The 265900-nt window shown below is 55.1% G+C and overlaps 2 protein-coding genes and 1 long non-coding RNA gene across 14 annotated transcripts; 2 read left to right on the top strand and 1 right to left on the bottom strand.

Moving 5' to 3' along the window:
• Nucleotides 1-43352: 43352 nt before the first annotated feature.
• On the top strand, nt 43353-145866 carry ZNF236 (zinc finger protein 236). Of its 4 annotated transcripts, none has more exons than XM_032310281.1 (31): nt 43353-43496; nt 56296-56438; nt 57673-57837; nt 66530-66708; nt 69297-69421; nt 69700-69872; nt 71725-71868; nt 73214-73417; nt 74308-74536; nt 86616-86888; nt 88078-88281; nt 99678-99819; nt 100392-100652; nt 103274-103521; nt 104510-104611; nt 105072-105223; nt 106539-106642; nt 109755-109906; nt 111451-111663; nt 113943-114225; nt 117514-117617; nt 119298-119663; nt 120399-120544; nt 120638-120878; nt 121211-121390; nt 129467-129654; nt 136786-136917; nt 138862-139059; nt 140094-140223; nt 142397-142573; nt 143389-145866. In XM_032310281.1, the coding sequence occupies exons 1-31, from the start codon at nt 43442-43444 to the stop codon at nt 143511-143513; spliced, it is 5538 nt and encodes a 1845-aa protein (XP_032166172.1). In that variant the 5' UTR covers nt 43353-43441; the 3' UTR covers nt 143514-145866. The 4 variants fall into 4 exon arrangements, with proteins under 4 accessions (XP_032166172.1, XP_032166173.1, XP_032166171.1 ...); XM_032310282.1 differs by lacking the exon at nt 43353-43496 and adding an exon at nt 44247-45071; XM_032310280.1 differs by lacking the exon at nt 43353-43496 and adding an exon at nt 48523-52350.
• Nucleotides 145867-154189: 8323 nt separating this feature from the next.
• MBP (myelin basic protein) lies at nt 154190-257387 on the bottom strand. 9 transcript variants are annotated; one of them, XM_032310288.1, is made up of 10 exons: nt 257277-257387; nt 238766-238841; nt 220041-220128; nt 186744-187180; nt 180322-180399; nt 165905-166012; nt 163481-163516; nt 163128-163160; nt 159929-160039; nt 154190-155750 (listed from the first exon to the last, which is right to left on the bottom strand). In XM_032310288.1, the coding sequence occupies exons 2-10, from the start codon at nt 238814-238816 to the stop codon at nt 155706-155708; spliced, it is 987 nt and encodes a 328-aa protein (XP_032166179.1). In that variant the 5' UTR covers nt 238817-238841; nt 257277-257387; the 3' UTR covers nt 154190-155705. The 9 variants fall into 9 exon arrangements, with proteins under 9 accessions (XP_032166179.1, XP_032166180.1, XP_032166181.1 ...); XM_032310289.1 differs by lacking the exon at nt 257277-257387 and adding an exon at nt 255291-255392; XM_032310290.1 differs by lacking the exon at nt 257277-257387 and adding an exon at nt 248200-248280.
• On the top strand, nt 220965-223295 carry LOC116571856. Its single transcript, XR_004278018.1, has 3 exons — nt 220965-221436; nt 222305-222714; nt 223022-223295. It is a non-coding gene; the product is annotated as an uncharacterized LOC116571856 (long non-coding RNA).
• Nucleotides 257388-265900: the final 8513 nt, after the last annotated feature.

Below are 265900 nucleotides of genomic sequence, written 5' to 3'. Positions count from 1 at the left end.
GCTGGACCCTTGTCCCCTGATGGTGATTTAACACTGAAGAAATGGCCCTATTGGCTCTGGGAATGTGCAGGATCTCGTGTCTTAGTACAGACTGTAGACCTGTTGAGGATTCCTGCTGGATGGGGACAAGCTACATGGAGGAAAACCTCAAAAGAAAAGTTCTAATATGGCAGGGGCCCATAATTTTTTTTTTTTCCTGAAAAGGACCAGGTAGTAGAAATTTTTACTTTGTGTACAGTGTATTTCAACTACTCAGCTTCTCTGTGCCACAGAAGCTGCCATACACTTCGCCTGAATGAGTGAGCCTCGCTGTGTTTCAGTAAAACTTTTATTTGCACGAAGAGATGGTCACCCGGATTTGGTCCTCAGACGTATCTTGCTGACCCCTGGGATAGGAGAAGCAGAAATGTCCATAAGACCTAAAACCCTAGGGGCTTCTGGGTGGCACTTGCCTTCGGCTCAGGTCATGATCCCAGAGGCCTGGGTGCAGTCTCACAGCATTGGGCTCCCCGTTCAGTGGGGGTCTGCTTATCCCTCTGCCTGCTGCTCCCCTTCCTCGAGCTCAGTCTCTTTCCCTCTAACAAATGAATAGATACAATCTTAAAAACAAAAACAAAACGAACAAAAAACCCAAAGCCTAATCCGGTTTTGCTATGCAGCAGATAAGTTGTCTCTGAGCCTGTTTCCTCATTAGTAAAAAGGAGTTCACAATATCACCTTTTAGGTTTCTGGTATTGTGTGCCGAGTTCTCAGCATGCTACAAGGCACACAGGCATGCAGTAACATTGGGCTTTCCATAGAAATACCTACAGTTCTTGGGGTGGATTGGCTGTAGGTGCCTTAATGCTCTGTCTCCTTCATAGGCATCTTTTGCCTCATTTGTTGGACCTGACTCAGAGTAAATGAAGTCTCTTTCACCCCATTTGTATTCTAAAAGTAGGTCTTTCCAAACTCACTGACATGTTATTTCAAACTATCTGGCAGCATTCACAGCTTTGTGGAGTCCCCTGGCAATTTCACTGCACCAGAACATTGCCTACCCTGAAATTTTTAAATTATAATGGAATGTGAAACAGATGTACCAAATCTAGGGAGGACTAGAGCAACATTAATTTGTTCCTTGGGAATGCCCTTCATAAGCACGTTTTTGGGCAAGCATTTGTGATAAGAGCCAGGCAATAAAAGATCCCAGCATGTTCTAAACACTGCAATTTTGGCAATTTGTGTCAAAGAAAATTTGGAAGGCATCGATAACTGAAACAGAACTGATTGAATTTATGACTTAACCTTTCACTAAAATATCTGTGTTTGGAAGATGTCGCTGATCAGAGAAAAGAGAATTTGGATAGGAAAAAATGAGATAAGATTCAGTGGGAACTCTGCACTCTGATGTTGGTCAATACTTAGTTATTTAGAATAAGAACTGGGGCCAAGCTGCTGCTTGGGTCTCTTCAAGGTGGCTGGCTTCATGGTGCATTACAAACACCAACTTTTGAAAATAAAGTGCTGGGTGCCTGGGTGGCTTAATTGGTTAAGCATCTGCCTTCAGCTCAGGTCCTGGTCCTGGGATTTAGTTTGGCATCAGGCTCCCTCCTCAGTAGGGAGTCTGCTTTTCCATCTACCTGCCCCCCAACTTGTGCACTTGTGTGTTTTTTTCTCTCTCTCTCTCAAATAAATATTTTGAAAAAGAAAAAATAAAATGTTAAACTTAAAGGTAGTATTTTCAGAAAAGCTGAGCTTGATATAGAAGGTTATGACTTTAAGCACATTGAACTGCAAATAAGAAAAAAAAAAAACAGGTGCCTAGGTGGCTCATCATTGGGCATCTGCCTTTGGCTCAAGGTCGTGATCCCAGGGTCCTGGTATTGAGCCCCATGTCCGGTTCCCTGCTCAGCAGGAAGCCTGCTTCTCCCTCTCCCCCTGCTTGTGTTCCCTTTCTTGCTGTCTCTCTGTCAAAGAAATAAGATCTTAAAAACAAAAAAACCCATAATATGGATAAACAAATAGTGCATTAGAACAATACTTAGTGTGAACACCTTTAAAATACTGGCCAGAGAATTAGGCTGAACCTATGCTGTCGGCTATAATACGTTATATTCTTATGATCATATGATTCAGAAAAGAACTGTTTGTGACACATTAAAAAAAAATCACTTCTTTGGACAAATCTGAAATTTTATATCCCTCAAGATGTACTGGTTATACTTTTCCCTGTAAGAAACAAATCTGATAGAAATCTTTCTTGACCCTATACAGTTATAACCTTCTGGTTAAAACTGACCTACTTTTTATCTGATTCTACACTACTGCTTCTATAGAAAATGAACTGTACTGGACAAGAAATACATTTCCGTGTTAGTCCAACTGCGCATCAAGACATGCTTTAAAATAAGGATAGGGGCGCCTGGGTGGCTCAGTGGGTTAAGCCGCTGCCTTCGCTTGGGTCATGATCTCAGGGTCCTGGGATCAAGTCCCGCATCGGGCTCTCTGCTCGGCAGGGAGCCTGCTTCCTTCTCTCTCTCTCTCTGCCTGCCTCTCAGTGTACTTGTAATTTCTCTCTGTCAAATAAATAAATAAAATCTTTAAAAAAAAAAAAAAATAAAAATAAAATAAAATGAGGATAAATGTTTGGTTTACAAAAAAAGAGAAATAGTTCACCAAACTAGAATGTAAAGATTGTCTGTAGCTTTGCTACTAATAACTGAGATTTTCTTGCTAGTTTATTATTGTATAAACCAGAGAAGGAGACAGATTCCAGTTATACTGAATAGCATTATCATGAAAGTTGTAATACCATGAGGTTGATGCCACAGTAGAAGGCTATACCATTAACTTTTTTTGGTAAAAAATAATAATTGTGCATTTTTAATTATATTTTATTCTGTCCAAATGCAATTGTTTGTGTGGTTGAGCTCATGCCATGTGTGAAATTCTATAGTGTTTTCAAGATTTTTATTTTTTTAAAGATTGAATTTATATACTTATTTATTTATTTGACAAAGACAGAGAGAGAGAGCACAAGCAGGAGGAGAGGCAGATGGAGAGGGAGAGGCAGGCTCCCTGCCAAGTAGGGAGCCCCGTTTGGGGCTCAATCCCAGGACCCTGGGCTCATGACCTGAGCCAAAGGCAGATGCTTAACCAAGCACCTGAGCCACCCAGATACCCCAAGATTTTTTTTTTTAAATAATCTCCAATGAACAGGAAGTTGTACCTGTGTACCTTTACCCAGTTTTCCCCAGTAGTTCTACCATATGTAACTATGATACAGTAGCAAAACGAGGAAGCTGATATTTGTAAGGTGTGACTGTAGAGCTCTAACCCATTTTATCTCAGTGTACATTCTTTTAACCACTATAGAAATCAAGATACAGAAGTGGTCATTGGGCAGAGGCCTCTCTCTTGCTGTTCCTTTAGAATTGTCTCGCTTGTGTCCCCACTCCCCACCCTTCCTTACCCTGGCAACCAGTGATTTGTTTTCTGCCTCTGTATGTTCATCATTTCAAGAGTAAATGGAATCGTATGTGAATTTTTGACACTTTTTCAAATATCTGTATAATGTCTTTGTATATCGTTGGTTCATTTATTTAATCCACTCTACTGATCTCTGTCTTTTAACTTATATATTCAGACCACTTATGTTTAGTGGAACCATATGATATAGCCTTAAAAAGGGCTCAGCAATCAGACTATGGGTTGCCGTTACCAAAATTGTTACCAAAAGTCCCTGAAGAGGCTGAGGGAGAAACAGTTTCCAAGGATCACCCAGTTGGAAACAGTTTCCAACTTTCCAAGTTACAAAGTAGAAACAGGCTTAGTTAAGAGAGTGAATGTGGCTTACCTTGGGAGAGGGTCGATAGAGAACAGGATGGCTGGTTGGGAGGGCAAAGGTGAGGTGGGTTCAAAGGGAAGTGAGGACAGAACATGAGCATGTGACCAGAGGTGCTTGACTGAACCGCAGCACGGCAGGTCATGACACATTCTCCAGAAGGGTGGGTGAGCCTGTGAATGTGCGCTGCAGTTCCCAGGCTTGTGGGGAATCTGTTGTCTGTTAGCTTGTTATGATTTTAAATCTGAGCGTTTATGACTTAAGTGAGGTTGTTTTGATCTAAGGGTAGGTTTGTTGACAGTGAAGAAGCCGTGTCAGGCTGTTGTCATCAACATCTGTTGTCATTGGTAAGCGTGCGGGAACTCAGCCATCAATGGGACTTATAAGAACACAGGGAAGAGCAGCTATAATATAATGGACGTTACAACTTTAAATACTTAAATTTGTGAGGGCTCGTTGAATGTGTTTGCTCTGGGCAAGGCTACCTTTTGCCAATCTAACTGGCTCTCCCAGGATCCTGGGGCATTAGCTCCTGCTGTGGCAAGGTGGCCCTTTGCAGTGACCCACCAGCAGCTGCACATTTCTCCCCCCAGCATTGTGCTCTAGCAGTGGGGGACTCTGCTTTGCATTGGCCGCTGAACAGTCAGCTTAGATGCCAAAGCTAACCCTTCCGAGATCCAGCTCGTAGAAAGATACACTTTACCTAAATATGGACTTGTACCTCCCACTTTTTCTTTGCCTGGAACAACAGTGTAATTAATCTGTCATTGGTTTGCAGAATGCTGCTTCTTTATTGGCTTATGATTATTAAGAGACATTTATCCTATATGGTGTTGTCTTGTGAAATATTATCTAAATCGTTGTTCCCACCGTGAACCTGTGTCAAATTATTGGCAAACATAATCTCAGTCTCTGAGCATTATTTGTGTGAATAAAACATCTTCTATTAATCTGGACAGAAGCCCCAAGAGCTAAATGACTAAATTTTCCCAACTTACAGAAAAGGTCACTAAAGAGAGATGAAAATATTCAGTATTGAAAAGAGGAAAATCTGAGTATTCACACTGAGGTTTTTGCTGCCCATTTTCTCAGGTACGCTATCTTAAAACTCAAAGCGGAGGCTAAACCACAGAAACACTCGTTCGTAGTTCATGGAAAGATGTCAGACGGCCTCTAGTCCTCTGGTGGTTTTCCAGGAGGTCTAGGGAGGAGATGATTAGAAATGCCCTCCAAGAAGAGAAGGTCAAGCAGTTCAAAAAGAAAAGACGCAGCAGCAGCAGCAGCATGTTGAACACGTGGACACCGGTCTCGTGGTGAGGGTGGAGGAGACGGAAGCTCTGGGATTTGTCTCAGCGAACGGAAAATGGTGGCGATATGTGAAGAAGCCAGGCAAAGGCGCACATGAAAGCAGGTATCAGAGACGGAAATTACCAGGAGCGAGTCCAGAATGACAGCGTCGAAGTAATTCCTTTTTGAGGGGAGTAAAGAACATTGGGAAGGGATGGGGTGCCTTGTTCACGGCTCCTTCGCCGGGATGTGCCGCGTCCGACCAGTGAGGCTCACGCTGGGATTGACCCAACAAAACCTTCCGTCCCTATCAGTCAGTTCTGCAAAATCATCTCGAGGCAGCAGCAAACAACCGCAGAGAACAAAAAGGTCTTTTATTCCCCTTCTGTCTGGAGATAGAAAGCAAGTGTAGTTTGTGGGAAGTACATCCTGGTAGCACCATCGACTAGAACGCAGTCAACACCAAGCGCTTCCATTGCTCTGGGGTGTGGAGAGGGTGACGGTGTCCTTCAGGATGGACGGCGTTGTCCGCAGCACCCGGAGTGGCACCATCTTTGCAGGGAAGAGGCTGGTGGGGTCAGTAGGAGGGAGGACAGAAAAGGGCACGTGACTCCCTGCTCCCTGTACCTCCCAATTCTCTTGAGCCTCAGTTTTCTCACTGCAGATGGGAACACCGTGACCCCTGGCAGGGTCGGAGCCTGCAGTGGCGCTGCGGAGTGGTCGTGAACTGAAGAGTCACGTCTCGGTGCCGTCGCTGCACTCCCCGAAGCTGTCCAGCTGAAACCGCACCGAACAGTAATTTGCTTCCCTGAATCTGTGCGCACGCGATCTCAGTTGTGTTGACGCCTGCCTCATCCCAGGACGCCCAGCCCTGTTCCAAGGCAGACCTGGTTTAAAACTTCCAGGAGGCAAATGTAGGTATGAGGTCAGATCGGAGGGTTCGCTCTAAAATATGACATTTATTACACCTGGATTTGAGAATCACCTTTGTGCCACTGCTGTGCACTCTCGGCCCAGAGCAGACTTTTCCCGGAGGCCTCCAGCGTGTAGTCAGCTTGTCAGACTTCTCTTTCTGTGGTGACTTTGTGAGTCCTCCTGCACGAAAGTGAAAAGGAAATACTTCGGAAGTTTTGAAATACCTACCAGGCTCTGCTGGTCATCCTCCACAAACCTGAGGCTGTGTCCCGTTTGTCTGAGAATAAATCATCCCATTTCCACTGGGAATGAGGCACCTTCCTCGAAGGGCACCAGGGCCTGGCCGCTGATGGTCATGTGGGCCACGCGTCTGCTGTAGGCTTCCATAGATGCTGTGCTTGGGCCTGGGTGCCTGGCCTCACTTGCGATAGGTTACGGCACCTTAGTATTTTAACCTCCTGAGCCCAGTTGCCCTGCATAGTTGAGAAGATCTCGTGGTTTATTTCCTTCCCCTGCAAACCCTCAGGTGGGGCGGAATCCAGAAGCCATACCAGTCTTCAAAAAGGAAGCAAACCGCCTCTCCGGAAGTCCTTTGTGTGGCTGAATGAGCACCCCTCGGGCCTGTTTTACTAGCCGTTTTCGGGGGGCTGTGAGGCCACCGCACGCGCCGGGCCAGCGATGACTGCATGTGTGGGTGGCTGGGCAGCTCCACAATGAAGGGCATGAGCCGCCAGCCTTTTGTATAAAAACCCAGTCGCACCGAGTCTTCCAGAGCAAGGTTGCAAGGGCACACGTTCTTTACGGCTCTTGGGACAAATGACACACGCCGGATGGTGTAAGATGGCTCTGGAGGCCTGAAGCCCCAAAAGAAAATGTCAGCAGGGCCATGCTGTCCACAAGGCTCTGGGGGTGCTTTCTGGCCTCTTCCAGCTTCCGGTGATGCCGGCAGTTCTTGGCGTCCCTTGGCATGTGGCTGCATCAGTGCCATCTCTGCCTCCGTCTCCACACGGACTTTGGGCATGCGCGTGTTTGCTCGGCATTTCCCTGTGTCTGTGTCCTGCGTTGGTGGTATAGTGGTGAGCATAGCTGCCTTGCTGTGTCTGTGTCCAGATCCCCCTCTTGTAAGGTCACCTGTCATGGGGTCTAGAGCCCCCCCTACTCCACTCAGAGTTCAACTTAACTTGAAGGTGTCTGCAGAGACCCCGTTTCCAAATAAGGCCCCATTCTGAGATTCTGGGTGCCAGAGATTTTGGGGGGACACCACTCAGTCCAGCACACACTCTTCCAAGCACAAGGGACCAGCAGGCTCGGTCCCTCCTGCCATAGGTCACTCATGAAGCAGCGGGGGGGGGTGGTCTCGGGCTTGGCCTTCTTGCCCTCGGATGCGGCACAAAGTAATATTTGGTGCTAACTAGTGTACAGATTGATTATGGAAACATTATCAAGGGTTTACTATGTGCCTGTCACTTTGCTAGGCAGCGTGGAGGGTATGGCAGTGCATGAAACACAGCCCTTGGCCTCTGTGGGCTTTCAGTGTTTTCCTTAAGGAGCGTCACTTGGCGTTAATAGTAAAACTTCACAGCCGTGAGAAGCAGCATCTGAGACAGTTCTTCCAATTACCAGCATTTGCGTTTGTTTCCCTGTAGCCACACCAAAAAATTGTTCTAAGTTAGTGGTTTTTTCAAAAGTGTCCATTCACATCATCAGAAATACAGAACGTTTCTTTGGAGCTAGTGGGCCCGTGGAAATAGCAGCTCTGAGCATGAAAGGCTGAGGCGCCATGAATTTCTGATTGGTCCTTTTGTCTCAAAATACCTGGGGGGAGACGGTGGGGAGGCAGTATTTCTAAACACAGTACAATGTTTTGAGAAATCCCACCCCTGCATTCTGTTCAAATACAAAGGAAAGGGAAGGTTACAAACCTGAAGTTATGTTTGGGGAAAACTAGCCTCTGGAAAATAGCAAGAAAATCCCAGGGTAATGGCCCACTGTTTTGGTAGTCCCCTGAATTCCTGCAGAGAGGCAGCAAGGAAATACACATCGGCAGGACGTCTTTCGATGGTTAAGCTTCTTATGAAATTGAACGACCAGAAAACAAGTTAGTGCTAATTGCATCTCTTGATTAGACGCGACGTCTTGGCCATTGCTCACAGCCTGACGGTTCAGTCCCAGCCAGAGCCATGCGTGGGCACAAGTCCCCGCCCCGTCCGCTCCCCGCCCGCCCCTCCCGTCGTCCTTCCTTCCTCCTCTTCTCGCGGTTGGGTTTTCCTTTACTTTGCCTTTTTTCCCAGAATTGCCCTTAGACAAGCCAGTCTTTTGCAGTCAACATTTCTTAGTCCCACAGGTAACTTGGCTGGGGGCTGGGGGGAAAGAGTCACCTAGCCCAGAGCTTCTGAAAGGTCGCACGCCCACAAATGACCTGTGTGTCTTGAGGAAACGCAGATCTTGTCTCAGTAGCTCGGGTGAGCCTGGGAATCTGCATCCTTGACAAGCTCCCGGCGTGTGGACCACAGAGAGAGCAAAGACAAAGATTCCAGACCCCCTTCCCCAGCACCCTTGTGAGCCTTGTGATGTTCAGGTGCTGTTCCACCCAGGAGGTGGTGGGCAAGGGGCAGGTGGAAGCTCCGGGGTGGAGGGGATGTGAGGGCGGGGAGGAGGTAGCCTCTGGAGGGCGCACCTGTGTAACCCTGCATGAAGACGAGGAGGGAGCATCTGCTGGGCTTGCTTCTCTCCAGCAGGCGACTGGCCAAGGGGATGAAATGAACAGCTAGGAGATCGGCCTTTGCAGAACTCTGGATGGGGCCCCTGGGTATTCTCTGAACTCACCGGCACCCGCAGATTGGTGGGCTCTATCTGTGCACTTCCCACTGCTCTAACTGTGACCATTCCCACACTCTTCCTGGGACCAACAAACGTCCAACTGAACTGCCTGCCAAGGTATGAAAAGTGTCTTTGAGACGTTAACGAGGCATCTCATTCATTAGGATCAAGAGTTTCTCGGTTGAATGCAGACCACCTACCGTGATTCATGCCAGGGTCACGGAGGGAACAGGAAGAGACTGAAAAATCCAGTCGACCATCGCTGATGAGGGGGTGTGTCTGTGAACTGCACAGTGTGACCCCCCAACTGCAGCGTGAGTCCCCACGCACTCTCCCTCGGTTTGCTTCTTGCTGCTTAGACTGTGCTCTCAAAGGCCAGCCCTCCGCGGTGGCGCACTCAAGCGGCTGGCAGCCATTGCGGCCCGTGACGGGTCACGTCCACGTGACAGAGCAGTAGGCGAGCATCGGAAATCTAAAATGATCTGTTTGTGGGGCAGATCCCTTTCCTTTTAGTTTATTTTTATGAAGATTTTTATTTATATATCTGAGAGAGAGTGAGAGCAAGAGAGATCACGGAGGCAGAGGGAGAAGCAGACTCCACGCTGAGCAGGGAGCCTGATGCGGGACTTGATCCCAGGACCCTGAGATCAGGACCTGAGCCGAAGGCAGAGGCTTAACCCAGTGAGCCACCCAGGCACCCCAATAGATCCCTTTTGCTTCAATACAGTGAGAGTCTTTTCTATTTCTTTAGGAATTTTTCTTCATACTAACAATCTAGTGGGTACCGTGTTATGGTTGATGCAGTTTGCAAATAGCTAGAAAATAAGCGCACACGGTAGTTATTATTTTGCTTTTCCTCACACTGTTCTGATGGTAAGTCTGGGCCGTTCTGGACCGCTGCGGTAGGAACAAGGCAAGATGAGGAGGAAGTCGTCAAATGCTGCCGTTTTGGGCTGCTTAGAGTTGGGGGCTCGTGAGGCCGCGATCCTGAGCTGAAATTTCTTCTGGGTGCTGGGACAGTTAGAATTCCAGCTCCGCGGTCTTTCCGATCCTTGTTTTGTTCTTTTCATCCATTCATCCAAGTTCGCTAGGTCGCGAGCTCTCTTTATAATAGGCCATCTTCTGTGAGGGCGTGGGCCCCGGCAAAGAGAGACGTCGGGACTTCAGTCAGGAAGCCTGGTGAGAGTCGGAGACGGGTCAGAGCCATCCTGGCCGTACAACTCCAGGAAGTCGCGGTGGCGCCTCTGCTCGTATCCGAGAGAAACTGGCATTAACAAGTGGGTGAGTGGGATATTTAAATGGTACAAAGTGAAGTAAAAACCTTACTTTCGAAGTCTGGGTGCTGGATTTTTTTGTGTTCCTTTAAATATTTTTGAACTTTATTCAGGGGCACAATTAAATTACTTGGAAACGTTTGAGCCTTTTGGGTCTTGCGTCGTTAGGCAGGACCCACACCGAGCCTGGCTCAGGGCCAGCGTGGCCGCACTCCTGAGAGAGCAGCGTCTGAGTCCACTCAGTGCCCTGTGCATCGTGAGCACGAGCTATTCCGCACCGTCTGTGAGCACCGAGAGTTTTTCCGCCTGATCCTTCCAGGTGGTTCTTTCCTGGCCTCACGATCATGTGCTGATCAGCGAGCAGCTGAGGCCGTGAGGTGGAGCGTGTGCAGGGCTCTGTGTGTCCGTTCTCTCTGGCTCCTTGCCCTGGGAGTTCTGTGCCTCAGCCCCCCCGACTTCTCAGTGGCACGTGGTCATCAGGGAGACCATCGGGCGCCGCCCCGGCTCTCCTTCTGGGTGCTGCAGCCCGCCCAGGCTCTCTCCAGGCCGTGAGCTGGGGGCAGTCCTGGGCCCACTCTGTTTGTTCCTCTTCACACGGGGTTCACTGCTCTGAGATGCTCGTCATCCGGTGTCTGAGAACCCTTGTTCTGTGTGTCCTGTCCAGGCTGGATGGGGACGGTGTGCCTGGTGGCCCCTGCTCTGTCTCGGGAGAAGCTGCGACAGCGTTTCCATCCTGGTGCACTTGGGGTCGTCCACACCACCGCGGTTCTTCTTCCTCCGTCCGGCTGCCTTGCTGTGGTTCTGCTCCGTGCTGCTTTGCACAAACCGCTTCTGAGCCCCGCCACGAGGACACGCGTGAGCCAGGCGTGGGGCTTCAGACAGAGCGAGGTGAGCAGAGACCGGCTCTGCCTTTGAAGGGCTCCGAGTTTAGCCTTGGCGGGGGGCAAAGAAACAAAAGTAAGGATTCAGGCAAATAACCAACCACGCTAACAGCCTCTGTCTTGTAGAAGGCGCAAGTGCAAAGTGAGAGAGCACGGGAAAAAGAGAAGGAGTGAAAAGTTCTGGGGGAGCAGGCGTGTCTGGGGAGCAGGCGTGTCTGGGGAGCAGGCGTGTCTGGGGGAGCAGGCATGCCAGGCTTCTAGAGGGAACTTCGGGTTCAGCAGCCGTCCAGACAAATACCTAGGACGGCTGGTCTGTGACCGTACCCATCACCCGTGGTGCTAGTGCTGACGTAACAAGCACAGACTGGCCCACGAACACGTCCTCTCAGCGTCTGGAGGCTGGAAGTCAAGGTCAGGGTGCCGGCAGGGTTGGCTTTTATAGGGACGTGTGAAAGCCGTCCGTTTTATGCCTCTGTCCTAGCTTCGGAGAGTCCTTGGCAGTCCTTGGCTTAGGAGCATTTCTCCCTGACCTCTGCCTTCTTCACAGCATCTTCACTGCGTGCATGTCTGTGTCTGGGTCCAAATGTCCCCTTTTTGTGAAGATACCAGTTATAGAGGATTGGGGCCCACCTCGTGGTCTCATTTAAAACTGGTCACCTCTATAAAGACCCTGTGTCCAGATAAGGTTGTGAGGTCCTAGGAGTTATCTTTTTGGGGTGGTGTGGAGATCAGTTCGACCCATAATGGCAATATGAGAAACGTTTGGGAAGTAAAAGAAGGTGCGGGCATGTGGCTTTAGGTACAAGGCTGAGAAATGCTGGGCTTGCAGTGAAGGCTCCAGAAGCCTCTGAGAGCTGAGAGCCTTTCAGCAGAAGAGTGACGCAACCGCATCTGTGGTTTAGAGCACAGCCCTGTCCTGAGCTGACGGAACTGGAGCTGGGATGGCCGATCAGAAGCTACTTCTCTGCATAGACCCAGCACTCGGGGCCCAGACATGGGCAGCAGCTGTAGGAATAGAAAGCTGGACACTATCTTGAGAGACTTTAAAAGCGTGGTAGCCCATCGGATGAGTTCACTGTGGTATTAAAGTGTGTATCTTGGAGGCCAGAACCACAGTCAAGGCTTCCAGGGGTTCCCAGGGAGGGGTTGGGGGGCCTTAAAGTACATCTCTCCACTGGGGGCATGTGGGGCACATCTCTCTACTGGCGGGATACTTGAGGGCACACTAGGGAGACCGTTGAGGCTGTATCTCTCCATCACGGGCATCTGTGGGCAAAACTGTTGGAAGCTATGGCTGGGGGTTCAGATGCAAGGTGACATCTAAGTTACTTCCTCCCAAGAGCACGCATGGAATCATGGTCTGTGATAAGTTTACTCAGAATTTAGGGTTTCACACATATTATTTCTTCTGCACTTGAAAATATTATGGACAATATAAACACTAGAAATACTTGTTAACCTAGTTGACTTTAAGATACCATTTTGTAAATTTTTCAGATTATTTAAATAGGCATTCATCTTCAGTATTTGGAAAAAGGTTTAGCTTCTATGAAAACTAGTCCCTAAACAAAGGGAAAATGCCAGGCACCGAGGTGCGCGGCTGAATTAGCTGGAACTCCAGGGAAGGCCCCCGCCAGCAGACGGTGCCCCTGTTCCAGAACTGCCCTCAAGACCTCCAGTGGCCTTCTGGGAGACGCCCGCCGAGCAGGTGGTCTGCCCTGTCAGCCAGCCACGTGCCCGTGGCCTCTCTTGCAGTGGGGCAGTGACGGCTCCCCCAACAGCCTTCAGGAGTCGGGCGCGCTTTCTTCGGAACGTTGGCACGTGGCGGAGCTCAGCTGTGGTTTGCTTCCAGCTCTGCCGATCGCGGAGCTCCCGTCCTGCGTGTTGACAGCGACTAATGATGTCAGTAACGCAGCACCCACTGAGGACTGCAGTAGCTTCGATAGCTTACCAGAATGTACAGCCGTCTCGTGATGAGCCTGGATGTTTGTAGGTGGGACGTTGGGCACAAGTCATTAGGAGAGGGGGAAGGTGCCAACAGCATCCCAAGCGGTTATAACTTTTGACTAAATCAGGTGTTTTTCTCTAGGTTGTTATGAGCATTAAGTGGCAACCTCAGACATAATAAAATAATCTCATTTCCCTTTTCCATTTTGAAATGAGAGTAGAAAATCCTTCTAAAACACAAGACGTATAGTGAGAGGTCTTCACGCAGCTAGTCTCCCTCCGAGGGGCTGCCACGCAGAACCACGCCCAGGAAATACCCCTGCCCCCCGGGAGGCCTACGCCGACCACCGGTCCTTGTTCTGGGGAATGCCCTGACCCCCTTTCCAGAATGCAGGTGTCTGGAAAGGGCTGAGTGCCGAACTGTCATCACCATGGCTGCTACCTCGGCATGACGTGGCAGATTGGTTTTCAGTGTTCTCTGGGAACGGTGTGGGCGCAGACAGGTACGTTTTGTTGGGTGTGAGACTCCGGGAATCCTGGTCCGGTGGGAAGGGGAGACGGAGCGGAGCCTCCCAGAAGCCGGGAGGGAACTCGGGACGTGGGTGAAGGTGCGGCTGCTCCGTGCCACCAAGGAAGGCTGTTCCGAATCACAGCGAGCCGGGGAGAAGGGACCAGCCGTCATGCCACCGTCCTGTGACTTTATACACAGGACGTGGGAAGAGAGAGTGACAACGCAGGCTAGTGATAGCTCCTTGACCACGTCCAATTGCCTGGTTCACATGCGTATTCACTGATTCTTTTTCTGATTAAAAATTAGACAGTTCTCGGGCACCTGGGTGGCTCAGTGGGTTAAGCCGCTGCCTTCGGCTCAGGTCATGATCTCAGGGTCCTGGGATCGAGTCCCGCATCGGGCTCTCTGCTCAGCAGGGAGCCTGCTTCCTCCTCTCTCTCTCTGCCTGCCTCTCTGCCTACTTGTAATCTCTCTCTCTGTCAAATAAATAAATAAAATCTTTAAAAAAAAAAAATTAGACAGTTCTCGTTACCGAACATTTAGAGAACACAGAGGAACACCGCGAATAAATCGGAGGGCCTGGGTGGCTCAGTCAGTTCAGCATCTGGCTCTGGATTTTGGCTCCAACCATGATCTTAGGATCCTGAGATCGAGCTCCATGTCGGGCTCTGCGCTGGGCGTGGAGCCTGCTTAAGATTCTGTCTCTCTGTCTGCCCCTCCACACAATCAATCCGTCTATATAGATCATACATGTGACACATTATAGGTACACATCTTAATATCCAGAAAGATGGCTACTCAGCAGAGACCAGCAGCATGGACGTGGTCTTTCAGAACAGCAGGCTGGGCAGCTGGAGGGTCCAGGTAGCCCTTCTGTCCTCCGACACCGTCCACGGGCCTTGCTTCCCGACCTCTTTCTCTCCACTCCTGGCTGGTTATCCGGCTGGGTACGGGAGGCGTGGCTGCTGCCCCTTCTCCACATCCAAGGACAGAAGGCGAGCGGCTCTCCTGTGCTCCGTCCTGCGAGTGCTGTCCTCAGGCAGGACCATCCCGCGCACCAGCTATGGGGAGCCCGGATGCGCGCTACTCAGTGTCATTGCTACAGTGGCCGTTTAAAAAAATCCCAAGAAAAACTTCCTTGATTTCAAAAAAGTCCTATAAATTCTTAGTTTTCAGGTATTTTTGTGGGAGCAAGGCACAGCAGAAATGACAAAAATGTTCTAATTCTACTTCTCAAGGTATTTAATCAAAATAACTTGATCATCCTGACCGCCCTGTAGTTCCTGTGGAATACCAAACAGCACATTTCCACGAGCACCCCGCTTTAATCGTGGCCTGCTGGAGATGTCTAATCAGTTTATCTGGAGGACGTCCCTGGAGGAGGCCAGGGCCGCTTGTCTGTCCCCAGCGACTCTCCCGCCAGAAGCATCGTTCGTGCGCCGCAGGTGCTGTGCGCTGCGGACCGGGGCCCTCTGGTGTGGAGGCCCGTGAAGCAGATCTCTTGCTTTCCTGTCCGGCCTGGTTTCCTGCTGCCTGTTTCCCAGAACGAAGCTGCCCTTCTCGACGCGACGCCAGCCCTAGCCGCAGTCCCAGAGCTCTGTGCTCTAGCACTTCCGGAGTTCTAGTAGGATCTCCTCTTTCAGTTTTCTCCTTTTGCACCTGCGATAGACGTTGGCCTTCCCCTGGAAAGGACGTGTGCGGTCTCCAGCATCACGCGTCCGTGCTGCCCCAGCGAGCGCCTCGCCGGAGAGGGGCTGCGGGCTTCAGCACACCGGGTGTGAGACGCACCCCGATCCTCCCAGGTGCACGGTCTCCTGCGGCGGCAGAGGGGCAGCAAGGATCTTTCATTTCGTTATTGGATCCCTCAGATCTGCGTCCATCAGATGCGATTAGGGAACGAGGGTCAAAGGTGTGGACTTGAGACTTTTGCTGGTGTCCCCAGCTAGTCCTTCGTTGGCCCTTTGCCCTCTCCAGGGCGGCAGGGTGTGGGGGCTGCTCCTCCTCAAGGTCCCCCTCCTCCCATGGCTGAAAGTCTTCCCGTGCAGGAGGGACCGCGAGGCGCTATCTGCAGCCACCCAGGGGTTGGGGGTCAGTGTAGGGCTCCCAGCGGGTAAGTGACCGGCAACACCGGCCCGGAGCCCTGGGCAACCTTGCTGTCCATTGTCTGGACAAGCCAGCAAGGCTCTGGGGGCCTGTGGCTGGTGCTAGCGGGGCCTGGGGGGAGCTGCAGGCTGGCCAGACATTGGGCTGAGAGCAATGAGACCCCTTCCAGAAACGGCTCTAGAAACCGTACCCGTGAGGGAAGGCGCTCGTCACTCTGCCTTGCCCACGGCCCCTGGATCATGACCTGGCCTGTGAGGTGAGTCAGGCTGGGCGTGGCAGAAGCCGACCCGAGCACTGATGCCTCAGGGACCAGACTGTGTGGCAGCTGCATCCGGTTTCTGGAAGCCGCAGGGTGTGAGCTGTGGGGCTTCTGCTCTCGGAGGTATCTTCACATGTTCCCTTGCCTGGGCGTGAGTCCCAGCGTCTCAGGAAACCGGCCGCGTCTCGCTTCTCACACCCCAGTGGAGCACGGCGTACCCCCCCCCCCCACGGGAACTGTAGGCGGTCACCTCGGCCTCTGGTGGCTGAGGGTCCACTCCCGCTCTCACTAGTGGCCTCGCTTATGATGACGGCGACGATAAGATGACGCGCACACACGCACTGCCACGGCAACCCCGAGAAGCGTGTGGTTCAGGGCGTTCCGTTGGCGTGACTGCAGCCGTCTCTGGCATCCGTCTCCAGAACTTTTCCATTATCCCAGACTGACATTCTCGCTATCTTGTCTTATGAGTGATTTCTTGTCTTCGACCGCATCCTGCGAAGCAGTCGGCAGATCTCCGGAGAGCAGGACGGAGAGGTCACAGGCCCCCGCATGTGTGTCATTTGCAGCGGGAGCTCCGGTGAATGCTGTGTGACTGCGGTGCGCGTCTTTGTACACGTCGCTTAGCCCTCGGCTCTCAGAGTCCCTGCGTGTCACACTCGGCCGCCGCTCCCAGGACACAGCTGACTGGGTCGGCACTGGGCCCCTGACCAACAAGGACTAGTTACAGTCACTCTTCGAGGCCTTGATGTGGGACAGTCTGACTTGTTTCCGTGTGTGACGGGAGATGTGATGTTGCCGGAGAAGCTGTGGGGTCCCTAGACCTGCAGGGACAGGAGATCCGAGAAGAGGCGGAAGAGAAAGCGTGTTCGTGTGAGAGACTGTGTCACGTGTGTGAGAATGTAAGAGTCTGTTAGCAAGTGTGTGTGAAATAAAGTGTGTGAGAGTGTGTAAAATAGCGTGCGTATGTGTAAGAGTGTGAGGGTGCGGGCGTGTGTGAGGCCTGTCTGTAAAATGGAACTTGAGTGTGAGCGGAAGAAAGCACGAGTGTGAGATAGTGTGTACCTGAGAGTACGTGTGGGCGGAAGGAAGAAGGTATTAGAAATGCATGGATGAGAGGGTGAGTGTGTGAGCTAGTGTGGACTGCGCGTGTGACAGTGGTTGTGAGAATGTGTGGACAGTGTCTGGGAAACAGCATCATGTGTTCACGGTGAGAGAATGAGAGTGTGGACGTGGGAACGTTGTGAGAAGACGACAGGTACCACCGTGTGCGTGTGTGAGAGCGCGTGTGGAAGTGCTGCGGGGCTGTGTGCAGTACGTGTGTGTGTGTGCAGGGATCCATGAGAGCTCAGGCGAGGACTCGGAGCGACAGGGTGTGTGTGAGGGTGGGTGTGAAACTGGTTGTGAGAGTGTGTGTGAATTGTGACTGTATGTTTGAAATATTTGGGAGGATGTGCGCATGGGACGGAGTGTGGATGTGTGAGAATGTGTGCATGCGTGTGTGTGTGATCATGGAAGACAATGTGAAAGTGAAATCTGGGAGAGCGTATTTGAGAGGGTGTTAGAGAGCAAGTGAAGAAAGTACAAGAATGTGTGTGAGAGCCTGAGAGTGCGGGAGCACGTGTGTGTGGGAGTTGTGAGAGCGGACATGATAGTGTGTCAATACACGCGTGTGCAAGAGGATGCCTGTGGAAGTTGTGTGAGGGTGTGTTGAGAGTGTGTGAGTGGTTGTGAGTGTGTTTGAATGTGAGATTGTGCGGGAGCACGTGTGTGAGTGAACATGTGTAGAATGTGTGTGAGTGTATGTGGGAGTGAGTTCGTATGTGAACAAAGTGTGGCAATCGGCCATTTTTCTGCTACTTACCCCATTATTTCTTAATATCACCCCTTTTCACAGTTACGTTTTGTTTTCCCCACGGTTTTGCCGCCACAGCGCACGTTCGGGAGACTCGCGGACACCAGGACGCGGGCGAGTCCGGACGTCTTGGCTCTGTCTCGCCCAACCGCCGTTGGCCTGGGACTCTAACTCCAGATGGGAGGGTTTCCCCTCAGAACTGGGACTTGGGTCCATTTTTGGCTTTGCGAAGTCCAGTGATTTCTGACCCTCGTAAGAGGGGCCTGGGCTCGTCCCTCTCTCTCCGCCGGGCAAGTCCCGGCCCGTCCTGAAGTCGCGTGGTCAGGACCTGACGCACACGCACGCGCTGGGTGGGGTCTGCCGGGTCCCGTGTGGGACTTCATGTCCTGCATTTCGGGGCAGTTTCCTGGGGTTACCTTTTTTTAAATATTTTGCTCATTTTGAGAGAGAGAAGCAATGAGAGAGCGGGAGGAGAGGGACACGCAGACCCCTCGCTGAGCAGGGGCCAGCACTGGGCTCTGACCCCGGACCCTGGGATCGGGACCTGAGCTGAAGGCAGATGCTTAACCGACTGAGCCACCCAGGCACCACTCCTGGGGGGGGGGGTCTGTCCTTTCTTTCCTTCCTTCCTTCTTTATTTCTTTCTTAAGATTTTATTTATTTGACAGACAGAGATCACAAGGAGGCAGAGAAGCAGGCAGAGAGAGAGGGAAGCAGGATCCCCGCTGAGCAGGGAGCCCGATGCGGGGCTTGATCCCAGGACCCTGAGATTATGACCTGAGCCAAAGGCAGAGGCTTAACAATTGAGACCCCAGGCGCCTCCTAGGGTTATTTCTTTTGTTATTTCCTCCTCCATGGTGCTGTGGGGTTTGTTTGTTCTTTAACTTCTACTTATCAGCAGTGGGACACCTTGAATTTATCTTCTTCTATTTTTTTTATGTCTGTTTTCTCATTCTACTTCCTGGGAGATTTCTTCAGTTCTATCCTTAATATTTCTATTGAGTTACGTTGTTTCTATTTCCTGTTTTCATTTCGAAGAGCTCTTACTCTCCCAAGTCCTATTACACGGCATCAAGCCCACGGGCGTGGGTGAAGTACCTTCTCCTACCTTTGCAAGGACGTGAGCATAGAAATATTTTTCAGGGTTTCTTTTGCTCCCTGCTCTGTGCCCTCCTCCCTTTCCTCTGGGTTCTTGCTCTGTTTGGTCTCTGTCTCCTGTGCCAGACCGTCTCCCCAGACGGGCCGCAGCGGCTAGTGCGGTTGTCCACGCGGACATGCGTCCGTCCCGAGTGGAGAGCGAGTTAAAGCCGCTGGAGACTCCGTGGGTGACTGGGTGCTGCTCGCCCAGAGTAGCAGTCGGCAGCCCTCTTCTGCAGAGGCGAAGGCCTCGGGGGCCACAGAGCCTCTGCCGCACTGATTCCGGCCGCGCTCTGCTGTGGCGCGGGGTGGCGGGAGAAGCCGCAGACAGCGCGAGAGCGGGAGGCGTCTGGTCGTGCTCCAGCGAAGCTTCCCCTACAGACGCGAGCCGAGCGGTGGCCGGGCTTCTGGCTCCCGGCAGGGTGCCTCCCCCTTGTCCTCAGCTGTCCCTAGAGTCCTGGAGAGCAGAGACTCCCCGAGCCGGTTTCTCCAGTCCTCAGCGCCGGCGTGGGTGTGTTCGGCTGAGTCGTTGCTGGGACACAAGCCGAGGGAGCAGCCTGTTTGCAGGTTCCCCATCAGCCCCGCTCCCAGAGCCCACGGTGCCTCCAGACCCGTCGGCCCACGTCTGGGCCACCCCCGGGAAGCCAAGGTAGCGAAAGCCTCCTCCAGGCGCTGAGTCAGGCGCCCCCGGCATCTGCTTCCACCTGCCTAGACGCGTCGCTGATGCATCCGGCCTGTTCACTTTCCTCTTGCGCGTGTGCCACTGTTTCTCCCCTTCTGGTGATTTTCGTCGACCTCGGAGGAGGCCAGAATGTCATGCGTGTCCACTGCCGTGTGTAAGGAACATCCTCCTGGGCAGTCTTGACATGTTGGCAAAGGTCATGGGGAGAATGAAGTCAGGGGAAGAAAAATCTAAAAAAAAAAAAAAATGGGTAAGAAGAGCGGATGAAGTCAAACCCCTGGCGCTGGGGTTCATTTCCACTCACCACGGAGCAGTGAGACGCGGAGGCCTCTCTTACTCAGTCTTCATTCTCTCAACGTTAAGAAGAAGAAGAAGAATAGCCCAGAAGAAATAAAATAATAAACGTTGGGGAGAGGTCCGCTTTGCCTTAGAGACTGGATCCGAAACGCAGAGAGGGTTCTCCAACCCCCTTCTCCATGCTTGCGTTCAGAGGAAGCCGGAGAAATCGCAGTAAATACGAACCGTGACTTCCACAGACCATCACTCGCGACGCCAGTGTTCTTTCTGACGATCCCGCAGGCTTTTCTCCTTCCGCAGGACATTTCAGGGCAGGAGCCACACTGGGATCACGCGTAAAGGGATCATCGCTTCGGGACGACGTAGGTGTTGTGCAGTCAGTGCGGCCGTGCCCAGGGGTGCGGGGCTGCTGTCTGAGAGGCTCCCGAATCGGGAGGTGATGTCACTGGGACTAAATTTATGCGGCTAATGTCCTGGGGCTGTCTCAGAATTAAATAGTCGAGCCCTGACGTGCTATCCTTTAGAGAAACAAGAGAAAAACAGTAATGTTCCCCACAAAGGCAGCACAGCACACCCCCATCTCCTTTCATTCATCACACGCACATGCAGGTGCACACACACGCGCACGCACACGCAGCTATGCACACGCACACGCACACGCAGACATAACCCCGCCTCGCTCATGGCTGCACAGTTTCCGCTGGTTTTCACAACGCCAGACCCTCTCCTCATGCACGTGTCAGCTTTGCCGTCTCCCTCCACTCAGTCCCGGTGCTTCCCCCGCGAGGCGCGTCTTGCTGACTTGCTGGTCGCTGCTGCTCCGCGTCCGTCCACAGCACGTGAGCTGCTCGCTGGTGGGGTCGTGGCTGCTGGCTCGCGAATTTCTCCCGGCACCTGGAGTCACGCTGGCACCGGCAGGTACTCGGCGTGCGGCCGTGGGACAGCTCGCCGGGGAGCAGAGCCAAAAGGGTGCCTCTTCTGACGGGGCCGCCCTGCTCCTGGCGCACAGATGCCGCCGCCGGCCCTGGCCTCCTACCGAGCCCTGAGCTTAGTACACGTGGATTCACCTTCAAGCATGAAGTATCAGAAAACAGTGGAATTATTTTCATAGTTACGAATTCACGAAGGATACCACTTGTTTATTATGTTTATATTCTTTACATTTTGTTCTAAATGGTGTTTTATCTGTCAGCCAGTTGATGCTATACTAACAGCCAAATAAAGTGAAAGGTGTGTTTGTCCTTCATCTCACGTGTAAGTCCTGTAGGATGGTGAGCATCTCTGTACCAGAGCATCTCTGTCCTCTATCCAAGGGTGACACGGCACCAGCAGAGCCCCCTGCCCAGCAGGACCCCCCTCCCCACACACAGGTTTTCCACCATCCTGGCGACCGCGTATCAAACAGCAGCCAGTGGCACTGCTTTCGCCCTCAGACTCCTCAGCAGCACAGTAACCGAGTCACAGAGGAGGAACATCACACCAGCTGTAGGCAACAGTCGCACAGGCCACCGGAGGGGCTGGGAGCGGGGACTGAGTGCACCCGAGGTGGCCGAGACGGAAGGTTCCGGTGGGCGTGAACCTGGGCCCGAATCTGCTAACACAAGGCAGAATAGCCCAACAGCCCACATGTCGGCACATGGTCGGGGCCAGATGCCCGGAGACCCACAGAAACCAAAGCAGTGGCTGTTTATGCTGACCCCCAGAAGAAAAGTTGCATCCAGAAGCCAGGGAGGGATCTTATACATAAAGGCAGAAATGGGCAAGTGCCCATGATCCCACTGGGGAAGACGCAGCAGATCAGTGCACGTGAGGTCGGGAACGGCTGATGTCTGGTCCTCTCTGCTGCTATTTAAACTCGCTTGGGAGAGAGGACGGAGTATTGAAATACATCTGGAGCCGGACAGATGCTGAAGACCCCGTGCCGGCCGATCTGAGTTCTGGAGGGCGGCCGGCCGCCAAACACCTCCGAGACGCCTATAGGGAGTCAGAAAGGTCAGCGTGAGCCCTAATGAACCCGTTCCAGGGGAGGGCATGACACACGCAGTCTTGGGTCAAGTCAGAGCCTCTTCCTTTCAGCATGTTCCGGGGAGAGCCCACGGTCCGTGCGCCCTGGCCTGACTGTTCTCGTCTGTCGCACTTCCGGCGGGGTCGACTGGGAAGGCTCTGGAGAAGGGCTGCCCTTCGTTGTCTGCCGCGTACACCCCTGCCCTCGTCCTGCGTCCCGCACCGCAGAGCCCCTCCAGCGCCGCCAGCACCGGGTGTCGGCCGTGGAGACAGACTCTCACTCAGGGCTGGACCCGCATCACTGCAGAAAACCGCTTTCCTTGCTCTTCTGTGCAGTGACGTGGTGGAGGTGACATGAGAGAGTGACCGGGGAGTGACCAGGGAGTGCACCGGACGTGGGGGGGCGGGAGGGCCAGGCCCGGGGACGGCGGTGCGGCAGGCCCACACCTGGGCTTCCCGCAGAGCTTCAGTCTGGAATCTCTCCCCCAGGAAACACTCCTCGTTTCTACTTGAAAATCAACACGTTTTAGCCAAATATCTCTTTAATAGGACATTAGAAAGTGATTAGGAAAGAAATGAAACTTTCTGCCTCTCTCTTTTAAAAGGGATCGTATGCTGGCCTCCAAAGAGGGCGAGATGTTTCTCACCGGCGGTTCCAAGCTTCCTTTCTCTCGTGTTCTCGTCCGTGCGTAATCGGCCCGCCCCTTCCCACGGTGGCCGGCGCCTGTTGCTGACTGTTAACGGAGACTGCGGGTCAGCCGCATGGGGAAAGCCACCTCTGAGGTATCTTTCTATCTGCACAAAGTCTGACTTCAGAGAGATGACTGACTCATCGGTGTGGTTACTGTGCACAAACTGGTTTTCTCTGGACGTGACACTGGCACATTGTGCACGGAGTCCAAGAGGAAATTGCTTGTGATATGGAGATGAAAATGCAGGACAGGCTTCCAAGCAGGCCGTCGCGAAAGCGCGTGATGAATCTGAAACCACTCACAATAGAGCTCATTCACACTAGACGGCAACTGAAATGTCAAATAACCCGTAAGCACAGTGTGTAGCTTGTTAATCCCTGCAGAAGTCCTCATGCTCTTTGTGCGGCGAAGACAGACTCGGCGCAGGGTGGGGTGAGAAGGGAGGCCCCAGCCTCCCGCGTGCGCCCCGGGCACCCCGAGCGAGCACTGGCCGCGCACTTCTGGAGCAGTGCTGAATGAGGGAAGGGGCCCAGCATCCCCACGGGTTACAGATGCTTCAGCGAGTTCCCTGCCAGGACAGCGGAGTTCGAATGGATTAATTAATCGCTCAGCCACGTTCCTGGTGGTCAGTACGTAAAATACTCTCACATACCAATAAGAAAAAGGCAGCTCAGTAACTCCACTCCAAAACAGAAACGTCACAGATCTGAACAAGTGTTCCCGAAAGCAGGAGCTGACAAGGCCAACGAACAAATGGGAAATGCCCAGTCGCAGGCGCCAAGGAAACGCAAAAACCAAAACACGGTAATACAGGCCCGTTTGGGCTCCGAAGGTAGGGGGCTTTTCCCGCTGGGTGATAACACCCAAGGACCTCGAAGGTCTGGGAGGCTGTGGGGTGCGGGCGGGAGCGGGTGCAGGCCGCTGTCTGGAGTGGGTTCCTGCTCGGGACGCCGGTGCCCCGGGCTCCCACAGTATCGTGTGCGTGCTCGTGCGGCTGCAGCCCCATCACCGCACTTTCCGCAAGATGAGGACCGAGGGAGAACCCAAGTGTTGGGGCATCTGCCTTCTGCCCGGGTCATGATCAGGGGTCCTGGGATCAGATCCCGCGGGCTCCGCTCAGTGAGGAGGGTTTCTCCTCTAACCGCCACCCCTGCCTGCTCGTGCCCACTCTCTCTCTGAAAAATAAATAAAATCTTAAAAAAAAAAAGGTAGAACCCAATTATCCGATGACAGGCAGGCACCGACGTGGCCGGCCGTCCTCACTCCCACTTCCTCCCAGGGTGATAGGACTTGGACATGATTATTTTTGCTTATTGGATTCATGTGCACCAAACCGACGACATTGGGATCCCGGGTTCATGAAACATTGTCATGGTCAGCCCCCGCGTGGGCGTTTTGATGGATTTGTGTGTCTGTAACCTCACGATCCGTGCCTGTGAAAGCTAGACGCTTGATGGTAACGCCTCTGCTTAGTGCCTGTATAACCCCTCCAGAGGGGCCTGGCTTGCCCTCTCCAGTGCCTCTCTTGGCGTCACATGGTACCGGAGTACATACGTGTGTGTAGACCCCGGCAAGCAGGTTTCTAACCGGACGTCCACCTTGTGGGGACAGGTAGCGTGCTGCACGTCATCTCTGACACCTGTTTTGCATATCGGTGTCCCTGCTCCATTTGACCACCTCTGCTCTGCGACTTTCATATGCTAACTCATGTTCCCATCTGTGATTGTGTGCAGTTTCCAGGTGTTCCCTCCTGAGAACAGAGCTGCCGTTCAAGAACGTGTGCGACGGTCCCATAGACGCCCAGTGGTGTACGTTTGCGGTCTTCTCTGTGCTGTTGGTTTTCTGGGGCTGTCACAGTGGGGTGTTGTCGAAACAGCAGGACCCGTTCTCTCAGCGTGCGGAGGGCAGAAGCCCGAAGTCAAGGCCGGGCTCTGCTCTCGGGGAGGGATCTTCCCTTGCCTCTCTCGCTTCTGGTGGTTCCTGGCGATCCGTGATCCCATTTATAGTACAAGTCTGAAAAAATTTTAAATTAAAAAAATTTTAGAGATGGAAAACAGATTGTCAGGGTTAAAGCTGGAGGTCGGGAAGGTGGGTGGGCTCTAAAGGGGTTGTCGGTGTCCACAGCAGCTACGCCCACAGATAGCCAAACTGTGGAGAGAGCCCAGGTGTCCATCAGCAGACGAATGGATAAAGCAGATGTGGTGCACACAATGGACTATTACGCAGCATCAAAAAGAGCGAAATCTTGCCATTTGCACCGACGTGGCTGGAACTGGAGGGTACAATGCTAAGTGACACAGGTCAGCCAAAGAAAGACAAATATATTATTTCACTCATAAGTGGAATTTAAAAAACAGACGAACACGGGGGAGGGGGCGACAATCAGAGAGGCAGACCAACGGTGGGAGACTCTTCAACTCTAGAGAACAAACTGGGGGTCGCTGCAGGGAGGCGGGGCTCGGGCATTAGGAGGGCACTGTGGTGAGCACCGCGTGTCACAGGTACGCGGTAAGTCACTAAAGTCTGCGCCTGATGCCAAATCGACCATATCTGTTAACTAACTAGAACTTAAATAAAAAATTGAAATTATAAAAGGTTGTCACGGAAGTCTTCAGGGTCCTGACTGTGGCTACACAAGCCATCAGGCCATGAAAGGGCAGAGAACCTCGCTCCCCGCCCCCCCCAATGTAAGTGACCCGGCGCCCTGCATATTCCGGTTGTGGTAGGACCTCATTCTGCAAAGTGTTGGCATCTAGGATGAAAAAGTGAGTTTATTTACCCCGATGCTTGCGAGCATCTCTGTGGAAGAATTGTCTGCCCGAACCACGAAGCGAGCAGGGAAGGATGCCTTGCCGCTGCCATGGGGCCGTGGCGCCCAGACGTGCTCGTGAGCAAGCAGCCGGAACAAATCTCGGTTCTCAGCCCGTGGAGCGTCTGCGGCCGTGACTCGTAACTGTGGGCTCGTTGTCACTGCGCCTGGCTTGTGCCCTCTGCCCACAGCCCTTCAGCATGTGGCACTGCTCTCCAGATGACGGGTGGAGAGTCTCTCAAATTTAGCTGCCCAGGACAACTGCTCACGGAGATGATGACCTCCAGGGACCCCAAGTTCAACACGAGCCAAACACACCGGCCAGACTTGGCGACAACCCGTCCAAACACTGTTTTCCAAAGCAGCATAAACAGACCTCAGCTTCACCTCATTCACACAAATATTTGTGACGCGCCTCCACGTTACGTCGGCCTAGTGCTGCGGGGAGGCGCGAGGGAGGCTTCAGGCGTGCCTGGTCCCCGCCCACTGGTGGCCCAGGGACACGTGGGCTTCGAGCATGGTCTCGGACCGGGACTGTGCCGGGCAGATGCTGCTCCATGAGACGGAGCACACGGTCTGCGTCCTATAGGGCAGGCACTGCCAGTGCTTCCGTAGATGGTCCGAGGCGCTCTCTTGACCGCACGGGTCAGCTATTAGCCCTTGGTCTCCAGCTGACGAAATAAAGAAAGTCTGCGAGTGGCTGTGCAGCTTGCCCACAGTCGTGCGCAGCTAGTAAGCAGCTGAGCCCATGCACGCGTACAAACCAGGTGTCCCGAACTCTGGGTTGGCGTTGGCAGCCTCTCCCCGGCTGCTTCCTGGAGCTTGGAGCAGCCTCAGCCCCGGATGCATTGTGCTCCCCCCGGCAGGGTCCCCAGGGCTGCCCTTCCCCGCAGGCCTGTCCCCTCTCTCTGCAGTCGGGCTGCCTGTCCAGCTCCTTGTCTTGGGTGAGGCTGCTGGGTGCGGGGAAGTAGTGTCGCCTGGGGAGGGAGAAGCCTGGACGCTAGGCCGATGGCTGCCAGATGCCCGGGGCCCCGTTCTGTTGTTATGGGGGGACTTTATTTTTTTTTAAAGATTTTATTTATTTATTCCACAGAAAGAGATCACAAGTAGGCAGAGAGACAGGCAGAGAGAGAGGGGGAAGTAGGCTCCCCGCTGAGCAGAGCCTGATGCGGGGCTCGATCCCAGGACTCTGGGACCATGACCTGAGCTGAAGGCAGAGGCTTAACCCACTGAGCCACCCAGGCGCCCTGGGGGACTTTATTTTTATTTCTGGGTTTGAAATCACGTTTCAGACGCCCATTGTCAACAGAGGGAGAACATGCTGGGTCTATGACAAGTACAGTTCTTGCCAAGCTTTACTTGGTTAAAAACCACCCGGAAATATTAGGGTAGAAATGGCCCTTTGGACTTTCTTTCCATCAGGTGGGCAGGTGGTTCTGGGATGCATTTCATTATGCCCATCAGAAGGTCCCCGGCCGGGGGCACGGTGGCCCCAACTGGGGAATGCGTGGCCCTGGGCTTCCGTCCCGACCCGCGTCCCGTACAGTGCCACAGCAGACCCGGCACCCGCACAGAAGCCCGTGCGGCGGACTCTGCTCTTGGCTGAACCAGGCTAAGACACCTGCCTCCCAAATGCTCGTTATACAGACGACGAGGGCGTGAGAGGAGGACCCCTCCTGTGCTCCGTGGGCGGAGGGAAACCAGTTCCGGCATTTTCTTCTCCAGGTCTTGTTGGGAGTTTCTACAACTGTGAAATAGCACGTCGCGCCAGACTTTTTGGCTTTCTCCTCTTGCCTCCAGAGACACGGTCAGCGGCTGACGGGGCAGGTCGCGCGGAGAGCGGAGCAGGCGGCAGCCGGGAGCCCAGGGCTCCGGGACTCGGCGCGGCAGGCGGCTTGGCGCGGAGCCTGGCGTTTGCCGGAGGGTCTGGAGGGCGTGACAGTGGCCGCCTCACCTGGAGGCTGTCACGTGGCCATAAATCCTGTGTCCGCCGTGGACAGCTCACAGCAGCCTCCGGGAGGACTCTGCTTGTTCCCCAGACAAGAGACGGGGCAAGGGGGAGTCTTCAGCCCTTGGGCTCCCCAGCGCCTGGAGCGGGTGGGTCCGGCTCCCCACGCTGGGGTTTTGGACGAAGCTTGGACTTGCGACGCTGACTGTCCCAGCATGATGGCAGCTGTCGCGTTTGAGACGAAATTTCTGCGGGAGGTTTTGTGCTGGGTTTTGTGTGTCTTGTTTCCGCTGCTGAGCGTGGAGCTCAGCGCCACATGGTGCTCCGCAGGGAGTCGTCCAGTGAGGTCGGTCGCGTCGGGAGCTCCAGCCCCAACCGCGCTGCTCCTTTCGGGGCTCGGCCAAGGTGAAGCTGTGGCTTCCTTCCTGCTGTGGCCGCCCCTCAGACCCGGCCTGCTCTGCCCGCAGCCTCCCCCACGCCGCATTTCCTGTGTCTTCCAGGTAAGCGTCCAGAAGCTACGGAATCATGAAAGTGTCCGACTCGGGGCGCCTGGCTGGCTCAGTCCTTAAGCCTCTGCCTTCAGCTCAGGTCGTGATCGCTGGTTCCTGGTATCGAGTCCCATGTCGGGCTCCTTGCTCAGTGGGGAGCCTGCTTCTCCCTCTCCCTCTGCCTGCCCCTCTGCCTGCTTGTGCTCTCTCTCTCTGTCAAATAAATACATAAAATCTTAAGAAAAAAAAAAAAAAGTGTCAGCGCTAAAGAGAACCTGAGCTGTTGCTTCCTTTAGATGTATCAGCTGAGCCTCAGGGAAGTTAAGAAACTCAACACGCAAGTAAATGATGAACGGCCGTGAGAGCTCTGGCCTCCTGCCGGAAGGATGCTTCTGTCTCCATGCTGTCCCCGTTCCAAGTCTCCTGGAAAGGTCTGGTACACACAGGAAGTTCCACGGTGTTTGCTACTGATCAACTGAAGTTAAAGCTTACCTGTGCATAGGCAGCGCGGCTGACATGGCAGGACCTACCGCTAAGAGCAGTGATCACGGGTAGCTGCTGTGAGGGAGGGGTTGTTAGTGCTCTTCCCCTGCCCCCAGTTTACCTGTTGACCACCCCCCACCCCCGGCCCCGTCCAGGGTGATGGTAATAGGAGCTGGGCCTTTGGGAGTGATAAGGTCTTGAAGGTGGAGCCCTCAGGAGTGCTCTGAAAAGAGGCCCCTTTCACCGGTGAGGACACGTGGTGAGAAGACAGCCGTCCGCAGCTCAGAGAAGTGCCCACCCCAGAACCTGACCACGCGGTCCCCTTGATCTTGGACGAACAGCCTCCAGACGGTGAGAGACCAGGTTCTGTTGTGTGTCAGGCACCCAGACTGGGGTACCTTGTTACAGCAGCCTGAATAGGCTGAAACAGCTATCCAGAAATTTTTGAAATAAATAGAATGTAAATGCGCATGTGAGTGAGTTCCCAAGGCATATGGTGTTGGACAGATGTTGGTATGTGTTAAGCCTCAAGCATGGGGGGTCCCAGTAGTCCACCAGTTCTAAAATAGCGATGTCTAATCAAGTCTGTGAGAAGTGAGTTTCCAGGACGCTCTTACAGTTACTTGCTTTAATTATATGAGCATGGAAATGCGTCGCTATTGTTGGAACTGGCTCTTTCCCCTCAATCCGAAGATTTAAGTAGTATTTCCCAAAATGTTGGATGCATACCACAGACAGTGTAGGAGGTGATTTTAAGTGACAGCCCAACAAATATGTTTCATTTACACATCTGTGCATTTATTTCATTTGTATTAAAATATATAGCAAAACACATAAAGCACTGGTACCCAAAATACACAAAGTTGAAACTCAACAACAAGCAAACGACTCAATTACAAAAATGGGCAAAGACCTGAACAAGCATCTCCCCATAGACACACAGATGGGAAATAAGCTGATGGGAAGATGCTCTCCACCATCTGTCAGCGGGGAGACGCGAATTAGAAACTGTGCTGAGACACCACTACAGACCCACCAGAAGGGCCAGACCTCTGCGGTTGTCCACATGCTGAGGACACCACGCTCGGTGCCAGAGGAGGGGGGCGGGCCGCGGGACCTCGCACTCCCTGCCCCAAGAGCGCTCTCTGGGATTTTTACAAAAGCTAAACACTCACCACACCATCCAGCAGTCCTACTCTTGCTATTTACCCACAGGGTCTGAAGACGATGTCCACAAAAACACCCGCACACAGACGTTTATAGCAGGTTTCCACATTATCGCTTAAGCCTGGAAGTGACCGAGCCGTCCTTCGCAGGTGATGGGTAAATAAACTGGGGTCCTTCCAGACCAGGGGATATTATTCAGTCCTAATAAGAAATGAGCCACCAAGCGAAGTGAAGTGAAGTGAAAGCAGCCGGCCAGAAACGGCGGGAACCATGTGAGTCCCGCTCTCTGATGTCCTGGGAGAAGCAGAGCCATGGAGGCCTTGATCAGTCACTGCCCGGGCAGGGTTCAAGAGTGGAGGAGGGAGGAGGGGGGACAGGCGAGGCACAGAGAAATTTGGGGGCTCTGCAGCTCTTCCCTGTACCGTAGCGGTGGATGCGTGTCTGGCACGTGTCGAGACCCACAGAACCAGAGGTCAACCTCCTGCATGCACACGAGGCGCGCGATTTACTTACCACTAATGTGTCCGTATCGGTTCGTCCTCGAGATAAATGACCAACAGAAGCAAGATGCCATTACCAGGAGAGACCGTACTGCATGAACTCTGCACCAGCTGCTCCACTTTCCTGGAAAGCTAAAGCTGCAGGAGGAATCTGTCCATTGAGAGCCTGCTCTGCGCTGTGGTTCGGGAAGCAGAGGTTACCTGCTGTTCCAAGAGCCAGGGAGCCCCGGCAATGACCGGCTCCTGTGGCCTCGCCCCGCGGAGGACGTGCTGCTGGCAGGACCTGCCACCAGATGGCGCTGCCGCCCCCCCTTCCTCTCCTCTCCCTGCCTGTGCGTGTGAACCGTGGTCCCTGCATCTAGGGACATGATGTGGAGCCCAGCCCTGTTCTTTTGGATCCGCAGTGACCCCCGCCCGGGGGGGGGGCAGGGTGCGCAGGAGGGGGCACTGACTGACATTAGCCCAGAGCGGCCCTTCCGCACCTCGTGGGGTCCGGGCACAGGGGGAGCCACGGTGACTGCACCGCGTGCTGGGTGACCTTGTGAAGCCGCTCTGGCAGCAGCCTCCGGCCTGGGACCTGCCCACACACAGTGAAGCCAGCAGAGTCCCACCTGCGAGCTCTTAACCCCCCTGGGCCCCCTTCCCCACCTGCAGCCCCGGACCTCACCCCGCGTCCAGGTGGGTTTTCCCGGTGGCTCCCCGGGATGGAGTCCCGTCCACAGCCTGGCCCCTGGCTGTGGGATGAACCACGCTCCTCCAGAGACCTGGTTTTGCTCTTGGCTTCCCAGCCCCGACGGGGGGGCTTTCGCACCCAGACCACTCTGCCCTCCCCGTGTGGAACCTGAGTCTGAAGGGCCCTGGTGCTTCCTACAGATCCCCCTGTCTGAACAAAGGGATTAAACTCCCAAAATCTGGTTGGGAAAAGCAGCCCCTCAGATAACCAAAGCGATGGTGGGGAGGAGTTTGGCTGCAGGACGGAGGTCGCCTCATCCGGCCCGGGTCGGGGGGAACGCTGGGTCTGACGGAAGCACGAGTGGCCGTGAGCGTCACGACTGTGGGGGACACAGACGGCAGAGGGACGCGCAGCCTTCGGAAGCCAGGAAAGGCTCTTGAGGTGAGTAAGAAAGGATCCGGAATGTCAAGATGGAAACATGTGAAATCTCCCTGGGTTGGGGAAAAGGCTGGTACATGAAATCACAATCAAATTAAAACTTGGATTTTGTGATAAAATATTAGTATCTGTCTCATAAAATACCTGTATTTATCAATAAAATAATATTCAGAATATACAAAGTTACAGTAAATCAGTGAAAATAAAGAAAACTGAATTTTTAAAATAGGCAAAAACAAAAACGGGCAAATCACTGAAGCGGAGAAGCAAACAAGAGGTTCAGCCTCATGAGAAACGAAGAAAACTCAAAACCTCACAGGTCAGCAAAAATTGAGAGTCCTAGTAGTACTCCAAGGGCCGCGGACAGAGAGCACCAGGGATTTTCAGACACTGCTGGTGAGAATGTACATGCTTGTGCTCATGTTAGAAAATCACGTTAAACCGCAGCAACTCCGCTCCTACAACCCAGGACATTTATATCCACAGGGAGACACGCAGAGGGACGTTTGGAGCAATAACACTTGTAGTAGCAAAGAAAAAATCAAAAGTAGCCTAAATTTCATCAGCATAAGAGATTAAGAAAATCGCAGTATGGTCATACAGTGGAACGGTTGCGGCCGTGAAGGTGAGGACAGCGCGTGTACTGTCACCGTAGGGGACGGGGACGCAGGTGCCCACGTGGATGGGGTCGCCAGCACTTGCGCGAAGTGGGAGGAACAGCCCTGCTCACAGCTTCCAGACGCGGACAGAGCAAGCACCTGAAGGTGAGCTCCGGGTCTGGGGGCGACTGCCTGGAGGCGGTGCCTGGGGCACAGGGAGCCCATGCAGGGCTGCTCCCACAGCTGGGAGGGCGCATGGCTCCACCCCTGGGCGTGTCCCCTGCAGTTGTGCCACACAGAGGCCCTGAGGACACGGGCCTCCGGCCTGGGATGCCTGGGCCAGTGCGGCGACGAGTGTGCGGTGTCGGGAGCAGTACTTACACACTTCCGTGCGGTTTAGCATCGCATAATACACTCACAAATCCAGGGTGCAGGGATTGACAGCGCCTCAGAACGGTTTAGCTTAGGAGTGAAAAGGTCAGGTTTGGATTTCGGGATGCTCACTCGGCAGGCAGGTTGGCATGTTTGAAACGCAGGCCAACTGGGGGCCTAGCCGGAGCTTGGGACGACGCGGGGAAGATGACGCAGGGGGAGCTCTGGCAGCCGGGCTGGGGAAGGGGGTGGGGCGGACATTAGTGGAACGCGCTGCCCAGCTACAAAGCAAGCCCCGGACACCTCTGCTGAGACAGCGGGGACCAGCACGGGAAAGCCAGCAAGCTGCGTCCAGGCGCCCAGATTCTTAACCGACACGCGAGCTTGGCGGGAGGAAGGCCGGTCCGGGTTGGGTGAGATGGCTTCGGAGCGACGCCGGCACGTGGCTATGGGAAGACCTGGCAGGTGCCGGAGGGGCTCCGCTCACCGGGAGGGGCCGGAGGCACAGCCCGAGCAGCTCGAGAAGCGGAGAGTGTTGCAAGACGGATGTCCCCTGAGACACCAGCCGGACTGTGGGGAGCAGCCCAGGGCCAGGTGCAGCTGCGGGAGATGGGGGTGAGCTGAGCGGGTCACTGGCCGCCCAGCCACCAGGAGTCAGGGAGAGCAGGGCAGCGGATGGAGACAGCAGAGTCGTGGGGGCCTGACCTGGGTGCCCTAAGGAGTTCTGGAGGACCGAAGGGAAGACCGGGTGAAAGTGGTGTGAGAAGGCCCCTCGCAAGTTCTGCAGGGAAGGGAGCAGTAACGGGGAGCCGTGCTCCGCAAGTGTGAGCGGTGAGTGGGCGCGGAGGTCCTCGTGGAGAGCAGGAGAGGGACAGGAAGGGTCAGCGGTGGCGGGGCTTTGGAACGTGCCCCTTTCCTCTATCACTCGGCCCTGGGGGCACCTTCCCGGGCAGTGGGCTGGCGGTGTTTAGGATTCTACAGGAATGGGGTGGGGTGTGGTCCCCTCTTTTGGCCTGGCTGCCTCTGTGCACTTGACCTCCCCAGAGAAGGGTGCAGGCCTCACTGAGCTGTGGAAATGAAGCCAGGGCTGCCGGTGACTTGTTGGCCCATGTCTGTTTTTATTACAGCAAGCGTGACCCACAGGCAGGCGGGGAGCCCTGGTGATGTACAAGTTCGGACCCCCATCCACTGTCCCAACAGGCTCTTCCTACAAAGAAATAGTGTCCGAAGTTTCCAGGTTGAAGCGCAGAGCATGAAGGGGCATTAAAACCACGAGAGCTTCGGGCTCAGCTTTTGCCACTTGAGACCTAGAAGGGTGACGTGGTCTTCCCGGGGTGGCAGAGCCTGGCCTCTGGAGCGAAAAGCTTACTGTCGGCCGCCGCGAGGGTTCTGCGGGATACAACGTGCAGCATGTGCAGAGGCTTCGCACAGCGCCCGCCACACTGCATGGACCGTAGGCCGCTCCCACGAGCTGAGTGTGTGCGAAGAGCCGGAGATGGCACGCATCTGCTCCACCCGCTGGGCAGGTGAGGCCGGGCTTGTGTGAGGGTCGGTGGCTGGGAGGGAGGTTCTCGAGCCCAAGCGTCCGCTGTGGAACCACCTTCCTCCGGGGATCCACGGGCCGGCGGTCACTTGTGCGGCACAGGTATTTCTGCCGGTGAGTGAAGGACAGACAATGACAGAAGGTGCCGAGGGCCACAGGGACGGGGCTGCGGTGGCCCAGATCGCAGGGACCATGCTCGGCTGCTCTGCTGTTTCTCGCCATCAGCCCCGGGCCCCAGCTTCCTCGGGGGCCTCAAGCTGGATTACATGTATCAGGTGATAACACGGTCAAGCGGTTCACAGAAAGGGAGAAAAGAAGTACCTCCGGGAAGACTGCGCCATCAGAATGCCCCCAAACTGAATTTAAATGACCCATTCTCCCTATTATTAGGGCTATACGCAGATTTTCTTCAGAATTTTGATGTTTTGCCTACTCTTTCTGTAGCATTTCAGGACTGAATCTATGCATACAGCTTTGGAGAGCAGACACGGTACCTCTGTAACAAGTCGTCTTTGGCATAAAGAAGCTAAAATCCGCATTCTCTTTCCAATGCCACTTTAACTTTCTGGTACACGAACCCCTCGCGTCCCCGTGTTTTTCCGCTCACTACTTTGGTAGATACAGGAGTGCAAGAGCTTGTCCTTCACGTGTCCTTGAGGAGGGAGCCACGCGCCTGGCTGTAGTGGCAAACGGCAAGTGTTTGAGAAGGCAGACGACACACGCAAGGTGGACACGCAAACCGAAGCCGTCTCTTGCGTGTCCCGCGCGGAACTTGTCGTCACTCGGTCGTTCTGCCCTCTGGTGGTTTTTAGAGCCTGTCCCTGATGGCGACTTCCCTCCATCACCGCTCGTGGGCATGTCCCGTGTCCTCATGAAGCCTCATTCTTTCCCTATTTATTCAAGACATTCGCACATCATTTGCTGTCTAATTTGAATGAACATCACTCCTTTTTTCCTATCAGCTGATTGTGCTTTCTAAAATCCTGCTGAGGAGATCGTGCCCCCCGAGCCCCCCGTCAGTTCTGCCAGTCCTCACACCCCCTTCCGTGCGGACTGTGCCCATCTTCTTGGGCTCCTGCCTGCTTCTGAGAGAGTCACGAGTCAGAACCGACTGGCATCACTATGAGTTCTGGCTTGGACTCAGCAAATTCATTGCTTCCTCGTGTCTTCATATGAGAGTGCTGTGGCTTCACTTATCATGTTATTTCCATGTTCTCTGGTGTCAAACTAAGTCAGTTTATTTCTGGAACTACCCCAGGCGGCTTCAGCGGCAGGTGGACTACAGAGTCTAGTTCAGTACACAACCTGTGCATTAAACGACTGTGGAGGGGAGTTAACTTCGTATTCCCAGACCTTAGTTTCTCAGACTACGAGATGGACACTTCGATTTGCTCATCTGCTGTAGGAAAGGGGATACAGTTTCTGGAGACTTGGAGACGTGCTTTCCAATCTGAACTCCAGGACTGCCCATAACTAGGCAAGTTATTTAACCTCTTTTGATAAACTTGTAAAATGGGAGTATAATGCACTCTTCTAGTCCTGGGGTATCTAACAGAGATTAAACGTGTGAATGTGCCTGGCCGCAAATGATTAATGCCCAGCATTTTTGTTTTCTTCTTCATTACCCTTAACTTGAACCCTATTTTGGAACCTGAGAAACAGAACAAAAACAGATTGGGGCACCTGGGTGGCTCTGTCGGTTAAGCGTTGCTCTTTGGCTGAGGTCATGATCCCAGGGTCCTGGGACTGAGTCCTGCATTGGGTTCCCTGCTCAGCAGGGAGCCTGCTTCTCCCTCTGTCCTCCTCCTGTTTGAGCGTTCTCTCTCTCTCTCACACACACAATAAATAATAAAATCTTAAAAAAAACACAACAAATTAAAAAGGCCAAACATTGTTAAGACTTGGAAGGGACAGTGTGCTAACGCTAAACTCTTCCATCAGATTCAAGAGAAAGGGTTGCCTCACAGTTCAATTTGAGACTAGCATTGACCCAATACAAAAACCGGAAAAACACAGGACTAAGAGAACAACAGAAGAACTACAAACTGATATTCCTCATGAACACAGATGCAAACATTCCTAAGAAGATGTCAGCAAGTGCAATATTCATTCATGACTCTCACTCTAGGAAAAGGAGGAAATGGCCTCAATATGGTAAAGGGCAACCCCAGAAAACCTGTAGCTAATTTCCCAGGTTAGAGGGACAGTCGGATTCCCTTCCCCCTAATATCAGGGAGGGAAAGACAGTTGCTGTTACTATGTCTGTGCGTTAGTATTACAACTAGTGTTAGAAATTATGGCCAATGCAATAAAGCCAGAAAAAGGGAAAAAGCCAGTTCCTTATTAGAAAAGAACTGAAACCATTTATTCTCAGAAATCAAAATCATTTATTTAAAAAAAGTTTTGGAATCTACAAAAAAAGCTACTATAACTTTTAAGTTTTTAGGATAAACAACCAATTTTTAAAAAGTAGAGCTATCAATTTGACACTAGATAAGCAATATATTTAATGTGACATAAAAAATATTAGCCACCTTGGAGGGATATATTTGACAAAAGATGGGCGAGACCTGAGCACTGAAAACGACAAAACACAGAATGAGACACAGAAGAAGAGACTTGAGGGACTGGGAGACACACTGTGGCCACCGACCAGGTGACTCCACATGCTGAAGGCGTGGATTTCTCCCAGATCCATTTATGGATTCAAAGCAATTCTTTTTTTTTTTTTTTTTTTTTGAAGCAATTCTATTAAAAAATCTCAGCTGCCTTAAAAAAAAATTTTTTTTTTGGAGATTGACAAGCTGATTTCAAAATTCAAGAAATGTGTGTGGCACTGGAGGTAAGAGAAACACTAAAGTAGAACTGAATAGTTTCCAAAATAGGCCTGTACATACATAATTAATTTTAAACAATGTTGACCAGGCATTTCAACGGAGAAGTAATCACCTTTTTATCAAGTTGTGCTAGAGCTACTGGATATCGTGTTGAGAAAAGGAAACTCAACCCTTACCTCAGACCAAATTTAAAATTAACCATAACGGAAAAAGACCAAACTCTAAGAGCGAAGACTTCCAAAAATAAACACAGAAAATCTTAAGGACTTTAGACTTGGAAAATTTCCTTGAAATGACAGAAAAAGCATGAAATAATTGATCATGTGAACTTTGATAAACCCAAAAACTCGTGCCATTCAAAGGACAATGTTAAAGCAATGAAAAGGGAAGCCACCTACTAGGAGGAAGTACTACAGAACCTGTACCTGGCAAGGAACCGCATTTGAGGTATCAGATACCTCTGCATCTCACCGAGATGCCAAATGATCCAGTTACAAATGGGCAAAAGATGTGAACAGAGACTACCTCAAGGACAATCCACAGATTGCAAATAAGCAGATGAAAAGATGCTTAGTTGCATGAGTTATTAGAGAAAGGCAAATGCACAGTGAGGGATCATGACACATCCATGGGAAAGACTGAAACCCAAAAGGCTAACCATACCGAGTGCTGGAGTGAGCGGAGGGACCAGCATGCTCTGCGTGGCTCGTACAAAGGTCAGGCAGTCACTACTATTTTGGAAAGCAGTTTAGCAGCTTCTAAAAAAGTGAAAGGAGCAGCTACCCTTTGACCCTGCCACTCCATGCCTAGGTAGTTACCCAGGAAAAACGAAGGCGCGCGTCGTGTCTGTGTCCAGACTTGATGCACATGTTCCTAGCAGTGTCGTTTGTGATCAGGGCCCGCGCGAGGTGAGGCACGGGGAACAGGTGTGTGAACCTGAGAATGAACACGAGCTGCCTTGTTCTTTCGCCCTAGTCTGGGTCCTGTTTGAAAGAGTTGAAGACCGGAAACAACCCAAGGGTCCATCAGCAGGTGGGTGGGTAGACAGACGGTGGTCTGTCCATAAAATGAAAGAGCACTCGGTGCTTGCTTCGGCAGCACGTCTGATAAAATCAGAAGGATACAGAGAGAAGTAGCACGTGCCCGTGCAAGCATGATGAAGCATTCTGTGTTTTTATAAAATAACTAAGTCCGGAAAGGGGAACATGACCATAGTTAATAACACTGTACCATGTATTTGAAAGCTGCAGAGAGAAGATCTTATAAGCTTTCACAAGGATAAAACCTTGTTTTATCTGTGTGATGATGGAGGTTAACTAGACTCATCAGGGTTATCTCGCAATATATACAGTTAGAAGTAATTGTGCTGCACACCTGAAATGAATGTCATATGTACACTGTATCCCAGTAAAAAAAAATACTCCGCAGTAAAATGGAATAAACTATTGATTACTACAACAATGTGAGTAAATCTCATAATTATTCACAGTGAAGGAAGTTAGGTAAAAAGGGCACATATCACACGGTTGCATTTATATAACGCTCTGGAAAATGCACTCTAATCTATAGTGACAAAAAGATCAGCAGCTGCCGGGGAGCTGGGGACCAGGGAGAGGGGATGGGAGCACGGGGAAACAAGGACCTGCTTGGGTGACAGGGACTGTTCACACCGTGATTGTATCGCTGGCTTCACATTTTATACATGTGTCACAATTTATCATACTTTACCCTTTCATATGTGCTTTGCTGCACATTAGTTGTATTTCAGCAAAGCTGTTAAAAATAAAACGAGGCAGAATAAGAATTGAAGACGAGTCTTGGGGCGGTGGTCAGTCAGCAAGGCATCTGCCTTCAGCTTAGGTCATGACCCCCGAATGGGTCTTCCTGCCCTGGGGGAGCCTGCTTCTCCCTCTCCCTTTGCTGCTCCCCCTGCTTGTGCTCTCTCCCTCTCTCTCTCTCTGTCAAATAAATAAATAAAGTGTTGGGGAAAAAAAAAAAGAGTCCTTTTTGGATCTTGATTGGTGAAATAAACATGAGACAATTGGGGGTATTTTAATATAGAGTAGATATTAAATATATTAGATTACTGATATTTTTCTTAGCTACAGTAATGATATCATGGATATGTAAGGAAAGGCATGTATTCTTAGGAGAGCTATGCTGAAGTAGTTATGTTTTATGTACACTGCATCAGTGTAGTTAGGAGTAATACGTTGTGATGTCTACAGCTTATTTCAAATAGCTTGGCAAAAACAGAATTACAAGAAATGAAAACTGCACACACAGAAAAACAAAAGACAACAGAAAAACATATAGATGGGGCGCCTGGGTGGCTCAGTGGGTTAAGCCTCTGCCTTCGGCTCAGGTCATGATCTCAGGTTCCTGGGATCGAGTCCTGCGTCGGGCTCTCTGCTCAGCGGGGAGCCTGCTTCCCTCTCTCTCTCTGCCTGCCTCTCTGTCTACTTGTGATCTCTCTCTCTCTGTGTCAAATAAATAAAATCTTTTTAAAAAAGAAAAATAGATAAAGCAAATATGGCAAAATTATTAAGACTGTTGAATCTAGTGTTCAGTACATACGAGTTCATTATACTATTTTTTCAACTATTTTCATGCTTGATAATTTTGTCATTAAAAAGTTGGAAAAGTTTACCATAGATTTGAAAAAAGAATGAAATTATAAAAGATAAATAAAACATAAGTGAATTATCAAACTCAATGGTAGGTTTAACTTAAGTCATGGCAGAAGATAAAATCGGTGAATTGCAAAATAAATCTTTAAAAAATTATCCAAGATAAAGTACAGAGAAAATAGAAAAGAAAAGTTAAGAAAAATGGAGTGTAAAATAAGCAGGTCTCTCATAAATCTGTCTGGAATTCCAAGAGAAAGAGAAAGAATAAGGCTAAGGCTGCCTTTGTACCTACAACCCCTGAGAATTCCTACTGAATCCCTGAGCGTGTAAATGGAAGAATCTACCCCGGCACTCCATGACCGGTCTGCAAGTCAGCAACGGCCAAGAGAAGGTCACAGAAGCTTCCAGTGAGGAAAAATGACCTGCAAAGGAAAAGACTGAGAACAGACGCGTCATCACTTGCAACAGAAACTCATCTGTACGTGGAATAGTTTCAGTGGATTCAAAGAAAACAAGTGTTAACCTAGAATTGTTTTAGCAGAAAAAGCATCTTTTAAGAATGAGGGCAGAATAAGGACATCTTCAGGTACAAAAAATGACAGAACGTTGCTGCTAGTCCTGTCTCTCGGTGAAACGGTGAGAGTGTACGTGAGGCAGAGAGAGAAGGTGAAGTCTGGGGACATGACGAGGGCAGAGGACAAGAAAAATCAGAATATAAGTACACGGGGATATGTGAGTGTATTCACACAGATTAGACTAAAGAAAACAAGAGTATCTTTTGCAGTTTACAGTAGAATTAAAACACCAAACAATAGGTCATAAATTAGGAGAAAGGAAAAGATGTTAACCTTCGGCTTTCCTAAGTACCGTCCTGAAGTCTGTGCCCGGCCCTCACGGAAGGAGCACGTACGTCACTTTCAAACTAGCGAAGGGACCGAGGAGCACGGGCCGGCGGGGAAGGTCCGTCCACACAGAGGAAGAAACTGGAGAAAAGCAAACTTAGCTGACATGGGACAAACGGAAAGCGAAAAATAAGAAATATTTTTCATCCTGTGTTTAAAAAAAAAAAAAGACCAATACCAGAGGCAAGTGCAACAAGCAGCATCTTATTAAAAACAAACAAAAAAAACCCCCCAAAACCACCGGCCATAACCTGGCAGTCTGTCGACCATGGAGCGGGCGCGCGACGTCTCGCAAGGAAACGCTCCACAACAGCACACGCGGACGGCCACAGGCATCGGCTTCGTATCACAAATGCGCGTGACGCAAAGATGCAAGCCCCAGACGAACTCGGAAAACTCGGACAAAGCTGAAAACTGACCAAGACTTCATTTATCCAAAGACATCTAAAAAGCCCGCGCAGCCATAAAGGCAAAGGGCTGTCATGTTGTCGGGAGAGCAGACGCCTCTAGGGAGAGGACGCCCCAAGGGAGATGCTCAACTGCGTCTTCGGGGGAGGTGGCCTGTCCTCTAGCTGTGCCTTGTGTGCTGGTTCGGGGGGGGCTATGTTTTTCCCCCTTTTTATGTCTGCTTTAGGAATCAATTTAAAAATGAGCCGGAGGGAACCTCGGAGACACCCAGGAGCCGGAGCCCAGAAACGGACGCGCGCCAGCGGCCGAGACGGAGTCCTGAAGACAGAGAAACTGGACTGACCAGTGAGGAAGGAGACGAAGACGGTAATAAAAACCCCCACCAAAGAGACGACCAGTAGCAGACGGTTTCACCAGTGAGTTCGACTGAACATTAAAGAATAACATGAATCCTTCTCAAACTCTTCCAAAAACCTGAAGAGGGAAATACTCTCCAACTCATTTTATGAGGCCAGGAGTATCCTGATACCAAAGCCAGGTAAGGATACAAGAAAAACAAAACTATATGCAATATTCCTGGTGAATGAATATACGCAAAATTTTCAATAAAACACTAGCAAACCGAGGGCAACAGCCCATTAAAAGAACGTACACCACGATCAAGTATAATTTATCCTTGGAAAGCAAGGTAAATTAATGTGATACACCACCTCATTAATAGAACAAAAGATACATGTTCAATACATACAGAAAAAAAAATTTGATAAAATTCAACATCCTTTCATGACAAAAGCTCCCAACAAATTGGGTACATAAGGACGGCATCTTAACATAAGAAAGGCCCTCTCTGATCAGCCCACAGCGAACGTCATACTCAGCGGTGAGCTGTTCAGAGCTTTCTACGCTCGGGAAAAAGACAAGGGTGTCCACTCGGACTACTCCTACTCAGTATCCTACTACAAGTCCTAACCAGAGCAATTAGGCAGGAAATAGAAACAAAAGGCATCCAAGTCACAAGGGAAGAAGTAAAACCGTCTCTGTGTACAGATGGTATGTGTATGGACAGTAAAAAAAAGAAACAAAGTTATGAAACTACATAGGAATACAGCTGTTCTCTGTGGACAGGTGAGAATCTTGTAACTAATCACATCTACTTCTACCTGGAATTGAATTTCCTATTCACTTTTTTTTTTTTTTTTAAACTACATAGGACTTCCTAGTTTAGGTACTTATTCCCTTGGGTTTTCTAATTTCTTCCTGTATCCTGATTTCCTCATCTATGTTTTACTGATATAAATTGCTTCAAATCATTTTCAGAACAGAATTTTACATACATACATACATATTATCATCCAAATTGACTTACAAATGCCCCAAGATTCTTATAATCTGAGTCCAATCTTTTTCTCAGCCTTATACCTGTCCTAGGCCTGATATGCATATGTAATGGTCATATTTTGTCTAAACGTATGTGTATTTGTTTTGATCCGAGCGTGTACACGGGTGAACAAGTAAGCACATATGGTTTGCACCCTGGACTCTCCCTGGGCTGTGCACCCTCCATCGAATTTAGCCCCTCTGAATGTCAGCACTATGCTCTGTAGAATGGCACCTTGCACGATTATGTACAACGCTCAAATGTGAGCAGTAAAAACGATGTTAATATTTGCTCTTCTTTCGCTGATGTCGGAGGTTCAGTAACCTCTCTGAGCTCATTTCTCTTTAAATAGGATTCTCCGCCTGTTTTTTTCTTTCAGGATTTGAGTATCAGGATTTGGATGAATACGTGCAAACAAAAGTGAACAGATAGAAAGCACCTGAGAAAATACACCCCCTCCCCTTTTTACCCTGTTCCCTCTCCCTGGGAAGCCCTATTCTTACCATCTCTGGGCAGAATGCAGGCATTCACCAAGTTTTACTTAAGAGTGTCTTTCCTATTTCTGTTTCCAACCATAATTTATGTCGTCCTCAACTTTCTCCATCACGTTTTAAAATCTGTATCATTATTGGCCACTTTTGTCTTTCTTGTCCCATGGCTGCAAGTTTTTGAGGGGAAGACATGGTTTTCCCCTTGTGGCCCCCGGAACGCCTGGCCTGCAGGGGTCATCGCGGCGCGCGGCCTCACTCTCCCGCGGACCGGGACCGCCCCCGGCTGGCGGGGGCAGCGGATGGCTTCCCGCGCGGCCCCGCACTCCCGGTTCCGCGGAGGTCGGCGCGGGCACAGCGGGATCCACAGACGCACCCACGTGCAAGCGGACACTGCGGCTCGCCCTCCGCCCACGGCCCTGCCCCAGAAGCGCGCGTGCGGCTGGGCCCGGGGCGGCAGCGCCGCGGCCCGCAGGTACCTGGACGCCGGGCAGGTACCTGGACGCCGGGCACTCCGAGGCCCCGGCACACCAGGGACCCCGGCTCCGACCCAACCCGCCCACCAGCTCCTGCTCACCACCTGGCCGGGTCGGCCGCACCTTTGCTGCTGTCCTGACGGCTGTCCCAGCGGTGACGTCGGCTGGACACGCGCTGGGACGGCTGCCCGGCTCAGCCCAGGGCCGGGGGGGACCGAAGGGGACCACAGCACCCCGCTCCCCACGCGTGCTGTCCGTCGGGACTAAGGGGTGACCACGGCCCGCCCGCCCCACCCAGGCCGGCCGTCGGGACGGGAGGGGGGGACCCAGAGTGACCTCGGGCCCCCCGCCCTCTCCCACAGGGACCGGGGGGGAGGACTCAGGGCGAGCGCGGCCCGCCCGCCCCCCGCACGCCGGCCGTCGGGACAGCGGCCGCCAGGTGACCGCGGCCCGCGGCGCTCCGTCCTCACCAGGCCCGAACGCGGAGCGCGCATGCGCACGGCGCCGCTCCCCGCCCCCACCCCGCGCCCGCGCCCAACGCCCCCAACGCGGCCCGCCGGGCCATGGAACCCGCCGAAGTTGGCGCGGTTCTAGCTCCCCCGTTGGCGCGGTCCGGCGCCGTCCCCCCGTGACGCCCGCGGGCGCTCGGACCCGGCTCCGCGGCCGCCCGCCCGGGCCGCTCCGCCCGCCTCCGCCGCTCGGCCGGGCGCGCGCCGCGCCCCCGCGGCCGGTCCCCGCGCGTGCGCGCTCCGCCGAGCGTATGTGTGTGAGTGTGTGTGCGGCCGAGGGGTGGTCCGCCGCCGCCGCCGACGATGCCGCGGGGCCGCCCCCCGAAGCCCAAGGAGAGCGAGGCGCGCGGCGACACCGGTAAGCGGCTCCGGCCCGGCCGCCGCGCTGTGCCGCTCCGCGCGAATATAGTCCCCGGATGCGGCGCGGAGGGCGCCGGGAGCGGGCCGGGCCGGGGGCGGCGGGCCGGGGGCGGCCCGCGGGGCCCGGGCCGGGGTCGGGGCGGGGGCCGCCGCGCCGCGCCCCACGCCGTCCCCGCCGCCGCCGCCGCCGCCCCCGTCCCGGCGTCCGCGAGCGGGCGGACTGATACCGGCGCGGCGCGGCGGCCCCTCCGCCGGGCTGGGCCTACTTTCCTGGGCCGGGCGGGCGGCGGCGGGGCCGGGGGCGAGGTGCGCGCCGCCCTCCGCCCTCCGCCCTCCGCCCTCCGCCCTCCGTCCCCTCCCTCGCCCTCCGCCGCCCGCCGCCCGCCGCCCGCCGCCCCCTCCCTCGCCCTCCGGCGGCCGCCCCCCTGCGCCCTGCGCCCGCCCGCCCGCCCGGCCCGGCGCTCCCCGGCGCGGGAGGCCTTCCTGAGGGACGCGCCCTCCCCGGGGCGGGTCTCGGGGCGGCCGGGCCGGGCCGGCGTCTCCGGGGCCCCGCGGGGCACGGGCGGGCGGCTTCCCCACAGGCGGGCCGCGGAGAGGCGCCCGGCTCGGCCTGGTCGCCCCGCACTGCCGAGGGCGCGCTCGCGGCGCGGCCCCGCGGGGAGGCCCGGGCAGGGTCCGGGGAGGGTCCGGGGCGGGCCCGGGGCGCGCGGGCGCCGGGGGGCGGGGGCGGGGTCCCGGGGGCCGAGACCCGGGCGCCGCGGCGCTGGCAGAGGCGGCTGCGTGGGGGCCGGGCCGGGCCGGGGCGCGGGGACTCCGGGTCCTCGTCCCCTCGCCGGCCGCTGACGCAGCGCGGGGACCCCGGGCCCCTTCCCGGGAGCGGTCGGTGGGCTCGGGGCGCCGGGCTGCGGCCCCTGCGCTGCTCTTCGCGCCGGAGAAGGTCCCTTGCGGGAGCGGCGGAGCGGAGCGGGCCTCGCCGCGTGGAGCAGGAGGGCGGCGCGGGCGAGCGAGTGGCCCGGACCCTCGGGGTCGGCCGCGGGGCGGACACGCGGCCACGACGCGTCGGCATCTCACGGGATTGCGGAGGACGCGGCGCCCTCGCCGGCTGTGCGGGACCCGGGGGACGGCCGGACGGGAGCCCCGCGTCGGATGCGGGCCGCAGCGGGTCCTGAGGGCCGCGCTCCGCTCCCGCTGGCCTCGTCCCGTTCGGTCCTTTATGGCCCGAGAGAGCAGGTGCGGGGCGTCGCGGCGGCCCGCGGGGAAGGCGCCTCCACCCAAGGCCGGGGCACAGCCCCCGTCCCTGCCAGCTTCCCAAGTGGCCTCAGGGTCCACCTGGGTTTGTCCCGCCCTCAACGTACGAGTAGCCCCGGTCCCAGTCCTGCAGGCCGCTCACAGCGACTCTTGCAGCTTCTGCCTCGAAGCCGCATTGCCCTTGGCCTCCCCTTTCGGGGTCTGCGGGTGGACTTTCGGGAGGCTCGCCCTGCCCTAGGCCATCAGCCTGGGGGGGCTCGTGAAAGTGTAGATGAAGTGGCCACACCTTGATTAAGCCTCTTCAAAGGCTTGCTCATTCCTTAAGGTAAAGTCCACATTCCTGCGGGATCCTAATTGATCTGGTCCTGTTCTCGGGGCTCCCGTGGAGGCCTGTGCCCTGACCTTCCTGAGAGGCCTCCTGCCCTTACTCTGTGTTAGGCCTGGTGCCCCAGCTCCCAGCAGAGGCCTCCCCCAGACCTGTCCGAGAGGAAGGTCGCGCACCGGCCGCCCTCGGCCACTGTGGTTCTCTCGGGTGGTTCCTGGAGACACTCGCAGGGCTGTGCCCGCCACGTATTCTCACAGCGACCCTGTCCGGTGATTTCACTCGCTCTCCGTGTGCGCTGGCCGTGGGGGTCGCTTCGGTTGCCCACGCCTCTGCTCGAGGCCACAGGCGGGTGGCCCCGGACTGTGGGAAGCTGTGGTGTTCTCATGCATTTCACTCGGAAATAACATGCTGAACATATCCCAAGTAAGATAGTTTGCAGGAAAATAAAACACGACATAGTGCAACAGAGGGAATACGTGAGGACTCCGGACATTGAAAGGATTTGTAATCTTTTTAATGAAGAAGAGAAAACTCTAATGAAGAAAACTTCTTAATCGCCTTTTTGAAGAATATATATTTCATAAAAGTGTGTATGTAATGGGGTTGTTTTTAAGTGAATAAATATTTTAAAACGTGCTCAGTTATAATTTTAATTTCTAATAGGGCAAATGATGATACAATGTGTATAAATTTAGAGTCTTTGGGGTCCTCAGTAATATTTAAAAATGTACAAATACCCTGAGATCAAAATGTTTGAGGACTGTTGCTCTGTCAGTTGACTGTCTTAATAATATTTCTCATTATCTGAAATACTTTTGTTTTCTGTTCCCATTATGGATTTTATTCTTAAGAGAAACCTGGAAGGTTGGTGGGGCTTTTTACAGATGGGGAACAGAGCTCAGAGAGGCTGAGTGGAGTGGAAGGTCCACTCTGCTGGTGTCAGAGATGGGACTTGACTCTGAAGTATGTGTTCCGTTATTTTTTCTTGTTGAATACAAGCCCCACACCGAGTCGCTAAATTTCTTCAACAAATGTGCGAAAGCACTTCCCGTGATGGGCAGGCCCTGCTCGGGGCTGGGTAGCAGAGCTCAGCTCCCCAGAGCAGGGTCCCTGCCTCTGCTCTTGAGGGCCGTGTGTGTCCTGTGATGGTGGGAGCACTGTTGGTGGTGGCAGGGAGCAGACACTCAAGGTCTGGAGTTCCAGAGGAACGGATGGCAGAATGGAAACCTCAAGAAGACATTGGGAGTAGGCCCACTAAACATTTCTTGGAGTAGTAATCAGCTTAGGGCATACATACAGCAGTCCCCCCATACCTGTGGTTTCTGCTCCCTGCGGTTGGAAGCAGGTGGCCCTCTTCTGACATGTTACCAGAAGGTCGTGGTAGCCTAACGCTGTGTCACGGTGCCTCGCTTGATGTCCCAAGAAGAAGAGTGAGTGCCACCTGGTAAGAGATGTAGAGGGAGAGAGACCACATTCACGGCTTTTACAGCAAACCGTTAGAGTTGCCTGTTTTATTACTGTTAATCTCTTACTGCACCTGATTTCCGAGTTAGACTCAGTGAGAGGTACGTCTGTGTGGGAGAAAACCGTACAGCTAGGGTTCAGCACCCTGTGGCTTCAGGCATGGGCTGGGGGTCCGGCAGTATACGTCACCTGTGCTGGAGGTCGGGGGGGGCGATCCTGGAGCGAGGGAAGCCTCCTGTGGGAGTCAGTGAGGGTCGTGTTTATTGAATGAGCATTTGCTTGGTCCCCAACACTGTCCTGGGGACATAAAGATGAGTGAGGTGGGGCTTTTCTCTTCATGGTACTTACTTTAGTTTACGCTAAGTCATGATGTGACCCTGATGGTCCTGTATGGCTTCCATTTGTTCTTTCTAGTGCAGTGGTACAAAGCTTTCTCCCAAGCTTGCCCTTAGGTGGCCCCTGCTCAGTTGTTTTCTGTTGGAGGAATATTTGTAATCCTTCATTTCTAGAGCGCTGAGACACACAGACCTTGAGTCAAATGAATAAGCAAGACTTCTCATGCTCAGATGATCAGTTTGGGCCATTTTGGCTGTGGATGACTTCAGGAACTCTACTTCTCTTGCCAAGGGGACTAGACTGCTAGGATGAGCTAAGAGCAGTGGGATTCAGCATACGCGGCGGCAGCAGACCCTGTTGGGTTTAAAGGTGATTCGGGCTTCAGCAGGCAGAACTGGCAGGACCAGGGTGAGGACAGGATCTGCTTAAAATACTAAGTTCCTAACGGTATTGGGAATCCAGGATGGACAGACGTCTTCATACAGGAGCACCCTTCATTCTCCATCGTTGAACTTTTTAGGTAGGCAGAGACTAGACTTCGTAGTATTTTGAGGAAAGTGTGTTAGGTAATACATCCAATTTAAAGATTTTATGATCCTGGAATCAAGTACTGAGTTAACAGGAGTTCAAAATCTTGGTCTTTCCCACAATAAAGCAAAAACATTTCATTATAAGCATTTATTAAAAAAAAAATACTGGTCTTTGACACAATTACAGCCTGGGAAAACCATACAAAATCGTAAATCTTTGTGAGATGAAGTCAGTTCAGCAGTTTTTAAAATGATGCTTACCCTATATCAGGGTCTTTGTATTTTCTCTGTGTACAGACCATGTCTCTGTGCTCAAGCAATTAGTGTTTTTCAAATTACATTTTAGTCTTAGAACTCATTACGTGAAATAACACGCAGGGTCTCAAGTGGTGGTTTTCACTCTTGGCAAAACATGGAGTTACCTGGGGGAGCTTTTAGAGACCCCAACGAGCAGGCCTTGAGTCCAGTCATGCCTGAGCCCATGAGGCGGGACCCAGGCATCGCTGATCTGCAGACTTCCCCGGGGTGGGGGGCACTGTGTGCTCAGGGCCTGACACCCCTGGTCTCGGGTCTAGACCAGCAAAGCAGGTCTGGTGGAAGGGCAGGAGACGGAGGGGTTCAGAGACGGACGGCCCCCGCCCAGGTGCCTTCCCCCGAAATCTCAGCGGAGTGGGAAGCTCGGCTTCAGTGGATTGACATGAACGCTTGATGCCAGAAGCAGTGCGAGCGGACGGTGTGCTCTGACCACAGGAGAAAACCGAACGGTTTGTGGGTCAGACAGCGCCCGCGAACTAGCGCAGTAGTAGGAGGCAGGAGGGGCAGGTGGTGGCCAGGTCTGGGGACCCGGGAGGACTGCGGAGCTCTGCTTGGTCCACGGGGGCACCTGCCGGCTCGGCTCCCTCTAACCGTGGCCGCGGCTTCCTGTTTTTCAGGAGAAGCCGCATGTGTGCATTGTTTGGAAGCCTTTATTATTGTATTTTAGTCATTATGTTAATTGACCAAAACATCGGCAGGGAAAGCGCCCAGACTTTAATGTGCTTTGTGAGCGGCCGCAGGCAGCCAGTGCCCAGGGCACCGCAGGCCCCGCACCTTCCCGCCGGGCACCGCAGGCCCCGCACCTTCCCGCCGGGCTGCCGCCTTCCCTGTCCGGCGCCGCTGTCCGCCTCTGACGCCGCGGCGGTTGGGCTGTTCTCGAGCTGCTCGGAGTTCGCGGTGTGACCCTTGTTTCTGGCTTCCTTCGTTTGGTGTGTGGTTGCGGATTGCCGCCGTCGTCACTTGGCAGGAACCAGTCCGGTTACGGGTCACCTGTTGTTCCATTACATAACACGCTGTCACTTTGTCCCTTCTCTGCGGCCCCGTGACTTGTTTCCAGTCGGGGCTGTCGCACACACGTGCTGCTGTGAGCGCTGCGTGTCCGGGTCCCGACAGACGCGGCCGGTCGGTTCCCCAGTGAGCCAGCAGCTTCTCCTCCCGCCGGGAGCGCCGCCTTCGCTCTGCCCGAGGACTGTTGTAGCCTTTCTGGTGTGCGCAGTGGTACTTTGAGTTTTAACCTGCAGTTCTGTGCTAATAGAGACCTTACGTTTCTTATCCGTTCGTTCTCTTCTGTGAGGCTGTCATTTAAGTCTTTCCGACTTTCCTACTGGGTTGAGTATCTTATTTTGAGTTCATAGACTTTCCTGTTGGTAGCAGTGTTAAGCCTGCGCAGAATCGAGCAGATAGTGCCTAGTTCCTGCATGTCCTGCACGTGCCTTATTCTCCCCCTCGAGCTGTCGCCTGCTATTAGCATCTGGTGTCAGTGTGATACACGTGTAACAACTCGTGAACCAGTTCTGACACATCCCTAGCTACTAAAGTCAGTACTTTACACGAGGGTTCATGGTCGCCACAGTTCTGCTTGCTCAAATGTCACACGGTTGGATCATACGGTGTGCGGCCTTTGCAGAACTGCCTTCTCTCGCTAAGCAGTGTGCTCTTAAGGATTCCTCACATCTCTTCATGGCTTGCTATGGTTCTTTTACTGCCGAATAATGCTCCATTGTCTGGATGCTCCAGTGGTTGTTTGTTTACGTTTTGAAGGCTGTCTTGGTTGCTTCCAGTTTTGGGCAGTTATAACCTGTTGTACACATTTGTGTGCAGGTTTTTGGCTCCTTTGGGTCAATGTAGAGGACCACTGTGCTGGATGGTCCAGTGAGACTGTGTTTGGCTTTGCAGGAAGTCACCAGACTCCTCCAAAGTGGTGGGGCCACTTTGTATTCTGCATTTTGCATTCATTTTGCGTTTTGCGAATGCATTGCATTTGCACCAGTAACGAATGAGAGTTGCTGTTGCTCCGCATCCGCTTCGGCTTTTGGTATTATTTTTATTGTTTTTTAATTTTAGTCTTTCTAACAGGGTTGCAGTGGTATCTCATTGTGTAAATTGCAGTTCCCTTATGAGACAGAATGCAGAGCCTCTGTTCGCATGCTGCCTTGCCATCTGTATATCTTTGGTGAAGAGCTCCGTCCCAGGAGTTCTTTAGATATACTGTGTATGAGTTCTTTGTACTTTCCTGTTCACTCTTTTAAGGGTATCCTTTCATGAAAGAAGTTCCTAATCTTATTATTGTCTAATTTATCAGTCCTTTCATGTTGCACTTTTGGGACCTGTGTAAGGAATGTTTGACAATTGTAAGATTATGAAGACCTTTTCCTGTATTTTCACCTAGAAGCTTTATTGTTTTACTTCTCACCTTGAGAGTGGTAATTCATCCTCTGCTGTCGAAGGGCATTTGCAAGGCTGTTGTAAATGACGCTTCTGTGAGCATTTTTAAACATGTGCTTTTGGTCCCTCTGTGTGCACATTTCAGTGGGATGCACCTAGGAGCGGAATTGCTGGGTTGGCAGGGTCTGTGTGTGGTCAGCTTTGGTCAGTGCTGCCAAATGGTTTTTGAGCGCCTGTCATGATGTTCACTCTCTCTAGTGGGATGTGAGGTTTCCGGTTGCTCCACATCCTCCTCTGTCCTTTTTTTTTTCCTGTCTTTTTAATTTTAGCCCTCCTAGTAGATGCGCAGTTTACTTTTCTAAAAGAGTATTTTTTGTTTCCTCTTTATCATACCTTGGATTTCTCACAACAGCCTCGTAGGTAAGCAGGATGGAGATCAGCCTCCCCTTTGGCTGAAGAACCAAGCTGAGCAGCAGATACCTGCTTCGCAGAGACCTTACTGAGCACTTAGCAGGACTGACATTCCAAACCTCATGACTCCCAGCCCTGCTTCCATCACCGTCTCCCTAATCTGTGACTGGTCACCCATGTTTTAATCTACAGATACCCATTTTTTAAGATATGTACATTAAAAATAGTATGTACCATGCGTGCATACTTCATTGGAAATTGGGACAGAATCTGGACTGGGCTCTCCACAATTTTCTGTGGTATCCTTTAGCTCTACTTGATTGTTGCAGTGCTAACATATGTAGTATGTTTGAGGAGCTGAGAAACATCATAGTGGCAGCAAATACATCCACAAGAAATTACTCTATTTATACAGAAAATCAGTTTTTTGCATTGTCTAAGGGAAGCATTATTCTCAGCAGTACACTCCCAGGCCCTGTTACTTTTAGACCTTGGTCCTTGAATTGTTTTAGCCAGATGGGGAGGCTATAGGCACTGGAGGTATTATTTTGTTGTAATCTGAACGCACCATTGTTTTGTTAAGTTGGGATAATGCGTGTGGTGTTTAAGTGTACACCCACCAGAGTCTAAAGTCTTTAGAAATAAAAATGTACACGTACTAAAAGCAAATATTTGAAAGAGGATTGATACTCCTTTTAAAATAGAGACAGTTTCATAATAGGAGGCTTGAAAAGGAAAGTCCGCACAGATACAAGAGCTGACAAAGCGGGCATATTGAAGGCACATCTGGGTAAAGGGGAACTTTGCTGTGGGAATGTGAGCGACCTGAGCCTGGCAGGGACTGTTTAGTGAGTCTCTGACCCGGTATTTCTCTTTAACTCTGTGTCAGGTAATATTTCATATCATTTATCATGAAGCCAGTATCAGGGTTTCAGACTCTAATTGTCTCACTGACACCACTTATGGTTTAGACAAGCAGGGTACTTTGACCTGACTCCCAGTTGTGACTGTATTTTATGCTGAAAGACTAAACAGAGTTAGTCTTACAATTGACATAAAATACTGTTGGTAAAACCCACGTTCACTTGCTGTTTTTACAGTAGGCACAAGGTTGAGATTGGGGTCTCATCTCAGGAATCATGACCTTGAGAGGCATGGGAGCCTGATTAATTAGGAGAGAGTCTTAAACTGTGAGTTCAAGATTACTTCTAGTTCTGCCCCGGCTAATTGTGTGATTTTGACCAAGTGACTAAGTTTTTTTGGGGTCTTAGTTTCCTTAGCTCTTCAACAGGGGACGGAGTGTAGAACTCAGCTTTTCCCCCGTAGTAAGTTTTCTTCCTTCTCAACCTAACCTCTTTGGAATAGGTAATACATTATAATGCTTTGAATTTAAAAAACATGGAACATGTGCCAGGCTTTGTGCCAGGCTTTGGAGATACAGTGACGGAGTAGAAAGATGTCAGGGGTGCAAGCACTGCAGAGTTTGATCTGAAAAAGTCCAGCTGTGCTCAGACCTGAAAGACCAGTATGGGACGAACAGGAGAAAACAGGAGAAGAAACTAGAAAAGAGTAGAAATAACACACGCGTGCACACACACACACACACACACACACACGAAAGTAAGGAGGAGAAGGTGTGGTAGCTGAAGTGGGGTCCTACTGGAAGTAGGGGTGACAGTTGTCAGACTTCTTGAAGGCCTGTTTGGTGACCTCAGAAAGCATCCTGATGTCAGAATGAAAAGCTGAGAAAATGCCTCCATGGTTAGCTGGGCTCTTGGGGACAAGATCTTGGAAGACGCCTGGATGGCTCAGTGGGTTAAGGTCTGCCTTCCGCTCAGGTCGTGATCCCCGGGTCCTGGGCTCCAGTTCCTTATCAGGCTCCCTGCTCAGCGGGGAGTCTGCTTCTCCCTTTGCCCTTCCCCCTCCCCCTGCTCGTGCTTATGGGATCTCTTTCTCTCATATCAATCAATCAATCAATCAATCAATAAACTCTGTCGACGGGCCTGTTGAGAGAAGTAGAGATTTCAACTACTTTTTGGAAGATTTTTATTCAAAACAAAACAAACAAAAAAAACAGATGCAAAGTTAGGGAGTTAGTTTAGAAACTGAAATGGGTGTATCCCATTTTAATATCAAAAATGCCTCCACAGGATTTACGGATGGCCGAGATCCTCAGTGCCTAGTGCTTAAGGGTTTAAGTTTAGGGAGAGGCAAATTGGGGTTGAATCAGTGGAATGCTGCAAGTGCAGTTTGCTCAACCGTCACGTATCACAGAGAGGCATGTAGTGTAAGAGATCCAGCAGGGCGCCTGGCTGGCTCAGTCCGTGGAGCAGGGGGCTCTTGATCTTGGGGTTGTAAGTTCGAGCCCCACATCGGGCGTAGCGATCACTTAAAATCTTAAAAAAAAAAAAAAAAAAAAAGATCAACTTAGCTCTTTAGATTGGAGATAAGGACAGACCTTTTAGTTGACTGGGCTGATTGCTGTGTCGGTCTTGGGAGAAGAGCAGTTTGTGGACTTGTCCAGGCCCCATCACGGGCCAGCCTGCATGATGCTGTGGCGGAGCGTGGCTGTGGAGGGCCGGCCAGGCCAGCGGAGGCGAGGGAGAGTGTGTGGAGGCAGCCGTGCTGCTGAGCCGCTGCTAGGCTCTTGTCGCAGAAGCGTCCGGAAGCATTCTCTTATTTAATCTGCAAACTCGGAGGTTGGCTTTATTATCCGGGGGCTGGCTGATAAGTAGTTATTCTTACATACTACTGAGAACGTCTACGTAAAGAGCTAAATTGATGTTGGATGAGTTCACATTTTTTCAAGGAAACAGCTGCTCAGACAGTTTCTGGTTTTTGCCATCGGTTTGTGTTTACATTTGGTAGTGAATTTGAGTTCTTGGTTCGGGAAGGGTGAGGGGTGAAGAGAACGGGGTCGTGTGTGTGTGCGTGTGTGTGTGAGTGAGGCGGCGGTCTCGGTAAACCAGCTGGAATCCGCCGCGGGGTCCCCCTGCCTGCCTGAAATCTCACCGGGATCCCCGCGGGGTGCGGGGCCAGAATCCTGTCCCCGGTGAGCGTTTAGATTTGAGCGCTGCGGAATGCAGGTGGCTCCGTGCTTCTGTCGTGTGTGGGGGCCGCAGACACTACCTGTGCTGACTGGGGGGACACAAGGAGTACGTGGGGCCGGAGTCCCACGGGAAGCCCCTTGCGGGCGGCCTCCAGGGGGCTGACCGCTAAGAGGCTGCCCTTCGTGCGGCCGGGCTTTCCTGCCATCCCTGGCCCCGCGGGACGTCTGGTGGCCTCTGCGGCTGCAGAGTTTTCACGCGGCCCCGGCCGCCCCCGCGGCGGGTGAACGCGTGGACCGGGAGCGTTTGCAGGAGGTGTTCACAGGGCTCGTGGGCCTCCCGACGCGGGTCCTCAGGACCCGTCAATTTCCTGGACCTCTTTCTGGAAGACATACTCTGCGGACCAGAAATCTGAACGAGCTTGAAGAGGTGATAGGCAGAGGGTTAAGGCCTGGGGCAGGACCCAGAGAGGCAGTGAAGTGGGGATGAGGGAGCCCGGCTCCCCCGGGAGAGAGGGACGCGCTTCCCCAGTGCCGGGCCGGCCCGGGACAGAGCGGGCTCCACTGTGCCGGTCCGGAGATGCTGTGGATTTTTAAATTACGTTCAGTGTGGACACTAAAGCATGCTTTCCCCTCCAGTTATGCCTTAACTGGAGTTAGCATTGTTTTAAGTTTGTCTTTGAACCAAATTAATATTGTATTATCGCTGGGGGAGGAGACTTCGTGAAAATGGGATTGATTCTGTTTTGAGCTTTGTTAGAGAGGGAAATCTTGCTGCTTAAAATAAATATCTTCTCTGGAAAAATCTTAATTCATAAAGCAAAACAATGTTGTTTTTGATTTTAAATGTGTAGTTTCTTTTCTCTTAGGGTTTTATCTGTCAGTTGTAGTTAATTACATCCTTTCTCCTCTAGGGTAACTTGAAGCAGTTTCAACATGAGAAACTGTGAACATTGTTTCATTCTACTTCCTGAAATAGCCTTTTAATTTTGCTTTTTTTTTTTTTTTTGGTAAAGATTTTCTTTATTTATTAGAGATCTCAAGTAGGCAGAGATGGGGCAGAGAGAGAGGGAAGCAGGCTCCCTGCTGAGCAGAGAGCCCGATGCGGGACTCGATCCCAGGACCCTGAGATCATGACCTGAGCCGAAGGCAGCGGCTTAACCCACTGAGCCACCCAGGAGCCCCTTAATTTTGTTTTCTGGTGAGGAGCTCCCTCATGACTTCATTCAGCCATTAGGTGGAAACACTCACTAGAGTTTTAAAACACAATTTTCAACACATATTTTACTTGTACACTCCCAATGTCTAAACTACTTCTTTCCATAGTATAAACTTTCCCAAAGGGAATAATATATCACTTGACATGGTCCCAACCATCATTTTATTTGGGCCCAGAGAGTGTAAACCATTTTGTTACTAATTGAGCTATAGTAGAAATTTTGAATACATGGTCTTTGAACATAATGTGGATATAGTGACGAGTAAATACAACAGGAGTTCTGTGGTGGCCCATTCTGTTTCTGGATGAGGTTGAATTATATTAGTGTTTCTCGAAACTGTAATCTGCTAATCTGTAATCTGCTTCACTCAAGGGTCTGCCGGAGGAATTTGGGAAGGGGTCGCCCGCCTTCTCCATGGCTCTGTCTGCTCCCGTCTCCTCTGTGGCCGCCGCCGCCTGCCACTGGAGGCTTCCTCAGTTCTTGCTGGCGCAGATGCCAGTGTAGGGGTGGGGACTTCTGGCCCAAGCTGGGCTGCAGGTTGTTTTCTCAAAGGAGGGACTTAAAAGGTCTGTTGAAAATCGGGAATGCCGGTGTTTACCGCACGGACTTTTGAGAAACAGGAGACTTTGGAGCTTACTTGAGTCTTAAAATCAACCCTACTTTACTTCCAGATTTCCAGATTTCAATACTTTTGAGTCAAATTTGATACAAAGAATTGTATATAATGTAGTTCAAGTTTTTGTGTCATTATTATGTGTTATATATATTTGTGCCTAAATTGTAAGACTTGGAGTATATTATTTTAAAGAACTGTAGAGGTTTAGGACATCTTTATTTTCTGAGATTCCTGACAAATTATTGTGAGTAGTACATATTTTTACTTGAAAATACTTTTGTGTTTATAGCCGTTGACCTACGTGGGTCCGTAGAAGCACGTCATGAAGCCTAGGGATTGTCCAAAGCGCTGTGGACAAAGGTGTTCCTAAACCCTGGCCATGTGGCAGAACGGAAGTTTTTCCTCTCTGACTTAATCTTGCTCTGCAGCAGTTTTCAGAGGTAGATTGAATTAGTGAATTAGCTTTTATGCTTCTACTCAAGTTTTGTTTGCTGAGCGGCTTGAGATGATCCGTGTGGGCTACCGATGGACTTAGAGACGAAATGCCTCTGGGATTTCCAGTGACTTTGAAGCCGTATGAAGCATGAAGGCAAGGCTAAGAGATGTCGTGGCTTTTGCGTGTCTTTGGGTGGATGTCAACTCGGCAGTTTAGTTTCAGGTTCTAACGACTCTACCAGCAGAGGCTTACAGTCCTGCTGTCCTGTGCCTCAGTCTTCCCAGCATTCCTTGTGTCTGCCCTAAAATCACGTCCTTTCGAAAAACTGAAGACACCATTAATTTCTTCAAAATTCTCCCGTTAATTTCTGGCGTAGTTTCTAAACAATAACCACGTAATTTAGTTTTATTTATGTGATGAGAATAACAACTGGTCTTTATTGTCTATACTTATGCAATTTTATAGATGGAGTTTTAACACTGAACACGGAGAACACTAATTATGCCTATCAAGTTCCAAACTTCCGTAAGTGTGAGATCTGTCTGCTATCTTTTCCAAAAGAGTCCCAGTTTCAACGCCACATGAGGGATCACGAGCGAAATGACAAGGTATGTATTCTCAAGAGGGTTGTCAGAAATGTGAGCGTTGAAACTGGAGGTATTGTAACAATTGGCAAGCCAAACACAAATTTTTCTTGTAACTTAGATCCCTGAATTGTGGGGCACTTTATCTTCACGAACACCTACCTTGACGTTCCGTGCTTAGCTGTAGTCGTATTCCTAAGCCTTTCCTGGTTGGTGAGGTGACGTGAGAGTTGGTCTAGCGAATCTGTGTGTCAGAGTTCTGAGTCCGTGGACAGAGAAGCCATCTCAAAGCAGGACTTGGAGTGGGGTCGGTTCCTGAGTGACTGTGCAGAACCGGAGTATCTTGATGTGTTTATCTCCAGCAGGGAGTGTTATCTCCAAGTAGGCTTGCCTTTGCAGTGGTTTTCCTGGGGTTTTCCATTGCATCTCCGCAGGGAGTAACACTTAAGAGACTGGAATCCTTTTTTGCAGGGGCCCTTGCGGACTCGGTTAAGAGTATTAGTGTCTTAATGGAATGGTGTCCCTGCCAGATATAAAATGGCAGTTAAAATGACCATTAAAAAATGACCGTTGATTTCCCCTAGGTTTGGAGCACATAGGTCAGGACAATGCCAGGGACCTCTTCTCGAGGGAACAGAACATGACTAACTGGCTTTGTTTTCAGCGCGACTGTGAACTAGAATATATGATAACACATACTGTTGCTAGTACCGGTATCAGCTGTATTACGCTCCTAAGTTGAAAATCTGAAAATACGGACTCTCTTGTGCCTTGATATTCAGAGAGAAATACCAGTGATTATCTTTCTGCAAGGAAGTGGCAGAATGCCTTTCATTTGGGGAAAATTTTAGACTGCGATAAGCAACTGTCTTAACATCTAGTGAAGGATTTTATGATTACTGATTCTACTTGAAGTGACTCGTTAGAGCAGTGGAGTTGGTCAGAAAAGAGGGAAAAATCCACCCGCGGGAGCCGAGTCCCTCACACTCCTGTTGGTGGAGACTTCCGGGTACACGTCCATGCAGCGCGTTTTACTCAAGGTGTGTTCTGTTCTGCATGCGTGAGTGGTCGCCTTATAATCCTTTGAGAAACTCTGTAAGGAGCTTTGCTGTGTCCATTTTGGATTTACCGACTTAGGTGTGGGACAGACCAGAAGTTCTTAGATCACCTGTAGATTATGGTACTTGTTGATATTTGAATGGCATTTATTGTGGAAAGATTGTATTTCAGTGGCTTCTTGACTTTTCTCTCCAAATAGCCACATCGATGTGACCAGTGCCCCCAAACATTTAATGTTGAATTCAACCTGACACTTCACAAATGCACCCACAATGGGGAAGAGCCTACCTGTCCTGTGTGTAACAAGAAATTCTCCAGAGTGGCTAGTCTCAAAGCGCATATTATGCTCCATGAAAAGGAAGAGGTAATTATTTTGGCCTATACTTTGTTCATGGATTTTTAAATGCATCTAATCCTTAGGGGGACTGTAGGTATCAACTAGTTTAACAAGCCTTTCCTACGGATTTCAAGGAGTTTGTTATCATTCAGTGTGCCTTGCCTGACTCTCTACGCCACTGACAGAACCGTTTGTTTTCTGGCCTGTCAGTACCTTAGGGCAGACACCTCAGTGTGTCCTGTATCTGGAGGACCCAGACAGGCCCACGTAGGATTCCGCAGTGGTCCAGAGAAAACGTTCTGGCTCTGGAGTCGGAAGCATCTCCTTGCTTGGCTTCTGGATCCACTGACATGTGGGAATTTGGGAAAAGAGGAGATATTCACGGTGACCCAGAGCCGTTTACACAGCACAGTGAGCCCTTCCGAAAGGCCCACAGCTGTCGCTGTGGGATGACAGGGCTGCGCGGCTGCCGTGTGAGCGGGGGCTTCCTGTTGCTGGGGTGGGCGGGCCCGACTTGGAGTACAGATGGCTGTTGCTTTCTGAATATTAAGCCCCCATGTCCCTGATTACTATTGTGTGAAATTAGGAAAATGCAAACGGTAAAAAGAAAGTAAGTTACCTTTATTCTGCTGTCCCGGGTGGGTTGTAGAAAACTGGGGTACTTTCCTCCTGAGACAGAAAAACAAATACGGTATTTAAATTGCATATATAAAAATTAAGTTCATACTTTCTATACATGCTCATCTCCTTTTATACATCTTTACTTTTTAATATAAACTGTTTTTATCTTCGTAAAAGTTATTGTATAAATGTGTGTTTATTTTGGAACAAAATTAGAAACTAAAGATTAGCAAGAGCAATATTGTTAGAAGAACCAAGAATCATAGAATCTGGAGAGAATGCATGTGCAGTGTTTTAGACTTTTTTTTTTTTTTTTTTTTTTTTTTATATATGCTTTCCATAACTATTTAAGAATAGCTTTCTTTCTTTCTTTTTTTTTTTTTTTAAGATTTTATTTATTTATTTGACAGAAACACAGAGAGAGAGAGGGAACACAAGCAGGGGGAGTGGGAGAGGGGGAAGCAGGCCTCCCTCTAAGCAGGGAGCCCGATGCGGGGCTGCATCCCAGGACCCCAGGATCACGACCTGAGCTGAAGGCCGATGCTGAACGACTGAGCCCCCCAGGCGTCCCTGAAGAATAGTTTTTTAACTCAAAAATGTTTATGCTGCTGCTTTTTAACCTGCCCTTTTCCCCTGATCTATTTGCAGACGTGTCGCCCCCATTTTCACTGGCTGTAGGATGAATGTTCCCCCATGTCAGTATTTTAAGCTACTTTCTTAGTCTCTTGCATCCAGATACAGCGCAATGATATGCAATCATTTCTTCTGTTATTCCGCGTTTATTTATACTTTTTAAATACTCCCCATAGTGCATCTTCTTATGTATCTTTAATTATTTCATTAGGATAGATTCCTGTAGGTGGATCTGCTAGATTAATACTACTTTTTCACCTTCTTTGTAGAATGCCACATGACGTTCTAGAAAGCCTCTGCTGCTCCGCACCTTCCCCTGCCGAGGGCAGCTAGGCCTCGTCTCACTCATTGCTTTCTTGGTTTTTTTGAAAAGCAGAGAGCGCCTACGTTAAATGGTGTGTTAAAGTCCTCTGACCTGAGTTCTGCGTGCGCGTAGTTGGAGCCGTGAGTAGCCGAGGGAGCCAAGCGTGATTTCCTGTTCTTCTGGAAGTCGCTTCTGTGTCCTTCCCCAGGCATCCGGGTGCACGCAGATCTGCTCTGCAGCCCCGTCAACACGGGCCATCCATTCTGTGCCTTTTGTCTTGCGCGGACTGTGCCTCTGCTCTTGGGACACTTCCGTGCACGGGGCGGGGGGCGGGTGTCTCGGTCTTTTCATCGGCACGTGGCATTCCGGTGGACACACATACCGTGACCAGCAGGTTGCCCCGGTAGACTCATATGTGGTTTTCAGCCTTGTGTCTATACAAACAGGCTACAGCGAACAGACTGTCCATTTTCAGAATCTGGTTCTTGCACTTGCTTAGACGTACTTCCCAAATCTGAAATGATTTCCTAAAACCCCACCACATCTCACAGCGCAGGCGCACGTGGGGCACAGCACACACGTGCATTGTACAAGCGGGGTTCACACCGACCCTTCACCTCCAGTGTCCCCTTCCAGGACTCCCACAGGCCTCCCGCTGTCCTCCGCCACGGGGACCCGGGCTCCAGCACCGGCACACTCGTTCACACCTTTGCTCCGTCCTGTCGTTGCCTCTGACACAGTTTCGCAGTGGCCTGGCGCAGCCCGTCAGTCCACCCACTGAACGCCGTGTGGGATCCGAAGGACGTCGGGGCTCGGGGGTTCAGTCTGCGTCTTGTTTGCGGCCCGTCCCTTCCCAGGTGCACTAACTGCCCGTGACGTGGGTCCGGTTGGTGTGACCACAAAGACAGTCCCAGGCAGAGCAGGCGTTGAGGGTGGTGGGGGGGTCACTTTCAGTGTCTGGAGAGGAGCTCACTCTTACAAGTCAGAGTGGCAGGAACAAGGAGCGTCAGAAGAGCCGCGGCCTCCTGTGCCCTCCGCCCGGTCCTGCCAGGGCTCCCGGGCACCACCACCACCTCGTGTTTCCGCGGTGTCTTTGCTCTGTCTCTCTGTCATGATAAGCAAATGTTCGTGTGCTTCCTGTTTTCCTTTTCTGGTTTATTATTAATATGAACATTAGAATTTTGCCTCTTTTAAAAATCAGTTGGTATTTTCACTTTGAATTAAATTCTTAGATTGTTATGGGGAAGATGCATATGTTTACGGTACTGAGTCTTCATGGTCCAAACACTTCGTAGCTGTGCCCCCTTTCCCACGTGATAGGTAGACGGCGAACACCTGACTGGATGACGGGCGCAGGGAAGTTAATCAGATCGAACCCCAGACTTAGAAGCTCCCGTGGCGATGCTCTCAGGTCCCTCCCTCCTTGGGAGCTTGTATCACTTTACTGGCGGTCAATAAACCTTGCTTTGCTGCCACCAAAAACCCCCCCCAAAAACAAAAAAAAATCTTGGTACTGTTTTATTCATGTGGATTCTGTATGGTATTTAAGTTCTGAACGGTTCTAGGATTTTTACTAATGCCATCGCAGGGGCCTTTCTGTTGGGGGTTGGTCATCAGTCCACAGGGGAGAGGAGTGTTTTCCTGTTCGATTTGTCGCCTGCCGTCCTGCCAGATTCTCTCTGGGCTTTCGGCTGTGCGGCCCTGTCTACAAGTAGTGATAAGAATTTTTGTTTTCACTAGCGCGTGGGGGGGTGTTCTGAAATAACACAGCTGCTGATCATTGTAAGTCATCGCCGTATGTGGTGATGGTGTACCCCCTTCTTGTTTTGAGAAATTCCGCACTTGAAAATCCGGTGCAGTGAATACTTGGGAACAGTGAATCCCTTACCTGGATTGAGTTACAAAATTCGCCAGACACCAGCCCTGCCGTCCCTGCTGCGCGCCTTCCCGGGCTCCGTGACCGTCACACACTCCTGATGACAGAGCCCTCACAGACCCCAGAACGGCCCTCGCTGCGGCGGGTGGTGCTCAGAGACCCGAGGGGCTCCCGCTGGGCGGTGGCGGGGCCGCTGGGGGTCTGGAGCTTTCCTGCTCCCGCCCAGCCTGAGGGTGGTTTTTGTTCGTGTTCAGAGCTCCGAGCCCGGCAGCCCAGCAGGTCCTTGTCTGCCTCACTTAGCAGCCCCCGGAGAAGCGGCCCCACGCGGCTCGGGCCTGCACAGCCTTTACGCCCGGGACACCCCAGTCCACGCGGAGGGTCGCTGCACCCCGCCTTCCCCACGGTGACCCCCAGACCCACCTTCGCAGAGGCTCTCAGGCTCACATCTCCCCTGTGGGGGCCGGCGCCCCGGCTCCGCCGTGCGTCTGTCCTGCTGCGGCCTCGGCGGTCGCTGGGCGGTGGAGATGCTGGGTGAAGACTCGCGCGTCCACCTGCGGGGGGGGGCGGCGGGAGCAGAACCTGACCGGAGCGGGGGACACGGGCCGCCAGCCTGCGCGTGTGCAGCCCGTGCGATGGCGTGGGGAAGGCGTCAGGACGGTGGGGATGTGGGGTCTGTGCTGGGAATACAACGAGGTGAACCCGGGCTGCGGGTGTGGGGCTGCTCTCGCAGGGCCTGCCGGGGGGGCTGTGGTGGCCGTCCCCTCGCGGCACCCCGCGACTCACTGCGCTGCTGCTTTGGAGCTGCCTTCTAAATCCGCCGTGACTGTCCACCTGGCGGGGCAGGGGAAGAGCAGGGATTCATCATCTCTAGCAGTTCTTAGTTTCTTGGACGTTCGTTTTAGAATCTGGCCTCCATTGTGTTCTCTCGTCCACACGCTTCGTCCGTCTTCTTTCCCATGTTCCTCCAGCCGGAGCTCACCGTCCTCTCTGATGACGGTCCTCTGCGGGTGTCCAGTGCCTGCGGTTGGAAGCTGTGCGATGACGTCATCACGCGATGACGCCGTCACCTGACCCTCACCTGACCTCAGCGTCATCGCTGACCCCCGCTGTCTTTGCCTTTCACTGTCACGGGTGTGAGGACATCAGCGTTCCATCCGGACTCTTCTTTTCCCTAGAAAGATCTTTGAGGAGCAGTATTTCTGGAGAGGTAGACTCACGTTTCTATCACTACTGCCAGCCTGTCTTCTCTTTCTTCTCTTTGAGTCTGAAAGACTCCGATTCTCGGACCCTGAGTGATCATGGGAGAGCAAGTGGCGACCAGAGGGCTCCGGGGGGCCGGGGTCCGCAGCAGGTGGTGGGAGGACTGTGGCTGCCCTGTCTTGGCCGCGGCATCTGCTGCCAGCAGTTTCTGGAGGCTGGGGAGAGATACTCGGTCCTCTGATATCATCACCCCACGCCGGCAGGAGTTCCTGACGGGGTTGTCCAGGGGCAGAAGCAAAAAGGCTTTGCTGTTTCAGATGTGGAAATACACCGGCCTGGTGTGAGGACTAGAGCCCTCTTTTCTGAAAGGTCGTGTTAGGGCCCAGGTTCGGAGTCTGCCTCTGTCTCCTGTGTGGCCTTGTGTAGCTCTTTGCTGGGCCGCTGTGCCCTCCGAGGCTGCCCGGGACCCCACCTGGCCTCCTGTCTCTCTGAATCAGCCCTTCGTCCCGTGGCTCAATGAAAAGGAGGAGGAAGAGGGCGGCTTCTCCTGCGAGGCCTGGTCCACGCGCGGGAGCGCACGGTCCTCACACGGGGTGCTGGGGCTCGTGTTTTGAGTCGGAGAGCTGTGTGCTCTGCGAGGAAATGTGTTCCCGGCTGAGAAAGAAGTAGGTACCGGAACACGGTCATCAGTCTTGCCCACGTATGTTAGAACAGTACAGTTTTGGCTACATTTCTCTGTTTGGCATGTATTTATTCCTCAGCGACTTGGTCTGGATATGGTATTAGTAATACAGGAAGAGGTCCTGACCTCCGGTCACATGCAGAACTGACCTGTGAGAGTCCAGCCCACATGGAGGCCGCCCGCACCCCCCCACTCCACCACCAGTGAGAGCACAACTCGCTGATGGAGGCCTGGGGAGGCGGGAGGAAGGCCAGCCCAGCAGCGGTACGGCCGTCAGTTGGTTGGGTTTTTCTTTCCCTCCTGCACACCCGTAGCTGGAGAAGCCTGTGGCCTTCTGCCGACAGGCACAGACGTAAAAATGCTTCAGGGAAAGCTGCTTCCCCTTAGTCAAAACTGGCCAAAGAGCGGTTTGCAACAGAAAATCTTTTTGACGATGCCCGCCCTCCTCCAGCCACATACCGGCTGGAAAGCTGCTCAGCAGGGCTGCGAGGGACCCTCCATCCCCTCCTGCCCCCGTCCTCAGACACGGGTGGCCCTCTGACCCCGTGCCCGGGGGTAAGTGAGGAGCTCGTCTTGTGTCCATCTCTGCGCAGAAGGAGGCGGCACCGGGCTCCCCCGCCGGATGGCCTCCGCAGAGCGAGGCGGGGAGCCGACCTCTCACGCTGTGCCCGGAAGCAGGCAGCGCTGGGACCCTGCCAGCCCCGGTGGGGAGCTGAGCCTCATGGCACCTGACGGCAGGGTGAGTTAACCGGACGGCGCAGGACGGACAGGTCCGCCCCGTGCTTTCCGCGCTGGGGCCCTGGGACCTGCAGTGAGCCTCCCCCGCGACGAGGTCCCCGGCCGCATCCGGGCGGAGGGACAGCCGTCTGGTCCGGAGGCTCCCAGCGTAGCTCTCCAAGCGCTCAGGGTCTGGCTGAAGATACTCGGCAGACCGAGAACCACGGTAGTTCCAAGGGCATCGAGAAAAGATGGCAGATTCCCACAGTGAAGGGACCCCGATGTTGGAATTAGTTGGCAGAGATTTTAAAGCAGTCATCATAAAATTGCTTTGTGAATTGTTTTGAAACAAACAAAAGAATGAAACCGAAGCGAGAAGAACCAAATGGAAATTATGGTGAAAAAATGTACTCAACTAAACTCAGTTGAGGGCCTGGCCGTGGAATGGGGAACCCAGAGGCTCCTGTGGAAGCCCAGGGCCTGCAGGGGACATTCACTGCTGCGTGTGGACGGTGTACCTGAGGGTCTCAGAGATGGGCCACCGGGAAGGTCACGCGGTGGCCCCTGGCAGGGAGCCAGAAGGACAGGTGTTACGGGGGGGGCAGGCACAGCTGTTAGTATCTATTGTGTTTTAAACTCTGACCTGTAGAAATGAGACCTTCAGCAGGATGGGGGCTGACCAGAATGCCGTGTATTCCCTTGACGAGTTCTGCTTGTCACTCGTCCGTGATGGAAATCGTCCCACGGGTCTGTTCTAGGAGAGAAAGCAGTCACTACTAGCCTCGAGGAGAGACGTCCGCTCCGAGTATGGAGAACGCAGGACAGGGGCATGTCCCTTAGCTCTTGGTGAGGAAGCAAGGTGTGAGGCTCCTCGCTCGGCTCCCTTGAGTGTGGCCGGCTGCCGGAGCGGAGGGCAGGCACGTCCTGGCTCCTGGGGCTCTCTGGGCGTGAAGCAGAGACAGAGACGACACTCTCCACCACGAGCTGTTTCCTTGTGTCCCCGGGGACCTTGCCCTTGCTTTTGCCAAGTGAGTGAGCTGTGCTCTGAGAAGGGACAAGTGTGGATAGCTCCTGCAATACTCTGATCTGGTCATTGGGTAAAAAGGTAAGTAAAAAGGATGCACCAGGGCCAGAGCAACAAAATAGTAAGGGGAGGACAGGACAGGTGGGGGAACCAAGTTTTATTTTACAGTTATAAGAAGGGACGCCCAGGGCGGTCCTGAGCAAGACGAGTATTGTGTCGTACAAATTTAGGAGTTCTTCTTCTTCTTCTTCTTCTTTTTTTTTAAAAAGAGGCAGCAAATTTTGTTAGGTATTTTTTTCTTTTTGAAAGTTTCCTAAAAAGAATTTTCTTTGTTATCAACAAGATGCTGACAATTTAGTAGCTCATTATTTCCTTAAATTATTCTATAATAATACTAACAAAGTTATTTGCGTTGAAATCATTGGGTTGCTCTGAATATTCCCTTTAGCTCGTCTTTTTTGCCAAGGATGCCTCTCGCTATTGATGAATTACTCATTTTAATGGGGTTTACTAACATTTTACAGGGCTGTAATGTGCAGGGAAGAAAGTCTGATGGAATTAAAGCTCAATAACTTCAAATATGTGAATAATATTTTGGATATATTTTCCAAATAAAATAGATTAACATAGAATTTATTTCATCTGTTTTGTTGTTATTTGGAAATGACAGTGTCTGCTCACTGACAGGTTACACTCATTTTCCCTCCGTGTTTGGACAGTCTTTGGGGATGGTTTAAAAGCCCGGATGGCAGAATCTGAGTCCGTCCCTGCAGCGCCGTCCTCCGCAGCGGCTCCTCCCGCTGGGCCCCCGTCCGGCCCTGCTCTCTGTTGAGTGTCTTCCGTGCGCTGCTCTGTGACTTTCTGGTGCCCTGTGGGGGCGGGTGCCGTGACTTCCCCATGGTGAGCACCCGGAGGCCGCAGCTCGTCCTGCAGCCGCCCAACTCCAGGACACACGGACAGCTGTTACCTAACGGACAGAGGAGTCGTTGAAAATCTATAGTAGCCATATTAAAAAAGTTTTTTAAAAAAAGATGAAATGAATTTTAATATATTTATTTTGAAACTGTATCTAAAATACTATTCACATATTAAAATTGAGCTGTTTTACGTTCTTTGCTTTTCGCAGTAAGTCCTTGCGGTCCCGTGTGTGTTCTGTGCTTTTTCCATGGCGCATTCAGGCCACACCGGTGACCAGCGCGGGGCAGACCGTGTCCGGGCGGGGGCCTGGGCCTCCCTGGGAGGCGCCCGTAAAACCGGCGGCGGCCGTGGTAGTGTTTCCATTCAGAGGTTTATTGGCTGGGGTTTTATGTCACGGTGGTCTGCAGACTCTGGTTCTCCTCGGAGCTCTGTCCCGACCCCTCTGTGGCGACATCCCTCTGCTTCTTGCACGTTCCGTCGGCACAGGTGCGCACCACGCCGGTGCGTGCCCCACAGCGGCCCCGCTCTGGCCGCCGCTTGCTTCCCTGGGCCACGCTCTCTTCTGGTCAGGACGCTTTTCCCAGAAGCGTATTTGGACACGGTGGCGCGTTCTTGGAGAGTGAGAACAGCGCGTGTTCCAGAGGAGAGCGTGATCCGGGTACCAGCCGCTTGCGCACCCGTTCTTCGAGGACGCCGCCGTTTCGGGGTGTTCCCTCCGCTCAGGGCCGGGCTTGTCTTTTGCAGAATCTCATCTGCTCCGAGTGCGGGGATGAGTTCGCCCTGCAGAGCCAGCTGGCCACACACATGGAGGAGCACCGGCAGGAGCTGGCCGGCGGCCGGCCGCACGCCTGCAAGGCCTGCGGGAAGGACTTCGAGACGCCCTCCCAGCTGAAGGAGCACGCGAAGACGCACTACAAGATCAGGTGCGAGCCTCTGCTGGGGCTTGGGAAGAGAAGTCTGTGCCCTGTGTTAACGGCGGGTGCGCTTGCCTGGGTGACTTTAGTATGCCATCTGCTCCAGAAATAGCAGCTCAGGGGTGCCTGGGTGGCTCAGTGGGTTGAGCCTCTGCCTTCGGCTCAGGTCATGGTCCCAGGGCTTTGAGATCGAGTCCCACATCGGACTCGACTCTCTGCTCAGCGGGGAGCCTGCTTCCTCCTCTCTCTCTCTCTCTTCCTGCCTCTCTGCCTACTTGTGATCTCTCTCTCTGTCAAATAAATAAACAAATAATCTTTATAAAAGAGAAATAAAAGATAAGATAGAGTTGCCATATGCCACACATTTAAAAAAAAAAAAAAAAGAATGCAGTAGCAGCACAGTGGGGGCCAGTCGGGCGTGGTGTCAGGGCGGCTGTTCAGACACACAGGCCTGGGGCACGGAGAAAGCTCAGGCTTCTAAAGCATCAGGCTGCCGGAGCAGAATTCTCTAGCAGTAGCACAGTGTTGAAGGCTGTAGGACAACGTGCTGGCTGAACGTTTCCCCAGGTAAGTCATGAGGACGAGAAGCAGGTCCACAGGGGCCGGGGCAGCCTGTTTAACAAACTGGTGTGTCTCCACTCCCTGTTCAGAAGCTCTGCGTTCCCGACGCTGCTTTTAGTGTGTCTGTGAACGTGTGTGAGGAAAACGTGGTCCTTGCAGGCAGCGCTGTCAGACCAGGAGACTTTGTGGGTGAGAAGCGCTAGGTACAGGATCGAGTCACTTGCCCGCGGTTTTACAGCTCGGAGGTTTCAAGCTTCAGGATTTAGACCCTAATTTCCTTGTTTTCGAGCTCATGATTTGAACAAGTGTGACCGTATTTAAATACATACGTGCACTTATTTCTAGTAGAACTTAACATGTCTTCCTGAGTTGCATATTTGGTTTATTCCTGATTATATATTTTTTTCAAAACTTCATTTTCTTAACAAAACAAAAGGCAAAGTGCTTTCTGGCCTGGATGCGCCCGTGAGCGGGCGGCCATGGCTTGCTGTCGCTCGTGGAGCCTGCGCGTCGTGCGCTTCCCAACAGCAGCTGCAAGCACGGCAGCGGCTTCCACGCCAGCTACTGAAGTGCACAGACCTGGGAAGACTCTAGGATTCCTTTACCCTGTTAGGCGCTTGTTAGCGGCGTGGAGCACGCCCCCGTGGGGCCAGCCTGCCTCCCCCTGCCCCACTTGCCCGCCCTTGGCTAGCGGGGCCCAGACCGCGCTGCGAGTGCTCCCGCACACGGGGTTCCTGCCTGGGTGGAGTTTGAGCACAGCAGGTTGGGTGTGTGTCTGAGGGTTTTGGAGAGATGATGAATGGCGTCCAGGTGGTCAGCATGCAGCCGGCCCCGCTGGCTTCTGGCCCTTCTGAGCTGGAGGGATGGGCTGGACCCACAGCCTCGTCCTCCCGTTGTGCTGGTTTCTCAGAGGGAAAAGTCAGTGGAAAGGTTTCAGGGAGTGCTCGTGCGGAGAGGGACGCAGAACTGGATTGCCCCAGGGCAGCGCCAGGAGGGCGGGCAGGCTGGTGAGCCGGGGTGTCCGGGGTGTCCAAAGGGAGGAGGGCCCTCGGGAGGAAGGGGACTGTGGCAGCGGCCCAGCCATTGGCACAGCCCCTCTGCGGTGGGTTTTCTCTGCATTTGAAAGCAGAGGCTGGCGCCGGGGATCCCGCTGCAGAGGGGAGCTTGCTGGCACCGGGTGTGAAGAAGGCAGGACCCCAAGGCTGAGGGCTTCAGGAGGCCGTCCTGGGAATGAGGGCTGATCACAAGGGTAGTGGGAAGCCTGTCCCAGCTTCCCCTGCGCTGTGGCTGCTGGGGGTGGCGGTGGGGCAGGGAGACGGGTGAATCGTCACAGCAGGCAGTGGTGGTCTGACGATTGGAGAGCGGGAGGGGCCTGAGCATCTCTGGCGGTGTTTTGAGTGGAATCAGTAGCTCTTGAAGATGGACTTGAAGCCAGGGGTGAGAGAGAGAGAGAATCTGGGCGACTCCTGAGGTTTAAGCTTGCCCAACTGGGAGCTGCGGTTTTCTGCTCTGGGAGAACAGCAGGTCAGGGAGGAACAGAGCCCTGTTTGGTTCCCACGAGTCACAACCCCAGGGAGCCGAGTGCAGAGCCGCCAGGGGGAGCGGGGGAGTGCGCAGGGCTGGTGTCAGGGTTGCTGGAGGGAGGACTTTGAGACCCTAGGCCTGTGGGTGGTGTTGAGAGCCGGGGCCTGAGGGGGGCGCGAGACACGGCAGGTGGGGACGCACACACACACGTCTTTACATCTGAGGGCCGCAGGTAGAGCTGTGTCCGGAAAGGATGGTCTCACCTCTCCCCTGCGAGAAAACCAAGCTTCTCTCCCCTTCGTTGGGGAACCATGAATTTTATGGTACCAAACACAGAGAAGGACTGCACGTCTGAGTTTCTGTGTCTGCGGAGACGCACACTCCTGTGGGGCGGGTGTCTCGTAGCCTGAGTTCTCACCGCCAGTCAGCCACACGTGCTGACTGCGTTTAATTTTGAGCTTGTGACACAGAGGAGACGACTTCATGAATGTTTCCCTCCCGTGTCGTACCAGGGTATCGAGTACAAGGTCTTACAATCGGAACATCGACAGGAGTGGATTCACATATTCATGCCCGCACTGTGGAAAGACGTTTCAAAAGCCCAGTCAGTTAACTCGGCATATCAGGATACACACAGGTATGAAACACGTTCACTTTGGGGCCATTCACGATGTGGCTTAGAGGAGAGAACGTGTGCCTCCGAGCCGGCTGGACCTGTGAGGTCACGCCGCTGCTTCTGTCCCGTGCTTGGTGACCTTGCCGGGGGCAGTCGCACGCGGGAGTCCGCAGCATGGGCGAGCTCTGTCCGCACAGGTGGGTTTGGGTCTTGGGTTCGGGAGCTGTGTATTTCCCCTTTAATCCGTCGGGTGTTCACACATGTGGAATTATATTTTGATGGTGTTTCTCCCTCTCCAGGTGAAAGGCCGTTTAAATGTAGTGAATGTGGGAAGGCTTTTAACCAGAAGGGGGCCCTGCAGACGCACATGATCAAGCATACAGGGGAAAAACCCCACGCCTGTGCCTTCTGTCCTGCTGCCTTTTCTCAAAAAGGGAATCTCCAGTCCCACGTGCAGAGAGTCCACTCCGAGGTAAACGTCGCTCTCGGGTCTGTGGTGCTCCCGGGTGCGGTAGACGGCTTCGCGGTGCATGCGGGAGCCCGAGGTTTTGAAATGCAGATTTACGGTTTGTGCAGAGCAGACTTTGTGTCAAACAAGAAGCAGACACGTATCTCTCTCTAGACACCTTTTCGGCTTCCCCGGGGGGAGACCTATAATGTTATCTTCTCGTGGTCTTACGGATGCTGTTACGGCTTTGACAAGTAAAGGTTCAGAAATGATCACGCTGCCCTTGTCAGTAATCAGCCACCGGTCCGGTAACACCTCATCCCGTTAGCAGACTTGGAACACAGGCACTATCAGGTCTGAGAAACTGAGACCAGAAATAAATTGAGGGAAGAAAAGTATTTTTGCTCTTCCTGTTACTATTGCTCACAGTAACAGTACGGCCTCACGTACGTCTCTTGTCAGCCAGAGCGCTGCTCTGCGTGCTTCCCTCGGCGCCGGCTCCCGCGGTGAGACCGACGTTTGCCGTTCCTTGTTGTCTGCAGAACGTACTGATTTGTAGAACGTCTGCAGTATTTCTCTTAGGCAGGTTAACTTTTGTTCTTCCTGATTTGGTGTTTTATTTATAGTCTAATTGTAGGGTATACATTAACGTGGAAGCGACACAAACACTTTGATCACAGATTGTTTCGTTTTATGTAACTGTTTTGCAGAATGAAGACTCATATTCCTAAAAATAAATATGTATCTTTTAATTTTTCCCTTCATGCCCTCAGTATCACTGAAATAAAAGAAACCCCGCACCCTTCACACAGTTTGTAAACATATTCAGCTTCCGTACGCAGCGGGTTACTTTTTGTTTTCTATTCTAAGAGCCAGACCCATGGGGAGGCAGTGAGAACGTGGACCGTGGTTTCCTTTTGAGCTCAGGAGAGTAGATGCGGCCTCTGCCCGTTACTCTGGGGGAGCTGCCTCTGTGCGCAGATGATGGCTTCGGGATGGCTGTTTACTTGGGCGGCACCCAGAGAGACCTCCCTGGGCCCCCCAAGCTGCCCTGTGAGATGCCCACCCGTGCTCCTGAGGCCAGGACACCCCTCCAGGAGTGTGGGCACTCACCTGGCTCCCGGCCGTAGAGCCCCTGGGACCTGTGGTGGGCAGGTGGCCGTGTTCTAGCAATGACCTCTAAGGACTGGTTTGTAAATGTTGTCCAGTCCTGTGATGAACCTGAAGCCTTAAATTGGGTTCTTGACAAGGTGCTGGAAAAGGAACAGAACATCCAAGTTTGGAGAAGTCCAGTCCGTTGTCGAGCCGGCCTGCATCGTTATAAGAACAACTAGTGCTGGCTGGAATCACGGCAGAGTTGTTCAGACGTTTTCTGGGTGCCCGGAGGCGCCGCTTCATTTCCGTCCTCTCTAGGGTCCTGCGTTGGCTTCACCGTAGTTGGACAACGTAGTTGCCGGTGCGGAGCACTGGAACTGCGAGGAGCACTCCCACGGTGTGCGGCCCAGCGCGGCTCGTAGCGCAGAGACTTAGACGGCTGCTCACACCCGGTCGCGCGGGGCGCACCGCTGAGAAACTGGGAACCTGAGTCAGGCATCTTATCGTCACCAAATTACAACAACTGGAACCTGTGTCTTCTTCCGAACCTGTTCTAATTTATAGAAAAGACTGAAATTTCCATTGACTTCACACTGGCAAGGCGGGTGAGGACTTGGGTCCTGATTTTGGAGGCGTCTGGTTTGAAAGAAGTAATGTTACATGGTTACATTGTTTCTGCTGCTTATCATGGACCGTAACTAACTGAGGATTGGCTCTAATTTAAGTATTTTTATCTAAAGGTTAATTGTAAAACGTGTTTTTTTCTCTTTTGTCCTTTAAGGTCAAGAATGGCCCCACGTATAACTGTACCGAGTGCAGTTGTGTGTTTAAAAGCCTCGGGAGCTTGAACACCCACATCAGCAAGATGCACGTGGGCGGGACGCAGAACCCCGCGGGCCCCGCAGAGACGGCTCACGTGCTAACGGTGCGTCTGGCCAGCGCCGCGCGGGGCCCCTGCCGCCGGGTCGGTCATCTTGGTCGTGACCTCTCAGGAGGATTGTTCCTTAGACTATGCAGCACCACAGAGGTGCTGTGGACAGTTTCTTCAGGGTGAAAGGAGGGAGTGAGGGACTTTCTAGTTTCTAACGAGCGACGGAGAATGGATCTTCTTAAACTCCCGAGTCGTATCAGCTGGTCCTGATGCATGCACTGTCATCGAGCCAGTGACAGTCACCCAAAATGCAATGATTAATTTAGGAGTCTGTGCTGCCTGCGGTGCTGTTGATGATTCCCGTGGGATCACCGTTATTCCTGTGGGATGACTTAAGAACCAGTTATCCTTTCAAAATAACATTTCTTAAAAAAATAATATTTTCCACGTCTGAGGGGACAGTAGGAATGTTTTCCTGAGGCTGTGCCCTTTTGGGAAACTACACTGTATAAAATTGTGCGACACATACCGCCACGCTTGCGTTCAGGCTCTGGTGGGAGTCTCGGGCGCAGCCTTGCCTGTTCGCTCTCGGCCCCTCGCAGCTGGCGGGGAGGCCCGCGTCCCGGCGCGGAGAGCGGATACCGCGTTAGCCCGCGCCCGTGAGCTGGCTGGCGGGTGGCTGCTGTCCTCGGCACCTGCCTCCCGCCAGCGCGGAAGCTCGTGTTTAGTCTCCAGCACTGTGTTCGCATTTACGACTTGTGTTCTTCCTCACGACAGCGGCATCTCCACGCCGCTCCTCACCTTACTCCGGAGCAGGAGGCCCCGTGCCGTAGATCCGCCCCGGGGGGTGGGTACTGTGTCCACCCGCATGCGCCGCACAGTGCTGGCTCTGACTCGCACCGTCTCTCCGAGTGGCGCTGCAGACCCGGGGTGTCCGGGCGGTCCGAGCGCTTCTCTCCTTGAAGCTCTTGGCTGTGGCTTTCCTGAGCATTGAGGCTACCAGGGCCTCTGTTTTCCAAGTTTCCTGAATTATGTTGGCCACAGTGGTTTCTCTCTTATTTTGTGACCCTTTTGTTTCTGTGTTTTACTGGACAGGTGGGAAGGTGAGGCCTGTGAGCTCGCACCCCCACGTTGAGCTGATTGTCTCTCCTGTCACTCAGGAAACCTCGGAGACATGTAGGGGACAGTTCATTCAATACGTTCCTTTAAGATCCCATATTGTGCTTTGTGTAAAAATCAGTGAGGCATTTTATTTAAAATCTGTGTTTGGGATATTGTTAGATTTTAATGGTCATAAGGAAGACGAGCCTATTCCTTTCTTTCTGTTTTTGTTCTTTTAAATTGAAGTATAAATTAATGTACTTCTTACATTTTCAATGACCATGTCGCTGTGTTTCAGGCCACGCTGTTTCAGACGTTACCTCTCCAGCAGACGGAAGTCCACGTGACGTCTGCATCGAGCCAGCAGAACTCCCAGGCCGTGACCGACGTCATCCAGCAGCTGCTGGAGCTCTCAGAGCCGGGGCCGGCAGAGTCCAGCCAGCCCCCGCAGCCCGGCCAGCAGCTCAGCATCACCGTGGGCATCAACCAGGACATCCTGCAGGTGAGGCGCACCTTCCCGCTCTCGGTCCGTGCCCGAGCCTGGGTATCATTCCTGGAAAACGAATAGGCAGGGCTTGTCCAAGGAAGAGAATCATCCTTAAATACACGTCCCAATTGAAAACGTTCTTTTCGGACAAAATACGCTCATGGACTGTGCAGGATTCTGAACCGTTAATGTATACGTTTAAAAAACAGTTTAAAACTTAATTTTCTCTCCAAGTGATTTAGTTGAAAAGAACAGGCTTTTCAGAACTTCTTGTATCTCCTGTCAGTATCGGAGCGAGCCGGTCCGCCTCTCTTAGCAGCGTGCGAACGGTCTCGTCCACGTGGGAGAGCAGGAGAAGGAGACGGGGCAGAGCAGGCTTTTCTGAGTTTGCTCTGCTGGTCCAGCTTTAGCCTCAGCTCTTTCATTTGCAGACAGAGCCGGCCTGCCGTCTCCTCCCTGTTTAGTGACCAGTTGTAAAAACTAACTGTCGCCTCCCTGTGCCTTTGGGGTAACAAGTTGGTGTAAGGAGTCTCGGGATGCATGATAGCCGAGGTCTTAAGGGTGGTTGAAGCCACTGGAATTTAATGCAGTGATTCCAGATCAGTTTAGAGATAACCAAAGAGGTCTAAGGTCAGATTTCTAAATGTCAAATTAATTAATTCCAGTCCCTTTTAGTTACCATACTGTATTTTGGGTGGAAGTGAGCTGTCAGGTTCCAGAAGGGACATTTCAGCTTCAGAGAGTCGCAAGTGTAGCTTGGCATTGGCGGTCGGGGGGGCAGAGTTGTGCAGCTGGTAGGGCGGAGTTAGAACCCCGGGCAGAGCCTTGTTGCGTCTTTGTAATTGATTTTGGCCGGCCGCACCGGGCCTCCCACCTGCTAACCTGTTAGTTCTGTTCTGTCTCAGCAAGCCTTAGAAAACAGTGGGCTGTCTTCAATTCCAGCTGCCGCGCACGCGCACGACAGCAGCCACGCCAGGACGCCGTCCACGCAGGCGCCAAGTCTGGACGCTTCTCACCCTTCGAGTGAGCAGACCCACCCCACAGATGCAGAGCAGGAAAAAGAGCAAGAAAGCCCAGAGAAGTTGGATAAAAAAGAAAAAAAAATCATAAAGAAGAAATCACCGTTCCTACCTGGTAATGTGAATGTGCTTTAAGGGTTAGACGTTGCGGGGGGGTTGCTTATTTCTTCTTTCGAAGGTGATACGTCGTTGACTGTTCTGATAGTATCGGCGTATTTGTTTGATATTGAAAACCTCAGCAGTTGCAGACTTTGGGCTGCCTTTCCCCTGTGAGCCGCGTCTCTTCCTGACGGTTCCCCAGGCTTACTCCTGGGTCATCTTGGCCGCTCCTTCCCGCAGCTGCGTTCTGGCCACTTTTGTCCCCTGCTTCGCCACTACACTGCCATCTCCTGACTTGTAAGCATGGCTCCTGGGCCAGACCCTCGGCCGTTTCCCCTCAACGCTCCCCTCTGGCTCCGTGGTGTCTGTGAGCTCTCGGTAACCTGGCCCGTGTGCACGGCCAGGCCTGCCCTGGACTTCGGGGTGCAAGCTGACGTCACCGTGTGGCCAGGCTCCCGCGCTGTCCGGGCAGGCACGCGCCTCCGGGGCCATCCTTCCCACAGGCTTGCTGTGCCGGGAGTGTCTTCTTTTTCCCCTTCCTCCCGCTGTCTCGGAGAGCTCTGGTGGCCTCTGAGGGCAGCACTTAGAGGACACTCGGGCCTGCCCTTTCTGCTCTTGGCGCTCGCAGACTCGCAGTGTTTCTGCCCCGCAGTCCCCCGCCTGGCCGCTGTCTGCCTGGATACAGTCTCTTCGTCGCTGGCTCCCCCGTGGGCTGACGCGTGCGGCTCTCACACGGGGAACGCGATCGGTTTCTGTCTTCTGGGCAACAGAGTCCTCTGGAAGTGTCTTCCCAGCGACTCTGACCGTTCCGCTTCCCCCCGGTCTTGGGGAGCGAGTGCCGTCTTGCTGCGAGGCACGGAACGACCAACGCGGTCATCGCCGCGACACTCCTGAACGCGTCTCCTTGCAGCGCTGACGTGGCTGTGAGGCCCTTGTCTCCACCACAGACCGTGGCAGCTCTGCCCCCCGTGTCCCCTCCATCTGCCCCTCGTCCCAGGGGAAGCACGGGGTGATGGGATTGAGGCGGTTCATCCTCTGGTTGTTCCTGGTGTCCAGAGAGGGAGGAGGGGAAGGGCACCCTCGCAAGTGTGTCTGTTCACTCTGAAGCCTTCGGGCCGAGAGCTTCCCTCGCGGTGGTTTTGAACACCTGCTTCACGCGCGCCCAGTAAGTGCGTGGGAATTTCCAGCCTGGGGAGCGCGTGGCTGCAGCCCTAGTCCCTGGGCTCGAACCCTCCAAGGCGCTCTGACCCCACTGTCGGCGGCTCAGGCTTCTCCAGGCGGGAGGCGGGACCTGACTTTGCGGGATCCCGAGCAGCAGGGGCCCCCGGATGGAGGACGGCGCGCTCCGTCCTGAGCGTTAGGTGTGGGGTTCGGAGTGGGGTTACCGTCCACGCACGCGGGGTTTGCCTGGGGCGCGCTCTGCCTGCAGAGTGTGCAGAGGTCAGGCCGTTCGCCCCGGAGCCGCCTGAGTCCGTGAAGCGCCCACGCTGCTGCGCTCGTTTGTGCCGCTCTGCGGCTGCCAGAGCCGGTGCGGCCTCAGGACGAGATCAGGGCAGCATGTTCTCTCCGTGATCCCTCACGAGAGGGGTCCTGGGGCCGCGTTTCTGTAGAGGTTTCTTCTGATGAAAACTTCTCAGGGAGCTGGACACATTTATGTAGGGACTGTTTCTGGAACTCGCGGTGCAAGGGGGGCTGAGGGCTGTCGGGGACCCCGAGGAGACGGTGAGCACAGCCTCTTCGGAGTGGCGTCTGGCTTCTGATTCCCCTTGATTGCGTGTCCCCGCTTGTGCGGCCCTTGCCGCTGGCGCCGTCCCTACTCGGCTGACGTAGTTCAGTGAAAGGGGGGGTTTTTAGTAGACTTCGGTTTCTTATTTCAAGAGGTATTTTCCGCATGCATTCAAAATTTGACAAATGCTTTTATATTTTCCATATAACTTAGGACATATAGATCATCTTTAAAGCTAAACAAAGTTCGAAATTTATTGTGGTGAAATACTGGCTCCTTGAAATCACAAAGAAAGGTGTTTCGGAAAGCTGGTGACTTCCTCCTTTAAGGATGACGATGGTATAGCTGTTTTCTGTGGAAATCTTTATTCAGACCACAGAGATTTTACCTTCTTAGACCAGACTGTGATGGGGAAAACGTAGCCCGAACGTAGCTCCGGTCCTGCCGTGAGAGGCCGGCATCCTTGTGGCCCACTGCGGCGCGTGGGCCTTCCGGTCAGTGGCCTTGGAAGCGGTGCTCACTGCCCCTCGAGTGTGGGCTCCAGGTCTCTGTACCTGCCCTGCTCCTGCTTTCTGACTCTGCTGCGGGTGACCTGGACATTTCTGGGGCTCTGGTCAGTCATGACCTTAATCACTGCCAAAGAATTAAGTATAAAGTCATTCTTGGTAAGAACCTTAGCCAACATTGTACTTTTTCTAAAACTAACCTGCATGAACACTCTGGGATTTTTAGGTCTACTTTGAATAATTCAAGAGACTAGTACTTTCTTTTCAGTCCTGCTTGCTTTCTCTTTGGAGGATGTGCCTTACGAATAAAGAGTTTCTGTATTCATAGTTCAGCTAAATTACTTGTTATTTCGTATTATGCTTTTGTATAATACAGCATAGAAAACTTTAGAAAGACTCATTCGTGTGAGCGTAGTTGGGTTAGGTTTGAAAATTCCAGGATTTATCTCATTTGTGTATAATTCTTTGATAGTACAATATTCAGAGCTTATGAGATTTTCTTTAGGTTTTGTTTTGAATTATTTGTCATTTATAATTAAATATACATATTATTTTTACTTAAGACCTTTAATTTTTTTTAATGGTGATGTGGCTTGAAGCTGAGTCCCCATTCGTAGTAAATATAACGCAGCGCGGGTTTGAAGTGCTGGGAAGACGGCCAGCTCTGAGGTGCCAGTGGTCCGCACGCGGGCGAGGCGCAGCAGAGACGGCAGTGAGTGGCCACAGAGGCCTGTTGTTAGTTGAAGGTGTGCCCTGAGTTTCGAGGTAGGAGAGATCCGCGGGCCACAGTGAGAGAGTGAGAGCTCTGCTGAGCTGGGAGGGGCGAGTCCAGTACTCCTGCCAGTGGAGGAAGCACAGGGTGTTCAGTGAGAGACGCGCGGCGGAGAGCGTTCCGCTCCAAGGGCCGTTCTGAGGGTTTCATTTTGTGTGTGTTTCTGTATTAACAATTGTTTTACGCACTCCTAGCATTAAGTACGGTTGATATATCACGAACATCTTCTGCGCATGGAATGATAAGGGTGTGTTTGGTTGTAGTCACACACACACAGAACTCCGCCGCGCAGGGCCTGAGAGCACAACCGGGGGCTCCTGTCTCCTGTCTGAGCCTTTGGGAGGGTCCTGGAGGGTCATGTACTGTCTCCACAGAGATCCTGTCTTTTCTTGACTGATGTGTTGAGCTTCTGTATACGGTCTGGATCTTCTTTGTTAAGTTGTGGGTTTCAAATACCTTTTCCAGAAGTAGCTTCTCTTTCACTCTCGTTTAGATGTCATTTGATGAATAGACGAGTAGAGATTTTTACTTCAGTGCAGCTGTCCTGATGGCATAAGTGTTTTGTGTGAAAATCTTTCTAAAGGTCAGGAGGACTTTGTCTTCTTAGACTGGAGCACAGTCTTCGTAACTTAGCCTTTTCTTGATGATTCAGAGCATAATTCCATGACGGTGCCGTGCCCTGGTTGCCGTCTGTTCTCTTCCTTCCGACTTTCTCTTTATAGTTTGTGTGTTCTGTGTTTCGTGTAAGATGTTGTTCCTTTACCCACATTGAATTCCCCCTATTTGGTTTTTTGTTTTTTTTTTTAAGTAAGTGACGGACTTGAACTCACGACCCTGAGATCAAGACCTGAGCTGAGATCAAGAGTCAGACGCTTACACGACGGAGATCCCCAGGCTCCCCTGAATTCTCCCATATGTTCTAACAGAAGTATTAGAACTTTGGCTTTACATTCAGTTCACTAGTTTATTTGGACTTCATTTTTATGCATAAGAGGTGGGATTGGAATCTTATTTATCCCTGGGTGGTAACTAGTCATCTGGCAGCACGTTGTGGGAAGTCTGTGTCTCTGATACGTGATCCCAGGTTTGTGGAGATCTGGTTTCTGTCTCTGTGTGTGGCTAAGCTCTGGGTTTGTAATTGTGCCCGCTCGCCTGTCTGTGCGGATACCCAAGCACTGTCTCCGTTATTTAAAATACCTCTTGAAATCAGCAGGGTGGGTCTTTAGTTTTCATTCTCTTTCAGATTATCTTGGTCTCGGTTGGACGAATTTGGTTTCTGTAAAATAGAGTGTTTCTATGTCCATGACCACATTTCTCTTCCTGCTGGTGTCTCTTGTTACGTAAAGCTCTTGCAAGTCTTCTCAGACTGACTCTTTTATCTTATCTTTTTGTCTCTGTGAATTCCTTGTATGTTGCAGGTTTTGTTTGCTGTAGGTGTATAGGAAGACGGATGGCTTCGTAGACTGGTCATGAATCCAGGAACCCATGAATTTCTGTTGTTAATTGTAGCCGTTTGGAGATCACGTTGGCTTTTCCACGTAGATACTAGATTGTGTATGAATAGTGACATTTTTCCTCTTCTTGGCACATTGGTGTGGACCTCTGCCTGTGCCGTGGAGACTGGTCCGCTGCCGTCCTGACTCGGGACGGTTCTAAAGTTTCACGGTGGAAACACGTTACTCTTGGCTTTTCACAGACGCTCTTGGATTTGGGAGGCTGCCTTCCCTCGCTGGTTTATTTAGGCTTTTGTTTTCTTCCTCATGTTGAGTATTATCAAATGCCTCTTCTTTCTCTTTTGCTATGATCATATGTTTTTCTCTTTTAACCTCTGAGGGGGTAAATCACGGTGATTGACGGATTGGTGGTGAGCACGCCGTGTCTTCCGCCCGGGCCTCCATGTTGCTCTGGCTTTTCTCTCTTCCCCTTCCCTCTCCCTGTCTTTTTCCCTTTATTTTTTCTTTAAGACACATTTTTAAATTTCCTTGGCCAATATTCTTTTTTTCAATTTTACTTAATAAAATACACTTTTTCATTGAAAAATGAATAATTTCAGTACTTACTTTTAAATCAGTTAAATTATAAAACCGTCCTCTTTTATAGAATGTACACAGGTGTTAAAACGTGAAGTACTATCTAGAAAACATTACCTGTGGTTACTGTACTCCCCTCACACTTGCACAGCATTGTTCTGTGTAACGGTTTGAGTTGGCGTGTAAGCGACTTCTCTTGCTGTCACTTGTTGTATTTAGGGAGAAACACACCTGTTTTACAGAAAAGTCATCATGCGTATCCTGCAGGAAGCTCAAAGCAGTGTTGAAAGCTGGGTGTGAATGGCACAGAAAAATTGCTTGTTCATCCGTCATTAACTGAGCTCCCTGGCGGGCACGGGGAGAGCAGCTGGGACGGCCTAGCTCTCTGGAGGGACACCTTTTTTTTTTTTTTTAAAGATTTTATTTATTTATTTGACAGACAGAGATCACAAGTAGGCAGAGAGGCAGGCAGAGAGAGAGGAGGAAGCAGGCTCCCTGTGAGCAGAGAGCCCGATGTGGGGCTCGATCCCAGGACCCTGGGATCATGACCTGAGCCGAAGGCAGAGGCTTTAACCCACTGAGCCACCCAGGTGCCCCTGGAGGGACACCTTTTAGTCGTTTTTAAGAACTTCAGCGTCAGGCTTCTGGAGGGCTTCCAAAACTTCTAAGTAGCTTCTGCAGCTCCCTGGGAGGGTAGGTGTCTTCTTGTTGAAGACCCAGCGCATTGGGCTCCCTTCCAGGCTGGCGGCAGCCGCGGGTGGAGCCCTCACGAGTGCGTCTGTCCGCTCAGAGGCGCGCTCTGCAGGTGCTGGGAGCCACGCGGAACAAAATCAGCGGGCCCCGCGGGTCCGTCTTCGCCTCGCGGGGGCTGTACCAGCTTCCAGAGGGTGAGAGAAGGTGTCCTCTGCACGGTGCGGTCTGGATATCGGACCGTTCCTTGGTAACGTGCACCTTGCTGCGACGGGGTGCATCCCACCGCCGCGGGAAGGCGGAGTGACTCCTCCCCGAAGCCGCAGACGGGCCGCTTCTTCCCAGAGCCGCGCTTCCAGAATCGCTTGAAGCAGAGGCGTGACCCGTGGTATAAACAAGGAGTCCCGTGTCTGTCTTTGCGTGATCTGTGCGTGGATGGAAGCATGAACTCCTGGAAGTCTTCCGCGTCGGTCGTGGAGCGAGTGCTTGGAGGTGTTTGGGGCCAGAGAGCGTCTTCCTCTGGCCAAGTGATTACAGGACGCAGGAAGGCGGGAGCCCCCCTTCCGAGTGTCCCTTCGGAAGGGACAGCGAGAACCGACACGAGTGTCCACGAGCAGGCCGGGTAACCTTCGGAGCCGGCGCGTTGTTCTCATCCTGCTGTGGGAAGCTCTGCGGGCCCCACCCGCCCGTCCAGGAGCCTGGCCTCCGCTGCTGGCGACGCGCGCCCCTCCTCCTCTCGGCCAGCTCGGGTCTTCTGAGGAATCTGACGCTTCTCCGTGAGCCACAGCCAGGCAATGGCGCCCCGAAGGCCTGGCTCTCTGCTGCGTGAGCCCCGGCGGCAGCGGCATTCCAGCTCTCTCCCGCGCTCGGGAGCGGTCGTAGCTGCTTCGTGGGGACCCGTCCCCATTCTCCGGCGCTCAGCACTCCGATGAATCCCGTATTCTGTTCAGAATATCCTCAGGGAGAAGGTTCCTCTGCTTGTCGGGAGGTTCGACGAGTTTGGGAAGCAGGTAGGCGGTTCTGCTTGTACTTTTGCACCGGATGCCCCAGACGCCGGTGACCCAGCCCGGCCGTCGGCCCATACGGGTGTGCCGGGTTCCGCAGCGGAAGCCTCCGCATCCAGCCACGGTTTCGAAGAGCCCCGTCTCGGCCGAGCTCTAACCCGCCCCTACCGATTGCCCGTCCTGCGCACAGAGCGTGGGCCAGGGAAGCACCATGGGAGAGGGAGTGCAGCGATGCCGGGACAGCTCTGGCCGCCGGAGGAGCCCCGGAGGACAGGTTTATGCCGCCCGACTTCCACTCCCGGCCCCACTTTCGGCTCAGCCGCAGACCACGTGCGCGCTGGGGAGGCCGGCCATGCCCGGCACTGGCTCTGGCTGTCGCCTCCAGACGTGGCTTCATCTCCACCCTCGTTTCCAGGCTCCGAGTTCTGCGTCGCATTTGGTGCCGCGGCCTCTGTCAGCGTCTGCTGCCCCGCGCGCTGTGGGCAGCTTCTGGATGTGAAGGGACCCGAGGAAACCTGGCTGGGTTGGAGAAGACGCCGTCGCCGTCATGAGTCGGAGCCTCGGCCCGGCACCAGCCCCATCTCCCCGCGCCTCATGGAGTCCAGCCCGTCCCGGCCACCGCCCCCTCCCGGTTCCAGCCAAGAGTCTAGCCGGGGGGTCAGTGGCAGCCCCTGATCGGTGCCGAAAGGCCAGGTGACTGTCCGATCGGTGCTGAGAGGCCGGGAGACTGGGGGCGACTGTTCACGAGGCTCATTTTGTCCACAGTCTCCTCGTTCGTGAGCCGTGCCAAGGGCGTGGCCGCACGGCTCTTCCTGGGCCAGTCTGCTGGCCGGTGGCCCACGCAGTCTGTTGCTGGCCGCGCGAGGGACCTTTGCCCACCCACTCGAGGGCGCTGACATGTCACTGCTGAGCGCACCCTGACGCGTTTGTAAGACACGGCAGCTCGATGCCACCAGTGCATGGGGTTCTGTGGCGAGCCGGTTCCAGCATCCCGCAGCCTCCCCTGCATGTGCTGCGTCGGGCCCCAGCCGCCAAGGACTCGGCCACCTCATGGAGTACTTGGTGACGAGAGTGAGGGAGACGTGGCCGCTTTACTGCGCTCGTAGGGCGGGCTCTGGAGCTCTGTCGTCTGCACCCGACCTCCAGGATGTGCGCGTCTCCCCAGTGGCTGCTGCTGAACAACAGTTCGGTCTGAGGATGGGCATTTAACTTGGTGTTTTGCTGCTTGAAAGCAGAGTGACCTTCTGGGCCTGTCTTCCGTCCCAGGGCGGGAGCCTCCGTATGCACCTGCGGCTCCTGGGGAGATCTGTAGTTGCTGGAGAGCGACCAGGCCCCTGTCTGGGGTCCGATCCAGCATGTGGATGTGGCCCCAGGAGAGCCTGTCCGTCCATCCCCACTGCTGAACTCGGGCTTCTCTGAGTACAGGGGGTGCCCTCTGGTCCCACTGACCACTCAGCAGGCGTCTTCCTGTCACTCGGTCCTGCCTCCCGCCTGCAAGGTCCCTGTCCCCTTGTCATCCTTGTTTTCCACCACGGCCACAGTGGGCGCCGGAGAGGGAACTGGCTGCGTCCCCAGGAGCTGCCCTTGCGTGGAGTTGACTGAGGAGTGAGGAGGACACGCCCACGGGTCCTCCTTGAATTTCATTACTTCTGTCACTCATGTGCTTGATAACAGAGGAAAAAAAATCTGTGCCTATTTGAAGACTCGTGGTCAGTGTCCCTGTTCTCCTCCGGTGGCACAGCTGTCGTGGCACGAAGGTTCTCCGGCATCTTACCCCGTCCGTCCCCAGCTCCAAGTCGTGCTGACCCCACATGCCGTCTCGTGCTCTGGCCACCGTGAACTTGAAGCTCCCGGAACGTCATACTTGGCTTTTGCTTCTTTGCCTGGTAAAAGTACTTCCGTCTAGGTCCTGCTTCTTTCCAGTGCAGACTTTTTTTGGGTTAAGATTTATTTATTTATTTATTCTTATGTAATCTCTTCACCTGATGTGGCGCTCAGACCCAGCCCTGAGAGGAGGTGTGCACCCTTCCCGCCCAGCCAGGCCCCCTCGAAGGCAGGCGTTCTCCCGTGTTCCCGCCCCTGGGACGAATCTGCACGGTCTTTGCCCCGTCCACGAGCGCAGGTCCCGGCCCCGCACAGGTGGAGCTCTGTGTCCTGGGTCCCCGCAGGGGCAGGAGCAGGAGCAGTCCCGCAGTGACACAGGGCGTGCGGTGGACGCTCTCCTTGGAGCGGGACCGGAGGACAGGGTTTCTGAGAAAACGATTCTCAGACCCTGGAACTGGAGATTTCCGTATGTGCCTGGACTTTTCCACTGACTGGCACCTGACCTGGGGCAAGTCAGCTGACCTTGACAGTGTCAGCGTTGGGGCCTCTTGGTGGGCTCAGGCAGTAAAACCTGCGACTCTTGACCTTGCGAGGATGAGTTCGAGCCCCACTTTGGGTATAGAGAGGACTTAAAAAAAATACTTTAACAAAATAAAATGTCGGCTTTGTCATCTTTGAAACGGGGCAATGCCCGGATGAGTGGGAGAGAGCCGAGCAGCAGGAGCCGCGCAGGACAGCCCCTGACTCGTGGTCACCGACTGCCGGAAGGACGGCGACACCTTAAAATCACGGTTTCCAGTGGATGAGACCGGCTCACGGCACATGATTCAGATCTAAAACAGTGTACAGTGAGCGGCCCCTGTTGGTCCTTGTCCTCCACGGGCCCTCTCCAGGGCCTGGGTGGCCGCGGGGCTGTGTTTGTTAAACCAGTGAGGGCGATTATACTGTGCATTACACTGGGTTGTAGCAGGGTGCGGGCAGACTCCGTATGTATATCTTTTTTGCAGTTTACCTTTTTTTCCACGTGACACCTTATTTTACTAAATGTCTAGGGATTGTTCCCTTTCATGGGTAAGTAATTATTTAGGTTGTTTGCAGGCTTTGCTAATACAAACGATAATAAACTGATACAAATCCTTTGACTCTACGAACGTCAGTGTGCCACACTGTCCAGGGCTCACAGGACAGTCCCCAACAGGACGGCGATAAAACCGAGCCACCCATGGGACTTACTCGGACGTCATTGTCTGTGTCACTCACATGCCTGATAACAAAGGAAAAGAAATCTGTGCGTATTTGAAAAATTGTGGTCGATATTGCTGATTTTCCTTCCGTGCAACTGTGTCTGTTTGTTCTCCGGACGACAGTAGGGCAGGGGGAGGGTACCTGTTTGCTTGTAGCCTTTCGAACGGGTTGTTATCCAAATCTGGAGGTCCTTTCTCCGCATCGGTGGGTTCAGAATGGTTTGTTACTGTGGTTTTAATTTCATTTCTCCTGTGAGGAGTCAGAGGTTGAGCAGCTTTTCACGTTAATAGTCCCCTGCGTTTTCTGTTAGCCGGCCGACTCCAGACTTCGATTTGCTGTAACGGATTAGGGACGACAGGGTTTTGAGAGCATACATTCTCTTCTTATTTGTCTTTTTGAGTTAAAAGGGAGAGATGTTTTGTTTTTCCATAGCCAAATTTGTCATGGATTTTGGACTTGTGTAATAGAGTTCGATGCTGACGTCACGGGACATAGCCTCTTATCTGGCACTTTCTGACCTTCGTCTTTTAAACTAAATCTTTGACTCGGTTGTATTTTTTGTTCCCAGGCAGACACCTGCTGTCCACACGCCGTGACACCATGCCGTTCTTTACACCCGCAGCCCCTGTGCGCGTCTTGTCTGCGCTGTGTTCCGGGCACGGACCTGTCTGTATGCACGTGTTCTTACCTCTGCAGTGTGCCTCGTAGCTAGCACGCCTGGTCCTCCCCGGTTACGCCGTTTTCAAAGTGTAGTTTTGACGATTTTCACATGCTTACTTTTTCACGTGTACTTTACAGTTGTCTTCCAAAGTTCCAGAACTCTAGTTATTAAGAAATTCCTATTGGCGTTTGTATATGTATATGTGATTTAACCAGTGAAAATTGATGTCCATAACTTTTCATCTTTGTACCAAAGAATGGAGTGTGTTTTTCCATTTATTCAGATCTTTTCTTTGCATTTTTTTCATATTTTAGTAGTAATTTAAAATTTTCTTTTGGATTTTGTTGACTGGGAATGATGTTGATTTCCAGGTATTAAAATGTGGGCCTATTTCTTAGGTTCAGGTTTTTTAAGGCATATAATTGGATCATTTATAAATAATAATTTTACCTTCTTCTTATAGTTTATACTGCATATTTCCATATCTTACCTAATTTCATTGGTGTGTATCACTAGAACACAGTAAATTCATGGCAGGGAAAGTGGACTTTTTCTTGGCTATAATAGGATTCACTTTCCTGTTTTCCTATTAAGTCAGATGTCGTACTGAGATATGTTTATTTAGCTTCTTCTGTTTTTAGACAGTTTTTTAAAAGTTAAGTCTAGGTGTTAAATTTTAGGGGCGCCTAAGTGGCTCAGTGGGTTAAAGCCTCTGCCTTTGGCTCAGGTCCTGATCCCAGGGTCTTGGGATCGAGCCCCGCATCAGATTCTGTGCTCAGCGGGGAGCCTGCTTCCTCCTCTCTCTCTGCCTGCCTCTCTGCCTACTTGTGATCTGTCTGTCAAATAAATAAAAAATAAAATCTTTAAAAATATAATACTTAAAGTTACAAAAATCTTTTATATTTGATCACAAACTCCTATGTGTCGTTCATACTGTTTCTTTGTCATACCCAGTCACAGGTCCCTTTGTGCAGCATGAAAAATCCCCGTCTCCTCTTTCTTTCTTTCTTTCTCTGACAGACAGAGGTGACGTGTCGGCAGGGAGGGAGAGGGTCGGGGAGAAGCAGGCTCCCCGCTGAGCAGAGAGCCTGATGCGGGGCTCGATCCCAGGACTCTGAGATCATGACCGGAGCCGAAGGCAGAGGCTTTAACCCACTGAGCCGCCCAGGCGCCCCCACCATCTCCGAATTCTTCGCACGTGTGTTGCATTTTGGTCACGACACCGGGTCGGTTGCGACAATGCTTCTTCCGGCTTCTTCCTTTGCTCTGTGTTCTTGGAGCTGGTCGTGGAGTCCTCTGCTCGCATCTGCTTTTCCTTCCATTCCCGACGGGCTGCGTTTGTGCCGCGGCTGGTTTCTGTTCCCCTGCGGTTAGCGCTCTGACCTCTCAGGCTGTGATTAGTGTTCTCATGGAGCTGGTCAGATTTTCTGAAGATTAAATCACAGTCTGCAGTAATTTCAGTGCTCGTGCAAGTTGTAAGCTTTGTCCTAACTGATCATCCATCCTCTGCGGTGGCAAGAAGCGTCTAGCCGCTCGTAGGGACGGTGTGTCGTCCGACCCTAACCCTGCAGGGACATTCGGGTGCCTTCATGTCTGGTACCAGCGCTGGGCTGTGTGTGATTTTCCCTTGGCTGCAGGTTCCATCCGCGAGGAGAATGGCGTGCGGTGGCACGTGTGTCCCTACTGCACCAAGGAGTTCCGGAAGCCGAGCGACCTGGTGCGCCACATCCGCATTCACACCCATGAGAAGCCCTTCAAGTGTCCCCAGTGCTTCCGGGCCTTCGCCGTGAAGAGCACCCTCACCGCTCACATCAAAACGCACACGGGCGTCAAGGCGTTCAAGTGCCAGTACTGCTTGAAGAGCTTCTCCACGTCGGGGAGCCTCAAAGTGCACATTCGTCTGCACACAGGTGCGGGGCGCTCGGGGGCGCGGGCTCACAGGGTCTGCGGACTGTGGCGGCGGCTGCGAGGGCTCCTGGTCCCGCGTGCGGGTTTGCCCTTCCCTTCCGGAGGCCGGGCTCACGGCGCGTCCCGCACGGGGAGCCGGTGGCTCTGAGGGGGAGCAGGGAGCAGCACCACGCGGGGAGGAGTGCGCGGCCCGGAGACGGCTGCGTGGGGAGCTCGGGGGCCACCTCGCGTGCACGTGCGTAAGCTGGGCCTTTCTGTGGAAGGGACACCTCGGGAGGCTGGTGCAGAGACCTTGGGTGCCGAGGGAAAACCGGAAACCTGCTCTACCGTTCGGATATTTTGTCATCGGTATTGAGGTCTGAAAACGTTCATGTTTAGACAGTAATTTTCTAATAGTTTTATTGAGGTGTAATTCACAAATCACAAACTTTACTCTTCAAGTGAATTCAGAATTCACTTTATTCAGAAGTTGTGCGACCCACCCAGCACCCAGCCATCTGTTCTCAACCTTTTTACCCCCTTCCCTCCTGCAGGGAGCCCCAGGCCCACCAGCGGTCACGTCCCCTACGGCCTGGGGTTTCTGGGCCGAACTGACCTTGGGGTGGAGATTTGAATGTTTGGTTTCGTTTGAGTTTTGTCCTGGGCCCTTCTTAGGCGCCTCCAGTTTCATTCACCGATGAAACTGTAAGGGGAGGAGAGGGCACTGATGACGGAGCCCGTTTCTGTCGTGGTCAGCGGCGGCGGCTTTGTTCCCGGTGGGCGACAACCTGCCGTCGGCCGCTCGCCTGCTGAGCGCGCAGAGCTGCTGGTGCTGTGCAGACCCGGGTGTGTCGGACGCCAGCGGCCTGTCTGACGCGGCCACTGTCGTTCAGTTTACAGACGACGGCTCGAGAGAGCGCCTCGCACACCCCCAGTGTTCTTAGGGACTGAATATTTGAGCATCTTTTTTTATCTATTTCAGGTTGAAATATTTTACCATGCAAAGTTAACAAATTGCTCTTTAAAATGCTCTTCTGACATCTAAGTATGCAAACAAGGGAAGGTAACTCTCATGGATAACGTTCCTGAAATTACAAGCGTGACGTGATGAATATACAAATCAGTATCAAAATACCAGATGTTTATGTTGGCATTAATGGTTAAGATGTGTTTTCTTTAAATAATTCCGTGGTGTACTTCCATTTTTATTAGGGGTCAGACCTTTTGCTTGTCCTCACTGTGACAAAAAGTTTCGAACCTCAGGCCATAGGAAGACTCACATCGCTTCTCACTTCAAACACACGGAGTTAAGAAAGATGAGACACCAGCGCAAACCTGCAAAGGTTCGAGTCGGCAAGGCCAGCGTTCCAGTCCCCGACATTCCTTTGCAAGAGCCGATTCTCATAACTGACGTAGGTAAGATTCTCTCCCCCTTTGTACGAGGCAAGGATCATATAAATATTACAGTCTACATAGTTTTAAGCAGGGTATTAATGTAGTTTTTGTTTGGCATTTTTGCTTTATGGCTTAGTATGTTCCACGATCAATATGAAAATCTTAGTTCTGTCTGCACTGTTGCTCAAATTGTGTTCTTGGTTAAGGAAGAAATGATGTGTACAAGTGAAGGTATTAGCATGTAAGTTCTCACTGAAGAAGAATTCTGCTTCAGTAGAGCTATCAGCATGGACAAGTGCTCTTTATGTGAAGTACACGGTGCCTTCTGTTATTTTTATATTAAGATCCCTACGTAGTATGGAACCAATTAATATTGTATGGCTGCTTTAATCTTTGAACTGAAAAGAAAAAATTTCCAGCTTATAAGGCTTTTTTAGTCTCAGTTATTATAATCAAGGTAAAGTACAATTTTGTTAACTGAAAAAAAAATACTTGTTTCTAAAAAGAAAACACTGCTTATAAGAATCTTTTGAAAAATGATTTTTGTGAGTGCTAAACAAAATTAAAGAAATTTCACTGAACTCTGTGCTAAAACTTTTCTTTTTGTGCAGTATCTGTATTTCATTATGTCCCAGGCAAGATAGTTCATACTCTATGAACAAAAGTAACATCAATGTATAACTGAATATAAAGGTTAAATGGTAAAAAGGGAGATATATTAGATGAATATAAATTATAATCTGCTAATAAGATGATCAGCAATCGTGAATCTTTATGTAGGAGCATAGCATCAAGTATATAAACTAAGAAAAATTAGAAGAAAAGAGAAATATTCAAATTCTAAAGAATAGTGAAAGATCCTCTGATCAACTTAATGGAACAGTGACTAGAGAGACTTGGAAATTCACATGTGAAAAGGGTTATTTTATAGCTTTTACTTTATAATACATACTCTTTTAAATATATGTGAAATAGAAAGTTGATCAAATCCTAGGATAGAAAAAAATTAAAATTTTCAAAAGTAGATGTTGTACAGGATACAATTTTTGATTATCAGGGAAAGCATACTGGGACATACTAGATGTAGTAGCTGTAGTTCAGTTAGCTAACACACTGGACGATTTAGATGATGTGGACCTTTTCTAGAATAATGTACTTAAAATTGATTGTAGAAGAAGTGGAAAACTCCAAAACAGACAACAAGTTGAAGGTCATCCTCCCCAAAGTATTGTTCTCTGATGCTTTTATGTCTGAGGTCCTCTCAGCTTCTGAGGAACTGTGATTCTTAGCATGTTAGTTATTGAAACCCTAGAAGCTGATTAAAGCTCCCATGGGAAGTTAGAATACTTTGATGTCCTTGTCCACTTTTGGTAGTTCACAAAGCAAAGCAACAGACACATTTTAATCTTTACTATAATCTGTAGGTTCTCACTGGTTTGTGCTATACCTGAAATGTGGAAACATCTCTGAAAGTCAGAACAAATTCAATGTTTATTTAGCAGCCCTAGAATTAGCCTTCATGTTTGAGAGTTACCTTTAAGTTACCAGTTTTTTTCAGGTTGCCATTAATCAAATCAAACACCTGTGGGTTTCTTGACTTGAAGTCTGTAAACTCTTGTTGAGTTAAACTGCAGTCCTAATACCTCAGATGTTTTCCATGGGTAAAATGGGGTACATTTCACTTGTTGGACTCACAGATGCTTGTTAATCAAAACTTGGACCTAATTAGTGGAAGCAGAATTCTCTTTTGGTTTAGGCTGAATGAGGTACATGAGGGAAATGATTCCTGGGGTGGCTTCACATTGTGAAGTGTGAAATATTGCAAGCATTTATTTTCATGCTTAACTTCATTATTATTTGTATTTGTGTCTGTCTCTTCTTTCAGACTCTGAGCTCCTTGGGGCTCTCTAGAAAGGTCATGACTTGAATAACCTTTGGGGGGCAGATTTTGATAAAAATGTGACTAGAGAGTTTTAGCATAGATAGTTAACAATTATTTGACTTCACTGGGAGATGAGCTGTTCTAGTTCAGCCTAGTTACTTAAAACACAGCATGTCATTTAGAATAAGACTGTCACTTAGGAAAGTATTAGAATGCATTAAAACAATAGTACCAAGTCATTTAGTCTGCATATTAAGGGAACACTCTTGGTGGTGTAGTACCATATGGTCATAAAAACTTCCAGAGCTGTGTAGGACATAAAAATAGTCAATCTAAAACCTCTCTGTGCTCCTCATTTGTACAGATGTAAAAACGAATTATAATATTGGTTTTAGGTTATATAACTAGTTTGTACTCAAGTTAGAACAACAATCTGGATCTTCTGACCTCTAGACCAGAGTTGTGTTCAGTAAAATTCACTTCCTCTGCACACCCATTACCACTGCACACACAGGCACAGAAGTGTGGAAGAGCACACCATGACTTTCAAGTAGTCACTGTGTCTTGGTACCAAGCACCAGTAACTATTTTTCTCAAGCACTAGTAATTTTTACTGAACATGAATAATGTGAAATTTATTATATGTTATGAATTGTATTTCACTAGACATGCTGTCTCATACTCTAAATATTTTTTCTTCTAACTCAAGAGCTAAATTTTAAATACAGTTGTGTGCAGACTGGGGAGGTATTGGAGTCAAGGTGATCATAATATTCAGAGGGAGTTCATTATTACCATCATAAAAAGCTGAGAGAGTTCATTACCACCAGATCTTTTTACAAGAAACACTAAATGGATTTCTTCAAGTGGAAGTAAAAGAATAATAATTAACACCATAAAGACATAGAAAGTAGCATAAATCTCATCAGTAATGGCAAATATGCAATCATAGTTAGATTCTGCAATATGGTTATAGTGGTGCACTTTACTTACAACTCTCATTTAAAAGTTTAAAAAAAGAGAAGATAGTAAAAATAACCATACAGTAATCTGTTATTACATAATGCAAAAAACATATAAATTATAACAGCAATAACCTAAAAAGTGAGGGGGAGGAGAAGTAAAAATGTAAAATTTATGAATTCTATTGAAGTTATTATCCATTTAAAATAGGTTGTTATAAGTTTAAGGTAATCTGTCTAAGCCTCGTGGTAACCATAAAGGGAAATCCTATAATAATTACACAAAAGAGCATGATAAAGAAATTTAAACATACTGATTCCAAAAGGCATCAAAGCACAAAAAGGACAACAGAATAAGAAACAAGGAGCATTGGATTCAGAAAACAATTCACAAAATGACATTAGTAAGGTCTTACCTGTCAATAATTACTTTAAATGTAAATGGACTAAATCCTCAAATTAAAGGACACAGAGTGGCTGAGAGGATAGCAAAACAAGACCTAGTGATGCTGCCTCCAAGAGGCTCATTTTAGCTTTGAAAAGATGCACATAGTCTGAGAGTGAAGGGATAGAAAAAGGCATTTCAAGCAGATGGTAACAAAAAAAGGGGGAAGTGAGTTATACTTGCATCAGACAAAATAGACTTTATTTACTTATTTATTGTTTATTATTATTATTTTTTAGACAGAATAGACTTTAAAATAGAAATTGTGGAAAAAGAAAAAAGACAAAGGAGGTCATGATATAATGATAATGGGGTCAGTACATCAGGAAGATAGAGCAGTTGTAAGTATCCGTGCATCCATCATGGGAGTACCTAAATATGTAAAGCAGAAACGAAGAGCCAGGAGAAATAAAGAGTAACACAGTAGTCATTGAGGACTCGGATACTCCACTGTCAACAATGAACAGACCATTTAGGTGGAGAATCAATAAGAAACTGCAGATTTGAACAACACTGTAAACCAAACGGACCCAGCAGGCATATACAGAACATTCTAACTAAAAACGGCAGAATACACATTCTTCTCAAGCATACATCTGACATTTTCTTGATTAGACCATATGTTAGCCCACAAAACAAAGTCTTAGCGAATTCATAATAATCAAAAGTCTCCCAACATAGAAAAGCCCAGGACCAGATGGGTTCACTAGTGAATTTTACCAAACATTAATGAAGAATTAACATCAACTTTCTCAAATGCTTCCAAGAAAATTCAAGGAGGAAGGAACATTCCCAAACTCATTTTACAAGGCCAGCATTATCATCATACCAAAACCAGAAAAGGACACTACTGGAAAAGAAAACCAGGTCAATATCCCTGATGAGCATAAATGTAAAAATTCTCTATAAAAAACTGCTAAACCAAATTCAGCAGCACATTAAAAGGACCATTCGCCATGGTTAGTTGCGATTTATCACAGGGATGCAAGGATGGTTCAACACGCGCAAATCAGTCAATGTGGAATGTGACATTAACAGAATAATGGAAAAAATCATATGATTCCAATAGATGCAGAGAAAACATCTGACAAAAATCTACATCTATTCATGATAGAAAATGTTAACAAATTAGGCAAAGAAGGAACATATCTCAACATAAAAAAGGCCGTGTATGACAGGACTACTGCTGACAATATACTTGATGGTGAAAGGGTAACGTCTTTTCCTCTAAGATCAAAACAAGGCAAGTGTGCCCATTCTCACCACTCCTATTCAACATAGTGCTGGAGTCTTTTTTTTTTTTTTAAAGATTTTATTTATTTATTTGACAGAGATCACAAGCAGGCAGAGAGGCAGGCACAGAGAGAGGGGTGGGGGAAGCAGGCTCCCTGCTGAGCAGAGAGCCCGATGCGGGACTCGATCCCAGGACCCTGAGATCATGACCTGAGCCAAAGGCAGAGGCTTTTACCCACTGAGCCACCCAGGCGCCCCAGTGCTGGAAGTCTTAATTAGAGCAATAGTATCAAAACAGTAAAATACTTAGGAATAAGTTACCAAGGAGATAAAAAATCTGTACCTGAAAACTAAAAGACACTGATGAAAGAAGTTGAAGAAGACACAAATAAGTGGAAAAGTAGCCCATGTTCATGGACTGGAAGAATTAACAGTGTCACGATGTCAGTACTGTCAAAGCCATCTGTGGGTTCAGTGCAATCCTGTCAAGATTCCATTGTGTTTTTTTTTACAGAAGTAGAACAATCACTCCTAAAATTAATATGGAACCATAAAGAACCTGAATAGCCATGGAAATTACGAGAAAGAAGAACAAAGCAGGAGACGTTAGGTTTCTTGATTTCAAGCTATACTGTAAAGCTGTCCTCATTGCTAGTCTGCGTTACTGGCACAAAAACAAACTGGAATACATTTGAAAGCCCAGGCATAAACCCAAGCATATATGGTCAACTAGTATTTGACAAGGGAGCCAAGAACACGCAATGGAGAAAAGATAGTCTCTTCAGCCTTAGTGCTGATTATTCACACACAGAAGAATGAAACGACACCCTTGCCTTACATGACTTACAAAGAGTAACTCAAAATGGATTAAAGACTTAATTGTAAGACTTGAAACCATAAAAGATGTAGAAGAAAACATAGGAACAAAGCTCCTTGACCTGGGTCTTGTTAATGATGTTTTTGATAGGACACCTAAAGCACACTCAACAAAATAAAAAACAAGTGGGACTACGTCAGACTACAAAGTCGGCACACAGCAACACAAACCATCAGTAACGTGGGAAGACAGCCTGTGGAATGGAAATCATTTGCAATCAAGGTACCTGACAAAGTGTTAATATCCAAAATACATGAATGACTCATGCAACTCAATGGCAAAAAAGAAAAAAAAACAATAAATACATTAATTAAAAAAAACTGAAAAGTGGATTAACTACCTGATAGACTTTTCTCCAGAGAATATTGTCAAAAGGCTGACAGGTACATGAAAAGATGCTTAACACCTCTGGTCTGTAGGGAATGCAAATTACAACCATAGTGAGGTGTCACCTCACAGCTTTTCTCATCAAAAAGATGAGAGATGACAAATGTTGAGCTACATGTGGAGAGAAAGCAGACCTTGTGCACTGTTGGTGGGATTGTTAATAGGTGTAGCTGCAATGGAAAACTTGTAGAGGATGCTCAGAGAATTAAAACTTGAACTACCGTGTGATCCACTGTGGAACTGTATCCGAAGGACATGAAAACGCTAGCTCCGAAAGAGAGCCACATGGCTGTGTTCATAGCAGAATTATTTATAGTCGCCAAGAGACAAAAACAACCTAAGTGTCTATCGGTGGTTGAATAGGTCAAGAAATTTTGGAATATTATTTGCCCATTAAAAAAAGCCAAAACGAAATCCCGCTATTTGTAGCAACGTGGATGGACCTTGATGGTGTTACTGCTGAGTGCAGCAGGTCAGGCAGAAAGGCAGATGCTGTATGATCCCTTCCATGCGGAATCTCAAAAGAAGAAACCAAAAAAATTCCTAGAACAAGAGGTCCACTTTGTGTTTGCCAGAAGGGGGGAGGAGGGGTATTGGAGGAAGGGGTCGGCTGGGCTGGGGTGCGCCGTGCTGAGCTGTGGGACGCACAGGAGGCTTGAGAAGGGACTGAGTCCTGAGGCTTCCCGTCACAAGCGGAATGTGTTCTTTCGTTCTTTTCTTTCTTTTCCTTTAATTGTTTCCTTATGGGAGGACAGATACTAGCGCAGTGTCCTGTGGGAACCGTGTCGGCAGACGCAAGCCGGAGCTCGCTGCTCCCTGCCTTCGGCGTGTGCAGTGACGGCGCCGCCGGTTCCTCGGGAGAACTGGGGGGACCAGACCCGAGGGAAGGAGATTCTGATACGGAGTTGCTCCTCAGTTTCCCAGTCACAGACTGATACGCACCTATTCTTAGAAGTCGCTGTTTGCCCCTATAGATGACTGTGTGCGTGTGTGCGTGTGCGTGTGCGTGTGCGCGTGTGTGTGTGTGTGCGTGTGTGTGTGTGTGTGTGTGTGTAGTGTCCCTGTTTTTTCATTTTGGGAAGCACAGATATTTGAAATACCTTTTCTCTGAAAGTGAGCCAGAAACCAAGAAAGTGTTATTTTACACCTCAGGGCTGTCACGATTGATCTGAGTTTATATTCATGTTTTAATTATATTGATATTAGAGCATTTATCTTACTTTTTAAAAGCACATTTGTCTAACCTCATTATTTATTTTACATGTTATATGTGATATATAATGTGTTGTTTGTCATCATTTTCTTATTTTTTTGTATTTGCATTTTCTTACTTTTGACAATATATAAAAGCTCTTCTAAGATTTAAATACATTTTCCCCAAATGATGTAACAAGATAAAGCTTTTTCCTCTGTCATAGGAGGAATTTAGAAAGGTTCTTTTTTATGATTGTATGTATGTCTGTGTGTACACATGTATTCAGAGAGCGAGCGAGGGGAGGCCAAGAAGGGAAGAGAGAGGTTCTCAAGCAGATTGCACACTGAGCGCAGAGCTTGACACAGGGCTTGATCCGACCCCGAGGTCATGGACCTGAGCCAAAACCAGGAGTCAGAGTTGACCAACGGAGCCACCCAGGTGTCCTGGAATTTTAGGGAGTTTTAAGGACATTTCCAGTTTGTTTTTGAAACACAAGATTAATCAACTGGAATTTATTCGTGCCTTTCTTTGACATTAGTATTTCTTTATATATATCGACTGATGGTCTAGTAGGAACGACATGTTACTACTAAGACTGTAGCACATTTACGTGTGTTTTTTCACCCTTTGTCTTGTTTTTTCTTCAAAGTTTGAGACCTGGTAATTAGCCCAACTATGTAACAGAACTTTATATTTGTAAAATCACTGGAACTGACAAAGCATCTGAAAAATGAGGTCTGTCATTTCACTGCCCTGCTAGCTCCAAGTAGCGGACCCCCGCCCCGCTTGTGAAGGGCTCAGGACCATTTAGGGCCCTGTTTCTAAGTACATCTGCCTGGACAGCACCCTAGAGCTACTAGCCCTGGCTCGGGGATCACCAAGGTAAGCAGCCGTGTAGACCCCCTGTGCACCGCAGCACAGTAGGGGAGCACAGCTCCGCAAAGTGAGCTGGACACACCGGTCCAGGGGAGCTCCTTGCGGAGGTCGGAAGGTTGATGAGCATGGGGTCCCGTGTACTGACCGGGGAGGGCCGTAGACGTGATTCTGTACGCAGTCTGGCCAGAACAGTGTGTGTGCCCGATCGCACCTGTGTTTGTGCAGAACCAGCTCTTTTGTTAGCGTGCACACAACTGGTAGTGGCAGTCGTCTCCGAGAGCAGCTTCCCTGGTGTTTCTTCTCACGCTTCCTAAGTATTTGAGATGGCCCCGGAGCACTCACGGGCTGCGTGAGAGTGGGACTCAGGGACCCGGCTGCTGCTGCAGGCAGGATTGGGAAGGAAGTGACGGCAGATGGGGAGACCCAAGCCGGGCTCGGGCGCCGGGCTCGGGCGCCGGGCTCGGGCGCAGGGCTCGGGCTGCTCAGCCCCCAGCAGAACAGTCACCGGAAGTGAGTTCCAGCTTCCAGGGACGCAGTGTTGACCTAGACTCCCTGGTATGGAAAAGAAACGAAGAACTAGACATTCTGTGAAGCGATTTATGTTGGAGAACCTGGGTTCCAGAAGGCACAGGAGAAAGAGTTGTGTGCTTGGGGGCTTGCTGCAGAAGTAGGTGGCTGGAGGGGACCCTGTGTAGAGCAGACGTGTCCCGCAGAGTGGGCCTCCGAGGGGCCGGGAGCTGTGAGGGCCGGGGCGGACAGCCCGCGTGAGGGCCCGCCGTCCGATTCTGGCGTCCGGCTGCTTGGCAAAGGCCGACGTTGTGGGCCGGCAGCGCGGGGCTGTCTGTCCAGTGGAGCGGAATCGGGGCCAGGCCTGACCACTCCTGTGAAACCGCAGGCTTGCCGGCAAGTCAGCTTTGTTTCCGCCGTGCAGGGCTCCAGGAGGACATTCCCCTGAAGTCCAGACTCCATGAATTGATTTCAGGTCTCACTCGTTGGTAACTTGGGAGCAGCTTCTCCGGGCCCCTCCTCGTGAGGCCTGGTGTATTTTGGTGGGCAAATGGCAAAAGCACTAGTTTGTTTTCCTATTTGTGAAGTGTCTCTTTCCCCAATAAAATAGATACAAGACAACCACTGGAGGACCTCGACTTTTTCGAAATTACTTTGAATTTCATTTATTTTACCTATTTCTAGAAATTTAATGGCATTTGTAGAACTAGTTGCTTAAAATTATTTCACTTTATTTTTCTTTCTCATTGCTTTTTAATGTATGTATTATCTAATAAAGTACAGAAAATTAGTTTCTTAAATTTATATATTTGTACAGTTCATTTTACTTATGGACTGAGTTTTAAAATTTTTTATTGGTGTTTTTCATGGGAACCACTCATTTCAGGGGTGCCTGGGTGGCTTGGTTGGTTGAGCATCCGACTCTTGGTTCGGCTCAGGTCTTGAGGTCAGGGTCCTGGGATCGAGCCCCGCAATGGACTCCACACTCTGTGGAGTCTGTTTGGAAAAAAAAAAAAAAAAAAAAATCTTTAAAAAGGAAAACAAAGCCATTCTCTTGAGTTCAACAAGGAGCAAAAAAATGGATTATCAGCTACTGCTGGTTTGGAGTTTATAATTGTAATTAAGTGGTACTTCTGTGCTAGTAGTTACTGAGCCTGTTTGCGTAAGATCCCAAATCACTGGGCCTGTGAGTTGTTGTTGAGCTTCTCCCAAGAGACCGCCTGTGTAAGCGTCGAGTGTCGCGGCTTCCCCAGCGCACCCAGACCGGACGCGTCCCTCTTGTCAGTTGCCCTTTGGGAGAATGTTCACGTGAGCTTCCCGTTCTCTTCGCCGAATTTCCTGGGTCGTTTTACCTGTCCTCCTCGACAGCCATCATGGGCTCAAGGCTGTGTCCCTGGGACAGGTCCTGTGCTCGCACCACGGCCAGGGGAGTGGGGACAGGGGTTGGGAGAAGGAGCTGTGACAAGTGCTGGGTCTGCTCAGAAAACAGCGAGAGCGCAGGGTCGAGAGGGACACGTGAAGAGTTCGTGGGTGGACGTGGAGGGCGAGCCGGCGCTGGAATGCCGAGCTGAGCAGTCGTGGGCATGACGTACTTGGTAGGAAGCCGTTGAAGGCATGTGAGCCCGTTGCTTCCTTCAGTGACAGGAGAAGGTTGAGCAGAACAGAGATTTGGAGGCTCGCCCTGGGGGTTTGTCCCCATAGGTTCAGTATGTGGTCCTGGGACGGGCGTGCGGGAGCCGACGGGCCAGGAAGCAGCTGGGAGCACGGGACAGCGTTGGAGCTGCTGGAGAACGAGTGGTACTCTCGCTCGGAGACTAGCTTGGAGACTACTCCGAATGGCCCTGATTCGGCTCCACGGGTCCCGGAGACAGTCTCCGGGAAAGGTCATGGCAGCTTAAGGGCTTGTGCTGTGGGGGTTGAACACCAATCACAAGGGAGGGTTCTGAGTTCCCTTTGAAAACTGGATGGGCTTCGGACGCAAGCATTAGGACAGAAGTCTGATTGAGGAGTGATGGGGCTTAGCTGAGCCGCTGAGTTCTCTCCGGCTTTGGTATTTTTTTCTGCATGGTTTGAGATTTGGGGCAGCAGAATAGAAATGGGGAAACAGGTTTACGAGGCATTGAAGAAGCAGGATCCCCAGGACTGGCCAGTGACTTAACCAGACAGGGAAGGGAGTTCTCAGAAATTCTGAAATACCTGACCCATATGACCAGGGGGAGGGGTGCTTCTCACGTACAAGGAGTTGGGTGGGGGGAGTAACCTAAAAGGTGTCTGCCGAGAAGCCTCGCACGGGAGTTATTGGCACAGTGAAGGGAGCAGGGAGGTTGGGGGCCGGGCCCAGGTCCTGGCGGGCAGCTCTGCCGTCCCGGGGGAAGGAGCAGCCCAGGAGAAGCTGACCGTGAAAGTCCTCCTCCTCATGTTCCAGGGGATGCGCGGTGATTCCAATGGCTCAGGTGTGTGTTTGTCCAGAATTGTGTATTTAACTTGGGCTTGATGAAGACGTGTTATTACGTAGTCAACCCGAAGGGTTCTTCCTTTACTGAAAGTATGTCAAGCCTGAAATACTGAAGTTAGCAGTTTTGCTATCCATGAATAACCCTTCAATAACATTTCTATGAAAATGCTGACTTGTTTTTAGAACAAAAGATCATGTTAGAGTCATGTGTTTTGAGTTTACTGCAGTAGTTAGGGTGCAGTCTCCACGCTGAACAACAGGGCTTGAATGTCCCGATTAACCTACATTTGGGACATAGTTTCTTTAGGTTCCATGCCAACAGACATAGGAGTCCATTAAAAATTGGTTCTAGAGCCAAAGGAAATAACTGTGATGCACAGATCGTCCTTATGTTGGAAAATACCTGTCTTCCATTAACTTTGTGTTTCCCAGTGGGCTTTTTTCTAACACAGTTAAGATAGCTTTTAGTGGCAATGCTGGACTCTATACTTGAACTCCTCAAAATTTTCGTCTTCTGGGGAAAGCAGATGCTTTTTGACGTTTACCTTTTTTAGTGGCATTAACAGTGAATTATTCCTGATTTTCTTTTGGTTTGTAGGTCTTATCCAGCCCATTCCAAGAAACCAGTTTTTTCAAAGTTATTTTAATAATAATTTTGTAAACGAAGCAGATAGACCGTACAAGTGTTTTTACTGTCATCGTGCATATAAAAAATCTTGCCACCTTAAACAACACATCAGGTAAGGTAACAGACTTGGAAATGGAATTGTAGAGGAAATGCAGTCATGTCGGGAGCCGGTGATGTGGAGCGGTAGTGAGGAGGGTAGTGTCAGCTTTGGGTATTTAAAATGTCGCACTTGACCCCAAAATATTTATCGGTGATGGACATCTTCATTTTTAGTGCCTCAACTAAAGTATGTGGCCCCGAAATGGTCTCTGAGTTTTATTGGCACTCCAGCATTTGCAACATCTAGGACATGGCAGACAGTACCTGGTCTGTCGTGTTACAGTTACATACTTGAGCAGATTTTCACACGTGGTGATCCGTGTTGAGACTAATGACTGGTGCTAGCGACAGTGAAGCGAGGAGGGACGGACGAGGGACGGGGAAATGTCATGCCGATGTGCAGCGCTTAGGGCCCTCCGCTCTGTGCCTCCTGTGTGGCCTCGGGCAAGTCACCCAAGCTCTCTGGATTTCGGGTGTCTCAGTGCTTAGCTTTAAAAAGTGGTGCTCAAGGGAAAGAATGTGCGGGTGCTCTTTAGAGTATAAAGTTGTGAGAAGCTTATTCATGAAAATTTTTATTCTTTTTAGATCACATACAGGTGAAAAGCCTTTTAAATGTTCTCAGTGTGGAAGAGGCTTTGTTTCTGCAGGAGTGCTCAAAGCACACGTCCGAACGCACACTGGACTAAAATCTTTCAAGTGTCTGATATGTAACGGAGCTTTCACTACTGGTGGGAGCTTACGGCGACATATGGGTATCCATAATGACCTTCGTCCCTATATGTGTCCCTATTGCCAGAAAACATTTAAGACCTCACTAAATTGCAAAAAGCACATGAAAACCCATCGGTAGGTATAATTCTGATGGTCACTTTTTAGTAATCTCTAACTCCCAGATAGTGGTGGAGGGTGTTCTTAAGAAATAATTGTCTTTGATTCCTGTAGTATTATGTGGAGCTCAGGTGTATGGGCTGAAGAAACTTTTATCGTTGTCTGAGGCTCTGTGAAGAGCCACAACTGAAACGTTAATGCTTTTATTTTTAATGGGTTATTGAGATAGTCTGTGTTGGGCCAAATGCTGTGGTAAGCTCTCTTAGAACAGGCAGTAGTACCTGCCGCGCTCCCTAGACTGGGCTGATGCTGTCATCCGGTCGTGAGGACGGCAGAGGGGAGCCGTAGTCAGCTAGCCCTGTGACTGCTGGGCATGTTGTCCATGGATCTGCACGGTCACAGTTCTGCTGACTTAAAAGGAACAAATGTTTTCATTACCACGTAAATCCATCATTTGTGCTTGGTTAAAGGGCTGTCCCGTCTCCACATGGAGGTGAGCCAAGAGGCCCTTGCAGGAACGCCTTTCCGGCTGTGTCTGGAGCTCCCTCCCGGGTGTTTCTGGGGCTCCACGGTGGTCTGTGTGGTAGTGGAAGCCTGGATAAGGCCACCACATCCTGGGAGACTTTGAAAGGAAGAGTCACTAGGTCCACCGTCAAAGAATATTAACCTTCAGCTCCAAAACACTGACTTTCAGGCACTCCTGTAACCCAGGTATCTCTGCCTGGTGTTACGGACAAAACCAAACCCCAGATTGGTAGAAGAAGCATTCGGCAGGTGTTTGGTGTTACCCCTCTGGGTGCCCAAGCACATGGATGCCTAAGCATTTAGGACAGAGACTTGTCTTCTTTGATGTTAGCACAGCCGATTTCGTAGCTGAGGAGTTGAGCTGCTGTAGTATGATGTGCTGGTGTCGGCGTGGGGGCCGCTCGCCAGTTCTCCGTCCAGCTTGTGCTTTCCTGCATCTTACGGAGGAAATGATGAGCTTCACATGCGTTTGAGCTGGGGAGCTCGTGGTGCCTAGATGTTCAGGGCCCTGTGCTCACTGCTCGCTGTACTAGGTGCCCGAGAGCCGCACGTGCTGGGAGGGGTAGAGCTTGGACAGGACCTGGTCCAATGGCACACGAAGAAGACCTTTTCTCTGTCCGAAATTCAGTCCTTCTTAAGTCCGTGCACCCGCCGAGGTGGTGTCGGAGTGCCCCCACTTGACAGCCAGGAGAAGAACTTCCGGCAAGTGCGCCGGCTGGTTTTGGCTGGGCCGCCTGTTAGACGGAGTGTTCCACTGGCCGCTGCTCGTCACGGCGTATGCTGAGGGACACATGGCACAGTTACTCTAGGAGACGAGTGTGTGACTTGAGGTGACAGCGTAAATACTGTGGGTCTGGCGTGTTGCAGAGCTGGTGGTCTCCTACAGAGCAGATGGACTGTGGTCCCATCTGCAGGAAGGGGGGAGCACCCCTGTTCCGTCCCTTCTTTGGAAGGGCTAGGAATCCCTAAAATACCATACCTACTTACATTGCAAATAAGCACAAAACGTAAAAGTATACAAAGTGGTGAAAGTATAGAAAGTAGTAGCTGTGCAGAGACGTTACCATGCAAGGCACCCTTGCTGCCCTGTGGGGGGCCGTGCGGAAGCCCAGGGTGAAGGGCCTCGCACTGCTGACTCCAGGGGACACCGTGTATGTTTTCATAGCTGGTATTTCTACTACATTTGTCCCCCTTCCTCAGTAAAAGTAGCTGAGAGGTGACTGTTTCTGATACTAGAAAATGAAGACGAAAGCTTTTGTTTGGAATTAAGAATGGCGTTCTAGGTGGGCAGATTTGTAAGGTCTGGAGTCGGGCGAGTGGTGGAGTGTGTTTGCGTCTGACCCTGGTGCCATAGAGCGGGGTCCGACCGGTCATGCCCCTCCCGAGCAGCATGTTCGTCAGGTAATTGTGGGAGCTGCTTTGTTTAGGTTCTTTGACTCATTCACTGAATTCACTGTTTATTTTTCTCTTTGAAATATGAATTGTTAACCTGATGGAAACGTCCCGGTGCACTTGCTGTATGCAGAGGACATACTGATGCGGACATGGTTTCGCAGAAAGTAGGAACAGCCACGTACATGCCTCCTGGTCTGTGTTCTGTCACCCAGGAGATCGTGGCTCAGATGAGGGGTCTGTGGCCCCAGACCGTGAGGGACAGCAGGTCGCAGGACTCTGTCCCGGTCTGCGCTCCACCTTTGTTCATGATACTGAAATCGGTCCATGGAGGACCTGTCTTACTTTGCTCAGTTCTTTTTCACTTTAACTCATTGCAGGATGAGTTTTAATTCTAATTCGGACCTGGGACTGTTTTACTTTGAGACATACGGTGTCTTTTTAATTTTCTTTTTACATCTTAAGTCTTCTGGCGTGTGTTGTCCTCCACCCTCTGCTGCTTTCGTGCCCCTACCGTCCGTGAAAGCACTCAGAGTCGAGGGAACTTGATTTTTCTTCGGAATTGTTAATAGCGTTTCATTTCCACTGGTTTGCCACTGTGGCTCCAAAATGAAATGCTTTTCTGGAATGTTGTGTAATGATGGGCGGCTGGCCCAGCAGTTCTTCGTGGACGTGGGTTTTGACAGCATCTAACCGTGCGGATTGTCGTTGATGTTTTGAAGATACGAGCTCGCCCAGCAGCTCCAGCAGCACCAGCAAGCCGCCTCGCTGGACGACGGCGCCGGGGACCAGCCGAGCGTGCACGTGTCGACGCACATGCAGGTGGGGATGGAGAGCGAGCAGCTGCGGGAGGCGGCCGGCCCCGCCCACCCCGAGGCCATGCTGGACCTGGAGCCGCAGCCGGTGGTGCGCACGGAGGACGCGGGCCTGGGTCAGCCGCTGACGCACCAGCCCCTGGAAGCTGATGAAGGCAAATATCTCTCCAGCCCTAGCTCTAGAACAGTCCTCACGGCCGTGCAGCCGATCATGCGCAGGCCGGTCAGTCTGGGTGTCTCTCGTCTCTGACTGTCTGAGTCCCTGTTGCTTGTGTGTCCACCTGAGAGGGAGTTTGCTGGCATGGGGAGTTACAGACCCAGGACCTCCTGCACGTCCTGTGTCGAGAATAGCTTCCGTCCCAGCCAGCCTCCGTCCGTCTGTAACCGCGCCGTGCGGGGCTGCGCGCCAATGTGCCCGGCCCGCAGCCCTCCAGCCGCTGCTGTCCTCGTCGGCGGAATCTGGCTGCAGAGGTGCCCGTCCCACTGTACACAGTGAGCGTGGGGACGCAGCCGAGGCGCCTCCACGCAGGCCGCCTGTCGCCCTGGGCAGGCCTGCTCAGACCGTGGGCCGGCCCGCTCAGTCTGCTGGTACGGAAGGCCCACGTGTGCGTAGGCCTGAGTGAGGTCAGGTGCTTTCTGTCCGCTGCGCTGCCTGGAGCGGTGCTCACCCCAGATCCTGCTGCGTGGTCCTTGGGTGTCCGCGGACTCAGGGCATCTCCCTGGAGAGCATGACTGAGTTTGAGGCAAAACCGTGAAGTGGGGTGTTCTGGAAGTGCAAACATCATGCCTCCCCTCTACCCCGTGTGTGAACTGTGTGTGCATACAGTAGGTGCACTGTACATGCTACTTACCTATGTATAAAGTTACATATTTATACAAACATGCAAATACATTGTGTAGATGTAAATGCGTAAGTGCTTATATGTTTATGAACATATAACTTATAGAATATAGAGTTAATAATTTATAAATATACACACACGCATATATATAGGACTACATATCTATGTCTGCCCTACTCTGCACCGAGTGAGGAGGCTCAGTCTCAGAAACGCGCGAGGGCCCCCATGCCGGCAGGCTGAGTGGGTGGCCGGAAGTTCTTGGACGTGTGCGAACCCCCGTCCGTCCCCGTTTCTGTCTCAGACAGGTTTGTGGCTCCGCCGCCCGCCCTCCCGGCACACATGGACCAGTTTGAAGAGCCAGCCCCTCCGCAGCAGTCCTTTGAGCCGGCCGGCCTGTCGCAGGGTCAGTGGTGGGTCCCACACGGGCGTCTCGGGGCCGTTCCCGAGTCGGGGGCCTTCTACGGCAGGCCCCTCTGCAGTGTTTGCTCTCCAGCCCCATAACCTTCCGCATGGGCTGCGTGTGTGTGTGTGCGCGTGGGCTGTGTGGGGTCCGCCCAGGGTGTCTGGAAAGCCCCACTGTTGACGATTCTACACGTAGTTTGTGGCCAAGAAACGGTGACCGGGTGGAGGTCGGGACGTTGGGGTTGCCATGTGGACGGCTCGTCTGTGAGCCTGTGGCCAGCCGGGGTGAGTGCTGGGCATGGGTTCCTGCCTGTGAGCAGATGTGCTTGGAGCCTCTGCTGGCGAGGGCTAACCCCCCGCAGAAAGTAGCAGTCTTTATTTGTAAAAGCAGCTTTTTTGGCGTTTTTTGGCTTGACTATAGTATTTCTTGCCGAGCCTGTGTTTTTTCTGATTTGTTCCAGGCTTTACCGTGACGGACACGTACGGCCAGCAGCCCCCATTTGCCCCCGTCCAGCAGCTCCAGGACTCCAGCACGCTGGAATCGCAGGCTCTCTCCACCAGCTTCCACCAGCAGAACCTACTGCAGGTCCCCAGCTCGGACGCGATGAATGTCGTGAGTGTCCACGGAAGGAGTGTGTGGCAGTGGTGGGCTCGTTCTGTTCTCGCCTGCTCTGTCCTACGCAGGCCTGGCACACCTCGGAGGGCAGGCTCACTTCTCGTGGCCACATGACGGCGTCCGCTGGGAGGCTGAGATGCTCACGTACACGTCTTTTCCCGTCAGGCATTACATTTTACTTAAAGATTTCAGTCCTATGAGGAGGGATTTTACCTTCGGGTTAAAAGTCAGGAAAGTCAGGAAAGGGCTGTGTAATCACGTGTGGAGGGTATCATGTGGCTTTAGTGACACGACCTGAGTGTCTGTACTGGTGGAATCTGAAGTGTGGAGCCTCACACCTTAGAACGGAAATAGGAGGGATGCTGGCATACGAAAAGGAATATTCGAACGCGTCATTCAACATTCCTACTAGTCTAGTTGGAGACATTTAAGGTTTGGTTTTGGTTTTGATTTTCCCATTTTGGGAGAGTTTTCATGAGTAGGGAAATGGTGGGTGCATCGGTTGTTTTCTTTCTTTACGAGCCGCCGTTGGGAAAGAGCAGGGCCAGTGCTGGAGCTTCTCCGAGGGATAGGCCCGACCCTCCGTGAACTTTCCAGAGCACTTTTCTTAGCGTAGAAACCACACAGTTCCGGTGCTGAAGGCGGGTGCAGTCTCAGCAGTGGGCAGCGTGCCGTTTCGTGGTGGCTGCCCTGCACCCCAGAGCCCCCTGAGGCCGGCTGCCCGCCCAGTGCTCGGAGTGGAGCGGGGTCCTCTGCTTCGCTCACGGATGTCAGGGGAGCAGACGTCACACATGGGTGGGCTCTCCACCACTCAGTCCTGGGCATGTTGTGCGCACCCTGAAGGTCAGCTTCCCTCTGCCCACTGAACATCCGTGTCCTCTCCTGCTGTGGTCGCCGGCTCGCTCACCTGCATCGGGAAGGTGTGGTACTGGCAGGCCCTTGCTCCCAGCGGAGACAACATGCTTTTTCTCCCCGTGGTTGTGTGACAAGCGACGCAGTAGGACTGTGTTCACTCTCAGTAAGAGGAGAGCAACTGAGGGGTCACTTACTCAGATCTATAAAAAATACGGAGAGTTCCAGTTCGTGCTTGGCTAAAGTTTGCATTCAAGTAAATTAACAGAAAGTAAACAAGTATTTAATGACATTGCTATGAGTGACTTTTAGTGTCAGTCTAGTCAGATGCTTACAGGGAGCTGCTTGGAGTTTCTCCTTTGAACCTGCACTTGTAAATGGCTTATTCTTAGCTGTTTGTTGTTCTGCCTCTATCTGTAGACATTTAGGTCGTCTGCTTTCTACTTCTGCTAAATTTTAGACCACGCGATTGATCCAGGAGCCGTCCCAGGAGGAGCTGGAGCTGCGGACTCAGCGTCCCCGATTCCTGGAGGACGGGGAGGACCAGAGCCGGCGCTCCTACAGGTAGCCGTTCCCACGGACAGCTTGACGCCGCGGGGCGCCGCTAGCCTGGCTGTGCCCGGTGCGTGCGCTCCCTTCCGGGCCTGTGGGATCGGCCTCTCCCAGAAACTGTGAACGGGGCCCCCGTTACCCCCATTTCATTGTGAGGAAAGGATCAGAGACAAAAGAGCTTCCCTTGCTAAGATTTCTGCGGCCCGTGAGGGACGGGACGAGGCTGGGAGGCTGCGGCCGTGCATTCCACAGCGAATAAGATCCCCTTAGTCTTACAAAACTGAACAGCGCTGTATGCGTCCTGTGAGAAACAAGATGAGTACTTTCTTGCAGTAGTCCTGGCTTCGTAATAGTTTAATAATTTTATTATTTGCTTAAAATAGTTTTGAAAATCTAGTAATTTTTTCCAAAGCCATTTAACAAAAAGTACTTTACAGTTACCCCTAAAAAATGGTGAGCTCTCCTACATCAAATAAGCATTCCTAACTGACGCTTTTAAAACTGGCTAACTTCGCTCACGCCATTAAGTGTCTGATGTCCAAAAGGCGGGCTGACTGCGCAGGACTTGGGCCTTGTGTGAGACTCCAGCACGTTGAACTGCTGTTCTGGTACCGCAGCTTTTCTGCCTTTGGAAGTGTATTTTCCTGAGATCGTCATGAACTTGCAAGTACAAAACTGTGTCAGCGCAGGGGATTCTAATTTGGGGGGAATCCGTGGAGTCTGAGGGAGATACGCACAGATGGGCTCCGGGGTTTCCGAGACTGCCCTCACGTTTTATTCCCACGGTCGTCCTCCCAGTGAGCACGTACTTGCTAGTGCTCAGTTGGGACGCAGTTTTGGTATTTTCAAGTGGGATGGATCTAACGTTTTCTCATGATTCCTTTGTGACACCCTGTCTGGGTGTCGGTGGACTTTCAGGCTTGCCTCCTTCATGCGTTTATTTAGTAATTGTTAAGAACCCGCGATATGCCAACCACTAGGGCTCTGTTAGTGAGCGAAGCAGAGGGAAACCCTCGGTCCTCGGGAGTCTGCATTCTAGTGGGAAGACATGAGCGAAACGAGTAAGTGAGGTGCACGGCAGACGGGGGCCTGCTGGGGGCCGTGGGGCCAGAGAGAGCAGGAGACGTGCCTGGCGCTGTGTGGCAGCTGACCGAGGCAGGCGCTGCCGTCCTGGGGAGTAGCCAGAGGTCAGGACCCTCCGTCTGGGCCTTTCTAACAGGTGTCACTGTGAGAGGAGGTGACTTGAGCAGCTGGAGGAAGAATTTGCTGCCCTAGAAAAGGGGAGACTCTTGGGGGAGCAGGCTCTGGCGCTAAGGCCGACCAGACTTGGTTTTGTATCGTCAGGGTTGATATTGCAGAGACGGTGTCATCTTGGCTCCTCTGCCAGGCTAGGATTAAGGGGAAAGGTCCAGCTGGAATTGTGCGCTCGGGAGCTATCCGTGGACAGGCTTCCGCTTAAGGCCGTGGGGATGCGTGTTCATCAGAAAGTGAGGGCGCTCCGAGGTCACACCGGGGCCGCTTAGTGGCAGGTGAGGTGGGGGTGGACCAGCCTCGAGGGGGGGTTGCGTGTGTGTTGTTTGAGGAGACGGTGTGTCACTTTCGTAGGATTGTCAAAGAGATCAGGGGTTCTCCCCAAGACATTAAGAAACTGGAGCCGCAGCCTATAATTTCATTCTGCTTCTACCATTTGCCTCACCATGTCACACAAGTAGAGAATAGCGAAGCTCCCTGAGCTTCCTGGGCACTGGGCACGGATGGGCTCTGTTGTGGACCCTGCCCTTGGTGGCCCCTCGTCTCCCTGGGCGTCTCCGCCCTGCGACGGAGCAGCTGACGGCCATGCGTCCTCCCGACGCGGCGCCTCCCGGGGAGAGCGTGTCCTCCGTGTTGCATTCTGTGACCTGGATTGTCCTTGGACACTTTGGGACAAGAGCTGTGTGGTCGGCAGAGCGGACGGGGGGCGACCATGAGGAGAGAGAGGGGAAGCAGCATTTCAGAGGCAGAGAAGGGCCCCATCTCCGTGGGCAGAGCCTGGTCCTGCAGTGGGAGCCTGGCTGGGGCCAGGTGGGGACGGTCTTGCTTCGGACTATCCTCCGAGGGTGGCCGTCTCCACGGGACTGCCGTCCGAGTCCTGGCGCTGCTGGTTGGTTTGAGCTCAGAGACAGCCTCAGAGGGTCTTTCTCAGCAAACATTACACAGTTGAGTTTGACGTGCTCCGTTCTGCAGACAGGGGATTTTCTGCTGCTGCTGTGTGGACCAGAACAGGTCCCAGCTCCGTCCGCGGCATTCTCTCTCTCAGCTCAGGCCGTGAGTACTGTCGGCTGCTCTTCTGGTTCCGGGGGTGCCCTCACGAGACCAAGCGTGTGTCACGGAGTGAGATTTTGAAATGTATTTCCCATTTGTCAGTTTCCGGTTCGGCGTGGACGTTAGTGGGCGCGGGCTGCCCTGTGCAGATAGCGGGCCCCAGAGACGGCAGTTTGGGACGCGACTAACCTCCTCCTACAGCTTCAAACTGGGAAATGGAACAGATTTCTGAATCTTGTTTTTAGTTTTTAATAATATGTGAATAAGAAATTTGAAGTACTTTATAATTATTTCATCCTTGGAGTAATGTTAAAATATATCTTTAACTTAGGGTAAGAGGACACTGTACATTTACATGCTCCTCAACACTAGCTAGGAACTCTGCTCTGTCAAGTGTTTGATAAACCTAAAGAGCAGATGAATTGGCATTTCCACGTGTCTGGACTCAGGAGTGATTCTGACCCCGAGGCAGTGGGAGGTTTCACAGTGTGTCGAACGACTTAAAGAAGAAAGTGTGTACTAAAGCTTTTTCCTGTTAGTTTCTGATTAGTCAGATAGTAATGCCTCCTGGTATTGCTGTAGGATTTACTGATAATGCAATAATAGAGTAGGGTTTAGGCTTCAGGTGCCCGGAGCAGAACTTGATCTAACAAATCATTATTGCTGTCATGTCATTTCTTAAATGCTGGAGAGCACGCCTTGCCTCTGCGACGCTCACACCCGGTGGTCCGGTGATCCTGGCGGAACCGTTCCTGCCACGTCTCGATGTCCCGCCTGTGCCCGTGCTGCGGACTGACGCGTGTGCTCTCCATGCTGTTTCTAGGTGTGAGTACTGCAGCAAAGGCTTCAAGAAGTCGAGCCACCTGAAGCAGCACGTGCGGTCCCACACTGGGGAGAAGCCCTACAAGTGCAAGCTCTGTGGGCGCGGCTTCGTCTCCTCCGGGGTCCTCAAGTCGCACGAGAAGACACACACAGGTCACTGTCTGCCTCGCACCGGGGCGTTTGCACTTTGCTGTGTGGCGGTGGTGGGCTGCGGCTGTCACCCCCGCCTCATTCTAGCCCGTGCCGGTCCCAGCCAGAAGCAGGTCTGGATCGGGGAGCGCTCACTCCCCACGTCCCCTCCAGGTCCTGCCCTGGGCAGCCGGGGGGGCTGCTGCCATCTCCGGAAGCGCATGTTTCCGACATTCCGTCCACGTGCAAGCGTGCGGATCCGGCTTCCTTGACGGAGCACGTGTCCAGGGCTCCTCGCACTGGGGGCAGCACGCCGCCCCTTGGTGGAGCAGGGCGGTGTTCCGTGGTGTGGATGGACCCCGGACCCCTTCCCTAACTCCTCGTCCGCTGTGGGGCATTGGAGTGGGTCCCATCTCTGGGCGCACGGGGGTCCTCCTGCTGTGAACACGTGTGTGCAGCTTGCCGGACGTATTCCCATTTCTTTCTTTGCTACCGGCGTGGCTTGGTCCCGGGATGGCTGTTCAAACCTTTGAGTTGATCAGACTCTTTTCCTAAGTGGCTGCCATGTTGTACGTGTCCACCAGCGGAGGGCGGGGCGCCCACGTCACACTCTGGTCAGCTCTTGGCTTTGTTGGCCCCGTCTACCGCGACCGTCCCTGGGAGAGAGGGCCGGTGTCCGCTCCTGAGGTTCACGGGCCTTTCTCTAGTGGCCGAGGACACGAGGCCTCCTTCATGTGCGTGTGGAGAGCAGCTCCTCTAATCCCGTGTCATTTCTAAATAAGATCGTTTGAGATCTTATCGTTGAGTTTTTAAACAGTTTTTAATATATTCTTTATCAGAGATATGATTTGCAGTTAAATAATGTTTTTAATATGTTACATTTATCTGTTTAATAAATTCAGAGTGTTTATTCCACGTATTAATGTATGTAAGATCCGTGTCTGCGTAAGGCTGTATTTGAAAATCAAAACATACCACAGAACAAGGACAGGCTCTGTAGGGTTGGTCACAGCTGGTGGTCACAGGCCCTGGGAGGCAGGTCCAGCGAGGGCCGGTTGGAAGGCCCTGCTAGGAAGTCCCTGCTCCCCATAGCAGAGAGGAGCCTGTGCGACTTGGACAGGGAGCCGTGGCCGGTCAGCGAGGTGCTTAGACAGTCAGAGTGTCCTCTGTGTCTTTAGTCCAGAGCAGAGATGGCCTTCCCGGAGGGCTGGATTGGGAAGTGCAGCTGCACACCGCTTTTGGGGGGCGGTTCCCCTGTCAGCGGCCATGGGAATGGTGAGTGGATTTGAGAAAAGTTTCTAGGGCGTAATGCACGACTTGTCACCCGCTGGACTGTCAAAGATGGGCAGAGAGGGGCAGAGAGAACTTGGGGTCTGTTTAGAGCAGCGGCTTTAATGCCACGAGCACGTTAGTCATAAGACACGTTGCGTCCACTTCCCAGAATAAGCCCCGGGCTGACAAGTGGTCTTTGGTTTTGTGGCTCCTCGGACGTATCCTCGTTTGCTTCCGATGACCTACAATGCCCCGGCAACGAGATGAGGTTACTGACCGTGTTTCCGTCGTCACAGGGGTCAAGGCGTTCAGCTGCGGCGCGTGCAACGCGTCATTCACCACCAACGGCAGCCTCACCCGGCACATGGCCACGCACATGAGCATGAAGCCCTACAAATGCCCGTTCTGCGAGCAGGCCTTCCGCACCGCGGCGCACTGGAAGAAGCACATGAAGAGGCACCAGGCCGTGCCGTCCGCGGTGGCGGCCGCAGGGGAGGCGGACGGAGCAGGTATGGTTTGACGCTCCGACACGTTGTGGCAGGTCGTGGGGAAAACTAGCTGCTTTCCCGACCGTGACCGCAGGCCGTGCTCTTGGGGAAGGGTCCAGCGGGGACGGAGCAGGGACCCCGTCTCGCCAGTCGCCACCCCCGGCCGCCGCAGCCGTGCAGATGCGCCTGGAGGTCGACACAGTAATTTGTTGACAGGCAGGGATGCGGGCTTCCCGGCTGCCTGTGCTGGTGGCGGTCCCCTCTGTTTTCCCTCCGCTGGCGTCTGTCGTGGGCGTGGGCTCCAGGGCCCCCGGGGGAGCCCATTGTGCTCTGTTACGTCCTTCCCACTGGGTGGACGTGGGCCTTCTATCTGGCCTGTCCCAGAACCGGCGAGGCCAGCCGTTAGGGAAGGCTGGGCCCCTGCACCGGCGGTGGGGTGCGTGGCAGTATCTCGGCCGGCTGGGTCAGACGTGCGGGGAGCGCCCCCTCCCCCTGGGAAGGGCAGTCCTCCCTTAGACAGAGGCGACCTTCCTCGAGCACATCCCACAGGGGAGATGCCAGGATTAGGAACGTGCCGTTGTCTGTGTGGACCGCGCGACATTTGAGTCCTGGCCCCACTGGTGGCCCGTCTCGCCGGGGTTCTGTCCCCAGCGTGAGGCCTGACTGTGTGCACGCAGTTGGTGCGTGATGTGCGTGGACTGAGTGGGAGGCAAGGGTGTGAGCGTCGGGCTGGCGCCCTCGCAGCCGTCGGAAGGCTGGCGGCTTGCTGGCTTCTGTCCCGGGCTGCTCACCCCCGTGTGCTCTGTGCTCGCCCCGGCCTCAAGGTCACGGCTGTCTCCTGGGGTGCTTGGCGATGTGATAGCCCTGTAGCTCGTTCTTACATTGTGGGGAAAATGTCTTTAAAACGTGCCTGACCTGCCTGCAGATGGGGACAGCTCGGGCTTCCCTGCAGAGCGGCGGCTCTCGTGCACTCCCCGTAGGTGTTTCTGTCCTCTCGGGCTGTGTCAGGACGGAGCGCCGCCTCCTCAGCCTCGTCTTCCTCGTGAAGCCTTTATTTCCCCTTTTGTCCCGTGGGGAGTGAAGTGCCGGGAGGAGACGGTAGCTGCCCTCGCAGCGCTCAGAATGTGAGACGCAGCGGCCGTCCCGGAGCCCCGTGGTGCCGCGCGACTTCATGAGATGCCGCAGACTCCGGCACCAGGGCCGCGTCCGTCCCGTCGGCCGAGGGCCCCTCACGTCGCGGCTCTGCCTGCGGGTCGGCTGGGGGCTCTCGCGGCCTTGCGCTGGGCTGCGCAGGTGGGAGCCCCCGTAGTCTGTTGTGGTGTTTTCCCCTCTGGGGTCACCGAGGAAGAGCCGCCGCAGCCCTGGTGTCGTAGGGTTGACCTCCGTCTCGTGTGTGAGGGCGGTGAGCCCGTGTGGCCTGACGCCGTGGGGTTCTGTCCCTGCGTATTGTCCTCCGTTTTACTGCCCTTTGCCCTCCCATGGCCCCACTGCATGGATTGGGTTCTCGGACTTTCTCCCCACATTTCGTTATCTGTGTCAGTGGGGCCACGTGCCCCAGGGCCGCCAGTCTTCGCAGATGTTATTCTGTCCTCCGCGGTCCACTCCCCCTCCCCGCCGGCCCCTCTCTCTCCCTAACCTCCTCGCCTTCTCCCTTGATCCGAACAGAAACATCCCGGCAGCTCTCGTCCCTAGTGTGGGGCCGGCCACTGTCCGTTGGCTGCTCAGTGCTTCTGTTGAGGTTTTCTCTTCTGTTTTCTTGCCGTCTGTGCCGCTCTGCCGTCCCGCGCCCCGCCGGCTTCTTTTCCTTCGGTTGGATTTAATAGCACCTTCTCCTTGTTCCTAATCGGTGTGAAGTCATCCTGACGTCCCGCTGAGAGGATACCTAAATGTCTGTATTTTAAGGGTTTTCTTGACCACTCATTAGGCTTTTTGTGAATTTTCTGCTTCCATCTTCTGTCTCAGGCTGTTGGTTTCCTTTATGTGATCGTTCAGTTTTTGCCCGTAGTGGTCAGCGAGTGTCTGTGTTTATTTGCTGGGGACCGGTGATCTCGGGGCTCTCTGCTGGGCTGCTCCTCCACCTGGCGCTGTCGTGACAGGGGACCAAGGTGTACCGCTCCCTTCTGGGGACCCAGCTTGGTGTCCCCGTGGACTAGTGGTGGGAAGGAGACTCTTCCATCCCGAGTAGAGTGTCACTGAGGAACCCACTTTAAACCCTACAGACCTGTTTGGTTGCATTTTACTTGTTTTGTGAAAACTTCATTTTTCATTAGGATCAGATCCTTGTCCTGTATTTGGTGTAGATGTGTGTCTGGAGGAGGAAGAGGAGAACTCTGACAGAAGTGCCTCTCGCAAGCCTCGTCCCGAGGTCATCACGTTCACGGAGGAGGAGACGGCGCAGTTGGCGAAGATCCGGCCGCAGGAAAGCGCCACCGTCTCGGAGCAGGTCCTGGTGCAGTCGGCGGCCGAGAAGGACCGCATCAGTGAGATGAAGGACCGGCAGGCCGAGCTGGAGGCCGAGCCCAAGTTCGCCAACTGCTGCTCCTACTGCCCCAAGAGCTTCAAGAAGCCCAGCGACCTGGTGAGGTGAGGCGGCCGCGCCGTTCTCGCCGTCCGACGGCGTCCGTGGGCGCCTCCGTCACCTCCGTGAGGCTGGGGAGGTCCGTGTCCGAAGCGGGTGCCTCCTGGAGGCCGGCGTTGATCTGGGGGCTTCTGTTCAGGCTCCTCGGGCATGTGGGGGAGAACGCGGTGCTCTGTGCGTGGCTCGTGGGCGCGTCGCAGCGGCCCTGGTGTCAGCAGCGCCCCTTTCTCCGCGGGTTTGGTTACTTCCCCGAGGTCACCACAGTCCTGAGGGGGCCGTCCTCCTCCTGACCTTTGTCACAGGGTCGTGGTAGCCTAACCCACGTCGGTGCGGGAAGGTGAGGGGCAGCCCGCTGCGTACGCCGACAGGGAGAGCGCGCATTCGCGGGACGTCTTTCACGCTGTGCTGTTCCGCTCGTTCTACTCAATCAGCAGCATCACAGTCAAACTGTTACTGTGCCCACTTTAGAAGTCCAGCCTTTAAGTACCCGCGCGTGCAGGACAGAGCGCACGTGGGGTTGTACGTCCGCACTCAGGCAGCCCCTGGGGGTCTCAGATCTTGTGGATGGAGTGGGCTACTGTAGGGCAAGAGAAAGAAAATGAATTCTTTATTGAGGACAGCGCGGTGCTAAGCTGCGTAGGCTTGCAGACCCCATCAGGGACCCGCTGCCCCCGAGTGCTGGTCCATGTGGGGAGCGAGGGCACAGGCACACTCCGGGTGGACAGTGACGGTGTCAAGAGGTAGCCTGAGATTAGGGCCAGTCAGCCCGAGAGCAGCAACTAGCGTGAGGTCAAGTCCAGCAGGCCGGTGAGGAGCTGGAGCCCAGGACGCTGAGCTGTGGGGAGGCACAGCCTGGGGTGAAGAGGTGCAACGCCGTGCGCCATCCTGCAGACCACACGGGCTCTGGGGGTTTGCTCTAGGAGGGAGCCGATGGGTGGAGGTGTAGGGCAGTCCAGCGCCCCGCTGGGTGGGTGGGTGATGGAGCAGGCTGCTCTCAGGACCCTCCACGCGGGGGCGGCGCGGGGGGACAGAGGCTGGTGGCAGAGTGGCTCCTGGGTTGGCCGTGCGTGTCCAGTGAGCATAGAAGGTGACGGCTAGCCTGCCCTCTGCTTCCCACGTGGGGTGGGAGGTGCTCCAGTGAGGGTGACGGAGAGGCGGGTGAGGGGGATTAGGGTGAGCCCACAGGGAGCTGGCAGCGTCCCTCCGGGCTCCCCAGACGTGAGGAGTGCCGTCGAGCCGAGCCTGGGGAGTTAGACAGCAGAGCGTGCAGCGAGGAGCGCGCCGGGCGCCGTCGGGAAGGAGGTGGAGTGCGCTGTAGGTAGGAGTGCGGCCTGGTGGGAGGGACGCCGGGAGGGGAGCGCCCAGGGCGGCTGGTGGGAGCCGGCTTCCATGAGGGGCTGGTGGGAATCCCAGATGAGACTGTCCCGAGGGCCAGGGCCGCCTGTGTGGAGACGGTGGGGACAAAGCTGTGGGGACCCACGCACCATGTTGGACCCCTGCCAGGAGGGGGGCCTGTGGGCAGAGCCCAGGGTAGCCCGCTGGGACGCAGGGTCAAGGTGAGAAACCGCTCCGTCGTCACACATACGAATGTGTCTGCGTCACGACACGGAGTGCAGGACGGCCTCGCGGCTGACTGAGCCTCTCGTTCTGTCCTGCCTCTGAAAGTTGTGGGGGGCTCAGCCTGGCCCGTTAGCTGCCGGGTGGAGAGCAGAGCAGAGCAGAACAGAGCAGAAGCAGGGCACGGGAGGCCGTCAGGTGAGAGACAGCCCTTCCTGCTCCCCACACACAGCCCGACAGCCGTTTCCTAGGTGTGGTTTGGGAAATGTCCGCATGTTACGTCAACATTAAGTTCTGTGATTTTATTTTTTGACTAATTTTTACCTATCATTGGGTCTTAGACCTCTTGGTCAGTACCTGCACTCCCATTACTTTCCTGTTAATGGTGATGTAGTGTCGTGTTTTGGGGAATTCCAAAATTTATCCCATAACACCCTAGTATGAGCATTTAGCTCCTCCACGTTCGATCACTACGTGAGCATTGCACAAGTACTGTGTGAGCACTGCATGAGCACTGCGTGAGTACTGGGTGAGCACTATACAAGCACCACGCGAGTGCTGTGCAAGACTACAGTAGTACCGCTTGAGTACCGCATGAGCACCGCAGAGTCCTGTACGAGCAGCACACGAGTATCATGGAGCACCGCACGAGTACTCTGTGCGTACAGCAGAGTACTACGTGAGCATTGCACGAACACTGCCTGTTCACTGTAGCGTACTATCCCAGCATGACAGGCTACTCTGAGCACCACCTGAGCACCACAGAGTCCTGTACGAGCACCGCACGAGCACTCTGTGAATATAGCCGAGAACTGTCCCAAGTACTGCGTCAGCACTCCGTGAGCACCGCAGGGTACTCTATGAGCACTGCACGAGCACCACAGAGCACTACACGAGAGCTGCAGAGTCCTATACAAGCACTGCATGAACACGGCGTGAGCACCGCAGGGCTCTATATGAGCACCGCCTGAGTACCACAGAGCACTCTATGAGTACTGCCGAGCACTATATAGTACTGTATGAGCACCGCACGAGCACCAGAGGGTACTATACAAGCACTGCCAAGCACCGCACGGGCAGCGTACGAGTACTGCAGTGTCCTGTATAAGTACCGCGTGGCACCACAGGGTACGATATGAGCACTGCACGAGCACCGCGTGGGCACCACAGAGCCCCGTGCCAGCGCCGCACCAGCACCGCGCCAAGCGTGCGTCCCTGTGCACGTGCGTGCGTGGGGGGCCGGTGCTGACAGGTGCTGCCAGCAGGCGTCTGGATGGGTCGTGCCTCTGACGCAGGCCGGTCTCTGAATGCTCCCCGACCGGGCTCAGTGCGTGGATGGGGGAAATGATACCATTTTCATTTGCTCTTTTAAAGGCTGAGTGTGGGCCAGACCCTTCTGTGGGGTTTTCCGCCGCGTGTTTCTTCTGGGCGCTGCGCTGCCCGCGCTTCCACTTCTCTTCCGCTTTCTCGCCTTCTTACCGACTCAGAGGCACTGTTTGGTTTCTAAAAAAGCCCTGTTTTCATTGGTCTTGCAGATTTTTGTTTGTTTGTTTGTTTTCTTCTGGATTCGTTTGTGGTGTTTTTGTGTAGAGTGAAGATTAAAGGTTTTATTTGGCCGGATTTATTCAGCCTGTACTAACACATCGTTTTCATTATGGGGGTAGTTATGAGGTTGTTTGTAACTGGATGTAAAATTAGAATGAAAAAGGCTTCATGTCAATGCCTTCTAATGCTAGGCACGTCCGGATCCACACCGGAGAGAAGCCGTACAAGTGTGACGAATGCGGAAAGAGCTTCACTGTGAAGTCGACTCTGGACTGCCATGTGAAGACCCACACAGGTAAGGACGGCGCCTGGGTCACACGTGGGGCCTTATGGTGACGTTTCCGATTTGCTCCTAGGTATCTTGCCCACAGAAGTACTTTGGGATCCTAGAAAACTTAAAAATCCTGAATGACGAAGAAATAGAGTACGAGGACTTTCGATTCCTGACCTGGGGAGTATGACCTGGGTGACACGGGAGAATGAGCTTGGTCTCAGGTGCCAGCTTGGACGCTGTCTTGTTCTTTAGTCAGACTCAAACCCCTTGTTAAGAAAATTGCTTCTTAGTTTCATTTAGGCCAAAGAGATTTGGGTTGTGGAGGTTTTCCAAGGTCTGGGGATTTAGCAAATGCAAATCTCATTATAGTTCACAGGTAGTTTTTTTTTATGTGGTCAGAAATGACATAAAGGAAAAACATTAATGTCCAGTTTTCAACGGCCGGTTTTTTCCCTTCATCTCATTTGAGGAACTAAAGGTGAATTAATTGTCCTAATGAAAGCCTGTCGAGGCTTCGCTTCTTGTGCACAGGGCATCCCTGTGGTTGGGGGGCAGGCTCCGCACCTTGGGGGTTGGAGCTCTGTGTCCCCTCCTGAGCCGCTCCTCTGAGCCTCAAGTTATCGCCTAGGAAGCGGCACATGGTGAACTCTCGGGACATGGTAGAGGATTCTGGTTCTCAAACTAATTTACATTCTTAATTTTTGGTCACCCATAGAATTGACCAAAAATGTACATAAGAAACTCCACACATTTACGTAAAGCCCCGTGATTCTTTTCTGGTAGGTCACTATTTGGAATTCAGTAGATTCGTGAACATGGCGCGTCCCTTGTGCAGACAGTGTTTCTGTCACTTAGTTGGGCGCTGTGTGTCTGTCTCTCGAGTGATGCTGAGTTGCCGAGGACCATTAGGGGTCCTCTCGGCATCCCAGGTCTGGTGGGGGGACAGTCGCTCTCACGGCCTGTGCCAGCAGCATTCGGGATGACTCGCACACGCGGGACTCAGGGCTGGCTCCCACGCATAAGCCACAGGAAGAAAAGTCTCTGTGAGGAACGCCTCCCCTCCACGCTGGGCTCCTTGGGTGACCTTTGGGGCCTGTGAGCAGGGTTAGGACAGCAGGCGCCCTCGGGGGTGAGTCCCGGTGCGCCCGCCCTGGTCGGTGAAAATTAGTATTGGTTTCCGGGAGCCCTAAGGGAAGCACAGAACCAGGATGCCTTCATCCTCTCAGAGCCTCTCCGGGGCAGGGGAGGTGGGGGACCGGGCACTCAGGTCCACGTCCATGGCCTTTGTCATGCCCCGGGCACAGGAAGAGCCTGGGCGTCTCCGGGGCTGAGCGTGTGAGTCGGCCCAAGGCTCCAGGCCGCTGTCCACCCGTGTGGGTGTGAGGGGTGCTGAGACACGGCCGTGCCTGTCGTGCACCGAGGGGCGGGTGACGGTGTGGTGGGGCTGGCTGCCGCCGAGGCTCCAGGTTGGCGGTGGTGCCCCCCGTGCTGCTGGAGTCCAGGCACCGTGATGGCGTGGGGCTCGCGGTGGGCTGTGGGCTCACTTCGGCGTCTCTGCAGAGCTCTCTGTCCCTTGCAGGGTGTCCTGTGGGAGCACGGGACTCGCCCTCAAGTCCACAGGCCCTGGGTGGGGGTCGGCACTCCGGGTGCCCGTGGGTGCGGTGTCGCCAGCGCCCTGACCCCTGGCCGGCCTTCCCGCAGGTCAGAAGCTCTTCAGCTGCCACGTGTGCAGCAACGCCTTCTCGACGAAGGGGAGCCTGAAGGTGCACATGCGTCTGCACACGGGGGCCAAGCCGTTCAAGTGTCCGCACTGCGAGCTGCGCTTCCGCACGTCGGGCCGCAGGAAGACGCACATGCAGTTCCATTACAAGCCCGACCCGAAGAAAGCCCGCAAGCCGGCGGCCCGGAGCTCGTCCGAAGGCCCGCAGCCCGTCAACCTGCTCAGCCCCGCGCCCGCCGACCCGAACGTGTTCATCATGAACAACTCGGCTCTCGCGGGGCCCTTCGAGCAGAGCGTCCTGCAGCAGGGGCTGCTGGGCCAGGCCGTTCTCCCCGCCTCCGTGTCCGGTGAGTCCGCGGCGGGCGGGGGCCCGGGGGAGGGGGCCCGCCGGGGCCAGGGCGGCGTGTCTCGTCCTCGAAAGCTCCCGGAACGGGCCAGCTGGGACGACCGCAGTGTCGTTGTTCGGACGAGTCACCTTCCATTTCCGCCTGTTCATTTCACGACATCGGCTTGGGAGCGCCGTGGCGGTGGTTCTGGCTTTTTCTCACTGGGTTTGAATGTGGGTTTTTGTCATCGTCCTCTGAGACGTCACAGTGAGATGCCACGGACACCCCCTCTAGAGCAGTGCACGTGACACGGGACACTTCTCTTACTGATCTTGGGTCACCTGGTGCTCGAAACCTGTGACATTGTAGCCATTTAGGGGTTGCGTGGATCCACATGGAGTGACCGTTTCTAGCTAGCGGACATGCCCTGAGGCTTTCCTTCCCTGTAGTGACCTGGGGAGTGACTGAAGCCTGGAAAAACATGATCATTAGTTGCTGTTATAAATCCTGGGCTAATTAATCAGTGTAATGTCTTTGAGCCTTGTTTCTGGGTGTTTAAGGTGGGTAACACTATGGTCAGTTCAGAGGGTTGGTTCCGTGTTGAATTAGCTGAGGTGTGTGTGTGGTGTGGAGGGAGCAGCGGTGCTTGTGGACCGGGCCATGGTAACGGGTAGGTAGCACGCAGGGGTATAAAAAGCCCCAAATGCAGGTGAGCTGCTGTCCTGTCAGGAACTCATCCTTGTCATGTCCCTGCAGCCGGCGGCGACTGGACGGTGTCCCTGACGGATGGGAGCCTGACCACCCTGGAGGGCGTGCAGTTACAGCTGGCCGCCAACCTGGTCGGCCCCAATGTGCAGATCTCGGGCATCGATGCTTCCAGCATTAATAACATCACACTCCAGGTAGGGCGCAGGCCGCAGTGCCTGGGGCTTCGAGGGGTCAGAGCCCCACGTGAGCGTGAACGTGCTGTGATGAGGATCTTGGTTGCTTTGCAGATCGACCCGAGTATTTTGCAGCAAACGCTACAGCAGGGCAGCTTGCTCACCCAGCAGCTGCCTGGGGAGCCCGGCCTGGCCTCCCAGAACGGCTCTCTTCAGACCCAGGATAGCACGGTCCCCGCTAGCGTCGTCATCCAGCCCATCCCCGGCCTGACCTTGCAGCCCACCGTGACATCGGCCAGTCTGACCATCGGCCCGCTGTCGGAGCAGGACCCCGTGATGACCACCAGCAGCGGTGGTAAGTGAGCGCCATGGCAGTTAGGACACCGCTGCCCCTCCCATCTCTGGAAGGCTCGGCACACATCTGCCGTCCCAAGCTTACGTAAGCTTCCCCGGCGACAGGCAGTGTGTGCGCCCGTGTGCTTAGATCGCTGCCTGCACCTGCTCCCGTGGTCCTGCTGGCTTCCGGTTTCCCCGTAAGCTTCTCTGACCTCTGTCTGCACGAGGGAATTAGAGATGACCGATGTTTTCTTTTGAAATAACAGTTTCACTAATTATTTTTAATATAAAGAAGGAGAAGATTACTGTATTTTAAAGTCCGGCCTTGTTTTGTTTTGTAATGATGACCAGGGACTCAAGACCTCGCTCAGGTGATGACATCGCAAGGCCTGGCGTCCGGCTCCAGCGGCCCGCACGAGATCACCCTGACCATTAACAACTCCAGTCTGAGCCAGGTCTTGGCGCAGGCTGCTGGGCCCACTGCTGCGTCGTCCTCGGGGTCTCCCCAGGAGATCACCCTGACCATCTCTGGTTAGTCCCTTCACATTTTAAACCTCCTCTCCCCTGCGATTTGAGCATACCTTGTTCACGTGTGTGTGTGTGTCTGTGCACGTAAGCGTATGTGCGGATATGTGTAGATTTCTTGTTTGCAAAATGGAGTTTGCCATAAAGCCAGGGCTCGGTAGTTTTTGTAATAAATGTGGGAAAGACATTCAGGTTTAGTGACAGAGTGTCACAGCTCAGACCTGACACCAGAAAGGAACAGCGAGAGTCCCTCACGTCCTTCTGGCTCGACTCTGTTGTCCCATCACACTGGTTCCGTCCACGGACAGCAGACGGCGCAGCTTCTTGGGACTGGGATGACGTGTGCGGGCACATTCTAGGTGCTTACCCTCCTCGGAATTCTGCGAGACTGTGTGGACAGTGCCAGGTGTGCTGCGGCACTGGCAAGTGTGGAAACAGGTAGGAAATACCGTCCGGGAGAGCTTGAACTTGGCAAACCAGGCCTGTGTGTCAGCCACCAAGCGAAGGTGTCCTGGCGCCAGGGCGGCCGCGGTCGCGATCGCTCTGTGCTTGGTGCCATGAATTCCCTCCGCACGCTCTCGCCTCGCTCTGCCGGCGGCGAATTTTGTCCGTGTGCTTCGGCCCTGTGACCCTTAGCTGTTTGGTGACGTTAGCAGCAATCTGTGTGACCTTCTACGTGCCAGGCACTATTCTAGTGTTGTACAAATATTAAGGCTAATAACAAATGTTAATACTAATTTCTTTAAGCCTTCTAGCAGTCTTTTATGAGGTTGTCATTGAAGATAAAGACAACATTGTGCTAAGAGGCAGAACTGTCCCCAGAGAGGGCGTGATGGCGGGCGTGGAAGCATTTTACCTTAAATCACGAGAAGTGGTAGTGGGCGGAACGCCGGACCGACCTGGCCAGGGCGCATGCCAGGCCAACAGACTCCTGTTTCAGGGAGATTTCTGCGAAACGTGTGAGTGCAATAGAAAGTGAAGTTACTCAGAAAGAAACCAAAAGCTTTCTTTTTTAGGGAGTGTTTTTATTTCTTTTACTGTATATGACAAACGCGAACCTGTTCTTGGGTGGAGTTTGGTTTTGAGTGGCACGGGGGATTTTGGATGCCGTCAGGCGGCAGACATTAACTTTCAGTTTTGTGTAGTTCGGTCACCTTCCTGCTTTCATTGTATATATCTGAATTTTAATAGTTTTTTTTTTTGTTTTTTTTTTTTAAAGAAGCTATTTTGAGCAAACTGATGTTTCTTGTGTGCTCTCGGCGTGTGGGCACCGCGCCTGTCCCATGCCGAGGGCCCGGAGCACAGGCTTCTTGCCGACAGCTCACATTGTGTGCTGTGGCTTCTGGACGGTGCGGCTCCTTCTCCCGCACTTTCCTGTTACTGATCGTGTAGTTCTTTTATTCCTTATTAGTATTTTCAAAACAGTAAGGAGATGAATTCAACTTATTTAAAAAAAAAATCCCGGAAAGCCTTATCCTAGGGGAAATCTCTACATCAGTTGGTGACCTGAGCTTCGCCCAGACCTGGGGCTTGAGACTTCTTGTCCTCCGTCCTCGTTACTGAGCTCGTGAGAGAGGGCGAGTCACACGTCAGCGCCTCCGTCCCTCGTGCTGAAAGGGCTGCAGGGAAACGTCGAGCGTGTGGTCACCTGTCGAGAGCGTCTAGGTAGGATTTTTAGTGACTTTGTAAGAGGTTCTCTTGTCCGCTGGCGTGCGCACTCACACGGGCTTGTCCGTGCCATGAAGGGGTTATCGCTTCCGCCGAGCTCTGGGGCTTTCAGCAGTTCAGAGGTCATATGAGAAAGAAGTTGAACCTCGGGTAAATGGCACCACTAGGGCTCAGGCTCCTCTGTCTGCACCAAAGCCCTCTTCTCTGGTGTCTCAGGCAGTTTTCTGCAGAGACTCAGAAAAGCGATGCCCACATCCTGTGACCCTGCAGCCGGGCCTCCGGGAGACGCTCCGCTGCCGGTCAGAGTCGCGTGTCCTGCAGCTCGCCCAGGCCCAGCGCCCGCTTCTTCTTGCTTCCGCTTCTGCAGGGCGGGCTGAGGACGCTGCGGGTGGCACAGCCGAGTGCGGCGCCCCTCGTCCGCGGGCACGTTTCCCTCCAGTCTTGCAGAGTCATCTCGCTTCTGCCTAACTTGACGGCAGATTTTTTTTAAAGTAACTGGTTTGTGTCCGTCTTCCCGGAGCACCGGGCGTGGGTTTCCCAGACGCGTCAGCGGGCCTTCGGCTCTCCTGGGCGCGCGCCGTCGGCTGGTCCCAGTGTGGGGCACTCGGGCTGCGGGAGCCCTGAGAGCCGTGGTGCAGGGAACCCTCCCCCAGGAGCCGCAGCACTGCTGCCTCCCCGAGCCCCCACGGTGGGAGGTTGGGGGCTTCTGGTATCATTTCATGACGTCCCTTCGGTCCGCGTCACCACACGTTTGCCACACCGGCTGTCTCCCGCGTCTGCAAGTATTTTCAACTCCGTGTACGTTCTGGTCAACAAGTAAGTAATTTGAAGATCCCGAGTCTCGCGTTAACGTAGCAGTCCCAGGGGGCCCCTCGGAGTGCTTTACAGCTTAGGAGCCGGCACAGACCCTGTGTTTCAGGGAGCGGTTTCACGCCGTCTCGCTCTCGCCTGGAAGTAGGACTGAATGAAGCAGCTGGCGTTCTGCAGGATGTCCCTGTGTGTTTCACCCGCTCGCCAGGATGTGGGCTAACGGATTCCTCTGCGATATCTCAGTGTCGGTTCCGTCCAGGTCGGGGTCTCACTCGGCCCAGCGCTGGCAGAAGGAGGAGCACAGGGCTGGGTGCTTGGCGGCCGGCGACCCGTCTGCAGGGGCCCCCCAGCCCGAGACAGCGGCCAGCCGCGCGCACAGGGCGCCACACCGAGCTGCTCAGGTGGGCGGCCGGCGACAGTACTGGGGACGGGCCCGGCGGCTCTCCCGACTGCTGTCGCTGCGTTCCGCTGCCAGGATGTGCGCTCGTCTCTCTGTCCGGGACAGATTTCTGTGCTCGTCTCTCTGTCCGGGACAGATTTCTCTAGAGCTGTCCACCAGCGAGTCCTGCTGACGAGGGGACGAGGCACCGTGTGGTGATGCGCGAGGGCATTTGGGGTCCACGCTGCCTCCCGCCACCTGCGTGGGGACCTGCCGCGCTCGTGGCCCTGTGCCCCGCGGCGAGAACTGCCTGGCGCCAGCCCCCAGGACGAGTTCAGAAGGCATCTTTCTGAGGTTTTGAAGTTAGACTTTGACAAATAAAAGCATAAGAGCTCCGGAATAGTAAGTCACAGATTCACAGGGACTCATCAGTGGTTACGATGACAGGCCTGTCTCCTTGTCTAATTTATCTTATAGAGATTTTATTCGTTTCTTAGCCCTCTTATCTTCCAGCTCTGGCATTTTTTGAGAAAAATTTCATTTTTAGATTCAGTTGTAGCTACAGGAAAACCTTTTTATCCCACGCTTATTTGTAATGCTTTCTTAAGCCATAATTCGTTTCTTCAGCAGAAGACTGTAAGTCTGTTCTGAGGTAAGAATTGTCCATCTGTGGGTGTGACACTGAGCAGGACAGACACGGTCCCTTCACATTTTGGACCCTAGAAACTGAAGGAACAGGGAACTTACTGAAGAGTGTGTAAAGCATGGTGAAATGTCGCGGAAATGGCAGATAGAGGACAGCAGGTTGTAGGTCACAGAGCACCGACCTGCTGGGGACGGCTGCTGTAGGAGTGGGAGCGAATGTCCCGAGTGCCAAGCAGAGGCCCGTGAGCTGAGATGGGCGGGCATGTCCAAGGAGGGCACGGGCCGCCTGGCATGTGGAGGAGCTGCCTGTCCACCCCTCCGTCTACTGATGTGCGCGGCGCCTGCGTGGTTAAGGACTTTGTCAGAATCCTGTGTTGGCAGAGCCGGCCTGCATTTCTGGCCCGTGATGTTCCCGTTGCATCTGTAATCTCTGTGATTTGGTGATTCGTGGCCAGTGTGGGTGGTGGTCGTGGGCTCCGTCCAGCTGTCCCGGTCCACTTCCCTGGAGAGCGTACCGGCCGGCAGTGCTGGAATCCCACGTCTTCTGGGAGCTCAGCTTGACCTCTTTCAGGAGCCCTTGGCAAATGGTTGGGAAGACCGTGGAGTTTCAGGAGTTTCAGCTTACATGGAGTGGTTGGTTTTCTTCTGTTACTGCGGTGGTCCTGGACGTTTGCTGGTGCGACATTCGACATCGCTCAGAGCAGGAGGTGCTCTGACCACGTGCAGAGCGCGTGTGCTCCGAGGGCTCTGCCGTCGTCTGGGCAGCTGGACCTGGGGTGTGGGACCTCGGGCATCGCCGCCACATGTAGCGATGGAGTCTCCCCTCGTCGTTGGGGGTGGGGTCTCCGCACGGTGGGAGCTCCAAGCAGCAGCCCAAAGGCCGCTGTGGACCACATGCTGACGTTTCTGCAAACACCACAAACATCCCCTCTTCTCCTGATCGAATGGTCTCTTCTTCAGGCCCGCTGTCTCCGAGCCAGCAGAAGACACGTCTTTCCTTCAGCTTGATCTGCTGCTTTATTTAAAGTGTTTTTCCAAGGAATTCCGTGAAATAAATTTGAGTTCGTAATTTAAAATGTTCAATGATGTGATAAGGGCTGTTATAAATGGAGGGTTCGTTTTCTATGATGCAGGCCTGTTGTATTCTGTCCCCAGATGCCTTTGGCGTCCCTGAGTAAACCTGGCTATGGGGACAGAGTCTTCATACGTTGAACTCGGGCTCCGTGATGGTGGGCGCGTGATTTTAGAGGCTTGCGCGTTCCACGGGTACTGGTTTCCATACCAGAGCTGACCCTGTGGGTGGAACGTTGGTCAAGAGATCGCAGCTTAGCAGGGCGATGTTTTCCTGAGCGTCAGAGTCCCTTCCAGGCCAGGCTGCAACCTCAGCATGAGGGAGTTGAAACTGAAACGACTTTGTGATTAGACATGTGTCTTTTTTTTTTTTTTTAAGATTTTATTTATTTATTTATTTATTTGACAGACAGAGATCACAAGTAGGCAGAGAGGCAGGCAGAGAGAGAGGAGGAGGAGGCAGGTTCCCTGCTAAGCAGAGAGCCTGATGTGGGGCTCGATCCCAGGACCCTGAGATCATGACCTGAGCCGAAGGCAGAGGCTTCAACCCACTGAGCCCCGCAGGTGCCCCCAGACATGTGTCTTCTAAGGGAGACAGTCGAGCAGTAGCTCTCGGTGTGGGAAAGCTAGATCATAGCCAAGCGAAGGTGCCCGTGGCTGGTGTCCTCAGGACTTCTTTCCGGGCATGAGATGTGGTCGAGGCTCTGTGCTTTTGGGACAGCTCTGGCCCTCCACATCCACAACAGGATGGGACACACGTGGTTTCCAAGGACGTGGTCGCACTCGGTGTGCGTGCCCTTCCAGAGGCAGAAGCATTACCAACAGAGGCTAGACGTTTAACACAGGTTTTTAAGGAACTTATCTCAGGTGGGTATTATCTTTTTGTTCTTCCTTTTGTCCACTATTAATTCACTTGTGATGAATAAGTTGAGTTAGGCTCTCAGTGAAGAAAAGCCACAGTTCCTTTTTCCTTCCTTTGTACGCTTATTTTAGCCTTTGTTTCTTCTAGACTTGAGTATGATCAGTTACTTACTTCCCGGCAACTCAGAAGTCTTAACATTCCCCACTTGTAGGCACATCTTCTAATTCAGGAGGACCTTCCCCTACTTTCTCCTTGGGGATGAAAGGCGAGACGAGGTGTCTCCTGTCCCCACAGCAAACACCCACGCCTTTCTTACCACGTTTTTATCTCAAGAAGAACCTGATCTCACATCCTTTAAACTACTTAGGACACTTTCCAAAATTATCACTAAGATTTTCTCAGAAGCTGCGAAAACGTGTCCCAACAAAGATTTAAGATGGTGTTGGGTTTGATGATTGTGAGGGATTTACTGATCCTCTGGAGATGACTTTGTCTGAGGGAGAACCATGAACGCAGGGAGACCTGTGACGTGCCCTGGAGGCCTCGTGCTTTCAGAGCGGCTGGATGAGGCCCGGAGCTGAGAGTCCGCAGCCTGTGCCCCAATCACACCAGGTTCCAGGCCGAGAGGATTTAGTTAGAATGAAAACTGGTTTGTAGAGCTTTCAGTAAATCTTTTTCTATATAATTAAGAACTATATATTGAAGAAATGTAATTATAGCTTTGGCTCAGTTATTCCATTGCATGCTCAAGAAGAGTTAATTTTTCCTGCTCATATCACCTGTTTGGGGACCATTTGGGGATAGAAGTTCTGCGTGAACTGACACCATCCTCTTGGTGGAAAATGTCTTGATTGCAGAACCGAGCTGAGCACTCACTCACACAGTGTTGGCGTACAGCTGCGAACCCCGGCACTGGCTGAGGCTCGTGTCCCCACGGACCTCCGTGTCCGGACTCACTTCCGCTCAGCGACACGCAGGCTTCTGACTTCTCTTCGGGTTTCCTGAGCCGCACAGTCCTGAAGCCCTCCCCACCCCCGCCGCCGCGCGTGGACGACCATCAGGGTCCGAGGCTGCTGCTGGGAGCGGAGAGCAGACTTTCCTGTGTTTCGGGGGTTCGGGTGAGGTGCGAAGTCTCGGCCGTGTGAGTCACCGCGAGCCCCGCTAGCGTTGGGTTTCGCTCTTTGTGGCGACTCTTCCGGCGAGACTTTCAGCACGTGCTTCCCTCGACCCGGCGCTCGGACGGCCCAACCCCAGGCTTCGCCCTAGCGGTCATGAGTGAACCCCAGTTCGGGTCGCCGGCCGCCACGGCGTTCTCGGGTCTGCTTTTCCCTCTCCGTCTGTGGCGTCGCCGCCGCGGGCGCGTGCCGGACCGCAGGGAGAGCCCGCCGCTGAGCCGCCGCTGAGCCGGCGCTGGTAGCCGCGGACCTTAGAACACGCACCTCCGCAAACCCACACTCCGGCCCGGGCACGTCCCCGGGGTCCGCGCCGCGCAGGTGCTCGGGGGGCTCTGACGAGCCAGTGTCCGGAGCCCCGAGGGCCGCTGCAGGGCAGACTCAGCCTCCTAATGGTTGTACCGCTTTGGAAGGTTCCAGGTCTGTGCGGCACAGTGTGGGACCCCCAGAGTGTGGATCTGTGGAGGCCTCGTGTTTGCAGGACTCCCGTTACGAGTGAGTAACCTGGCTCCCCGCGGGCCCCTGACCGCTCGGCACCGGCGCGACCCGCGGCCCACAGGGCGGCCCAGGCGTCTCTTCCTGTTCTGTGTGTGAACCCGATTAGGAGACTCTTTCCACCTTTCCTTAGTCACTGCCTCGGTGTCTATGGCCCCCGGCCCTGGGGCTGGCGCCGTGGGAGCTGCAGGTCACGTGCGGTAGAGGAAGGCAGGGCGGCTGGTGAGAAGTGCGCATGCGTGCGTGTGAACATGTATGCGCACGTGTGTCACGCTGACAAGTGAGAACTCCCGAACTCGTTTTCCGTGGGTGCCCGCCAAGGCCTCGAGAGTCGCGGGCTCAGCCCGCCCCATCGGCCAGCCGCGTGCGTGAGTTTCTGTTCTGTACGAAAGGCCTTCCCTTGCCCGGGTCTGTCCCGGATGTCGTCCTTTCTCTCGTCACTGGCCACGAGGGGAAATAAAACGATCTTGTCTTTTCAACGGAAACTGAGACGTCGTGCGGGGCGAGCCGTCATTTAAAGGGGTGCACGCGGCGCGTCTCAGCCCAGGCCCACGCACGGGAGGGTGACGGGGGCTCCGCGGGTGAGGTCGCGCCGGAAGCCGCGCTGCCGATCCATGCTCGGTGGGTCCCAGGTCCTCCTCTCTTCGGGCTCCTCCCCGGGCCGAGGCGGGGACGGTGTCCCGGAAGTCCTTGGCCGTTTCCTTCTGCCTTAGCAGCAGGGACTTGGACTGGAGGGTCGTATTTTTGCTCTTTTCTGTGTTGTCCTTGATGTTCTACTTAAGCAGAGTGTATCTACGCATAAAGATACTTAGAAACTGGAGACGTCTGGGCATAAAATCGCAGTGAGAGATTCTCGGACTGCCTCGGTGTCGCTTCAGAAGCCCAGGTCATGTGACGCGGCTTCTGACAGAGGAGTCCTCACTCCCGCGGCGGTCGGACCGGCCGGCTGCGCCACTGATGTGCTCGCTCCTCTTTTGTAGAGCTGAACACCACCCCTGGGAGCCTTCCTTCGACGACACCCATGTCTCCATCGGCCATGTCTGCTCAGAACCTGGTCATGGCGTCGTCAGGAGTGGGAGGAGACGCCAGCGTCACGCTGACCCTGGCCGACACGCAGGGCCTGCTCTCCGGAGGGCTGGACACGGTCACGCTCAACATCGCGTCTCAGGTAGGGGCTGCCCTGCCCTTTGTGGGGGGCCGTGGCATCTTAGTTTCTTCTTTCCCGACTGGACATGCTGAACATTGTTTCCCGAATTGAAGTGGTTTTTCTTCTGACTGAAATACAATGACGGTGTTAGATGCAGAGAGGACAGAACAGGAAGATAAAACGGAGAAAACAGGAGAGACTCTGTTTAAAATCCCCTTCCCAGACGGACCCACGACGGAGCTTTTAGTGTCTCTCTGTCCTTGCGACCCTTTACATGCAGACACATGACACGCGTGGGAACGTTTCTCTGGGAGTGAGCTCGTGCGTGTCAGGTGCCGGGAACTTCCCTCTTACACTGTGACTGTCTTCCCCGTCTGTGATATTTTAATTCTTCTTACTTTTTAAGATTTGTATTAATTTTTTTAGAGAGACACGGCCGGCACACAAACGGGTAGTTCAGGGAGAAGCAGGAGGGGGCGTGTGGGGCCCTAGCGGTGACCCTACAACCCTGACCTGAGCCGGAGTCAAGAGCCGGATGCATCACTGCCCGAGCCCCTCGGGGCCCCCACCTCCGTGGTCACCGCCCGACCCGGGGCCCCCACCTCCGTGGCCAGCAGTGGCCGTGTTTTCTAGTGGCGGCGCCGCATTGAGTTTCATGAGTTTGTTGAGGGCTGTTTTGAGAGCTCGGGGTTTGGCTAAGTAGCGTCGGAATTCCCACACTCGCGGTGACTTACGGTCTCAGGCCACTGCCTGCGACGTGCAGGGTCGACGGCTGCGCGTGGTGGGTACTGCGCTGAGCTGGTGAGCTGGTGAGCTGGTGAGCTGGTGAGCTGGTGAGCTGAGACACCAGACGCCTTTCAGAGTCTGGTTGAAGAACGTGATAGATAATAATGAAGACGGATACAGGCCCTGCCGCTCGCCCCCGTTTTACGCACCTGTCCCTCTGCAAGCCCGGCAGGGTGTGCCGGGGTCGGGGCGGGGTTTGCTTGTGTGCACTTGGGCTTGCCGCCCCCGACGAGGACTGAAGACTGTGTGGTCCTGGGTGGGAGACCTTGGCCCGTCACACCCAGCCGCACGGGACTGTTCGGACTCTGGGTTTGGTTCTGCCGCTTGTGAGAGGCACGTTTGCCCGCCCAGTCCATGCAGAGCCAGTCCCCGGCGGTTTGTACCGCTGCTCAGCTGTCCGGTGCCGTTGGTGGAAGCCCCCCAGGGCCCCTGGCGGGAGTCAGATCCTGTGGGAGCACGAGCCGGCTGCAGGGGTGCCGGAGGCCGGGGCCTGCGTCTCTTCTGCCGCTGAAGGAAGGGTCTCACGGAGTTCTTCACACGGTTTCCCGTCTGCTTTCCGTCCTGCATTACTAACACCCATTTGTCGGGCCGTCCTCACCCTGCTGGGTTATGAAAATTAGTGTCACCTTTTCCAGTGACAGGCGGAACCGGAGAAGCCAGCCTGATGTCAGTGGTGTGTTTTCCTTCTGGACGCAGGAGGCAGGGAGCCTGATCGGGGTGTGTGGGTGCTGTGTCCTTACGAACCACCTGGGACTCTCGTGGTGACGACTGTAGACATAAGCTTGTAGCCCAGCCCTGGGGCCACCTCGCCACTGACCGGCACGGGCAGGGTGCAGGCATCTGTGCGGGGGGGTTGCTGTCCTGTGGCCCATGTCCGTCCGCTCTCAGGCTCCGGTGGCTTCTCACTGGACATTTGTAACTTAAGAAGTAGTCATAACGTAAAAATTCTTTATGATACAAATTTTAGTGAAATTTAAAGCCTTTGAATAACTTTTGTGGAGGTGCAGGGGGGCGTAAGGTTTGATCAGAAAAAGCCAGAGAGGCATTTATTTCTATGATTATGGGTTTGTTTTCTGTTTGCTAAATCATATCACTTTGAGAATTAATGATCGTTGCAGCAGCAGTGAAGGCTCAAGCCGGAGTTCTCCGTATTTGCCAGGTTCCGTTTTTAAAGTCAGTAGATGTTGGCTGGGGGAGCTGCTGGGCCCCCGGTCCTGCCCCCGCGCTGGCTCATGGATGCCCCCCAAGCAGGTGCAGGGATTGGGGCCGAGGAGAACGCTGCTGCCCTGAGGGGGTTCTCGGAGGGTGTCGGAACCAAGTGTTGCCGTGACAGGGTCAGCGCAGTGAGGAAGGCCCGTGTGCAGGGTGAATGCAGTGGCAGGCGCGGCTCCTGGTCCCACCGTGGCCCCATCAGCCGGCCCCCCGGTGATTCTGTTTGCAGGTTTCCAAAAGGGACGTGTGCATGTGCTGCTCTTGTGGTGAAAATCCTTCCGTGGTCCCTGCTGCCTTCAGCACCAAGTCCACGTTTCTTCACGTGGCCAGAAAGAGTCTCTGCTGTCCGCTCACCGCCCCCTTCCTGCCTCCAGGGTCACACCCAGCACAGATAGCAGACCCCTTCCTCCGATCTGTGGGCCAGGGCCGTGGCAGGCCACGGCAGACCACGCCACGCCACGGCAGGGAGTCCTCTGCGTCTGTGGTCCTCTCTGTCTTCGGCCCCAGCGTGGATGTCCAGGTTGGCCGGGCTCGAGAGCCGTGGGAGGGGCGGCACTGAGCGTGGCCTGGTCAGACAGCAGTTCCCTCCTGTGCGCCTGTGGCTTACCTCTCTTACCTGTAGTCTCTGGCTTACTCTCCCAAAATTACCAAGTCAAAAATTTAAACCCAAATTGATTCATTACCTTGGTATAACAGTAGTATTAAAATCACCACTAGGAATCTTGTAGTTTCATTGGAATCTTTTCTGTTAGCTGCCAGACTTTAATGGGGCTCACAATGATCTAATACTCTGAAAATTTGAAAAAGCCAGGTCAAACCTATGAGTGCAATTTTCCTAAATACAGTGAACTATTACACAAATAAAACCCATCATCTTATTGTCGAAAGGTTAATCAACATATATGGAAATGCTTATATATATGTAAATTATAAGAATTGTTTATGACCATGAAAATTTGAGCTCGAATCAAAGGTGCTTGTGAGAAATTAACCATTCTATAGGTAATTGTTCAGTACAGGCAAGAGTCAGTCACCAAGAGGCCCAAATACGGAAGGGTTTAATAATTAATCCCTTCACGCGGTTCACATGTGCCCCCTGCACTCCATGAGGAGGTGACGTGAGAGCAGCCAGAGGGGGCCACGGGCAAAGGCAGCCGGCGAGCCCCCATGTCCGCGCGGAAACTCACTCCATGCTCGGACATCCAGCGCTTCCCAAAAGCCCCTGAAGGGACCCAGGAGTGTGAGCCCGTGGATTATAAATGTTAAAAAGACGTGAAAATAGCATACATTGATTGTGTACCATTTTTCCTTTTTTCTTTTTTAAGATTTTATTTATTTATTGGAGAGAGAGAGCAAAAGCGCACGGAGCAGGGGGGGGAGAGGGAGAAGCAGGTTCCGCTCGAGCAGGGAGCCCGGCGTGGGGCTCCATCCCAGGACTGGGGGCCGCGACCCGCGCCGCAGACTGATGCTTCACTGACGGAGCCCCGCAGGCCCCCTATCGTGTACCCTTTTCTGTGTTTTTGTTTCCTTACAAAGTCCGCAGGAGAAGGTGGTGTAAGAGCACAAAGGGGTGTGGTCTCGGTGGTCACGCCCGTGGCCGTGGCCGTGGCCGTGGCTTACACCCAGCGGCCGTGGTCGGGTCTGTGACCGCACAGTGTTTGGAAGGAAAACATTTCTGTGTGTCCGCAAGTAGTCGTCATTTTAGACTTGCAAAGAGCCCGACTAGAGCAGAGTAGGGGTAAGTGATCCTTCGATGCGCTAGTTTATATAGAAATATAACCTGCTGAAGTGGAAGATGAAATTCCGTGATGGACGGGTGCCTGCGTCGAACAGGAACTTTTTACTTGCTTTACTAGGGGAGTTATGGAAAGAAAAATGGGTGAGTTGTAAGGATTTCTTCTTCAACTCTGAACTTAACATGAGTTTTTTTTCCCAAATATTGAACTGTTGGTGGTAGGTGTGGGAATCAGGCTGCTAAATCGGACAGTTTTACAAGGAAATGCGTGCATCACTTAAAAGTCTATTCGAGGGGCCCTGGGCGGCCCAGTCGGTGAGCGTCTGCCTTTAGTGGAGGTCATGATGCCGGTCCTGGCATTGAGCCCCCGTCAGGCTCCCTGCTCAGCAGGAAGCCTGCGTCTCCCTCTGCCTCTGCTGTTCCCCCTGCTCGTACTCTGTCACACTCTATCAAATAAATAAGTAAAATCTTTTTTTTTAAGTATTATTTATTTATGTGACAGACAGAGATCACAAGTAGGCAGAGACACCGGCAGAGAAAGAGGAGGAAGCAGGCTCCCTGCTGAGCAGCAAGCCCGACGCGGGACTCGATCCCAGGACCCTGAGATCATGACCTGAGCCGAAGGCAGAGGCTTAACCCACTGAGCCACCCAGGCGTCCCCAAATACATAAGTAAAATCTTAAAAACAAAAACAGCAAAGTGTTTTTCCAGTTCTTGTTCTGAAAACAAAAGTGAGTAGATGGTTCCTGCTTGAAGTGCGTTCTGTTTTATATGAATTCGTGTAGGTTTGGTGGGTTTTCTGTTTGTTTTTTACTGTATAAGCAGTAACACCATTCTCTGGGTGTATGAGTGCCCAGATAATGGACCTCACACAAAGCATTTAAACCCTGTTTAGTCACGAAGGCGTGCCAAGACATCCGAATGTGACCTGGGCCGCACGGGGAGTTGCCAGGCATGACAATGCAGGGGCTCTGCACGGGCAGTTGTGTGCTCCAGGGACGGGAGGGGCCCAGGCCGGGCTGCCAAGGGCTTCCCACTTCCTTCCTGTCAGCGCCGCGGGTGCGCCTGGACCCTCTCACTGAGCGCTGTGTCGCTGGAGTTCTGCGCGGCTGTGCCGGGGGTGATGGGCTGCCGAGAGCACGTCCCTGGCCAGATGACAGAACAGGGAGATGCGGAATGAGGCTGCCTTCCAGGGACGGGTCAGGGAGGCAGGTCGGCTGTCACGCCGACTCTCGCCTGTCAGGGCGGCAAGCCTGGGTGAGGTTCGAGCAGCTTTTCCCAACATGGTTGCGCATCAGGATCTCCAGGTTCGCGCTGCGAGGCTGAGTCAGCAGCGGCGGGTGCGCCGGGGTCTGCTCGTGCCGGCCCGGGGGCCTGCCCCCCTCCGCCAGAAGTCCTGTAACTTCCACCTCCGTGTAAACCCAAATACAGCCGAGACATAGGTCCACGGCCAGTGAGCCCACAAGCCGGAGAAGGAGGGCCTGGAGACGGCGTCATTTCAGCACATTCAAGTCACCATTTCCTTGGGTGCGGCTGATGGTCGAGCATGTATTTTACTCGAAACCCGAATTTTAAGTCAGGTGTTTGCGTCAAGAGTACTTAATATTAGCAATTGAAACACCAGTGATAAACTAGTAAGTTACTTCGTATTAGGAGTTTTTAAATTAAACTTTTTATTTTCAGTTACTTGTTCCTTCATAGTCCGTTTTCAGAAATGATACGGACAGATCTCATGAACCTTTACCCAGCTTCCCCAGGTTGTGGCGTCGTGCAGAACGGTCGGTAGGATATCGCGGCCAGGGGTGGTCGTCGTCACAGTCAGGACCCAGAACCTTCCGTCCCACGCGCTGCCCCTTCCCGGCGTGGCTGGTCTAGTTCTCACTCGTTTCCCCTCCATAGGTCTGTGGAAGTGCAGCGCCTCACCGGCCTTGGCGCTCCTTCTGAGAAGAGAGGGCTTTATTGAGCCGACAGTGGCTCTTACGGTATCGGAGTTTCTGGCTGGCAGGAGTGTCTGCCTTGATTTGTAGAATTAGGAAATGTGAATTTATTAATTTGACTGACGCCATTCTCCAAAGTTGGGTGTTCTGGTAAGAGTTGGCAGAGCGGGCGGCCGGCGAGGACAGCAGTCCGAAGGGATGGGTGCCGGAACGCAGCGGTGCTCAGCCGACCTCCCACGTCAGGGGGCTTTCGTGGTACTTGCCAAAATATGCCACGTTCGTGTAAAACACTTAGATAAAGGGAGATATCCAAAATGTCATTTCACTTTCCCTAAAGGTGCATGTGGAAACCAGAGACTCCACATCAATTTAAGAAGCTTTTTTTCTCTAGAATCCACGAGGCTCTCCTTGTAAATCTACCCTCTGCTCGATGCTCTACCCTTGGCTCTGTGTCCCCGTGCGCCGGGGCAAGGGTCTTTCCTGGGAGAAGGGGCCCTGACCACCCTTCGATGCCTTCTCATCCGTTTCTGACTGTCCGCGCCTGCGCCAGCCTTTTCTGTCCTGCGGGAGCCGGGCTTGCCCCCGAGATGTGAGGACGCCCCTCCCCTGTGGCCGAGTGCCTTTCCTGACTCCGTGCCCCTCCGTCTGCGCGTTCACGCTGGCCCTCGGACCCTGGTGTTCCACGTGCGTGTCCGAGAGTCGCTGCTGATTTGGCAGGTGAACGGATTTGTGTGGCTTCCCGTTTGGGGCCCGGGGCCGGGCCAGATGCCCCTCTGTGCGTGCCCCGTGCCACCCCTCCCTGCATTCCTTCTGTCCCAGGGCCACAGTCAGATGGAGTGGGACTAGGACTAAAGGCAAAGTTGTCCCTTTGTAAACAAGTAAGCGTTCTCCGCCTGGCAGCTTTGTGGAGACACGCCGCATGTACCGTAGCGCTCGCCCGTGCTTTTCAAGTGTGGAATGTAATGGTCTTCAGTGTTGAGCACCCCGACCACATCTAGTTTTGGAACATCTTATCACCCCAAAAAGAAATGTGGCACCATTAGCGGCTAGCAGCCATGCCCCGTGCCCCCGACAACTGGCAGTCACCGCTGTGTCTGTAGACGCACCTGCTCTGAGCGCCTCACCTCGTGGAAGCCCAGCGCGGAGGGGCCTGCCAGGGCCGCTCCTTCTTCGGGCTGCCTCGGTTTTCACTGTACAGTGCGCCTCGTTTGGGTCATCTGCTCCCCGGCTGCTGGCTGTTGGGCCGGGTTCCCTTCTGCGGCCGCTGTGGGCGTTTGTGCGCGAGCGCTCCAGGCCACGCAGGTTTCATTTCTCTGGCGCATGCGCGTGGGCGTGGGGTGCTGCGTCCCGTGCCGGTGCCGTGGTGCGCTTTTCTGGGGACGTGTCCCCGTGTGGTCCCCAGGAGCCGCACCACAAGGCATCGTGTATGTTACCCCGGGGTTTGATAGCGTCACGACTTCTAAACTAGTCTGTCCTTGCCAGGGCCAGCAGTTCCCAGCCTTACTCACGGACTCCTCGCTGTCGGGCCAAGGGGGAGCAGGGTCGCCGCAGGTCATCCTCGTGAGCCACACCCCACAGCCCTCCGCCGCTGCGTGTGAGGAGATCGCCTACCAGGTACGTCACACGCCTGCGTTCACACGCGGTCGAGGGTTGCCAGGGACACGGATTGGGAGGGGCTGGTCCCAGAGGGCTCAGGGCAGGGGGCTGCTCCTGGGGGGCCTTCTCAGGCCGAACGGGGGTGATGAGCAGGGGCTGCACCGCACAGGGCCTGGGGGCAGCCTGTGTTGAACGGTGGGGGCCGACTCCTTCATTCCTCCGTGTGCGGTTGGCCGGAGCCGGGGTTTTGTGCCGCAGAAGAAGGTGCAGAAACAGCCATGCGTGAGGCTGGTTTTACGTGCGTGAACTGTCCTGGGCAGCGGACCACAGCGGCCACTCCGTTCCTTCCAGGGGTTTTCTGGTAAACCCTCTGCTGACTCTTCGGGTCTGGTTGCGTTTTTTCCCTCTACACGCGTGTGTGCACGTGGCCCCTTTGTCATTTGAGTAGTTTTTCCTTAAAATGTGTCTTCTGAGGGTCTACGACATTTAGGAGACGACAGTTCTGAATACAGGCGAGTCCCACGACCACTGTCTCCTCACTGCTCCTCCGAGGGGAGGGAAAGCGCAGGAAGTGAGTAGCACGGGGTCTGGGCGGCGTCCCGTCCCGTGCGGCTTGAGCAGACGCGTTTCAGGACAGTGCATGGGGACCCCCTTTTGTGTAAAGGCTGTAGAGCCGGGCAGCCTGGGCGCGTCCCCAACCGGGGCTCATGTGGCGGAAGGTGAGTGTGTGCCTGGGGGCCCGGCACCCCGCGGCGGCTCAGTGACACTGGGAGGGTCTACCGGCCTTGGGGCGCGCTGCTGGGCGCGTGTCCACGAGCGCAGCCCTGGGGGAAGCCCGTGGGCGCACGGGGGTCCTCGGGGCGCCACTGGCTCTCGGCTGCCGCTGGGTCAGCACGCGGTGGCGTGCAGCTTGCAGCCCTCGTGTCTCCTCTGCTCTGGGGCCGTTCAGATGTTCTCTGACTCACAAGAAATGGGCTTTTTGCACTGACCTGAACACACAGTCTGTTTCCATCGTTTTTTCGCTTCACACACACACAGACGCTCAGGTTAGACACACGCACACCTGAGAGGCGTCACGGACGGTGCCTCCTTCGCGGCGTGAGGAGACCGCGTCCGCGCGCTTCGTGTCTCTTGTTTCACTCCTGTTTTCCTCCCGTTGTTTGTCTTATCCTAGCGTAGACCTTACAGAGGGGACCTTAGCGCACCTTGTAGACATCTTTTGTCGTTAAGTCGTCTTCTTTAAATTTTATCCATTTCTATGTATTAGATTTTATGAAAAAGTACTTGATAAACTAGATAAAAATGTTGACAAATCCCATCAATTTTCCTTATAATTACTTACGATTTTATTTCACTAAATTGTCACGGACAAGTGTTTATCTACAAACCTGAACTCTTATTTATAAAAGCTGAGCGACACTCGCCTGCTCCTTTTGGTTTCAGGGTGTTAGTGGCGCCCCATTGAAGTGACTTGGGAACCCGGCTGGTTCTGAGCCCGTCTCGGGCGGCACCCTGCACGAGCGAGAGAGGACTCACCTCCTACTAAGCGCTCCTCGCACTGCAGGCTGCTGAGAGCTCTCGCCCTAGCAGGAGCATTTGGGAGCCGTGTCCTTTGTACTTGGGTCAGCTGTCCCTGCTGTCCCCGAGAGTGCGTATGGAGTGCACGCCACGTGCTGGCACTGCTCTGAGCGCCGCGTGCGGTCCCCAGTGTGGGTATCCGTGAGGACACGGCACGGGGCGGCCACCAGCACGGCCGGCCCTGGAAGGTGACACACATGGAGAGTCATTGTGTTCACTCCGTGCTGCTCGGAGGGCCAGAGTGGCTGGTGTGATCCGTTGGCCACCCCTGACGGTGCGCTGAAGGCCGGGCGTCTGCCGTCAGCGTGTGTCCGTCATCCTGTCGTCCGTGTGTCTGCTCACTCTGGCCACCGAGTGAGTTCCGGGGTTTCTGACCCGCTGCAGGTAGCTGACGTGTCGGCCGGCCTGGCGCAGGGCGGGCAGCCGGAGAAGGAGGGCCGGGCGCACCCGTGCCTGGAGTGTGGACGCAGCTTCGCCTCGGCTGCCGCGCTGCTGCACCACAGCCGGGAGACGCACGGCCGGGAGCGCATCCACGTGTGTCCCGTGTGCAGGAAGGCCTTCAAGCGCGCCACACACCTCAAGGTATGTGCCACCGTCCCCACGGGTTAGAGACGCTCGGTTGGTCCGGGTCGGTGGGTGTCATGAGTCTTGCTTGAAGGAAGGAAAGAGTTAACAGGTATCCCCCTTTGGGAGGAAAAGATCAGTGGGCGTTTAGTGTTAGCAGATCTGCTGGTTACGTGTTCGTGCGCAGTTCCCAGTCCGGGTCTGAGAGGACTTAGGCTGGCTCTGAGACGCCGTGTCTCACCGAGGAGAGCGGGAGATAGTCGGAGTCTGCCAGCACCTACTGGCCGGGCCGTGGGGAAGCAGGAACTGCCCTCTTCGCGGGGGACCCACACTTGACACGTCTTTCGGCAGGGGAACGGGGAACCCCTCAGCAGCTGGCTCTGCGTCCACCTTGAGAATGGGGTCCGCGTGCCGGGAGAAGGGCTGGGTGAACTCTGGGACTTGCGCACAGTCGGGGAGAGGAGGAGGAAGGGCTCTGGGACCTGATGTCCAGGGCTGCACTCAGGTGGCCTGCCATGGTGTGGGGCGCGGACCCCGTCCGGCGACTGCCGGCCAGCACTCCTTGTTACCAGAAGTGGCCGCATCTGACCACTGGCTAGCCCGCCAGGGATCCCCACCTTCTGCGGCACAGTGACCCCGGACGTCTGCTCTCCAGACCCTCAGCGCGTCCGTGTGCCTCGTCTCTGCCTCTGCCGTGTTTTCTGGCAACTGCCCTCCACCTCCCTCACCCATCCCGTAGCCCCCGCCTGGCCCTGAGAAGCGCTGCACGTAGTTCTCAGGCGAGGAACGTCTTACCAGATAGCGGACCACGTCCCACTCACCACCAAGGTCATTGGCAACAAGGAAGGGCACAGGCCATGCGGAGCCACACAGCCGGTACCCTGGGCCTTCCGGGGGGCCGCCCCCGACCCCCGCTGCATCCCCGAGGGCACTCATCCCAGACGGGCCTCAGGTTGTCCTTGCTGCTCCGACGGGTCCCCGCGGCCGTGTCGCAGGTCCGTCGAGAGCCGCCGTGACCTCAGGGTTTCCTCTCCGTGTGTGGTCTGTGGCAGGAGCACACGCAGACGCATCAGGCCGGCCCTTCGCTGAGCTCCCAGAAGCCGCGAGTGTTCAAGTGTGACACCTGTGAGAAGGCGTTCGCCAAGCCAAGCCAGCTGGAGCGGCACAGCCGCATCCACACAGGTAACCACCGGCTTCCAGGTCGGGGTTCGGGAGGCTGGTGAGAAAATGGGGCTCGGCGAATGCGCGATTGGTGAAGCCGGGTCCGCGGTCTGTTGCCCTCGTTTGTGGTCAGTTCTTCATGCTAACTTCTCAGTAAAAACCCTGTGGTTTCCCTGGCGACCATGGGAAATAGAGCCCCCTAGGGCTGCCGTGGCCTCTGGGGACCTGCCCGCGTGAGGGTCCCCCCACCCCGGGCTCCCGCTCCTGCTGCTGCAGGGGACGCCATTGTCACTCCTCCAGAGTCGCGCTTTGCTGACTTCCTGTCACCGCCTACACCTGCCCAGGTCTGTTCCCAGAGGGAAGACCAGCACTGAGGCACGAGTTCCCGTCTCCTGGCCTCTTGGCCCATTGCCCTGACAGCTCACTTGCGTCCTCCGCCTCTGCCGGCCCACGAGGCGCCTGTGGCCCGTGGCTCACGTGGAAACACCACCGTCCCAGGGCCCTGTCTGCTGCAGCCTGTCCTCTCGGGACTGACGGCAGGACCTGCGTCCTGCTCTGGTGGGCAGCCCTGCGTTTGCACAGAGCCAGGCAGAAACCCTGGGTGTCTGGCAGACAGACGCCTCTCGCCCCTCTCTGAGCTCCCGCAGGTGGGATCCCGGTGTCCTGGAGCAGTCCCGCCGGTTGCTGCACCCCTGACTGCGGCACGTGGCCGCGGGAAGCCTCAGGGTCCCACATTCACCTTGCCGTCTGGAGTCCTGACTCTGCTCCCTGAATGTCCTCTCTGCTGTCCCTCTGCCCAGCCCCTGTCTCCCTTGGCTGGGTCATCTCTGATTGGCCTGCAGGTGTCAGCTTGGACGCCCCTCCCCAGGAGGCCTCTGGGCCCCTCCCTGTCCCTGGCTGGCCCCCACGCCTCCTTGGATATCCGGCAGGTGCTCTCATCAGCGTCCTTCCCCGGTGTTCCCAGTGACCCTGCTGGTCCGCACAGACCGGCACCGACCAGGTGTTCAGCAAAACAAATATTGAGTGAAAGACGACGCCGCTGCCCTTCTCATGTATCTACTCCAAAGGACGGTTTTAGGGGATAGGGACCACCGTTGGCCTGCTAGCACGAGCTAGGTGCTTCCAAAGGTTTGGGGAAACCTGCTGACGGTGTGTTGCTGTGGGGCCTGCTTCTGGGGCTGGGTGCTCCCATACCCCCCAGTATGCCCGCCGCCTTCACGCCAGCCACAGCCCTGGGCGGCCTCAGGTCCCTGCAGCTCCCTTCTGCCTCTGGCCGCAGAACCCTCTGCTTTGAGGGCGCGGGCCTGGCCCCCACCACGGTACTCTCCCTGTGACTCAGCCCAGGTCACCTGACTCGAGGCATAGCCACCTCCGTGACCTCCTCATCCTTTGGGCATGTGACCCCTCCCATGCCCAGTCCTGGGGATTAGGGCCAGAAGGCTTTGAGCCACTTTAGGTCTCTGGCTGGCAGGGGGAGCGGGGTGGAAAGCCCTCCTGTGTCTTGGCCACTGTGGGAGAGGGACAGGCTTAGAGTGACAGAGGGTGACACCCGGGGACTGGAGCAACCACGTGGGCCTTCATGCCAACATGGGGTCCAGGGAGGCCATGCAGGGAAAGGGGACAGACACCTGGCCACAAGGTAGCCGTGCTGATGGGATAGAACCTTCTAGGCCTAGGGGAAGGGCTTGTGGCCCTGGGGGCTGGCATCAGATGAGTGTGTGGGCGGAGTCAGGGACCCTGAGGGTGGGACTGGGGCCCGGGAGTGGGCGGCAGCGTGTGGAGCAGCGCGGCCCGGGAGCCGGGCTTTTTCCCGGAGTCGCTGTGTCGGTGTCCCTTCCACCTTCTGTTTCTGTATTAACGTCGCAGCAGTTAGAGTGACGTTTAAAGAACCCTGGATCAGTCACACGTCACGGGACGTGGATGTGACAGTGTCCTGTAGGTCCTGTGCTGCTGCTCGCCGCCCCTGCTGTTCAAAACACTTTGTTTAAACTGTTCGTGCTCTGCTCTATGTCCCATGCTCTGGAGTCGGGGAGCTTTTGACGACGTTTCGTCCCGCGCCTCGCCGGGGGGCAGAGTTGCTGGAAGCCATGCGCTTGTCCGAGGGGCGGGAGGGCTGGGGACCCGCGACCGTGCTCAGAGCATCCCGCCGCGTGCCGTGCCCGCGGGAGACACCGACGGCCTGTGTTTCCCCCAGGAGAGCGGCCGTTCCGCTGCAGCCTGTGCGAGAAGGCCTTCAACCAGAAGAGCGCGCTGCAGGTACACATGAAGAAGCACACGGGCGAGAGGCCCTACCGGTGCCACTACTGTGCCATGGGCTTCACGCAGAAGAGCAACATGAAGCTGCACATGAAGCGGGCGCACGGCTACGCGGGTGAGGCGGCGGCCGGTGCCCCGGGTGCCCCCTGGGGCTCTGAGCCTGCAGGGTGGGCGGCGGTCAGGGTGCACACAGCGCGGGGGTGTCAGGGTGCACGCAGGGGGGGTCTGGGCACGCTTGGCGGGGTGGGGTCCGGGTGCAGTTAGTAGAGGTTCTGGGTGCAGACGGTGGGGGTCCGGGTGCACGCAGACCCTCGGAGCGGGCGTGCGGGGCAAGTGTGTCCACTGGGCGCCCAGTCAAATGCCGGTGCCACCCGAGAGGGCGCATCAGGTTGCGAGGCCCCGGAGCACCTCCCTGCCATTCCTCTGGGTCCCGCACGGACGGGCTGCGGTGCGGGGCTGGGGTGTGCGGGCTGCGGCGCGGTGCGCCTGGGCTGGTTCTGTGTCGGGCGTTGGCACGGTGTTCAGGACAGTGGGATCCGTGAGTGAGATGGGGCGGCGGGGGAGGGCTCGGACGCTGTGTGCCCCGCGGACTCTGCTCTCACGTCTGCCTCCCAGCGCGTCTTGCTTTTCTTCCTGTTTGGAGCTCGTGCCTGTTGTGCCTCTGCCATTCATGACTCACCGCTTGGCACTGGCCGCTTGGCACTGGCCGCGTGGTGACGTAGCCGTGACCGCGCGAGCTGCCCAGCAAGGGCTGTTTCTACACGGTCAGGAATGGGAGTCGCCCCTGCAGCTCGGGTCCGTCCCCCTGTGGGGTGGACGCAAATCACTTAGAAATCTTGTCTCAGTCCAAGTTGTCTTTATTCCGTCGTGAGTCCCCTTGCGCTGCCGTGCGTCTGACACTCTGCCTGCTGTCTGTCCGTCTGTCCGCAGGAAACCTGCAGGAGCCCGCCATCCAGCAGGAGCACGGTGCCGAGGAGCTGGGCCGGACCCTCCACCTGGAGGAGGTGGTCCAGGAGTCCGCGAGCGAGTGGCAGGCCCTGGCCAACGTGTTCTGACCTGGCCCGCCCCTGCCGCCACGGCCGTTTCTGAAGTTGAATGTTGCGAAGCACTTGGAATTTCTTCTTGGAAGCTTCGGGTGTTAAGAAATGTTGCCATGCTAGTTTTTTAGCTATAAAATTATCTCAAGAATCATTGTCTTCAGAGACTGATAGGAATAACTGAGAGCAGTGTCAGCACGTTGTTGTCGTTTGTGTCCAAATCACTGAACTCAGGTACGACCCTAGGCAGTTCTACCTTCGCGCCGCGGCCAGTGCCTCCAGTTACAAAGAGCAAACTGGGTCTCACTGTCCCGTGCCGTGGCCTCTTTGTGTTAGCGAAGACAAATGTTAACATGGAACACGTAAGGTCGATTTTCCTTCGTGCTTTCTGTTGTAAGAAGCGTAGCTTATAAAACAAACGTAAAATCGGGGCATGAGGTTCAGAGAAATGTTAGAACACGCAGGGAAGTGTTTTCCATTTTCTTTCTCTGTGTATTTTGAAAGTAGAAATGGACTCTTTTTAGTCTACCGTGAGTTTCTAGAATACGGAGAGATGGCTGGCCCGTTCTCTCCGCGTTACGGTTCTCGGACTATCAGCTACAAGGATGCAGCGTCGGGGCCCAGACGGTGGAGGGGCCACGAACGGGGATGAACGTGTCCTCGCGGGATGGGGCGGGGCCGCACGTGCTGCCGAGTCCACCGTCAGGGCCGCGGGTTCGGTGACTGCAGAAAGCACAAGCCATAGGTCGCACGCAGGCGAGGGCAGACCCGTGTCCTCGGAGTGGAGGGAGCGTGGTTCCGTGCCCCGCGGCGCGGAGCGGCGTGTCGGTGGGTCCGCGCCGCCGTGCTCCCCTCCTCACGCGGGGGCAGGTGTGTCGTCTAATTCAGGGAACTCTCACTGTCATCAATGGTGCCACATCGAACACGCCCCAGACCAAGTCCCGGCCCGAGCCGGGGCAGAGTGCGCGTTGCTCCTCCAGCATTCCAAAGACGGAAGGTTCTTTACTTCACGTGAGTTTCTCCTTCAGCATTATTTATATGTTCTATATATAAATACACATGTACATAGACAGATATATGGGCCTCTGTGTGGCTGAACAGTATATTTTGTAAATAGCGGCGCTCGTCCCGGCGGCAGAGAGCGCGCGTCAGAGTTCCGACTCCGCGGGCACGTCCGGCCAGGGCCGTGCTCCTCAAGTCATAAATGGTACCTTGTTCACGGTAACATGAAGGTGGGCTTGTTTTGCTTTTGTTTTTCTCTTGAAAAATAATTGCCTTTATTTTGTGTCACGGCCTCCCTGGTTTCAGAAGAGAGCAGTTTTATTATAAATATTGTATGGACTCTGTATATTAAGAGAGGAGCTCATTTCAGATTCCTGAAGAAAGAGACATTTTCACTGTTATTTTTCAAAGGGCATCTTTTGATTTTTTTTGTTGTTGTTCACTTTTTGGCATATGTACATAAGTCATATTGATGATGATATAAAAACTTTTGTTATGTGAAAATATTTAAGTCAGAAAACTGTTAAATAATATTACTTTTTTTTTTCAAACTGCTTTGTGTATTGTATATTTTTTTAAGGAAAAAAAAAAGCCTTATTTGACTTATTCTTGTGATACTGGACTTACTATATATCCTGAGGTTTTCCTTGAATGTCAGTGTGTAGCTGGCTGTAGTCCGTATATTCCGAATAATTGTAATTGTGCCAGAGTTTTAAAGATTCTGCTTTTAATGCACTTTTCTTTTATAATTTTGTATTAAAATATTTTAGAAATGTTGATTAATTTTGGTGAACAGATATCTCCAAAGTTGAAATTATTGCAATTTAAAAAATTTTGTTCTTGCTAGGTTATTTATTTTGGTTGTAGCATTAAATGTCATCTCTCAGGACAAGTCTCTAAAAGGGGTTTATTTAATTCCTAATTGTACAGAAAGCATAGTTCAGCGAACTGTACTGGCCAGCTGCCTGTTTAAGTAAGGCCTTACCAGGTGAATCTAAACCTACTTTTATTTTCGTCAAAGAAAAAAAAAGATCTATCAATGATATCATTCTGTGAGTTTTCTCAATTATTAACTATTAGCAGGCAAACACAAGACATTAATATATTATTTTTATTTACTTCCTAATTAAAAAAGCTGCTTCTTTGCAAAACATTCCTTGAAATACAAGGTTTTGTAAAGACATAATTTCACTTGAACCTTTGGTGGAGTACAGGTTGATCTTTGTATTTTACTGGTTGATAAATGTCTTCTGACGAGATTTCTAGCCTCCTGCATAACCAGGGTTTTGAGAATAGATAACTGTATTTTTAGAAATATCTCATCATAGCATATCTGCTTTGGAATAACAATAAATAAAAAATGAAGTTAGGAAGTGTGATTAATTTTTTTTCTTTTAAAATATTTACTATATAATAGCTTGGCACATGGATTAATTTCAAGTTCAGATAATGTTTTAACAGAGCAGAATTTCATTGGTACTTCCCTTGCCTCCGTGAAGTCTAGACAATGAAAACTTGCAAGGTCTACCTGAAGAGCTTCAAAGTTACAAAGTCAGGGTACGGGTCAGCGGCAGGCAGGCCGTCCCTGTGGGCTGCCAGCGTCCTTCCTTTTCTCGGTCACCTGCATGACTGGCCCTGGCGAGCGAGGCCTCTCCCAGGTTCACGACTGTCTTCAAGCTTGTGGTCAGCTGCCCGTGAAGCACTCCCGGGGGCACAGAGGGAGAGCTGCCTTTGCCCACACGCTCAGCTTAAAACCCGGGTAGAGTTCTCGGGACGTGGCGGTGGGGGGTGACTGGGACGTGCGGGTCCAGTCCACTGGAGGACACAGAAGTGGTCCTGTTTTCCCGCAGCGGCGGTCGCTGCACACAAGCAGCCTCTTCAACCGTGTAGCGTGAGATGCCCCAACCCTGAGCTCTCCCGTGGCTCCGCTGACCCTTCGGTGCGTGGCCGGGGCTGAAAGGGCAGACCACTTGAGGAGCGGAGGCACCTGCCCGCCGGGCCGAGCCGCGTGGGCCCATCAGGCCGCTCGTTACCCTCTGACGAGGTAGGGCCTATGCGCCGTGAGCCTCTGTCCCCGTGAGCCTCTGTCCCCATGAGCAATTCCCTCCGTCCCACCGGGTTCGTCTTTCGTCCGAGCGCAGCACTGCCCTGGGCATCCCGACCCCCACTCCGTGTCTCACGCTCCCCCGCCCGCTGTCGCTCGTAAACAAACGTGAGTCCGGGTCTCGCGGACAGGCCTCTGTTCTCTGGCCTCTTGGAAGGGCTTGTGGAACATCTGCGTGCTGGAGCCGCACGCGCCGGTACAGGTGCGAGAGGTTTTACAAGTTCTTCCCACGGGCTTTCCTCTCTGCCGAGAAATACGTGTAACTCACCACGATTCACGTTTTTAACAAGTGATCACGCAGATTTATGTCAGGAACAACTTTTTAAGAAAATATGTAAAACATATAGGACCGCTTTCTGGGTATTATTTTTAGAGACCTCATCTGCTTGCATTCTGCCCGTTTTTTTCCCCAGAAGTTTATTTCAGAGTCAATATTGTGCCCCCCCCACCAAAAAAATGAACCCAAGGGTCAATCATTGCTAATCTGTTCTTTTTCTCCGGTCTGCCGTGTGACGTGAGGCGGAGATGCGAGTGCGGAAGTGGCACCGTACACTCGTCTGGACTCATTCTCTTTTTGCCACTTCGTCTCTATTCACACAGCGTCAGTGCTTTGGTTTTTTAGACTAGAATTTCAGAACTGCTACATTTGCATTTGGGGACTCGACCTCTTTACCTTATTCTAAGGAAATCAGCATTTAAAAACCTAGTTGCATCTTTACTGATTAAAAGGTGGGGGCAGACAGGATTTTTGTTGAGATTCGAAGTCCCATGTCTGTCTTCTTTGCGTCGGGAAGGTTCGTAAGCCTAGCGTCCTGCGCTGTCACCGTGGACCCGGTGTGAGCAGGCCCTCCCTCGGGCACACGCACGCACAGAGGAGCACACGCTGCCCGCCTTGGCCATCTGCCCTGCACGGACAGGCGCTCAGTGGTTCCTCATACAGATAACGAGGAAAGTGTTTAAAGCATTGAAGGTCAAGATGACGTGGCGGGAGCAGTAGGCCGTAACCATGAAAGATTTTGCTATTTAATCTTTTCTATGTGTATGCTTTTCAGAGTGAACACTTTGGTATTAAATCCAGGTTCGTAATCTCACAGGTTCTACGGTGATGTACTGATTCCTTCCGATTCACCACGAAAGAGAACTTTGAAAATCAGCTTTTTATTCTATTTAAAAGAATTCCTTTTTTATCCTTGAAATTGTTTCATGGTCTACTTATACATTGGATTCTCTTTCGTTAATCCAGTTTTGGGTTAGAAATGGATAGTTATGCCCAAAGCCCGTGTGCTGGCTTTAAGAATAATAAAAGTAGTTTTTGTATTATTTTAAAACTCCTGTATATTTACTTCCTTGGGTTTGGGGTGAGTTAGAACTGTTTTCTGTAGGTAACATTTTCAGCAAGGGTTAACCCAACACAGTGATGCTGAATTCGCAATAAATTGGGGTCCATCGGGTTTGGAGAGCACGTGTCTTATTTTCTGTACGTGGGGACAATGGTCCATTCTGTCACCTACAAGGTATTTGAGAGTGACTTGCTGTGAAAGTTGATCCCAGCGTCGGTGTGTCCGCTCATGGGATGTGGGATCTTGGACTTCCCCAGAAATGCCAGTGGAGTTGGGTCACATTATAGCATCTAATCCTCCTTACAGACATATTTCCGAACTTTTAGAAGTTTGAAATTTATGGAGCCGCGTCCTGTTGAATTAACACATGGAGGGTATCTTGTTCTTTGTCTACTTTATTCCTAGCACAAAAGCAGGGACTCCATACATTATTGGGTTGAACTACCTAAAATGATTTGTTTTTTTTTTTCTTTCCCTTGCACTTTGCTCAGAGGGAATGGTGAGAAATTGTTCGCTGTGTCTGTTGCTTGTTTGTAGGAGGAATATTGCTCTAAGAAAGTTTTAAAATTGGTGGATGGGTGGGTTTTTCAGACAGAATGATCAGATCACGGAAACATTTTTTCCTTAAAGCGGATTGCCGCGACCCTTTACAGAGCTTCTCCAGATGAGACCTTCCGGCATGCCTGACTCTGGTGATGTGAGCGCATTTGCAAATAAGCGTGAAGGCGTGAGTTTGCGAAGCGCGGGGGATAGGCTGACTTGGGGCCTCGGCTCAGAGCTGCGCTGGCGCTGATGGCCGGCTGTCGGGGGCCACTCAGTTAACTTCTCGGGGCCTGTCCCCTTGTCTGTAAAGTGAGTCGACTAATTCCTGTCCTAACACTCATCGTCTCAGTCGCGCGCGGGACTGCCAGGGACGTTGGGAGGCGTCCCTCCGTGCGTCTCGGTCGGCAGGGCTTAGAGCGGAGCGCCGTCGGCCTCCGGTCCCGGGGCTCCTCGAGGCCCTCGTCCAGGACAGGCCCTCGTCCAGGACAGGCCCTGGGGAGGCGGAGCTCCGCCCTCTGGAGCAGAGCGACGCCTGTCCCCCCGGGCCAGTGTAATCACGACGCATCTCCCTCTGGGACAAGGTCAGCTCACGGCCTTTTGTAAAAGCCTCTGGGTCCCTGTGCTCCAGCTCCTGCCCTGCGCTCAGCCCCGGCCTTGGGCATCGGTCTCCCGGGGTGGCCCGTGGGACTCGGGCGTGGGAATACCCCACACGGGACTGCCCGTCCCTGTTGTCTCTGAACCAGGGCCCCACGCTGGTGCCCCGGATCTGGACTTCCCAGGGGCCTCAGGTCAGGGTGAAGCTCGAGCTCCGCGGATGCTGGCGACATGGCGTCCGTGCCCTCTGGAGGCCTTGCCGTTGCTCGACTTGCTGTGCCGGTGGGGACTGTCGTGGCAGGTGCCGGCGGCGAACGGACCGCACACGGCCATAGTGCTGTCCCCACGCAGACGAGCTTCGACGGTCGCGCAGACCTTGAGGGACTCAACGCTGTTTAGTCGCTGAGGAAAAAGGGAGAAATGAGAAATGTGTGCAGCCATGCACTCGCACACACACGCGCGCACACACACACACACACACGCACACACATGTGCACATGTGCTTGCGGACACGCACATGTGCACGCACACATGCACACATGCACACGGGCTCCTGCACACACATGCACGTATGTACACACACACATGCACGCGTGTACACGGTAACACGCTGCAGACACATGCACACTTACTCGCACACACACACATATGCTCACGCAGACACGCACACATGCGCGCACATGCATACACACACGCACACAGGCTCATGCACATACACACCCGCACACACACACGCACACGCACACACATGCACACGCACACACGCCTCGCGCTCTCCCCCGGTAAGCGGCTGTCTCCACGATGCCGTGGCTCTGGTTCTCCTGCACGGCTTCGGCGTCAGTGCAGGCATGTCGGTAGCCCTGGTAACCGAGCTATGTGGGAGGAAATCCCTATAATTAGCACAAAGCAGCTCATCTGGCTCTGATGCCAGCCAGTTCCGTCCTCGTTCTGGGTGAGGGGGCACGACAGCTGGCCATCTGCGCCAAGACGCTCGACTCCGCACTTTCCCGATTCTTTCCGCATTATCTTCCTCACGTTGGATAATCCCAAGCCCTCATCCTTTCCGTGTAACCCTGATTCCTGAAGGAGCTGTGAGTGTACGTAAGGTCGCAGGAAGAGTACGCAAGAGACCTTTTGTACTCTGCACCAGAGACCCCGTTCAGGCGTGGCCCCTAGTGTGGACAGTAATGTCTTTGTTCAGGCGGACTCTGTCCTGGGTGGGGGCGGCACTGGCTCTCAGGCCGGTGGCACCCGTTCTGGGACGCTCCTGAAAGCCACGCGCCAGTCCTCCAGCGGGCCATCCCCAGTTCTCCCGCCAGGGTTTGTGGGTGCGCAGATGTCAGCTTTCCCCCGTGCAGGCATTTCCCCTCGAGGCAGTAGGCGTTTGTGGGAGGCTGGGAAGCCTGCGGCCACCTGTCCGGCCGCTTGCCCCTGTGGGGCGCACCTGCCATGGTTCCGGGGTGAGGTAGGGCTTCGGGGCGCACCTGCCGTGGTCCGGGTGAGGAAGGGCTTCGGGGCGCACCTGCCGTGGTCCGGGTGAGGAAGGGCTTCGGGGCGCACCTGCCGTGGTCCGGGTGAGGAAGGGCTTCCTGCTCGCCTTCCTTCATTTGCGCTGTGTTCCTGTCGTGCGGACCCGTGCGTTCCTGCTGGCTTTCCCGGGCTGCCGTCTTTTAGGATCGCACTTGATGCCCCAGTATCCCCAGATCTGACCAGGAGAGGCCCCTGAGTCAGGGCCTGAGCCCTTTGGCCATGGCCCTGTGGCTCCTGGAGCGCGTTCCCACGCTGGTGCAGTGGACTGCACTCTTCCTGCCTCTTCGCCCGGGCCAGCCCTTTTCCCAAGGAGCCCGGTTCCCTTCTGTGGACAGCAGCATCTGGAAGCTAAGACTCATGCGGCAGGTGTGTGGCTGCCCTGCAGGAGGACAGAGCGGGGACCTGAGGGGGCAGGGCATACCCGAGGTGCCTGGTTGGGGCCCTTGCCACTGCCCTGGCCGCTCCAGCCCCACCTGGGGGTTGCTGTCCTCGATGTGGGCCCTGGACACCCAGGCCTTCTGGTGGGAGCCAAGGGCAGAGACGCCCATGACCACAGCCACGGTCACTGACGAGGCTTCCGGGCCCTGCTCTGTGCTGCCCTCGTCAGGACTCGCTTCGCTCCCTGCGGTCTGCTCGCCACGTGCCGTGCTCAAGGAGACAGGGTGCTCCGGGTCAGCTCTGCGGCCGGGGCGCTCGTCCTCTGAGCTGCTCCTGCCATGTTCACGGTAAGGTGGGCGAGCAGGTGGCTCCCCTCTGGAGGCTAGGGCAGGTCCTCAAGGCACAGAGCCCACAGGTACCTTTTCAGAAAGCAGATTCAGATCCAGGAGGGGTGGGTGTGGCCCAGGCCGGCTGGTGTGGGCGGAGGCACCCTTATCCCGCCAGCAGCCCAGCGTCTCTCTTCCCTTGGCAGCCGCGGGCACCCATGGCCAGCTGCGTCCTGTCCCCGTCTGTGCTCTACTGTGGATCTGCCTGCATGGGCGCAGGTCAGGAGCTGGCCTCAGACTAGGGGAGGGAGCCCCCGGCCGGCACAGGACGCGGCCTTAGGACGCGCCGGCTTCTGAGCACTCTCCGGTGTTGACCCAGCCAACCACAGGCTGGGGAGACCCCCGTGCCGCCGCCAGGATGAGAGTGGACTCATCTGGCCGGCGAAGGGCCTGCTGAGCAAAGCCCGCATAAGCAGAGCATGGACGGCCTCCCGTGGTTCTACAGCCACTTTGAGGGGAGCGGTTCCGTGTCTGAGGTGGGCGCTGACGGCTCACGAGCGACACGGCCTTCGCAGACTCCGCGTGGCGGACTCTGCCTCCGTGTCCCATTGCTGGGAACCGCAGTGACGACTTAGGGCAGAGAAATCCTTGTAGGACATGTGCTGGCAGCTCTCTGGGGAAGAGGAGGCGGTGCCTGCCTGCCCGGTCCTGGGGCGATCCCAGCATCGGGCCGGGAGTGGGGGTGGCCTGGGGAGGTAGGGCTGCTGCGTGAGGCCACACTCAGCCGTGGTCCTACGAGCCCTGCGCCAGGCGCCCCCCCCCATGCCCCCCGAGCCCTCTGAGCCCCTGTGTGTCCGGTGCCCCCCACCCCCCTGCGCCCCCCGCGCCCCTCACGCCCCCTGCGCCCCGCACACCCCTGAACCGAGGCCCTTGGTCCCCACTGCACTGAGTTCCGAGGCAGGACTCTGGGGAGCAATTCTGCTCCATGGAGGCTGTGGGGTGAGGCCCTCGCAGGAGGAGACGCCCGGCGTGTGGCCCACAGAGGAAAGGGCGTGTGAAGACACAGGAGCAGGGGAGGAAACGCGCCTCGGACCGGCTCCAGCCCAGCGGGGAGCTGCGTGCCCGGACTCAGAGCCCCTTGCCCCCTGCATAGTCTCCCAGGCCCCAGACAGCACCGCCTCCCTGAGTCACCCCGAGCTCCTGTCCTTCGTCCCACTAGAGAGCCGTCCCCACACTCCCTGCGCTGTCTCCTCGCAAACTCAAGTCCAGGGGGAGCCGCACCCCAACATCCCGGGCTAGCGTGTCCCGTGGCACCCCGTGTCCTGACGCAGCATCCCCGCCATGTCCCACTAATCCAGCCTGGGTCCGTGCCCCCGCAGACCTTCTGTCCCCTGAGCTGCCTGCTCTGCCCATGGCGTCCCCCCGCGTTGGTGGGGCTCCCTCCGCACCGCCAGCTGCAGGGTCCTTCTGCCTGGCGGCCTGACGAGGGTGGCGACCCCCGGTCCCGATCTACACTGAGTGGCGTGGCTCTCCGTTCTCATGGGAGTCCCTCCTGTGCCTCCCCTGCCCCCGGGACACCTCTGGGCTCCGCTTGTGTCTGCGGCTCCCAAAGCCCCTCCTGGTGGAGCTCAGCCTGGTGCCCACCTCGTGGGAAAGCGCTCGGGGAGAGTGCACGTCCCGATCAGCTCCAGTTCTGCCTTGTTTTATTTTGAAATATGTCTCCGAGTGTCGTTGTGGCAGTTGCTGTGTCCCTGCAGGATTAACCCTTGACTGACCATTGAGTGTGCGTCCTGTATATGCACCATCAGAAGAGACCGGCCAACTCCAAAAACACTATCGTAGAATGTGACTCTCAGGGCACGTGGGTGGCTGCAACGGTGAAGCGTCTGCCTTCAGCGCAGGTTGTGATCCGAGGGCCCTGGGACTGAGCCCCACGTCGGGCTCCCTGCTCGGTGGGGAGTCTGCTGCTCCCCCTGCGTGTGCTCTCCCTCTGTCTCGGATAAGTAGATAAATAAATAAAATCTTTTAAAAAGATGACTCTCTATGCATGATTTTCCTGATTCCTTGATCAGGAATTTGGGGGCAAAGAGGAGGTAAGAGCGGGCGCTGGCGAGCAGGGCCGCTTCCCAGGCTGGGGGCTCCAGACGGTGGGCTCGGGTCCTCCCGCCACCGTCCCAGCATGGGGGCCGCCCACACGACGCTCACAAGCACAGAAGTTCCCTCCCGGCTGCTGCCGAGACAGAAGGGAACCAGGACTTGAGTTAAAAGCAAGACAAAACAAAGATTTTGGCTTATCTTTTTTGAAACAAAATTGTTGTCACCCAAAACAATGACACATGGGGGAGGTGAACCATGAGAGACTATGGACTCTGAAAAACAACCTGAGGGTTTTGAAGGGGCGGGGGGTGGGAGGTTGGGGTACCAGGTGGAGGGCACGGATTGCATGGAGCACTGGGTGCGGTGCATAAACAATGAATACTGTTACGCTGAAAAGAAGTTAAAAAAAAAAAATTTCCCAAATCCTTCATGGCTGTCCATGGCTTTGTGTGGCAAAGAGTAGTTTCCCCGAGTTTCTTTAGCGCACGTGAACAGGTGTTTCCTCTCGTGAAGACAATGACGTGTAAATATATTTTAAAAGATCGTGTAAAAACAAAATGAAAATTCTTTTCCTGGTGACATAGCGCATCCGTGCCCTAACTGTGGCCTCTTGTCCACTCTCCCTTATTGATGTGAAAGCCACCGGCACCAGCCCGTGCCCCGCGCCCCGACGGCACAGCCCACACCCGGGTCACCCCTGAGATGCGACCACTCATCTTTGCGTCGCTGGGGCCCGCATTCTGCAGACCAGAACAAAGATAAAAGAAGACACCACACAAGTATCATTAAAAGTTTATTATTTTATTCGATATCGACTGACGGCGTGTAGTTTCCACGAGGCCCCCACCATCCCCGTGCTTGCTGTCTGGGGCGGCCGCGCACGAAGATCCCTCGGCCGACTGCCGGCTCGAAGACGTAGAGCGTGTGTGTGTGTGCGTGTGTGTGCGTGTGTGTCAGGAAATGTGGAGGTTTTGTTTCTGAAACTTTGTTCCTTGTTCCCCCGTAACCCTCTCATCATGGAGGCTATGGGTTAATAGACATTACATTACACCCACACCGGGCATCGGAATTAGGACAGGGTTACGTTGGTGCGTTGACTACTCCTCATCTTCGTTCTAAGGGTGGATGACGCCGGTGTGGCTCCTTGGAAGGCCTCTAAGACGCAGCTAAAATCAAACGGTGGGTCAGTGTGTTACGAGGGGGCACAGAAAAGGTGAGCTCGAGTTAGACAAGACACGATTTAGAGGAGCCCCGTCTCCGCTCGCAGGGCCAGCCAGGCCCGGCCCCCACGACGTCCGGCCCCGCCACTCGGGACGCGGGCCCTCCGAAGCCCGTGGCCATGCGCGTCCGAGTCGGGATGCCGGCTGACGGAGGTCATCTGTCCACGAGGTTAGTATCTGCCATGCACACTGCCGTGAGGAGCACCGCCGGTCACCTCCCACGTGACCAGGGTGACGCCGCCAGGCCACCCAGAAAACTTCTCCAGTCCCACTCTGAGACGAGCGTCTCCCTGGACCCTCCTGCTGGGCTCTGGGGGGGGAAACAGGCTGTTCGTAGAAGCCGCTCTGGCTCCTGCCGTGCCATCACCTAATTTCCAAGAAGATCCTGTTTCCCGTTGGGGCCGAGGCCCAGCCCAGCTCCGCCTCCTTGTCCCCTCGCAACCGTGCCTGAGACCCGCCAACCGGGGGTGGTGGGCAGCCGCCGCCTGCAGGCGCCCTCCGCGCCCACCCCATGGGACTCTCCCAGCTGCCCGCCCGCGCTGCACGTACTGAAAGCCCCCTGTGCCGTCCGACTGCTCATCCTGGAGGGAAAGTGAGTGTGTGTTAGGAGGTGAGCCGGGGCGGGGAGAGAAACCAAAGGAAACAAAGGAAGCTCGGATCAGCAGTCCTCACCGCCCCGCACGCGTCCCTGTGTCCACAGCGGTGTCGCACGGCAGCACCTAGGAAGCCTGGGGAAGCGGAGTCAGCAAAGCCGGTCCGAGGGAGGAGGGTGAGCTCGGGGGCGCGTCCCTGCCCCTGGGCCGCCGGCCTCTGGGCCACGCCGGGCGGAGGGGGCTCCGGGCACGCGCTCTCTTCGGACACAAAGTCCCCGCTGACCGTCTGTCTGTCTCCTCTCTGCTCGGCCGATGGCCAGAACCGCAGGGCGCGGCGCGCCTGGCCCACCGTGTGCGCAGCTCAACGGGCGTTAGGCAGGGGGTGTCGGCTACACGTGGGGAACGGATGTGGACGGTATTAAATTCGTAAGGCAGTTGTATTAAGAAGCTGAGGACAGGATTCGGGGACCCCAGGGGAGGGCTTCAGCGTCTCGCCATGGGGGATCCGGAGCGACTGTCTCTTCCTCCCTGAGAAGAAGAGACACACAATTAGACAACATGCGTGGGGCCGGGCCTCCGCTACCGCACCGGGATCCCGCAGTGGGACCCCTGCTTGAGGACCATCTCGCCTGGCTCTGAGGCCGGGGCTCTGGTTGCCCGTGTCCCAGCACCCTGAGCTCACGCGAGCTCGCCCGGTATGCCGGGATCCTCGGAGAAGCTCCTGGGCCGCGTGCCCAGGACCCAGAAAGCCGGCACCCACGTCACGTATGGGGGGCGGCAACCGAGAGGCCCCTGGAAGCAAGGTGCCTGTGAAAGCACACGTCACCAGATGCCACCTGCACCCTGGACACCACCCGGGTCGCAGCACGGCCGCCACCCTGGGCAGCGAGCTCGGCGACGGAAGCCTAGCGCCGGTGACGCCCCCTCCTGTGCCCCGTGCACAGAGGGAGACCACAGCGGATCTGTCGGGCTAGGGCTGTTTCCAAAAGGCCCTCTACATTGTTAAACAACTGCTTTGTGGGGTTTTAGTTTCCTCGGTGAGAACATTTATGGGACTCCAGCCCCTGGAGTACCTGGCGAGCCCCGGGAGCGGCAGGGCCGTCGGCCCGGCTGGCCTTCCACAACCCGGCCCTCAGCGCTGCCCTCCGGGGGAGCCCAGAGCACGTCCGCAAGAGCCTCCCCGCTTGCTGAGCCCCCAAATTCACCTGCGCGGCTCCCCGGCAAGTGCAGTCTCGTTCTGAAAGGGACGGACCTGCTTCCTAGAACAGAGGCCGTCCACCAGAGTGCCGTCCTGTGCACTACTGTCCCGTGAGACAGCATTTCACCCCCTCCCGCCCCGGGGCTCCGTCTGAGCGCAGGACAACGGTGGGCATCCGGTGTTATTTCTATGACTGTGCCTGCTCCTAGCCAGTCCCACCATGGTGGAAGAAGACACCAGCCCGGGAGGCAGAGTCTCCTGAGGAGCCAGAGCACAGCGCCGTTGAATGACACCCCATGGCCACGCAGCCAGCGAGGAGTCAGGGTCCCACCCAGCAGTCCTGCGGGGCGGGTCGCACGCACTCCTCCCTGCCTGGTTCTCCGCACATTCGAGCAGGTCAATGCCAGCAGCGGGTTGGCCCCGGGCTCAGAGTGGACGGGCTGGACCACGAGCAGGAGGTCGGCCTGAGGCCGCGTCTGGGGCAGGCAGGAAGGGGACCCGCCCTGCCTTCCCCAGCCCCGTGTGGGAAACTCAAAGCTGTGCATTTGCAAAGAAGAAACTGGTAATATTTCGATGCAGTTCCCTAATGATTCAGAGAAAGGCAGGGTTTCCAAGCAGTTCCCAGCCCACGGGGTGGACCATCCGCGGCAACGGCACCCCCATTTGTACTGGGGAACCTCCGTCCACACTCACTGCCTTGGAGCCCTTCTCGCCTCTGGAGGGAGTTTTCAATCGACGGTACCACGTGCGTGGGCTCACTCAGCCCTGCGACCGCGGCTGGCCAGTTCGTGGACATTTCGTATAGTAAAATCTCATGAAAGCCACAGTCACTGAATTTGATAAACTGAAGCTTCCCTTGAACCCCACGGAAGCTTTACAATTTCTAAACTACTTTGTACAGACAGACAAGTAGGAAAACGCAGAACCGAGTGAAAACGAATGGGCCTCACAGGCTTGTGTCTGTCACCCACGATGAACGTGCTGGACAGGGACGCAGCTGGTCCGCTCGACCCGAAAGCTTCTTGCCCAGGCAGGGCGAGATCCGCACACATGACCCCATGATCACTGGGGTCACAGACCCAACTATTCCACCATAAATGGTAAGACCGTGATGTGTTAGGGGGCTGATGAGAAAGCGCCCTCGTGCAGATTAGAGACCTCCTGTCAAGGGTGACCGGGGCTGAGGGACCTCGTGCGTGGCTGCCTGAGGCTGAGCCCGAACTGGGGGAGACCAGGGGCCTGCGGGAGGCACAGGTCCTGCCTTCCGGCAGCCGGATCTCCAGCATGATACCGCCAAGCTGCGCACAGCAGAGCCTTTTAGTGTTAAATCAAGTTGTCTACTGTGACCCCAGCGGGTGGTCTGAGGATAGCGGAGGAGCCGAGGGGACGCTCCTGTTCTCATCTGTGACCCAGAACCCCCAGACGTGCAATCACCATGGAAACGCACGCTCGCCCAGGATGTGCCCGCCGGCCTGAAGACAAGCGGTGACGAAGCTTTCACGGGGCGGTAAGAATCCACGACGTGTCTGTCTGCGGGGCGGGGACACAGCCGGCGGACAGGGTGTGCGGCAGTGCCCACGCTAACGTCCCCTCCGACTGGGGCGTCTCGTCTTTCCCCGCCTGCGGCGATGTCAAAGCCTCCCCCAGGAAGGACAAACAGGCAATCTCTCCCGAGTTACTTTCTCCTGACGGGGCTGCGGGCACCCTGGGCCTCACGCCTTCACGGACGTCTTTCCTGCCCTAACACAGGAACCTCGCCCTGCATGTGCTGGCGTCTGCCTTCCCCACGACGCTTCTTGAGGTCGGAGGAAGGAAGGAAGTTTCCTTGCAAGGAACCGTGGCTGTTGTTTGGAACCGGCTCTCTGGCCACGAGGCACGGAAGCCTGCGGCCTCGTGTGGATTCACGGCAAGGGGAAACAGCAGCTCGGTTGTTACTCTAACGAGGAAGTACGTGGGAATGTGGACTCAGACAGCGGTGCCCGTGGCCGTCCGCCTGTGGGCGCCCCGTCCACTGATGCACAGCACTCCCTCGAGCCTCAAGTCAGCCTGGGGACTGTCCTGGACTGTGCGGAAGGTGCGATGTGTCCCCATGGGGCATGGGGCATCCCTGTCCCCTTCCAGCTGTGAGCCCCGAGGTGTGGGCTCTTGCAGGGACCTCAGGTCCACTGCCAAGACCCCAAATGGGGGCTGCAGAAACCCCAGCCCCGTCTAGGCTGGTCTCTGCCAGCTGCTCACAGCTGGCCTTTCAGCGTGAACACCCGTGTCGTCAGGTGTCAGGGCACCCAAGTGATGCAGCCTTCTGGGGGGTCCCAGGGCCTTCTGTGTGGGGGACACCTTCCCTGTCTGACCTGTCTCCTCCGGGGCCTCTGCTTCCTCCACTGTGGGCTTGTCCCCAGCTGTGTGACCGGCTCCTCGACCCTGGCCCATGAGGCCTTATCTGGCCCCTCCTGGAGCTATGGGCAGCCATCCAGGGGACCTGCCTTGTCCCAGGGGCACTCATTCCAACCACATTCTGTCCCCACCACGAGAACATGCTCTCTACACACCCCCCGCAAAGAGCACGCGGTGATGCACAGCAAGCACCCCTCCGTGGAGTGAGCCTGACCTCAGACGGACAGGGTGCGGGGGCAGCCACGGGCCCCCAACCGTGAGCACCGCCAGCCTGGGCTCTCAGCCTGCCGACGTGCCCCTATGTCCATCTGAGGCCTCTGCCCCCGGGGACGGCGGCTGCTTGTGGGCGGCCCCGTGCCCGAGGCTGTCGGGCGTCCAGGGTCCAGGTAGTTCCAGCCCCTGAGGACGGCGTCCTGCAGGCCCTATGCGGAGCTCGGGGGGAGCCTAGGATCCCTGGAGGTTCCCTCGCCCGCGAGTGTCCGGGAATGAGTGGCGGCCAGCGGGCCCCTCCGCACACCGCGAAGCCAACCTCAGGCTCAACCAGCGCCGAGACGGGCGGCCAGCCAGAAGCCAGAGGGCCCGCCCCACCTGCTGTCCGCATGCGCCTTCTCACGCCCCGTTCAGGGGCCTGGGCCTACGAAGCTCACACCTGACCACGGCCGTGGGGCCGGCGACCACAGTGTCCATATCAGGCAGCCCCCATGGGTTCCCGGGACCTCTGGCCGCCTCATCACTGACCTCCCCTGGCCCCTCGGCTCCTGCTCCCTTTCTCGGGGGTCCAAGATCTGAGGCCTCGGCAACAAGGGCTTCCAGACAAGGTCAGTGCCCACAGCCACCCCTGCTTCCGCAGGGTGCGGCAGAGCCTCGCGTGGGACCCCTCACGTATCCTCGAGGTCCCCAAGGGAGCCTGGGCCACCCCTGCAGACATGTCCGGGTCCCTGGGCCAGCCTGGCAGGTGAACTGCACAGGAACAGTGTGTGAAGTCTGGCCCCCCCACCCCGCCCCTGCCCCTGCCCCCACCACGCCTCCGCCCCACTACGCCGCCCCGCCCCTGGTCCCGCCCCTGTCCACCCCCAGAGCATCCCTGAAGTCAGAAGGGTCACAAGGGTTACATTACCAGCTTGAAGATTTTGGAGAGCGTGCCCTGGGCGTCATGGGCCCCCTTGAGCCCCTTGTGAGCTGGGGCTCGGCGTCCGTAGCCAAATCCTGGCTTCTGACCCTCACCTCCCTGCAAGAGACCAGACAGCACTCAGGGCGGCCTTGCGGGGCAGGGATGGGCTGCGGGGCAGGGACGGCCGCCGCTCAGCCGAGGCCCAGGGCCGAGCTCCACGCTGCTGTGTTGGCCCAGCCCGGGCTGCCGTGCGTTGGGAGATGGGCGCCCAAACTCTCTCAGAGAAAGATCGGAGCCGGGGCCCGCTCCACCGTGTGGCTCTCAAGACAAGAGCGGCAAGGTTGAGCTAACCCCGGTGAACAGACTTGGCTCCCTGCTCGCAGGAAGGGCGCACCCGGCCAGCCCTAGGCCCCGGGGGCACTTTCCTGGGACTGAAGCCGCGGGAGGCCAGGCGCCAGGGCTGCGGGAGACCCTGCCTGCTTCTCCGGGTAGACTCCTCAGGTCTGGCCCCTCCTGCGGCGGCCTGCAGGGTCCGGAGCCTTGGCCTTAGCACAATTTGAGGCCTTAGTTTTCTAAAGCGGAAGGAGAAGCTTCGGATTGTCTGGCCTGGATGACCCGGCACCCGCTCCCCCGGCCATGGCTTTGGTGCCCTGGGAGCCGGTGTGTGCGCCCCACTGGGGGCCCGGGATCTGGGCTGGTCGGGAAGGAGGGAAGGGGTCAGGTCCGGCCAGCAAGCCGTGTCCCTGCCACCGTACACCAGGGCACAGCCGCAGGCACCCCGCAGCCTGGACGGAGCCCTGGCTCTCCGCTCCCTCGCCGTGCGACCTCGGGCAACTGTCAAAGCCACCCTGAGCCTCAGTTTCCTCATTTATAAAATGGGGTTGGGGTGACTGGGAGGGTTCTGCAAGGTCACGGACGCGCTGTCCTGCCAACAGAGCCCGTAAGCTCGGGCACGTGCTCGCCGTTGTTTCGGGAGAGGCCGCACCCGGCCTACCGGGGCCAGCAGCCCCCGCGCACTCAGGGAAGGAAGAAATTCCCCGCGTGGCACAGAGCAGGGCCGGTGATTGCTGACGTGTCGGGACATCCGCATCCCAGACTCGTCTACTTTCAGAGCTATTTTACTTTCAAATGGGACGCTCCCCCACGGACACAAGGAAGGAGTTGGGGGTTCAGGCAGTGCTGACGCAGGGAGGTCAGTGTGGGCAGAATGGGGATCCCCAGGCTCGTGCGCCATGTCACATGGGTGCCAAGCAGGCTGGGGTTTTCGGATGAGGCTGCTGCCTGCCCCGTGGCTCTGTCTTCACAGACAGGCTCTGGGAGTTCAGGTTCTCCGGCAGGACACGGGGGATCGCTCGGGTCTGCGCCTGACAATCTAGTCAACGAAATAAACCTGGCGGAGCCCCGGACCCCTCTGCCTCGCCGAGGATCCCTGCCGCACGCAGGTGCGTCCGGGCCGGAGGGAACAGGGATCCGCGCGGGTCCCCCGTATCCTAAAGGTGGTGGAGGCCAGTGGAGGGCGGGCTGCCCTGGGGTCCAGAGGTTCCTGTGGACGCGCTCGCTCTGGGACGTCCCACGGAAGGACAGGCCATGGCCAAGCATGCAGGGGCCACCACGTGCAGACACACGACGCGGCAGGACACCACGCCTCGCACGCCGGTGTCACATTCTCCTGTCTCGCTTGCTTTTCTCCAACTAGGAACTTCAGAGAACAAAACTCAAGGGTGGGTTTCCAGATTAAATGACCTGCTTGACTTTTTGTCCTTTCCACTTCTTGGTTGCTTCTATCCTTGGAGAACCTGGAATTTACCAAGAAATGTTTGACAGTTTAGAAGAAGCACGGGCGACTTCTGCACCCTCCAAGCAGGAAGGCCGTCCTGTAGCTCGAGAAAACGGACCCACGAGCAAATGAATGAGCCGGATTTGCTTTGGAAAAAAGAGAAACTGAGTGAAGATTAGTAGGCCCCACAACGGAGACGCAGAGGGGAGCAAAGGTCTGTCCGGTTAGCTGCCGGGTGAAGCGGGCTCTGCGTGCCCTGTGGGGGAAGGGCCTCCTCCCTGCCCCGCACTTTCTCCAGGACGGCTGACTCCACATCCTGCCCAAGCGTCCAGGCCTAGAAAGTCAGGAGGCAGACCAAGGGGTCACCAAAACAAGAGCTCCTTCCCCAGTTCCTCTCGGTCTCCTGCGGGCACAGAGAGTCCGACGTCAATCACGGCGAGGCCCAGCCCACCTGCTGCCTACACGCTCCGCCCCTTTTGGCAGAGTCCTTCGCATCATTCAGAAAAGGCTCAAATACATGTGCATAAAGCGTTCCAGCGAAGTCCACGTAAGAACGCGCTGGGGCCACGCACGAGCCTTACGGAACCCCCACCCTGCTCGGCGGGCCTCCCGTCCTGCGCCCCTCCCCCTCACGGTTCTCGCCTCCCTGCTCTCTCTGCCGAACGCCGTTCATCCGTGTGTGATGCCCATGAACCGAGCCGCGGATGTGCCTGCCCTGCACTCGGGACTCGGGCTGGGCGTCCAGCGCATGAGGTCCTGGCCTATAGGTCATGGTTATTCTCCCATTTTATCCCGCAGACGGCAGCCGGGGCCACGGAAGAGCCGTATCTGGCGTTTACTCCTAACCAGCGTCTATAGGTTTGGTTAGCACACGCCGACGGGCATTTTCAGCCGGCTTAGACACCACCACGTGTCTATGGTGTCTAGAAAGTAAGCCGGCTGGCCTTTAAAATCGTGGTGGGCACTTGGTTCCCGTGCTCCTCAGACGACATTCCTGGATGCTGAGAGCTAGGTAGGCTGTGGTTATCGCTACGCCTGGTCTCGTGGCTTCATTAGACCGTGTGACAGGGGGCGGCATCGCCAAGGGTCAGCCTGGGGGCCGGGCTGGGGGTCTGGACAGCCCGCCGGGCACAGGCCTCCCTGGCCTGCCCCATGGGGACCGGTATCCCCCGCCTGTGCTGGGAGGAGGTCGAGAACTTTCTCAGGCACGGAGCCACCTGGTCCGGCGTGGAAGCAGAAACCTGTGCCCCGCTGCGGGGTCGGCGGCGGGGGCCCTGGGTTCCCCTCGGGAGGAGAAGGTGGCCCTCGATGGCGTGGGCCCTGGGCCTGGTGAGGAAGAGGGGAAGCCTCGTGGGGCGGGACGCAGATGCCGGCAGCTGTGAGGAGCAGAAGGGAGAGGGAGCCGCGCGGACACGCCGCGTCACCTACCCAGCTAAATCTGCTGAGAGACAGTCCTCGCCCCTGTGGGAGAGAGAGAGACAGTGACATTGTCATTGAGGCAGAAAGAAAGAAAGTCTTTTAAGAAACAAGCAGCACAGGTCAGGATGGTGCTGACACCCGCCGGTCCCGGGGCGGGGGCGGCTCAGGGCGGATTCAGGGTCAGGGCGGAGAGGGGACAGCGAGCTGGGAGCCGGCCCCGCTCTCCGCTCGGTTTTCCGCTGCCTGTGCTACTCGGGGAGGTCAGGCAGCCGTGAGGCCCGCCCTCTTTGGGGTACATTTAGGGATTTCAGGGAAGGTCTTCAGGCAGAGTGACAAATAAGAACCATGTTCCAACGTCTTACCTTTCCTTGCGACGGAGGAGGTGTGCGTGGTGTCACCTACAAAGATACACAGAGGCCAGTGAGCAGGGGCGGGCGCTTCCCTCCCGCACGGAGCCTCCTGCCCTCACCTGCCGGCTCTCGACCAGCCCCGGGCGGGGCGGGGGGTGGCCCGGAGCCCTGGGGCCCGAGCAGTCGTCGCTCCCGGCCCGCCTCCCCGCTCTCCTGCTTCACGCCAAGGCCAGGCCGTTTGCAGAACACTCAGAAAGCGTTCAGAGGAGGCCAGGAGGCTCCGTGAGCAGGCCCGGTCCATCCCACCGAGGTCCCTGCACGCGCGTGCTGCCCCCGGGGGGTCACGGTGACCCTCCCTTTGCTAAGGTCCTTTCTCGGGGTTGGAGGAAGAGCGTGGCCGATACTCAGGAGTGTTCTTGGGCCTGGGGCTCACTCGGCAAACACTCACTTGTCAACATGCAAAACACCCTCTTAAAATGTCTGTGGCACAAAACGTTTAGGATTGGAAGCTTGTGGTTTTGTTTTTGTTTTTCAGTCTTTATTTTTGAGAGCAGTCTTAGGTTTCTAGAAAGAATGCACAGAAATTAGAGCGTTGCCACGGCTGCCCTCTTGTCCTGCACACCGCCCCCCTGTCTGTTACCGCCTTGCACGCGTGCGGTTTGTGCATTACAAGCAGGAACCGAGGCGGACGCACTTCCATGAAGCGAGTCAGAGCTCACAGTGAGGGTGTTCGTTCGGTGGGTTTGCTCCCGTGCGTGAGGTCAGGGGTCTGCCACCGCCGTATCACACACGGTAGGTCCACTGCCCCATCTGTCCCCGTCCACCTCCCTGTCCACAAACCCTGACAACCGCTCCTCTTTGCATCTTGCTAATCTTTTTCCCTCCAGAGTTTTCCCAAGCCTGCGTTTTTCAAGTGCGTGTCTCATAGTACTTTAGTCTCAAAAGGAGTGAGTTCTTCCCTAGAACACAGAATTCAGTAAGTGGTAGGTGGAGTCCGGACCTTGTGACCAGCTTCTAGGGTTGAGCTCCCATGGCCAACCTCACCCTGAGGAGGAGGGAGGCATCATGGGGGAGATACTCACGTTCCTTGTGGGAACAGACTCGGGCCCCCATGGATTAGAGCTCGGGGACATCTGGGGATAGACTCTGGTCCTCTCATATTAGAAGCAGGGTCATCTGGGGATAGACTCAGTCCCCCATGGATTAGAGCTCAGGGTCATTTGGGATATACTCAGGTCTATTGTGGATTAGAGTTTAGGGTAATCTGGGGATATACTCGGGCCCCTCATAGATTACAGTTCAGAGTCATTTGGGGATATACTCTAATTCCATGGATTAGAGCTCAGGGTCATCTGGGGTTAGACTCAGCCCCCCATGGATTAGAGTGCATGGTCACCTGGGATATACTCAGGTCTATTGTGGATTAGAGCTCAGTGTCCTCTGCGGATAGACTTAGGCCCCCATGGATTAGAGCTCAGGGTCATCTGGGGGCATACACAGGTCCTTTCATGCTTGGAGCTCAAGGTCATCTGGGATATACTTAGGCATCCCATGTCTTAGAGCTCAGCATCATCTGGGGATATACTTAGGTGCCCATGGATTAGAGCCCAGGGTTATTTGGGATATACTCAGGTCCCTTTATGAATAGAGCTCAGGATCATCTGGGGATAGACTCAGGTACCCTGTGGATTAGAGTCAGGGTCATCTGGGGACATACTCAGGTCCCTGTATGCTTAGAGCTCAAGGTCATCTGGGGATATGCTTAGGCGTCCCATGTATTAGAGCTTAGCATCATCTGGGGATATACTTAGGTGCCCATAGATTAGAGCCCAGGGTCATTTGGGATATACTCAGGTCCCTTTATGATTAGAGCTCAGGATCATCTGGGATATACTTAGGTGCCCCAGGATTAGAGCTCAGGATCATCTCAGATATACTCAGGTCCCTTCATGATTAGAGTCAGGGTCATGTGGGGATGTGGGGATAGACTCAGGTACCCTGTGGATTAGAGTCAGGGTCATCTGGGGACATACTGAGGTCCCTGCATGCTTAGAGCTCAAGGTCATCTGGGATATACTTAGGTATCCCATGTATTAGAGCTCAAGATCATCTGGGGATATACTTAGGCGTCCCAAGTATTAGAGCTTAGCATCATCTGGGGATATACTTAGGTGCCCATAGATTAGAGCCCAGGGTCATTTGGGATATACTCAAGTCCCTTTACGATTAGAGCTCAGGATCATCTCGGATATACTCAGGTCCCTTCATGATTAGAGTCAGGGTCATGTGGGGATAGACTCTGGTCCCCTGTGGATTGAATTCAGGGTCATGTAGAGACAGACTCCAGTCCATGGATGAGGCCGTGAGCGGGCACCTGCTGCCCCCCAGGCTTGATTCTCCCCCCGCCACCGCTCACAGTGGGATGGAAGCACTTACAATGTTCTTGAAGAAGTGCACTACGGGGTTCTCATCTTGGGGCCGGCCGTGCTGCGGCTTCTGAGGCAGGGAGCCGTAGTGGGCAGTTCTCGCTGCGTGATGTCCATCCTGAAAGAGAGGGCATGGGGAGCTGGGTCGGGTCCCACCCTCCGCTCTGGCCTCCCTGGGAGGCCTCTCTCCTCTCCTGGAAATGCACCTGGTTTCTTTAGGGTCGGGACTTGGGGCTGGGATGTGGCTGCCGTGACTCAGGATGCTCCTGGAGCCCACAGGGAACAGCAGCCTCTCTGACTTTACCAGGGGTATCTCTGTCACGGACCCGGCCCTGGGTCCCCCAGAGTCACGGCACGGGGAAGGGAAGGGGATGTGGCCGTGGGTCCACTGAAGACGGGCGCGGGGTGCGTTGAGTGCTGCGAGAAAGCTGTCACTTCCCTGAGCTTCTGCTGCGGATAAAGGAGAACACACAGGGATTCGCGGCAAAAACCCCCAGCACGAGCTCTGAAGGGGGCGCCTCACGCGAACTGGCCTCCGTTTCTCAAAATCAGTGCCCCAGGTCACAGCAGTGGCACCCGCCCGGGTTGGGACGACCGCTTCCTCATCTTGAGCCGAGGGAGGGCTGTGGGCAGCAGCGCCCGGCCCTTCCCAGCTCCGGAAGTGCTGCAGAGGTGACGTGGAACGTGGCGGAGGGAGCGAGGCCCACCAGCCCCCACGCGCCCCTGCACCGTGGGCTGAGCGTGGCCCGCACACCGAGCGCTCAGGGAGGCGAGCTTGTGGAACCGACCCCGGGGCATCCCTCCCGCTGGCCCAGTGACATGCACGGGGAAGAACATGAGGGAGATGAGAGCCAGGGGAGCCTCTCGGGGGCTGGTCGGGCATCAGACGACCGGGGCACTTCCGTCACACGGGCTGGGTCCCTGCAGCGTCTCCCGTCCCCCCTCAGCTCTGTGCAGCCGGCGTGAGGCCGAGCCCTTCTTCAAGAGACACTTCGCCTCTAAGGAGTCTACCGCCTCCAGAATTTTAGGCCTTCGGTGGGCCTCACCTAACCAGTGACTGTCGTACCCTGGCTGGGCTCTGGTTGGAGGCCCGGGTGCACACGCCCAGCACCCACGGTTGGGGACCTGCCGTCTGACCCCAGATGTCTGTTTTCTTGCCTCGGACCCCAGGTCTGCAGCTCCGTGGTCACCCTTGCCTCCAGGAACGCGTCTTGTCTCTCGCCAGTGCCTCGCCGGCATCCGCCCCCTTCCCAGGACTGACGCTAAAACAGAAGCTGGCTGAGCTCTTCCTCTGCTTGTTCCCTTTCCAGCCAGGACGCATCTGCACACCCGGTGGTCCTCTCCCGCTGCACCTCCAACCTGCCCCCGCTTTGGCTTTACCAAACAGAGCACATTTTCTCTGGCCGGAGGACCGCTGTGAACCCACCCGACTCCCAGTGACGCGGTGTGTGTGCTGCTTCCTGAGTGCAGGTCTTTGCTCTGACGGCGCGGCCGCCTCGCTGTGCTGTGGACACGTTCCCCACACGTGGCCGGCCTCTGCGCCACGGGGATCCTGCTCCCTGCCTCTGGGGAGGGCCGTGCGCGCTCTCGGCCCGGCCCCCGCGCCGGCGCTCCTTCCTCCGCCCTCTGCTCCAGTCACTTGGCAGGGGTGTCCCGTGAGGAGCCGGCTCCAGCTCACCCTGCAGACCTGGGGGGTCGTTAGCCTCCCGCACTGCTCGCCCATGAGCACCCTGAGTGTGCAGTGCCAGCGGCCGTCCAGGAGCCCGGCCGCTCAGGTCTGCCCCAGCACTGCCGGGGAGGTCCAGGGAGCCCGGGGGCACTGAGCCTGGAGGTGTGGGCACAGCAGGGAGCGAGCCGAGGGGTTCTGTTACTGCTGAAACCCCTGAGCCTTCGCGTTGTACCCGCTCTCCACTGACGCCACAGCGACCCCAGTGACCCAGTCCTGTAGCCTGTCCCCAGCGTCTGGCCTCACCGGCCGGCCACACTCAACGCGTGCGCCCACCTCGTGTGCTCCCCTGCCAGGACGAGCGGGCATGAAATCAAGAATTAAAAAGCAGAACAGATGAGCCAGGAAATGATTTAAATTAGTTACTTTAAGACAAACATCTTTTCAGTGTCTCACACGTCCTGCAGGTGGTCATTCTCAAGATACCGTCCTAACGGCCTGGACGAAGGCGGTCGGTTTAGCCCCGCGCACCCCGCTCTTCTCCTGTGTTCACGCACTGTCCCCCTGCGCGCCCAGGACCGGGTACTGGGTCACGGACGCGCCTCACACCTGTAACGGACACGCCTGCGGTTAGAGAAACGCCTCACACTTTACACAGAGGTTTTTACAGACGTGACTGGTAAGTCCTGGGACGCGGCTCTCGGACGACTCAGACGTGCTCGTGTTGTGAGCGAGACACGGAGGTGTTACACAGGCGCCGTTAGCACGCCTGCTCTGAACGCTGCAAGACAAATGATGTATTCTGTGATTTTTGCGATGAAGACATTGGTCGCCAATGTTCTGAGGGAAGCATAATTTAAAGGAGGTGTGAAGCTGGTCAATCGCATTTGGGCTCTGGGAGCACAGCATCGGGGGTCAGCGCTGCTCATGGAAAGGCTGGTGGGTGTATTTATTCAGAACCCGCGGCACGGAACTGAGCACGTGGCACCCGTGAACCATGTGTTGGACTGACATGCCGACGCGCAGAGACCCTCTAATACAGAGCTCACACACGGCGTCCTCTGGAACCACGCTTCCTCCGTCGCACGCACGGCGAAGCCCCGCCCCCCGAGCACGGACTTGACCTGGACGCCTGGCTGCAAACCGACGGCCGCGTGGGGGATCCGGGGTCGTCCCCTGATTCCAACAGCATCATTCTACCTGTCGCGCCCCGGCAGTAAAGTGACGAGTAACCAACCAGGCTTCTACACGCTGCGCAATGAAGAGTCAGCAAAAACAGCAAAATCTGAAAACACTACCGCGTACAACAGCATCAGAGAAAGAAACTGTTAGTATAAATGTAGGAAACACAGACGGGGTCTCTATGCTAAACACCGTGAGGGGCTGGGGAAGAGAGCGGAGACCTGAGCCAACAGGCAGACGTCCGTGCCGCCCACGGACGGCAAGGCTCAGCGCCGCAAAAGCGTCCGCTCTCCCCAGACAGCCGGACGTCCTGGAGGCCCTTCCAAAGTCCCAGCGGGGTTTTGTTGAGATACAGACAAGCTGTTTCTGAGACTGCAACAGAAATGCCAAGGGACCAAAATGGCCCAGCGATTGTGGGAAAGAAGAATAAAGCTCGAGGACGTGCCTTGATTTCCAGGTTTCTGTATGGTGCATGTAATGAAGGGACTGTGGTGTTGGACGGGGACAGACACGGATCGCCAAGCCCTGTGTCCAGAAACTGGCTCAGCAATGTGACCCGCTGGTTTCTGAGGAAGGTGAAGACGCAAAGACTGTTCAGGAGTCTTTTCCAAAAATGGTTTTGGGACAACCATGTCTCCATATTTAAAAAAAAAAAAAAAAAAGAACCTAAACCCAATGACGCACCTTTATCCAAAAAGGAACTCAAAATGGACTATAGGTTTTTATCAACAATGTAAAACTGCACCGATTTAGAAGAAAGCATAGTTCTTAGACACGACATCCAAGGAATGGCCCAAAAAATTTAAAAACTTTGGTTTTGCAAAAGACACTGTTAAGAGAATGAAAAGTCAGGCTACAGCCTAAAGAAAATATGTGCAAAACACGCATCTGACAAAGCCCCTGAAACCAGGATATGGAAGGAGCTCTCAAAACTCAACAGTTAAAAACAACCAGTTCAAAATGACGGCCCAGACACGGAGTCGGTGCGGCGTGGGACACAGCAGGGACGTGAAAGGCCGCTTGGCGTCGTCGGCCACTAGGAAATGCAGCCCAAAGCCACAAGAAGATCGCACAGTGGGCGAAATTTAAAATACTGACAATACTAAGTGTTGGCAAGGGTGGGGGGCACCGGGAGCGCTCTTGCACCGCTGGTAAGAATGCAAAATGGAACAGGCCTCTGTCAAGCAAGCTGGCAGCTTCTTCTAAAGTTAACCATTTACTTCCCGTAGGACCCAGCAGCCCTACTCCCTGCTTTGAATGGTAGAAGGCAAACAATATTTCTCGAACTTATTATTATGTTTTTTGGTAATGTATATATTGGCCAAGAATTTGAGAGAAATAGTAATTTCAATCTTAAATGAAAACTCATGTTCATTTAAAAAAAAAAAAAAAAAAAACCAAACCTGTCCACGACTGTTTATTAGCAGCTCAATTCCTGAAGATCAGTCATCGGCCCAAACAGCCCAAACGTTCCTCAGTGAGAGGAAAGGCAGACGAACGGCAGCAGGAAGACCCGACAAGCGTGACACCTGTGGGGACTCAGAGGCATCTCCATGGCGTCACACTGAGTGGAAGAAGCCACTCCGAGACTTCCGGGACATTCTTCTAACGATTCAGCCACGGCGGGGAGCAGAGCGGCAGTCGCCAGGGCGCAGGGATGGGTGAGGGGAGCCTGTGGTGTGGGTCCGACGGGAACGCGGGGGGCGGCTCTGGGCTGAAGGGTCCTCACTGTGCTGGCAGCCACACAGAAGGCCACAGAAGGCCACAGGCGTTAAAATTCACAGAACTGCACAGAGAAAGCGCATCTGTGTCTCTGTAGATTAGGACCTAAACTGGACCACAGCCATTAGCAGGGTCTGTCTTTATGAAGCCGAGGGTCGAAGACGACCCTGTGTCATCAGCAGGACTGTCCGGCCGGAGGCCTGTGTCCATGAGTCTGGCCGTCCCTCCAGATGCACCAGGCCCCCGTTTCCCTGCCCCTGGCCCCTGGTGCCCACCACCCCCTTTGTGTCTCCGTGGATGTAACTGTCCCAGGCACCTCGCAGGGGCGGGCTGGTGGGTCCTGCCGTGTCTGGCTGCCGGCAGCCCTGCCCTCTGAGGCTCACCGTGTGGAGTAGCCGCCACGATCCCCTTCCTAGATCACTCGGGCTGGATGACGTTCTGTCGCATGGACACATCCCTTTGGTTGGTCCGTTCCTCCATTGAGGGCACCTGGGGGGCTGCCCCCTTCTGGCTTCTGTGCTGAGCCCCCGGCTTGCCCACATCTGGCAATGCCTCCGACAACCGGCAGAAGGGGTGCCCGGGCCCCCAGCGGCTCGGAGGGAAGCTGTCGGGCAGGGATAACGCGTACGGTGGCCAAGTACGAGGCTAGCGCCATGCGCAGGCCGGTCTGCCCTGCTGAAAGGAGCGGCCCACCCACAGCTGGAGGGGCCACAGGGCCTCCCCTAGGGAAGTGTCTGGGGCTGACGGTCGGGTCAGGTCAGAGCAGGGCCGGCGTCTGCCCGTGCAGCAGCAGGAGCCCCTGGCAGGCCTGGGGAGGCATTTCCAAAACACTGGGGTTGTGGTTATTGGTTAAATTTTACAGTTCATGGGACGTGGGTACTTAGACTTCTCTCATACAGCACCGGAAGGAAGGAGCTCATGTGCTGGGCCAGGAGACACGGGGAGGACACTGTGTCCGGAGGAAGCACTGGCAGGAGGGAAGAGGGGCAGGTCCCGGGGCACGAGGTGACCTGTCAGCCCCGCAGACCAGCTGCGGCCAGGCCAGGCGGACGGGCGCGAGGCTTGTGGCCTGGTCACTTGTGTCCCTCCTCGGTCTTCAGCCTCTGCCCCACACATACTGGTGGCGGATGGAGTCCTCTGCCAGAGGCCCACTGGACGGGGCCCCCGACAGAAGAAGGGATCTTCTTCCTTAGTTTATTATATATATATTTTAGCTCTCAACACGGGCACAATCCCACGACCCTGAAATCAAGACGTGAGCCGAGACCAAGAGTCAGATGCTTCCTTGACGGAGCCACGCAGGCGCTCAAACGCTTAGTGAGTTTTCAGGACGCAGAGTTAGTGATTCTCCGATGAAGCACTTTTGCGTCCAGTAAGGTTGAAGAAAGAGGCCAATGGTTAACAGTTTGCCCTTATCTGTCCAGACGGGTGTGTCTCGCCCACGTCTGTCCCATTCCTGGCGGCTCATTTCCTGCGGAGGTTAGGAGGCAGAGGGGGCGTCCCCAGGTCAGCCGGATGAGCCGGGACGAGGGGCAGCAGCTCCCTGCGGGGCCGAGGGCTATCGGAGCCTGGGAGCCTGTCCACCCCATGGCGGGCCGTCTCCACACGTACAGCTGACCATTTCTGCACGAGCGAGATTTGAAAAAATTAATCTGCTTATTTCTTAATGAAAGCTTTTGCGCCAATGAGAAAACACAAGCTTGTTACATAGAAAAGTCAAAATCTGAAAGGTTGTAGCAGAAATTCTACCACTTAGGGATGGCCCTGGCTTCTCGATTTGGTGAAACAGTGTCCGGACCCAGCTCTGCGCACACAAACAGACAAGTGGGCAGGTGCCTTCGAACGGGCTCTCAGTTGGCCCAGTATTTATGGCACGACCGGTTACTCTTTCTTTTGGCATCAAGACCAATAAAACGACAACTCCTTGATGGCAAATCAAGTCCCACGCCGTGGGAGGGAAGCAAGGCACAAAGGGCAACCGTTTCATTAATTTTTAGGGTAAAGTCGTTCCTTGAACCCGAGTCCTTGTATGGCTTTTCGTAACATTTCCCTCCGCTTGAGATAATGCCCGTCGCCAGCAGGGGGAGCGCGTGCACCGGCTTCCAGGCCACGGCCGCGCCGCATCGGACCTCAGGAGGGATTTTCACCTGCTCCGATTTGCCCGAGAGCCGGGCGTCCTAACAGGAGATTCGTTTTCACCGGACGCACCTGCAGACCCACGGCCACCCACCGGGGACGGACTTGCGCCTCCGAACGCCGCGGCCGCTGCGTGAACACAGGAGCCCTCCCCAGCGCTCGCACTCGGAGCTGACCAGAGACCGACCGACGGGCTCCTTCCCTCGCCGAGGAAGACGCTGCTCGTGCAAAGAGCGACTATGCGCCGTGCCGGGTTGGTGGTGAGCGGAAGAACGGCCGTGGCTCCCACTTACCTCTCCAGAGCCGGCGGAACGTCCGCGAACGAAACCACAGGGAATTCTCGGCCCTCGGATGCGTCCCCACCTCTGTGCATGGCCCACGGGCGCGGGGCTCCGAGACACACCGGGGCGCTCGCCGTTGCCCGAGCACAGCCCAGTGAGCCTTGGGGTCCCTGCCCTCCCACGGCCCAGGCCTCGCCATGCTCGCTTTTCTCTTCTGGATGAACGCTCTCGCCCGAGTGCAGGGGAGGAGCGGGAGAGTGGTCACGCGTCCCTGCACACGCCGCTCGAAGGCAGGAGCTGGACGACCGGCCAGCGCAGGCCACTAGCGGACAGCGCTTACACGGCAGAAGGCGGCCGTGTTAGCACCAGTCCTCTGCGGGGGTTTAAACCCAAACTTCAAGATCGCGCGCATCTAGCCCTTTGTCCCTCATGGTTAAGGTCGTCCTAGGGGGGCGATGACCTCGGGTATGTCATAATATTAGAATCTCTCTCAAACATCCCGGAGGCGGCTCCAGCTCGCTTCCGACGATGCACAGGAACAGCCCCTCTACGGTGCACTCATCTGGGGGACACTGCTCCTTCCAACCCGAGTGCGTGCTGGTCTCTGCTCCGTCCTTCCTACGGGACCGAGAAAGAAAGGAGCTCAGGGAGCCGAGCCTACGTGGGCCCCGCCCGTTCTTGAGCTGGCAGTCGAGGCTCCTCGGGGAGCTCAGCGTGGACGGCACTCGTCACACCAGCCCGTGCCCCCGCTCCGGCCACTTAGCCCGAGCACAGGTCCTCAGCAAGGATCTGATCCCAGCACGGAACTCTGGCCGCTGGAGGTGCTACGCAGCCGCCTCACTCTGTCCCACGGCCCCGACGCCCCCAGGACTCGTCTGTCGCCCTGTCTTGGAGGGTCCAGATACGGGGCGCCCGGGGCTAACCCCAGGGATGGTTTTCCTCCTGGCGCCGTCCTACGTAGCTAAACCACCCGAGTTCTAGGAATTTCTCTCTGTGTCCCCAAAGGATTCCATTCAAAAAGGGAGTAAGGAAAGCGATTCCACGGGCTTTTACAATAGAGGGTGTGTGATTCTCACGCTCTCCCGCATCGCTGCTGGGGCAGGAAACGCCGCTCCATTTAACAGGTGCGGAAGCAGGTGGGGGGGGGGCGCTGGCGCTCCTGACTTTTGGTCCAGGACCGGGGCAGCAGCCGCCACCCCGAGCCAGATTCCTGTGGTTCCACGTGGGGCACAGGCTGATGTTCCAAACCCAACACTTGGAAGCAGATGAAGAAATCGCAGGCTAGCCATATGACAGAAGGAAAACATTGGAAGGGAGAATGGATTTTTTTAAAAGTGTAGGATTATTTTATTCTTTTAAAATGTGTAGACTTACCGTACGTTACCTTTTGAAGGTGTGACAGGCTAGAACTACAGATGCTCCTGTATATAAGGAAAAGTAGTATCTGTTGACGGTGTCAGAGGGGCCCGTTAGAGCCCGGAGAGCTGGGGACGTGGCGGCTACCACTCTTCCCGGAAAGATTAGTTCCGACTCATTTTTGTTAAACACGGACAGCTGGGGACAGTGAATGCAAAACAGTGGTGGATGAGGCGAGATTTTCCAGTTTGGTGATCGTTTTGAAGGATGCATTTCCGCGTCATTAAAGCTAGGGGCCAGTCAGCTCCCACTGAGCTGGGAGATGCCGCAGCTCCCCACGAGCTGCCCGTAAGGGCTGTGCCATCCTGCTCTGTTCGTGGGACTGAAAGCAGCCCCCGCCAGCCAGGAGGGAGACGGACACGTGTCAGAGCTTCTGCCAGTAACCGAAGGGCTGAATGCACAGGACAGCCCTGTGTCCTGCCCCACCGTCCATGCAGAGGGTTTCACCAGGGGTCTTGAGAGGGACCGACTAAAGGAAGGTGCATATTGCTTTTTCGTGCCAGAGAAGTCTTTGATTGGGGCCAATCCTGGGAGATTCCTTTCCAGGGAGCCACGTGGTGAATCTGCGTGACCTATTTGGGGCCACGGACCACAAGGCGCGGAGAATAGGACAGGATCACTGGAACGTCTTTCTCCCGGAGCCAAGCCCCAGCGGGCTCGCGTGTGACCCTCCTCAAGTTTCCTGACCACGAACAGCACACGAAGGAACCCACATACCCTTCCCGCCCCTCCCTGCTTCACGCTCCTCCCATGGCGGGTAGAGACCCTTCGGGGCCACGGGCAATCTGGTTCTGGTGGCTTATCCTCCTCAAGGACCCCCTGACGAGGCCGCGGCAGGAGCAGCAGCTGCTCCCCATCCACCGCAGAACCGGCCGGCCCCAGCTGCTGAGCCCCCGGGGAAGGACTTCCGAACCAGCAAGTGCGCCGAGGGTCACAAGCCTGGGGAGAAGAGACGGGTCTGACTGTGAGGCGTCTCAGCTGGGACCTCCGGCCCTTTCCAGTCGGGTGTGCCGGGGAGGGGGCCGGGGCAGGGGCGCTCCCATCGGTGCTTCACAAACCCCGTGACTCCCCGGTGTCCCCAGACACCACGGGTGGCCAGACGAGGCTGTCCCGTGGCCTTGGCCACGCTCCTACTTTTGCTCAGTCTGTTTCTCAGATGAAGCCGTGACGCCGGTTTTGCTCAGACTTCAATGTGCCTCAGGAGACAGCGTCAGGGCTGTGTTTTGGGCAAAGTCAAGACGTCCCAGATGTCACAAATGGGGGACATTCTTCTCCGTCTGAAGGGCACATGCAGTGTGTCCTGTGCTTTTGTTCCCTGCAAGCGGAAGGAGGTGTTCATTTCTGAATTGTTGACTCGAGTGAGGTTAATTAGAGCCCGAGCTTCTTCAGAGAGAGCTGTGCGGGGCCAACGGCAGTCATTTCTCTATTTCTGGAGGAATTTCAGGCAGACCTTTGATTTAGAGGGAAATTTTAGGTTACCTGGCGCCTGGCCCTACGGTCAGCCTCTTCTCTGATCCCGGAAAGCGAAGCCGCGGGCAGGCTGTGCAGTCTGCGGGCACGGCGGCTGGTGGGCGTGCGGCTGTCCCTGGCGGTCAGTGCGGCGGGGGCCGGCGCCGAGGTCCAGGGCTTTGCCACGAGCAGACGGTGAAAACGCCGGTGACGACGAAGACTGCCGTCTGCAGGGGAGCGCGGGGCTCTGACTCCCTCCGGCGGATCGGGAGACGCAGCCCTGCCCCGCAGGGATGGCTCTGCCCCCCTCGGGGGCCATGCAGGGGTTGGAATGACAAAAGGCTGTCCCCCTGGGCACAGAGACAGCAAGCCCCATGTCACAGCCTGAGGCCCGGGGTCCAACTCCGTCATCCTGGGAGGTGGGCGCGGCAGAGAGGAAGGCCACGGAGGGGGACGGGGTGCCTGTCGGGCTGGAAGTGGCCCTGAGAGGCTCCCAAAGCCACAAGCATGGCTCTGGTGACCAGCGACTGCTGACCCGGGGCTCCAGAGACGCAGCAGCGTCCCCGCCCCTCGCCTGGGGAAACCGGCAGCGCTCCCTGAAAGGAAAGAGGCGTCTTCCCCGCGGGGAAGCTCTGCTCCCCAGAGTCAGGGTGGCTGGCGCAGGGTCCACAGCCCTTCTGGAATGCGGCCTTCCTGATGCTTCCTCGCTGTCTGCAGGGAGGCGGGAGCAGAACCGGATGTCGGCGCACCCCGCGCTGGTCTGTGTCCGCTGCTTCCAGGCACCCGGTGTGCAAAGACCTCAGTGAGTCTGACGGGCACAGGAGGCTCTTTGAGCGTAAATGTCAAGCGAATGTCACCACGGGCCTAGACACCAAAACGATGGCCCCAGTGTCTTGTCTTGGAATCCAGTGGTCTCGGCACAGAAGGCGGGTGAGCAGGTCAGGGCTGTGGGGTCGGGAGCGTTCTCTTCAGAAGGACAAGACAAGTTGCAGTGGGTTGTGCAGTAGGTGAGGGCCTTGGCCCCCAGCTCAGCGGCGGTGGGAAGGAGCCCTCAGGGGCAGAGCGGAGCGCTGGGCCCCCGGGGGAGAGGCCAAGCCACCCGTCTCTGCCGGCACGCTCCCCGAGGAGCCTGGTCTCTCTGGGGGCCCACGGCCAGACCCACGGCGTCCACCAGAGGTGCGGCCGCGGGGCTCATGCACCTCTGGCCAGGGCCAGAGTTCGGCAAACGGGAGGATCTGATTCAGGAGAAAAGGGGGCTGGGATGGGCCTCTTCGGAGGCTGGGAGACGGGGTTTCCGTCTCCCCTGCACACAGACCGAGCTCTCGCAGGCCCAGCACACCCGAAGGCATCCCGATTGCTGCTGGTGAGACCTGAGTCCCGGGCAGCACCTGCAGATGTCCCCGGACGCGCTGCACCCGGTCTTCAGAGAACAGGTCTTCATCTGTCACTTACCGTGTGGTCGAGAAGCTGAGGCCTGGAAGCAGGAACGCACCCGCCCCCCACCTCCACCCCACGGCCAGAGGCAGTGACAGGCTGACGGGGAGCCGGAAGCGCCCGGGGCCCTGGGTGTCCGTCCGGAGGCCCTCAGGTGTCGCATGGCTGAAAGACAGGGCACTCCAGACCTAGAGGGGCCCAGGGCTGCGGGGGAGCACGGGTTCCCCACGGTGTGGGCAGCACAGAAGGCTACTTTCGCTGCTGTTGGTGCTCTTCCGGTGAGGAAAGGGAGCCCCGCGGTCAAAGCCAAGCCGCAGCCCGTGTCTCTGATTCTAACTCGGCTCTGGTCCGTGGCGCGAGGTGTCTTGGCTCCTTGGCACTCTGGGGTGAGAGCGTGGGGGCTGCCTGGGTCTCTCCAGCCAGGGAGGCCTGGATGCAGTGTCCTTCAGCCTCCAAGAGACTAGGAGCCAGGGGCCGTTGGGGTGGACGCTGTCCTACTGCTGCTCCTCACTGGCTCCCAGGACTCAGGGGGAGGCCACGCAGGGAGGGTCGGCCACGGGACCGAGTGTCCTGCGTGAGGCTCGGCATACCCACAGCATTCTTCTTCACGTGGTCCCCCGAGATGGGGACCCCATGCAGGGAGATGGGGCCGGGGGCGCAGAGCAGGACACACAAGATGAGAGAATTTGGTATTTTCCTAGGGGCCTGCCCTGCAGCACTCTGCTCTCCGTCCGTCTCTCCCTTGGAATTCTCACCTCTCCAGCTGGCCTTTGGGCTCCCGAAGATGACGCCACCTGCCTGCATGGGCTCCCTCTCCCACCTGCAGCGTCACCTTCCACCCCTAGAAAAGCTCCGGTAGTTCCAGGACACTGTTGGGTCCCCTGGCATCAGAGAGTTCCTGGTGCGGAGCTGGCTCGTGGAAGCCATCGACAACGGTGGAACCCATGTGTCCTTTGATGGTTACTCTGATGTCATGCTGGCTGGCGCTTTCCTAGCTTTCCTGGTGGATTTGCAGAGAGAGGCAGAGAGACCCAGGGGATACAGGGAGGAGGAGGAGTGTTCTGGAAGGTCAGGGCCCGGAGTGTCTGCTCGGCATTGCTCACGGCCTGGAGTCCCCGAATCCAGGGGAGGGGCAGCGGTTTGGGCTGAGGGCTGGAGTCAGCGACTGTTATCTCCCCTGCAAGCCTGTTTCAAGAGCCCTTTGCCCCAGACTCTCAGACAGGTGCACTCTGAAGCCATTTAGTGCAGCAAGTCCCCGCGGTCTTGCCCACGGCGGGTGCCATGAGGTCTACTCTCTGGTCCATGTGACCAGCCTCTTGACTGTTCCCCAAGTTCTTGGGGTTCCCAAGTTGCTGGAGGAACCCCAAGATGGGGTTCTGTTCTTGACGGTTCCCAAGTTGCTGGAGGAAGATGTTCCAAATAATCAGAAGCTCTTGCTCAGAGAGGACAGAAGACCCTGATTTATTGATTCTCTCCGTTCAAGAGCAGCATGGAAGTGCCACTCCCTGCAGGAGGGAGGTTCTGGGGTTCCCAGACCGGACCTGCCTGCCCTCCGGGCACCCCTGACACAGGGCGCCTCCTGGAAGGAGCTGTGCACGGTGGGGACGGGTCTCATGGACCACCGAGGCCCTCGGAGGGTCTGCACGGTAAGGAGTTGGGGAGCCCACTGGCTTGGCTGTGTGCCAGCTTTGCCCCTGGTTTCAACCCAGGCTCTGTGTTCGACGTCCTGTCGCTCCGCGAACACGCGTGCACCGCACCCACACCCACACAGCTGCCCGGCACCGGGCGTGTTTCCACGTTCTCGTGGATGCTCCTGTAAGCCAGTCCAAGTCCCATTTGGGGTTCCCACTAGCTACGGGCTGTCCGTAAATGAACAAAAGACAGATGCAAGAACCAGAGCCCCCAGGGTGTCCTTTGTCCCTCACAGAGCGCCCGCCGGCGGCCACGGAGATGGGGTCCCGCAGACTGTTTCTTGTACGCGAGGTTACTCTAACGCACGCCCAGAGGTCAGTCTGGGGTGAAGACCGGAGGACGGGGTGTGGCCTTTCCTCTGCCAAGTCGGTTTTTCAGAGAGAGTGATGCACAGTCTAAGCTTTCTGGCGTGACCCGAGGAGCACAGCCCTGCCCTCCTCCCAGCAGAGGCCTCTGCTTCCGCCAGCAGCCGTCTCAGTCCGTGGCGGGGAGCACAGGGTACGGAGGCGCAGTGGTCTCGGGGTGGCCGGCGGGGCCCACTGTCATCCGGTCACACATACCAGGCGCTCGGGTGGCCTCACTGAGCGTCCGGGAGCACCGGCCCCCCGGGCAGGGCGTTTGCTTTGACCAACGAGCCGTGGAGAGAGGCGTCTACAGAGTGTGTGGCCATAGGAGCGGGACCACAGCCTGTCCTGCTGATGCTCTTGGGGGGGACAGTCCACAGGCGTGTCGGACGGTGGGCTGGCAGAGCTGTCTGTCGTCTCCAGGCACGGGTTCTCAGACTTCGCGCTTTCCCAGGTGGCACACTCGGGGGCCAGGCTCGGGGCCCCCCGTCACCTGAAAGCGTCGTTCTGTGGCCGCCAGCTCGTGGGGTGGCTGCCACCGTGCGTAAGTGGCGCTGGGACTCCTGGTTGACTTGGGATTCCGCTGCGGTGATGGTGCCTCTTCCTACTCCCCTTGCCATCCATGCCCGGAGCAGGAGACCAGGACCGCTGATGGCTGGCCCTCCGTTCCAGCGCGGCCCAGCCGAGCCCAGGTGGGGGCAAACCGCCAAGGACACACATCATGTGACAAAGTAATTCAACTAGCGATCGCTCAGTGTATGTCAGACGCTGGTTTTCAAGGTCAACTCAATGTCACGGTGGTGACCGACTCCCTGTGTCCTGGTGCCGTAGAGCCGCCGAGGCCTGGCTGGGCCCGGGGGCTCTTCCCCCGCCCCTGCCCCAGACCTCGTCACCTGCACAGTCCCCTGCCTGAGAACTCAAAGGCCTCCTGAACGAGAGTTTTCAGTCTTCTCACCTGGAGGTGAGGAGCTGGCCCCTCGCTTCGCAAATGTGACTCCCCCACGCGCGTCAGCCCTGCTGTAGCCCGTGGGTGGGCGTGTGCCCAGAGGCAGCCCTCACGACCAGGGGGACGGGAGGGGCCTGGCGGGGCCAACACACGTCTTACCTGGTACATGGTGCACAGCCCAGGCTGGCTGCGGGCATGAGAGGGCACAGGGCTCCGTCTCTGCTTGAACCAGGGCACCTGCCAGGGGGACACAGAGTGGCCGTTGAGTCCATGCCGTGCCGCTGGCAGAGCCCCCAAGTCCTCCGGCAAACATCCCCTCCTGACCGGGCGTGGCAAGTCCCTGCGCGGTGAGGAGGTAAGTGGGGGGTGGAGGTCAGAGGTGAGGGCGTGCGGGTGACGGGCGGTGACCTCCGAGGGGGCAGCGGAAGGAGGAGACAGCAGGAGCCCCTGGCGCTCCGGGGAGAGGAACGTCAGAGAAAAGGGAGGAAGAAGAAAGCTTTAGGGGGAAGTTCTGGAGCCCTGAGCCCTACTACGTGACCAGATTTTCTCAACACTGGAGCAGGCACCAGGCCTGTAAGATTTTGGACAGACAAGTGGAGGAAGCACCTTCCAGCCCTAAGCGACATGCTACAGGGCTTGTCACGTCGACACTGGAGTAGAGAAGGTTCCCAGCTCTCCTGGGACGGGCTTCGCTCTCCTACAGCAGGTGTGGGGGCTTCTGTATGGGATTTACGGGAGAACGCGCCGCTGTCCTGCCAGGGTCACTGTGCTCTCTCTGTCGGCCCTCCCAGCTTTCAGAGACGTGGAGGAGAGAGGGAGAGAGGGCGAGGAAAGACAGAGAAGGCGCCCTGCGGGGGTCGGGAGATGGACACAAAGGATTTTAGGAGATGTCGTGAGCTTCTGCAGATTACGTGGATTTTATAAAACAGGTCACTGGTGGGTTATGTGTGCAGTGAGCTGTGGTTACGCACAGGAGGATGTCAGCGTGTCTAGAAGCGTTACTGTGAACTGCACACGGGGCTTCCCGAGGCGGATCTGGGGCGAGTGCGCCTACGCCCCACCCCTGCTCCTCCCCACGCGGGAGCCGTGATTTCTGTCCCAGCAGGACGGACTGGGGACTTCAATCCCAGGCACGGAGTTCTGCCAGAGGAGACAACTGTTTATGTCAACATCTCAGGGGACGAGGCTGCGGTGGCTTCTGCCTTGCTGAGGCCTGGTCGTCCCCAGAGGCTGGGAGCGCCCCGCCTCCCCCGGCGGCAGATGGGCAGGTCCACGTTATACTCTTGCCCAAAAGGCCAAGAAGAACTTTCTAATTCATGCCCCCCCCATTGAAAACAATGCCCCTTCTTAATGAGGGGGACCAGCTCCTTGGGCTGCTCCCAGCTTGCTCTGGGGATGGTATCAAGCTACCCGCCCTCCCCCCATCCCCGGCACTCGGGGCTACGAGGGCCGCTGGCCATGCCAGCCGCCCACCCCAGCACGGCGAGGAGCGGGAAGATGGGCGTCCTCTCCTCAGGTGATGGCCGAGGGACGAGGCACTCCGGTGGCCGTGCTCGCCTGACCTCCCACACAGGCGCAGGAAGGGGGCTCGGGCACTGAGCGCGCCCCACGGGGCTGGCGGGGACAGGGGTGAGACGTGCCTCTCAGAGCAGCCCTCGTGGTGGGGCTCCCTCAGAGGAGGTCCAGGTGCTGGAAGTCTTCCTACCGTTACACGCCGTCCTCTGAAGCAGGACGGCTCGGGCAGTTCAGAGTGGGGCGGGGGGACCTACCGGGACGCTCTTACCCTTTCTGCGGGTTCTGCGGTTCCCAAGGGCTCACAGGAGCTCTGGGTGGGGACTCCTCCTGCCTGGGATACGTTCCTTCCCTCCTGGGACACAGTCCCTCCGAGGTCAGCCCCAGCTCACCAGCAGCCATTAGCCTCGCCTCTCACCCAACATCTCCTCCTTCGACCACAAGGAAGACCAATGGCGTTTGTTACTGCACATGCTGCGGACGGACGCAGTGGGCAGTGAGCGAGGACAAGGGCAGGGGAACCCGTCCAAATTAACTGTGTATTTGCTTTTACTTCTAGTTCATCCTAGACCCAACCTTATCCATGACCTTCATGCTCACCAGCATCCCTGGGGAGATCCCGTACCCTGCCGTATCCAGATTCCCCAGGTTCCTAGGGTGCCGGGACACAGCCTCAACAGGTGCACGGGCGGGCAGGTCGCTCATGTGCCCCGTCACCTGGGAAACGCCGCTGAGTGGGCTGTGTCCCCCCCATTCCCCACCGAGGGAGAACAGAGTCTACTCCGCACCCACACTACCCCAGGGCGGCACGGCGCGCTCCGACGAAACCGAACCCAGCCAGCGGCATAAGCACAGCCAGGATGGACCAGAACGCCGACTGTCCCCGGAGAGAACAGAACAGAACATCTCTGTGCAAAAGCGCACGAGTGAGATGCTGCCCTCCGTGTGCCGAGGGGGCAGCGCTCAGCCCTACACTCACCTGTGGGGTGTCCCGTCAGGAGCCCCCGAGATCACCCATAACAAATGCACTTCATGGGCGTGGCAGGGGGACCCCAAAGAGGACAACTTGAAAGATTCATGTGTGGTCCGTTCACCACCGATGTTCTGTTACAAGGTTTACTGAGTGCGGGAAGAGGAAGCACACACGGAGCAGGAGCTGATCACAAAATCCAGCAGGTGCACGGACACCCGGCAGGAGGCTCTCGCCATCAGACACAGGACCTGATGCCACGGTGTCACTCACACAGGGGTGTGCAGGACTGCCCGGAGCAGGGCCCCTCACCCGAACGTGGGTCTCACCCACCGAAGCCACGGGACCCTGGACTTGGAGGGTCTGGGGACGACAGGCGTTAGCTGCCTGCAGCCGCAAAGCCGCCGACCCAGAACCGACCAGAGCGCCGACACTTCACAGAGACGTGCCTGGGGGGAGTCTCAGAAAGCCCTGCCGGAAATACACCTGCCACATCGCAAGTTCTCTAGAGAGAGCCGGGGCGCACCTCTTGGCAAAGTGATGCACCAGACGGACGGACAGCCGGATCACGGACACACAGCCTCGCACGGACAGTCAACCTGCTTTCGTGTGCGTGGCCGTGCTCCTGCGGGCAGGAGTTCCCCGCTGAGAGGGTGTGCACGGGTCCCCAGGCCCCGGACTCGGGGGTCAGGCACCGCACGGCCGGGGGGCTCCCCAGCTTCCTGCCCCATGCCCCATCCGTCCTGCCGCCTCCAAACGCTGCAGTCCCCACAGGATGGCGGAACATAGCTACAAAATCAGGGTGCTATGCCAACAACGAAGAATTAAGTGATGGTAGAACTAAAACGTGTTGAATGAAGATGCAGCGGAGAAAACCGGGAAACACAACGTGGGGATTAATTGACGAGATCGATTATGCCGCGGAGCGCAGACGACAAACGGCTTCCATCCCGTATGATCAGCGTCAGAGGCACAGAAACCACCCTGAGGGCCGCAGGGCGGGATGCTGGGAGCAGGGTCCCCGGGGGCTCCGCTGTGAAGTCAGCACAGACAGACACAGCCATGTGTGGGGACCTGCTTTCGTCTGGAGAAATGAGGGAGTGGCCTGTCCCCCAACCTTCCTACTTGGGAACAGCCCGGGGGCACATCAGTGTGTGCAGCTTAGTTATTTCATAAAACCTCAGCCCTTCCAGATAAGAAGGAACAGGGCAGTTTCCAAAGCGGACGACTGGTCTAGGCTTTGGCCGCCGCACCCGCGGGGGCCACGGAAGGGGGAAGGTGGGGGTGGGGTCTGACAAGGGGGCGGCGGGCGGGCTGTGTCCACAAAGACCGCGCACTTTCTCCTTCATCCTAAAGGCCCGCCCCCGCCCCTGAGCCCCACAGCCCGGAGCCGGAAACCCGTTCTCTGGAAAACGACAGCACAGCTGCTTCCTCCCCGCCGGGGAGCGCGCTCTCCGTCCACGGCTCCCCAAAGAACATGCCCTCCAGGACTTCATAATGCTCTTTCCGTGAAGGCAGCTCCCGGCCGCAGGGGGCTGAGAAGGACGGTGGGCGTGGCCATGCCTTCGAGGATGGGGGCAGGGGAGGAGCCCCGCGCGGCCTTGGGGAGGGGGGCAGCAGAGGGGCCCGCACCGACAGCCCCCTTCCCAGGGGCCCAGCCTTCAGCCTTGCAAGATTCCACCAGGAAAAACCTACTGCAGACGGACAAGCAGAATAATTGCTCCCCACCGGCCCCTGACTACTTTACACCCCAGGTGGGGCCGCTGACGCTCAGGCCTGGGGAGGGCCCTTTCGGGTCTGTGCACCTGAGACAACCGTCTAGGAATGACAACCGTGGAAGCATGAAGTGGGCTTTTAGGGATGATAATCATGCCCTTAGCTTCTCTTTTCTCCAGCTTCGATCCAAAGGTCTTTCTATGCACACAGAGCAAAGCAGGAAGAGAAATAAACCCACAAAATCACCCGCAGCTTCCTGGAAAGACCCCAGAATCCTAGGGCCCCCGTGGGCGTGTGCCTGGACGGGACAGGGCTTGACGCTCACGTCTCCTGTGTTTCAGAGCAAACAGAGTCCACAGCAGAATAAAGGCTCTGAACAGACACCAGTTTCCAGTTCCCCACACGGGAAGGCATCGCGGGCCTGTGTTTCCAGGAAGCCACTATGTGACAACGCGTGCAAACCTAACGGGTTTCTCTGGCATCAAAAGGCAAGGCTGTTCATTTTCAAATCTGCTTTATTCAACATTCAGTATTGAACAGAATTGATACTTCAGAAATCCTAAAACAATTGTTTAAACATGGTTTTCATTTTTTAAAAATCCTGGCAAAATATTCTGATTCCTCTGGCTCCCTGATCATTGGACAACGCTATTTTGCAAAGTTGATGCCTACTTCTGAGATGAATCTTTTCTCTGAAAGTATGAGAATGGATAAGAGCCTTAAAGCAACCACGGTTGTAACTCTACATAAAGGAGGAAAAACCCGAATCCACGTTCACGCAGGTGTATGTGTCCGTTCTGAAGTAAAGTCACAAACATTGATACCAGTGCATTCACCATTTTAATTGAGACCATAACCACCGAAACAAAGCTTGTTTTATAATATGCGCTACACAGCGGTTTAATCTTTTCTGCACAGTGTAAATGTTCGCCTGTTCCTTGAGTGAAGCAGAAGAGCTTAAACTTCCCAAACCGGCAAAGCCACATGCACAGGAGGCCTTGGAGGGGCAGCCCGGCAGCCAGAGTCGGGTGCGGTTTGATTACTGTGCGCAGCAGCAGCGTCAGAAACAGGTCAGGTGACCACCATGTCAGAGTGAGGACAGACCCAAAGTCCAAGCAACTGCCTACAAACACAGACCCCGAGAGAACCAAGCAGAAAGCGGACTGAAGACACAGCAACTGTTAGTGGCCAGAAGTCATGACAGGTGTCCTGTGAGAGACGATGGCACCTGGAGGCAGATGCCAGGGACCCTCGAGCCACACCTGAGCTTCCAGGAGCCCTAATTCCGGCGCCACCAAACCGCCCTCCCGTTTATGTGCAATTTCACCATCATCAGGAATTTAAAAAAAACTGTGGTCAGAGACTAAAGCAAATTTTAGAAACGCCTTTAAAATTGCAAGTCAGGCCCCTGCTCCCTACTTCACCCAGAAGAATCTACATTCCCAAGACTTTCAGGGCCAGCGCGAACGCGGCCAGAGGGAAAGCGGCATGGTCTGTGTTTTGGGAGCACAGCCAATGAGCCCGCTGTCTTGAAAAAACCCTCTCTTGCCCGAAGGACCAGCTAAGACAAGACCCGAAAAAGGCGCAGGACACGCTGTGCGTTTGCTGCAGCAAAGCCGCCTGGGACAGCCTCTGGCGGACCGTCTCCGCGGATGCCTCATTCGCCACCCCCCGGGGCCGCGGCTGGGAACTGGGCTACGGTGGGAGCCTTTTCCCTCCTGATACGATTTGTAGCTACAGAACATTTACATAGTGAAACTTCACAGACTTTCTCTTCAAATTAATGCAGTAACAAAGTGATACAGTTTGGATTCATAAGCACTCGCAAGACCCCTCCAGCCCTTTCCCCTAAATAACTGGGATAAAAGACAAAATTTGCTCAAGGCGAATTTAAATTTTGAGTTTGTTCAGAAGTCCTCAATCGCACGATTGTTGCAAGACAACGCAAAGCTGGCAGCACGGACCCTGAGGAAAATGAGCACAACCCCATGTTGACCCCAAAGCGTGAAGCAGAATCAGCCACAGAGCCCCCGAGCGCGAGACACCGGAGGACGGAGAACGTCCGCGATGCGCACAGCACACCCCCTCGAGAGGCAGAATTCAGAATGTTCTCGCCCTCCTGGGCCACATCCTGAAAGCGTCCCCCACGGGGAAGGGACCGAGGCCGAGCTGTGCGGGAATGCAGCGAAAGCAGAGACGCAGCCCCCCTCCCGCCCCCGCCCGCGGCCGCGAGCACGGCCAGCACGGCCAGCAGCTGGACGGCCGAGGGGCTCCGCCGGCATCTCTGCCGTGGCTTGGCTCACCTGCTGACTCTCCTTCCTTTGCCTCGTCAACTAACGTGGACACACGTCCCATGTGCCCCCAGTTACTCCTCAGAGCTCACCTTGCCTGAGCCCCGCTTGGGCACACCCCTGTCACCGCCAAAGAAGCGCCCGAGGGAGTCGAGGATGCCCGTGTCCCTGTGCCTCGGGAGGAAGGCGTGCCTGGCGTGGTCCATGGCACTCGCTGACGCCAGGTACTTGGATCCGTGCCTCTGGGAGGGTCTTTTCTGTGACGCCATCACATCCAGGCCCTCGGGAGTAGCTGCACTGTCCTCTTGGATGGTCTGGAGCTCGTCTGACTCCGAGGGCCTGTCTTTGAAGGTGTTGTCCTCTCGGCCCGGAGCATCTCGGGAAAAGAGGCGGATCAAGTGGGGGCGGCCCCCGGGGTCAGCTGGGTTGGCGTCCTGCCAGGCATTCTTTGGGTCCGCTGTGCGCTTGGAGTCTGTCACCGCTGTGTCCTGAGAGGGGGTCCCATTGTTCTGCTCCACATCTGCCTCCCCTGCAAACAACAGTGAGACATGAACACGGGCCGTGCAAAGCAGAGCGAGGGACAAAGCCGCTTTCTTCCAGGGGGAGGGACCTGCCTGTCTCCTACCAAAGCCACAGAGTGTGAGCAGGGCCGGCAGGCTAGGCGGCAGCCCCGATGGCTTCTGGCAGGGCCCGACCTGCACCAAGCGTCCTACCTGTGGGTCCCCTCTCAGTGTCCCTTACTCAACATCCGGCACTCCAGGCCAAGCACACCCTGCTTCCACGGAAGCGGCCGGCGTGGACAAGGCCGTCACCCCTGGGTTCTCCCATGGCCGCATGGGGACAGGCCAGGACTGCGGGGCGCTCCACCGGTGCCCAAGCCCAACGCAACGAGGTATTTTTAGCATACTTGATGAAAATGGAACTTCCCACGTCTTTCTGCAATGCATGCCCTGAAGAAACGGGCATTTAGAATTCTTTCGTTTCCAGATCCCACAGGAGGCCTCTTGCTCCAGAGAACTGCTTATTCAGGACATTCCCATGTGGCTTTTCTGCGAGCAGCCACAGTGGTCAAGTCTGAAGTGGGAACCGCCTGTTCCAAGGGCTTCACGGTCCCTCAGCTCTTAAACACAGACACAGACAGAGCCTTTCCTTCCAGAACGGCCGTACCCCCATTCTACCCTCAAGGTGCGAGTCAGGTGTAAGCGCATGTCCTCTCCACAGCATCCCTAGTGACTTACCTAGAGAAAATGTGGGTTCCCTCACCCTTCCTAAATATCATCCATCCATCCACCCAAATACCACCATCTGCTCACTGACATTTCCCCAACAGCAGCGCGCACCTAACCCTTTATCTGCTCAGCCACCTGCTGAGTCACCTGCCTCCCTAACCACCCACGGCTCCATCTACAGACCCAGCCGCCCAGCCACCATCCCCCCACCCCCCGGCCATGCCACCATTAGCAAGTGTGATGTACCGAGCGGGGTGTTTGGGCTTCAGTACCGAACAAGGTGTGGTCCTTGTCTCGGGAACACATGGAAACGAGCGTTATGAACTGAAGTGCTCCCAAAATGGCAGGTCCCCATCCTAAAACCCTGTCCCTGTGCATGTGAACGTGTTTGGAAATAGGGTTTTTTGTAAATATAAGCATGGTCAGAGGAGGCTGTACCGGAGGAGGCGGGCCTCACCACACAGCTGGTGTCCGTATGAAAAGAGGGACTTCGGACGGAGACACGGACGCACAGGGCAGAGGCCCTGTGATGGTGGCGGGGACATGGGGACGCAGGGACACAGGGACGCCAGAAGGTAAGAGGCAGGGGGCCTCCCCGAGGGCCGGCAGCGGGAGCACAGCCTTGCGGATCCCGGGTCCCAGCGCCGCGGCCTCCAGAGGGTGAGAGAGGAAATTCCTGTTGTCAATCACCCAGTCTGCGCTCGTGTGGCTGTGGCCACAGGACACAAATACAGGGTGGACCTTCACAACCATCCTGGGATCGCGCAGCCAACAGAGCAGGGTAAGGGGCTTCAGGGAGGCCCCATGAGGGATGGAATGGGTGGGCCGAGGGCACACTGGGGTGGAGTGCGGCGCCTCTACAGGGGCTGGATGCCCGCAGAAGGGTCTGGAGCCGGAGGGCCGGTGAGAGCAGCAGGTGAGTGGGAGGCCCAGGCGCCTGGTCACGACTGCACAGGCCTCAGGGGCCAGACAGGCTCCAAGAGGGACCAGAGACCCCTGTGGGAAGTGGGCGGGGCCAGGCTTCTGGGTAGAAGGTGGCTGGGCCTGCAGGTGGGCCCAGGCGGGGGGACCGACGGCCGTGGGGGAGACGAAGGTGAGGCCACCGAGGCCCCCTCGCGGGGCCGGGAGGGGCCCGGCAGAGGCAGCGGCCTCTTCATTGCGTCACTCATAATCTCGGAAGCGTGTGCGTCGACAGCACGCACTTTCACTAGCACACCGGTCGCGGACACACCGGTCGCGGACACACCGGTCGCGGACCCGCCGGTCACAAAAGGCAGATGGCTTCTCGCTCTTTCACCAAAACCACACTGGTCAGGAGACGCCCCACGGAGGACACCATCAGGCAGACGCGATCATCACCCACGTCTCCAAGGATGAGGGTGTCACTCCCAACGTGTGTCCTCACTGTTTGCCAGGGACAGAGTGCAAGGCAGACACCTGGCACTGGGACCACTGTGACCTCACTCAGGCCCCTGTGGACAGCACGCGGCTGGGAGGTGCACCCAGGCCTTAGGGACACGTCACTTAGAGCATGGCCCGTCGTCTCCGACCACGGATGAACCTGAACCCCGTAAGAGCACGATTATTTCTAATGTGTCTACTAAAGGCCTCCCTGCCTCGTAGCCACAGGCCAAGACCACGGCCGGGGTCAAGCTCTAGGTCTTTGCAGGGACGTGTGGCTAATGTATACGTTGCTCCAGCAATAGGGTCTGAACCTCTAGCTCTGCTTTATACTCCGTGGCTAATATGAATTAATGCAAATGTGCTAGAGAAACAGAACTGCATTGTACATAATTAAACGCATTAACAAAACACAAGCGCATCTGAATACTAATATATGTACAACAGTTGGGCTTTGTGTCCCTGAATAGGGCTGTTTGTGAGGCGCAGAGAAGGGCGTTCGTGTCCTAAAAGGAGCTTCTCTGAGCACAGGGGCGCGGGGAGTGGTCGAAATCTGTGGATGTACAGCATTTCGGGTTGGGATGAGAGCAGTTTTAATTTGTCAATTAATATCAGCTTTCATCGAGTTAAAGCCCGATGCCGAGTTTTTATTTCGACTCTAACTACGGAGCGAAGCGCTTAGTGCACGATTAGGGAGGCAAAGGCTGGATTCTGCCACGACACGTGGTTAGAATGCTCTAGCGTTGCTCAAATTCTACAGGATTTGCAATAAAACTTCTTTACCAAAAAAAAAAAAAAAAAAATCCCACCGCTATCCAATTGCTAGAATGACCTCCAGCAGAAAACATCGGTGGGAAATGTCCAGGACTTCCAAAATCAAGGCTGTTAAAATCCCAGAATGGCTTCCCGGGGCATCTCTAAGGAACAGAGATGTCACTCCCGCCAGAGTGGCTTCTGGAGCAGAGACGCCCACCAAGCCGGATGGGGACACTGGGGCAGTGGTGCGTGCGGTTAGTAAGGCTCACCCAAGTCAGAACCCCAGCAAGGCTCCAGCCGCAGGTCACGGTGGCCCCATTTCCACCTGTGAGTCCGCTGTCTCCCACCCGTGGAGCCCTGGCAGGCCAGTGTCCTACACCCTGAGGCCTCTCCACCTGGATTACATCTTACTCGACTGACTGCCTTCTTCCCTTTTTTCCCCCTTTTCTTTTCTTTCTTTCTCTCTATTGCTCTTTCTTTGCCACGGTTTGCTGGGGTTTCACTCCACCATCATTGCTGATCCGTAGACTCCAGCCTCTCTTGCGGGATTCCCTCTACCCACAGCTGCTGGAAGCCCCTGCACGAGGCCTCCCGGTCCACACCCCGCGTGCAGGCCCCAAGTGGCTCCCACGGCCACGCGCCCCTGGCAGAGGTTCGGCTGTTCTTCCGTTCTCGCTCCAACAGGTGTCGGCACGCGGAGATTTATTTGAGAGAGAGGCCACCCAGAGCCCCGGGAAGGGAGGCCTTTGCCGCCTGGCCTGGGTGTTCCAGATTCAGTAGGGACAGTCCCAGAAGCAGGTGGTTTTAGGAGCCCCTCTGTTCATATGAGGAAACCGACGCAGGAGGGTTACACAGGAACTGGTGGGGAAGTTGATGTTGGCCCAGGTCTGCTATGGGGACACCGCGGCTCTGGGGGCCTCACACCGGCTCTTCCTGCCCCGACGGGCTTTACCTGCAATGAGGTGTTTGCCTCTAAGAGGAAGACTTCACTGCGGGTAAGGGGCAGCTACACCACACGAGGGTCACAGCTGCTTCACAGAGCAGGGCTGCGGGGACAGAGACGGCCTTAGCAGAGAGCCACCCGCCGCGTGCAGAGCTCGGCCAATGACCCCCTCCAGCAGGAGACCCGGCTGCACCACCTGTGGGCTCTGCAGGTGCAGGAGGGGGTGTCTCCCTGCAGACCCTGCTCAGCCACGCCAGCCACTCCCGACTCACAACAGGGGTATGCACTGGCCGAACACGTTCGGGAGGGCTGAACCCCAAAACAAGCTGACTTCGGGAATCCTGTATCACCACTCCGGCCAGACGGGCCACCCCTGAGCACACAGGAGCTCGGGGTACAGCCTTCTCTTTGCTTGTTTGGAAAACTCGCCCTCAGTAACCAGAGCAGGACACGCACCCAGTAGCCCTGACACTGTCTCAAACAATGGCATGGCAAAGGGATGATTGTCCTATAGTTAAATACCACGACTTTTTATTTTTGTTTACTTACTTTCTTAAAGATTTTATTTATTTATTTGAGAGAGAGCGAGCGAGCGAGAGAGAGGGAGAGAGAGCACGGAGTGGGGGAGGCGGAGGGCCCAGGAAGAGGCAGAAGCAGACACCCTGCTGACCAGGGAGCCCAATGTTGGGATCGCATCCCAGGGGATCCCCTGCTGGGATCATGACCCGAGCCGAAGGCAGGTGCTTAACCGACTGCTCCGTCCAGGGGCCCAATATTCCCACTTTGCAGAGTATGTATCTCACGCTCTCCTAACTGCACCCCTGGAAATCAAATTTCATGAATAACTTCCATCAAAACCATGCATGGGTATGTGTGCGTGTGTGTGCACACATGTGAGTGTGTACACGCGTGCGTGCATGTATGCACATGTGCACGCCCGTGTGTGTGTGCACGCACGCATGCACGTGTGCACGGGAGGAAAGGTACAGATGTCAAGCCACAGCCTGACTGGAGAAATCAGAAAGCAGAGGATGGCTGCTGATCCTGCTTTCCTCACCAGGTTGGTGGAGGGGCGAGTTAGTCACTGTCCAGATACCCAGGTTTGCATCTTAATGACAGCACAGAGTGCACTGGGGGGCCCTGCCCCCTCACCCCCACTGCCGGGTGCGGTCGCTGGGGAAGAGAGCTTAACCTCGGACCTGCCGAGCATCACGGACCCGCTACAGTGGGTAAGGGCTGCTTCCTGCCCGCGGGAGATGCTGTCGCTGGGTGGGGACCCAGCACTTTTCGCCCCTTTGCATGGACTTGGGAAGCTGCACCCATGCCATGCTGAGCCTGCAGGGTGTGGTCGCTGTGGGCATGACCCCGGCTGACCTCCTGGGTCTGCGCCTCTCTCTAAATGCCAGGCCAATGCCAACAGTGGCATTTATCCACTTACTTGGAGCATGACTCAACCGCTCATGGAACCGGAATAAACCACCAGGAATCATGTCTGTGAGCGCAAGTCCCCCGTTAAACTGAACTCAAACGAGAAACATCTACTGGGAAGACGTGACCATGCCGACTTTCTCATTCTCTCCTCTGAGCAGAAATCCAGAAATACTACACCAAGGGGTTTGTCCAACAAGGACTTCACTTGGGTCATTGAATAACATTTCATATTTAAGGCTGATCAGGTCTTCAATGAGGCAGAAACAAGGAAAAGCCCTCATCACTCAGCTGATAAGCGGTTTTGCCAATATGACCCTGTAAAGTGTGCAGTAGAGACCTGCCCTCCCAGGCCGTCGCTGTCGCTTTATTTTGCTTCTGTGCGCCGTTCCCTCCGGACGGCGGGGCGGACTTCCCGGGCCGGGGACGTGCTGAACCCCTGCGGCGGCAGATGCTCTCCATCCCTCCGTTCGGGACTTGGGCAAGTTATTACAATGCCCGCTAGAGCGTCAAGAGAAAACACGTAACTGCCACAGCCTCGCTCAGTTTCACTACAGGAAGGAGATCTCGTCCTGAAGGACCAGGAAAATCATCTCTGAATGAATCTGGGTCACTTTTGGACACTCCTGCCAAGAGACTACTCCATCTGCCCCCGTCTCCCAGCCCTGTGAGTGAGCTCTGGCGAGGTCAAGCTGGGAAAGCACGAGGAAACCCCGGGTCTCCGGGACACCTGAGATCCAGATCCAGTTCCCCTGCAAACACCCCAAACCCCCAGACACAGCTGCTTCTACTTTGGACCCACGGCTCTCACTCTGCCACCCACCAGGACATCTCCCCACGGAGCAGCTCTTGTGAGCAGTTCTCCATATGTGTTTTTTCTACATGACATCCTTCAAATATTTGGACAGAAAATAAAATGTGATTTTCATTTTGAGGGATCAGACTAGTTTCATCCACCTTTTTACTTTGGCTTCTAGAAGCATCTATTCTCAGGGCGTATCTGGTTAGGTCCCAAACCCAGAGTACAAGTCTGGTTTGTTGGAGTTGCGTTAAGATCCCATACATGGCCCCAAACCCACAGAGCCCCAAATGAACTGATTTAATGAGTCTGTCCTCCGTCACTGGGAGTTCTCATCCAAGGAGCTAGGACTCTTCCTGGTTCCATAAAGCGGGTCCCCAGCCTGCAGTTGGAACCGCCTCCCTGTGGCGGGCTCATACACCGTGGGCCATGGTCTCCGCGGCCCCAGAGGAGCCAGCCCAGAGTGGCTGCTTCCGTATCTTGTCTCAGGCCCAGAGGACCGATGGCTGCTAAGGGTCAGTGGGACTCCTAAGCCTAACCCTTGTACAACAAGCTAGGAACAAGCATTCTCAGACATGCAGGCAGCAGCTGGACAGAAGGCTCCCGACCAGCCTGCACCACTTTCTTGTCTCCCCTGGATCACGCACCTCGAGCAGCCCTGCTTTCGATACTGTGTCGTACCCATGGAGAAGGGACCCCGAGATCGCAGGGACCCTGCCAGGAAAAAGTTCTAAATGGGGCAGCCAGGCCCCTTCCTGGGCCAGAGAGGACATCCACACAGTGACGGGGACGCTGGCGCCGGGACACTCGGTGACTTTATCTAAATGCACAATGGCAGAATTCAGACAAGCTGCATGCTCTGTTTTCCGGCTACACGCAACAGCAGTTTTCTCCTGAGTGATCCACAATCCGCTTTCCTAGCTGCCGGTCCCTTCAGGAAGTACTACCCAAAACGGAGTCCATACATCGAAATGCGCCCGCGTGTCCTCTTTGTCATAACCGTTCAGATGAATCCTTCGTTTCTAGCTCGAAGTCATAGCGTGGCCTAGATTAAAGGGACCATCGCTATGGAATGAAGCCACAGAACGGAGGAAATCTTCAGTGATCTCGCCTCCAATTGGTTGTTTTTAAACTCATGCTTTAACTTTCTCCCTCACATGTTTTCACCCGGTGATATCTTAAGGATCCCCAAGAAGGCTGAAGCCATCGTGGAGTCCGGGACACCGCAGCTGGCCTGAATTCAGGTCCTCTGTGATGGGGACAAGTTGACAGGCCCAAGTTCACGTCCTTCAGAGCGGGCGACTGAAGTCACGCGCCGTCGTCACGCGCCGTCCCTTACGGCCAGGAAGAGCTTCAGATACCGAGGCGGCTGCAAAGAGCTCAAGAGACGTTACCGAAACCTCAGACCCTCGCAGAAGAGCTCCGACTTCCAAAATAACCGACAGAAGGGGCATCGCCTCCTGCAGCCCAGGGAGAACCATCCAGAAGCCCAGGACTCTGGGTGGGAACAGGACAACACTGACTCTCCTCCAGAGCTCTTTTTAAATCCTGACCGCTAATGTCAGAGGGCAGGGGGCGCGGCTCTCCTGTTTCAGGATTTTTATGGAAGGCACTTTTGTGGATGAGCACATCACCCTCCAGAGGACGTCTGCCCGCCTTCCGGGGCGTCCAGCAGCGGGCCCCCCCCTTCTCGAGCCGGCCCGTCGCTCACCGCTCCGAACACCAGCTCCTTCAGCGAGAACCTGCTCTGGTCCCCCAAGCAGAGACTGCAGGAGAGCTGGAGAAACGAGACTCAGAGACTGTGACCCCCGTTTAGACCCGAGGCTGGGCCAAAGTACCATCTTCACTGAAGGTATGAGATTCGTCATCAGTTACAGCGGAACGAAATTTCCAGGCTGCTCTTCCATGAAGGAGGCATTTTCTGTTCTGTTCCTGCCTGTTCTCTGGGGTTTTTGTCTGGACACTCTGGGCCTGGAGGTGCGAGCTCTCCGCAGTGGGGGAGAGTCCCACCACCAGAGTCGAGGTGACAGACTGTCCTTGGAGTCTTGGTGGGGACTGACTGAGACAACCGCGCTCGGACAGCAGAGAAGCGTAGTTTAGCTCTCTGAACTTGCCACAACCAAGTGCGAAGCTAAACACCAGCCGGCGTGCGGTTCTCATCGGTGGGCGCGCTTCATGGCTGACGCCAGGAGCCGCCGCTGCGGGCTCAGCCCGCCCCACCTCGCCCGGAACCGCCTCCAAGCAGGACCAGGCAGCCTTCCTGGGACCCTGTCACTGGGGAACCCCTTTTCCCTCCCCTGAGGCCTGAGACCAGGAGACTGGAGGGTGGGAGGGGGCTTTGGAGGTGGAGGCCAAGACCCCTCCCCCATCTACGGCCAGAAATACCCCGTTGCTAAGCAAGGTTCTTCACACCGGGCATGCAGGTGTGTTAAGGGATAGAAAATTTCATCCCACAGGCATGATGGGCCCCGAAGGAGCATCTTGCCAGGTCTCTGTGTGGACTTTCAGCCACTGCTTGCCACGGAGGGGGCCGGAGGCGCCAGGCTAGGCACCAAGCGTGTGGCCCTGCGGGGCTCCGATTAACCCTGAGGCCGGCGCCCCTGGGGGAAAAGCCCGGGGCCAGCAGCAGGGGGCAGCCCGCAGGCTCTGCAGCAGGAATCTGGGAACCACTGCCTCTGCCCGAGCCCCGAGCCCCCAGCTCCCACCCTGGAGACGGAGGCAGGTGAGGACCCCTTTCCAGTAAGGGGCTGCCCTCCATCGATGGCCACAGGCCAAGCTTGGACGGAACCTCACTCTAAAAACACGGCGACATGTGGTGCCTGGGGCGTTCCATCGGTGAAGCGTCTGCCTTTGGCTCCGGTCAGGATCCCAGGGTCTTGGGATCAAGCTCCAGAGTCGCTGGGCTCCCTGCTCGGGGTGGGGGGTGGGGAGGGCTGCTTCTCCCTCTGCCTCTCTCCCCTGCTAATGCTCTCTCTCTGGCACACACTCTCTCTTTCTTGAATAAATCCATAAAATCTAAATAAATAAATAAATAAAAAGACGGAGACAAGCATACTGTCCAGTGGAGTAGGGGGTGAGGTGAGAGCCATGCTAAGTGCACATGACCCTGGTTGGGCTGTCGGTTTAAGGAGAAGGGGCACCGGGGGTGCCTGTGTGCCTCTGACCTGGCCCGGTTGGCCCCTCTCTGCAGAGGAGCTGGTGGCGGGGGAGAGGCGCGGGGGATGGTGGGGGTTGGGCGAGCAGAGCCCTGGAATTTGGGCGCGTAGGCTGCGCTGAAGAGGACCCTCCTTGTTTGTGGAATACTTCTGTCCCTGGCCCGCTGTGCTCGGGGTCACCAGGGAGGGGACGGAAACAAAGGGGCCTATGGTTGTGGCCTGTGGATTTGCTGTGGCAGAAATTCTGCATCTATGAGAGGCGCGCGGCCGCCCTCCCGGCCACGCTGGGATTTCTTGAAAATTTTTCCACAAACGAATCTTATCAACCCACCCATCTCAGCACGAAAGCCTCCTTTGTGTACCCATAACATATAGTGTTTATTTGCTCTAAATCGCTCTAAATTCCTCCCACAGCAGGAATGGGGTCACGGGAGAGGCAGCCTGGAGGGTCGGGCTGGGCTCCACCGTGAGTCCGGACCTCGCAGGGCCCGAGCTTCTTCATCTGACAAGGTGGGCACAAGCATCTCGGGCAACAGCACACAGCTGGCGTCCACATGCGACTCGGGCAACAGCCCGGTATGCACACCGGTTCTGGGCCACGAGCAGCCTCTGTCGGTGTCCGCCGCAGCTCCGTACCTGCCACCAACGGGCCCAGAGAGGCTGCACGGTTTCTCCCACGGAAGCGGCATCACGAGAACACTGAGCTGCTTTTCAGGGGGGCGTGCGATCGCTGAAATGATAGTATTCCTGCCTCTACGTCTATTTTAGCCGGGGGGTGGGGTGGGGGGAGCCAGAGCTCAGTAAGCCCCCAGGGAATTAAACTGGATCTGCACTATGAGACCACAGGCTGGCTTCCGTCTAATCCAGCTGACTTTGGCTCTTGGTCCCACCACCTACTCTGTGGCCTCGAGCACATGAGCTCATCTCTTCAAGTCCCGAGGGCCTCCGCTGCAGAGCAGGGCGAGGTTGGCGCTCCCTCACCACACTGCTCTGACAAGTCCTTGAGGGGCCCATGATCAAGTGTCTTAGCACTGGTACACGGTGACTGGCCATCTGTCAGGGCTTCTGTTACTGTGGCTGTCACAGTATTTAAAAAAAAAAAAAAGACTCTGGCAATACCTGTGCACAACAGTAAGAGCCTATACAGCTTCCACCCGGCCACACACCTGCCCAGCCGCCCGCTCGTGCATCCTCTGTCCGTCCACACACTCTCCCATCCACGTACCCACCACTCATCTACCCACTCTCCCATCCACCCATCCATCCGTCCATCTGTCCGTCCGTCCGTCCGTCCGTCCGTCCTTCCGTCTGTCCGTCCGCCCTTCCGTCCGTCCGTCCGTCCTTCCGTCCGTCCATGCATCTACCCACCCAATACACGCTTCATTCCTGTGTCAGGCAGAAGTCTAAGAACGGCCCCCAATAATTCTCATAATTACCAAATTCTCTTGGGTAATCCTTAACAACCTGTAACAGTGATGAGGTACCCCTTGTGATTATGTTATATCACACTGAAAACAGAAGATTATCTGAGACTGTTTAGTCCAACCACAGGAGCCTTTTGGAGGCCGTGTTTCTCCAGTGGGCAGCCGACGTGGAGGTTAGAGGGACTCCCAGGCAAGCTGTAAGAGACGGGCAGCAGCATCTCAGGCTTCAGAGGTGGATGGTCTAAGGGCAGAGATGGGGCTCCAGCGGCTGAGGGTGAGCCGGAAGGCAGCCAGCAAGCAAACGGGGACCCGATCCCAATAACTACATGGAACTGAACTCTGCCAACAACCCTCGTGAGCCAGGAAGTAGATCTGCCCGAGCCTCCAGAGAAGCGCCGGGCCCAGACGGCACCTTGACGCTGGCCTTGCGTGCCACTGGGCAGGGGACACGTGCCAGCCAGCCTGGACTGCTCGCCACGGAGCCAGGAGCCCCAGAAGGATTGTTTTCAGCCACGAAGTGTGTGCGGCCTGGAGACACCGCGACAGAAAACGACACATGGCTACTGTGTGTCGGGGGCGGGGGAGCGGCTGGAAGTGAGCCGAAGAGTTCTGGCCCCTTGTACAAACTCTCAGGTTAGGAGATAGGAATTAACCCCACAATCTCGTGGATAACCACACGCAGCTTTACACGAAGGAAGGAATCTCCCCGGGGGAGGGCCTCGGGGCCGGGGGAGGGCCTCGGGGTCAGAGAAGCTTCCCTGTGACTGTGGGTGAGCGAAGATTCCCCGGACACCAGGGCGCTGGGGCTTCCGCAGAGAAGAGAGTGGGCACCAAAGCTGGAGTTGGGAGGGGCCCGGACTGTGGCAGGGACCCCAATGCCCAGGGCAGCGGCCCAGGAAGGTGGGAGGGAGGTGGCGTCCTACTGGAAGCAGCCTTTGCAGCAAGAGGGCATCGGGGTGCTGCTTCGACTCCCTCACTGTGGGGCTCCAGGACAGACGGTCACCTGCCGGCAGAAGGAGGGACAGGGCCTCCTGGGACCACGTGGGCACTGTGTGCCGTTTGCGGATAGCGTCACCCTGCTGCCCGTGACCCCCGGACTCCGTCTCGTCCTCCTGTGTGTGTGTGTGCACATGCGTGTGCGGGCACACGGGTGCTGGGGGACGGGGCAGGAGGGGAGGCTGGTGTGCCAGGTCCTGTTTGTGCTTCCACGCTCCTGCAGGACTTGCGCCCCGTTAGAAAGTTCTGCTGTTCGTTGAGCCCAGGTTTGTTTCCTTTTATTAGTCTGGGGATGTTGGACGAAAGACGGAGGCAAACACCAGCTCTACGGGACCACTTCTGTCTCCCATGCTCGCCAGGCACCCCCCCAACAACGCTCAGGCCCCTGCGTGTGTGCATTCTCGGTGCTCAGGAGCCCCTGGGGGCCCATCTCCAGTCGAAGGTGCCACCTTCCCAGGGCGACGCTCTGTCCTCCAGGCCGCGCTGACCTTGGGCTAGTGTGACTGCCCCCTCCCAGCTCTTCCCCTACTTCCAGACCCTCTCCCCTGGGTCCCGTGCCATCCAGCGTTGGCCCCCACTGAGCCAGCAGCTGATCCTCCACAGCGCCTGCCCTTGGCCTCTGAGCACCACACACTCCTGATCCCGAGGAGCAAACAGGGACGTCACGTCTAGGGACAGACTGGAGGCTGAGGGAAAGGCAGAGTGGGCTTGTGCCACAGCGGGCCCCCGATTTCCGAGGACTATCTGACCAAGCACACAGACACCCTTCTCTGGTGCTGCCCTGTATTCAGGAGTGTGTCCAGGGTTTGGAGAGACTGGCCAGTGGCGCAGAGACTGCCGGAGGGCCTGTTTTTATAAAACTCTCCAGCACGGCTCCTAGCGGTCCTGGCGGAAGGTCGGCGAGCAGGAAGGGGGCGTGCATTCTGCTGGAGTGCAGGAGGGACGCAGAAGTGAGTTAAGAATAGACCCTCCGGCGGAGTTCCAATGGCTATGCTGACCGGCTCTGTGACCGCGGTGGGGGACAAACCTCACCCTTCCCGACAGAGTGCCGGTACTCTTTAGGGAGGCTGTTCGTACACCTGAGGTGTCTGGGGTCACACTGACACCCCACAAGAGTGGGCACAGGCCAGGCACTGGTGACAGATGGGACGTGGCCCCACGGGAGGCGCGGGGAGAGCGGGCCACCAACCTGGCCTCCTGAGTCAGGGCATGCTAACCAGCTCCACAGAACGCCACTAGTTCGGATCGAAACACTTGTTGCATTGGCGGTTATTTCCAGACAAAGTCAAAGTCACGGCAGCGAGTCATAAAGTCATCCACAGTCCCCCCCACCAAGATTACATGCAAATTAAGTGTTCAAACCATCGTGCAAATGATGCCTGGGTTGGTGCCAGGGTCCATAATCGAACCCAGTCACTACTATTGGAAGACCATTCGGTGCGGCTCCCAACAGATCAATGCATCGAAGGGTTCATGGATCTGCATTATTACCTGCACAGACACTAAGAGTCTGTGTCAGAACTCTTAGGTTAAAGGACACAGAAGCATCAGCTCAGTTTAAAGGAAAGCAGCACGGTGGCAAGTAACAGAGGTGGGCGAACTCCAAAACACCAGCTCAGAAGCACGAGAGAGGCAGCCTCTCCAAGAACTGATGGGACAATGGGTTCTGCCACACCCCCTCGTTGCCACGCTGGGACCACAGGGAGCACACAGCTCTGTCCCAACTGGCCATGTAGTCGGGCCCAGACAGTCTGACCCCACAGCACGCAGCGAGTGGAGACGCCAGCCCAAGTTTCTGGATACCCTATTGCGTACTTTCCCCTAACACTTCATGACTAGTCCTGGGAATTACACAAACGGAAGGCCCCAGATCTGTGACTGTCTGTTTCGCTCTGCCTTATATTCCCACCTCCCAGGGCTTGGAAGGGAGCAGCTGCGATGTATGAGTGCACGTGTGTGGGCATCTGTGCTCACGCACACACGCACACACACACGCACACAAGCAAGTGTCCGTGCACTACTCGCTGACCGGAGGAATCATTCACCAGTGAGTTCATACGGTGGGTGCTACTGTTAGCTTCTCATGGAACAGATTTAAGGTACAAGAAGTTTTATGGCTATTTCACAGGCAGAGTTCTTCATTTCTGTTCTATTCTGAGCACAAATCAACACAGTTTCCCTGAGTTAGCAAAGCATTCTCCTCATCAGGGATGTAGGTGTTGGCAAACTGCCCACAACCAGATCTGGCCCATCTCCTGTTTCTGGATAGCCTGCAGGCTAAGAATTTTTTTTTAACCTTCTTAAATAGTTTGAGAAGAAAAAAAAATAGTATTTCATGACACATGGAAAGGATATAAAATTCAAATTTTGGTGTCCAGAAATAAAGCTTCATAGGAGCATAGCCAATGCTCGTTTACTGATGAAACCATCTGTAGCTGCTTCCAGGCTCCAAAGACAGAGTTGAGTAAGCACCGAAGAGACCATATGTCCTGCAGAGCCTGAAATATTGGCTCCCGGCCCCCTTTACAGAGAGTTTGCTGACCTCTACGATCAGCTGATTTTCAGCTCTAAGAACAGGAGGTATTAGGCAGCAGATATAGCACTGGAGCTGAACGTCACGACGTCTGGAGAAGTCAGCGTGCTGTGAGTCCAGAGCACCAGCATTTACTTAAGCCCTTCTCTGCCCCCAGAGACAAGGACGTATGACTCTACTTGCTCTGGGCTTGAGGCTTTTGTGGCTTGACGCATAAAGAAGTTTTAAAAATGTAGTTGTTCTTAATGAATGAAATTAATCACAATTATTTTAAAACAAGATGAATGGGTGTGCTTGCCGAAAGGAAGTCAGCTCTCTGGGATCATCCGTTTTTCATTCATACCCCTGGGCCACTCAGGAAAGTCCACGGGGACACAGGGACAGAGCAATAAGCCAAACTCAGAAGCAGAAGGTACAGGAAGCAGGGCCTGATCTGCCCAGCCCAGGGGTCGGACGAAGCTGATTCTTAGACCCACCCGTCATGTAGGAGCTGTGCGCCAGCCATGGGCAGGAGGAAACAGTGGTGATCGTGGAGCACCCGAGGGCAGAGCAGCGGAGGACAGGCCAGGGGCACGCGCTGGGTCTGAGTCCGTCTGCGGCTACGGAACCCACGTCTCACGTGGGACACATTCGCAAGAAGAACTTCTGAGTTAGGAAGGTGCCTGGGGCCTCCCTACTGGCTCCTGCCCATCACTGGCCCTGTTCTCAGCACGGCGAACGTCTGGTCATTGAGGAACTTTCTGCACAGCATCACGTATAAGCAATCCAATTCTAGTGACGCGTGAGTTGGCATCTAGCTTGCCGTTCACCTCCGTGCTGTTCATCTTTAAGAATCGAATGTCAGGAGTGACTGAAGTCACCTCTGACCGGTGATTTCAGCTCAAGTCCTGATCCCAGGGTCCTGAGATTGAGCCCCACCTTGGGCTCTGTGCTCAGTGCGGAGTCTGCTTGCGATTCTCTCTCTCTCTGTCCCTCTGACCCTCCTCCTGCTTATGCTCTCTCTAAAGAAAGAAAGAAAATCTTTTTTTTTTTTTTAAAGAACTTAATGTTATAATTTTCTTATCTTCCTTTTTTTCTCCCCTCTCAATTCTGAAAGTCGTTTGCTATCAGCTGATGGAAGCTGGCAGCTTTCTTTGCAAGAATCACTGGCAGAATGCCAGCAGAAACCCAGAGAGCGAGCAGCGGACCTTGCGTCGTCCGAAACCAGTGGAAAGGTGTGGAGTTCCTACTAATCACAGCACTATTAAAAAAATGGTCAAACCTGGAGCTACCTGATATGAAGAAACACCCATTCACAATAAAATGGAAAGACCTATCACTTCACATGAACTTTTTGGAATTTTTGCTTGTTAAATGCATAAATATCCAACATTTTACCCGAAGCTGTTCCAAATTAAAGGAAGGAGGAAGCAGATGCACAGAACTCAGCCTGCTTTCTCGTCCTTTCAACCAAAGACACATGTTGCAGAAACTCTGTCTTTGGTCTTCTGAAAAGATCAGACACTTGGCATCGGACCGCCTTGCTGGGGCATTTGCTGTGGTCCGATGAAGACGAAGCAGAAGTCCAGGATTTAACTGTTTTGACTGGCATCCCTTCTCTCAACCAAAACTCTATTTCCAGTCTGACCACCCGACCCCCAAGAAACAGTCATGTTACTTAGTAACTACTCAGGTTAGAATTCAGACTAATCAGGAAGATACTTGTATCCTTCCTTACCTGCTGCTGTGTACTCTGTTTTGCAGGACAGGCATAATCCCTGGCTTACAGTGTAACAAATAATTGATACATTTACAGTTTGGTGAATGAGAGAGTTATTTTTAGGTCTTTTCTTGGGGACAGTTGCAGATCTGTACTGCAGCACTTTCTGTCCCTGGAAGCCAAGGAACAATGGTGTCAAATGTCTGGCGCAGCAGAGACCAGGCTCTTTGCACAATGTCTGCTTTTCACGGCCGGCCATCCGGCACCCAGAGAGTGTCTCCGCCGTGCCAGCCTCGTACCAGCGCGTGACAGCGACTGCTAGTTTTTAAGGATAAAAATAACTTGAAAATGCTTCAGGTTAAGAAATAGTCAGTGAAATGCTTTAAAAAACTCAGGCAATAAAACATGATTATTCCGAGCAAGGAAAGGTGATGTGATGCTAGATAAAGGGGGAGAAAAAAGACATTCTAAGAGATTTATGAAAACAGCCTTTGGTGAACTCTCGTCAACTCACCTGCTGCTTCAACTATTCTTAGACATGTGCAGTTTGAGTAAAGTGCATACTGATATACTTTTAGGGGGGTTTATTTTCTTTTTTGGAAATCACTTCAAGACCATTCATCACCATCCTATGGTCAGATGACCATTTAATTTCATAGGGTATGTAACAGAAGAAACCAAAAATATCCCCTATCTACTCATCCAGTCGAAGTAGATACATTTAAAGATTTATTTATGAAAACACAGTGGGTACTTATGATAACCTATTTTATGTTTTGTTGCATGAACCTTGAACAAACTGATACTTTCATAAGGGAATTATCGTAAGTAGAAAGTCAGCATTTCCACATCATGAAAATAAGCTTGTGTCTATATTCACATGTGGGCATGCGTTACGAAGTTCTCCAACAGAAATCAGTTCCCTTGAATCTAACAGAAATGTGTAAAATCTTCATCAGAGAGACAATGTGGTGACGTTTGCCACCAGTCTTGGGTAATCTCAGAGGTTAACCCGGTTACTGGTCCCTGAGCACCTAAGACACAGTATGTGATGTGACTCAGGAGGCGGCTGTCACTGCTCACTCTGATCACCCAAGGCCAGTGTCACTCACAGCGGGGCTGGGGCGGGCTGCCAAGTCCCCTCAGTCTGTGCGTCCACACGAGTCCGAATGCAGCAAGCGCACTGTCGTCCTTTGAAAGTTGTTTATCGAGGCAAAGCTTTTCACCTTCCTGAATGCTCTGTGCCTTGAAGCGGACCGAGCAATCCCACGGGAGCGAGCTACCTTCTCCCTCTGTGCTCCACGTGGGCCCAGCGCTGAGGGAGGACGGCGGTCATACGCACCGAAGCCGATCTATTCTCACCTGCCTCAAACACTGTCTTAACGGATGCCAGCCACATGCCGAGCGTTCACACAACGGTGACCTCAACCCTCCCCAGTCTCTCTGCTTGACTTTTGCTGACCTGCACTTCCTCTGGGGCTCTGCCCCCCCGCCATTGTGTCACACACGGCCCTGGCCTGAGCCTCTGTCTCTGTTCACCTCCGCCCTTGCCCTCCTGCCTGTGCAGACCAGCCTCAGCAGGACGTGGATCCCCACTCTGGATGCTGGTGGCCTGGGCTGATGTGCCTGCAACGGCTGGGCTCAGTGTGCCCACCGAGGTTCTGTGCGCTAACCTTGAGCACCTGCTCACGATGCCTCGGGGCAAGAAGCCTGATCTGCGGCAGGAGCCGGGGCCACCCAGCCGACCAGGGTGGCTGGTAACTGCAGCACAGAGGGCAGGGAAGGCCTCCAGGGTGGCACTGTGTGGCCCAAGGACAACGCAGGGAAATGTCTAGAAAGGCTAATTTGCAGAGCTGAGGACCACTCCTGCCATCACAGCTCTCTAGCCTCCCCTCTGCAGGTCTGCAGTCCCCGTTCGGCAGCACCCCTGCAGCTCAGCCTGGATGTGTCACCACCACACTGGTTCCCCCATGGCCCAGTCTCTCAGACCTCACCATGCTCAGGACCCTTGGCACTTGCGCACTTGCCCGCCGACAGACCAAGACCGCAGTCCTAGCACCACCCACAGAATACTCTTGCTACAGCAAGCGGTAGAGCGACCCTGTCCTGTCCAGCTCTGCCCTTGTCTCCCGGCTCCCTGCTAGAAGCCCCAGAGCTCAGTTCAGAGGCCACCCCTGGCCCTGGGCTTGCGGATCCTCTGGCCTCAGGGCTTGAACTGTCCCAGAGAGCACCTTGCCCTGCTGGTGCCCCCTCTGTGCTCCCCTCCCGGTGCAGGAGCTCCATGCTTACCTCGAAGGCACCTAGACATTATCTGCTCTGGGAACACACAAAATTGCATCTGAAATGTTGGAAATCAAATTAAGCTCAACTTGTAAAGGGGAGAAAGCATTTGTTAAACAGTAGTGGCACACTATTTTCTGTTCAAGTAAATTTACTTCTAGGAAATGGACATGTCTCTCTAAAGACAATCGCAGGATGGTGGCATGTTTCTGTGTTGTACTGTCTGCTTGGGCATGTGTACTGGCGTGTGCATGACGAAGACTGTCCTTTATATGAGATACGTCCAAATACATGGAAAAATGGGTGTCTCTGGTCTTCATACATATCCCGACCAAACTTGTTCCTTCGCGGACTGAGCTCCAATGCCGGGAGTCAGTCCACATCTTTTTTCCCATTGGGAAAGAAACATTACAGCCTCTGAGAATGCTGATGACAAGGGACCCAAAGCAGTCTCAGAACAGCGAACGAACAAACCACAGCCCAGGCTCTATAATCTCCATGAAAATGCGACAGCCCGCCGGGGAGACCAACAATGGCTGACCTCCTCAGTGCCGGACTCAGCGGGTCAGCGGTGTGCGAGGCAGCCACCCGCGGGGAAGTGTGCGTGACTGACACCCTCACGGGAACACCCACAGCCCCACCAGCCTGGGACACACGTTCTGAAAACCACTCGGATTTGCATGGGGGGTCAGGAGGGCCAGGGTCACAATGTCCATGAACAAGGACAGACTCCTGCAGCACTCGGGATTTCTGCCTTCTGTAGCCGAGGCATTTTCAGACTTAAAATCACTACCATCGGGGCACCTGGGTGGCTCAGTGGGTTAAAGCCTCTACCTTCGGCTCAGGTCATGATCCCAGGGTCCTGGAATTGAGCCCACGTCGGGCTTTCTGCTCAGCAGGGAGCCTGCCTCCTCCTCTCTCTCTGCCTGCCTCTCTGCCTGCTTGTGATCTCTCTCTGTTGAATAAATAAATAAAATCTTAAAAAAAAATCACTACCATCAATTTATCTCACTCTTTTTTTCTATTGGAAAAGCGCCAACTGACGGTGAGATTGCGTAACTGCTCCGCGAGCCGGCCACCCACAGGATGGAGGGGGCCCCGAGCCCGCACGGCTGAGACACAGGCCCGTCTCCAGGACACGGTGCTAACGGCACGTCGGGTTACATGGCTGCTTGAAAATTCAGCCGTCGGGGGAGGCACAGCTCGGTGGCAACCCTGAGAGTGGCCTTGACGTGCGTGTCGTGAAGACACCGGAGGGGAGAGTTCATCAACGCGAACTATCAGCTGCGTGTGCGAGATGCTAATAACCCACACGTCCACACGGCGGGGCCGAACAGCGAGCTGACTCCGGGTATTTGCTTCTGTCCGTGTCGAGCTGTGGAGTGTTTCACTGTGTTCCTAGTGGTGACGTGAAGACCCGCAGCCGCTCCCCGTCCCAGGAGCGCCCCAGCTGTTGCTGCTGAGGCTGTCGTCGGATTCTGGCACTTTCACAGACACGGGGGCTTACTGCCGTAGGAGCAGAATGCCAGTCTCGCTGGAGGGCCGCAGGGGACTGGCTCGCTGCCCCCCGGGGACAGAGCAGGACAGTCTCTCGAGGTGAGGCAAACCGCACCTTGGGGCTCTCCCAACACCAGCCCCCCTCGCCGAACTGCATGTCGGGGCGAGCAGCCCCTCTCAACTTGCCTGGAGGGCACCTGGGGGCATGGGGCAGGTCACGGTCCCCAGGGACTCTGAATGACCATCTTGTTCCTTGAGTGCAGGGAGGCGCGGCTCTGGCAGATGTGGGGGGACGGTTTTCAGGGTTGGAGGCATCGGCTCAGAGAAGCTGAGCTTGAAGGGCGTCGCCCGGTGATGGCCACAGTTCCTGAAGGCGGGAAAAGAAATCTCCAACGCCACCAAATATCCAGGGTCCTTCCGTTCCTCAGCTGCCTGCAAGTTGGACATCTTTGGGATTAAGGGAATCGGACACTAAAATGCACGTTTCCCCGGGGTGGAGGAATGGGGTTTGATGAACAAACGGCAGAATAAAAATGAATGTGTATACAGACAGCCCTGCCCTCTGGAGCTCAGCGTACAGACCAAATAAAGCCGCTGCTGGGGGGTGTCCGCTCGGGAGAACAGGGCACCTGCTTCTGCCGAGACAGCACAGCGGCCGGCAGTAGGACGCACGGCAGCCGGGCGCGCGAGCAGCCCACCCCCTACCAGCCCGTGAGGGGACCAACAAACCGGGGACTGTCCGAAAGACGGGGTGCAGCGCCAACACTCGCCCCCCCCTTGGACAGACCTTAAAAGCACTGTGTAAAGTGAGAGGAGCTAGTGACAAAGACCACAAGTGTCACGTCAGCAAAGCCGCAGAGAGCGGATTAGTGGTTCCAGGGGCTGGATGCGGGGGGGGGGGGGGGGAGCTGCCAATGGCAGACATTTTCTCTGGGGTGACAGCAGCGCTCTCAGTGAGGTTAGAGTGGGCATGGCCAACTCTGTGAGCAGACTAAAACCATTAATTTGCCTAATTAAAACAGGTGAGCTTTATGGTATGTAAATGAATCTCCATCACTCTGTTGAAAACGAATGCAATTAGGGAAGTCTCCATTTTACTGTGGTGTTGCCTCAATGTAGCTTTTCAACAAGACAGAAGAGAAGTCAGACAATGAAAGGGCTAGGCTCAGGTTTTTAAGGCAACTGAAAGAAATTAAAACTTGCTGAGTGTTTAATTCTGAATGCCAGCAAATTAGCTCAGGATTCCGTATCTACCAGAGTACCTCCGTGTCATGCAATGAAATAATTACATCTATTACTCGTCAGAAGATGATTCTGAGCAAAAATTATACTCACAGGACTACTGAAAACAACTAAAAAGCTAGAATTCTAATAATTTTCTAAAATGTGAGCACCAAACAGCTGCTGAGAAGGACGCTGTCGGTTTGAGATTAGAGATCTGGCTTCTCTGATTTGACTCCTTTGTCTCTCTTTGGAAGCACACTCCTTGCACCCAAAATCCCCTGGCAGGGCCCCACGCTGGTGAGAAGGGGCTCTCGAGTCTCCCACTGGGGGGTCCTCCACCTGGAAGTGCTGTGTGACCTGGCTCCGGGGTGTTCCGGGGATGACACGGTGGTGGGGGCAAGGAAGGGGCGTATCACAGCGACGGTGTTTAGGACCGCTGGTGAAGGGGGGTGGGGGGAACAGACGGGGCCTGGTGACCTCAGGAGGTGGGAGGAGGGAGAAGCCAGTGTCATCATGACGACACTACTGTGTCAATGACTCCGTCCCCCCCGGGTCGCTGTCCCACAGGCATGACAGTCTGCAGATGACAGATGTCCGCAGTGAGGCCCAAGGAGGTCAGAGCAGAAGACACCCATCTACTAAGCCAGAGGATCCAAAGCCAGTTGAGAAGCGATGTCCAGGAGGCAGGGTGTCCACTGTTTGGTCCCCTGCTGCCCCCTGCACTCCCACGAGATACAGAATGGAGAACGTCCCAGTCTGTCTCCCTGTCACACCCAAAGGAAAGAAACACTGGTCTGTTTTCTGTCTTTGAGGTTCTTGCAAGGGCGGGGTCCGAGTATGGGAAGGAGGCCAGGGTGGCCCGGAAGTTATGCCAGACGGTCTGACAGGAGTATTTTGCCCATTCGAGGGTGTCAGAGCTCAGATTTGTGCACCTTCAGGAAAGGGTCACTTCTGCTGTCCTCCTGGTTCTGCATCCCATTATTTCTGGTCGGATGTCACCGGGGAACTCCGGACCACCTTTGACTCCCCGGGGGATGTCCTTCCTACAGCCAGGGAAGCAAGGATCATTTCGGGTTTTCCTGAGTGTGGACACTGTCACTGCTGACGCCCAAACAGGGGGACAGCAGCAACACAGAACGGACAGGTTTTCATCGAGCGATTCTGTCCCCCACTCTTGTCCTCTCTTGACTCAGAGAAGCAACAAGTCCCCAGAGCACTACGGCTCCACGGAAGCAAGATTTCCAAACTTGCCAACTGCTGATTCATCGGGCCGTAGCTGGCAAGAACCCTTCTCTCCTGGCTCGAGGATCTTGCTGAGGAGAGAAGCAGTTACAAAAATAAAGACTCGAAAACTCACATAATTTTTGAAAATAAACTGGGGTTCTGAAACACAAAAATAGCACTCTACTTATATTTAAATGTCAAATTACATACTTCCCCCCCTTTATAAGCTTCGCCACAGCCAACAGCCAGCTACTAGGTCCTGCTCTGCACACTCCGTGACTGGATCCCAGCTGCACGGGCTGCCCAGGGGAAGGTTCTGTGTCAATGGCTTAGAAACGGCCCTGTTTGAAGAGCCTATGCCGGTGTGTGCAGCGTATCCCAGGGAGAGCTCCTTGACTGCGTCGAAGGGCTGCCGATTGTCCCAGGCCCTGAAACCTTAAGGACCATCTCCCGGAAGCCAGGGAGCGCGTACGTAAGATGTGACTGTGTTCCTAGCATCCAAGCCCCTTGGCCTCTGCCCTCCTAATCTGCAGGGCAGTCTAGGGTTCCCCAATTTTCTCTTTGTTCTTGTGCTTCCCGTCCTTACCCCTACGCAATCACAGATACTCCTTTCTCTCATTCAGTTTTGATGAAAATGAGGAGGAATGACTTGGGGGACTACAGCACCCCTGCACGAGGAGACGGATTCCTATGTAGGGCAGAAGCCGGGACCAGAAACTGCTGTGCAGTGGGAAATGCCGTGGTGGGGGTTAAAGCCCAAGTCCTTCAGGATAAATGTCCTGTTCTCTCCCAGCAGAAGAGCCAGGACAAGGCCACCGCACTCCGTGGACCTCCAAGCGCTGCCATCCCCACCACACCGAAATACGAAAGCGCTTCAGTCTTCCGTCCGGGCACCAGCTGCCGGCGGCAAAGCTGCCAGGAAGCCCTCCAGCCGCACACCTGCACACCTGCAGCAGAGCTCGCGGGTCAGAGCTTCGAGGCCCACACGGCCTGCCCGCCGTGCCCGCACACACACAGACAGACCTCCACCCACGGCCTCTGAACCAGCTCGGGGTGACGCGGGAGACACCAGCCCCTGCCCCCATGTGTGCACGTGCGCCCGTTGAGTGTGTGCGCGCATGGGTGACATGCAGAGTGCATCAGGTTCCACGGCACTGTGGTTGGGGCCGCATTCCAGAAGGACGGACAAATCTCGTCCTAAGATTCCCCCCAAGATCACACAGCCTTCTCGGGGTCCCTGCTGTGTTCACTTCACAGAGCTGCCCGTCACCCTGTCTGTCCACCTGTGGTAGGCCACACTCTGACACAGTGTCACGTTCCCGATTCGGGACCGCGAGATATGACACCTGCTGATGGGTCTGGCTCCTAACAAAGCTCCCAGGAAAAAGAAACTGAACATCAAGACATGATTTTTTGAAGTAACTTTAGAAATGTTTCAGCTAGAGGCAGAGTTAAGACCCCCCCTTGGTGTTAGATATGGAGAAAGGTAAGAGTGCCTTTACGTACACTTCATATAATTTGGAAAGTCTTGAGATAAAAATGGCTCAAATGCACCGAGTCCACCTAATGAAACATTCCAGTTAGGACGTGCCTGAATGACCTCGACTTCACTAGCTGCTGAAGAACACGCTCGAGTCTGTAGCCCCCCGACCTCCCGGGAGCCCACGTCTCTAACTGCCTCCGATCTCCCAGGAGCACGCGTCTCTAACTGCCTCTGCCCTCCAGAATGCTCGAGTCTCTCACGGCCTCTGACCTCCGGAGCAACAACCTCAATTAGCAGCCCACCTGCCACCACCATCACTGGTATAGGAAGTCACCTGCCAGACAGCCAGGGGACCGCTTCTCTGGATCCGGGCACGGATGGGGAGGTTTGGGAGGCCCAGCAGGGACATGCCACTCAGAGCAAGAAGCCTGGCCTGAAGCAAGGGCCTGCCTTTCATTCGACCCTCTCGTGTCTGCGAGCCACGGAGCTGCAGGGCGGACCGTGAGGACAGGACCACGAACAGCCCTCCTGACACATGACACGTCGCAGTTCCAAGGAGAAAACCGGGCGGAACTCAACTGCGAAGCGGAGTTCGGTCACGGCCGCGGTGTGCACGGGAGCGGGGTCAGGCTGCGTGATGGGGAGGGACAGCTGGAAGTCTGGCTGCATTTGGCCCGCGGCGCTGCTAGACCCAGAGTGTACCGTGCTGTTTCATTTTCCTTCCTAAACACGTCATTTCTTCAGTTTAAAAAAATACCAACAGTATCGCCCTTGGCGGAGGCGAGGAAGCGGTTAGGCCTGCCCTGTATGGATTCATGGAGGAGACACGCAGCCCTTCCCTCAGCAGGAGAGGCAGAGGGAAGGTGAGGGCCACCCCCGAGCCACAGCAGCCGGGACAGGTGTGCGCGAGCGCCGCTCTGCCTGCCGGCGGGTCCTGTGCGCAGGCCCCAGGCGTCTGGTCCCGGGGGCGGAGGCTTCAGGAGGGGACGGTCCACCACCGCCCTGCAGCCCCCGAGTTCACTCTGCGAGTTCCGGCGGCGCGTGAGGCGGAGTGGGCAAAGGCAGCTTGACTCAGGGAGCAACGTGGCGCTGTCGAACGGGAGCCCGGGGCCGGCCAGCTCCGCAGAGCAGCGGGTCCCATGAAGGGGTCCACGCAGGGAGGGTCATGCCTCCCTGGGCCTCAAGCTGGGGCCGTTGCTGGCCACTGGCCGAAGCCCATCACAGTCGCCACTTGTGCGGTTGTAAGGTCTGTGTTCCCTCTTTGTTCTGGAAGTCTTTCAGTGTCCTATTGTGGCCCGGATGGCCTCAAGTGACTTGGAGCCACCGTTTCAGGGTGAAGGCCAGGCCCAGCGGGCTCAGTGCGGGCAGCACTGTCAGGCCTCTGTGACTCCGGACACCCGGCAAGCTCGTCATTCCCCCCTGGAGAGAGCCTCCTTGGGACCAGAGTCCCCTCATGGGATGGGCTCTGCCAACGTGGGTTCCCGCAGGCGCCCCCTGGCCTCACTCCGGTGCAGCCGCCGGCTCCTCACTGACCTCACCTGTGCACGGCGCGGGGAGGTGCTGGGAACGCGCGCCCACACCCGCCTTGGAGAAACCTCCCTCAGCCCTCCTGGACCCTGAGCGCGGTGACTCTCCACTGCCTGAACTGGGGGGGAAAGAAGCCGCTGGCGGGAGCCTGCCAGGACGGCTGGGGTGGCCTCGGAGGGTGAGCCCCTCCCGGCACAGGCACCTGTGTCTGCAGGGCCTTCCGCCCCTCCTTGCGGTCGGGGAGGGGGGTGTCCTCGGGGGGGGGGTTCTGGAAGGTGGGGGCAGCCACTCCCCATAGGGGCTGTGTGGCCCAGGGTTCACCATTACAAGGAACTTACATGGAAAAACCACAGACCGTAACCAAGGACAACCGTTTTTACGAAAACGCTGGAGTGAAGGCAGTCTTAGCAATTCCTAATGTCAAAGGAGAAAAGAGACGCACAGACTTTCGGAGATATGTTGTCAGTGGGAAGAATGCTTACCCACACCAGCCTGCGCCCACGCACCCGTGCAAGCCCACGCACACTCACAGGCACCGGGAGCACGTGCGCCCACGTTCTGATGCACACTGCTTCCGCGCCGTCACTCGCTCATCAGCGGCCCCGAGCAGAGCTTCTCACGAGGAAACAGCTCAGGCTGAGGACACATTGTCTGGGTGGCACAGCTCCCTGAACACGACAGTCTGCAAGTCTGCCTCAGAGGAGAGGAGAGGACAGGGCAGCGGGGGGGTGGGGGCCCTCGGATCACGGTTTGGTCACCAAATGCTCGGCAAGGAGACTGGTGCCGGGGGTGCAGACAACACACCGTGGCAGAGCTGGCGCACGGTGGGAGCCAAGCTCCCGGCAGCAGGAGGCAGCATCTCTCCATCTCCCATCCTCTGGGCCAGAGACGGCCATGTGCCGGGCCTGTGGGCTGGGGTCACGGGACCATTTCTGGCCCATCGAGCCTCAGTGGAAGTGATGGACACTGTCTTCCTGCAGGGTATCTCACCCTCTGGCTGCCCACGCCCGTGCACCCCCTGCCCCGCGGCAGCAGCCTGGGTCCCTGAGTCACTGCTGAGGGAGACCTGCCTGACCTTGCTGGACTGTGACAGCGAGCCGGACATGGAGCTCTGAGATTCTGGTGCCTGTTTGGTGGGTGGGCGCCGTCCTCCTATCCTGTCCTAACGCAGCTCTTTTCTAAGTAGGCTGGTCAGGAGACATCTCACCGAGAAGGAGACATTTGGGCACAAACTGAAGGGGTGGCAGGCTTGCCACCCAGATGTCGGGGGAAGAGTGTTCCAGAAGGGGGGCACAGCCCGTGCAAAGGCCTGGTGCTCCAGGAAGAGAGAACGGGGGGGGGGGGGCCCGAGGGAGACAGGGGAGTGTAGGAGGTGCCATCAGAGGTGCCTGGGCCCTCAGGGACCCACAGACTGTGGCAAGGGTGGCGGGGCTCTGGCCAAGGAGGGGTGTGCACTGGGCTGTGTGCTCTGTGATGGTCTTGAGACGTGCCTGGATGCAAGGGCAGAGGTCTGGATAGAAGCAGGAGCCAGAGGGGCTCCTGGAATCATCCAGGTGAGTGCCTGTGGGTACGTGGACCACGGTGGTGTGGGGGTCAGTGGGTGAGTGCCTATTCCACGAGCCACACAAGCCTGCTAGGGTCCCCGGAGCATTAGCGATGATCACTGCCTCTGGAAGAACCCCGGCAACACCCCTCCCTGTGGCCCACGTGGCGGAGGACAGAGAGGCTCCGGACAGCCGAACAGGTCAGCTATCTCCGGACACTGGCCTTTTTCGTCTCTCCCAGTACCCCCACATACTATTAAATATCATGTTTCTCTGCAGACTATTCGAGGCGGGATGGGTTTCCCTGGAGAGGCCAGACTTTCCGGGACAGGCATGCCTGGGTGGAGACAGCGGGTGGACGCGCACACGGCCCCTGCCTCCTTCCCAATAAGCTCCCCCCGGGGCCACTTTGCTTGATGGCGTGTACTCCTCACAACGACCCGGAGGTCAGTTGTTAGCACCCCCACTTGCACGGGACACCTGAGCCTGGATGTCATCCCAGACGTCTGGAGTCCACACGCCGAGTTACTCGGGGATACGGCCTCACCGAAGTAACCGAGGGCCGGGATGTTTGTCCAACAGCTCATGGGCCGGTGCGGGTGGGGGGGCTGCTGCCCCATAGAACCAGACCTCCCACGGCCCTGAGCACCCACACTCACTGCAGGGGCCCTCAGGCACTGCCCCCGCGCCCCGGGCCACCTGCTGGGTAGCAGCTATTGGCCAGAAAGGAGTCCGCCACCAGAAAGCAAAGAGGAGCACCCCCCAGGGGCTGCCTGGGAACTACAAGGAGGCAGTGCAAATCCTGGCAGGTGTGTGTGGGTTTCAAAGATACAAAGTAGCAATTCACAGGCAGGCAAAGCACAGAATAATATGTCTCCGGTCGTGCCCCTGTTTTAACGTATCTGTCAGACAGAGACATGAAAGCTGCTTCTGTCCTCCAAGGGCCCCCCACAGTTGTGTCCTGGGGGGCGCTCAGGGCAGGGCCCGGAGCAGGAGCTACAGTCTGGTCTCTGTGGCCTTCTGGCCTCTGTCCTGGCCAGCAGACGCTCATCTCTACATGGTGGGGAGGGGTCAGACCAGCGGCTGTGACTCTGTGATTTCTATCTGCCCCAAAGACACACTCCATATTGATTCTGTCGCTGGCCTAGATGTGAGTGACCGCTCGGGCAGCAATCAAGCCATCATTAGCAATAAATTAAAGTCAGCATCCACGAGTCGCAAGGGCAGGCCGCCGAAAGCCATTCTTGGAGGGCACTGACGACCTTGACAGAGGGACAGTTAACGAGAGGTCCACAGGAAAGCACAGGGTGGGTCGCTGGCCTTCAATTATTACTGAGGGGAGACAGAATCTTGTATCATCATGACTGTTTCTTACTAATTTTGTAGCTTAGTCTAGTAATCAGGATTGATCAAATAGAAATAATATAGGAAATAGCATCTCAAAAAGATCTCCTCATGGAAAGGTCCTGGAAACAAAAAAAGCAAAGTTTTTTTTCTCAATGCTGTACGAAAATTCCCAGGGGGTCTGTCTGTGGCAGAGAGTACTTTCCAGACGTGGCAGCGCAGTTCCTCCCGCCCCTCCCCATCCAGAGGGGCGTCCACACCCCGGTCCCTGGCAGGGTTCGAGGGGTGTGCATGGGCCACAGGACAGCGACGAGGTGAGGCCACAAGTGGGACATGTGCCTCACCCAGCGCCAAGGTGGGAAAAAGCCCACTGCCCGGTTTATTGTAATTTTCTTAGGAAACTAGTCACCACAGCTGCCAGGAAAGTGCCCTGCGGTGGCGGACACCACATGGTCGTCTGTGATAAAACCTGAAACGAGAAAAGATCTTACAACTGGCTGAACGCAGCTGGGCATCCTCGGACGACCGCATGCAGACCCCCTCTGCCGGTCCCCGTGGGGGACAGGGACGGGGTGCCGTACAGGTACACATTTGCAAACCTGCTCGTTCGCTCTGGGAGGTTCTCTTATCTCCCCTGCTTACCTGGGAGGAGACCAAGACACGAGAGATGAGGGCCCGGGCACACACACCACAGCTAACGCGCAGCTGCACCGCCTCCCACGTACAAGGAGACATGGAGACACTGAACACACGGGCGGGGTCTCACTTTCCACCGGCGCCACTGGGACTCTCCAGCTCAAACTATTAGCAACCGCCGTATGGTTCACGTGTGTGGTCGTTCCTGACTCGACCTCGACTGTATGCTTTCCATGTTTTACTGTCTGTGTGTTCGTGTGAGCTAACTGAAGCTTTGTGAGATGAAGGCACGCTTATACAAGTACAACCTCTTAAGTATAAACGTGTGTATAAGCGTGCCTTCATCTCACAAAGCTTCAGTTAGCTCACACGAACACACAGACAGTAAAACATGGAAAGCATACAGTCGAGGTCGAGTCAGTATAAGCGTCAGTGTTGCCAGGATGAATCCTTTCTTGCTGAACACTAGACATAGATAATTCCATCTCCGGTATTTGAGCGCTGAGCTGGTGAAGGTTTTCCCTGTGAAGCTCCACAGGAGTCTGTCCCTACAGGCCGTGTGTGCCTCACTTAGCCATGGGCGCCGTTACGCACCAGGGCAGGGAGGCGATGTTCCCATGACCCTGGGGTCCTGCAGCTGGGATCAAGGTCACCAGATGTGCTGGGTACTCATCCCTTCTGCTCTGACTCTGGAGATGTGGGTCGTGTCTACAAGGAGCCATACTCATTTGGAAAGAGCAGGGGTGCCCTCTTTTGGGGATTTTGCTCCTTTGTCACTATAATTTAGGGACAGGCTTCTGCTGACCTCAACTGCCTCACCTGCCCTTGTTTTGTGGCTAGTGGACTCTGGACGGAGGCATGGTGACCGTTCTGCCTTCCTTGCTGACGGCTTTACAAATGGTGAAGATCGTGTACGACACACGTGTGGGTGCATGGTGGAAAACAAACAAACAAAAAAGCTCAGTAACTGGCCAACCACAAAATGACCTGGTTCCCCAAAGCTCAGACAAGACACAGCTCTCTAAGCTACCATGTTTTCTTCCTCTTTGGGTAACCAGGCAAACAGTCCTAAGTATAACCACACACTGTCAGGAAAAAACATTACAGGAGGAGACGCAGAAGTGTGCTCGAATGAGTGAGTCATTTAAACGAAGAACAATCCTTCACTGGGATTTTCCCATGAAATGAAAAGGTGAAAGTCTTCAGGGCATTGCCAAGTACACGGCTGGCTCTGGCCTTCACGGAGGCTGGGGAAGCGTGGCTGGTTTTAGTCGTGCGCTCTGTGACTGTCCGCCGGCGGCTCCAGGTACCTGCCAGTGATCTGCCCCTGGCCGTGACCTCCCAGCCCCTCTGATTCCGTCCCTAAGCCAGGACTCTGACCACCTGTGGGACAACAGTCTTTCCTGACATTCGCAGAGACCTTGAGGACCTGGATCCTGTAGAGATCTGTCAGGTAAGGATAAGGTCCATGCGTCTGACACGCGGACAACGTGATTGCCAGGAGCTTCAAGATTATCGCCACCTGGTTGCTAATGACTCAGGGTTCATAGAACATCGCGAGGCATGGGTTTTTTTTATGGTACTTGGGTAAGTTTTGTCTAGTCAGGGAAATGGGAGGCGGCTGCTGACTTCATCTGGACTGACATTCGCACAACACTTCATAATTTAAAAAAAATCTCAGATACATCTTCCAAGATTAGGCGGCCACGATCGACAGCCAAGATCCACTGAGATTCTTTTTCCCTCGTCACTCTGCCCTTTTGGACCGGGGTTTCTCCGGATTCTAGGACAGCATCAGGAATGGTGGATTATCCCAAGTTCAAGAACAGATGCCCGCAGTCCCGCAGGAACTCCTGGTCTGTATTAGTCAGGTCCCCATGGGAGCCAGCCACCCTCGCTCAGGGTCACGTGCTGTCAGGTGGCCACACCTCACACCTCCCCGCTTCTGTGACTCAGCCTGGATTCAGGGAGAGCTGCTCGTGGCGTGAAGGTGACCATCAGGGATTGTTTCCTGACTGCGTGAGGGCTGCGCACCATGACCCCCACGTAAGTGTGCCCAGTGCTCTCACCGGGGAAGTCACAGGAAACTACCCAGGCGGCGTCTGCTTGTGCCGCTATACCCCTAGTCGTATGGCCTCCGCATTTCCAATACTGAGAAGATTCACAGATTACTCATGTGACAAACACAGGTTCGTGCCAAGATGGAAACGTGAGCACAGTCACCCGTACGCACGGCTCCGTCCCCAGCCTGAGTATCCACTGAGAGGGCCGCAGGGGGCCGCTTTCGGAAAATCAAACCGTGCTTGTGCCGACTTAGGGAAACACGTATCACAGAAGACCCTTCTTGCCTGGCACTATGTCACAAGTGCATATGCACACGTGTGCAGAGTGTGTCTAAAAGGAACAGGGGGACAGACACTGTTGTGAACGGGCCTGAACGCACATAACCAGGGGAATAATGAGGAAGATGATGTTTGCTTTAAAGTAAGTAAGCTTAGCCAGCATCCTTCTAGAAGGTACCCTTGTCATACAGGAAACCTAGAATTGGACATTTTTATTCTGTCGTTTGCTTTTATGTGTTTAATATACATACGGAGTTGGAATATGGGAGCAGAGAGGCCATCGAGGGAAAGAGCTTTGCAGATGGACTTGATGGAAACCATCGACACTCAGATGCTCCATTCAGTTCTGCAGACAGCCTTCCCTCTGCATTCAGAGCTCCTGCGGTGGCCTCAGAGCTCCTGCGGTGGCCTCTGGCCTCACGTACTGGCCGCTCCTCCCCTCTGGTCCTCTGGCCTTGAGGGATGGGGGCCCCCGCTACGGGAAGGCAGCGGACAACACTCGGGCTTCACCTCCCCCTGCCCCCCCCACTGCTCACCAAGTTCTCAGGAAAACCAACGTGCAGCTGGTGTGAGCAGTGGAATGCCGATTCCTCTCGCACGGACCCCACTGGCTGCCATAAACTGGTCTGCATTGTTTTCAGCCTCTGCGCCTCTGGGTTATGCTGAGTTTCATGACAGTTTAAGATGTCGAGGGAGCGGGCAGTGGCACTCCTGTCCTTACTGCGTTTGCTCAGGACGGAATCATAGAAGGGAAGGGATTTTCGAAAGACAGCAAACGCATCGGAGATAGGAAAGTGGGACGGCTTTTCCTGCCAGGGAACTGAAAGGACCGAGAAACCCCTTACTCGAGTAAGCAGCGACCAGGCTAGGGAGCGTGGCGAGGAGGCCTGTCGGCTGTGGGCGTCACAATCTGCAGGCACAAGACACTGCCCAAGGGACATTCCCTTTGGTAGCCAGGAAACGGCTCCCTTTCCCTCTGATAGGCCAGCGAGCCCCCTTGGTCTGGGCACGCTCCAAGCTGCCCCTTTGTTCCTACAGCTGTGGGGGTTCTTGGAGGAGAACAGAGCAAGGCACGCGACAGATCTGCATTGCGTCTCACTCAGCCACGTGATGGTGGCAAGTCATGGCATACCACAGTCCCATGGGAAAGGTCATTTTTTTTTCTTTCTTTCTTTTTTTCTTTCTTTCTTTTTTTCTTTGACAGACAGAGATGACAAGCAGGCTGAGAGGCAGGCAGAGAGAGAGGAGGAAGCAGACCCCCTGCAGAGCAGAGAGCCTGATGTGGGGCTGGGTCCCAGGATCCCTGGGATCATGACCTGAACCAAAGGCAGAGGCTTTAACCCACAGAGTCACCCAGGTGCCCAGGAAAGGTAATTTTCTTAATGTTAAAATCAAACGAGAAGGCACTGGTTCTTTCTCGGAGGGGAGGAAGCAGAAATGCGGCTGAGTCGTGCTGCCAGCGGGCTCCACAAAAAAGTAAACTTTTATAGAAAACGGTTATTTTCAACACCTCCTGAGTCATTCTTTGTGGTTGAAATATCTAGGCTCTGGGACAGTCTCACTTCCTCTAATTCTGTTTTATAGGCCCCGTTAGGTTTTCCACCCACAGTGGTCAAATAAGTAGAGAAATAGTGTACAGCTCGGCTACACCTGGAAAGTCTCTGGAGTCTACGTACAAGACAGCACAAAGCACAGGAACAGGAACTAGACGGCGACAGCTGTCACTGGCCACCTGCTTGGTCACGCCGGGGAGGACAGATGCGGGAGGCTGACCAAGGGGTCTTACCCATATTCCTACGGCCTCTGCATTTTCAATACTGAGAACAGACTCACAGATTACTCAAGTGACTAAAAACTTAAAACTTTCCCCAAATGCACACATCTGTGCACAAGAAGCCCCGGCCTCCGGTTTCCCGGTCACATACCGAACACCTCGTTGTCTTCCGAGGCCTCCCGGGAGAGCTGGCGTATGTCCGTCTTCTTGTCAGACTCTCCCGCGCTGCTCTCTCCGTCCTGGAAACAAAACAGAACAAGACGCTCTCTTGAGATCAGGACCTCTGTCAACGAGACGGTTGTGATACCCTTTCTTCTTAGAAAATTCGCAGTTAATCGCCGTCCCCTGCTCAACGCCCGGCTGTGAGGGTCTCCGGGTGCGGGTGGGCTTTCTGCAGAGGCTTGAGCTCCCGCCTCCTTTCTCTGCCTGGGCTGCAAGCACTCCCTGGGCCGTGGGTTATTTTCGTACAGAAGAAACGGAGTAGCACCTGGGATGAAGGGCACTGGCCGGTCATCATGCCTGTGCTCTGGGAGCCGAACCGCCTGGTCCCTGTTTGCGGTGCGGCGGGTGGACGCATGGGAAGGCGCGGACTCTGAACCGGCCTTCCTTAACTTCCACTCTCGGCTGCCTGGAAGCCAGGCAGGGCAGCCCTGGTGCCAGAAGGGGGCCCTTTCGGGGGCAGAAACCCATGCTGATGTCCCCACGGCACCCGGAGAACACATAGGAGGGGTCAGGTGCCACCACGGGGCTGGGCTGCCCTCTGGCCTCCCTTCTCCTCTGTCATGGAGCCCTACCGGCTGCACCAGGCGCATGTTCGTTTTAAGTTTATATTTTAAGGTTATAGGGTAGATGAGATTTTAGTTTCTTCTTATTTGTTTACTCAATTGTATCTCATTAGTGTGACACGGAACGCAACGGCAAAAGGCCCTGCCCAGGGCACAGCAGAAAGGACCGCCCCTTCCCTCCGCATGTCCCTGCCGACCGCCGCATGTCTGCACCCCTCCGTGTCTCCGCGCCGCCCAGCGTCTCTGTGCCCCCCGGCATCTCCGTGCCCCCTGCATCCCCGTGCCCCCCCCGCATCTCCACGCCCCCCCCCCCCGGCAGGTCCGCATCTCCGCCACCCAGCGCCCCCGTCAGGCCTCCCGGCGCACACTGCTCTGAGTCTTGCTTTGGTCTGTAACAGGGAACGCTTGCGGTGGCTTCACGCAGCCCACACGGCACCATCTGACCTGCCCTCGTGGCCACAGCGTACCCTGCACTTGGGTTACTCCCGCGAGCACTGCCACCACGCTCTTGCCCGTGACCGCTGACCTGGTCTGCGAGTCTCTCAGTTATGACCAGCACCGCGGGACTCACGGGCCACAGGCACAGGGCGACATGCCCAGGCTCCGGCGCCCCTTGGCCTCTCTCTGGCCTCCACCCTTCTCTGAGTCACTTTTCCCAAGTGTCTCTTGTTCCCTGAGTCTCCAGCTAGGACCGAGAGACAGGTGTCCCTCCTGCTGTACATTCTCCTTCTGAAGAGCGGGACAGGCACCGTCACCAGGGCTGTAAGTTGGGGAGCCAGACTGCTTGGGAGTAAACTCAGGCTTGGCTTTTGTTTATTCGCTGTGTGACGTTGGACAAGTCACTTAACCTCTCTGTGTGCTTGGGTTCCCTTTCCTACAAAGGAGAGGAAATAGTGACATCGTATGGTTGTGTGCTGTGGTGGTAATGGCGGTTAGGAAAGTTAGTATTTGCGAGCACTCTGGACACACTAGGCACACAGGAACTGCTCTATGGCTGTTTGTTAAGTAAAAACGGAAACTCTGGGGGAAAAGGTGACAATCCTCCCCTCTGCCTTGGCTCTGGCACCTAGCTGCCTCCCCCCTGGCTTTGGCCTGCTCGGCTTCCCCGCGGCCCTCCCTGAGGGACTCCCGTCCTTCCCTGTCCGATCTCTGGGATGCTGCGGGGGGCACGTGGCGCCAAGGGCCGATGCCAGCTGCAGGGGTGGTGTGAGTGCAGGGAGAGAGATGCTCCTCATGAAACCAGCGGGCGGTCCCCTGAGCCAGGACTGCCCGTCTCTGGACTCGCCCCTCCCTGGTCCCGGGGCTTTGAGGGGGCTTTGCTGCTTGCAACAGAAGCCGTCTTGACGAACAGGAGTCGTCTCGTGAGGAAGCCATCACTTCTTACTCCGTCAGCGGAAAGCCTGATTCAGACCAAGACAGATTCCCGGGTCGGGACAAGCACATGCAGGCAGCCAGCAGGTGGGAGAGAAGGCGAGGCCCAGGCGGCAGGGGACCTCGGTGGCCCTGGGGAGGCAGAGGCCAGCCCTCCGGATGCACAGCAGCAGCCTCTGCTCCCCAACCCCCAGGTCCCGCTGGAAGCCTGAATGGGGAACATCCCCCCAACCAGCATTTGTAATCTTGTTCCCACAAGTAAATTCGAGCCAGCGTCATGAGGCGTGTCGATAACAAACACCGGAACATGGGGGGGTGGTCTGCTGTCACCGGCTGGCCAGTAAGCTAGCTTGGTGGTTCCCGAGCTGAGATCCAACGGTCTCACCAGTAACTACTAACAGAGACCAGCGTGCTCCGGGTCACAGCGACTGAAGAGGTAACAGCGGGACAGGAATGAGACGGCATTTTCTAGCGTATTGGCAGCACTCAGGAAAAAGCAACTTCCAGTGTCGGGGGTTCAGGGAAACAGGAAGTCTCCAGGAACCGGAATAAACGTTCACAGCCTCTTCTGTGGGACAGAGGACAACAGAGCCAAGCTGACCCTCTACCTGGAACAGCCCTCCCAGCCTCCTGCCCTCGGGGGCCAGGCGGGGCAGAGGGCGGGGGAAGGTATGTGGGGCAAGGACCGCACCCTGCCCGGCCCCTCAGCTCCCCCTCCTCCTCGCCGGGGGGGTCGGAGCCCCTCCCCACCGCAGACCCCCACGGACTCACTCCTCTCTCCCCATCACACTGCAGAGTGTCTGAGAACAGGGACCTTGCCTTATAGCCCTCTGTCCCCAGACCTTGCCATGCCTGACACCCAGCAGGTGCCGGAGAGAAAACCGTTCAACTGTTGTGTTTAAAATGGGTAACTTCTGCTTCAGCAGGGGAAGCCAAACGTGGCTGACCATGTCTTTTTCCATATCTCCCTATTTAGTTCTGTAGGAGAACAAAACTTGAACAGAGAACACTTCTGGACCGACTGTCCCATCAGCTGGAGGTTCATGTCCCACGTCCCGGTGTCACGGCCCGCTTTGAGGCTGACCTCAATGTCCTATTCTTCACTTAGTACAAAACTAGGATTACTGGAGAAGCAATGCCATACATTTTAGCTGCTGTTTTTATTCACTGCAGGTGCATTCTGTCAAGCATCAACATCTAAAATCAGGTTCCCCCTACGGTCCGTGGTGTCTTCCAGTAAGAAACGGTGACACCTTCCTTCCTGGGGTAAAATTCCAAAAAGTCTCAGAGATGAGAGCAAAAGCTTGATATTTAAAGTGAATCGCCCCGCCGTCAGTGACCGGAGGCCGATGACACAGTCACACAACCTCGCCATCTCTGCACCACCACAGTGGGCGACGAGACGCTGGCACTGCACCGGCGTGGACTGCTCCCCCGCAGCAACCCCGCGCCCGCCGTCTCTTCCTTGCAGGGGCCCAGGGGGACGTGTGGATGTGTGAGGACCGATGGGCCCTCCTCCCACCTCCTGAGCGATGAGCCCGCGGAGTGTGCAGGAAGGACACGTTGCCCTCAGACATCCACTGACTAATTTCTGTCCAAGCAAAAAGTTTGTTCTGAGACCTGATGCTGCTGCTCCTCCACAAACAGAAAATGCATCCTTATGTATAACACCTTTCCAATAAACAAAATGCCCACAAGCAAAACAAACATAGTCAAGGTGATGTGTGTCAAACAGAATAGAATTTTCATGGTCAAGAAATAGCTGCTTCCTGTAAATGACAAAACACAGAACATTCAGCTATGCCAAGAGGGTCAGTCCCCGTGATCTGGGACCCAGAGTGTCACTGCGTGTGTGACTGCCAGTGTCTGAACGTGTTTCAAGAAACTGTGGGACTCTCAAAACTCAACTGTGGGAGTCTTATCTGGTTTGAGTTCCCTGATTGTGTTCTATTCACTCACTCAAGTTCACGGCGCTGGAATGCAGTCCTCTTAGCGGACGTGGTTCACCTCCACCAGCCCCGACACCATCACAGCGCCGGGGGCCACACCTGAGGCTGTGCCTCATGCACCCCGATGTGGGGAAGGCAGCAGCTGTTCTGCTCCTGGTCCAGTCTGGGGCTTTCTGGGACATGCCCAGGACCCGTCTGGCTCAGCACCTTCCCGGGAAGGCAGCTCTGTGCGCCAGGAGAGGGGTCGGCCGCATGGATGGAGCCTGGCGGAGCTAGAGACGCCTAAGGGATTGTCACACAGCGGTGGTCGGCGTCTCTGCCGGGGTGACCCGCAGCTAGGACCACTGTGCTTCCCCGCTGTGGGCTTCCCAGTCGGCAGAAAGACGTCACATGGTCCCCACACACTCAGAGTTGGTGACAAGGATCCATGGACCAAGGTCCCTGGGCCTAGGATGAGCAGGTGAGAGCAGCGTCCCTGACCCTACCCCACAGGACCATGTGCCGCGCGGGCAGGTGACTGAGCCTTCAGAAAGGGAGGGCGGCTGGGGACAGGCCCGGGCGGGGCGGAGAGCGTGGCGATCGCTGGTCCGGGGCTCGGGATGCAGAGACCGGGCTGCGCGAGTCAGCGGCCGACTGCCGGCGACCCAGAGTGTCTGCAGGAAGCAGGACGGACTCTGACGGAAACTTGTTCCCTCCCGCTCTTGTATTTTCTTTAAGAGGCAAAACATTCTTCAGGCTCTCACAATCAACCCAGGCCCTGTGTGGGCCGGCTGTGTAGACGTGCAGTTCCAGCCCTTCAAGTATGTCTCCAAGAGGCAACTGCCACCAGCACAGGGGGCAGCAGGCCACTGATGAGGTCCTGCCCAGCCACGCGGTCCGGGGCGAGTGGCTCTCCATGCACTGGCACCCACGGAGCGAGGCCCAGACCACCGCTGTCTCATGTGGGTACAGAAATCCTGCTGTTCTCGTGACGGAGAGGGGGTGACACATGCATTTGAAACCATGAAGTCTGGAAGTATCCGCACAGGAAAGATTCCCGAGCATGAGGGTGTGGATGTGAGAGTGTGTGTGCATGTGTGTGTGAGTGAATGTGCATGTGTGAGTGTGTATGTGTCTATGTCTGCCTGTGCGTGCGGTGGAGCGGGGGGTAATATAAACAGTTCTTATAAACTGTGCAGTAATTACTCAGCATTTTTGGTTTGTTCTTAAAAATAAAAGGATCAGGGGCACCTGGGTGGCTCCGTGGGTTAAAGCCTCTGCCTTCGGCTCAGGTCATGGTCTCAGAGTCCTGGGATCGAGCCCCGCATTGGGCTCTCTGCTCAGCAGGAAGCCTGCTTCCCCCTCTCTCTCTGCCTGCCTCTCTGCCTACTTGTGATCTCTGTCTGTCAAATAAAACAAATAAAATAGTTTAAAAAAAATAAAAGGATCGTCCTTACTGTTGCTCTAGGCTGGGTTTGGATAAATAACAGATACTAGCAAAACACGGTGAGCTTTCAGGGTCAAAGCAAAGACCATGAAGAAAGATGAAAACTCGAGTCACGACCCGTCTCAAAGGCATGTCCCTTCTTATGCGGAATCAGAGCAGAATGGGGATATCAAAGCAGAAGGGCAGGTCTGAGTCTAGACCAGGGTCTCTCCATGTGACTTCCTTGACACTGTGGGCTGGGTCAGTGCTCGTGTGGGGCGCAGCTTTCCTGTGCGTCGTGGGACGTTTCGCAGCATCTCCTGCCTCTACCCACGAGATGCTCATGGTACCCTTCTGCTGACAACCAGGAATGTCCCCAGACACTGAAAAAATGTCCCTGTTGGGAGAAAGGAGTCACTCCTAGTTGAAAGCCACTGTTCTAGACAAAGGGAAGTATTTGAGAGGGACCGATAATGACAAATCCATGCGCTAGTGTGTTTGCTACCAATAAATTCTTTATCAAAATACTTTTTAAGTCACCAAAACTCTTTTGAGTTTAATTTGAGAGGAGGGACAACATGACCAGAATAGAGACCTGAAGGTGAGAATTAGATTTAATTTAGATCAAGTGCCCCAGTGTCAGCGGCTCTTCGATAGGAGACCAGAGCACAGCCACAAAGATACTACAAACTAGACTTCATCAGAATTTAAAACTGGGCTGAAACTGATGCCATCAAGAAAGTAAAACAACAACGTAGAGGGAGAAAATACTTTCAAATCATCTGTCTGATGAGGAACCAGTGTCCAGAATATGTAAAGAGCACCTACAATTCAACAACAAAAAGACAAAACACCCAATTTTTTAAAAATGGGCGAGATTTTGAATAATTTCTCTATAGAAGATGTGCAAACGGTCAATAAGCACAAGAAAAGGTGCCCCCACATTATCCACTAGGATGGATGCAAGCAAAAAGACGGACAATAGCCACTGCTGATCAGGGTATGCAGAAGTTGAAGCCCCGCCACTGCTCTAAGTGGTGCAGCCACCGAGCAAGACAGTTGACTGTAGAGTTACCGTGTGACTCATCCAATCCACTAGCAGTGTGTGTCCACGGGAAACGGACACGCACGTCCACACAAAACTTGCCTGGGGGTGTTCACGGCAGCACATTCCTAACACCACGTGGGGGAAGCAACCCCAACGCTCCCCGGTGAGAGAGCTGGCAAGAGAGTGCTGCGTCTTCTGGCAGCGGAACATATTCGTTAACAACGGGCACCTCCCCGTGGACAAGCCCGGGAAACGCCGTCCTATGAACGCAGCTGGTGGCCAAACGCCGCGGGGCAGTGACACAGACACGTCCGAGAAATGTCCGGAGCGGCCAACGCTAGACGGACTGGAAGATGCTGGTCCTGGGGCCCGGGGGTCGGGGGAGGGGGGCGGGCAGGGAGTGCAAGCGGGTGCCGGGTCTCTTTGGAGGTGACGAATGGGTTATAGAATCAGGCCGTGGTGCCGGCTGCACGATCCTGTGACTATGCTAGAACGTCCCAAGCCGTGCACCTGAGACGAGTGAACGTTATGGTGTGTGATTTCGCCTCAACAGGGCTGCTTGTTAAAGAACAACAACGTGGCCCAGGAAGCCAGGACCAGGAGAAGCCCGGGCAAGGAGCCCTTCCTCGCAGTAGCTGGCTCGTCCGGTGTGGGGACCCCATGGGACTCAGCACCAAGATCCCAGATCGGTTTTTTGAAATGTGGGGCATGAAAATTTTGGAAGAATTTATTCTAATTCCTAGGCTGGCTAGTTCTCCATCGGGTGACAGTGACTAACCTGAATGAGTTTATGAACAGAGGCACCGAAAAGGCTTTTGTCCAACCCTGCGGAGCCCAGAAGGACAGAACAATGATGTGACCGCTCCGTGAGGTGTGAGGTCAAGGCCAGGGCTCCTCTCCCGGACCCGTCCGTCGGAATGGCATCCGGAAAACACAGCGAGCCTTTCTGATGACATGAGTACATGAAAATCCAGGTTTTGCTTTTTAAATCAAGAGAGTGTATCAGGAGAAACGAAACGCGTGTCCACACAGAAACTCGTACGTGAGCTCTTGCCCCCAGCAGGGGTCATTCAGCTGTAAGACAGCAGGAAGCTCGGGCGGACACAGGACGCCGTCCACGCCGCGAAGGCAGCCCAAGAGAAAGACCACACGTCACATGATTCTATTCACGTGAAATGTCCAGATCAGGGAGACCCAGGGACAGGAAGAGACTCCTGGTGGCCGAGGGCCGGGGCACAGAGGCTGAGGGGAAACAGCACACGCGCTCTCTGGGGTGAGGTCAATATCTAAAATTGTTGAGACTGTCCCGTGTGTCTGCAAACCTACTGAAAACAACCGGCCCGTGGGCTCTCAGTGAGTGAGCCGTCCGGCCTGGGACTCACAGCTCCAGAAAGCGCGTCTGAGAAGCCTTCAGAGGTCAGCGCGCAGGCAGCTCCCAGGGGAAGGTCCCAGCGTCACGGCAAGAGACCTACAGCTCCGAATTCGAGGTAGTTTACGGAGCCATCCGCTTCCGGAGCGGCTCGTGTAACGACTCAGTGTCCACACCACCGTCTCTGCCAAGACCGCTTTGTAGTGTAATTAGGACTGCGGTGCTTTTCAAATACCGACGGCAAAGACATGAGCTCAGAGCTCGATTTAAGGGTTGACTTTGAGAAGTCGCAGCAAAACAAGTATTAACTTGCGTCACGGTAAAACTGTTTATCGAGGCCCGTTGCGTAACCAGACATACTGGCTTCTATTTTAGGAACACAAATATGTTGGCATTTTTTTCCTGGAAGCTACTGCTCGATCCGCTGGTCCAGTCTTAAATAAGGAGAGTCACATAAGGAAGGGTGTGAGGGGGAGGGGCAGACAGGCACAGGGAGAGAGAGGCTGGCCGTTCAGGGCAGCTCCCGGAGTTATCCGTAGTGAACTGCGCATTCAGTTAAAATGCACTAAAGGTAATTCAGGTAATTAAGACATTCATTCAGCTCAAAGGGATCAGTTACATTCCTGAGAGCAGAAGGAGGGATGGAAAACTCAGACCCTCTTAGTTTGAAGCTGAAAACGTTTCCTTTAGTTTTATGTCATAAAAACCTCAGGGTCCTAGTTAACTCCCCTGAACATGGGACCCTACCGGGGCCGCACGCGCTCCGGTATCGGCCTGCTGGGAGGCGGATGTGGTGGAGAGCAGCGAGGGCTGACGGTCCTGTTTTCCTGACTGTGCCCCGCAGCCCTGGGTCGCTCAGCACCCTTGCTGCGAGCGGTCGTGTGGGAATGGTCGGCCTCACGGGGCTTCTGTGGGCATCCACGGCCCCTGGGAAACCTGCTCCACGGTCCGGCCCTCGGCTGGCAGAGTCCACACCATCAGCCGCCATCATTTATTTTACAAACCTTTATCTCCTGTTTTCCATACCTTAGGAAAGGTGGAAGTAAAATCATTCTAAGTAAAAAGCAGGTTTTAATGAGCATATTAATGCAGTAAGAAAAAAGAGACAGATCCCCCCCCCCCAAGAACCTGCATTTTGGTGCCTTTGCTCTAAGGGAACAAGCTGGCACTGCCCACGGAATCACTGCTTGTCTCTGCAGATGCTCTGTTCAAAGCCGGACGCCACTGCGCCCGCGACCCGGGCGCAGACCTGCCTGCCCCAGCGTGCTCTCCGGGCTGCAGGAACAAAGCCGGCCGCCTCCTGTCTCTCCTCATCCAGCACCAAGATGAGTCACGCGCTCCATGATAAGATCAAGTCCTCTTCGAGAATTTACATGCACAGGGGCTGAGAGGTCCAATCACCGGGAGCAGTACGACGGATCCCTCATTCGGAAAAGGCACGTTCAGGAGAAATTTTGTTTTTCAAGATACAGACCTTCTCTTGTTTCATAATTCAGGATAAAATTAAGTCAGAGTGTAGTCAGATGAAGATAAGACTTACAAAAATATTTTGAAAAACCTCTTTATGGAGCATGTAACTCACCCTACCAGGTCACGTGGCGGCGGAGCCACCCAGGACGGGAGTCAAGCGGCCGGCTTCTCCCGGGTGCAGGAAGCAACTCTTCTGCCCCGAGCACTGCAGAAACTGGGACTTACAAAGAGCACCCTCTGTCTCTCTGCGTCCAGACCACAGTTATAGGCTCAGGAACAAAAACATAAAAACCAAGTTTGGTTTTCTTTTAAACACTAAAGACTTGACAAGAAAAGCATGAAATTCAACATTCCTAAACAGAGTAACTAAATATTCTGCATTCCAGCAATGAAATGAAGAGACTCTGCGTTTTAGAAATGGCTCATCAGAAGGAAGTGTTTATTAATGCTCTTGGAATAGCGTACAAATCTCGTTATACCTCACTTTGAAATGCACTGCACTAAACCACTTTTTAAAAGAACTAAAATGGTCCTGACGTAGAATAGCAGGGCAAAAAAAGATTTTGCATTCAATTTATTTACTCTGGTGTGTGAGGGGTGGTCCCTATAGCTCTTTTATTAATTTGATACAAAAAGAAAAAACCCCAAGATCGGTGATTCTGGATGCAAACCACACTCAGTTCCACAGCCATTGCCAGTGAGAACCAGGAGTGTCTCGCGCACGGTCTGGAGGCGAGAGGGGCACCACCAGCCCAGCACCCTCGGTGTCGGGGGACGGAGCGGCAGGACAGCGAAGGCAGGAGCCCAGCGTTCAGAAGACGCACCTCAGATGCCCGATCCTGGTGGCCTTGCTTCATACCGACAAGGAGGCGTCCATTTCTTCCTCCCTGAGATGAGCCTGGGCCAGGCGACTGCACCCTGTCAGGCCAAGGGCTCCGGAGTGCTGGCAGTGTCTGACAGCACCCCTGCAGGGGAACAGGAACAGGGTGTGCAGGGGCGGGGGCAGGGGAGGGGTCCCTCCTGCCCTCGGTGCTGGGGTCCCCAGAGGGGTGGCTGCCGGGGGCCAAAGGCAGACATATTTCGGGAGTCGAAACTGTCATCTTTATTTATTTATTTTTTAAGATTTTATTTATTTATTTGACAGAGAGAGAGATTGCAAGTAGGCAGAGAAGCAGGCAGAGAGAGTGGAGGAAGCAGGCTCCCTGCTGAGCAGAGATCCGGTGCGGGGCTCGATCCCAGGACCCTGAGATCATGACCTGAGCTGAAGGCTGAGGCTCAACCCACTGAGCCACCCAGGTGCCCCAAAACTGTCATCTTTAAGTGAAGCATCTGCCTTCAGCTCAGCTCATGATCTCAGGGTCTTAGGATCGAGCCCCGCATCGGGCTCCCTGCTCGGCGGGGAGCCTGCTTCCCCCTCTCCACCTCCCTGTGCTTGCTGCCCTCTCTTGCTATTTCTCTCTGTCAAGTAAATAAAATCTTAAAAAAAAAAAAATTAAAAAAGCGTCTTTCTAAAAAAAAAAACCACACACACACACAAAAAAACACCAAATAAAAATAAATAAATAAATACATTTGACTTTGAGTGCAGAACGGCATCCCTACCTCCGAGCACAGAACCCGGGGGACAGCAGGGCCCAACAAGCAGACAAAGGAGAGGCCCAAACTGGCGCGGTTGCTCCGCGGTCAGGGCTGGCTGGACGCCCCAGCCCCTCTCTTGGGTGAGGAAACCAGCTCAGAGTGGATGCTGGAGTCTCAGGCAAAGCCCCTGGGAGAAACAAAAGGAACCCAGCCTTGGGGGTGGGGAGCTGCACAAGGACAGTGACACGGCAGCTGCAAGTGGGGGTCCGGGCTGAGGCCAGGGCCAGTGAGAGTGGGGGAGGGGAGGTGCTGCCTGCCCAGACGAGGGCAGCAGGTGCAAGGTGGCCCACGCAGGGGGCAGGAGGGGACAGCCTGGCTGGAGGGAGAGAACGTGCAAGCTGTGCTGGCAGGGCCTCTGCTCCAACACATCCGGAAACAACACTGGAGCTCGCCTTTGCTCTGAACTTGGAGACGCTGGTATTTTAAGTGTCTTACTGCAATTATGAGGCAGCACACACCTCTATGAATAACCGCGTTGTCGTAATCCTACGGTGCCACGTGTGCTTAATGTCATTACCGACTTGCCTCACTTCCTTCCTTACGACTTGAGCTTGGTTACAAACACCTTGTGCTGAAGTGTGATTAAGAATGCATTAAATGAGAGTCTGTTTTGTAAGCATCAAAAGCCGCAGAAACATAAAAATGAATTTTAACTAGGCTTTTCTTTAACGATATGATAATTAAATTAATGAAGGCACCAAGTTGCCAATTAGGAGAACGACACGTTACAATCCCCCAAGTGCAGAGCAGAGCAGGAGAAGGCGTGCGCGCAGCCGCCCAGCGCGTCCCCCGGAGTCTGGGGCTGGCGGGCTCGGAACATCGCACCCGCACCCTCAGAAAGATAATTTTACACAAACACAGTCCAGCACAGAAAATCTCTGGCTTCCAAATTTAAACTTCAAAAACCACACCGCTAAAGTCACAAGCGAGAAAAGACAGGAGACAACGTTCTGAAAGTCAGACTGTTCAGTTCGACGTCGTTAAAAGGACTGTAAGAGGATTGTACTGAGTATCAGGAAGTCCTTCTCCTTACTCCTTAAGAAGCTGGGAGTCTTCCTGTGAAAGGACAGGTCTTCCCTGTCAGCGACCAAACCGAAGCCCTCTGGAGACGGAGGGACGCAGCGGCGCTCCGGAGCCCCGGCGCCGGCTGACCAGCGGCACTCGGCCAGCAGCTGAGTGAGCGCCCGTGACCACGGCAGGGCCAGCTGGGGGTGGTGACCACAGGACCTCTCACGCCTCCCAGAGCGGCCGACATCACCAGCGGCCCGTGCGGGACTCTGCCCAGCCATCCCCGAGATCACGTTCTCAGCCGGTGTAAATCCAACACGGAGCTTGAACACTGGTTCCTGCGCCGCACGCCGTGAGGAGCGTGCTGCTTCCTCCTTACGCACCCGCCGAGGGCCAGATCTCGGACCCCCCCGCCCGCTGGACCCCCGTCCCTGCCCCCGGCCCCGGCTCTCTCACCAGAGCTGAGCCTCACGCACCTGGGGGCGGAGGAGATAGGGAACAACAGAGAAAGAAGTCAGAAACGAGGAGAGAAAGCCCTGTGCGTCCAGCTAAGAACAAGATGAGACACAGTCTGGTCTCATGGGAGCGCCGGGCTCCTGTCTCAGGCCATGGGCCGGCCCGAAGCCCAGGGAGGCAACCCGTGACCACAGAGAGAAGGCAGGGCTGTGGGCCGGGTGGCCTCTGGTGCACAGTCTGCCCTTAGTTTTACACAAAGAATCATTTTACTGCTACATTGTTTCTACTTAATAACCTGTGTTAAATTATCTCTTACACCTAAGAGCTGCTGTGGCCCAAAGATAGCAGTGGCAAACTGTGGCCACAGTTTCTGATGGAGACTAACTTTGCAAACAAGCCTTTGGGAGCCTCAAGAGCCAGAACATGAGCATCTCTCGGGGTCAAGCCCAGAAAGCAAAGCGGGAGCCATCGGGGTCCTGAGCCTGAGCCCGAGGCCCCAGTGTGGCTTAGGGAACGGGTCCTGCACAGTGCGGTGCACGGCCACGTCCGAGGTAAGGGGGGCCAGGAGGGGGCTGAGCATGCGTGATCGCGCGAGCGCGCACACACACACACACACACACACACTCCCGGCCTGGCCTGCGGACCCCACGCAGGTTTATGCTGCCTGGGGCACTGCTTCATAACCAGCCCAGTGTTTTATGACGGGGTGTTGACGGGTGGCTTTGTTCCTTGTTACTAATTACACCTTATTTATGTCTTTAGTAATCACGTGTGTTTGTAGACTTGTTGCCGCCCCAACTGACAAAGGTGTGAGCATTCTCTTGTATCAGATGAAACAAACTACCCACTTCTATTCTTAAGCATCAGAATCCAGCTTAGGGTCCTGTCTCTCGGTTGGTCCTAAGGGCAGGAGCACTGCTGACTCAGCACGTTCTAGGCTCTGCTGGGACGTAAAGCTTAGTCGGACGGTTTTCTAATGTCAGTAACAAATTCTGCATCTCGGGACGCCTTGAGGGGCTCCGTCAGTGAAGCCTCTGCCTTCGGCTCAGGTCATGATCCCAGAGTCCTGGGATCGAGTCCCACATTGGACTCTCTGCTCAGCGGGGAGCCTGTTTCTCCCTCTGCCCCTCACCCTGCTTGTGCTTGCTCTGTTTTTTCCTCTCTCTCTCTGACAAATAAATAAAATCTTAAAAAAAAAAAAAATCCCACATCTCGAAAAGAAATGTCACCAGCATCCCCAGCGGCGGGCGCTGTGGCCATACCCCCCAGGGACAAACCCCGGCTGGTGGGTTCCATGTGTTCCGCCTTCAGAGGCGGCCCTGGTTCTCATCAAGCACGACAGGACAAAAACTAACTGTGAAAAGGTGTTTCACGTTACCTTCTGCGACCTGTCCTCAAGTCAGCCACAGGCCCGCTCAAGAGTTTTCCAGAAGTAAAATAAAAAGGTTATTGACTATGACAGGTTTCAGAATGTTTCTTTCCGAGGGCGTGTTTACCACATTATTTTATTTCTCCTTTTCAGGCGCTCGCTGCAGTTCTTTCGGGATAAGTCGGGAGAGTCAACCGCAGCGTGCGTTAAACCCTGAAGCCATCCGTCCACACGTGTGCTGTTGTCCGTGCGCGGGGCTGAGCTCTGCCCCGGGTGGAGCACGGGGGACACAGAGCCTCGTGCTGAGCGGGGAGGGGCATGTGGGAGCAGGCGCACTGGTGGCGGAAGCGGAGAGCGCCCTGGCGCCCTCCTGGACAATTTCTGGTATGTGTGTGTGTGTGTCCCTGCTTCTCCAAGGATTTCACTCTCTGCATCCAGTTGGAGCTTCTGCGTGAAACTCAGTGACTCTGAGAGAGACCAGAGTTCTTTTCATAGACAAAATGGGTGGATGCTTGGTAGGATTTCAGGAAGTCTGAGAACCAAGGTGACCTGGACGGAGGACCCAGCGGGCCGCGCTGCCCCTCCATACGCATGGCTATTGACGTCTAAAGTATTTAAGATTCAGTAAGATTTAAAATTTGGTTCTTCAGGGACTCTAGCCACAGATCACCTGCTTCTTGGCCACCTGTGTCGGGAAGGTCGTCCCATGGTCCACAATGGGGGCGGAGAGGATTGCTTTTTGGTGTGTGTGTGCGCGCGTGCGCACGAGTGTGAGCTAGAGAGACCCGGACAGGCCAGGGGATACAGAGTGAATTCTGGAACTCTGCAGAAGACACGCTACCATGGACGCCCGCTGGAACCCCACTAAGGATTAACTCCACGTGGCTGAGGTGTTTCTCAATCTGGTACAGGCCTGTGAGGATGTACCTTCCACTTTCCAGATCCCTAAGCTTCTAAACAGATATGATTCACTTAAGAACGACCTGAGTTCTCAAAAAGCTTTCTTTATGCGACTTGCCCAAGAAAACAGAAATTACACACATATGGGTCTAACAGCGGCCCAGGTGCCACAAGCCCATCAGAAAGGTAAGTATTTCCGGGTGAATTCAGCACCCAGCGGCCCCACAGCCCCGCCACACGATGCTGCAGGCTGGGGTTGGGGTGACTGCAGGAAGTGGCTTTCTCCGTAAGTCCACTTCCCATTCTGCAAAACAGCTGTGGTGACAGCGTCACTTTGCATCAGAAGTGTAGGAGGACGTGTGGCATCGGGAGGAAACCGCGCCACAGTGTCTGGAAGACTGAAAGGCTTGGGCTCGGTCCCACCATGCCCTTCTCCCCATGGCACGGACAGCACCCTGCCGGGGTTTGCAGGCCGTCACCCGGCCCGGGGCTGGCAGAGGGCGGGGTCCCCTGGGCACACTCCCCCATGGGCTGTGCGGGGAGGGGACGCTGAGGGCACGGCTGCCAGCAGAGCTCGCATGAGCTGGGCCTTCAGTGAACCTAATTTCTGTGTGGGGAGGAGAGATGACAGCAGAGGGCCTCTCCCCCTAATGATGGCTTCAAACAGGATGACTTCCCACTCCCAGGCTGGCGCGGCCAGAAGAGAGGCTTCTAAATCGGGGAAAAGACCCGGCGGTGTCCCACAGCTGGGATGAGTTGCAGGATGTAGGACTCCGTCAAGGAAAGGCCTTAAGGAATCACCCCGTGGACGGACAAGGGCGGCCCCCGCACAGCTGGGCTGTCAGTCCTTTCAGAAGAGACTGATTCTCCCACCGAAGCGAAGACGGTCCTCACGGGACGGGAAGTGCCGTGTATCCGCAAGCCAGAGTCTCGTTTCTCAGTGTCGTTCGTGTACGTCTGGAGGGTCTCGTCAAGCGAGTGCGTTTTAATGATGATTAAAGACATGGATGCCTTTCTGGGGGACGTGGTTATCCCCGGAGAGGCAACGTGCTGCTGCGTACTGCCCGCGTCTGGGCGCGCTCGGCTCCGAAGAACGGTGGGGAGAACTGATCCGTCTGACTGGAAACCAGACGGAGAAGTCACTCCCCACTGCAAGGTTCAGGCATGAACCTACACTTTGCAGGTGCTCAGATTTTGGTTTTCAGTGTGGTATATTTTTCCTTAAACCAATGAGATAGAAACATCCAGAAACATGGGGAACTTGTGAGCCGGGTACAGTGGCAGGGAAATGCAGTCCCACGCTGAGTGAACCCCAAACCCAGGAGCCCAAGTAACATGGTCTCTCTCCTGCGTCCCTGCCGTACACGGACCCGACACTGAGGGGAGGTCACAGCCGGTCACATGCAGACCCCATGCTGAGGGCCTGCTGCAAATGGACAGTCTCTCCCGAGGGGCAGTTGGTCCAACACCTTTCATTCAAGCCGACAAAAGGTCCTGAATCCCCGCTGTAGCCAGGTGACACAAATGTCTTCTGTCCCTTGGCCAGGTTCCCTACTGGGCTCCCCAGGGCTATCTTCCAGGTAGAGTCTCCCCAAAGGCAAGGGGGCTATTTTTAGCCCATGGACCCAGTTTTCTTCCAGGAGCCTCCACAGGGGAGGCCAGAGCATGCGGCGAGTCTCAGCCAGACCCGGGGCTCAGGCAGCGAGCACGGGTGCCCTCTGGGGCCTCCAGGGCCGCCGGGGCGCGTCCTTCCTGGGTCTGCCGATCCCCAGCATGAACACGGACCGAATGACAATGTGCTGATAAATTAGTGAGCCTTCTTAAAACCCCACAGAACCAAAGGCAAAATAGGGCTTTCTTCGTTTCCGAAGGTTGGGAATGACTCACAGAAACAGTCCCGTGGCTCGTCCCGTGGCTCCTCCCGTGGCTGCCGTCTTTCTCCCTCACGCTCACCCCCAGATGCTCTGCTCCGTGCCAGGGCCACGGGGCCGGGGCCACGGAAACGGGGCTCTCAGGCCTCCCTGCCCTGTGTCCTGCTCCACCAGCCACTAACGTGCAAGGCTGGGAAGGCGGCCGTCTCTCTCTGCCTTCTGGAACACACCCCTCCCTCCGGCATCCCGTCCTGTGCTCTTCAGGGGGACGGAGAGGGCGGTGGGAAGACCGCGGGTGCTGAGTCACGGGGGAAACATGACCCGGAAGGTCCTGCTGGGAGGGGACTCCTTCCCGGCGCTGGACAGAGGCCCCGGCCGGAGCAGGGAGTCACACCCACCCCGACACGGGACGGGTCCTCGGCAGGGGTGCGGGAGGGGAGAGAGACAGCCCCGCAGAGACCCTCTGATCACAGGTCAGCCCGGCACCCTGACACAGACACTGCTCCGACCATCTCCCATGTCCAAGTGGGCCGCACGGAAGCCCCTGCGGGAGCACACAGGAGTCCACAGCAGCGCAGTGGCCCAAGGTGTCTCCTTCTATTCTGGTGCCCGTCTAAATGCCACGGATTATCTCGGACGCTCACTCGGAAAGCTGTGAAACCCTTCTCTCCGGTGACAAGAACAAAAAACAAAAAACAAAAAAACCCTGCAGAGCTTTACCATGTAACGATCACCGGCAGACACCAGTGTTCTTAAATCCCCAATATCTTAATCGTCCAAATGTTAAACATCAGCTTTCAGCAGCAAGAGTGCAAGTATGGGCCTCCCCACGGCTCCGCCATCTTATTTTGGGAGAACTAACAAATTAAGAGCGTGTTTCAGTGACTCACAACGTCAAACACAGGAGAGACCCGCGAGTCACAGAGTGGTTTTTAGAACTGGGGCCACGAATCCATCATCAGGAGACTGCGGTCCCCCGGGGTCAGAGGTGGCCGGTCCGCACGGGTGGCTGCTGTCCACCCTCACCTGCGGTGGGCGGAGACGCGGCTCCGGGTGCGGACCCTGCCCGACCCGACTCGCAGCTCAACGCCACTGCCGTTAGAACGAGGCGATCAGTCGTCCAGTTTGGGGTTTAAGAATCCACACGTCACCCCCCGATTCAGTATGAACTAAGATCATTAATGTGTTGATAAAGTCAGTCCCCCCGTCAGCAGTGAAGGGAGGATCCAAACCAGTAAGGACATTACAGACAGCGAAGTCCCTTTCAGTTCTTCTTGGGCCGGAAATCATCTGTGAAGACCCTCGCTAACGCTGTAGCTCATGAAGGCAGCACAGAACGGGGGGCACTTGAAACAAGTCTGGAGAAGGACCCCCGGCTGATGCAGGAAAGGAGTCCAAGCAGGAGCAGAGAAGGACCCCCTGCCGCTCGGGTCACGGTCATGCACTGCAAACCCTATCGCAAGCAAGCGTGGCGGAGGGGCTGGAGGGGCTGCTGCCCAACCCCGCCCCAGGGAGTCTTGAAGCACTTTCGTGTGCGAGTGGCAGAGGGGGTGGCCGGCCCTCAGCTCCAGGACGGTCGTGAGCCCCGACGCGTCCTGACTGACACACACATAAGGCTCCGTCAACATGAAGTACCGAAGCCGGGAAGAGATTTCCCATCCCTGCCCCCACGACAGGAGGGTTCAACGTTCCACACACAGGGTCAGCCCCGTCATTACCTAAAATGACCCTTGATGGTAGAGAAGGTCCCAGACGGAGCATGAAGCCACCAGGAGCCTGGCGACCGGCGGCCCCGGAGAGGTCAGGAGCCAGAGGCTGAGCCTCGGTTCGGACACATGCCAGGGGTGTAGGGCAGCGCAGAGCACCGCCCTCAGCAAGGGGAGCCGAGGCCGATACGATGAGTGGACGCCATGCGGGAAACACAGGGTAACTGCTGAAGACCTTGGATTCGGACCGTTTTTATGTGGATTCTTCCCTTTTGCTTATCGGTACCTTCTAAGCGTGTACGGCGACCGAGTGCACAGGGACGGCCGACAGCGGGACCCGGGAGGGCCAGCCCAGTAAGACTGTCATGGGCTGGGGTCCGGGCCGAGACGTGTGGGTCTTGGTCTCAGTGCTCAGGGCCACTCTAGACGTTTCTGAGGCGGGGGTAATCCCCCCCCAGCTTCCAAGGGAGCCCTGCAGCCGAAGTTGGTATTGAGGGGTCGTGCTCAGTGACAAACCGGCCTACTTCTTACCTTGTCGCCCTTCTCCGCGCTCAACTCCCGCTTTCCCGCGTGGTTTCCCATCCTGCGTCGATGAGCTCGTCAGAAGCTACGAGAAAAACACAAGGCGTTGGCTTCAATGCCCTCGGAGTTCCTGCAGTTTCAGTCAGAGCAACAGTCCTGTGAGATACACCTTGCCCGTCTGAGACGAGAAAATGAAAACCCCTGGACGTGAGACACACCGGAAGCTGCATGAGCACATTACACCTCGGCTTCTGATGCCGACCACACCGCAAGGACGTGGGACCCTGGCCATCCCCACGCCCTGCTCAGTAACAAAGACCCCTCCGTGAGTTTCCTCATCCTGGACAAGGAACCCGAGTCCAGACCTCTCGTGGGTAGCGTAGCGCCAGGGTGGGTCCCATCTCCTCCCCAGGTGCGCTGAGCCGCGCTGAGAGCAGACAGGGCGACACTCCTGAAAACGAACGGCCCGTCTGGGCCCGCTGTTATGGGAATCATGGGGGCACAGACACTGCAGGGTCAGACTGAGGACGGTTCATCAGACAAGTGAGCATCCCAACAATGCACACCATCGGCGAAGAAGATGAAGTCGGCTTAAAAAAAAAATCAGTTCTTCATCTGTTTTTTCTAACATAAACTTTAGCAGCATATTCATGATTTTTTCACCCCCACAAGGCACAAAAGTGGAGGATTTACCCGAACTCATTGTATACCAATTGCTCACCCACGCTCCTCCTTGGCCCTGCGATGACCACCAGGACCACATGCCCCATCACCGTTGACCATCCCCTGGGCTCAGATGCTGGTGTTTAAGGACAGGTATAAGTGTCATTGTCCACGAGGAACTCTGTTTTCAACATGTGAAAACCATGCCCTGCTGAACGCGAAGCAGCTGTCCTTGAAGGGTAGAGGTGGGAAGGATTTCTCGATGGTACATATGCCCGGATAAAAGGTAAGCTGCACTCCCCAAGAGGGGACAGGGAACTTGCTTAAGATCTGAAGTTTTCTAAAGTCTCCCACAGTCCTGGGTGCCTCTGAGTGACCACGAAGGATGCCTTGGCCCTTCTCCACGAGGACCCCGACCGACGGCGGGATGGGCGAGAAAGGAAGCGATGACATTCTCGAGTGCCCCCTCCCAGGCTGTGTGAGTCCCTGAGCAGCTACGGGCCGAGACCCTCAACAGCCAACGCCCGGGGAGAGAACAGCCTTCCCGCCTCACCCTGTACACGGAAACCAGGCCAGGCGATGGCACGTCCCGTGAGCCCAGGGAAGCAAAGGATTGGGTGAAACGGAGAAGACGAATTCCGGTAAATCAAAGGCAGCTGTGGTGGCAGTGAGACGTCACCCGCTGGGGAGAACCGGTAAATTCCGCACGGTTCCCGCATGAGAGTGAAGAAACCCCTCGTGTTTAAGAATGTACGCTTTTAAGGATGCGAGTCTACCTCCGCAGGTCACTCCAGCCTCCAAGGTGGTTCCACCGTCTGTCTACCGAACCATTTAAACCAACCATCTCAAGACCCTCACGGACGAGATGGAGGTGAGGCACACAGTACTCCACGTGACAGGCACAGAGAGGGAAAGAGAACTTGCTTTTGTCCTCTTGGGGTCTACAGAGTAGCCAGGGAGTATGAGTGGGTGTGTTGTCCCAGGAGACGCGGGTCTGGAAGCAGGGAGCAGCCGTCCCCCTGAAGTTTGGCTACTTTTCGATTCCTCGTAGGGTTTTAACTAGATATTGAGAACTTGCAAGATGTGTAGAATACACACACTAATAAAACACTCGATCTCTGTGGAGCTCCCTCCCGTTTTAGAAATAAGAATGGTTTATACAAAACTAAACACAGACAATAACCGATACGGTTAAATATCTATACCGCCCAGAGCAATCTACAGATTTAGTGCGATCCCTACCAAAATACCAATTGCCTTTACACAAAACTAGAACAAGCAATCCCGAAATCTGTACGGAACCACAAAAGACTCAGAATAGCCAGAGTGATCTTAGAAAACAAAACTGGACGCATCACAATCCCAGATTTTGGGACGTATCACTGTACAGTACAGCAGTAATCAAACTAGTATGTTACTAGCACAAAAACAGACACACGGGTCAATGGAATGGAATAGAAAAGCCCAGAAATAAAACCATGATTATACGATCAATTAATTCCGACAACGGAAGCAAGAATATGTAATGGGAAAAAGCCTCTTCAGTAAACGGTGTTGGGAATGCTGGACAGCTCCGTGCGGAAGAACGGACGGACGACTTTCTCACACCACTATCTCACACCCCAAAATAAAAGAAGAAAACCCCGAAAGTCCAAGTTGTTGGCTTTAAAAGAAATTAACTGTTTTTGCCCATGTTCCGCAGAATGGATGAAGAAGATGTGGTCTACACGCAGCAGCATTACACGGCCCCCAAGAAGAGCGGAATCTTGCCGTTTGCAACAACACGGATGGTCTGGAGGATGAGATGGGAAGTGGCGTGACTCAGAGAAAGACGAACGCCTTCTGGTTTCAGTCATTCGGGTAACTGTAGGAACAGAACAGGTGAACAAAGCGAAACGAGAACAAACTAAGAAACACTTAACTCCAGAGAACGCACTGACGGTCACCGAGGGGAGGGGCTGGGCGAGGGGCTAAACAGGGGAAGGGGAGAAAAGAAACATTGGCAAGAAGACTTCATTTCTTTTAAAGCCAACAGCTTGGACTTTCAGGGTTTCCTTCCATCTGAGCGTAAAGAACCTCTCGTCACCAACCGTGTTCTCCCCTGGGCAGCGCATCTCCTGCCCCCCTCCCCTACTTCCTCCAGCCGGTGTCTCCCCCTCTCCCCAGAGTGATGTTCCCTCCTTCCAGAAAACAAATCTCGAAAAATCTAACCTAAGTCAGAATCCTGTGGGGTGTGTAAATATTTGGGGGCTTGTGGACAAAAGTGGAGCTATTTTTGGACAAAGGGCATTTGAGGCTGAAATCCAATGACAGACGTGCGCCCCACCCTGACCCTCTGGGAGAAAGGTAATGCTTCTTCCAAGCTGGTCTGTCCTGATCCAAACTTCCTCAAACTCCAAAGCAAAACTTGAGGCTGCCCTTGGGAGCGTTGTTCCTGAAAGATTTAATCCATATTCAGAAAACTCAAGACTACCGGACCTAGGGTAGATGGACGTCACAAAAGTCCAGGTCAGACTTCTGAATGCACGCAGAAGCAGTTGGAGTGGACCGCCTCTCAGATTAATAGCAGGAGAATTTATTTTACATGAACCACTTTCTGTAGGCAGATTCTTGCATTAAATCACAACGTGCACTCTGGCCCAAAGAGAATGACAGGACATGCAAGGGGAGAAGTGACGTGGGAACGGTGATTAGAGCCTTCGTCACGGACTGGGCCTTCCAAGGCACCCGAGGTGAGCGGCATCTTGTAGAACTGCGGGCAAAGCCACGGCATGCACACGAGTTCGGGCGGTGGCTTTGCTGGGTCTCACTGCACCCTCATGAGCTAGCAGAGCAGGGCGGGCAAGGGTGAGGCACTGGGACGGGGAGCTCACTACTGCCCGCCAGCCTCCCGAACACGCTGCGAAGAACCAGCCGCAGACCAACCAGTGGGACACCGGCCGGTCATCTTTAGTCCACTGCATTATTATTTAAGTTCACTTATTTATTTTTTAAGTCCTCTCTGCACCCAGCGTGGGGCTGGCACTCCATGGGCCGGACATTGAGAGCCGCCCGCTCTCCCGACCCGGCCAGCCAGCGTCCCTGTTCTATTTCACTTCTGCAACTAACCGAACAGGGAGAGCGGAATTCTGAACGTGTGGGATGCTGCTTGGAGGCCAGCGGACTCCGAGGAGTCTTGAGTAACGCGAGAAGCTTCTTGTGAAATAATAAAAAAAGGAAGTGGAAGTGGCGGGCGGGGAGAGTAGAACTGGAAGCAGAAGACCTCCGTCTGCACGGGGCGGGGGGCGGGGGGCTGCCTCACGATGCTTAGGGTGACGTCCCGTCCCAGAGGGGAGGCCTGCACGGTCCCCCGGGGTTGCTGGAAATCTCCATAACGCGTCGATGGGCACCGACGCCGCAGCAGCTCGGCGGCTGACACCCCGCGTGAGCTGTTCAAGGTCACAAGCCGTTCAAGGTCACAAGGCTGACCGTGCGGCCTTCACAGTTCAGACTTCACCCCTCCTGCAGCCGACGCTCCCCGCGGGCCCCGTGGTGGAGATCCTGAAGGACCCCACAGACGAGCCCCGCCGCGGGCGGCCGGGAGTGGAGGTGCGCGGCAGGGCTGCCGGGCGTGAGGCACGTGTGAACACAGGGCACCGCCGAGGATAGGGTTGGCTGCGTCTGGCCGCGCCCAGCTGGGCTTCTGGCACATCTGAGCGGGGTGCCGTCCAGGCCGGTGCTGTGCGACGCGGTGCAATCAGCCCCACCTCTCTGAGCCTCCCATTCCCACGCAGCAGCTGTGGGCTGGTTAGAGCGAGAGTCCGTCTAGTCACCGCTGGTTTCTGTCCTCGGGTCCCTCCCAGCAGGTGCACGTGACCGAGGCGGGTCGAGCAGCTGCAGGAATGCACAGACCCAGCCGTGGGCATCCCCTCAAACTGTCCAGGTCGAGGGAAGAGAAGGGGTAAGGACACTGGCAGCCCCTGAGGATCCCAGGAGTGGCGCCTCACAAGGAGCCTGAAATGAGAGCTCAGGCCCCCTGGGGGACCAGCCCGACCCAGGAAGTTAGGCAGCCGGTGCTGGTTCAAGACGGTGCTGAGTGGGACGGCGAGGAGTCTGCCAGCTGCAGCCGCAAGCGACAGCGTCCCCGGCTTCAGAAGAGCCTTCAGATCCTTGCCCAGTGTACGTTCACAGGCGGGAGGGTGGCGGGGATCTGACTGTGAGACAGAGAAGGTCCTAGACATCACCCAGACCCAAGCCTTCTGGAGCGCAGGGTTCCTGGGGGCGCAGAGGGGCCAGGGAGGCCGGGGGCCACAGTGCCTGGTCAGAGGCCATGCGGGAGCCACTCTCACTCCTCACTGCCTCGGGGCTCAGAGCATCTACCGTCTAAGTCATGTAATTACAGGAACAGCCCTGTAGCTTTGTTTCCACTTCACAGCTGAGAAAATAACGTTTAGAAGACTGAATCTCGCTTCGAGTGGTTCATGACTTTAGGAAAATATTTTACTTAGAAATTGGGATTTTTAATGTATTATAAATACGTCTTACATGGAAAAAATCATTATAGGTCTAAGATATACATTTCTCTTATTAATGAGCACAATACAAAGAAGTAAGACCTGTAGCAAGTAGCCTTGAGAACAGGGATGCCCCGGGAACACTTACCTGGGGACACACGCTGACTAACGAGAACAGGGACACTCCTCAGCGGAGGTCAGAAAGCCCGTACCGACAGCGCAGAGCCCGACCACACGACCAACACGCCCGCCCTCTCCTCCCGTCCCTAGACAAAGGCTTGTAGTTCCGTAAGGTGCCGGATGCAGAAGGAGACCAACAGGGCATTAATTACAACCCCGAAGAGCTAATCTTCCACATGTCTCAACGGGAAACATTCAAATTTCTTCCAATAACATTTTTTAAAAATAAATAATTGCGCTTCACACTCAGTAGGGAGCCAGAGGGCTGACTCTGTCCTGGGTCTCTGGTGCTATTTCAAAGCAATGTTTTCCCGTTCTGTGTGCACCTGCCAACGTGTGGGTGTGGCGAGGAAGCACCCCAGGGGGACAGCACTGGAAGGATGGGCCGGGGTCTGCGCGGGCCACAGAGGCGGGTGGACCACTGACCCCACGGGGAACCTGGTAAAACCTACCCCCGGCAGCCGTGGGTACTTCCCAGCAGGCAGGAGTGTTAACGTGCATTTATGATGGCAGGATTGAAACACCCCACCAGGGCGGTAACTTTTGCTTTCCTGATCTTTTAAATCCATGAAACGGACTTTGGCGTTAACCATTCATAGAATTTTTGCTTTTCACTGGACTCTGAAGGTCACCAGACCTGACTGTTCTGGCCACTGCTGCTCCCACGTCACCGGGGTCCGAAGGGCCCCAGCGCCTGGTCGCTGGTCCCGGCAGCGGCCCCCGGGGATGGAGCGGAGCCGTCGCTCGCACTGACGGAGGAACCACCGGGCGTGCAGGAGCGTGTCGTCGTGTTTCGGGGGTGGTCCGGGGTGGTCCACCTGCGCGTTCCAGAGAACAGGGAGCGAGGCAGGCTTCATGGATTCTGGGCATGTGCGCGGCAGAGGCTTGTCTGACCTCTGAAGTGTGGGTCGGGTACTAAGAGGAAGAAGTGCAGAATTCAGACGGATGGGGGGTAGTCGTGCCTCAGGAAGGGCGTCACCAGCTTGAAGGTCATGAAGCAGGAGGCGGTGACACTTCCGAGGGGGCAGACTCCTCTCCTTTTTGGGAACGCTAACCTCGGACAGAAGGAACTCCCCGGAGAGGGTCTGGGACCTGGCGGTGCTGGTGGCTGGCTCCGTCCCCTCGGGTGACTGCTGCATCCCACGCGCTCCTGGGGGGCTCCAGCGCGTCGGCCGGGCACAAGAGCCCCACCCGGAGCGCCGGCAGCTGGATCGGAGAGGGTGGCGGGCGGCTACAGACCGGAAGTACCTGCAGCCCGAGTGACACGGGGGGAGCACGAACACACTCTCCCGCCCTGGTCCCCCCGGCCCCCCTGCAAACCTGAGAGAGGAGCAGGACTTCCTGGACTGTTGGGGGAAGGGCTGGTTAGTATCTGACCAGCACCTGAGGCCAGGAACCGTGGCCAGAGGCTAACAAACCCCAGCAGGGGCCTCCTGGGACCAGCCACGGGCCGTCTTCCACCGCATCCCCCGCCGAGCCAGGCAGGGACGCAGGCGGATGGCGTTATCCAGGTAGGTGTGTGCTCGCCGCTCAGCCCAGAACCCCGCTCTGGTAATCAGCCGTGCCTGCAGCATGACCACAGATCCACGAGCGCCCCATGACTCAGCACACAGTCCAGGGCTGTGAGAAGAAACACACACTCTGGGCATCGCTCGGGGCCAGAGCTGGTGACCACAGGACAGAACAATGTGCCTTCGACTCCGTGCGTCTTTCCATCCACCTCCGGAACGACTCATGCATCCCTGACACGGGGCGTGGTGGCTCCTGATGGTCACGCTTAGGGAGGAGGCGTCGGCTCAGGCCGCAGGTTTCTAGGTGCCATGGGGCCGAGTCCCCTCTGAGTCTTAACTAAACTAAACCCGTGTTTCTTTCTGAAAACACATTTCTGTGTTTTCTGAAGCTTGAACTATTGGTCTAAAATGTTCAGATTCAAGTCTTAACCCCTATGGGGCCCCACGGGTGACAGCAGATCTCACTGCATCATGGTAATGGGTGAATTCTTTCCAGAACCTTCCAGATTCCAGTCAGGGAAAAGCATGGTGCCCTGCGTGGTCGTCAGTGCATCACAGTCCCACCAGAGACATGGTCAGAGGCTTCCGGTGGGCCCTGCCGCTGCCGCAGGGTGAGCCTGCACTTCTGGAGAGCCAAGGGAAAGATAAAGTAGGTGGCGAGTGGCCGTGATGTTCACAGGAAGGGGCGGGAGACGGTCCTGGGAGACAGGATGGGGCTGGAGATGGTGTCGGGAGACAGGGTGTGTGGCCGGGGCCGGAGGTCTGGGCTCAGGAAGCTGACAGCAGCCGACAGGCCAGGGCTACCACGGGCTGGGCGCTCTCCACATTTCAGAGGATTGCTTCTTCGTCTTCTCCCTGCTCCGCTGAGACACGGCCCTGGCTGTGCTCGTCTTACAAATGGGGAAGCTCGGAGGTCGGGAAGGTCGGGGGACCCTAGGTCGTGCACGGCAACCACATGGAAGGCCATCTCCAGAGCTCCAGCTCCGGCTCAGCCGTGAACTAACAGGGCCCCAGACAAAGCATCTCATTTCTAGAAAAGGATTTCTTGAAGCCTGAGTCTTGGGTTTGTTAAGGCAAAGAGCTCCCCCCGAAGGTCAGCAGGGGGCCCTCGTCCCGCATGTCATGCCGCATAGCCCGGCTCTCCTGGGTCCAAAGACATCGACCACGACTTCACAAAGCCTTCGCTCCTCACATCTGCGTGAAAACCACCGCAGAGCCTCGGTGAATAATGAGGGCTTCCAGGAGTACATCCTGCAACGCAGCCCCTTTTGAATCTGTTACTGAGAAACGGCATTTAAGTAAGTACCTAACAAAGGCCAAGAGTGTGCCGAGTGTGCCGTCTACACGAGAGCTTACGTCTTGAACGCGCGCTTTCTAGCTGGCTCTGCACGGCACTGGGTTCCTAAGTGGCATCTTTAGGACTGAAAAACTGAAAAAGACCGACTTCCTTTCAGAAGGCAGTGGTTTAGCACCACAAGGCTGAGGCCTTAGGATTTTCTTGCTGCATCAAAACCAAGACTGTTCAGGATGGCCCTTTTACAGGACACCCGTTTCCACCCGGTGCATCACTATATATGATGTATTACGTATTATATATTATATATTATAACGCATCTTAGCCCTTTCTACTCCTTACAAATCACAGCATTTCCTATTTGACCCCCTGGCAGAATTTACACGAGGCGTGGTGACATCAAAAGACAGGGCAGAACTGATCTAAAGAAGCAAAAGGGCATGCTGGCGTGGGAGAAAACAGCATGTGGCGGCAAACCTGGATTCTAGCCACATCTGCCCTCAGCAGCAAGGTAGCCATGGACACATCAGCTGGCTTCGGGGAGCCTCACCTGCTGTCCTTCTGGGGAAGCGAGAGGCCAGGCGGGGGCGGCTTGGGGCCCAACAACAGCCAGGGACAGCGTTCCGCTTCTGCCAGCCTCGGCTCTGCACACCCAGCATCTTTACGCCTCGAGCGCTCCCCGACAAGGACTAAGCAACGCCACCCACATTGTGTCAGACTATGACAGCTGGTTTCCCGAAGTCAGAGGCCACGCCCCGGACAAGATGCTATGAAAACTCACTCCTAGAGTGTCTGCTTGTGCTCGGCACCAGAAGGAGCGGCAGGAGAGCCGGCGACGAGAGCTGGACCCTGTCAGGCCCGCAGCGCACAAACACACCCACACGAGTGTGTGCACACTCACGCATGCCGTGCACACATGCGCGCTCACTCTCTCCCTCTTCCGAGTTCCAGGATGCTAGGAAGGCATCCACACATGTTATCCAGCCCGTCCCTTCTGCCAGGAGTCCTCAGACTTACTCTAACCTACTTCTGCCTCAAACCCTTTATAGAATGAGGCAGGGTATGCCCAGGAGAGAAGCCCACACGTGGTCGGAGGCCCAGGCCAGAGCTCTGTCAGTTGGAGCTGCTGTAACGACCCTACAACGAAAGTGGGGCTTTTGGTTTGCACACTGCTCCGTCCCCAGCACCATGACAGCGACTGGTATGTCGTAGGTGCTCAGGAAATACCCATGAAGTGACTAGGAGAAAACGGAATGAAACCAGGAAGCCGCCCCTCGACCCCAACCAATCACATGTGCTCACCTGCCCACACACACACACTCTCTCGAGCGGCAGTCTGTGCCTGGAGACCCGTCCTTGGTTTGTGGCCACACACCCAACCAGACCAGCACGTGGTCCGCGGGGAAGCCCAAGGGGTGGGCGTGGCGGGGAGGACTGGCTGAGCCGGAAGGAGCCGCCGAGGTCCACCCAGCCTGGGGCACCAAGAGGAGAGCCAAGGAGCCAGGGCCCTGAAGGCCCATCTGGGGCGGAGTCCCGGCAAACGCGGAAGCCCTGGCTCAGAAGGAACCCAGGACCCTGCAGACAGGAAGTGTGGGTAGATGGCTGGGCGCCGAGCACAGAAGCAGCGGCCAGACTGCCAGCCCCTGCCCTCAGCTCCAGACGGAAACCTGCCACGCCTGCTGGCATGGGGACCAGGAGGCACGGGGGACGGAGGGTCTGGGTGCCCAGGTCCTGGACGCAGAGCCCGCAGCCAGATCCCTGGGAGCCGCCACCTGGCCCACATGTGCTGTGCAAAGGGGCCAAGGCCAAGGGCAAAGCGACTCCTCTGAGCCTGGGAAGGGGATGTGGCCTGGAGTCGCGGATGCTGCCCTTCGGGAGGCGAGGGGGACCCGGCGTCAAGGAAGCGCAACCCTGTGCTCAGCTCCCGCATCACCCGTCACAGCAACACGTAGAAACAATGCACTGGTGGACTCAGGGGCTGGGGGTTTGTGCCTGAATTAATTATCTCTTCAAGGTGCTTATTTAGAGATTACGCTCTAGTAAACCTTCCTCCAAATGTGGCTAAATAGAAACACTTGGAGCCAGGCCGATCCAACCAGGCCCCTGCACAGCGGACTGGCCTCCGGGACGGGGGCAGCCCGGCTCCCTGGGCAGGTAGCTCAGTAGGGACCCTCTGTGCATGAGTCAGGCCCACGGCTGACGCTGCACTGAGACCTCCGCCGGCTGCTTCTCCTTCCTGCCTGAAGCCCACGGGCACCGCCCGGGGCCCGGGCGTCGCCTGCTTGGAGGACCGAGTGGACACCTGCTGCTTCCCTCCGCACGCTGTCCCGCCGCCTGCCTCCGGCACACACCACCCAAGGGCCGGGATGGGTCTGCGCAGAGACCGCCAGAGCGCGCCCAGCGAGACGACGGTAAGACGACGATGGGGAGACCCTGGGGTCTGGATCCCAGAGCAGCCTCCTTCCGGGCTCCCTCCTGATGACGGGAGTCACGGTCATGGGGTGTCGCTCGCGGGAGGAGGTCGGGGCGAGCCCTGTGGGTTGAGTGCAGGGTACATTTTCCAAACTCCTGTCTGAGCCCAAGTCTTGAAAGAAGAGAAATCCGTCCCAGAGGCACAGGCTCTGCGACGACTCTACCACAGCGGCTCCCACGAGACCACCGCCTCGGGCCGGCCCTGGCTTCAGTTGTTGCTGCTGCTTCAGTTGGTTTGAAATCTCGTCCAGGTTTTAACCTAGCTTCACAGTGACATGTACTTTTCCTACAGCTCACTTACTTCGGTGTTGCCAACCCTCCGGACATGTGCACTTCTATTTACACTTAGTGTCAGGACAGTTACTAATGCGGCTTTACCTGTGACGTTTCGCAGCATTTTCAGGAAGTCTCCCTCCAGGTCTGAGCACCGCCACCCCCACCCCACAGTCCCCACCACCAGTCTGGAGTGGATGAGGTCGGCTTTCCGTATTGGTCTGAAGCCGTCTCTCCTCCAAAATAAGTCCTGACATATGGAAATCAGGACAGATAAAAGAATCACCATCTCTCTCCTGGGATGGTGCTCCCTTCCAGGAGCGGTGCGACACGCCATCCGGAGGCCGCAGACGTGTTCCGCCTGTGCCGACATCCGACGTCTCCTTCCTCTCTCGATTCCTGGGAAGACAAGTGCGGCGGTGCCCACACTTCGGAGTGCTCCGTCTCAGCCCTTCCAAGGTCACTGCATCTTCAGACACCAAAGGAACCAGAATAAAAACAACCAGGGCACCCCCACTGCACCCCTCCAACACGCATGCACGGACACACACACGTGCAGACACACACACGCACACACACAGAAACCTAGTTTGTAAAATACAAGTATCACATTTATTTTATTAAATTGCTGCTTTAATTTACCCGGTCTTCCAAGGCAACACGGTAAGCTGAATGAGTCACATATGACGTTCTTCTGACAGGGGAGGAACAGACGCAGCCTCTTCCTCCCCGAACTCCAGACCCTGCTGCGCACCAGTCACACGATGACGACAGGCCCAGCAGAGCTCCGCCAGCCGCGGATGCTACAGACAGGAAACCCACACGCTATGCCAGTGACACCAAGGCACGTAAGCCACACTTGCAGTGTCCCAGGATGCACACGTGTGATGGAACATTTAAGCTCCGCGTCAGCAAGATGCTCCCGAGCCAGGGGTCAGAGGCTGCGCTGCTAAAAGCTGAGCGGGGAAGGAGTGCGTCCTGAGACAGACAGCCCGGGATCAGCAGATGTATAAGGGAGCAGGCCACGGGGCCACGGGGCCACGGGGAGTGGCGTGGGGCTGCTGGGGGAGGTTTGAGGCCCGGGGAGTGCCCTGGGACCAGGACGCCTCTGCACAGCACGACCTCGCCTCCTCCCTCCGCAGAGCGGTCCTGCTCTCCAGGAGCCCCGTGGTGCACCGTCTGTGTGCAGGGCAGGGGCTTTGCGGTGGGAAACCCGTGTGTGTGCTTCCAAGGCCCCTCCTCACACAGAGGAACCCTCGGGGCAAGAGCTACACCTGCTGTCCCGCCGCGGGCCTGTGAACCTGGAGCGGGGTGTTCCGCGCACCCCAGTCCGTGGATTTCAAAACTCCTCACGCACGGGCTGCGCTTGGGAAGGCCGCGGTGCAGCTCTGTGCCTTCTGCTGCCACAGCAAGGTCAGCAGGAACGTTAGGTTCCGACGACGCAGGAGAACACGGACGGAGAATCCGAGCACCGTCCTCAGAGACGCTCACGCTTACCCGACGGAACGCTGTTCTCTGAGAGCGGGACGCGCGGCAGCCGGGAACGATACCCGTGGGAGTGTCACCGGATGGAATGTCGTTGTCCCAGAGTGCCTCCTTCTACCGTGGGGTCATGGTATCAGTGGAACGCCAGGTCTGGTCGACCTTACTCAAACGCACGTCTGCGAGCCCGTGTGTACATGTGGATAACCGCGTGGAGACGAGACCGCCCCTCCCCCGCTAGGAGTGGGGGTGCTCGCAGTTTACTCGGGAGCTCATTAAAATACGTACTCCTGTACCCGGTCCCCAAGACTGTGGCTGGTGTGCCGGAAACGGGGCCTGGGACTCTGCATTGACTAAGAATTCCGGACGACACTGGGACTCTGCATTGACTAAGAATTCCGGACGCAGTGAGGCAGGCAGTAGGCAGACGACCCAAGGGCAAACAAGCGTCGGCCCGGCCCCTCAGCCTCACGAGAAGACACACAGCCGGGCTGGCCGACACTCTGGTAGCCCGCCACCACGCCCCTCGTGCCCCCACGGCCCCTGTGCCCCCTGCGAGCCATCAGAACAGACCCAGGGAGATGGTTCTGTGTGTTCTGTCTCTAGGTTTCCCACCAGACTCTGGCGGAAGAGCGACAGCGGAGGGAGTCTTCTGTCTGTCTAGGCCGGTGGTTGATGGGGCGAGGCCTCGCGTGTGCTGCGGGAGCTGCGCTCGTACCTGGCTGCTCCCTCCCGCTGGGGGGGCGGCGCGACAGACATTCCTAATGGGAGGGGAGGGCAGGATGTGGCGGGCCGGCACCCTGGGCTGCACGGTGGTCCCGTGTCGCCTGACCCCATGAGGCAAGGACACCACATGTGCAAGGTGGACACGGCTGTCAGGGGTCTTGCCCTTACTTAAAACCCCAGGGCAACCATGCTCACGGACCCCTCTGACAAAAATCAAACCCTCACTCTATTTAACTACATCATAGAGGAGTCATTCTCTGAAACGTAAATTTCAGAAAACATCACTGCAGGAAGACACGTCACACCCATAAGGCCCATGTCTCTGCGAGCCCTACTCACAGGAAGTCACTGTCCTGCTGGATTCCAGCCAGGAGCTAAGGGATGGTGCGGATGGGGAGCTGCGGGGTGCTGGGGACGGGGAGCCAGGTCCCGAAGGGCAGCACAGTGGGCCACGGTTCTGTCCCCCGCGGGCTGCAGGGCACGACACGGCTCCATGAGCGGGCGTGGGCCCCCAGCATCAGGGCGCTCAGAGGGCACGCAGTCCCCGAATGTCAAGATGGTCGGCACTGAATGCTGACCACAGATCAAACCAAACCCGGCGTACAAGCACAGCCAAGTCACGTCTGTTCACAAAACAAGCGCTGACACTCCTGTCTGCTACATGGTTTTAAAACTGAGAGACAGACACCAAACCCAAGCCTGCATTTCTGCATAATCAAAATCCACATGCTGTTAAAAACCACTGCATTTTATAAAATGTCCTAAACTATTTTTGTGTTTTTGATTTTGCAATACATATGAAGGAAAAGCATCTCGCCCTGAAGAAAAACAGCCAAGGGGCTCAGAGCAGAAACTCACTTCCTGTAGGCAGGCTGTGGCTTCGCCTCAGAGACACCCCCTCCCACACCCTCCTTGTCACCACCTACGAGCCACTGACCCCTTTTCAAAGCCAGTGTGAGTTCTGAGGTGGGGTGTCCTATCGCCATCAAGAGAGATGTTCTCGAGCTCCTGCAGGTGAAAAGTTGGACTGTTTTCCTATCTAATTCTTTCCAAGGCGAGCTGTTTTACAAAGGCCCCTGGTTTCTGGGCCCTCTCCAGGTGCTCGTGTGGCCTGCCGGGGACAAGGCGAGATCACAGGCCTGGGCCTGGGGGCACCACCCAAGGGTGGCTGGGGAGGGTGAGGGTAGCCCCGTCCTGATCCGGGCCTCTGACTTGTGAAGGCAAGTTCTGGGGGCTTGGGACCAGAGGTTTGGGACATGTGTCTCAGACCTTAGACGTGCCCCTCGACAGGCCTGCTCCCCGCAGAGAACTCGGGCTTCTCTGGGGACGGAGCCTGCTGGCTTCGATGGGGGCAGAGGGACTGCAGAGAAAGCACATGGCCGGGCTTCCCCACCGGGACGCACAGCCTTCCTCCAGGGCCCTGCGGGCACCATTAGTCAGTCGGTCTGTGTCCTTTTAGAAAACAAATCTGTCTCGGGAGAGGGGCAGATTAACTAGACCTTTAATGGATTTTATGTACGTCCTGAAAACACAGGTATTATGAAGAACAGTGTCTCGTAAAAATCAGCTCCTGGGTTGAGAAATTCAGAAGATTAAACCTTGTTTAAAATAACATTCGGGGGGCGCCTGGGTGGCCCAGTAGTGTCTGACTCTTGACCTCGGCTCAGGTCTTGATCTCAGGGTTGTGGGTTCAAGTCTGACAGTGGGCTCCATGCTGGGTGTGGGGACTGCTTCATAAAGAAATTAAAAATAAAACAAACAGAACAACATTTGGGGAGCAGGGTGGTCGCCCTTTTTGTGCAAAGTGCTGCTTTCACCTCCTGAGGACGAAGGTGTCAAGGAGCAATGTCCCCAAGGCCACCGGCACGGACTCCAGGTGTGTGCAGTTGTGAGGTGTGCGTGCGTGTGTGCAGAACTGTGGGGGGGTGTGCATCAGAGCGTATGTGTGTGTCCAAGCTGGCCATGAACTAGGCCGTCAGACACTGCGAAGCCTCCCTTCTGCCTCTGTGCTCCTCTGCGCTGGGAGCCCCCTGTCCGTGTTCTTTCTCCTCTTTACGCGCCTGTTGGCGTATTTTTTACATTCGTCTCTACTATAAAACTAAACATGAAATTTGTTTAACCACTTACGAATAAAACCTTATTTTCTTCTTTTCTTTTGGAAAACGTTAACCCCTTCACTCTTCAGGAAAGTGAATTAATTTTAAAAGAAATCAACATCCCCTTGAGAGGTGCAGACCTAAAGGAGCCTATTCTAACCCTTGTGAGCGGAAAGGTGCAGGCCGTGGAGGAGTCGCCACGATTCCAGTACGGCGGCCAGTAAGGGGACTCGCTCTACCCATTGTGAAGGTTTACTGTGCTGCTGTGGATATCAAGCTGGTGTGGTGCCAGTGGCGGGACAGACACCGGACGGGTGGCACAGAACCCAGAACCCAGAACCGGACCCACACAAGTATGCGGAAGTGACTTCTGACAGAGGAGCAGGGCAGCTTGACTGAGGAGTGACCTTCTGTTGGGCAACAGCCCTGGAGCGACAGGACACTCATAGGGAACAGTAAATCAAAGCAAAACAAAAAGCCCTCAACCTACACCTCACACTTTATACACAGATGAACTCAAAAATGGACAACAGACTTAGGTGTAAGATGCGAAACTACACTAGGCAGGGAAAAAACAAACAAACAAACAAACAAAAAAACGGGAGGAAAATCTCCAGGACCTCAGGTTAGGCAGAGCGTTCTCACCCTCCCCCACCATTTCAACCCATGAAAGGAAAAATTAATAACAGGTCTCGTCACGTTGAAAAACTTTCTCTCTACCAACAACCTTGTGGAAAGAAGACGAAAGGCCACTACCAGAATATAACTGCCAACCACCGGACCACTGTCTAGAACATAGGAAGAACCATCGAGACCAAACGCCCAATTAGAACACGGGCAAGGACACGAGCAGGCTGTTCACTGTAGGATGCACAGATGGCAGATACACGCAGGAAATCTTCCACGTCATTATCCCTGAGGGAGATGCAAATCAAAATCACGATGTCACCTCACATCTCATGATAGAACAGCTGAAATAAAAAGTAGCCACGGTGCCACCCGCGGTCGATGCTATGCACATCCTGGGTCCCTCTCACCTCGCAGAACAGCGCAGCCATTCTAGAAGAGAGGACGTCAGTTTTTCACAAAACGAAGCATGTGCTTGCCCTATGACTTAGCCACTGTACTCGTGGGCACTCATTCCCAAAGAAATGAACGCTGTGCTCACACAAAAACCTGAACGAGGACGTTCAACACAACTGTGTTCATAATAACCCCAAACTGTCAACGACCCAAGTGCCCTTCCAAGAGGGAATGGCTAAAACAAACAAACAAACAGCCCAGAACAGTGATGCCTGCACGCCACGAAACACGGCTCAGGAATGAAAAAGAACATAGACTCACCCTGATCAGACCTCAGGAGAATGGCGCTTGGTGAAAAAAGCCGATGGAGAAAGCCTAGGTATTGGGTGACTCCGTTCATCCAGCGTTCTCGAAATGACGAAGTTACAGAAATTGGGGAACAAGACCAGTGGTGCCAGGGGCTCGGGGAGGGGGAGGGACAGTGTGGGCCGCGGCTGAAAGGAAGCGTGCACAGCCCACAGGTGGAGCTATCCCACCAGACTCGCGGTGACCACGTGATCCAACTAACGTTTGTCAGGTCAGGTGGCAAGAAAACTGCCAACATCCTCCGCCACCAGCACTCACTGCCACCGGGGACCCTGGCAGCAAGACCCGACCTTCCCAACCCCCCGCGGGGCAAGTCAACGCCAAGTCCCAGAGAAAGCACCTTGTCTTACACCGTCTCACCGTCGAGCAGAATCGCGATCCGTCAGAAAGTGGATTTGAACCAAAGAACTTCAGTCCCCCCTGAGTTCATAAAAGCAGTCATTTCAGAATAGTTAAATCCTTGAGAGATCTTGCTAACCAGCACTATACGGTCACTTCTAACAGGATTCCTTCCCTTCAGGTTTTTGTTTGTTCCACTTAAAAACATAAAACTGCTACTGGGCCCTTCTCCTTGTCTGGTAGAAACATGTTATTAGGCCGACGGCCTCCAGCAGGTCCTCTGGGCCACCCTTCAAGAAGGGCCGCTCTGGTCTGGGCTCCCCAGCTCCAGGCACAGGCCGTGATGTCCCAGCGGGCCCCACTGCCGCCCACGGGTGGCCTCCCAGTGAGCCTTGGTGCCCACTGGCCCCTGACCTGTGGGCCGTGGGCTGTAAAATGTCCGGTCCCTGGTGAGTGACAGTCTCCAATAACCAGCGCTATTAGGGTGCTCCAACACCCTGCTTCCTCTGAAAAACTCCTTCCAGCCGAGTGGGGGTGTCCCTCCCTAGTCAGCCAGGGCCCCCCCAACCATGTTTACACCCCTCAGCGCACACCCTAGCCCCCTCCCGCGCCTGCCACGGCTGTGGAGCTGAACGCACACTCATTGTTGATTCTCACGTTGTCGCAATTGGAAAACACAGAACAGGAACCAGAATGCGCCTGTTTCCTGCCAGAGACTTACTGAGATCCCCGAAGAAACTTAACCGTTTTGTAAACCCCACTCTGCCTTCCCTAACTGAGGGCGAAAGGGGGCCTTGAAAGAAACCAGGAGCTGCCACCAAGCATCCCAGGAGACCCAGAGCCAAGGGGCGTCAGAGCAGTGAGGGCAGAACACGTCGTAGGGGCCACCACCCACCAAGCCGGGCCAAGGCGGAGCGCGCGCCCCCAGTCACAGGCGCCAGGCGCGCAGGTGGCCGCAGGTGGGCCGAGGGGGCTGCAGGTGGGTGCAGGCGGCCACAGGTGGGCCGAGGGGGCTGCAGGTGGGTGCAGGCGGCCGCAGGTGGCCTCTGCAAGCGGCTGCAGGCAGCGCGCACTGGAGCTGGGACAGGCCCGGCGAAGGCGGAAGCCAGGCGAGTCTCCAGTGGCCCCCCCACTCCGTGATCAGAAACTTGCTTCGTTCCGGGGTGGGGTGCGGGGGCGTCCGCGGGGCTCCGCGCGTAGAACTAGCACTCAGAACTGGCAGGGACCCCCAGCCTGCCCTTCAGCTCGCCACCAGCACCCGTCTCCATGTCGCCAGGAGCGGCCTCTTTTGACCTTCCACACCTGTCACCCCTAAACCCCACCCCCACCGCCACCTCTAGGCCGCGCGCCCTTCCCGCGACCTGGCCTCGGGGCCTGGCCGGAGGCCACACCTGGAAACCCGTCGGGTTCCAGCGCCCGCCGCCCTAGACCGGCGCCCACACCCGCGCCCACCCACTCGCAGCGAGGCCTCGGGCTGCCACCAGCGCCGCTGCCCAGGACAGCCCTGCGCCCCGGGTCCCGCCCAGAGGGCCGGGGGCCCCGCTCCGGGGCGCGCACACCAAGCCCGGGGCCGCCCCGCCCGCCCCCGCCGAGATCACCCACCTCGAGTCCGCCGCTCCGAGGCCGAGGGCGCCGCGGGGTCCCAGGCCGCCTCTCCGCAGCCCGGGCCCCACTCGTGGGGAGCCGGCTCCCGGAGCTCGCTGCCGGCGCTGCCTTCCCGGGAGGGAGACGCGGGCCGCCGGGGCCGCAGGCTCGTCCTCGCTGGCGCGCGGCGGTGACTGAGGGCGGCTGCTCCAGGGCCCGGCGCGCACCCCGCCTCCCGCCCCCGCCGCCCGGGCTTCCTGCGAGCCAGGTAAACACGGCTGCCGAGCGGAGCCCGCCCACCTGCCGCCCCGCCCCGCGCCGCCAGCCGCCCGGACCACCTCGGGGACCGCCTGGCGACGCGGAGGGCCGCGGTCGCGTGGGGACCCGGGCGCAGAGTCGGCGCCAGCGGGGCGAGGTCGCATTTGGCTGCCCAGAACCCCTGCTCTCTGAACCTTTCCTGGGCCTTAACCTCTGAAACTACCCCCACCCGCCATCGCCGGGAGGGACCTGAGGGAACGTCTCTTCTCCGCGCCCGAGTCCCTCTTCACAGCATGGGGACTCGGGTCCGGAGCTGGGCTGCTGGCCTGAATCCACCCCATCCCCTGTGCAGTGCCCGGGTTAGCGCTCCCGACACCGCCAAGCCCGGCCTTTGGGAACCCCAGGTGAAGAACTTTGCGTGGATCCTGGCACCCGAACAGGTTCTCGGCTGGAAAACGCATGTTTCCGCGGAGGAGGCAGGCAAAGGGCACACACAAAACAGACCAGAAAATGCCCAGGGAGGAGGGCGAGCCCTGGGTCCTGCCCTACTCAAGCATCTGTCGCTTGCGGCCAGGGTCATCCTCTCCATGCAGAGGAAGCCTGCGGTCTGGACATCGGCCACCTGGACACACGGATCTGGTGGTCGGATGGACTTTTCCCTGCATTCTTGGCCCCCTCCTGGCAGTGCGAAAGTAGAAGGGAGGAGGGAGAGCTGAGCCGCCGGTGTCCACCCTGACTCAGATTCCCGGTCAGCGGACCGAATGTGGCTCCCCGGAGCCCGCGGGGACTCGATCGTATATGTTAGGAGACGGGGGAAGTCTGGTGCTTGGCAAGAGGCAGGGAGCCCTTGTCCCCTGGGCCAGCTGTCTGCGGCTTCGGGGCTGCCCGCCCCAACCAGCTGTCCTCATGTTCCCCAGGGATCTAGCAGCCACACTCAGATGCGGACGATTCTACGAGACATTCGTCTCCGGCGACAAGTGTTGAACCTGATGCCTTCCTCAGGAGAGACAGGTTGAGAGGAGAGAACATGATGTTCCCGACCTTGCACGGGGGTCGTCAGGGGCCGTGGAAGGGGATGCTGGTTGTGCCAGACTTCCTACTTTTTCTGCCTCTGTTTCAGAAATGGATGAACAGGGCGGGAATAAGGGAGTCAGACGCACAGTATGGGCGCCCACGGCAGTGACTCAAACCCGGCTCCTGCTCCTGACTCAGATCACTCATCACAGCTCTCAGTGCCCACCCCCTGCCCTTGACTTCTTAAAGGTCAGGCCAGGGCCATCCAGAAACTGGACTTCTTCTGGGGGCCTGTTTCGGCGACACAAAGAGCTCCCCCCGCCCTGCACAGATGTCTCTTTGCTTCTTCCTGGGGTGAGTGGGCCGCGGAGGGCCTGGGGTCCCTTGACTGAAGACTTGAGTGAAGGCTGGGCGGTGGAGAGCCCCACAGGTCACGCGGAATCACTGCTGATTTCCAGTGCTTTATAGAAAATTCACATACGCCAACTGTCGTCCCTGCAAATGTCAGGTTTGCCAGTTATAACTCTTTGTAAAGTATTTATAAAATCCCGCTGTGCCTGTTGTGTGGGGACACAGTGTCCCCAGACTCACGTTCGGGGATCCGTCAAACAGCCAGGAAGACTGTTCAGTAGAACGACGGATCGGTGTTTGGAAGACCCAGTCCTGGGGTCATCCCCCTCCCTCTGGAGGCGGAAGCGGGGGCCGGTATTTTGTGCTTTACCTGGAGACGGCCACACACCTTAACAAAAGAGAGGTTCATTTTGCTGAATACACTTGAAAGGGGTCTTTGGACAAGGGAGGGGGAATGAGCCACGCCTCACGGCCTCTTTGAGGTTTCCGAGATTGCGATTCCCTCTGACCTGCGCTGGGGGCGCTGATGAGGGCGGCCCTCACTGCTCTGCAGGGGGCAGGCTGCGCATGCGGCTGAGTGTGGGACACACTCAGTGACCCTTTTTTTATTGCAGTGTAACAGAATTCATTGTTTTTGCACCACACCCAGTGCTCCATGCAGTCCGTGCCCTCTCTAATACCCACCACCTGGTACCCCGACCTCCCACCCCCCACCCCTTCAAAACCCTCAGATTGTTTTTCAGAGTCCATAGTCTCTCATGGTTCACCTCCCCTTCCAATTTCCCCCAACTCCCTTCTCCACTCTAACTCCCCATGTCCTCCATGCTATTTGTTATGCTCCACAAATAAGTGAAACCATATGATAATGACTCTCTCTGCTTGACTTATTTCACTCAGCATAATCTCCTCCAGTCCCGTCTATGTTGCTACAAAAGTTGGGTATTCGTCCTTTCTGATGGAGGCATCATACTCCATAGTGTATATGGACCACATCTTCCTTATCCATTCGAGTGACTTTTGTTCTGTGGAGATAACTACAACTGACCCAAGCAAAAGGAAGTAAACACATTAATCTTAATAATTGTCGGGAGACGGGACTGCATGCCTTTTTGAGTTTGCTTTGTTTTCCTCATCAATAGACTTAACTTTGTAATTATATTTTGGCTGGACAAGGACTGAACTTCATTTCATCCTGGTCTGTAATGAACAATTTGCCGGTGATACTCGCATAGCTGATAATTTACCAGAATAGGGTTGAAGGTTGACTGTTTCACCATAAATTTCCGTTGGTACGTGGATAGACTCTGCTCAGGTCACAAGTACCAGTAGACAAAGGGCGTGAACTCCAAAAGGGCAATTAAAATAACTCATGTGGACAAGGAAACACTTGAGAGCTCTAGACCGTAGCCACACACCCAACAGCCCCAACACGGCACCCCTAGACTCCTTCCCCAACAGTGGCTGTCCCCGCAGCACCCCCACCCCTAGCCCACACAGCCCGTGTGCAGGGTCACGGCTGCAGGGGCACCTGCACTGGCCAGAGAAGACCAGGGGTCTCTCTGCGCACTCCCCAGCGTGTGCGGCCAGATGGGGAAGGGGTCAGGCAGGCCACTCCCCCCAGCAAGCGCGGAGGCATGAAGGGCTGAGGGACAACAGGGTTTGGGGGAACCGGCTGGTGCAGAAGAGAGAGACAGAGCCAGCAGCAAGGCAGAAGCAGTGGGATGAACACCCCCGTCCCACCCCAGAGATGCGGGGTTTCCCGACCCAGCAGAGGGCTGGTGGCCCGGCTTCAGGACGGTGGTCTCCACCACTCAGGGGAGGTTGGGTCAGTGGCAGAGACTAGCATAGAGAGAGCCCTCCGTAGACTATGGCAGTAATACTTAGCAGATCCTACGGATTCCAGCAATAAGGGCTTCCCATGCATCCCCGAGTCCTCAAGGCGGCTGTGGGGTGTGATCTGCTTCCTGTGCCCGACAGGGTCTGGGGCTGCAGGAGGGCACAGTGGGGCAGACATCTCGGGGCCGCATCTCGGTCACGCATCTCCGTCATGACTGCACTGCAAGCATGTGGATGGCCCCTGGCACCGTAGGCCCGAGAGAGATACTCGCCGTGTTTATGGAAAGGGCCAGAGTCAGAATTTGGTGGCGGAGCCACACCAGTCCCTCTGCGGAGGACAGTCCGGAGGCAGAGCCGTTGGGACGGGCAGGGCAGGGGCAGACGCTGAGGGAGAGGGAGGGGTCTCACTGCTAGGCAGGCTTCTGCCGGGTGGTCTGAGGAGCGAGGGAGAGATAAGGGTCTTTAAGGGCAGGTGGGGTGCCCAGATAACACGCTCCATTAGCAGCCGGCGCCGGGGAGGGTGTTTCCCTCAGTGGCCGGACTCCTCCTCGCACAGCCCTCCCCCCTGGGCCCCGCTCGCGGACAGGCTCCAGGACAGCCTCCACAGCGCAAGGTCGGGCGGGCAGGCGCGCTTCTCCACGTCCGCATTGTCCCAGGGACTGTCCCACAGCTCTGTGCGCCGAGCGCCCCCGACGGAAGCATCACGGGCGGATGGAGGCCGCGTAAGCAGCTGCCCGAGGAAGATAAGGACCCGAGCCTTGTCAAGAAGAGTCCAGGGGAAGAACACCACCGGGGAGGGGTCGCAGATGCCGATGGGAGCCTGGAGATGTCTCGGCGCGGGGGGTGGAGGAGCGCGTTTGGAATCCCAGGAGCCCACTGCGGCCGGGGAGAGAGCAGTGGAGAGAGTCTGTTAGGAAAAGAGACGAGAGGTCGAGCCTGCGGACACTCCGCGGAGGGCCTGACGCGGGACGAGTGACTTGGCCACCACCGAGGGAGGGGTCCGGAGCGCGCCCGGACGCGCCTGTCTCGAGTCTGAGCGGACACTGAGTGGACGTGTTTAATGGAGGGGCCTGGGTGGGAGGTTGGAGGAGTCGTTTGCAGAAGCTCCCCCTGATCTCGTAGGTGGGGCAGGTGGGAGGAGGAGCCAGCCCAGGACTCTTGGGAGGAGGCGCCCCTGCGGTGGGGGCTCCCGGGACCCTGGGCAGGCCTTGGGTCACCTTCGCCAGGACCGGGGTGACAGCCCGGCGGGAGTTGGGGGCAGTCTGAGACAGTGCCTGCACACCCTCCTTTCCGGGAGTTCTCGAACGGGGGCGGGGGGGGGGCAGCTACTCTTCAGGATGTGAGACAGGACAGCCTGTCTGAACGCAGATGGACCCTTCCGGAGAGAAGGGCCCTTAACTGCCCACGTTCCTGTTTGAAAGTGCTTCTCAAGGACTGTAAATGTCTCTCCTTTAACCTTTCCTTACACGCTTCAGTGCATGTTTTGCGGGGCCCAAAGCTCATAAAATCTGGAAGCCCTTTTTAAGAAACAAAAGACTAGGAATGCAGCGAGGTACGGGGTTGTTTCGGCTGTTTCGGCTGCACGAGCACCCAACAGCCCCTCTGTGGTCTGTGGTCCGGCAGGCGGACACCCTCATTAAACAGGGGGAGCCCAGCACCGGGTGCATCTCTTCCAGGCCTGTAGACCCCGTGTTCCTGTGACTTTGCTCCCAGTCCTAGTGAGATGGGACTGGGGTTGTTTCATACTTTATGAATCCCCCGGCCTCCAGCAAACCTTGCCCCTGGCAAGTCTGTCCTGTACCACGCTCTTCCCTACCGTTATGAGGATCTGATTTTGTATGTGACGCTCCTGGCTAACGACAGGTGTCCTTCAGGTAAACGACACCCAGGAGTTCTCAAGGAAATGAGTGCGTGTTCTTTGTGCCTTTTACTTACATTACACCCTAAAATATTTGATACTAATCGGCGATACGAAAGAAACCCCACCATTATTCAATTAATCGGCATATCTGCGTTCCCGTCTCTGGGATCAAACATTTATACATAGCTGTTCTTATGGCAACCAAAAGCAACAACTTCGGAGGTCGGTTTGGGTCAGGAAAATAGAATCTGCTTCTGTTTGGCAGGATACGAACCACAGGCTATTAAAAGAATGTAAATGAGCATGGACTGTGTGGGATTATCGGTGATCTCTCTGTGGTAGCCTAAGATACAATCAGGTCTACCCAAAGAAAAGCAGTCTCTTCTGTGCCAGAGTTGAAGAAATGTTTCACTTCCCGAAGAGCCTGGGCCCTCAGAGCTGACCTTTGTAATTACAGAAATCCACGCCTCCTGCTGCTGCCCCATCCCCCGTGCCCTGCCCCTCGCCTGCCCATTCCGGAGTCCTGTCCGCCCCAGCAGGGTCTCACTGACCACCCAGGGCCCGCACAGGCCTGGGAAGCATCTCCCTCTCTCCCGCAGCAGCCTTCCCGGTGGCTTGGCCGGCCAGTGCCGTGCGGCGTATGCTTCACGGAGAAGGAAAATGTATCCTCCCTTGTGGCTGAGGTGTGGGGGTGTGGGGGTGCCCCGGCAGATCCAATGTCATGACCAGGACCCGGTTTTTCTCCCAGTCTCTGAATTCCTCAGGGTCACCTCCATCCCTGGGGAGCATCTCCCCAAGTTATCCCTCAGGGTGGCTGCCGGCCCTGGGGCTCCAGGCTTTGCCCTATGAGTCCAGGGGGCCCATGGGCTGGGACCGTTTTAAGTCTTGGGACAGTCCTTGGCCTGAACCAGGGGAGTGGGATTCCTTGAGCCAAGGCATGGGGGCAGCTGCGGGGCGTGCACGTGCTTCTGGAGACGGCATCTGGGGCTGAAGGTGGGGACTTTGGGCTCTGAGCAGTGAGGTCTGCAGCAAGCAGACGGCAGGGCTCCCCCGGGCTTCCGCACGTGCCCTCACCTCCGCCTTCCCTGCAGTGAAGCCAGACCTCACCCAGGCTCACACCAGCTCTTAGCTCCGGACTCCAGGGGAGACCAAGCCCTCTCACCCCACTGGGATAGCTCCCGGGGGTCTGGGGCGCTGTGGCTGCCCCGTCACCCGGAGAGGGAAGCAAGGACGAAGGTAACGGAAGCCCCCGTGGAAGGGAGAAAGCAAACCCACAGCACGGACCGTTTGGGGATGGACAGAGCAGCCCGGGCCCCCATGTGGCCTGTGTCCGGGAGAGAATCCCACAGGCCTGGGCCCATCGGTCCCTCAGGGACTGGCCCTGGGGGTGCCCCTCCCATCACCACCCGGTGAAGCCGCCTTCTGGCTGGAGAGACGGAGGGCCCGGGCGTTTGCCTGGGGGGCAGGAGACCGGCTGTGGGTTTCCAGTCTTGCTGGCAGTACAGTCTTTTTTAACAAGTTGGGCTTCTGCCCTTTTTGTTTCCTGTTGGTTGCTTGATAATGCCAGGCCCGTTTCTCAGTCCCTGCGTGTGAGTAGTTCACTGGGGCAGGGACTCAGCTCCTAGAATAAGCCCTCCCTCTGCCCCACTTAGCATTTAAGTGCTTTGCCTCAGGGCCATTAAGTAGAAGGTGGAAGGCACGTCCTCCCTGCCCAGTGGTGTGGCCCTGCCGGTGGCTGAACCTCCACCAACAGCACCAGAGACGAAGGACAGCCAGTTGCCTGGGAACAGCCTGAAGATCATTTTTCCTCTCTGCCTCCACCTTCCTTTCTACTAAGTTCCTGCTTCCCTGCTGACACTGGTCAGCCCTGGCGGGAGAGACGCCTGCAAAGCTCTTGGTCCCTGGACGGCCCCTACTGTGGACTGCATGCTGGGGGGAGACAGGTCTTCAGGACAGCACGCCATCGTCTGCGTCTCCTCTGTCCGCAGCAGGGGGTCAGCATCGAGGATCTATTTCCTGAGGGCTTAGCGATCTCCCAAATTTGGAACCGTCCTACCATTCCCAAATCCTGTGGCTGTCTGTCCCCCGAGTGGCAATGGCCAGCCGAGGTCGTTTAGCCATATGCTTGCTTTAAAAGGTCAGGGGTGGCCAATCGCTGCCCACCTCCCATGCAGCCCATTCCAGATTCATTCGGTACCAAGCTGCTCGTAACGACACTGCTGGGGCAAAGCATTTATTGGGCGCAAGTAGGAGAAAACCAACATGAGCGGCAACTTGCGTAACAACAGGACTCTGTTGCATGTTGCCCCAGAACGTTCAGGAAGAAAGCTGCCTTCAGGTACAGCTTGACGTGGCAGCTCAGGTGCCGTGACGAGGGTCCCCTTTGCTCTCTGGGCTTCACACCAGAATGTCATTCTTTTCCTCCATGCTTCTGGCAGCTCAGGTGCCTCATTTGGATTCAATCTTCAGATGAGACCCTGGAGCTTCTGGTGGGGCCGGCTGAGCTTGTTTGAGCCGTGAGGACCCACAGGGACGGCATCACTCTGGCTGGCTCAGGAAGATGTTATCAGCCCCACCAGAAGCAGCAACAGCTCCCATTTACATGTGACATGCAGGTAAAGGAGATTTTTGTCATGGTGACACACTGAGTGTATCGTAGTAAAAGCATGGACACAGGAGACAGACCGTCCGGGGCCAGCCTCTGTTCTCCAACGTGTGACCTGGGGTGAGCAGGTTAGCCTGGGCACGACTCCGTCCCTGCACTGTGAAAGGCAACAATAGTTCTGCCCTTATCCCTCTGATTGCCGTGAGGGTCACGTGAGATGGTGGGTGTGGGGTGCCCAAGCAGGGCCGGGCACCCTGTAAGGGCTGGCTGTCTGCGGTGCACCCGTGCATTTTAATACACACCAGAAATAAAACTGTCAGTGAAATAATCACGCGGGATGCTCACAACCAGGTCAGCAGATTACACTGGACGGAGGCCAGAAAACAAGAGACTGATAAGGTTAGGCAGGAGTAATGAAAACGACCTCCTGTTTCCGGGGAGACGGAGCGCTGGAGGGGTTCAGGACGCTCTTTCTCTTAGGCAGCGTGGAGGCAGCGTGGACCTTCTCTTCGAAACGCCGCCTGCCGCCTGCACAGGAACTCAGGGCTGGTGACTTGAAATCACAGCGGGAAGCGAGAGAGAGATGCGTCGCCGCCTCAAGAGTGCTGGGGACAGCCCGGGCACAAACTCCTTCCTCCCTGAGGTCCCTGTGCACCCGAGCCGCGTCAGGACAGGTGGGTCCCTCCTAACGCCTGAGGAATAGGACCAAGCCCTCGT

The sequence above is a fragment of the Mustela erminea genome, chromosome 13, assembly GCF_009829155.1.
Source record: "Mustela erminea isolate mMusErm1 chromosome 13, mMusErm1.Pri, whole genome shotgun sequence".
In the NCBI taxonomy this organism is placed as follows: domain Eukaryota; kingdom Metazoa; phylum Chordata; class Mammalia; order Carnivora; family Mustelidae; genus Mustela; species Mustela erminea.
This window is presented reverse-complemented; position numbering and strand designations above follow the sequence as displayed.

Coding starts and splice junctions, on each gene's coding strand:
- ZNF236 (XM_032310280.1), top strand. CDS start 52,263: ATGCCTCCATGGTTAGCTGGGCTCTTGGGGACAAGATCTTGGAAGACG. Junction 57,838..66,529: donor TGCTCCATGAAAAGGAAGAG/GTAATTATTTTG, acceptor TGTCTTTTGCAG/AATCTCATCTGCTCCGAGTG. Junction 109,907..111,450: donor GCACGAGAAGACACACACAG/GTCACTGTCTGC, acceptor CCGTCGTCACAG/GGGTCAAGGCGTTCAGCTGC.
- MBP (XM_032310285.1), bottom strand. CDS start 248,583: ATGCCAGCAGGCGTGGCAGGTTTCCGTCTGGAGCTGAGGGCAGGGGCT. Junction 166,013..186,743: donor CCAAGCGGGGCTCAGGCAAG/GTGAGCTCTGAG, acceptor CCTCTCTTTCAG/GATGGACATCACGCAGCGAG. Junction 160,040..163,127: donor CTCTCAGCAGATTTAGCTGG/GTAGGTGACGCG, acceptor GGTCTCTTGCAG/GGAGGTGAGGGTCAGAAGCC.